This window comes from Tachypleus tridentatus, chromosome 2 (genome assembly GCF_004210375.1).
Source record: "Tachypleus tridentatus isolate NWPU-2018 chromosome 2, ASM421037v1, whole genome shotgun sequence".
In the NCBI taxonomy this organism is placed as follows: Eukaryota; Metazoa; Arthropoda; class Merostomata; order Xiphosura; family Limulidae; genus Tachypleus; species Tachypleus tridentatus.
In genome coordinates, this window is record NC_134826.1 from 23,542,471 (window position 1) to 23,808,791 (window position 266,321).

Here is a 266,321-nt window from a genome sequence, read left to right on the forward strand (position 1 = left end):
TAGCATGAATAGCCAGTTGTGTAGAGTTGTGTTCAGCAAGAAACAAACATGAGATCAATTGTTACTTCTAGCCCACTGTTTTTAATTTTATATGAACTGTTTGGTTTAAATTTCGCGCAAAGCTACACGAGGGCTATCTGCACTAGACGTTCCTAATTTTGCAGTGTAATACTTGAGGAAAAGCAGCTAGTTATCACTACCTACCACCAACTCTTGGGCTACTCTTTTATCAACGAATAGTGGGATTGACCATCACCTATAACGCCCTCATGGCTGAAAGGGCGAGAATGTTTTAGTGTGACGAGGATTCGAATCCGCGACCCTCAGATTACGAGTCGAGTGCCTTAACCACCTGGCCATGCTAGGCTATACGAACTGTACTAAAATATGTAGCATTCAATAAAATTAACAAACACCAAAATAATTTAGAATTTGAACACATGCTCAGAGATACACGTGGTCGGATAACATACTAGTTTTTTCACCATTAATCACTGTTGTTGCTAAGCGCAAAGTTGCACAATGATCTAATTGTGCTCAGCCCACCGCAGGTATCGAAATCCGATTTTCATTGTATGTCTCAAGTGTGTTGTCACTTTAAGGCATATTCCAACCGCATGCATTTCCATAGCATCATAATTATACACTCTCACAGTGGCGTATTTAGGTAGGGGTTAAAGGGTGCTTAGCCCCAGAGCCAATGGTCTTAATGGGAGCCCCATTGATAACTTTATTCTAAGTGAAATTACATGTAATGCAGGGCCCACCCAACCTTAAATCTGCCTCTGCACTCCCACGAAATGACTTCACAAGATATAAAGTTAAGTGACGTCTTTACTTTTGTTTTTAGGCCCAGCATGGCCAGGTGGTTAAGGCACTCGACTCTTCATCTGAGAGTCGCGGGTTCAAATTCCTTTCACACCAAACACGCTCGCCCCTTCAGCCGTGGGGGAGTTATAATATGACGGCCAATCCCCCTATTTGTTGGTAAAAGAGTAGTCAACGAGTTGGTGATGGGTGGTGATGACTAGTTGCCTTCCCTCTAGTCTTACACTGCTAAATTAGGGACGGCTAGCGTAGATAGCCCTCGTGTAGTTTTGCACGAAATTCGCAAACAAACAAATAAAAACTTCTGTTTCAAACATTTATCACCAAGGGAATAAGAATAATTATTCCAGTCTTTAAACCAAAAAAAAAAAACACTTTGATAAAGTGTTGCTAGTGGTGTGAGTCCACAGACATACAGCTGTGTCACTGGGGCACTATTCTAAAGAAGAGAGTAGCAGAAAATAGCCCGTCTTCCCTGAGGAATGGGTGGGCTATAAATTTGCCAATTTTTGTGAACAACTCATGACGTCTTTCTAATTCTTTAAATAAATATTTATGAGAAATTTTTACCTCATAAATTTACGATTTTCAATTAACTTTAATGCCTGCCTGACAATCGTTCACCAGGTTTCTAAAAAAAAACAAAAAAAAACAGCCTAACCCTTGTCCCTAGTTTTAAATGGTTTATACAAATTTGAAATAATTTAAATTTATTTAACTGTTCCATAATATATGCAAATAGGTTAACATTAATATTGTTTAATTTTGTAATAGACACCAAACAAATGAGCAAAAATAATAAAATTATACATCCAAGAAACCTTGAATTATTCACTTTAACCAATACATCTTAAAATAGGCTACTTCATACTTGGATGTACTAAAAAATCCGTAACTTTTCAAAACTCGCTTCATTTAGGTTTTAGCATTACTTTGAGATTCTTTAGATATATTTTGTAAAAAAAATAAATGTAACCTTGAAGTTTTATTTCTATCATTAAATTTTTATAAACTTCGTTACAGTAACGTGTAAAGTGTGTTTTGACGGTGAACATTAGTTGTAACTGTTTTCATATTCAGACCTGGATCTGATCTCACATCACGTGAAGACGGAACTTTCGAAACAGTTTGGCAGTAGGAGAGGATGTTTTACAACAATGGGTAAATCAACTAGGCCTATTACATTCATGATTTAACGTGAATGACAGTTTAATGCCGTTATCATAAAAGTAGGACGTTAAGTGCGTCCAAAGAACTTTTCTCGAGGCACTGGAACAGACTATCAAAAAAAAAGGGGCTTTCCCGGAAAACCGGAACGTCTAGTCACCCTAATGTGATATAACTGGTTAAATGATAATTCAAAACTATGCAATAAATATATATTTTTAGTTTCGACAGTCTTATTCGTCGGGCCCACTGGTATGTCTCTGGACTCACACCCTCAAAAACCAGGTTTCGATACTCGTAGCGAGCAGAGCACAGATAGTCCATTGGGTAGAATTATGATTAACTCCAAACAATTAATCAATCAATCAAATCCATTTGTTGGTTGTTGAAAATTTCACATTCCAGTAAAAAGGAATTTACTAAGTCAATAGGTAAACGAAATAAACACGTATGTAGACCTGTATAAATCCCCCCCCCCCCAGTTACATTTATTTACTCTAATCTGTTTACTTTTGACACAGAATTATTTCAAATCATGCTACAGAAATCAATCCATAGATTTCTTGTATTAATTTAATATTTATTACAACAATTATTCTCGCTCCAGTCGCTATCAAATGGGTTAGGTCTGCCTGAATACGAATAGTCGCACTACTGAGCAAAGGGTGGAGGTCTCTTAACCAACATGTCTGACGACTATTAGTTCGGCGTCTCTAATTAAGCATGAACAGCTCCACCCCACATATAATGAAAACAATACGCATCCCAACCACAGCTACCTTCAAGTGCACCTCCAAAGTGGAACACAAGTAAGTCTCCCACTTGTAAAATGAGAAAATGTTTGTGATGCTTCAGGCTCTGGGTGTGTTTTTCTTTTTTTCGTTTATTCTAGCGTTCTTTTGTTTTGGTGTATTTTCAGTCTGCGGTTTCTTTGTGAAACATCAAAGGTACAATTTGAAATCTGCTAAATTTTCCCCACACCTGGAATTATACATAACATACACCCTTTTAGTGCAATAACACTTAGCCTATCCACAATTACGATCCATAATTTTCTTAAAGGGTATTACCTAAAGACAATTTTTTTTTTTTTTTTTTTTACTAATATACTTTCTCTAGGATTTAGAACTGTCTCAGACTCAGAATGAAAAATGACACAAAACAACTGGAAAAAGAAAATCTATCAAAATTATGATTTTTGTTTGTTTTTTGTTTTAAATTTTCACGTAAAGCTACACGAGGATTATCTGCACTGGGGCTCCCAAATTTAGCAGCGTAAGATTACAGGGAAGGCAGCTAGTCATCACCATCAACTGTCAACTCTTGGGCTACTCTTTTACCAACAAATAGTGCGATTAACTATAACACTGTAACGCCCCCACAGCTGAAGGAGGAAGCATGATTCGAATCCGCAACTCTGGGATTACGATTCGAACGCTCTAACCTTCTGACCATGTCGAGACCCAAAACTGTGGTTTAGAAATAAACAACAATAGAGAAGAAACAGCTAATGCTGCATTTTCAATAAATTTAGCGATAGAAGTTACAAGATACTCACGGAAATCAGTTACAACAAGATTCTGCTTTGTCAACCATAATCAATAGTTAGAACTACTGGTCAATCCTGAAAACACCAACAAAATTTGTTAGTCTTCGAAATATAAGAATACTATTTTTATTTTTCTGAACGTTTAGGAATTATGTAGTTTAAAACTCTTACATCGCTGTCACACGTTCCATAGTTTTTACAGCTAAAAATCCATAAATAAAGGTTAGATTTTTTTTAAATATTTCTTAAGGAAAAAAAAAAACATGTATGGGAATTATCTTTATCGAGTAATTACCTTACGAGAATGTTTAATATTTATCTATATACTTTTTTTTTTTTTTTCAATTAAAGTGGATAAACAACAAGTAGAATTTCCAGAAAATTTAAGTCGAATGAGGTCGTAGCTGAACTATAACGAAACCAGCAACTCGCCCGGCTGAGGCAACTCCTTCATTTGTGCAATCAATTCGAAACGTCTTATCTTCAGGGTGAGGCGATTCCTTCATTTGTGCAATCAATTTGAAACGTCAATCATCTTGTGACAAGGTGGTTCACGCAACCTCAGTTGCCAGCTAGGGGGTGTTCTTTACAAAATCTTCCATGAATATTTCAATTTTTTCTTCTTTAAAATAACCGATTTTAAGTATTACTGAAGTTTTCTCTAATATTTTTCTTTGTTACTACGATTTTTCAAGATAAATGATTTATGTTGTAACAACTTTCTGTATTACCAGCTTTTTTCCTGATCAAAGTTTTTTGTTTCTTTGCTATAAAGTTTTTCTCAGGTTTGTTTTTAAACCAAGGTTTTTGAGTTCATTCGGATTAGATTGCAACTTTCTTTTTTATTTGTTTTTGTTTCTCTCTTCGCTTTAAAACTATGTAAAAAATTTACAGCACATTTTAAAAATTAGTTTCATTTTTTATAGTATTCAGTGTCTACTGAAATATTAGCAACGTAATTCTAAGAAAATAGAACAATTAGAAGCTCCGGGAATTACTGTTTAGGACTGATTTACTTTTGACTAAAATGAAATAGAAACCGTATAACATGAACACTTTCGAAAGGTGGACCTTCCTTCTTCGGGGGGAAACTGGAAGTCTTTTAATTAAAGTTGCATTGACGAAGGCCAAAGCGAAACGACGGAACAGTGATACGAGTTTCGCAAAAGTTTAAATTATCGAAGTGCAATTAACATTCAAATGGTAATGTAAATTTCAACCTTACATATAATTTATTACATATATTGTTTGGGGCAGTATGACATTACGTTAAATTCACATATTTTTCATCAAACTTTCTTCAACTTTTTTTTATTGGTAAAGTTGAACGTAGACATCAATATAAGTGGGAAAAAAAATCGACACACGAGTTCATTTTGGCCTTCTTTAACAAGAGTAAATTAGGTTATAAGAACCATTGAAATCTCTAAGTAAAATATATCCTTCTTCTACATTGTTTTGCAGTTTTGTTTCTCTAAAGTAACCTGTAAATTAGTCAAATAGCTTTGTTATAGAATGTAAAAAAATGGGAAAAAAATTTATATATACCTTCTTACGTAACCGAATACTTGAAATACATGTGTACGTAATATTATGAACTCGTCTGTTGCTGTAACATTTAACATTATTAAGGTTGTAAGCATATTTACTCAATCCTGTTATTGGTTTTTATATAATGAAAGGACCTTACTAACCTAAGGTAAGAATTTCTGAATATGGATAGTTATCATAAACATTTGTCTCTTTGTTTGTTTGTTTTTTTTAATTTCGCGCAAAGCTACAGCTTATTGGTTATGTCAGACGGAACACACAAACACACACACACACTTTGAAATAGATGTTATAAGAAATAGAAACAACTCAAATTTAGTTCTTAAAAAAATTAAGCAGTAAGTTTGTTTTGTTTTCTGAATTTCGCACAAAGCTATTCAAGGGCTATCTGCGTTAGCCGTCCCTGATTTAGCAGTGTAAGACTAAAGGGAAGGCAGCTAGTCATCACCAACCACCGCCAACTCTTGGGCTACTCTTTTACTAACGAATAGTGGGATTGACCGTTACATTATAACACCCCCACGGCTGAAACGGCGAGCATGTTTGATGCGACCAAAATTCGAACCCGCGACCCTCGGGTTACGAGTCGAACGCCTTAACTCACTTGGCCATGCCGGGCCTTTTTGCCTCTAATGTATAAAAACACTGCTAATTATGAATAAATTATGAACAAAAAGTATTGTTTTCTGCTCTCCAGCATTTTACTCGCTGTCGTTGTAGCTCTACATCAGTTGCTGATAATGGATAAAGTTGAAACACATAATTATACTTGCTTCTATAGCACAGGTTGTTTGTAGCCAGCTAACGACCTACGCACAATCACAGGTGAAACCATATAAATAACGTGCAGTTGTGCTGTTTTAATTACTAAAGTTTTTCAAGTAATTACATTTATAACTCAACACAACACAGTATAACGTTCTAGTTTAATTAAACTTTGATATATAATACGCGGATTAATTAAACTTTGATACAAGTTATTGCTCATCCTAACCTTTGAAGCATTTGTTTAAAAACAAAGAAATTACTTGAACTATAAAACAATTTCAGTTCCATAGTATTTCTTTTACTAACAATTAAAAATTGTTTGTTTTAATTTCGTGCAAATCTACACGAAAGCTATCTGCGCTAGCCGACCATAACTTAGCAGTGTGAGACGAGATAGAAAACAGCTAGTCATCACCACCAACCGCTAACTCTTGGGCTACTCTTTTACCAACCGTAACATGATGACGTCCCCACGGCTGAAAAAGCGAGCATATTTGGTGTAACGGGTATTTGAATCAGCGACCGTCGGATTACGAGTCGAGTGCCTCAAACCATCGAGTTATGACGGGCCTCCAAGAATCAACTGTTCCCTCTGGTAAATATAACTGTAATATAGCCCATAAAACTGTTAAAATATCCTATCAACTTTTCCGTAAGATAGTTATAAAAGATTTAGTTTATAGTTTAGGAATACATGTTATTTTTTTTAACCACACGGATAAAAAGCTTAATGTTTTAACATCTTTCTTTTCTGTAAATTGGATAAGTTCATGTTGGCCAGGAAAAAAAAATGACCCATTACGGAAATGTTTTTTTCGGTTATTTTTTTAGCTACATTACCGAGTAAAAAGACGATTTGGGCTGTTTCTAGCCTCATTGAATAAGTAGCTGGTTGAAATTGTTCACGATTGTCGAAACAATCGCTGTTGTATCTCAAAATGAAATCTTTATCTTGCAAATGTCAAAAGCCTAGAACAGTGCTTTTCAAAGTGAGGGTCGCGTCGTGGCTTCTGGGGCGTCGTCACGTTTTCGGAAATGGAAGAAATTCTTTAGTTTTTATTTATGTTATAATTTTTTTTTCAATTTGCCCCCAATGTGTTATGAAAAAAAAAAAGTTTCAATTTGTTTTGGGGCACGTGACACGAGAAAAGGTTCACCAGCACGACCGTGTGTTGTGACAAGTATAGCGTGAGACTTGACGCACCAATTTGTATCTGTTTCCGTTGTGTCGAATCATTTTTGGTTCATGTGTAGTGTGGTGTGTAAGCTATCAAAAACGTTTGGAAAAAACTCTAGCCTAGATATTCAAAATATTTGCTCTCGTCGTGATTGTGGACGTGAGGAATTATCAACTTGGTGGGACAACAGCCAAAAGTGTTTGTTTCTTTTGAATTTCGTGAAAAGCTACATAAGGGCTATCTGTGCTAGCCGTCCCTAATTTAGCAGTGTAAGACTAGAGGAAGTACAGCTGGTTATCACCACCCACCGCCAACTCTTGGGATACTCTTTTACCAATAAATAGTGGGATCGACTACAGTTAAATAACGTCCCTACGGCTGAAAGGACGAGCATGTTTTGTGTGACGGTGATTCGAACCCGGGACCCTCAGACTGCAAGTAAAGCTGGATACACCAAGAAATTAGAATTACATAAACTCCTGTTAGGGTTAACATTTTTTTTTTATTCATGAAGAGTTCACATAGTGTAGTATCTTAATACAGTTCTGATGCTAACTGCTTCAAAGAAATACGTTATCCACAACTTGTTTTCATAATTACGCGATGGTAGAAGATAAAAATGGTGAACAATTTATAACATAGTAACTTAAGTAACTCCTAACCCTGCTGAATAACAAAAATAATGCAATCTTTGAATTAAAAAACACATTTAAAAACAAAGATGAGCGAATCTTCTCAGATTACGTGCCTACTACGTCTTTACGACTAATCTTCTCAGATTACGTGCCTACTACATCTTTACGACTGATTTCTTCAACAGCAGAAACCGGGTCAGCCTGAGATCTCAGACCACGAATGGAAAGGTCATAAATTACCTCCTCAATCTTCTTGAGATTATACTTAAGAGAGTCAAACTTTTTTCGAAGGGAGTCATTCTTCAAATTGAGTAGACGAAATCCCAAGTCCAATTGGGACATGAAGTGCGCTAACCTGGAAGGGCGGTTGTAATCTCCTGCGGTTACACTGTTGACAGCAAATCTGGCCTGTCAATTAAACTGAGACATTATAGTAGACACGTCTACTGTTACAACATAGTGTCGCAAGTAGCGTATACAAACTAAAATTATAAAATTAATTTTAAACATCCTGTGTCTCCAACCAACTAAATACAGAAACAGTTGACTACATTCTAAAATCACATTAAATTTCTCAGTACAAAAACGTTGTATAATTTCAAGAGTTCTAAAAAAAATAAAATAAACCCAGTACAGCTTTATTACTGATAAGAGGGATATCACATTTTCGCACCTATTACTAAAAATAGTAATATTTTTACTATAATTACTATAATTGACTTTTAGGCATCGTAAAAAAATAAAAATATTGTCAAATTATCGCAATATGCGATAGATATTAAATAATTTAATGACTGTTTTTTGTTTTTGAATTTCGCGCAAACCTACACGAGGGCTATTTGCGCTAACCGTTTCTAATTTAGTAGTATAAGACTAGATTGAAGACAGCTAGTCATCACCACCCACCGTCAACTCTTGAGCTAATCTTTTACCAACGAATAGTGTGATTGATCGTAACTATTATAACGCTCACATGGCTGAAAGGCGAGCATGTTTAGTGTGACGGAGATTCAAACCTCACACTCAGACCCTCAGATTACGGGTGGAGCACCTTGTCAGGCCGGGCCAAATAATGTAACGAATTCATTTTGACCTTTGTAAAACCAAGATAACACAAGTTTACAGAACAAAACAATACTTTAATGACTTATTTTTCAAAGATTACTCTTAAGGTGAAAATCGAAGTATTATTAGAAATACTGAAAAATAAATCTAAACTCAGAAAACATCACTAGTATTATCAATGTCAACTGGTTTATGGGATGAAGTTACTGATACCAACGGAAGTTCGTAGCGAACAAATAAGTATTTCTATCTTCATATTTTATGAACTGGTTGGAGGAAACTACAAACACAAGTGTGTGTTGAAACCTCAAATTCAAACAACTTAAACATGTTTATGACAATAGTCACACTTCAATTTTAGTGCTTTCTGTTTTGCTAGAGATTAGTCCTAATTAAACAGAAGCCATTTTCGTGTAAATAAGTTAATGACATAAGGATGTTACGTTTTATTAATTTGTCTGATATTTTCAGAAGAACGTATTCAAATAATATAGTTACTTAGAAATGAAAGTTTTCACACAGTAAAGAATAATTATTATTAACTTGCTCTAACTGTATTATTATTAAAGCAACTTTATCATAAGTAGCACTGGTTACGCTTCTAGCTCATTCTAAGTACAGCCCTAATGAAATTTCATAATTTCGCGAGTTATTGCATTTTCCCGAAATTATGTTTGGCGAGTAGTTCCATTACTGTAGCGCAAGTGTATAATTTCATTTTTCATAATTAATTTATATTAAAAACAAAGAAAAACTTCATCATACACATAGTTCAAAATGTCTATCACATTTATAAATAAAATATTACCTTACATGTATTCACTGTTTTAAAACTAAGCTAAATTTTGGATTTTACGTGTTTTTTTTTAACTGAAGGCAACAGTGTGCCATTTTAACCCAAATCCGTTTTGAACTTTTGTGTTCAGCAAACCCCGTTCGGACTATCTGCTACACCTGGAAGAATCGAACTCCTGATTTTAGCGTTGTAAATCCGTAGACTTACCGCTGTGCCAGCGGGGGACTTTTAAATACTTATTTACTGACGCACGAGTCATCTCTTACAGAGGCTTCTTACGTTTAGAGCAAGTACGAGGGTCGTCCAAAAAGTTCGTGGCCCGACCTAATAAAAGAACAAAAATAACGAAAAAACAGTGGAATGTATAATTTTTCTTCTAATAAATATTAAGTATCAAGCTTCTTATAAGTAAACATCACATACTACATTAATTAACGAGTTTATTTGGGTTGCGTATGTTTGAAGGAAAGAAAAGGGTTGAACACGTGAGGGGGAGATCCAACTTCATAGCTTGATAAAATATTCTGTTAACAAGAAAATGACACCGACACAGACATCCACCAGGACATGAAAACAACATTTGGCAAATTCAGCCATGAAGAAAAAAATGGTATGCTGAATTTAAAAACGTTAGAACATCATGTGAAGATGATCCGAGGTTGAGGGTAGGTGGTCCCTTCACACAGACCACAATATAAATTGTAGGTAAGTTTATGATTTAATTACATAAGATAGAAGAATTGCCATAATAAAGTTAACAGAGGAAGTGGGAATTATTAGAAGTACTGTAGAAAGCATTTTAGTGACAGTTTGTGGATTAAGAACGTTGGTACCACGAGGATTAAAAAATTGTCATCTGAGCAGAAATAGGTTCGAGTTAGTGAAAACCAAGACCTACTCCAAAGGTTTTTAACAAATTCCTACTATGGATAAGACTTGGGGGTTCACCATTGTGACCAAGAGCTGAAATGCAAAGTATGTAATGAAAACAACATCCACGTTCGCCCAAGCCACAACCTTCTACTTGGAAGGTCATAGCATAAATTGTTTTGGATGTCAAGGGCGTTTTACTACTCGATTATTTGGGAAATGGTCAAGTCGTTAGAGAAAATTGTTATACACCTTTTAATAAACAATCTGCATCAAGAAACCAAACAAAAGAAAAGAGGATTGCTCAAAAGTGTTCTCTTCCACCAGGATAATGTTCTTTCCCATATGGAATATAAACTCCTCCATCAGGACAATGTTTTGTTCTATCAAGACAATGTCCAAACTAATAAATCACATATTGCTTTGAATGCTACCCATGATGCTGGCTTTGAATTACTCAACCATCCCTCTTACTCACTGAGTTTAGTTCCAAATTATTTTTTCTTTCCTAATCTTAAAACATTTTAGAAAGGTCAAAAACTTTCACTGTGATGATGACCTTGTACATACCATCCATTCATGGACTGAGGGCCAACAAGAAGAGTTCTTTCAGAAGGGTATAAAAGATTTAGAGCACCACTGGTACAAGACTATAGGTAAAGATTATGTTGCAAAATAAACTGTAGTTGAAGAAATGCCTTTTTTTTTTATAGGTCGGACCACAAACTTTTTTTGTACAATCTTTGTAATTCTATAGCATGAAATCTTACTAGATTAGAAGGAAACTTTATAACCCTGGATATACATGTATTACATAGGTTATGAATCGTTTAGCATTTAAACTCCAACAAGGTACAGAAAATGCAGAAATTATGTCTACCATATTCCACTATGGTATATTCAACTGTGAATTGAGACCATTGAAATATGTTATACACAAAATAAGTTTAAGCATTTAACCACAAAAGTAAAGCAAAACAACAACAAAATCTTGACATATGTAAAGAGCAACTGTTTCTTCCATTAATATCTATTGTATCATTGTTGCTACGAAGCACAGCAGTCTGATGTTTTGTAATAATTTACACAAATAGTGAAAAGCATATATGTACATAATGTATTCTTAAGATGTCTGGTATGGGTATTAAAACCTTAATTAAAATAGAGTAGAAAACATTTCCACCTTCTCAGATCATTTTTTTTGTTAACCTGAAGATGACCTAAGAAGGTCAAAATGTTGTTCTGTACTTTATTTTAATTAAAGTTTTAATACCCATACCAGACATCTTGAGAATGTATTTTTATTTCAAGTGGGTTCCTCGTCATCAAGAATTAGGACACATATAATACTTCCTAAAAGTATTTTTAAATTATGTAGAATTAATTAACATATATAAGTATTACACTATTACTTTAAGTGAAAGGCTGTTAGTTGATTATTTTATTTGAATTTCCAACTAGAAGTTTATTTAATGATTGATATTTGTTATAGTGTATGACATATGGTAAGAGAGGTTGATCTAAGTGTTTTAATTTTGCTTGGTGATCTACTGATTGCTCCTATTAATCCACAACTGAAGATACACATAATTGCACTAAAACCTTTAGACAGTTCTGTGCAAAACGTTTTCATCATCAAAAGTATGTGAACTAAATGAATCACAAAATAAAAAGGCCATTAAATGATAAGGCCAACAGGTCAACAGTTTTTATCATAATCCTAGGGTGTTGGAGGGGGGTTGGATTTGAAACTGAATATAAGGAAACAGTGTAGAGAGATAGAGATTTAAATACCATATTAAATAAAATTTGTATAGCTACACCAGTAGCATAACATATATCACATCACATGGAAAACATTAAGTATAATAATGCATACAAGTAAGTTCTAGAATCAAGGTTGTACTTTACTACACCTGTCATAAATGTATAACATTTTTGATAATACTTGATAATGAGAAACCCACTTGAAGTAAAAATTTATCTCAGAATGGTTGGTATGGGTATTAACACCTTCAACCATGAAGAGAAAACAAAGTTTCAATCGTCCCAGGTCATTTTCAAGTTAAGAGGTTTTCTTTGGAAGGTCAAAACATTGTTCTCTCAATATCAATAAAAGTGTTTAATACCCATACTAACAATAAAACAATAGGAATTTTCTTAGATATTTTACTATTAGAGTAATAATAATAAAGAACACAAATAATTTTCTCACCTGAAACTACACCTAACTGAGCCTTCCATATAATGCAAACAATTATGAAAACCAAAAAGTCATAAAATAAATAAGGAATCCAGCATTTAAAAATGCACAGTAATTTACTATATAAAGTTAAGAGCAAAATATACAATTATGACTTTACACAGTGCCTTGAAGATGGTGGAATTTGTTCCCACTGATATATGTAATTTCAATTGTTTTAGCTGTATAATTTCCTTTCACCTTTAGAGAATAAATTATTATGCATTTTTAAACGTTGGAGTCATTATTTCTTTTTTTGAAAACTATGCACACGAATGGTCACATAATATATGAAAGAAATAGTAATTAATTATACCAAGGTCAAATACGTAGGATAGATTTGTGCTTCAAAGGGAGTATTCACAGTTGATAGATTAAAACAAAGTTATAAGTGTGTATAGTACAATGGTTACTCGGCATATAACCACAACAATGATATAAAGTGTATATTTTATTGTTTTACCATAGTTCAGGTCAAAAATAACATAGCTACCTAAATGACTTTTCCTACTACATATACATATGTATACATTTGGAGTCAAATGTAAGTTTTCCTACAAATTTATACAAACATCAAAGCAATATTAAAACCTGTCTTTAAACAATCATTAAGAGTACATAATACTAAAGAATAGTGAAGGCACTAGGGCTAACTAACAATACCTTACATGTCATTGAGACATGTTTTTAATATAACCTTGTGTCTTCACCATTTCTCAAGTATTGTGCACTTTTTAAATGTTGTTTAAATGAAGTTTTTAATTAATATCTTTTACAAAAGTTACCATGATCCAGTTCTCCTTAATTTGAAATAAAATCCTGTTATACCTATGAAATAAGTACAGAAGAACCATATTGTTATTGCAACATAATGGTTTTTACTGTTACTTCATCACTGCCAGATACCCTACTAGAAATAATGTTACCAATGAATTCTTCAAAATTTTAATAAGACACCTTTGTCAGACTTACTAAATAATTTTGAAAAATAATTTTTTTTAATTTGATAAGCTACCTTCTCTGACTTATAAAATGTCCTTAGCAGAGTTGATTATATTTACTCAAACATCAATGTTTAGGGGTATTTATGGAGTTAAAATACCAATAAAAATGACAGCTAGTTTTAAATTTGTTTCTAAAACATCTTTAAATATATATATACATATAACATTGAACTTATCTAGAATACAAACAAGGTTAAAACATTTTAACTTTAAAATAATCTACACTGTTGTCCTTTTAAAACAATTGTGAGTGAATAATAATGTTAACAAATTGTTATAATGGTTCCAGCAACTTTAATAAGAAACGATTATGTTTTCCTTCAAAATATAACAGGAACATGACTGAAGACACTTTGTACACATTTTACTTTCAATGAGACAGAGGTGGTCTCTTTTGAAAAGAAAACCTCATGTTTGTGATTTCATTAACGTTTTGGTTGATAAGCAATTTATAGATAGCTATATTTCTAACATAACTTACACATATGTGGATAAAAATGTTTATAATTCTACATGGCATATAATTAATAGATTTGTTTGTTTTTAGGTAATTAAAAATGTCTCATTCTTTAAATTAATGGCCAACATCAAAAGTCATATTCTTAACAAAATAAAATTGATACCTCAGGTTTTGGATCTTCTACTGCTAGATGCAGAGATCAAAATATTACATTCCTACTTCCCTGATTGAGAAGGTATAGTCCATCCATATTAGTTTGATTATGACCAATGAAAGTAAACATGGATTAAATAAAAACAATTCCTGAAGAAATGTAACTTTCCAAGAGGGAATGTAATCTTCTCAATAGCTTGAGTGAATGTAATTTCTATTCCTGGTTAGATTGTATGGACCTTGATTAAATAAACTGTAAAGCTTCTACTCAAAGATTTTAATTATCAAAACAAGCCTTAACAATTATAACAATGTTTTTTCATTACAAGTTTGTTCATGTTATTTTTAATCCAGTCATTTATACTGATGTTAATATTTACTTAACTGTTCAATTAAAATTTCTACAAACAAGTATCCTATTCTTAAGTGATACAGACTTTGATAAGATATCTTGTGAAGCACAGCTCCTAGTGTTAGATTATACAGACTACAATAAGGTAAGATGTGAAGCACAGCTCCTAGTGTTAGATTATACAGACTATAATAAGGTAAGATGTGAAGCACAGCTCCTGGTGTTAGATTATACAGACTATAATAAGGTAAGATGTGAAGCACAGCTCCTAGTGTTAGATTATACAGACTATAATGAGGTAAGATGTGAAGCACAGCTCCTAGTGTTAGATTATACAGACTATAATAAGGTAAGATGTGAAGCACAGCTCCTAGTGTTAGATTATACAGACTATAATAAGGTAAGATGTGAAGCACAGCTCCTGGTGTTAGATTATACAGACTATAATAAGATAAGATGTGAAGCACAGCCCTAGTGTTAGATTATACAGACTATAATGAGGTAAGATGTGAAGCACAGCTCCTAGTGTTAGATTATACAGACTATAATAAGGTAAGATGTGAAGCACAGCTCCTAGTGTTAGATTATACAGACTATAATAAGGTAAGATGTGAACCACAGCTCCTGGTGTTAGATTATACAGACTATAATAAGGTAAGATGTGAAGCACAGCTTCTAGTGTTAGATTATACAGACTATAATGAGGTAAGATGTGAAGCACAGCTCCTAGTGTTAGATTATACAGACTATAATAAGGTAAGATGTGAAGCACAGCTCCTAGTGTTAGATTATACAGACTATAATAAGGTAAGATGTGAAGCACAGCTCCTGGTGTTAGATTATACAGACTATAATAAGATAAGATGTGAAGCACAGCTCCTAGTGTTAGATTATACAGACTATAATAAGGTAAGATGTGAAGCACAGCTCCTAGTGTTAGATTATACAGACTATAATAAGGTAAGATGTGAAGCACAGCTCCTGGTGTTAGATTATACAGACTATAATGAGGTAAGATGTGAAGCACAGCTCCTGGTGTTAGATTATACAGACTATAATGAGGTAAGATGTGAAGCACAGCTCCTGGTGTTAGATTATACAGACTATAAGGTAAGATGTGAAGGACAGCTCCTAGTGTTAGATTATACTGACTTTGATAAGGTAAGATGTGAAGCACAGCTCCTAGTGTTATATTATACAAACTACGATAAGGTAAGATGTGAAGCACAGCTCCTAGTGTTAGATTATACAAACTACGATAAGGTAAGATGTGAAGCACAGCTCCCAGTGTTAGATTATACTGACTTTGATAAGGTAAGATGTGAAGCACAGCTCCTAGTGTTATATTATACAAACTACGATAAGGTAAGATGTGAAGCACAGCTCCTAGTGTTAGATTATACAAACTACGATAAGGTAAGATGTGAAGCACAGCTCCTAGTGTTAGATTATACAAACTACGATAAGGTAAGATGTGAAGCACAGCTCCCAGTGTTAGATTATACAGACTATAATAAGGTAAGATGTGAAGCACAGCTCCTGGTGTTAGATTATACAGAGTATAATAAGGTAAGATGTGAAGCACAGCTCCTGGTGTTAGATTATACAGACAATAATAAGGAAAGATGTGAAGCACAGCTCCTAGTGTTAGATTATACAGACTATAATAAGGTAAGATGTGAAGTACAGCTCCTGGTGTTAGATTATACAGACTATAAGGTAAGATGTGAAGGACAGCTCCTAGTGTTAGATTATACTGACTTTGATAAGGTAAGATGTGAAGCACAGCTCCTAGTGTTATATTATACAAACTACGATAAGGTAAGATGTGAAGCACAGCTCCTAGTGTTAGATTATACAAACTACGATAAGGTAAGATGTGAAGCACAGCTCCTAGTGTTAGATTATACAAACTAGGATAAGGTAAGATGTGAAGCACAGCTCCCAGTGTTAGATTATACAGACTATAATAAGGTAAGATGTGAAGCACAGCTCCTGGTGTTAGATTATACAGACTATAAGGTAAGATGTGAAGCACATTTGTTGCATATTGTGCAAAAATGCTCAGGGTCTATCTGTGCAAGCCATTCCTAATTTTAATATGAGAGATTAGAGGGCAGATTAGTCAAAATTACTTACTACCAACTCTTGGTTTATTCTTTATCAATAAATAATGGAACTGACCATTTCATTATAACATCCTCACAGGTGAACCAGTAAGCATGTTTTACAATGGTATGTGGTCCCAAAACTTGGAGGTTGCGAGTTGATTGCTCTTTGCATGCACAGAAAAAGTACTTTGAAGATATTTATAATAACCTTCTGTAAAATACGCAAAATGGGAAAAAACGTCTTGTGTGAATGTATACATGTTGTCATGTACAAACCAACACGTATGAGCTCTGTAAAAAAGTGGAATTTTAAAAAAGAATACAATAAATGTTAGAACTGCTCTAAATTAATGTCGTTATAAAGTAAACATGCAAAAGATTGATTTTGACCTACTTTTGGGATTTCACAGACCATTAAGTCACGTCCTGAGAAATATCCCTGAAGTAAATGGATTTACAGATACACTTATAACTGCACATCTCCATTATTTAAAAATATTCTCAGTTATATACCTGAAACAGTTTATAGATGTATTTATGGTCATAGAGATATGATCTACAGATATATTTACAGCTATATATCTGAAAAGGACTATACATATTTCCATACCAGTTCATCTGCTAGATACAAAAGTCCCATCAAAAAATCTTCCAAATCTAAGTGGAATCCCTGCATTCTATCAACTTCAACTGAAAGTATGTAAAAAACAAACCTTCACTACTTTTTCTCAAAATCTAAGTAAACATTAACATCTTTAGCAATTTAACAGCATAGAAAGCCTGAATAAAACACAATTAACACCTTTGATAAGTAAAATCTATAGAATTTCAAATACTATTATAATAAAGTCTGCATCAGTTGTAACTTAGTGCTCACATATTTCAAATTATTTTTAGATTAAAATATAGCGTGTATTTTGGATTGAACAAATGTTTATGCAGGAGGTAATCAGATGTTACATTAGTTTTAAATATATACTTCCACCAATATAGTGACATCAAATCTACCATCAAAATATGCATCAAATCAGTAAATATTCTAAAACAAACTCCATAGGTTAATTATCCCCAACAGAGATTTCATGGTTTAAGATAGTATGTTTGAAACTCCATATAGTTACTATGATTCAATACCATTCATTCCAACAGATTATAAATTTGTATGCTTTTGAAAGTTAAAGGAAATGGAAAATTTCTTTTATTAGTTATATTTAGAATATTAGTTGTTCAAACATATATTGGTCATTATTTAGTAGCTAGGAATTGATATTATTGTTGTTCAAATAATTTTGAGGAAAACAGTGTTCACATGTTATCAAATAAAACAGGTAATTTTTATCGTCTACTAATTTCATATTATGTCAGTGTTCTTACCAGTTTGTCTGCAAGCTACAGAAGAGGTGTTTTACTTCCTCTGATAGAAACAAAAATAACTTACAATAAACTACTTAATTTATTTACATTATACCAGAAATCACAACTGATTCCTACACAAAGTCTGTTTTTAAAACTTCCATTTAATATGAAGTCAAACCAAACTTACTGCTACCAAAACAGTCTTAACTGAACATGTTAAAAACTCCAAATATTATACTATTCAGTTGAAGACCAGCTACCAGGAAGTATAGTTTGCAACAGGTTTATATATGTTGTGACTTGTTTACATATTGAGTTTCAAAGATTCTGTTAGCTAACAGTTAAGTCACTTACACATTATCAGACACTAAAAAAACAAGGTGGATTGTTGCACTGCCATACTGAAAAAGCTATCAGACATCAAACTGGTTGGTTTGGTTTGTTTAGAATTTCGCACAAAGCTGCTCAAGGGCTATCTGTGCTAGCCATCCATAATTTAGCAGTGTAAGACTAGAGGAAAAGCAACTGGTCATCACCACCCACTGTCAACTCTTGGGCAACTCTTTTACCAACAAATTGTGGGAATGACCATCACATTATAATGCCCCCACAGCTGAAAGGGCAAGCATGTTTGGTGCAATGGGGATTTGAACCTGCAACTCTCAGATTATGAGTGGAGTGCCTGAGCCACCTGGCCATCCCAGACCCATCAAATTGGAAATGTCAAATGGACAAGACTTACAACAATACAAACATTCTCAATATTATTTGCTCTACTAAAGCAAATAAAGAATCAAACTCCAAACAACAGAATGTTTCCAAAACCATTATAACATTTCAAACAGGTTGGAAGAACACAAGAAGGGTAAAGTACCTCACGTGGAGTACTCTATTTTTATAATACAAAAAAGAAAGAATGCAGCCCATTGGCTCCCCTCACAAATTTTCACTCAGTTTCCTCTCTAAACACCAATGAAGCCGTGACTTCTCGTTGACACAAAACAGAAAGGTTTACAAAATGAACTTTAATTCCAATTGCATGGTACAATCAGAAACAGTTCAACCTAAAGAAATCAGTTGATAAGACAAACACTGAAGTTTGTACAGTTGTCTTTTGATTGACTGAACTCAGTCATAGTTTTTCCATGGCATAAGTCATACTTCTTACTGATTTACAATGTTGATAAATACATGTGAAAGATGTACAGCCAAAGAAACAGTCTTTGATAAGGAAGCTACCGATAAAAGATACCAATCAGGTCCATTTGAAAGTTTGTTGAAAGGATCCTTGTTCTCTCTATTATGTTGCAAACTAACCATCTGTATTTACAGCACTAAGCAACCACCCAACATGTTAAATAATCAGTCTGTGAATGAGTGCGTTTTGGGGGAATAACAGTACATTTCATATATACATGTTAATATATGATATCCTATATCAGAATGGTCAGAATTTATAAAATGTTTACATATATCACTCATTCTCTCCTTGCATAACTTTGATTGAATAATGGATGACTGTTCCTCATTATGACCAGAGACATAAAATAAAATGTGTAACAGGAAACTATCCATTTTCTAAAAAGCATTGCACACTGAAGCATAAAAACATAATAGCAGGTGGGATGTTTGGACAAGAACTGTAGCTTTGCACTATACTGCAGAGAATAGTTGTTTATATTGAATATGGAGTGGAGGTTCAACAGACTCAATGTCCAAGCTTTGGAATGCTTGTGTTGAGTTGAATTTTCAGATAGTGCAAAGTATCAAGCATCTTACAATTCAGAATTTTAACTCCACCCAAAGAAAAACAATACATATGTCATGGCTTAACAACAAAAAAACAACACATGTGAGGCAGTAAGGAAATAGCGCAGCATAGCAATAACGAACATTCAGTCTAACAGATGTAGTGCCAAACTGACATAAACCTGAATTAATTCAACATTTTTAAACGTTTTATTATATTCCTCCAAGTCAGTAGACCATATTTTAATAGCCAAAAAATCAGGAAGGCAGTTGTAGAAGCTAGAGTGCTTAGTAAAACTAGTCTCAAAGCCAATCCCCTACACACATTTTGCCCTCTCTTGAAAATAGTTCTGTGACCACCCACATCATAAAAGAGCAGTAGGATTGCCAGTTAGCCCTGTTCAGTTTCAAAGACACCAAAGTTACGTGGTACTAACACAGGAAGTTCTAACTGAAAATAATCACTACCACATGTATTATTCTCTATCATTCAAACACATCAAAGATGAACATATTATAAACAGATGGAAAGACTAAAGGAAGAGGAATTATTTGGTAATAAAAATATACCACAGAAAAATTATGAACAGACATTTTAATGATTACAGCATTTCCAACTGATATGTCCTTCCTCTGATGGTTTTCAACCATTTAAGTTTTTATTTTATTTTGTTTTTGATTTCATCTTTAGCACCAGAATTTAGGAAATAAAAACAAAGAAGGTGTAATTAAAGAGATGTTTTGCAGAACAATACTTACTTCTCATAATAACACATTCCTAGAGACTATTGTACAGAATGAAGCCTATAAGGATAAGATAGCAACCGATCAAGTAGGACAAGAAGATTTACTAATTAATATTTTCTCCAGGTGGCTCATATAAAAAGCAAACTGGGAACATATGATAAATGGATGAATGAACAGAGCCTCTGCATCTATTTAAAGTAGTACAGAAATGGGTGGGGTATGATAGCTGATAAGCATTGCCACAATACACGTACCACAAAATTTGCCCTGCTACACCATTGGAAACTGCCAGTCCAATAATGTATTGACAAGTTTGAGGACAATTTCTTGAATGGAGATATCAGATGGGTGGTAACACCCAATTATGGCTTTATGTTTTTTTCAGTAGAATAAAACCTTTAGTATTTTCATTGAATGAAAATGACTATTTCCACCTGAAAGTTTCAATATGGCCAGGAGGTGAACTGTTTATAAGTTAACCTTTGCATCCAAAGGTTATTTCAGGTTATTAGTTTTGTCCTTAATGATAATACCAACTTTCAAAGGAAGGTTATGGAAGTTGAAGACCAAACAGCTCCTGTGTGAGCTTTATTTTAACCCCCCAGTAGTTCAGCATTAAATATTGTTATCTTGTCCATTATGTCCACAATGGACACACGTGCAAGTTCCACAAAAGGAAATCTTGAAATTTATTAGTAGTTCAAACATATAACAATACTGGATATTTAACCACGTTAAACAATTCATATAAACTGTTTGATGGTGACAAGAGGACAGTTCCAATTTCTTGTTTTCACTGATTGAAATTTGTTTAACAGTTGCAAGATCCTAGTCCTACAGCTTAAAAATAGTTCCCTACTTTAAGCTACTGGAAGCATATCACTGGCAAATACCTCTACTGGACATGTTCCACATGTTATGGAATCTCCCAACAAGCATATCCCCAGTCATTTTTTTTTTCTTAACAGACATAAAGAAACCAGTGATTCCGGTTAAACTTATTTGGATAAAGACATGAAATTTTACCAGAAGTTTGTCCAATAATGAGCAGACAATGTGTAAAAGACACAAAAGAGCTTTTCTACAGTGCAGGAGTAATGGCTTCAATATGAAGCCTTTTGGTAGTCACACTTAAAACCTAGAAGTTGAAGTTGCCCAACAGTAAAATATGCAAGGACTGTCACATTGATACCAACCTCATGCACACTATACCTCACATAGAAGACCAATGAAGGTGCTCAGTTGACCTTGGTCACTAATGCCTAGTAAACTGTCTCAGACAGGAACATCTTTACCACAACAAAGACTGCGAGTCGTATCAACTCAGACATTACACACAACTCAAGATGTACTCAACTGCCAAGGATCCTTTCCTCTCTTTTACAGATCATCAAGCATGACAGTCATATGGGTTGATGTATGAATTGCACAGAAGGTAAATTACATGAGAAGAAATTAAATTGAGGTCACCTCATCATGAATAGGAATCCAATGAGGAAAATAAAAGTAAACAGAATTCCAAATCTAGTGTTTATTCACTTATAACTAGTAAAAGCACCCAGAATCACTTGACTTACAAAGTAATGTTCAAATTGGAAATGTGGACTGTTCCATTTTATATTTTCAACTGTAGAATAAGAACTGTTCCATCAGATGATTCAAAAGTACCGAGATCACACAACATTTAGCACAACTCTTGTTTGCTGCCATCCTCCTCAGTCAAAGGAGTCTTCATGCACGATATTACGGTGGTAAAATTGAAATAGTTATCAAACTCAAACCCATTCATTAAAGGGTACTTAACCATTTAGACTCAATCTCTGGGTTGATACATTTGATTTTCTCTATACAAAATTTCATTAAAACTGGTTTGGCATTTTCCTCACAATTTATGAAACCAGACACAGAGAGAGATAACTGTGCTTTATAGATGATAGAAAGAGAAATAACTGTGCTTTACAGATGATAGACAGAGAGAGAAAGAGATAACTGTGCTTTACAGATGATAGACAGAGAGAGAAAGAGATAACTGTGCTTTACAGATGATAGACAGAGAGATTACTGTGCTTTATAAATGATAGACAGAGAGAGATTACTGTGCTTTATAAACGATAGATAGAGAGATTACTGTGCTTTATAAACGATAGACAGAGAGATAACTGTGCTTTATAAATGATAGACAGAGAGAGAGATAACTGTGCTTTATAGATGATAGACAGAGATAACTGTATTTTATAGATGATAGACAGAGAGATATATAACTGTGCTTTATAGATGATAGACAGAGAGAGATATAACTGTGCTTTATAGATGATAGACAGAGAGAGATATAACTGTGCTTTATAGATGATAGACAGAGAGAGATATAACTGTGCTTTATAGATGATAGACAGAGAGAGATATAACTGTGCTTTATAGATGATAGACAGAGAGGTAGATGAGTATAAAAAGTAAGTTTTAAACTATTAAGCAAGATTACATTATAACATTGTTAACAACTATTTTTCCACAATTTTTGATAGAAATTTGATACCACTAAATATAATAAAATGAGTGTGGTAGACATGCTTATACCAATACGATATATAGCAGCATGTGGAATGATATATTTCTGAAATACTATAAAGCTCAGTATCACATTTCTCTGAAAAGTGGTTATCTAATTTATTGCATTTAAAACAACCATGAGTGACAGTTTTTCACAATAAGATCATATAATTACTGAACACAGTTAAATGACATTAAATTATCATTTACTTAAAGTTTTGTTAGTAAATGCGTCAAAATCAAATGGCAAATTGTGTCCAACGCAAAACGCAAACTAACGTGGCAGGGGTTTAGTTTAGAGAGAGAGAAATCAGAAGAGTTCTCTCTCCAACTGGGGTGTTCAGGAACGTTGTGGTTCCTCTTCGTCCCCTTTCGTGAATTGTTATTAGGTTTAGTTTTATTACTTATTTATTAAATAATTTTTGGCTTTTTTTTTTTTGTGGAGGATGTCACTCTAAATGTTATCTTGGACGAAGGCAAAGGCAGCAACGGAGAGAATGGCCAGGTCCCTTCCCGAAAGGAAGAAGTCAAGCAAATATGAACATGAATTCAATTCAAACGACCCGACTCAGGGTCTGGCAATAAAGTTGCCTGGGCTGGGATCTAAAAATCCAATGCCTAAGTTTTTGCTGTGGGGGGAAACGGGAGTGCCCCGAGAAAACCCACTTTCACAGGACAGGCGCTGAAAGTTTTGCCTATCGTGTGCCTGATATCTGAAAAAAAGGAATACATATTATGGACATGAATTTTTTTCTTTAGATACTTTATTGTGTAATTTGTGATTCTTGAAATATGTTGTAAGGTGAAATGTATTTTGTTGGTGCACTAGTTAATTTGTATAGTGATGCCGTTAGTTTGTTTCTATTTTCTGCTTTTAGATAATATTTGTGTGATATTTCCGTTAGTCTATCTCTTAGTGTTGGTAAATTGCTAATTTGATGTATATAATTTACTGGCGTGAATGACGGTAGACTGAATGCAGATCTTAGTATTCTGTTCTGTTTAACTTGGATTTTCTGGTGTGTTATTTGACATATTGTATGTTACTTGACATCCGTACTCTATTAGTGGACGGATGTAAGCCTTGTATATTTGGATAATGGTGTTTGGTGAACATTTCGATTGTCTACTGGTTAGAGTCATTAGGTGTGAAATCCTTTTTCTAATTGATGAGTGTATATTGTTTACATGTTTTTTCCATGTTAGTTTTGTGTCGAAAGTGATGCCAAGGAATGTAATGTTTTTGCTCATGTTAATGGTTGTATTTCCGAGAGATAATTTTATTTTTTCTAGATTTTTCCTTTGCTTTTTTAATTTCCTGTAAAAGGTAATTGCTTGTGTTTTGGTTGGATTTAATACAACTCTGCACTTGTTGCTCCATGTTGAGATGTGGTTTAGTGATTCTTGTATGCGAGACATGGCCATCACTGGGTTTCTGGAGGTGCTCCAGACAGCGATGTCGTCTGCGGTATTGTGAATTATGCGTGTATGTTAGATTTGGGAAAGGTATGTCACTGACGAAAATTATGTATAGAAGTGGAGAGAGGACTGATCCTTGGGGCACTCCTGCCATTATATTAAATGATTTGGATATAGTTTTATTGACTTTTACTTGTGCTGTTCCATCTGTTAAGAAATTTGAAATCCATTTAACTATCGTGGGATTTATTTGCAGGTGTTCTAGTTTGTATTTGATGGCATTGTGCCATACGCTGTTGAATGCTTTTTTGACATCTAGGAATACCCCGATGGTTACTTGATTGTTGTTGAAAGCTTTATAGATTGATTCGGTGAGTCGTGTGAGGTGATCTGTTGTTTGCCTATTTTTCATGGAGGCATTTTGAGATTCTGGTAGGATGTTATTCGATTCGCAAAAATGGAGGAGACGGTTGGAGATAATTCTCTCCATCAGTTTGCCAAGGCAGCTTAACAGACTGATGGGGTGGAAATTATCTGGATTGGTTCTGTTGGTTTGTTTCTTTGGGATCGTGGTTATGATGGCTTTTTTCCAAGTGTCTGGGTAATATCCAGTCGCTAGTGAAATGTTCATGATGTTTGTGAGGTGTTGTAACAGGAGAGTAGAGCTATTTTTCAGAATAATGTTTGGTATTTGGTCATGTCCGGGGGAAGTATTCTTCAAGTTCTTGATATTAATTTTTAGTTCAGTTATGGTTATTTTTCTATTGATTGAACTTGAGTATGCTTCTAGTGTCTAGCCATGGAATCGTGGTGAGAATGAAGCTTGGTTTGTATTTATGAACTTGTTGACATGATGATGGTGTTGTGTGTCAAAGTCTACTGAGTTTAGGTCGCTAAAGGAGGATTTGTAGTAGTCAGCTAGCAGGTCAGCTTTCTCTACGTCCGTCCTTGCGATTTTATTGTTGTGTGTGATATGTTGTAGCATTTGATTTGTGTTTTTGTCTGAAGCAATACTCTTGCATTTTTTCCAAAATTCTTTTGGATTGTTCTTGGTTTTTTCTAAGTTTTTACAGAAGTTTTGCCAATTAGTTTCTTTTGCTTTTTTAATTTCTTGTTTAATTTTTGTATTTGTTCTATTGATTTCTGTTTTAATGTGTGGATCACGTGTAACATAGTGTGTTCGTCTTAATTGTCTGCGTTTTATTATTAGTGCGTGAGTTTCTGGTGTTAGAGTCCATTGAATAAGTGATTGCTTTCTTCTTGTTTTAGGAATTGTGTTTTTTTATGGCTTTCTTTATGGCTTCTGTAACTTGATTTACATAATTGACTAGTTCTGTTTTGTTGTTAGCATGTTCAATTGGGTGGGGTAGGTATGAGTCCAGTGTAGAATTAAAAGTGAGCCAGTCTGTTTTGGTGTAGGTGTATGCGGATGGAGTCACGTACGCCACGGCAGGGTGGCGCGGGTGAATCATACATGACATGGGGAAGTGATCACTAGTGATTTCATCATGTACTTTAGAGTTAAAGATTCTGTTTATCATGTCCTTGGGTACGATGATGAAATCAAGTACATCGTATGAGCCGTTGGCGGCTGAAAAGTGTGTAGGTGTATGGTCATTAATTAGGTGCATTTTATTACTAAAAAGAAAATTTTTATGCACAATCCTCTGCGTGTGTTTCTGTTTCCCCTTAGTTCTGTATGCGGAGAATTAAAATCCCCAATGATAATTGGTTTGGGTTTGCGATTAACACATTTTTGAAGGAAGTTAATGTCGATATCTTTAGTTGGTGAACAATATATGGCTAGAATCGGAATAGTTAGCCGGTTGTTAAAGTGTATATTACAAAAAATGGTTTCATTTATGTTAGATCTAAAGGAATATTCTATTGAGATTAAATGCGATATTTCTGTACTAAAGTAGGCTATTATACCTCTGTTGTTTTCTGAGTGAGGTATGCTGTGCGTGATGAATCTGGGGATCATGGTGTTTTGTTTCTCTGTGCAAAGTGTTTCTGATACGATGATCATGTTGGCATTTATATGTTTGTTTATGTTGTATATTTCTATCCTTTTGTCTTTGAGATTTCCTTGGCAATTGATGTGTAAAATTTTAATGTGTTGTATCATTGTGTTGTTTTATTTCCCTTGCATGAATTTTGAGTGAAAGATGGTGTGGTTTGAGGTGGGGAAGGTGAAAGTAATAACCTAATTGTGTCAGATGTACTGGGTAGAAACTTATGGCAACTTCATTAATTTAGTACAACAACTGTTCTTGAAAAAAAAAAAAATGTTTCCAGACCAGTTACTAGTTTCATTACTATTAATTTTATTGCTTTATGATGTATGTACGCTAATCTTTTACAGTGCCTTATACTTTATTATTGTTATAACATGTATGTATTTTCATAAATCATAACATTATTATAGAGCTGTTATCTCAAATCAAAATATTAGGCTAAGTGGTGAACTCGGATAATTCAACTTCTTCTGTCAACTCAAACAGAAATGCTTATCCTGCAGCAGTATTATTTGTATTTTGCATCTAATGTAGTGTTCAAACAGGCAAAGTAAAATACATGAATGATTTTATTTAAATCGAATGTGCTCAAATTACTTGAATGTGCAAAATTAGAAACTGATTAATAACAAAATATATTTTGTTCTTGTTAAATTATATCTTAAACCTCAGAAGCCTATACTGCAGTATCTTGGTGTTTTATGTCCAGACACAATATTTATGTATGTTACTACTGATGACCTATTTTTAATAAAAGGAAATAAAAATTTTGTAGTTTCATCACAAGGAAATACGGTTGGACAATATAAACCTAGGTTTTAGAGATACAATAAAAATATTCAATTTAGGATGTGACTTTTTATATAAATAAAAAAGTAATTGTAAACATTATGAAGTATCAGAAAAAAAAAGGTCAAAAGATCTGAATTTTTTTTATTATCACAATAGTATATTTAGAAGATTTATGCCAATAGATGTAGTAATTCTAGAAAAATACACCAAACTGTCTTGATCGCAGCACAAATCAGTATACGAGCTATGAAACACAGAACTTATTACCATAGGTATCAAAACTGACTGTCTCACAGTACGAGTCTGCAAACATACCATTGTAACACTGGGGAGGTGGCTTTAAATTATAAAATTACAAGTTTCAAAAGCATAAATTATTAATTGTCACTATGCAAGATAAAATTATTGATAAAATCTTCCTGAAAAGTTTAGATCAAAAGTTGAGAGTCACTACAAGGCACATAAGTGTTTAAGAAATATTTCTGATTATCAAAAAAACCTATCATCTATATTAGGATATCTTTCAGTTTTCAATGAAACCAACAAGTGAATTTTTCCTCACCCTACAACACGCACTACCTGCACATTATACACTGAAATGTGTAAAATAATTAAAGACAATGTAAAGGGAAAAAAAAAAAGTCAAACACTCTTCAAATAAATTTTTTTTGTGAGACAGTGCATTGAGTCTAAAACAATAATATGGATAATAATAAGAAAAATAATGACCCATTATAAACTTAATGCTTTGAATATAAAAAAAAATAGATAAAAATACCATTTAACAAGCAGGTGGAATCTTTTCATCTACATGTGACAGTAAAACAGACATTAGATCCTTACCTCCTAGCATCTCTGCTGCTTGTTCCCTTTCTACCAAAGATTCTGACTCAAGGTAGACAGTAAAGGCTGCTACAAAAGTCAGCCGTTGACTAACAAATTTCCAATGATCATGAAACCTTAAAATAATAATAAATAGTAAGGTTTCATTGATCTATGTGGAAAACAATATTTAATAAAAGTAACAACCAGCAAAAACATTATGAAGTGTACTTTTAGAATAAATGAATATCTAGCTCCTCAAAACCTGAGATATTCCAGAGCACATTTAAAACTTGAGAACTTAAACAGGTAATGGTAAGGAAGTTAAAATAAGTAAGCTTCAACTGGTACGTATAAATCTACCCAAATAAATTAAATAGAGATGAACAATTAAAAGATTAGAGAAAATAATACAGTAAACTGAAGAAATTATCAAAGACCTGAAATTAAAAAAAACTGGTTTCAGCACATTCATATATCCTCATCTTCACTTTCACTTTATCTTCTGAAACCTAAGAGTATGCCAAAATGTGTTGAAACTAGCTACTCTAATTTCAAGTCTTCTGATAGTTTTTTTCCAGTTACTGTGGGTCTTTTTTTTTTACCTCACATTTTAATTGCTACAACCAATGCTGTGTTATTTTAATATTGTAAATGTGCTTGTTAAATCTCTGGAAAAACATCTAAAGATAAATATATATCGTAACCTCACAGTATGTTACGTTCATAAACCTGTTAAGATTTCCTTTTATGCATTAAATCAAACTTTTATTTAAAAAAGAAACGTAAAACACAAATGGAGAAAACTTCAAACAACTGAATTTCAACTGCACAAGTAATAAAAATCAATAAGCCTTGAATTCTGGTGAGAAAGTTTTAGTTGAAGATGATTGTGACAAACCCAAATGTTAGAAATAAATAAAAAACATGAAGTAATCACTAGATTTTTCATTTATTTCAAACTTTTCTCTTGTAGCTTAAAGTACTTAAAGTATAATTCATGTAAGCAATCATTACACTCTTTAATGATATCTAACTTGTAATAAGTGGATCAGTTGAAACATTCGACAGAATTGTACAAAATTAAAACAATCTGTGTTCTTAATTTCCAAGTTTATATACACAAACATGGTCAAGAAAAAAACATTTCTTCCACCCTCAGCAATGTTAGTTTTTCATAAGCTTGAGCCTATTTCTTGCAAACTAACTTACTCTCTTTCCTTCTTTGTTAGTAAGCCTAATATAACATTCTTATAATTTCTTTTTAACCAAAACTTAACTTTTATGGTAACTGCAACCACACATTATGAAATAATTCTCAATAAAATCACATTTCCTTTCCTTTTTCCTTAAGAATGTAAGTGTCTGCTTCAAGTCTTTCAGTAATCCATAACTCAATCCCACTGGGGTAAAAAAGATTCCTTCATGCTATCTGAATTTAAGAAGACTAACAGACATCTAAAGCAAGGGTTCCCAACTTCCTCAGTAGAAGGAATTCTCCCTCAACATTCTGCATCTTTACTGATGTCTCCATACAAAGCATCTATAGACACCGAGTACCTTAACATTATTGCATATTTTGTGTACTTGTTAAGACCCTAAGTGTGGGAACCTCTGCTCTGGAGCTGTACAAAACATTATTTAAGCTGTTTAAATAAAGCTCATAAGTATGCAATCATCTCTTCTTTAAACATGCCACAGATATAGCCAGTTCACCTGTTGTTCCAAACATATCTCCAATACTCTTTCATTTAACCATTAGATTCTGCTTAATTTATTTTTTGTCTACATGGAAAATCCTCTGAACCTCTAGCATGAGGAGGATAAAAAGGCTTCTATTTATTTTCTATTTTAAAACATTTGTATTTCTCCAGTTATTATTAACTGTAATCTACAGGTCTAATTATCAGTGGCTTTGACATTCAATGTACACGTAATGATACCTACTTGTAGTACTGATCAGAAGGAACCTTGGACTTTAGTTCTTTGAAGTGTTGTCTGACATCTTCAAACAGTGTTCTAGCTTTTTCACATATAGCTGGTACTGAAAATGAGAAAAGCAAAAAAAAAAAAACTTAACAGAAGAAAACACTAGCACTGGACTTCTTGTTGAACAAAGCTAAATAGGAAAAAGTTCAATATATTATTTCTCAAATACAAGTAAACAAAATCCTGTATTTATGGTTTGGAGGTAGCTCGTAACTTTAAAATAAAGAGGACAAGAAATGGGATACAAAATAATTATACAAACAGCAATGATGTTTATGTTTGTTTTTTGGTTTTGAATTTCGTTCAAAGCTACACAAGGGCTACATGCTCGATATCTATGTAATCCTTTTATTTCCAGTTTTTATTTTTTTAAATTTAAATCCTGAATTTCTTTCTTCTTTACTTTAATATCCTAAGTGGAAACTTTATCTCTCCAGAGATCCCTGGCCTATTTTTAAACATTATGGGAAATCCTTAAGATGTCTCATATTAAAAGGAGGTTCCTGAAATGGTGATAACTGTTGAAATGAAAGAGGATCAGTATTAAAATTTCAACTAAGAAATACCAAACTCTTCAGTTAGTATTAAAATAATTTCGAATAATTTTGTATATTCCTAGAGTGATTTAATAAAAGACTTGTTTTCAAATATATGCATGCACATGTGTCTTTCTTTATAATATTCACTTCTGTAACTGATAAAATAAACGGCATTACCACACACACACGCATATGCATTTTCTTAAAGTTAGAATCCATGAAGTACCAGTTAGAATTTTTGTGAAGGACAAGTTAGAAATTCTGCAGATAATTAACCATGGCATAAATATATACAAGTATGTGACAAGCTATCAGAGGTATACAAGTGACAACTTAGGAATTTAAAGTTTTTTTTCAGATGTTATAGATTTTAGCAGCCATGAAATTAAAACACCAACTGAATCACCTGTAACAAGGACACTACAAAAAATAGCATACAGCTTAAAAATCAAAAGTTGTGCAGAGGGAGAAATGGGGAATAACTGATAAGTGTAGTTCTCCATATGTTTCTCTAATGATGGTTGGTCCAAAGAAAGAAGATGGTGTCAGAATAAATGTAGACTTTCATAAGCTTAATGCTACACCAATCTCTGACTAAACCAGTGATAACCACAGAAAATTTATACAAAATCATAAAGTAAAGAATATTTTAGCAAGTTTGATATGTCAATGGGTGATTGACAACTACCTACGTGACAATAATGCAAATGGAAAATGTATATCAGAATGGCTGGTATGGGTATTAACACTTTTATTGATAAGGAGAGAACAATATTTCAACCTTCCTAGGTCATCTTCAGGTTAAGAAATAGGTTTATTTCAAGTTGATTTTTGGTCATTACGCAAATGGAAAATGTTTGCAACTAAGAGTGGAAGCTGCTATTTAAACAAACTGGCTTTTAGGTTACTAAATCTTGCCACATCTATTACATGTGTGATGAGAAATGTGTCAGTCAAAACTATATATAGAGAAATACACCAATGACATTCTTTGTCATTCTAAAATTTGGAATGAACACCTATAGGAGTTAAGAAAGTTAGCTGTTGAGTTAATGAAGAAAAGTTTAATGGTAAAGCCTAGTTAAACATTGCTAGGGTGTGCTTTGTTGTAATATGTTGTACATCAGGTAGATGGTGAGCAGTTGAAAACTGAAAGCATAAATGTGAAACAAGTAATGGTGTTGACACACCTCAAACTAAAAAAGCAGAACTAAGTATTATTTTGGCATGTCTGAATGATGTTGTATATTCATGCCTCATCTTTCCCTCACTGCTGTCCAACTTATTATACTGGCAAAAAATAAGAAGATAAAAAATGTGGCCCAAAAAAAGTAATAAGAGAAGTAGTTAATAAGCATAGGTATACAGAAAGAATATGGAACAATGAAGGCTCAGAGGAGATACTGCCAGAGTCATGGAGTCTAAAAGGGTGACCAAAAATGAGGAAGCTTCAAGTTGACAGTAAAAGTTCTCTAAAATTGGAATAAATCTACAGAAATACTATGAAATGTAAAACCTTACTGTTCATAGGATCTATTACTAAATTTTAAAACCCCAGAACAAAAAAAAAAAAAAAATTGTTTCAAGCACAAAAGTCGGGCTCAATAACAAGAAGCAAATAACCTGAATGGTATCTCCCCCTTTGTTTGACCTAAGAAATGACAGTGGAGTTATTCAAAGATATCAAAAGAGAATAATAATAAGAAATGTGATTAAAGATGGTTGCAGGTCCATTTAATAACTCACTTCTCAAGGACATTAATGTAGAAAGAGCACTTTGCAGGATACCAAACACCTAGAGAGTGAAGTTAACCAGAACTTTACCTAGTTAAAGAGGTAATGTAAATAAATGAAAGTTTCAGTGAGATGGAATAAGACGGATGCTCAGAACCACACAAAATGTATGAGAAACTATAAAAGTGAGAAGGAAAGAGACCATGAATAGAGAAATCAGAGACTGAAACACTAATTTGTTATAATCCACTGTAGGATACATAAAATAAACCAAAAGATAGAGCCCCAAGCATAGAAAGAATATGACACAACAGAGCCTTGGAGATCAAAACTTTCATATCTCATAAATGTAAAAGAGAAAGTTGAAACCACCCAGCAAATGAGGTGATAAAAACTCACAAATAAATCACATACTAATTTATAGAAGAGCCTAACCACACGACCATTCAAGCAGACTCTCAATACAGGACTAGAAGTCACCAAACACCTGTATAGTTGTTTCCAAGTGATTACCCCAGAACATGGTGGAAAATAAAGAAGAGAATGACAAAGAAAAATCCCATGGGATTCAAGATGAGAAAGAGTAGGCTGATATTAAGAAAGAACCAGAGTATAAAACAAGGAAAATTCCCAGGCCAGAGATAAAGAGAATCAAGGAATATAAAACTACAAAAACAGAAAACCAACAATGACCACAGCAAAGGATGCTTGAAAATTTTGATTTTAAACAGGTGTAGTATGTCTATGGTCCTTAAGCCTTGGTAATTTCAAATTGAAAAAACTGATTAAGTATCAGAACTTGAACACTAGGTTAATAACAATGAGGAAAAGTCCTGCTAAATAAAGAAATATCATAATTTAGGATTCTGCAGAATAAAATATTTACTTTGATTAGGAACACAAAGAAATCAAATTAATAAAAGAAAAGATAATAACTTGTATCAGAAACTCTAACTTAAAGTTTATGTATTTGTATTGTTCTTTCTTTAAATAAAAAAATGTGGTTAAAAAAAGGTAACATTGAATATTAACTAAATGTTTAAGATTAGAATGCAAAAATTCTGTAATTTGTAATCTAAAAACAAAAGTAAGAATCACAAGCAGTGCCAATGAAAAAATAAACCTCTGACATACGCAATTTGCTCAAGTGCAATACCGCACGTAACGAGTGAATTGCTTCCTTGTGGTGGAGCACTAAAGTATAATGCTGACTGCATCATAGACAAGCGCATTATACATTATTATATGTAGGGAAGAAAGTCTTAATCAAAGGCTTGACACACACACACAAAACTTTCAGCAGGGGTACAAGATAATACTTCTCCATCATGTGGGAAGGCAAGTAGCATTTCTGAATAACTTTAAGGTACCCTTTGTGTGCTCTGATTGTATGTAACTGGACTGAAAAATCAGCTGTGTAGTTTTTCATTATGCCTATATTTCTATTATTTCACATTATTCATTTAAGCATTAAAAATGATTTTCAGTCAATTTTATCCATAATTATGACATGGACAACTTTATTTACCCCTTTTTTTTTTTCTGTAAACACTAGAACCATATATAACTTTAACTGCTAGAATTTGAACATGACCATTTTTCTAAGTACATTTGAAAAATCATGGTGACAAAAGACCATTCTACCCTTCAATACCACCCTTGATTCATAAAAAGGCAGCCCCATTCCCAAAAGTTAAATATAGGGGGTCATTTATAGATTATATGGAAATTAGCTACTGTTACCCTGCATATTTTGTGATGGTTATGCAATAAACAGACATCTATCTCACTCATAAATTCAAACAATGCTGAACAGGCTTGTAAAATACCTTCAAATTTTATTGATGGTTGAAAAAAAATTTGTTTGATTGAGTGTCATATTTCTCACTCTAAAGAAACTTCATTCTCCTTAATAGAAGTGCAAAAAATTGTAGGGCCAAGCACTTAAAATGTAATGAGCTCCAAACTCACAATCAACACCATTGCCCTCTTTCACAAAAAGAAAATGGCAGTTATAAAAGAAAACAATTGAGCACCAACAATCACTGAGTTAAGCTCAAAACCTTCACTGGTATTCCCATCATGGATTGTTATGCACAGAGTTAATACCTTGAAGACTCAGTGACTGGGATATGAAGATAAGAATCTTGACATCCATAATCCAGGTGAATGGAGCCACTGGAAACCAAGGCTGGAAAAAAAACCATTAACACAGAAAAGGAAAATTATATCTATAACAAGACATGAATTATTTTATTTTCAACTGATGAAACTTTCTTAACAAATATAAATCTATTCCATGTAAGAAGCAAATCATTTATGAAACAAATTAATAGTGCATAGCTTATGGGCGAAATTACTCCGAATATTTTTACCAATTAAACTGAATAAATATTTGATGATGAGAAACCCACTCAAGAGAAATGGTATGGGTATCAAAACTTTTATTAAAATATAATATAACATATACTGCAACACCCTCTATAATCCCATACCCATTTACACTCTTGTCCCTATGACATGCTCTGCAATGGTCAGTTGCAAACTGTCTTTGCTAAACTGAAGATGACCTAAGTCAAAACATTGTTCTCTATTTTAATGACTTTTAATATTCATACCAGTCATCTTGAGATACAGACTGAATAAATATTAAACATCAGTTCTAAAGTATTTGTTTGGCTAAACTTGTTGAGAGAGAATTGAAGTTACTATTTTACTGGAAATCTGATATGATGTTTCTAGTCATGATATGGCTAAGGTTACCCTCTCACAATCTAAAGTAATAAAGATTAGATTTCACAGTGATTTTCATAAATTAATCAGAACAATAAATACCTTCCCATTTTTTTCACTGTTTAGTAACTCTGAGGAATTCATACTCTTGCCAGAGACCATGTGTTTCTGAAGTTAATAATAGTTACTAAACAAATTTATTTAAAATAAATTTACTGCCAACCAACATGTACCTGTCCAAAATTCTCAATAAAACATCAGCTATTCAAGACATCTGAAATAAACTTCAGTAATCCAACACTACTTGGTTATTACAATGTACATACACAATTTGTTATCGCAATACAGTGTCCAAAATACTCTTTTTATTAATACAAACTTACTTTCTCTGAGTCCTTCTGGTTGATGCACCCCTTGTAATACAGTTAGAATTTTTCTAGCAGTCTGTTCTTGGTCACGGACAATTAACCGAATCTCCTAACATTATTTAAAAATATGTCATTAAACAACTTGGAAAAAAAATTCTGTTATTTGAAAATATTTTTATTTATGTAAACAAAAATTGAATTTTGAGTAAATTTTAAGTTTCTTTTTCTAAACTTTTATGAGTCTAAGATATGAAATGCACTTTGGTAATTTAGTGAAATAATGAAATTCTTTACTTGATAAAATCTGTTCCACTCCACATGCAACAGTAAAAATTACAAATTAAATAATAAATTAAACAATGTTTTCAAGAAAAAATAGAAATTGTATACAAAGAGTTAACAATTACTATAAATAAAGCCTTTATAAATTTATTAATGGTTCAGTACTAGTTAAAATGTGTTTGTGAGAAAATTATAAAAGAGGCTAAGTTTATCTCATATTCTAGACATAACTGTTTAATGTTATAAAGAAACAATAAAAATTTTAACCCATCCTTTTCAGGAGTGTGATATCATACTTACACTACTCCATGTTCCTAAACTTTGTCCTAAAAAGCATAAACAAGTGTGTTCCTTTCAAATCCAAGAGTAGATTTTAAAAAATTGAAAATACCGTAATCAGCACGGCACATATGAGGATTTCATTCGCTCGTATCAAGTAGCAAATTTACTTTCAAGCAAACGTGAAAAGACAATGCACATGTGAATCAATGTACTTTAAGACTAATTTACATCAACAGACTGTTCTAATTGGTCAACAGAATGCATTCAAGTAGAATATAGTCAATTAGTATTGACCATGAAAAAACAGTTATACCACGCAACTATGAAACAGATATACAGATGTAAGAAAGAACATCAACATTCAAGCTGTATTAAAGAAAATAGTTTTTAATTTCATCATTATCACTACCATTTTTGATTTAGGGTTGATCTCGAATGGATGAAGGGCCTTTCATCACCCTGCATTTTCTAAAGTTTTAGGTTCATTCATTACTTCCAATCTTATCATTCCACCAATGAAACACACATCCATCAAGTAGTTTATCTTCTTCCTTATTTGACCTTAATCCTACCTAGTTTTCGGTTTGGCTAGGGTAGTTCTTTTCCAGTGACTTCTATCCTCCAGCACTGCACAGTATCTCTTACCTCATGGTTCAATCCAATCTTTTTATCTCAATATCTGATGACCACTACTCCATCTACCTTCAACTGGCATTCCTAATTCACATTTTGTACTTGCCAAATGTTTTTACAACAAAGCAATTAAGTCATTTGCATCATAAAAGCCATCTCCTCACCCACCAAAACAAGCAAATAGAATAACTTCTTAAATCTACCTCTTTGCATCTATACATCTATCCAATAAAATTTTAAAACAATTCAAACTAACTGTACAACAGCATACACACATCACATAATGACAGCACGAGCACTATAGGGGGCAGGACAGGACTGAAACTGTAGAGACCAGTCTTCCTCTAACCATGGTACTAGCCTAACTGTATATCCTTCTGATAAGAAGGGTACAAATTCTGCAAACTATGCCTCAAATAAAGTCTTACAACAGTCTTGTAAGTGACCACAATAAATTACTCATTCTGTGTTTAAAATTACCTCCAGATAAATCAAAATTTGATTCACTCCTTTTATCATAGCTAAACCATTCAACACAGGGCATTAGTTTTATGAACAATCACACACCTGTTGCAACAATCATTTCTTTTCCACCACAATGTCTTAACTAATAACACCTACCAACTATTTTTCTTACAAAATATCTTGTAAACTGAGTTATTTAAAAAGGGGGCCACAATTCATACTGACTCATTATAATTACTGGCAATCAAACACCCTACAACAACAAAACTTTTATGTCTGTCCTCTAAAGTTGAGCTGGGAAACAGCTAAAATTTTCTAATTGATTAATCCTTAATCAATTGTTCTTATGCAAAAACAAAAATAAAAGAATAAAACATGCTCATTATTTATTCTCTAGTAAGATGGATAAAAAATAGCCCATTGTGTATCTTTCTGCTTAACAAGCAGAACATTTTAACTGTTTGGATGGCTGAATTAAATTAAAAATTGTAAAATAATAATTAAAAGTTATATTTTCCAATAAGTACCCACCTCTTCTATCAAAACTAGTTATTTTTCCTTCAGTGCTGCCCTCTACATGCAAACTTTTCTTCATGCATGATACAAGCATTCTGCTTCCCTCCAACTAGAACTGCAAGATTCCAACATGTTTCTCACATAAATTAACATGCGCCACTTAACCAATGGAAGCATCACAAGCTCACATGGTACATGTGGCTCCCTTTACAATCCTCTATCAAACTACAACTTCCAATATGGTATTTGCCTCTACTCACTAGAGTAGTTAGAATCTCACACTGATAACAAGGAGGAACCAGTGTGAGAGAATAACAGAAGTACCACCTGAAAGCATGTGAAGGATAACTCTGTAAATGAAAGATTCATATTTGAAGATAGACAAGGGGAGCTGCTCCACTTCTGAGCCATGTATGCTCTTCACCCAACTGTGTGGTGTATGAGATATAACTGCAAAAAATGAAACACATTCAAGTGAGAGAGAATGTAGCAAGAAAATGATCCAAACCAGATGTTTATACTGTAACTCAATCCCACAATGAGAAAGTCAGGTAAACAAATGTGCACCCCTAAATATAGAGTGGATGAGCAAGGCAGACCTTACTCGGTAAGTTAACTACAATCACTCAGAATCCTGGGTATGACACGAGGATCAGCTTGAAACTACCAATCCAGGTATTTGGCATCTGGTATCAAGATGATGTCTATTGCAGGCAATCAACTCTTCAATTGTGAAACAAGCTATGATAATCCAAATGGCAATAACATCCTTGTAAGCTGAGAGAATGAGCCTCAAACAATGGCTGTAACCCACAACAAAGACAGAAGAAATTGAGGGAGGAAGATAAGATAATCCAAAGCTTATGTGAAGACTTATGATGATTGGTTCCCTCTAAATCCAAAACTTACCCACAGGGAATCAAGACCCACTTGAGAATAGAATGAAAGCTCTCAATTGCAGGGGAACCACATTCTGACATTTCACTATTTCACTCTGTTGTCATTAGTTAACATAAATAGGAGGACATCACACCCTCTAAACCTCAGAATACCACCACCCTATTCTTTAACTGAATGATTATGGTAAAGAACTCATGCAGCATGGTGCGTCCACAGTCAACCACCCCAGCAGCTTGGAAATGGAAAGTGGCAAGGATTCCTACATTCCACTAAAATAAACGAGGATGACAATGCAGTAAAGAGTTAGAGGTACGTCATCACCTTATTTTGTTGAGCAGACCATACCAAGTTATTCACTCCAGACATGGAAGGGATGGACAGCTATCCCCTTCTGCTTTACTGATGCAAACCATGGGTGGTACAATCCAGAATGAGCATGTTTATGAAACAAAATATCACAAGATCACAAACATGCAAGTGATCATGTGGAACACACCACCTCAACTGTGAGCATATAAATCCATGTAAGATAAAGTGTGAGTCAACATGGCTGTGCACATTGCAGATTTCAAGTTAAAGAATATCTAGTAGGGTACTACTTGCCACAAAAAATGGATCCATTGGATAAAGAACTATAGAAAACACCCCTGAAAAGAAAGGTATGAAAAAAACTTACCAGTTTGAGGAGATAAAAGAGAAGATAGGTAGAGTGATAAGGGTTATATGAAACATCAGTAGCAAACAAATCTAACCATTGACATACATAGGCTAAAAGATGAAAGAAATCTGTTTTAAGGGAAAGATGAAATATATGGAAAATGAGGAAAGTGGTTTCAGTAGAAGTAAAGAAATGGAAGACCACATTGACATCCCATCCAGAAGGGTAGGCTGCCTTGGACACTAACATATCCAGAATGAGCATTGTAAGACAGGAAAAATAAAAACTCTCTAATGTAATGGGAAAAATGAAAGGAATGAATGGTGAATGGAGTGGGTAAGAGAAACTCATTGATGAAGTAACTGGATGAGTAGATACTTGTGTGACCAATCCTGGCTGAAGGAACTGATTTCCAGAGCCTGGGGATAAGGTACAGGCAACAAAAAGTGAAGTAATTTGTTGAAGAGGCCAGTTGGAAAGGCAACTACATGGAGAGAGCCCTACCACTGGCAAAGATCTCTGAAAATGAGGGGGTATAATGCTCATGAAGTGGGATATATCTGGTCAGGGTGCAAAAGACAATCCACAATCAAACTAGAAGTACTTGGCACATGACATGCAATAAGATGACTGTGATTTGCATTGGCCGACTAAAAACATCCAATGTCCAAAAACAGAGATCTCTGGACAGAGTGCCTGCTTGATAAATGATATGTGCCACAACTATAGAATTGACAGAATGTGCCATCACCAAACAACGTTGGGCAGGAAGAAAGAAGTATGCAACACTTAACTTATGGCTAGAAATATGAGAATATTGATAAGCAAAGCACTTTTGTCCACTAACCAATGAATCAAAGCCTTCTAGTGACTGACCCCAGTCCCTCATCTCTGAAGGGATGCATTCATAAAAATATGTAAAACCAGACATGGAAGAAGTAAGTAGCATGCTTGGTGCCATACAGGCTTTGTCCAACCACCAAAGTAGATCATCTTGTAGGAAAGGGGAGGAAAGAGGATCACATGCAAGGTTCCATCAATCATGAAGTGTCCACTGAAGAGATTTCTCATGGGCACAACCAGGGAAGACTAGTAATATCATTGATAACAACATTCCCAAAAGATATAGAACCTCGTGAGCAGGAAGTGAATGAGTTAAGAGGGTGTGGTAAACCAACAGTTCCAATAAATAAAGTAGTAAAGGAGAAAGCTGAGCCAAAATGATACTTCAGAGCACAGATATGTCATGTAAAAACTCAGACTACTACTTAGCAAAATACATAAGGTGCTGAGGCAAGTCCAAAGAAGATATCCCAAAATTGATAACTATCCAGAGTTGGAAAAACCAAGGATAAGAATGAGACCAAAGTGATATAAATATATGTAGGTAACCATTAGAGACATCCATTTCCTGCATACACAAAGCTAAAGAAAATTCCCATCTCAGAGTAAGAAAAGATTCCATGGTAAATCCAAAGACCACTCAGTAAGAAGGATCTTATCAGGATAAGATAACTAATGTAGAACCAGATATGAAACACCTAAAATACGACATGCTAACAGTGAGAAGTAATGACAGTGGGCCCAATACAGAAGATCCAATGTTTGAATAACACAGATCTATGTCTGTAGCCAAGTGCCCTTTGCCTAGTGACATACAAGACTACCATAGAATTGTTGGAACACACCATCAACAACTGGCTCCCAAAACCCCCTTAGGTTAAGCTCAAAGAACAGCAAGAAGTCCCAAGAGATAGGCATACTGAGATGACTCAGAAGGAGATCATCACCTCCATAAAAATAGTTCATAACTTTCATCAAGAGAGAGAAATAATGGTAAATAACAATGGAACTAAAGTAGTAAAATAAAGAAAGTAAAAACTTGCAGATAAGTTAATCAAACTGCAAACAAAAACATATCTATTCCTTAAGACTTCCAACCAAGAAGTGAATATCAGCTGCAAGATTACAAAGGACAGTAGTTATGATAGAGGTAGTGTTGTACTTCCATTTGTCGAGGGTTGCTGCATAATCATTTGCATGTTAATAAATGAATATCTCACATTACAATATGTGAAGGTACATTGGAATATCAAGGCTAGTTGTGAGCAAACATTTATGCCAACAGGGGGCAGAACAAGTCACGAAAACTTTTTGTGAAAGATGGTAAGATTTCATTTGGGCACTTTTCATTTCATCTCTGTCAAAATTCTATGACATAACCCCTAAGGTTCAAAAACATCTCTTCATTATTATATGAATTTGAACTATCCCTGACAGTTATTTAGGAATTTCCCAAATACTCTTTTCAAAACTTATTTAAACGAAGCCCAGCATGCTTACACAGTTCGTCTCTCTCCCCCATACTTAACCAAACTCATAAATCTAACCATTTTACCCAATAACCTAAAGGAATTCCCAACAATCTCTCATTTTAAATTTAAACTTTGCACCTAGCATTAAGTTTCTTCCTTAAGCCTAATGGTATATCTGAACCATGAATCATTTAGCCAATTCCCTTTGAATTTGTTTATAATCCTTCTTTTCAAAAGTTCCATGCAAGAACTTTTTCTTTTCACTCCATTATTTTCAACTAAGTGATTCTGCACTGAAACCAATGTTTACCTTTTACAAGTCCTTCCCATGCTGTTCTTAGGCATCCAAGTTGGCACTCTTTACTTGATACAGGTTATAGTTTGTTAAATCATAAATAATAAAATAAAATCCCACACTGGAATTTATTAATAGAATAAAATACAATACAACTAATACTTCACTCTTTTTAAACAACGTCAAAACATAACATCACGTTCTTTTAAAACATCAGAAAAACAGTTTTTTAACTTATTTTCTATGAATAAATAAGGAATTTTTGAAATAATGCAAAAAAAACTTTAAAATAAATTTCTATTGAAATGGCCATCATTCATCCCTCTAGGTAGACATTCAGTCAAATCTTACTATGGCAACATCAAATTTCATTCACAGTACATCTCTCTTTTCACAAAAAAAGATTAAAAGAATGCTGTTCTATGCTTTCGAAAATGTCATTACAATAGAATGTCTACTTTCGACTAGTACTTTTACACCCTTTTATTCAAAATGCCAAAATAATAACTTAAAGCTGATTAATTACAGACCCATCAGCAATTCTAATTTCTTCATGTGCTTAAACTTTCCAGGTTTTTAAATTAAAATCTGTGATTAAGAGATGAAACTGAAGAATTCTGGTCTACATGTTTTAAACCTGCCCAGTTACAACAATCAAAATGAGCAATGTGATCAATCAACTGTAACTATATTACCCAAACTACACAAACTGAAAAGGGGTGGAAGGATTATCTGATATGGATAATTTGATTTGGTTTTGTTTTGAATTTTGCCAAAGCTACCAAGGGCTATCTGTGCTAGCCGTCCATAATTTAGGAGTGTAAAACTAGAGGGAAGGCACCTAGTCATCACCATCCACTGCCAACTCTTGGGCTACTCTTTTACCAACGAATAGTGGGATTGACCATCACATTATATAATCCCCCAAGGCTGAAAGGGCAAGCATGTTTGATGTGACCAGGATTTGAGCTGATGATCCTCGGATTAGTCGAATGTCTTAACCACCTGGCCATGTCGGGCCAAAACAGAGGGATATTGGAGATCTTTCATGATGCATTGAAATTTTTTTTCAGGTGAATGATATAATTCATACTCAGACTTCTTCATGCAGGTAAAGGCAGAGCAGTCATTATGAGCATTAAGGAAAGTGAAACATTTAAGGAGAAAATAATAATTTTCTTTTGCTGAGAACTGTGGGGTAAATATCTAAATCTGAGCAATAATAATGTCAAGCTGGTCAGATGGTTAGGTAAAAGTTCAAATAGTAAAGAAACAAAAATAGAAAACTTCAACAAAGTTCTTAGGATAGTCACAAAAAACAAACATTAGCATGCCCATTATGGGAAACATCAACCTGTCTAGGAGAAAATTGAAAAATGGACACAGACCAACCAGTGTTAAAAAAAACCAACCGAAAACAACTGTCTTGGATGAAGATGGCTCCTACTCAAGTACAATTTAAAAATACTATTAGTACTAACAAGTAAAACCAATATGTTGGGAAATGAAAGTGGAGTTGTCATAGAAGCCCCAATGTTGCTTGCATCTAGAACTACTGTAGTACAGGTAAAACATTTCACACAAGTGACCCTCAATTTGTCTTACAAAATAAGGCCATTTTAACAAAGTACCACTCGGACTACAGCACCACACATATATCACTGTACTAACTGTCGTACTAGTAGACCTATTATATATTTTACAAATGGTAGGTAAGTCACTCAAACCATCAATGTAATACTGGTCTCAAGCAGCATTGTGACATTTGTGAAAGTTGTATTTGACACCCCTGTTCCTGTAAAGCTAACAAGAACTGCAAATTGCAATGTTGATCTTGGTTCCCCTTGTGGCTGGCCCCAAGTGCTTTGTTATTACAAGTCAGTTTCACAAGAAACAACAGTAGCTTGCAATCGAATTTGCTGAAAAGTATCTAAGTATTTGACATATTTAATGATATAAAACTACAGAAAACAAAAATGTCAAGTACAAAGGTGCGAGAGATCCAGCAGGATGACAATAACATAACACTTGAGGGACAACAAAGGATGTATCTGTGTTACTAGCACTGAAGAGTGAATATAATTAATGAACAATTATACTTACTTTCTGTTTGAATCAGAACTACTTGACATGAATAATTGATGTTTAGAATGGGTTGCCTTCAGAGGTAGTGGATACAGTATATTTAGAGGAGTTTATAGAAAGGCTCAATAAATATTTTAATGATAACAGGTGTACGAGTTGTTGTCTTCTAAATGAATGGTACAACCTGATAAGAAAACAGACCCCTTGCTACCCTTTCACTCTTAAATCCTTATTCATCTTACTATTAGAATAGGACAATATACAAATAGAAAGCATTGTCATCTAGCATAATATCATGTTTACACATGTTTGCCATTTTTATTGTACAAGTTTATCTTCCATAATTTTACATATTCCAATTGCTACTGGAGATTATAATTTACCTTGAAATTATGAAAAGATGGTACTGTTATATTAAAACAAAAATCATGAGAAACTATACCCACAGAACAAATTAAGCTTAATTGCACTACACTACAAGAAACTCTACATGTATATATTATTACATCACACATCTAAATACACCATAAGCAACACAGACCAAAGAAATACTGCTTCTAAAAACTAAATTATAACCAATATCAACCTCAAACTTTCACAAGAAAATAACTACACATCCCAAATATACAAGTAATGTAGGTTTTTGTTGTTTTTCATTTATTTGGATTGTTTTATTAATGTAACAGGAATGGCATCCATATACAGCTGTGCTGAAGACCAACATTTCATCTCCATCTGGTTTTTTTTTATCTTTACTATATTAAGGGATGTAATTCTACCAGTACTGACTACAGGAACTTATTTTTTAAGGTGATACTAGTACCAGGGTTGATTTTCACTTTGTCACTTTTCATGTTTTTTTTTCCAAAATGAGTTCACTTCACCCAGCAGGGTGCCTTTACATTTATTTTGAGAATTTTACCCCTGACTGTATTCTAATTGGTCTTGTAGTTTCTCAGCTATTACATTCAAACAAATTCTTCCTTACTAATCTATGTCAATGGAGAAATCTGAGGAGGCTTATACCAGTTTCTTCACGTAATTTATTATTTTGTAACTCATAATGGCTGGTATGGGTATTAACACTTTTACTGATAAGGAGAGAACAATGTTTCAACCTTCCTAGGTCATCAGTAAAAGTGTTAATACCCATACCAGCCATTCTGACATACATTTTTAATTCAAGTGGGTTTCTTGTAATCAAGAATTTATTTTTTTCTTGGAGCGTGTCATTTGTTTTAAATATATTTCAGAAATTATTAGTCTTCATGTAATAAACTATGTTTATTTGTATAGTTAAATGTGTTTTACAGTCTGCATGTGGAATACATTATTAAATGTATGGAACTATAATATAAAAATTACTTAGTCTTGGTTGTGAAAAGAAAAAGCCTGCACTAAACATACATAAAACACAGGTGTCTCATGTTATTTCTATGGACCTCATCATCTCTGTGTAATTAATATTACCATAAAATTAAAGTAGAAATCAGACATTGGCACAGTAACCAGAAGATTATGACAATGAAGGAAGATGTTTTTACGTGTAAGCTTCTATAGATACATCTCGGTATAGCTAAGAATGATATCACATGCACATATATTGCTACTTTTATTGTGACATTAACCATTATAAATATCATGCAACTTCTATTTACAATGCTAGTTCTTTATTAATATTCATATATATCCAGACCTGTTATTGAGCATGAGATGTGGAATATGCCAGTATTAGTGTAATATCCTTTTATGTGCATTATCAGTACTTAATATATTTATACATTTTAATACATGCAATTCAACTTCAAATACCTTATTTTATATTTTAACCTTGTATTTTGCAAATATCATGTTTTCACTTTATCCTAACTTATAAATATACCACATCTCCTATCAAACAAACATAAAAGTGAAAAGATAGTGTCACTGTATCCTACTTTTAACTTCTAGTTCTAGCTGATAATCATACATTTATATAAATATCTTACTGGAACAAGCTACTTCAATGTAAGACCAAACATAAACATACATTAAATATTTAATAGGTAATGATATGTTTGAATGTTTTTTTATTATCACTTTTATTAAATCTTTGATGAATAATTTTGTCCTTTGGATACTATAATAAACTTAATAATATTCATTTAGGTCAGCAATACAAAACACATACAGAAAATTAATTGTGCATTTACATTCTTAGCAGTCTGCAAGCTTATACTTATTTGAATATTTAATATAAAACATATAATCATAATATAAAAATATTGATTGCCAGAATTAATGATAAGACTTAAGTTGTTGTGATAAGTTGCTAAATAATTAAAATATATTGAGTCATAAAGATGTGATGTAAACTGCAATGGTCTTCGAAACCACTGTAAATATTTCCATTATCACAAATTCATTGATACTGTAGTAGTCTTAAAAATACTATTTAAAATTAGAACTCACTATTTCTAGTTTAAAGGTATTCAGCATTTTATAATGTTGATATGATTTCGTGTTTTGGCTGTTATAAGAGTAACAATGTAATAGAACTTATGATTTTGTACCAATAATATAACTACTGCTAGTACAATATACTTAAATAGCAAGTACGACTATACTTATGCACCAGATACAGTGCCACGTACACGTAACTTGAACAACTGATAACTACAATTTTAATACGGAGAAATTATTATTATCAGCGAAATATCACTATCACTGTATTACTTTCTGTATAGCCTATTACTAATACAGTTAAGAGTAACCGAAACAAAATTCACCTCACGAAGATCCTGTTCATTATCTATATGTTTTTGGAATGACTGAAAAATTTCAGCAAAAGATTTAGTCTCCGTCGTCATTTTTTACGCCTTTTACTTAAACGTAAAAAAATTACAATTTTCTTATGTATTTAATACCAAAATGTAATCCGTATCTATTTATAACTGTTAAATGTTACAATACAACGCGAAATGAAGTTTTCATCGAAGGTGGTGACATCTAGAAGAAAAGAATAGTTAATAGGAATGTGAGTTTATAATATTAAAACAAACGCAAACAAATCAACTTAATTTACAAAATGATGAGTTTTGTTAATTTTGTTTGAATTTAAGGACACAAATACACAATGAGTTATCATTCCTCTATCCACCACTGGTATCGAAAGCCGGTTGTTAACGTTGTAGGTTCGAAGATATGTCGCTGTATTGGTAATAAGAGATGGGAAATTCACATTTTAGAATCACGAAGTATACATAAGAAAGGGCCGGCATGACCAGATGGTTAGGACGCTCGATTCACAAGCTGAGAGTCGAGGAATCAATTCCAAATCACATCAAACACGCTCGCCTTTTCAGCCGTGTGGGCGTTATAAAGGAACGATCAAAACAACTATCTGTTGGTAAAAGAGTAGCTCAAGAGATAACGGTTGATGGTGACGACTAGCTGCCTTCCTTCTAGTTTTACACTGCTAAATTATGGACAGCTAGCGCAGATAGCCCTCGTGTAGTTTTGCGCGAAATTCGAAAACAAAATACATAAAAAATGTAATTTCAACCAATATCTATCTTAAGCCGAAACAAAATTTATGAAAAATGCACGGTAATAAACTAATGTTAATTTTTATTATATTTTTAAGCAAATTAACCATCCTCTGTCAGAGATTCTAAAAATCAACATAGTCACTTTTAATTTTGATTCTCCAGCCTATGTCTGTTTTAAATTGTTTTTTTTTTAGATTTTCACCCAAAACTACAAAACAAAAAAACAGACTATCTTTGCATAATCCTAATTTGGAGTTGAGAGACCAGATTTTTTTTTTAGATTTTCACTCAAAACTACAAAACAAAAAACAGACTATCTTTGCTTTGTTTGTTTTTGAATTTCGCACAAAGCTACTCGAGGGCTATCTGTGCTAGCCGTCCCTAATTTAGCAATGTAAGACTAGAGGGAAGGCAGCCAGTCATCACCACCCACCGCCAACTCTTGGGCTACTCTTTTACCAACGAATAGTGGGATTGACCGTTACATTATACGCCCCTACTGCTGGGAGGGCGAACATGTTTAGCGCGACGCGGGCGCGAACCCGCGACCCTCAGATTACGAGTCGCACGCCTTACGCGCTTGGCTATGCCAGGCCGACTATCTTTGCATAATCCTAATTTGGAGTTGAGAGACCAGAAGAAACAGTAGGTAGTTAATAATAGTACTCTTCGTCTATTCTTGGATTATTCATTTCTGGTCTCAGAAAGCACTTGACCGTTACTCTCTTCATGCACTCACAGCCTCAAACTGCAAAATGCATATTTACGACAAAGAGCTGTGAACTCTGCACTCTTGGGTTTACAATCTGAGAACATTAATTACTAGGCAACACCCGGCTTATCTAATAATGATATGTTTTATTTGTTCATTTGCGTTTGTTTATTTTCCTTTGCACTCTTTTGCTTAGTCACTAACAACCAGCAAGAAACTGCTCTATTTAGTAACGTGACAGAATAGGTATTATTGAATAGAACTGAACTTTAAGCTCACTGAATTGAAGATAAGGGATTTAACACAATATGTTAAAAAAACATGTAGGTTCAAGAAGTCTTGATAGAAATGAATAAAAAACTATAAATCAAGCGCTTTCTGAAGAAGAAAGTTCACTCTTTTAAAGCGCTTGGGTTATAAGGTTTTAGTAATTTCTGTTAGCACAATGTATGATATTCTTAAATGAATCTTAACCTTTCCTCAAGATAATATAAGATAGGTCCTCAAAAAATAGAAGATACCATCAAGATATGAACTACGAAATAGTTTTGAATTTCCTGAATCTGACAGAATTCATGGAACAAGGAGAGAAATTGAGCACAAATATAAAATACCCAATGAAAAACGACTTTATTCAATAGTAAAAACTACACATTTTTACTAGCACATTTGATGGTCGTCTTGTTTTGCATATAAGTTGAAAAGTAACTTGAAATGTTTATCTAAGTCGAGTGAAGTTGCTTACTTCACACTGAGAAAACATCACATCTTCCCAAGGCGACTTGTGCTAACTACGTGACTGTTGATTATTCCCTTTAGACTATAAAAGCGGTTTTAGTCTGGTCAGCCAATAGAGTGTGTGTGTTTGTTTGTTTTTTCGTATAGCAAAGCCACATTGAGTTATCTGCTGAGCCTACTGAGGCGAAAAGTCAATAAAATAGGTTAATGTATACTTTTGTGTATAGCATGGTTGATCTCGCTAAAACCTTTCCCATGGGAAGCCAGAAGTAATGTATTAGGTGAATGACAAAGAACAATGGATAACTAGAGCGAAAGGAACTTAAAACTTTCCTGACTAATGTGTTATATAAAAAATTATCTATACATGAATAAATGAAAAGTCTTGAAAACTTCTATATGAAATATAAAAAGGCAGAAAATACATGATATGTTTGCATACCACAAAGATAAAATAATATGCAAACAAATATTTATTTGGAGAACAATACATATCAACAACACTATATAAGCAAAATAAGTGCAAATAATGGAATCACAATACTTGTCTTTGGTGGACGTCAATTTGATGTGAGAGGAATATTTTTAGAACTTTTCGGTAAAAGTGAGAAATATAACCACTATTAATATTTCTTAGAATTTTCATCGTGCCCCTCTCTCCTTCATTTGGTTATTGTATAAATAAAAATAAGAGACAACTTCGAGGTATACCTCTAACCCTCTAACAAAACTAGTGGACCTATATATTGGATGACTCACTCATGATATGTCTTTTGTGGGAGAGTTTAATACAACACCAAAACCAAAATGACTTTCTATAGGCGATATAATTGGCTGACGAATATAATCATGTATCACACACACGTAAATGTGAAAATTACTATAATCCGAGTGGACAAAAAAATGTTCATCTTGTCGATCTAAAAGATAGGGAAATTTGACATTTTCCTTCCACTTACCTTCAAGCTAGCTTTAGCAATCCCGAGCTTTCGTCTTAAATTCAGTAAAATAATTGAAAAAAAAAAAGTTGACTCTCTACATGCGATATTTTATTTTTGCACCAGACAAACACGTTTCAAGCCATGATACGTAACAGTAACAAGAAAAAAATAACCTTTTAAAAATGGCTTCAATGATTAATTACAGTATTGTTTAAAATGATTTCTTAGTATTTTAACTTAGACGTTTTTTATTGTTTGTTGTAGAATATTTTGGCATGATGTGTAATAATGTTTTAAATTTTCTGAGTGTCTAGACCTGATTAATGTCTTGAATTTTCTTATAAACTTGGGGGAAACAGTGTAATAGCATAAAAACAAAAGAGTTGTTCACGATTAACGAGTTAACGTTTCTGTTGGTGTGCCATTTTTTATATTTGTATCATAGGTATGGGAGATATTTAACAAGTAAGTAACTGTTTAATTTTATTTGAGAATTATGTCCATCGCTCGATAAGCTTGTAAATTCTATGGTAGAAGAAAGAAAATGATTTCCCTCTTCAGTGGACTGAACTTTGCATTATTTTTAGTGAACAATTAAAAAAACCTATCCAGTAATAGAAACTGTTACAACAATGATGTAATAAGCGGGATTATTTTGGTAAAAGTAAAATAGAATCAAAGTGAACTTCGAGATGAATAAAGCATGTTCAAAATGAGAATGAAAATCTGGTAGGTGTGATAAAATATTGGAAAGTTGATAGAGAAAAAATATATTTAAAAGAAAACAAATAAGAAAGACATATAAACTTAGAAAAAACAGATAGAAAGTTAAAAGCATACCAAGAAAACCGAGACAGGAATTTGTGTTCTTATATCAAAGCCACATCGGATTAGCTGCCGTGTCCACCGAGAGGAATTGAGCCTCTGATATTGGTGTTGTAAATCTATATATGTGATGCTATACTAGTGGAAGACGACAGGAATTTGATAGAGCAGTCAGAAGGAAGGGACATAGAATTTAAAAGAAGTCAGAAAACAAAAGTGGAAAAAAGACACCAGTGAAGTACTGAAACGTACCTTTGAAGTTCATAAAAGTTATAAACACAAACAATCAACAGAATATAAAAGAAAATCAATAAGAGGTAAAGACATCTGGAAAAGGAACTCGAATATACAAGGATCAAATCAACCACATATTTCTCTCTGAATCCACCGAATAATTCATCTTCAAACAATTGAAACAATGAAATATGGCAGAGGAGAGTTCATTTTGTCTACAGATGTTACTAATAATACTGCACCATATACGATCATAGGAATTTCATGGACTACTCCAGCTATGATATTACCCCACCAATGTGCATAATTAAATCAGACAAACAAGAAACCAACAGATATGATGGAAAGTAACTATGAAAAGCATATTTCATTCCGTTTGAAATAAAAGGTGTCCATCTTATTACACGTTGGAAAAAACACTTTTAAGCAGCAATAAGCAACCTTATAGCTGACAGATATAATAATTATCAATCGTTATCAAACATGTTTGAAATAACAGAATACGTTTATTTGTACAATCTGGTCTTGATTAAGTAAATATTGAGAAGTTACTTATAGTGATCACCAAAAATAACTGCTATGCGAGTACAGATATTGTGTCCGTCTGAATTAATACAAATTGTTAATTTTGTGTATTATTTGTGTCTCGTTTTACTTTTCATTTTACATAAATTCGGTTAGGTAATAGTTTTATTTATTTTTCGTACCTGATATTTTGAACGAATCTCTCGTTATTGAATGTAACAAATCTGATAACTTGCACATACATTCATTTCAATTGATTCTTAAACGCACCACAATTTCATGGCTTACGAGACTGATAAACTAGAACACTGAATCCTTCTCTTCCATGATTCAAGAACATCAAAACACTAAAGTTCGATTCCTGTGATGGTAACTTTGTATTGAACAACCAAACGTTAAGAGTGTTCAAGTAAGTGTAGACAAACAAATGGTAAACGATGCAGTTTATTTTTAAAAATGCTAATACCATATTACACAAATATTTGAGAATTAAATAATTTATGAATTTTAAAATTTTAAATATTTATAAGTTGTTTTTATTTTTCGATAATTAGTGTGAACTGGAGATTAGAAAACATTTTTGAGTTTTAAGAAAAAAATGTTTTATTTCCAACTTTTCAATCTAACAATTTTATTAAGTGATAAATTAGTTACGAAATGTAACTAAAACCCTCACTTAACTGAATTAATGCAAAATCAAAAAGTTGTAATAAAATTTATTACTGCGTTTTAGTTGTGTTAATGAACGATTCGTAATATTTATCAAATTTTTATTTACGAAAGTTTCTAATTTTTTGTTTGTCATAAGTGGATGAGAACTTCAATTGGTAGATGTGAATGACGCGTAAATAGCGGGAAACTTTGTGTTGTGAAGACGCGCGCGTAAGCTACGTGTAATGCTGGATATGTATACACTAATACAATACTAAGTAAATAACTGAAGTTGAGCCTATAAGTGAAGTTATGTATCGAGTTGCAACGATAAGCAAAGGGTAACAATAACGTTACCTTTGTATTAAAAACAAAAACAAAAAACGTTATAGGTCCAAGACTGCTTTCAAATCTCGTAGAATCTCAAGTCCTTGTATTAACTTTTGTACTATAAGTTATAGTAGAGCTTTTAATTTTGTATAAATTATAAAATACTTGTTACAATTATATTTCAGTTATTTGTAACCAAACACCTAAGAACTATTATTATTATTAATGTAGCATAATAACTAAATAGATTTACAACGTTTAGTTTTACCTTTAAGTCATTTAATGCGTATGAAATAATAATGTATAGCCTAAACTAAAGCAGGAACTCAAGGAAACTTGAATTTGTATGAAAGTTAAAACCAGTAATATTGTTATTAATAACTCAAATAATAGTTGATAAAAAAGCAATTTATATTTTATTTGCCTGATATAAAAACGTCGCCACTGATATAGGCAATCATGCTGAACAATTATAATACATTATGAATTAGATGGAAATTATTTTTAAGTAGTTCTAAAAACAACTGCTTGTACTAGGGAAACCCCTGGCTATAATCATTTTTTGTTCTTTTAAGATGTTGCTGTATGGGTGTGGATTTGGTATATCAGAATTTTCAAAAAAACATTTGACAAGATGCCACATGAAAGGATTATTAAAAGTTATTTTTAAAGTAGAGGACAGAAGACTGGCCTTATCAAGGAAAAAGCAGAGGGTTATAATAATGGGTTAAAATGTATTTTCAAGATGGTTCTTATGGGTATCAGCACTTTAATTGAAATACGGAACAATGTTTCAACCTTCATTGGTTGTCTTCAGCCTGACAACCTGAAGGTGACGTGACCTATGAAGGTTGAAACATTCTATACTTTATTTTAATTAAAGTGCTAATGCTCGTACTAACTGTCTTGAGAAAACATTTTACTTTAAGTGGGTTTCTTGTCAACACGAATAATGAGGTTAGTTAAACTGAATTAATGCCATGAATAGGGTACCTCAGTGCTCATTGTTAGTACTTTTGGTCTTTTTTTATTATTATTATTAATGGCAATGAAGTAGATGAAAGAGTGACCTAAAGAATTTCTGATGGTATTAAAGTTTTAGGTATTGGAGAGTAAAAGGATTTGTTTTAATTATAATAAATACAAGATAATGTATGTGGGTTATCTTAATTTGAATTATAAGTATAATTTTGATTGGAATAATTTCAACACTGTTATGTGAATTATCATATGTAAATGTAATTGAAAATTTCTAGTAAGGCACATTTAAGTCAAAAAAGTAAATTTTAGATTAGGTTTATTAATTAATGAAATTTTTCATTACTCATAATACAAGTAGTGCATTCAGTTTTAATATATTTTTTTTACAAGTATAATTTAAAAATTCAAATATCTGTTTAATACCCTGTTATTCATCGTAGGTCTTAATAACAAGTCAATTCATGAACGTATAAAAATGGATAACTTTCAAAAGATAGAAAAAATTGGAGAAGGAACGTACGGTGTAGTGTATAAAGCTAGAGATAAAGAGACAGGAAAGTTAGTGGCCTTAAAGAAGATTCGTTTGGAAACGTAAGTTTGATATCACTTTAAAGGTGTCTTTTAGTTTTGAAATATAATGCATGTTTTCAGAAAAATGCAATTACTACAAAAAAATAAAATTTTCAGAGCCGTAAAGTAATTTTCATTATATTTGAACTTGTATTACTGAGATTTCAATTTTTTGTCATCCATGTTTGTTTTCATTTCCTGAACCAAATACATTCTTAAAATATTTCTGTTGAACTAACCAAGGCAAGAAGAATGATAAAAAAGCTGTTATAGAATAATAAAATGTGTTTCAATCCCCCAGTGATATTGTATAGAATAGTTACCAGATGGTATTAAACGACTTAAAACATTAACAAAATAATATAATAAATATATCTTTTTAATAATTATTTATTATTAAATTACTTAAAATTTGATTTTAAAATTAAACTTATGATTTCTTTCATTTTTCTTTTTTTTGTAATACTCCCTCTTACCTGTTCTTGTTCCTGTGATATATTTACTCTAGGCCCGGCATGGCCAAGCGTGTTAAGGCGTGCAACTCGTAATCTGAGGGTCGCGGGTTCGCATCCCGTTGCGGCAAACATGTTCGCCCTTTCAGCCGTGGGGGCGTTATAATGTGACGGTCAATCCCACTATTCTTTACTAAAAGAGTAGCTCAAAAGTTGGCAGTGGGTGGTGATGACTAGCAGCCTTCCCTCTAGTTTTACACTGCTAAATTAGGGACGGCTAGCACAGATAGCTCTCGAGTAGCTTTGTGCAAAATTCCAAAACAAACACAATATTTACTCTAATATTTCATTCTTTTCTTACCTCAGTCTAGGTATTCTTTTAATTCCTTCTACAATTTTATTCAGCTATCTCTTCTCTTCCATGAGTTATATTCTTTATTCAAACTTCTTTTAATGCATTCTGTGTACACATATTCTATAGTTTCTCTTAATTCGTGTATAATTTGCACTTTTTTTAAATATTTGTTCCTGTTCATATAATTTTCACAACTGTCTCACTGATATTTTCTGTTTGGTTCATATCAATTCATCATTATTTTCTTTAAATACATTACAATTTTCCTTTCTTTATTTACTTCATTGTATAATTTATTATATTTTGACTTTCATAATGATTTTTCTTGTTTAAAGATATGTTCTACCTTTTTTCAATTTTCCTTCATTATTTCTTTATTTCCTTTAAATACATATTTCGTGATGTGAGAGTCTCAATCTTTGTATTACTTTTTTCACTATGATCTTCATCTGGTTTAGTTTCATCATGTTCATGTTGTCTCTTGCTTTTTGTTGTTGTTGATAACTACAAACTAATTTGTATGGAGTTTGAATCTTTCTATTTATGTACAATTTAATATTCTAATGTAACAAGAAAATGATTTTAAACAGTTATATGCCTATAGTTTTACTATGAAATAAATAATAAAACTACATTTATTTATAAATTTATTGTGATAATTCAATTACCCAAATATGAAACAGTTGTTTATAAAGCTCACTGGTAAAGAGATTATATGTATATTAGGTTTTTATTTAAAATATAAAAACTGTATTACTCTTTACAGTTGCAAAAATGTGATATTTATTATAAAACATATCTTGAGAAATTAGAAAATAACAGTTTATGTAATAAGTGTGTAATATAATATAATATTTGTGAAAGATGAGAGTTCTTTATGTGATTGTGATTGATTATGATCTGAACATTTTAAATAATGGAATACTTAGTTATTTAACCATAAAATATATTTACTGTAGAAATTTTAAAAAATTAGCTTTTTGCTTATATTTTCTAATAATTTATTCTTGCAAAAAAATGCAGTATTACTATATGCGACATATTTTGTATTTTAGACTTATTCTGTGCCACTATTCAAAATACTAAACATTTGCCAATATTTTAAAAACTTAAATAATTATAGTGATAATTAAATATTATATGCATAAGCCGAAGTGGGATAAATATAATTCCAAACCATACTTATTATGCACTGATGCTACAGCCATTTCTTGATCTTCAAGGTTTCCACACTTTGTCCATTTAAGCATTGAGAATGCTTGCTCCAGTCTTTTATACCCACCACTCGAATGCTTTAAGCAAAGTCTAATTTGCAAATTTCTTCAACTCTCTCTGTGTAGGTGCTGAATATAAGCACCTCATGTTGATAATATAATCATTTTTTTTAGACAAAGCTTTTAGCATGGGTTTTTATGATTATTTATTGTTTATTATTTAGTGTTGTGATTATTTATTATTTACATTGTGCATTTGAATGAGGTTGGTATTTATACAGTTTGTAGCTCTTTTACCAAAGATCCATGGGTACTCTAGGTTTTGACTTCGGGGTTGATCATTCAATTTGCATCACCTCCACCATCGTCTGTTCAACCTTTTCAACTCTAACAGATCCACAGCAAGTGGAGCTCTGTTTCCAAGACATTAGAGAGTTGTTAGTCAAAAAAAGGCATCAGAGAGGGCAGATTATATTCTTACAGGATTTTATTGATATTTATTTGTGGTACCCAAAATGGAAGATTGGAATCCAATGATGGATCTATCCTGACTCAACAAATTTTTAAATCCTCTTTACTTCACTATGGAATCTTTTATTACCCTATGATGGTACTTTGCATCTGGCCACCTTGATAAAGTTTTTAGTTTTTTAAGTGACTTTTTAATGTTACTTAGTGTTTTAAATTTATACATTAAACCTTTTTTAATGTGGTTCCCTTTTAAGAATCACAATCTCTCTCTAGTTCGATTTGAAAAGCAGAAAATGGCCGTAACCATAAATAACTCAACACCAGGACTGGAAAGGCCAACTTCAGGTGACTAACATTGCTGTTTGAACTACCCTTTAGTCATCCTGGCGAGTTATTATTACAATTTTGCTGCATGTCTTTCAAAACTTTTATTCCTTTACTTTATCAAAATGGCTACAATGACACATAACCCATAACCAGGACTGGAAAGGCCAACTTCAGGTGACTGACGGTGGTTCTTGTACTTGCCTGTTAGTCTTCCTGGTGGGTATGATAATTTCCATTATGCTACAGAAAGTCTTTTACAACTTCTCTTACTGTGATTTCTCTCTTAACATTATAGAATAGATATCAACATTGGTTTTTTGCTATTTATATTTTTAAATGCTGTTTTGTTTTACCTTCATTTCCTTTTATGAATTTTACTACATTTACTTTATTTTTACCTTTTTACTGGATGTTTAACGCAGATAGTCTAGCTGCTTTTTGCCATAAAACACAATTAACCAACCAACTGCTCACAGATGCATGTTTTCAGGGATGGGGAGCTTATGTTGAAGGTCAGTAGTTTTGTGGTACTTGGACAGAAGATGAGTCTACCCTCTATATCAACATTCTTGAACTTCTTGCAGTACATTGAGTAATTGTTCTCTTTTGAAAGGAAAAATTGTCATGGTACATTCTGACAATTCCACAGTTATAACTCAGGTTTTTTCTTCTCAAGGAAGCACACATTCTCAAGACCTCTGTTTTTGTATCTTGGATCTTCTTTGCTGGGTTCATTTCCATTGTATCAGTCTTTTCACATGTCATTTTCCAGGAGTGATGAATTTAATTGCAGATCATTTGTCTCAACCAAACCAAATTTTTCCAACAGAATGGATGCCACATCACAAAGTTTTTCAGTGAATTTGTTTTCAGTTTGATTTTCCAGTGGTCGATGTCTTTGTGACTCATTGGAATTCTCAGTTGCAATTGTTTTGGTCTCCATTACTTCATCTTCAAGTGTTGGCAGTAGATATGTTCAGTCATGTTTCAATAGGTTCACATTTATGTACCTTTCCCTTGATTTAGCTATTGACACAAGTTTTGACTGTGGCTTGTTTTTATTCCTGTTGAGTTATCTTGGTTGCATCTTATTGGTCAGCTCAAGCATGGTTCACACTTTTTCAGTATCTGAAAAAATGTTTACCTCTGATCTAGGTTGTCTCAATAGAGGTAGTCATTCTTTGCCCAGATGTTTGGAAACTCAATCTTCATGCTTGGAAGTAATGTAGTCCTTTAACCAACATAAGGGTTAAACTTCTGATGTTTCTTCTGCACTAAACTAAATCTCTCCATAGGTTAACCATGATAGTTTATCAATGGAAATGGAATATTTATTGTCAGTGGTGTATTCAAAGGGAGTTAAACCCTCTTCATCCAGAAGTATCTATCACATCCCAGTTTCTAACTTGTGTATTTGAGAAGAGGATTACTTTGTACATGGTAGCTTTAAATAAGGCATCCTTATCCACTATTTTTTGGTATTCTAAATGCCAGTGGGTGTGTTTTTTTAATCCCCAGTTCTCAGGTCTACTAAAATCCTTCCATATTTTTCAGCCTAAACAACCATTTAAATTACTGAATTAGCATTTTACAACTGTTACACAATTATTTCTCTGAGAGTTTTCCACTGCCCTATGTAGCTAACTTAACCACATCTGCTGGATTATAAAGAAATATATCTTCATTAGTAATATTGTCTCTTTACTTTCTGGGGTCTCTTTTCTCAGTTTCACAGGATCTTACTCTGTGGTGAGTGTTATCCAGACAGATGTGCTTTTATAAATTCTGCACTAATAACTATTAACATAATATACTTCATCTAAGACCACCTTGACACAGACTGAGTGCTATTACTCTACTACCTTGACTGTCATGAGTGAAGCATAAGGGGATCCTGCTCATCCATACCAATCATAAGGTTGAATAAAGCAGGGTCAGTTTACTTCTAAAAATTTCTGTTTTTCTGATAGAGCACTGTTTTGTTCTGTCTTCCCTATAATTCCAGGGACAAGTTGGATTTACCTTGTCCACATGTTTGGGAAGTGAATATGAGTGTTCATAATTTCAGAGTAGATGAGATCTGTTTCTCTTAGTGGAATATGGTATATAAGATCTTATCATTCTTTGTTTCGAGTTTTACCTTTTGGGCTTCTTCATTTCTCCTCGGTGGACACAGCAGATAGCCTAATGTGGCTCTGCTATAAGAAAACATACACATGGGCTTCTTCAGATTGAGGAGAGTTTTATCCATTTTGGTGTAGCTTACTTTCTCATCAGGGTTAAGGTGGCTTGGAACATATTCAATAGCTACAGGTTAGGAGCCACTGATGTATATATTGCTGTCCATATGCCCTAGCTACCCATGTGGAATTTAGGACTCGATAATCTAACCAGCTGTTTGGTTGGAGCCTATTCATTCTTGTCAAATTCCATCTGCAGTGCATGAATTAGGTTTTGGATGAAGAGCATATCTGTTTTGAGTGTAGTGCAGTTCCCATACTTGGGTGCTAATCTTCTGTTGGGATGCTCTCACCATCCTCTCAGCCTTATCAATGTGGGATGCTAACTGTAGTGTGAGTTGTATGTTTGAAAGTTAACATTGACTTAAATGTGAAATCTATTTCCAGTAATACTTATCTGTTGTCATACCCTCACATTGTTCCTCCCCATTAAGAGCTGGGGTTGAAGAATGAAGTTTGGGTAATTCTTGGAAAAATGATAATATTATCTGAATGAGGTGTTTGTATGCAGTACCAAGAAAGAGGGTGCATTGATCTGGGTAGAGAGTATCATGAGACAGAAATCATCAATGGCTATTATGTGGAAAATAAAAGACTGAAGCTGACAAGAAGAAATCATGCCAGTGTTTAGATGAACAAAGGAAGAAAACCATAGTAGTTGAGTGATAGATGTAAGTGTGAGAGGAGTTCAGTGTTACTGGAAATACATTTTTAATTTAAGAAAATAACTTTTCCAAAATTCTGCTTTTAGCCAGAATAACAGAAATGGATCATACCATCCACTCTTGTTCTATATACATGCCCTCTGTTAATATCAAGTGTTCTGTAAGACCAGTTGAGATGTATTCATAGTGCACTGTTATGTCTGTCTACTCTCTGATCAAGATGTTGTCTATTCCATAGACTATCAAGGAAGAAGCTAGCACCAGGGTGTGCTGTGTCTGCTTCCCTGGTGTGTGTGATACGGCTTTTCAAAATAGGTTAACGAGGTCATCTGCTGCTCTGTCTCCAGAAAAAAGACCTTTCTGGCTAAAACAGGGCTGATGGGAATCCAAGCATTTTCTCTGGGCTTCACCACCACAAATCTTTCAATTTTGTTTCTTTTTCTTTAAGTGGAAAGAAAAGAGACCTTTACTGCTTACCAATTATTAGTTGCTGGGGTAGTGGAGCATGGACAACCCTCACAATTTGGAACCTAACAGCTGTGGGTAAAACAAGGGGTGCCAATCAGTAGGAATTGGGGCAGTGGTGATACAGTCAATGTAGTGCAGGTCACCATTCGTATACTTATATGAACAACATGCCAGAATCACTTCTTACAACAACTTATCTTTTTCCTGTGGTCTGCATTTCTTCAGTAGAGTTTGTATGAGCACATTACAAGACTCTGCTCTCTCCTGCAGATTGCAGCTGGTCAGCATAGTAAAGGAGAGCACACATACTATACCTGCACCCTTTTCCTACAGTCATTCTTCTGTTCAGTTGTTTTTGAATGAGCACTTGCTAAGAAATTGTGCAGTGTACTCTTCTTGTTACATACAGATGTGTTCTGTAACAAAGAATTGAGAACAATTCTAATTTGCTTACTAAAATCATAAAGGAGATAAATGGATTAAATACTATTAGTTTAATAAATTTAAATTGATAGTAAATAAAGTGATTGAAAGGTTAATAACAGATAAACCAGCTAGACCAGACAGTACCTTCACTGGGGTTTTAAAGAAAACCATAGATCAAATAGGAAAGTCTCTTTCTCTTACAATTTGTGGTAGTTAATAGCAAACAAGTAGGTGTGTGAGGACTTAAGTTGCTAACTATGAATATTTTTAAGGGAGAGATAAGCTGTAGGAATTATAGGCCTATAGTAGGAAATGTCTGGACAGTTTTGGACGAATAATTTGCAAAATCATATGGTGAAATATGATATTATAAAAGGAAGCAAACGTGGATTCACAATGAGAAATCTCACATTACTAGTATATTAAATTTTTATGAAGTTGATGAAAAGGGTGTGATATTAGTATAATTAATTATAAAAAATTATTTTGATGTATTGTCTCCCAGAAGAATAATTGAGAAAATTATATTGGTATGGAATTTGGAAAGTATAACACCATGTAACAAAATTTTTACTTTTTCTTGTTCCTGGACAGAAAGTGTTATTTCCTAATTGCTTATGCTTAAAGTAAATGGAAAAGACCTATTTTTCTCTTTAAACTTTACTTTTGTGACCTTGGAACATATAATAAAAACATGATGGGAGACTACACTTGGGGGCTGATACCTTAAAGTGATTTACATTACAGTCTCAAATCTCGAAAAACTACTCACTTCTAAACATATTTGTATAACTTTAGTATAAATACATGTAAATCTTGATTCATATGTTGTTTTATTCAGACTTTATGTAAAAATGAAAATGTGCAAATTTACCCATTTTTACATGTAAAATAATTTCTAAATTTCGTTATCCAGGTCACAAAAGCAAAGTTTGAAGGGAATAATGGCCATTTTCTGTACTTTTACAACATAAGCATTAAAGAAATAACACATACTATCCAGGAACAAAATTTGTTTTTGTGTAATTAATAGGACTGAAGGTTGGCTGAGTGAGAGAATACAAATGGTCATTACTAATGGAGTTCAGTCAAACTAACCTCTTTAGAGATCAGTGCTTAGATTTTTGGTTTTTCTTGTTTATAATAATATTGAAAATGACAATGTTTGCTGGAGGCATTAAAATTCTGGATATTTTTAAGTGTAATAAGGATTTTGAGAGTGTTTAGGATTAAACACTTTAGGATTGTGTGTTAGAAAATAATCAAGATACAATCTGCAATTATAGATATTTAAACATTCATAATGTATTTGGTCATAAATTAAACCATATGTTTAATACAGGTAAATATCCATTCAATAACACAGTTGAAAAATAGGATGTTAGCATAGTGGTACACAATTCATGAAGCTGCCAAAGTAATAACACTGTGTTCTTAATAACAAAGGCAATATAATTTTATGTTATATTAATAAAGATACTGACTACAAATGGAAACATGTTATTATATCTATAAAAATCAGTAGTTGGTCTTTACTTGGAATATTGAGCCCAGTTTTGATCTACATGTATAAGGAAGGATATTGCTTTATCGGAGTCGGCTTAGAGAAGGGTTACTGGGATGGAAGTATCTTATGGTTAAGATTTTGTAACCTACTTGAGAAATGAAAAGAGAGAGAGAGATGATCTTATTAAAGTTTACAGTTCTAGATCAATAGAATAATGGCCTTGGTTTCTATCTACTGGATTCTGAAGACAATATGGATGAGAGGAAATGAACTTAATATTTGAAAAATACAGGCTAAACTCCACTGAAGTTTTATTTTTGCACCATTACGATTAACTTGCAGACTGAATTGCTATCAGCAGTAGTTGAGGCTGAAACCTTAAAAATATTTTAAAAGAGGAATTATAACTTCTTGAAAAATTAAAGATAGATTTAAATGTTTCCTTTTTTTTTTATGGGTGGGTGTGCAGGGTTAGTCTTAGGGTATCATATGGTTCTTGTTCATATGTTATGAAACTATGGCTTCTTTATCACTAACCCTTAGCTTTATTCAGACAATTTTTCATATCTTTTCTACTGATTCCACGTGATTTTTCTGAGATATCAAGTTATAAAATATTACTGCAGTGCTTCTTTTCAAAAGCAGAAACATTAACTACTTGTGAATATTTTTTTGTAAGCTAATAAAATAATAAACATTTTCACCAGATCTTTGTGTTGACAGTTCCTAGAATCATTCATAGAAAGTTTCATCTGTCTGAGATGGAACTTCCTGCTAGGCTTTTAAGTAAATATGGTTTCAAATGTTTGCTAATTGTATTTTTATTATTGTTATAGTCCTCAAAGAGTCTGTTTGTTGGTAGCTTATTTAACCTATAACTAATAAGTTGTGATACTTGTAAATGTTATGGTAAGTTGTTATGCATATGTCAGTTAGTGTTTTAAGATTTTGCCTGGAAATAAAAGCTGAAATGTACATATTTGTGATAGTTTTGAACTAATTATTTGCAAATATGTATTACTCCACTTTGTTTAAATGAGATCTCCAAACAGTTTACTGTTATTTAATTATATTATTTTTGATTGGTTTCAGAGAATCTGAAGGGGTGCCAAGTACAGCCATTAGGGAAATAGCCTTGTTGAAAGAACTTGATCATAATAACGTAGTGAGGTAATTTATATGTTTATGTACAAAGCTAGTAATTAATGTATATATTCTAAACCAATAGAATAATGTTCTTCACCAATGTAAAACCAAAGTAAGCACATAAAACTTTAAAATTACATTTAATAGAAGTTATAGAACTCTACCTTATGGCAAGATATGATAAGTATCGCAATACTTGAGTCTTGATATAATATCAGTTGTTTCCATTGTTTGAAAAATAGGCTTCAAAATAACTGCAGATTTTCTTTAAAGAATTATGCATATTCACTTTTGTGGAGTGAGGGAAACCTTTTTGGCATTAACACTGTTGATTAAGGTTAAGAAAACTTTTAATGGACTAGCATACTTACCAGTTGTGTTAGGTGCTAACAGAAAACTAGAGGAATGAAATATCAATCAGATTTTGGAACTGTTAGTATGTTGACAGGAGATACGTTTCACTGACTTTTGCTTTGATGGGGTGGTTTTATCTGTACATTTGCAGAAAACAGTTGTGGTCAGGGTTCCTCTGCTACTGGGACTTATTTTATCAGGATTCAGTCCTTACTAATGTTTGCCTACCTCCTTCATATCTCCTTCATCTCCATTGGGCTACTTTTCTTTGTCTAGAAGTCATCAGTGATGTTTGTGTTTCAATGAATACTTATGAAATGGCCTGGCATCAGTCCTCATTATTTACTCTGGTTTCTTGTCTTTCTCAACATTGCTTTTTGACTCCTGCTCCTCAGCTGAATCATTACCCCTATCCTTTTTATTCCAGCTTATATATCTTCTTTGTTTTCACATCAGGCCCACTGAATGCAGTCTGTTTCAGTTTTCATCTGACAGATGGGTTTTTCAAATCAAACCTACAATCTAGCCTTCCATTTCTTTTTCCCCTTTTTTCTTCCTGTTTTCTTTCTTCCTCCCTTTGACCCTCTTTATTTTCAATGTCTCAAGGATGTGGTCTTGGAACATTTGGCCAAAAATGCTACCCAGGTTTTTATTCTTACCTCTTTGTGGTCTCCAAGAAGACCAGGAACTGGCACATGGTTATTGACCTGTCATCTTTCAACCAAGTTCTTGTTGTTTGGCAGTTTCACATGAAGAATTTCTTTTTCTCTTTGGTGTCCATTTTTACCTGGACTGCTGATGGCAAAGGTTGACTTTTTTCTTTTACATATTCTGATTGCTCCATCCTCCAAATGTGTTCTTTGTTTTGTCCATCATGTCTCTCCATGCTCTGGCATAGCATTGGTTCCTTTAATCTCATCAAAAGGGCACTTGCTCCCCACTTTTACAGTTTGGAACAGAGATTCCACTTCTACACAGATGACTGTATTTTCCTTTTCTTTTCTGGGGAAGAGCCATTCTCTCTCACTTTTTTCCTTCTGCAGGAAGCTGTGTGGTTAGGATTATTTATCAAGCTTTCCAAGCCCTTTCTCACACCTGTGAAGTTATTAGTATATTTTAATGTGTTATTCAATTTTTATTTCAGTGAGACACCCAGCTTTCACTTCATTACCTGCAAGTTATGGAACTGGTCTCATCAGCAAGGTTTGCACTTCTTATTTACACCCCATGTGAGAGGTTATTTAACTTCTAGTGACTGGATTTCATGTAGTCTCTTACTCCTTTAGATGCACACTTAAGTGCCTCCTCCAGTAGCCTTAGCACAACCAGTAAAATATCTTTCATGATTTACTATCCACAATTGTGAACCTACCTTCTTTTCTTGAGGACTTGTCTTGGTGGCTCAACTGTATCAATATCACAGTTAGTGCCCCCTTGCCACCTCCTGACCATATCTCCATCTCTTTGCAGATGCTTCCCTTCTGGGTTTGGGCAACTATCTGAATGACAGCTTGATTTTAAGATTAATATACTCAAATATCTCACTATTTGTGTGGCATGTTTCAGTTTCCTATTTCTTCTAGTAAATCTATTTGCAATAATTCACACAAATAATTCCAAAGTTACTTCTGTAAATTGAGTATCCTTTCCAGGACTTTTTGATTTCAGGCACTGAACCTTCTCATTAGTGCTTATTTCCAACCAGTTCATCTTATCATTTAACATGTACTGGGGTTTTTGAGCCTGGTAAAGGACCACCCCTCTCAGTTGGACTGTGTTCTGCCTATAGAGTGGTATCTTCATTCCCAGTTTTTTTCATTGGGTTTTTATGTGTGACTATATTCCTCTTTGTCTCCTCCTTCAAGTACTTGCCTTTACACACAATTTTTCCTGTTGGGTTCTGTTAGCAACACATCTGTTGTCCAGCCCTCATTTTTTCCTTTTGTTTAATAAATGCAAAGGCCCCTATTATTCTATCCTTTGTCTTTTCCTTTGCTTCAGTCTTGCACTTCCCTTTTTCATCCAGTGGCATTCTGTCTTCATCTTCATGTGTAGGATTTAACTGGCCCATTGTCTGCAGGTCTAAGCTCTCCAGTCATGTAACCTTTTCTGATCACCATCCTGTTTTCCTTTCACTTTTTTCTACCTATCAACAGAAGTGGAGGGATTTTCATCTTTGGTCTATCTGCAGCTCCCTTCCTACCAACTGTTTTATTGTGGCCCCCTTTTCTGCCTTTTTCATGTTGTTGTTTTACCACAGTTTGTAAGTCTTCACCATTAGTGAAGCATTATCTACTACATTTTGCCTTTCCCATTATCACAATGTGTTTTCTTATATGGTCCTCTCCACTCTGTTCTTATCTGATTCCCATGTTTGGCTGGGATTGTAATGTTGTTTTACATGCTCTTTGCATGACCCATTCTCGTTGTTGGCTTGTGCTTATGAAACCACTTTATTGTTTAGACTTCTTTCCCGTACTTTACCTATAATGGTATTTTCATCCTAAGGCTTCAGCTGCTTGTTCTTTTTCCTCCTATCTTCCTTTTATTTCTCACATCCATGATCATTCAGACCCAGATCAACTGCTGTGTTTGATTCTGATTGTTATATGGTAATTGGCAAACTGTTTCAATTTCATTGCTTCAAGTTTAACTTTCTCACTCTATTGTTTCTCATTTATCTGGTGCTTGGGTGAGATCTCTCAGTCTGAAATGTGGAGAACTCAACTCACATTTGTTGCTCTTTATTTCCAAAATCTGGCTGTTTCATCTCCTCAAGGATTTTGACCCCCCTCTGGCCATCATTTGTCAACGAACACATTATCTTTGAAAAGGGTATGTTTTATTTTTCTCTCCTTTTGTTTAACAGGATCCCACCAGATGGTCAATATTGTTTCCCAGATTATGCATATTTTCCAAAATCTGCATTAATATAGGGGGAAACAGAAATCACTCTGCCTTTTTACCCTGATTCTACCAGTGCCTGTTGTCAAGATTTCTTTGCTTTGCCAGTGTTTAAATATGAGGTTTTATACTGCCTCCAGTAAAAGACCTTTCCAGGCAGACATCCAATAGGGATCCAAGCACTTTTCCAGTTCTCTCCAGTACAAATTCTTCCCCTTCTTCAAATGGATCAGAGGATATCTTTATGAGTTATCAGTTTCTAGCTGCTGGGGTGACGGATCTTGGAGAGTTCCTCACTAATTATGTATCCAATTCCAAAAGAAATTCTAGTCATTCCATGTGAGGAAGTGAGATAGTGTCTTAGAAGTTAACATTTTCCTTCTCTGAAAATACATTTCCAATGGATACCTTCTTATCTGATCTCTTCTTCTGTTACACTTTCATCTTGCCTTATTGAAGAACAAAATTATTTCAAATACGATTGTTTAAGTGGAGTCATTGTTAATGAAGATTGTTTTATCCTATTGTTGGAGGGTTATTATTGCTTTATAATGCCCTCATGCACCAGTGTGTTCATGTTAAACATGTGTGTTACCTCAAGGCTAGTGGTATCCACATGATGGATATAACTATTCAGTGTGAAGAAGTAAGTATCAGAAATAAATTTTCGGATTTAAAAGATGTTAATATTTTATAAAATATTCCTACTAAACATCTGTCTCTAAATTTATTTTAACCATTCTGACTCAAACTCTTTGTAGTCTGAGTCCAAGATGATTTTCATGTTTCTAACAAAACATACTTTTTCATCTTAACAGTTTTCATGTTTAATTTACATCTAGGATTTCCTATATGAATATCAAAACAGTTTGTTCAGAAAATTTTTTTATCTTATATTATTTTTTACCCTACCACAACATAGACTCATTTCATTTGACGAGATCAAAATCATCCTTTTTTCTTTCTAGAATGACTGCAGATTGTAACAGTTTATTACAGTTATTTACCCTAAACATTCTCAGACTTCTAACAGTCTACATCTGTTTTCATTTCGTTTTATTATCTTATAGTTGTTTCAACCATATCTTGACCATGAAAACCAATAACTTATCCAGAAGGAGTGTCGAGTGTTAAAGATGAACCAATTCCTTGTTTTAATTTTTACATTTAGTTTTTTTTTATTTAAGTCCCCCATTTGGAAAATAAAGACTGTGGAAAGTTTTTATTTTAACTACTGGCCTGTTAAAATCTGTAGTTAGTGTATCTAATTGATGGGACATATTGAAGCCCATATAATGGAAAAAGGAAATCTGAGACAGAAATTCAAAGCAGATAGGCATCATATGACATGCACAAGTGAAAATTAAGATTGACAATTTATTTAAATATTACATTTCAAATTAATAAATTGAAACTTGTGTGGTATTCAGATGTGAATTATAAACTTTTATGGCAGTGTTATTGATTTACATTTATGATAAAGTTATCTAGATTTTGAATGCAAGTTTGAAAATTCTGATGTGCACACTTTGACCTGAACCCTTAAACATAAGGTTAAAAGTAACTCTGTAACATGGACTTTTTATAGTAGTTCCAGTCTGCTGATAAAAAAAAAAGAAATATTCTTTACAAATTTAATGTTACAATTTTAATGTGTTAACTTGTTTTTGCTGATATTTTACCACCAATTGACATAATTATCTAAGTTGTCTTTTTATATTCCAGTAAAGTGTTAGACATGAATATGAACCAAGTTATCATCCATTGTTTATATATTTTTTTAATAATAATTCACTCAGTATATCAGCATTTTGAGGTATATTTATGGTGGCAGAATTCCATATTCAGGATGGAAATTTGCAATTGTGACTTTGTCTGGAATGGAAATAATATAGAAAATCCTTGCAAAGAGTAAAACCTAAAAAAGAATGAAAGTTTGGACTCATTTGTTTAATTTCCTACTGAGTCACGCATTTGTAATAATTTATTCCACAAGTTTACAACTGCAAACAAAGTTGAATGTACAGATTTGTTGTGAATGCTTAGAAACATTCAGTTGACAGAATCTTCTGCTCTTACAAATGAAAATGTGCAAAATTACTTTATATGAGTTTAACTTGCATTTTGCAAAAGAAAAGTCATTTATTTCAGTGTACTTTTCCTTGTGAATGAGAATTGTAATTTTTATTAAATAATTAAACATTTTATACAGCCTAACAGTATTAATTTTATCGTCACTATATCAAAAATGGAATGTAATGTATTTCAGATGTAATAATTGAGGTAATCTTTGGTTAGAAAGGAAATAGATTTTGTTATGAACTTGGTTTCTTATAAGCACAGCATGTGAAAAACTATTTTTGCTATTTTAAAAAACATATCGGATATTAACATAATTTTGATGCTTAAATCTGATGAGGAATTTACTGTTTCTTGCACACATATATATAATAATTTTATCCCATTTTTGCATCCCAGAAATGAAGTGAGTATTATATAATATTTCTTTAATCTGCTTGTGGAGGTAGGTAATTCATTTAATATAAATATTGCTAACACTTGATATATTAAACAATTTTATTCATTGCATTGTATTCAATTTGTTTTTTCATCTTGATTATTGCAAAAAATTTAAATTATGAAACTGGTTTTTAGCTTGAATTTTAGTTGTAACAGAAAAGAAAGTGAAAGATATTGTACTAGATATTTAGAAATTAAAATTTTTAATTATTAAAAATTGTGGTAAAAATCAGTTGTGGACATTAAGAGTTTTAGGGGAAACATCAGTATCTCCAAACATTGTGGTGTACCATAAAAAAATTTCAAATAGCTCTAACGTCCACAAATTATATGGGTTATTTGATACAGCTTAATAAACACAAATATTTAAAAATGTTCAGGATGTTAACTTTATAATACATAATATTATATGGATCAAGTAATGTTTACTGTAGTAATGAAGATCAAACATTTTCATTAATTTAAAATAATTATTTTCATCCCTCAATTAGTTGTATGTTAGTTAACAGCATAAGCCTCATTTTACTTGTGAACATGACTGTAACAGGTGAACAAGATATATTATAGCAAGATTTATACAAATATATTTTATATTATTGCTGTGTATGATAAACATCAGAAAATATTTTAGCAGTTGACTATTATCGATGAAAATTGAAATCTACAAAGAACCTGTTAGAAGGTGTTTTATAATAAGGTATCCTGCTATTATAGGATGTTGAAAGTGAGTGTTTTAGGTGAGCAATCTAGTATAAAAGGAAACAAACTTTACATACATCAAAACAGTATTAAACCTAAGAATGAATTTGTAATTGTTTTTCAACATTCAAAGATAGTTTGAAATATTTAAAAATATGTGAAACATACAACTAACATGAAACAGTACGATAGTGAAATTTCTGTAATTTATGTAAACTAAAAAAAGTCACCTCCAAAATTAATTTTTTACTGTCATGACCTCTTTAACTTGGTACCCATATTTGCACCTACAATAATTTCAAATTTGTCCATCACTGGTCAGAAGTGATATAAAATTCTTAATTTCTAACCCAAGAAAGTATGACTATGTTGATAGATTATGTAATATTCCATTAGATCTAGTAAATTTGAATCTTAAGAGTGAATTACATGGCTGTATGAAGTGTAATCCATTTTGACATCCTGTTTTTTTTGTTTGTTTTTTTTAATCAAAATAGTTATTAAGGTGTTTCTATCTTATTGAAGTGGACCACTCACACACCATGGCCAGACTACTATTTATATTTTATATTTGTAATATTTTAGCATTCCACCTAGAAAAAATCTTTATGGTGTCTGTTCCTTATCTGAACTTCAGTTATTCCACCTATGCTCTCTTCTGCATTTGAGGGCATGTCATCACATACATCTGTTAATTTACCACACCTGATTGCAGATGTACATCTCTTTGAACACTTGACAACACTTTCCTGATTGAAACTTCTTTCATTTATCTTACAGTTAACTTTCTTGAGCAATTGGTGCCACAGTTGCATCTACATCTACTAAGCTAGCTTGTGACATTTCAGACATTTTGTTACTTAACATTTACTGGTTAGCTTTGAAACTGACTGCATTTCCATCTTGTGAAGAACAAACTCGCAGATTCTGGCTCACTGTCATAATAATTCCTCACAAGTTTCACAAAAAATCTTGGGAATTCTGAGGGTTCTGTAGACAATGTAATACAAAAGTGCCATAACCATTGTTCTGAATGTGGTAAATAAATCATCAAACTGTATTGACAAAACTTATCAAAACTTCTCTAGATATTATCCAATTATAGTTCAGCATATACACATTGATTTCTCACAAAGTAATGGATATTTCAATACATAAAAAAATATATATAAATGCTGGACACTATTACAAAGTGCCCTACCATTTCTGCTCTGTCAAATCAGAGATTATTTGTTAAAATGTGTAACTTATATGTTTTATTAAATTAAATAATTTGTAGTTAACAGGAACTTGCAATTGTTTTGGTATTTATTATTACTAAAATAATGAAAGTGTTGAAGGATTTGTAGAAGTCTTCTGAAAACTTAAAATGTTTTTCAAATGATAAAATAAATTGGTTATGATAAACATTATGTTCTGAGACTGTTAAGTAAATTGGATTGAATTATGATGTAAAACTCAAAAATTAAATTGGAATGATGGTTGTTGAAATGTGCTGTGATTAGATAAATTAGAATAACAAGTGTTGAAATGTGCTGTGATTAGATAAAGTAGAATAACAAGTGTTGAAATGTGCTGTGATTAGATAAAGTAGGATAACAAGTGTTGAAATGTGCTGTGATTAGATAAAGTAGGATAACAAGTGTTGAAATGTGCTGTGATTAGATAAAATTAGAATAACAAGTGTTGAAATGTGCTGTGATAAAATAAATTACAATAACAAGTGTTGAAATGTGCTGTGATTAGATAAAGTAGAATAACAAGTGTTGAAATGTGCTGTGATTAGATAAAGTAGGATAACAAGTGTTGAAATGTGCTGTGATTAGATAAAGTAGGATAACAAGTGTTGAAATGTGCTGTGATTAGATAAATTAGGATAACAAGTGTTGAAATGTGCTCTTATCTTCATCAAGTATATTGGAATGATGAGGTTGAAGTATATTGTAACCATACAGTATATCTTATAAAACAGACTCAAGTTATTGATTATGGAGTAATGTTGGAACTTACTGATTGAGTTGATGTCAAACAAGTTAATGCAAACACACATTAAACCTTCACTTCTTGGTACTCTCAACTCAAGACCATCTAGTAATCAAACTGACTAATATAAGGTATATTAGCTTCAAAGAAACCTTGCATTTACAATGTGCAAAGTTTGTTACTACATGAGTGGTGATTCCCAGTATGTGTAAGTGGGGCTATCAGCGATAGATATCACTGTCAAACCATTGAAGGATACTGCTTTCAATACTCCTATGCAAGGTTGCTTTATGTAATGTTCCCTGTGAGCAGTAACAGGTATTACAAACTTTGAGAATAACAAAGGACCAAAGGTAAATTTAAAAGAATTAACTTAATAGTTTTCACATAACACATTCAGAGTATGTATTATAGCATTATAAGAATATACAGTACTGTGCAAAAGTGTTGGAACAAAGTCAAAAATTAGATTTCAGAAGAACAGTGGAAGAACATGAAAACATTGTTCATCTTTATATTTAGTACAACAGAAACTTGGTAAAAGTGCTTTAGTTCAGCAAACAGTTAATGTTTCCTTTGTTCCCCTTTTGTTTTAATAACTGCAGACAGTCTTTCAGGCATTGTGGCAACACATTTAATCAAAGTGTCCTTGGGTATTTTTCTCTAGATGAGTCTATTACTCCCATAAATTTTCTTTGGAAGTAACTTTTGATTTGTCAGGTTGTTGGTCTAATATTTGATAAATTGGGTTGAAATCCGAGTCTCTTTGGGGGCAATTGCATCATTTGAATGGCTCCAGTAGTTTTTTTATTAGCTAAGTACTTTAAGCATATACTGAATGAATGTTTAGGGCCATTATCTCTTAGTAGTAGAATTCTTTATCATATTAACCACATGATGGATTAGTATCTGATAGTAGCTGCATTGGTGTGTTATTTCAACTATGTTGCAAATATCTCCTATAGCCTTGGCTAAAAACATCTTCCAATCATCACATTTCCTTTCTTGTGCTTCATGGTAGTATTATGCACTGAGGTAAGTATATTTCACCTCTCTTTTGCCAGACATTCAACCTATGCTTTGAACCAGATTCCAAACTTAGACTCCTCTGTCCAAAACACATCAACAGGTCAGCATTTGTATTTTTTTTTCAGCAAATTTAAGTTTCTGGACAATATTTGGAGATCAAACAGAGAATATTTAACTGCTACACGACCAAATATTCCATTGTCTTATGATCTTCTTGCTACTGTCTTTTGAGAACTGCACTAACCCATTCACTTGCACAGATGTTACAACTCTTGAATAAGGATACAAACAATGCATAGAAATGACTTGCACAATAGAAGAATTGCATGTCCATGAACCATTTAATCAATAAAGAATACAAGATTTGAAACAAAATTTTTTTACCACAGATGCAAGCACACATTGATATAAAAATAGCTCTATGTTATATTCTACACCACAGATGATCAGTAAATTAAAATGTTAATGTTGAAATGTGCTGTGATTATTAAGTGAATTGTAATAATAAGTGTCGAAATGTGCTCTAATTGTTGAGAAGTGCATGCACTTATCAGAAAACTTTCTTGAGATTTTTGTTAAAAAATATCATAGGTTAAGATCAATTTACGAAAAATGTGTAAATGCATAGTGAACTGCTTGCTTGGGCAGTGAAGTTAACAGAGTAATGTTTGACAGTGAGTGTAGTAGGTGTTATTGGTAGTTCTATACATGTGTGTTAAACTAAATTCAGTGACACTGTGTTAACTATATAGTTATTATCTGTAGTCATCATCAAGTGTGTGCTTTATTATCCCTCAGACTTCTGGATGTTATTCATAGTGAAAAAAAACTCTACCTGGTCTTTGAATATTTAAATCAGGACCTCAAAAAGTTAATGGACAGTGCACCAACTTCAGGGTTGCCTCTGCCTTTAGTGAAGGTAATAAAAATTTTTTTGTGCCTGTAATTTTCTTAATTTTTATTATTATTATTCTTAATTGCAAGATGTGTTTACCTGGTTAAAATTTAGTATGTAGTGTACGTTCATTGATTTTTTTTAAATAAGTGAAATGTGTAAATATGTTGAAAAGAAATCAGTCTTAAACTTCTGAAATTATCATGAATTATAAACTTTGACAAAACCTGTAAACTGTACATTTTTTTATAACACAAATTTTCATTTGACATTTTTCAGATATGTCTATTTTAATGTAACTGATATTCTGTACAATCAGCATGTCTGAAGAGGTAATTTAAGTGTTGTTGTTTGTTTCAGACAGACATGTATACTTTGCTGAAACATTCTAAACTCTGCTTTGTATTGAAACATTCTAAATTCTATAATTGCTATACATAATTCAAATGTTATGGCCATTATTAAATTGATGTATCATGCTATTGAGTATTGTTTTCATTAAAATTCACAAATGTTCAAATAACATTTTAAATATAGTCATTTAGTATTGAAATGTCTCGCACAAAACTACTGCAGCCTCTTATGTGGTGTTTATTAACATTTTCTACCAACATGAAGTAGTTTTATTTGGCACTTTTACCTAATGGAAAATATGGTGTTAATGCATACAGTAGAATTTATTCGTATTATTCTTAAAATTATTTTAAAAAATGAAATCTTGCATATTTCTGAAATTGGTCAGTGATTTGCTTGCTTCTGGCCCGACCAGTAGCACAGCAGTATTTCTATAGACTTACAACAGTAGAAACTGGGTTTCAGTACCTGTGGTTGGAAAAGCCCATATAACCCATTTTACAGCTTTCTTCTTAACTACAAGCAAATAAACCTCTTTGCTTTTGACCTTCTCTGAATGAATCTTTTGGTGCCATTCAGTTGTAAATACAGATGTCAATAACAATTATTCTTTCTGAGAGGAGTTAAGTTACAGGTCATTCTGACAACAAATTTCCTACTCCAAGATTATAGAATTTCTCACAATTTTGGACAATTCTCAGACCTTTAGTGTTTTCAAAGAATTAGATATCTGTATTGTCTAATAGCAACACGTTAAAATAAAGCAAGGCATGATTCCAGCTGTTAAAAAACTAACTACTATTTGCACATAGTTCTGCTAGTTGGTATGCCACAGGTTCTGGAGGGCTGCTCTGTTTGCTGACCAGAATGCTTCAGGTTTGTCTTGCCAACCACTGAATCCTTTAGTTTAAAGCTTCCACTGTAACTCTTGTCATTGACCAGCCTGCATTTAGATGGATTTTTACCAGACTGGTTTGCAATAACAAGTTTCATCAACTAGAGAGATGCTGATTGTTATAGTAATAATAGTAGTGTAAGAAAGTTAAATAAATTGTTGCTGGAAGTAACTAAACAACAGTTCAATCCACTACAAATAATGTAGGAACCTTCCTTGGTACTGTAAGCAAGATAGTTCACATAAACCTAGGTCTACAAAGAGTCACCTACACTGGATCTCTTATAGGACTTGTCTGAAAGAGACTATTTTTGAAAGCTGTACAAGCGGTTTCTGGCATGTGACTCAGATTTATACTGAATAAAGCATGTATTTAATTATATTTCTGTAAAAGTCCTGAAATTTATTATCATTTTTTTTGTGATGCAATATTTCAAAATGGTAAATAGTTTGCCACAAAAGATATACTAAGATGCAGATTAAAGCTATAAACTAAGATGCAGATTACAGCTATAAACTAAGATGCAGATTACAGCTATAAAGGTAAGTTAAATATGATAATCAAGGTAAAAGAGTAAACATATTATAAAGTTGATAACACTTTATGGTGAGGAAGTGCCATCTGTGTGAACTGTCAATAAAGTATACATTCAAAACATGGCATTTAGTCACACATCTGTGTCAGTTTTCTTTGCAACACAGTTTCAAATAGGAATTTGTGTTATACATATTGCCCATGTATGTCTGTGTGTTGGATTGCTGAAACAGGCCATTGAGATTGTGTGGTTGCTGGACTTTCAAAAGCATATAATAGAGACAACATTGATCTTTGTAAAATATTCAGCAGTGGAAATCATGCTACATTGCAATAGTCCTTAAGCAGGTCATCACAAAACACATTAATGGTATGAAAAGGCTGTAAGAACTGGACTCTTAACTTTGTATTATAAATAGTTAAACTTCTCTATATAGCATTAAGTATAAAAAATGACTGTTTTTATTCTTTCTTAATGAGTGACTTTTGAATTTTAGGCATTGTGTTTAAAAATATCCTTGTAAAGACACGAGTAATTGGAAATACCAATGAAAATTATGAGAAACGTTATATTAACTTACATGACTGTCAGAATTTGAAATGCTGTATTATTTCCTTACATCTTTGATCTGTCAATTCATACAGTCATCAACTACATTAGTGAATGTGATGTCTGTAAAAATAGCCTTCATTAAAACTAGAGAGCATTAAATAATCCTTTTGTAACTTGAGTTTGTTTGTCCTCTAACTCCTTCTACGCTTTTCCATTATTCGATTAGGAATGATTTGGAATGTGTTAAGAAGTTATTTTTATTTTAAAATGCATAGATTTCATAGCATTATTGCTGGTTAAATATAGATTGGTCAGTGGGGTGGCCACTAGGGGTACTCATGGGATTTCCTAGTTTCCTTTCTTACGTGGGGTTTACAATACGGTCTGTGTGCTTTCAGTAATTACTAGCACGTTCAAGACAAAAACCAGAAACACTATGCATATATTTGTAACTGATATAACACTAATTCTACAACTGAGTTTATTTTAAAATGGCATCAATCATTTGAGGAATTTTTTTTTCACACATTGTTTGTATACACTTTCAAGGTGGACACTTACAACAAACGAGATGTTTCAAAGTCACATGTTACTTATTGCTTTTTGATATAATACTAAAATAGAAAATAAAATTTTATTTGAATTGTCAGTCCCAGTGAACATGAATTATTTTATTTCTATGTATTTTCAGTCTTTATATTGCCACTGGTATTTTTTTTAATGGAGGAGAGACCTTTTGTAAGGGTTTTCTGTACATTACACGTACTAGTCTATTTAATAAATTAATTAATTAATCAGATTTAGATAGTTAATTCAAATAATTGGCCAATTATTAACAAAACAAAACTGAAGAACTTTGGAGATTTCCATATTTCATGTAATTAATTGTTATGTTGAAGCTAGAAAATAGTTATGGAGTAGAATTGTAAGCATGCAAATGGTGAGGAAAAGAAGGGATATTTTGCAAAATACATAACTTCCATTCAAAAGAACTTCTTCCCATTATATTGCTGAACAGGCTAAACATTTTCAGTATTTTTTTTTTAAATTGTTACACTGATATTTCATATCGAATAATCAACCTCTTAGGCCTAGGTCTCAGTGGGGTATGCAAAATGCAATGATGTTATCATGTTTCTGGTTGTATCATGAGCTAACCCTGAGATTGTTAGTAAGGAAATTAAGTGTTCTTATTGTATTCCACCATTGCCAAGAATGAGTATTTGAGACATGGCTAAAAGACAAATTTACATTAAACAATCATATAATAGTGTTTTTCACATTGGTCTTGGATGCTGAATGACTGTGGTAACATTTTTATTAGCCTTTGTGAACAAGTCTCTGTACTTTTCTTTCTCTACTATAAAAAGTAATGTCATTAATAGTATTTTAACAAGTTTTTCCTTGAGTTGTAAGTTAAAGTGAGGTTTTTATTTTTCCTGATTATTCTGTTAGAGCTACCTGTGGCAGCTACTTCAAGGAATTGCCTACTGCCACTCACATAGAGTACTGCACAGAGATTTGAAGCCACAGAATCTTCTGATTGATAAAGAAGGAAATATCAAGCTTGCAGATTTTGGGTTGGCAAGGGCCTTTGGTGTCCCTCTCAGATCATATACTCATGAAGTAAGTTTCACATCTAACCAGTGTATTTCCTTTACTTTGTAATATATAAAGTTTTGAATATGTCATGGTTATTTATTGTAATTAAAAATGTAGTTGTTGTAGTAGGTTTTCCATTGTGTTGAGTAATGGTTTTATGTATTTTTGATCTGATTTCATCTTTGGAGAGCATATGGTTTCAGATCAAAGCTTAATGCATATACTTTTGCATGATAGAATCATGGAAAGTCTGTTGAAATAAGTATAGTTATCTGTAGCAGCTCTCTTGAAGCTTCACACTTTTTTCTATTTATTTTTCAGTTGTTTGTGTTAAATTCTTTGAGAGTTTGCTGTAAAGACCTGTCTATGACAAACCGTTCAAGATATTTTGATTATCAGCTGTAAAGTTGCAGATGTCTTTTCGTACAATCTTTGCAGCATTTGCTTTCATAATTTTTCTCCCTTCTTTCTGTTTTCCATAGAATATGGTTATTTATGTTAATTAAAAATATAGTGTAATATTTGTATTTCATAAATAATGTGGTTATTTTTTAACTTTCTTCCTAAAATTGGAAAAAGCTTATAATTTGTAATTACTATAAATCATAATATGTTGGAAAACACATTTTTCCCATTGAAGATTTTATATAAGGCTAAGAGATCTAAAGATCTGGTATTTGTGTAAAATAAATTATTTTACCTAATTTCTAAACTGATTTAGCTAATTATGTCAAAAAATATTCTAAAGGACAGCCATTTAAGAATATTACAATAATATTGCTCATTAAACCATTTAAGGTTTCTATGTATTTTACTTTTATTTTGTCAGGTTGTTACTTTATGGTATCGTGCCCCAGAGATCCTATTAGGAGCAAAGTTTTATTCTACTCCAGTTGATGTTTGGAGCATGGGCTGCATATTTGCAGAAATGGTTTGCTACATTTGTTGTTTTAGTATTTCTACCAAATAGTTATTCTAGAATATTCATATATTATATTCATAAGCCATTGGATAAAGGTAACATATATGAAATGTATCATAATGTGCTGTAATTGTATGTACCTGGTAAGCTTATGGACTTATAAAACTAAATTTTGGGGACCAGTTTCCCATGATGTATAGAGTACTGCTTTGTGATGAAACCAGAACAGATTTTTTTCCCCTTATTTTCCAGCATGTTTTATGCACATACAACATAAAATGCTTCATAGTTTCTTTTTGTTTAGTTGGAATGTGTGTGTATTAATTGTTGTCACTGTGGGCCACACAAAGATAATTTTAAAATTCTGAATAATGTCCAAAAACTCAGGTGTATTTGAAAAGAAGTGTTTTTTTTTGTATAGAGCAGGTGAATAAGAAGAGATTTTTTGTTTCAAAAATGCTCAGTGATTTGTATAGTTTTTCTAAACCTTTACCTGGAAGTTACCTGCAATAGTGAGTTTTCACTCCCCTTGTTTATGGTGTAGCACTCTCCTCTGGTCCGAATGCTTCTGATTTTCAACAACAATTCCATAACATTTCACTTTAACTCGGACACCAACACAACAAACTACAATGACTTTTTTTTTTGTTAATCAGAAATTTCATATTTCTATGATCAGATCAAATAGAAGATTGGCTCCAACTATTTTATCTTGAAAAGGTCTCTCTGGTCAGTATCTTTTTGTCATTGGGGAGTTTGTTCTTTCAGTTAACCTGGTTTATTTCACTTCTGTTGTATCTTTATGATGCCATTTATGAAACTGATGGTTCTACTCAACCCTGTGATAAGGCATAATCTGAAGTCTTATTAAAACCGTATTCTTGGATGACTTGTTACATTTTAACAAGTAGAATATGGTCGATTAGTGTTTGAATTACTTGCCTTTTTATTTTTAATAAAAACAAACATTTCAAATTTTGTAATTAAAACTAAACAACTATAATTATATTTGAAACATTTCTAAAAATATTGTATTATCTTTATATTTAGTTTTTATAAACAGGATGTCTGTTTTAATTTTTGTTTATAAAGTTATAGTACATGTAATTTCACTTATTTTGGACATTAGCAATACAAAAACATCTGTCATATGGGTATTCTAGCTTTGAAATTATGAATAATTCATGTTGCAACAAGCATGTGCCCTAACTACTGCTAACTTTGATTAAAACAGATTTCTAAAATTTATGGTATGCACACACATTGTTAGAATGTATGGGAAAAGCAAGGATATGAAGCCATCATGACAACTTTATTTGTTGTTCATACTGCTGTATTTATTTGGAAATAATTAGTTACTGGTTGAGACCAAATAGGGTTGCTCTAATCTGCATTGGCTTCAGAAAAACTGAAAAACAGATCTTTTATGGTAATTTATAGACCAATCAAAAACACTGACATCTAATGTTTGTTTTTGATACAATTCTTTTATTCATTTATATAACATTAAATAACACAGTTATTAATGTCTGTAAAAAAATTGGTAGGGTTTTGCCCTCTGAATCCCTCCACTAGCTCTGTGTCTGCTTATAAAACATTAACCAAATACACAATCTGAATTAGAAACTTACCACAGTGGAGAAAATAGTAAATTTATCCTTAGTTAACAATTAACTAGCCAGTCATTGGTGGGTGCTTTGAGCTAGTTACCTTCCCTCTTTTTAACATTTCAAAATTAGCGACTGTGACAGGCAGCCTTAGTAACTGCAGTAACAAAGACAGGATGAACAAACTTATCAAACCCTAAAACCTTAAATAACAAAGCATTCTCCTTACCCACCATCAGTCATGTATATATAGCACTGTGCTTAACAACAAACAAACATCATGACAATATTTCAGTTGAACAGTTTTGTGGCAAAAAGTTCGATTATAATTTCTATTAATGAGATATTGGAATAATTTAAAATGGTAATAACTGAAATACTTTCGTTATCTAATTAATTCTTGTAACAATTGATTTAAGTGCAATTTTAATTAATTGTTTGTTGAAATAATAAAAATGATAATCAGAAACACTAATTTCATTTAATTAATATTTTCATGATACTAATTAATGTAATATTAGCTACAGATAATTGGTTAAATCACACAACTTTTAGTACAAACTATAGCATTTGCAGGAAATCAGTACCCTTAATTCTATAGATGTCTCTTACATTCTAACATATTAAAGATTTTTTAGTGATTGTTCCAGTCTATGAGTCATAACTTTTTGGTAAATTTGATCTCTGACATCTGACCTGGTAGTTCCAATAAAGATTTTCAATTGGATTGTTTTTATCCTGCTGTTAATTTGAATTGATTTTTGGCATGTTTCCCAGGTGATTATATTAGTTAAAGTTTCCCTGGAGATCTTACATGTATTGTACTTTTTTGTATTATTTTTCTCAGTTACTTTGGAAATTAGAAGGTTTTTGGAATGAACTAAAGTAATAAAATTGTGCATTCTTCATATAAGTATGGGCTCACCCTGATGGGTGGAAAAGAACTACAAAGATCATACATACATTTAGTTAAACTATGAATTAGACATTTTGTTATTAAGTTTAGAAATTTATGATGTATATTTTGGTAACATTTACACAATTACTGTGAGATCTTGTTACACTTGATGAAACGGTAACATTCTGTTGCGTGTATTTTACTCTGCCCAGTTTGTTATGGGAATCTTTCACTTGTAGTTGACTCGAAGAGCATTGTTTCCTGGAGACTCTGAAATCGATCAGCTTTTCCGAGTCTTTCGAACACTGGGAACGCCTGATGAAGACACGTGGCCAGGAGTGACTAAACTCCCTGACTATAAGTCATCTTTTCCAAAATGGAAAGCACAGGACATGAACAAACTGGTACCTAACTTGGACTTCGATGGACAGGATCTTCTTCTGGTATGTTAAGTTACTTCAAAATAAGATATCAGGAACTGTAAAAAAAATTACAAGTTTGTCAAAACAGTTATATTTTCAGAGAAGTTAAAACTGAAATTAGGAAGACATTGTAGTGTCAGAATTACTTTTATAGAAGTATGAATGTGTTATCCACCTCATGCAGGTTGGGTGTAAAAGCTAACCCTTTTCTCAGTTTTAATTTCAGTAGCGTAAAGTTTATATAATAAAACTTTGAAAAAAACCTCAATGTCTATTAAAAGGTAAGAATATAAATTGTGTATCAGAATTTTACACTTTTTTAGTGTAATTATGAAACAAAACTGATGCTATTATGGTAACATTTAAGTAAGCAATATAATGCAAGTGTGATGCTAATGGCTCAGTTTTTGTTAACTAGACTTTAAACATTCTATGTAAGAAACAGAATAAGTTGGAAAAAAAATTCAATTGTCAATAAGAATTTAAAAATCTAGTAAATAAAGTCGGTTTAAAAGAAATTTTTGCAACCAGTCAAATGTGTTCGACTTTGAGGAAGATTAAGTATTAGCTTTTGTAAATAAGCTTTCTGAGTATTTACATAATAAACAAGATTAAGTGTAATTTAATTTATTAAAGATTTTTGAAGAGAAGCATTAAGAAACTGTTAATTAGGCTTAATTGTCAAAAGACTTCACTTATATTTAGAGACTCCAGCTTAAAATGAGTGCTCAGTGTTTTCAGAAATTTTGGATAGATCTTGGAATAAACCCCCTCCCCCCCCGATGTGTAATTTCTTCGTACATTCACCACCTAAAATCATTGTACACATTTTATCAGTTTTACGTTAAGTAGCTTTTAAATTACTCATTTGTAATAAGCTAGATTGAATTGGACAATTAAGTGTATTACTCATTTAAAGAGTCTTGATTTTTATCCCTCTGTTAAATCTGTGGTGCATAAACTGTGAGGCATACAACAATGACTGTAGGAATGTATAAATTGTATCTCCAAGTCAAAGTCAGGAATAAAGTAGTTTTGAAACTACCATTCATATTATACAACCATTAAGTAATACTGTTAACATAAGGAAGTGACATGCGTGGTACATGTGGTGTATGGAATGTGACGAGCAACAAAACTCACGTTGGTCAAGTATGATAAAAAAGTATTTCACACCACTGTACTAGAGTAGTTTTGATTTCTAAAGATAATAATAACACAAGAAAACCATAGTAACTTACTGGATTTTGAAGGTCTTCCAGTTGTTTTCAGGTTTTATAATAAAAACTACAAAGATATTGTGTCCTAACAGTTTATGGAATAAAGCTAAATAACATAGAAAAAATATATCTTGTGATTTTCATTTGTTCTTAGTTAAGGAAAATCAGAATTAAAGTATTTGGACAATTAATATAACAATGTTTAGGGACAACAAGGGATTTTTTGATCCATCTCAGCTGTCCCATCCTCTAAACCAAACTAAAACTATTAAATAGATAAATAAATGAACAGAATTAAAGCTAGCCCTTGTCATTCATATACCTATCAAGCCTTCTTTCAAACTTACTCAAATTTACTACCTCCACAACAATTGAAGGCAACACATTCCACAGGCCAACCACCCTGTTAGAAAAATAAATGTATCTTGACTAAAGATGGCTTCTATATAACCTAAATCTACCTTAGTGCCCTCTAGTTCTCACTGTTAAGTATGAAAAATGTTGATGCATCAGTATTTCCAATTTCTATTAAAATCGTAAATCAGTTAATCAGATTTTCTCCAAGTCTTCTTTTAATCTAGATAAAACAATTATAAGTATCTTAATCTCTCCTCATATGACAACCTCTCCATCCCAAATACCATTCTGTTAACCCTTCACTGAATCCTTTCCAACAATTCAGTGTACTTCCTAAGGTAAGGATCCCAAAACTGAAATATTCTAAATGTGACCTAATGAAATTATAACCTCTTTAGACTTGTTTTCAATAGTTCTTTAGATGAAACTTAAAACCCTATTTGCCCTACCACTAGCAACAGCACACTGCTTGGATGGCTGATCAGCTACTACATCAAGGTCCTTTTCTTTCATGACACTGTTAAGGTTATTCCCATTCAAATTATAATTCAAATTATGATGACCCACTTGCAGTCTTTTTCACTTATGGTAATTAAAATCCTTTTGTAACACAGTAGAATTCTCTTCACAGTCATCAAAGGATTTAATATCATCAGTAAACTTTAGTAACTTATTGACCGTTCCATCATCTGTGTCATTAATGTAAATCATAAAGAGCAAAGGTCCTAATACTGTACACTGAGGTACATCACTTGGAACATTAATCCAACTGTACACTGAGGTACACCACTTGGAACATTAATCTAACTGTACACTGAGGTACACCACTTGGAACATTAATCCAACTGTACACTGAGATACACCACTTGGAACATTAATCCAACTACACTGAGGTACACCATTTGGAACATTAATCCAATTGTACACTGAGGTACACCACTTGGAACATTAATTCAACTGTACACTGAGATACACCACTTGGAACATTAATCCAACTGTGCACTGAGGTACACCACTTGGAACATTAATCCAACTGTACACTGAGGTACACCACTTGGAACATTAATTCAACTGTACACTGAGATACACCACTTGGAACATTAATCCAACTGTACACTGAGGTACACCACTTGGAACATTAATTTAACTGTACACTGAGATACACCACTTGGAACATTAATCCAACTGTACACTGAGGTACACCACTTGGAACATTAATTTAACTGTACACTGAGACACACCACTTGGAACATTAATCTAACTACACTGAGGTACACCGCTTGGAACATTAATCCAACTGTACACTGAGATACACCACTTGGAACATTAATCCAACTGTGCACTGAGGTACACCACTTGGAACATTAATCCAACTGTACACTGAGGTACACCACTTGGAACATTAATTTAACTGTACACTGAGACACACCACTTGGAACATTAATCCAACTGTACACTGAGATACACCACTTGGAACATTAATCCAACTACACTGAGGTACACCATTTGGAACATTAATCCAATTGTACACTGAGGTACACCACTTGGAACATTAATCCAACTGTACACTGAGATACACCACTTGGAACATTAATCCAACTGTACACTGAGGTACACCGCTTGAAACATTAATCTAACTACACTGAGGTACACCGCTTGGAACATTAATCCAACTGTACACTGAGGTACACCGCTTGAAACATTAATCTAACTACACTGAGGTACACCGCTTGGAACATTAATCCAACTGTACACTGAGGTACACCGCTTGGAACATTAATCCAACTGTACACTGAGGTACACCACTTGGAACATTAATCCAACTGTACACTGAGGTACACCACTTGGAACATTAATCCAACTGTACACTGAGGTACACCACTTGGAACATTAATCCAACTGTACACTGAGATACACCACTTGGAACATTAATCCAATTGTACAATGAGATATACACCACTTGGAACATTAATCCAATTGTACACTGAGGTACACCACTTGGAACATTAATCCAACTGTACAATGAGATATACACCACTTGGAACATTAATCCAATTGTACACTGAGGTACACCACTTGAAACATTAATCCAGTTTGACTGAATTCCATGTGTAACAGTCTTCTGCTTTCTTCTGTCAAGCCAATTTTCTATCTAATTAGTTAACTTATCTTTCACACTTACAGAGACAAGTTTCTCTATTAGCTTTTTATGTGGCACTTCGTCAAGTGCTTCCTGAAAATCCAGATACACCTAATCTACATATACAGTAACATTTTCAAAGCATGCTAAAAGATTTATAAGGCAGAATTTTCCTTTATTGACACCTTGTTCACCATCTGATAAAATTCTAAACTTTGTTAAATGAATTTGCAAAGTTGTTTTTTTTTCAGACTTTGCAAAACATTTCACGTAACTAATGTAAAACTAATAGTCCTCGAATTACTGGGACAACTTCTGTTACCTTCCTTGAAGATAGAAGTGATATTATTCAATTTCCAATCTGTAAGTACTTGTCCATTATTCTGGACTTACAAAAACTTGTACCAAGAGTCACAAATATCTAATCCTTGATCTCCTTTAGAACCCTCTGGGGGGTATTATCTGGCTCGAGAGCCTCATCGTTCTTTAAATTTTCCAATTTTATTTTAACAAGCTCAGAATTTTATCAGTTGTTTTTTCAATTTTGTTTTCATCTATCAATTCCTCAAGGTGAGGAAAAAGCAGAATTTAATAATCTAGCCATTTTGTAATCATCAGATACAAACCTTCCGTTGTCATTCCTAACACTTTGTTTACCTGTAATGTACTTTTGAAACTCCTTGCTGTTAATTTTTGTTTACAGATAAATTATTTTCATACATCCCTTTGAATGTCTCAATTTTCTGTTTGAGTAACTTTCTACACTTTGCTATAATACCAGTCAGTTTAAGTCTCAAATTTATGATGTTTTTTCTCTCTTATACCCTTTGTGAACCAACCAGGTTTTTTTACTTGCAACTTGTTTGTTTGTTGTTTTGAAGTTCATGTAAAGCCACACAAAGACTAGCTATGCTAACTGTTCCTAATTTAATAATGTAACACTAGAAGAAAAGCAGCTAGTTGTCACCATTAGCAAATAGTGAGGTTGGCCATCACATTATAATGTCCCAATGGCTGAAGAAACGAGCATGTTATAGGATTTGAACCCATGACCCTCAGATTAAGAGTCAAGCTCCATAACCATCTGTCCATAATGGGCCAGCTTACTTGCAGCTACCTCTTTCTTTCTGTGAGGAATATATTTGTTTTGAATATTAAAAAAAACATTTTCCAGCATATTTTGCAGAAAGTTATATTCAGCATGATTTAAACTGTTAAAATTTACCCTTATTTGCATTTGAAAGGCACTAGAAAGAAGTGCATAAAGTTTTAAGTTTTGTTGTTTGATTTAATATCTAAAGAGAGACTACAGAAAGCCAACAAGCTGTGCCAACAATAAAGAACTCCTCTTTAGTTCTAGAAGAGGTATTTTAACATTCATAACATTTTCTGTTTGGTAGTATTCCAACAGATTTATTTGAATGAACTACCAAAACAAATTGAAACCATATATGTATGACAAAAAAATGCATATCTAAGCATAGGCACAGTAATGGCTGTCATGCATTTATTGGTTTGTAAGAGGTGGAAAAATTTATTTCTTTGACAGCTTTGATACTACAATTTACTATTTTAACTGTTCAGTACTGACAAACAAGATTTTCTTTTCACTTAATGAGTCATAAAAAATGTATACAAAGGAGCAATGGGCTTGTGACTCTGCTAAAGAAAAGAAAAAAAAATGTGTTTATGACAGGAATGAAGTTGTGGTCTTAATATATCTCAGGGCAGCTGAAAATAACCTAAGAAGGTCGAAATGTTGTTCTCTGCTTTATTAGTAAAAGTGTTAATACCCAACCAGCAGTCCTGAAATATGTGGGGGTCTTGTCATCGTGAAGTCCTGGCCTTGTTTGGGTTTATGACTATTTGATTTATTGTACCTAAAGTGTTTTGAGCTAGTGTTCAAAAATATGTAATGAGTAAAAATATTTAAGTTGATATCACATGCACTTGAAAAACTTATAATGAGATACTTTAACCTTGTACTTGCATTGTGATGTAGAGTTAAATTTCAAATATTTCCATTCAAGTGAAGTTTTTGAATATTTTTGTAAGTAACTATTCATCATATATTTTATGCTTTGTTGTAATTACTGTTTAGTAACTTTATGTTGTGTAATTAATTTTTTATTGTTTTAAATTTAGTTGTTACGAAGATTAACCACTTGAGCCCTCAATCATCAGCTTGTTTGTTTTTGTTTTTTTATAATGCATTTTATCGTTGTGTGGGTACTTTTGGATTATTTGGTAATAATAATACTAATTGCAATCCATGTAATAGTAACAGATTAATTTATTTCTTGAGTAAACATTTGTTACTGCCATGCTTACTTGTAGGCCTAAATTAATATTTAAAAGAAACCATAAAACTATCTAGGCCTAACTTACTTAGCTTAAATCAATAAACATACCAACATGTAACTTACTGAGTAATTCAATAACATAGTAGACACAATAACTTCTAGTACTAATACTGAATACATTTTCTTTTATTTGATTGACTCACTTATTTTACTAACTTATTAGTGTTTAACTAAGTGAATTATCTTTGATTACTCATTTTTATATCATACCCTAGTTTCTACATACTTCACAGACCTTTTTGACTCTTTAACTTTGTGATCTTTTGAGACTAGCAAATACTTAAACATTTAAAATGTTGTTTACAAAATTGTGTTATTGTTTTTGTACCGGGCTGGAAAGACATTTAATGTAATACAAAATGTACACTCTTAAGAAAATCTGTATGCTATATAAATGGTTGAAAATTATAATTGACAGCTTTATCTGTAATCTTGACATCTCAAGAAAGATCACTGTCATATTACAAGTTAACATCTGTGTTTTGTTCTGTATCAGGTATATACTATAAGCTATGTACTTTTACTATGTAAAATCACAAGGATTTTATCTCATATTTTTTAGATGAATGTAGTAAAACGTATGGGTTAAGAAGTGGCTGTTTTGTGTAACGTGTTCATATGTATCTTTCTAGGACATTATAAGCAGTAATTCCTTTTAGCTGGTCAAAATTATCTTAAGTAAACTTTATAATGGACAATTTTTGTTAATGTACAGACATACCTACATTTGAGAAAACCTCATAACCAGTTTTATGTTACAATAAATTTTTGATATATTTCAGGTGCAATTTAAAGGTAAAAAAGTGGGTAATTACACTGTGTTCTTGTACATGTAAGTAAAATACTGAAAGTTTACTTGTGTTATAGTCAGTAGTGTAATATTTAAAGTCATGAGCAAACAGTGTTATTAACATTAATTGTAGACTTTCTCTTAGCCTTGAAATCAGAGAATCCACATCGTTATAAATGGCATTCGTTAAAGTAATAAGCATAGCATCTGACATATGATGTTCTTCTGCATAATTAGGGTAGCTTAAGCCTAGATGGAAATTTAATGAACAGCAGTAAAACTTATGTATTAATGTGATCAGTAAATTTATGCACATAATAGTATATTTGTCTTTATTCACAGAAAATGTTAAAATATGAACCGAACCTCAGAATATCAGCAAAGAGCGCTCTGAGTCATCGGTATTTTCGTGACGTGACTGTCCAGCCACCACCATTGTAACTGTTGAATCAGTTTATCACAAAACCAGTATCATTATTATATGGGACCAATATTTATAGCTTTGTTATTTTATTTTAATAACTGGGTTATTTTCTGTTTGTTTTTATGAAAAACTATATTTTAAAATAAGATTGTAGTTTTTAATGAATAAATTTCCATTACTTCATATTAAGTTTGTATGTGTTTTGAAAAAAGGTTTAATTTAAAATGGTAATTGTTTTTGTATTCTCACATTTTTTACAATGATTTTACTGTACATAAAATACATTTGTTTTTATCACTGTATTTTTCTACATAACAAAAACACACAATTAAAAACGCTCACTGTATTAACTACAACGAATAGGAATGTCATTCAATTTAATATTTTCAGTTTTCTCATTAGAGACTTAACTGTTAGGAAAACTAGTGGATTTTAAAATATGTATGAATACTATAATGCTTAGACAGGATTAGTATTTTTTATATAATTCATACATTGGTTTATGACTAATTGCTTCACAGTCAATACTTATATACTTTACATGATGTTTATAATTATTGAAAGTAATAATAAGTGAACTTGCTACTTCTGAGCATTATTATGTTATTGAAATGTCTTAATATTTATTGTAGTTGGTTTTTAGTATTCATTGTAAACGTTTGTGAGATCTACAACACTTTATCTTTTATCGTTAAGTGCTCTTATTTTATTACAAATTACAACTTTACAATAAGTAAAATTCAGAGCAAGTTTTGCGATTTGATCACTGGTGAGATCATTCTGAAACACACAAGTTTCTAATGACAAAGAACACAATGGCATTTATCTTAGAAAATTAATAATGTATTTAATTTACATAATGGATAATGGTTACTCATGCATGTATATTTCAATTCACGTGACTTGGCAGACGAGTTATTTATCGCTAGACAAAAGAATAATCAAAAAAGAATTTAAGAAAACAAGGAATATGTTGAGAAAAATATTTACATGAGATTAGGAATGTGTGAAGAAATAAAGATATGCAGAGATGTGTCTGGGTATTTAGTAACTGTAGGATCATTTGATTATATTAATTAAACTTCTCTGATTTTCTTCTGCTAGTGTCAGACTCGTGCTTTCGCACTATGACATTCTATTAAAAAAAACTATTTGTTTTTACTCATATGCTGATGGACTTGAGAAGGATTTTTTTTTAGTGTTCTGTTAACCTAATCTTCAAGTTACATCATGTTTTACTTGTGTAAAAAAATGTACAGGTAATACACTGCATTTTGTAAATGTATTCTAGTGAGGTGTATTTGTTATACAGTTTTCTTAACATCTGTTTAATTTTTATTCCAGGGGTAAAAACATCTAGGTTTTATATTAAGGTTATGTTTATGTGCTAGTCCTTTCGAAATTGCTGATAGAGATACCCTAATATTTCCTATATATAGATGTTGCAGGTAATTAGGTTTTCTTTGTTTTATAGACTGAATTTTTTTTGTTAAATGCTTCTTGTCTGTATTTTTAAATATTTCTGTTAGGAAACTTGTTAACGTTAGTGATGCATTTAATCAAATACACACCTTTATAGGTGTTTTCTGTGGTACATATAGTTTATGGTAAACTAAGGAGGCTTTTTAGAGTGCCTAGTTTCTGGTGGATTACATCATTTGAAAGCCAATGTATGTGATTTCTACTGTGTTTATCTATGAATATTTAATGGTGAAACCTTTGGTGGTTTGTATGGTACTAACATTTAAAGAATATATTGTCATGTAGTTTTTCCTGTTTGTTTTTCATTTGTTGCTATGAATTGTGTGTCTTTATGTAGGTGGTTTATATGTTGGAAAAAAGCTTTTCATCTGGATCTGTAAAATCCCCAAAAAATGTCATTTACATTTTATTTCTTTATTTTTTAAATTTTCGCCAAAGCTACATGAGGGCTATCTGCGCTAGCCGTTCCTAATTTAACAGTGTAAGACTAGAGGACAGGCAATTAGTCATCCTCACCCACTGCCAACTCTTGGGCTACTATTTTATCAATGAATAATGGGATTGACTACACATTACAACACCCCACGGCTGAAAGGGCGAACATGTTTGGTGTGGCAGGTATTCGAACCTGCGACCCTCAGATTACGAGTTGAGCGCCTCAACCACCTGGCCATGTCAGGAATACATTTTTAAAAATACGGAAGTGGCTATGGCCTGCTATTTTATTTGATGTAGGAAAAGTTTGGCCAAAGTGCTTGTTAATAGATTTCCTATGGCAAGTCCGTGTAACAGAAGGAAGGTAAACTTTCTTAGTTGTAACGCTTACATGTTTTTAGTGTTAATTCTCTTTCTAGGTTCTTGTATGTGTCCCCTCTGGGCAAGCTGTAAGTCTTCGACAACACTAAAATCAGGGATTCGATTCCCTTCGGTGGACACAGCAAAGCTGCTATAGTAAAACACACAACCTAATTTCTGTGGTTAGTTGTATTGCTTCACGACAAGGGGTTTGAGGGAATAGGTTTAGGAAATCAAAACTAACCATAATGGCGTTACTGCCTAAACTATATAAATGTTGTAAACGGCGTGTAGCGTTTTTTTAATTTTCGAAACATAAGGTTCTAAAATATAATTAAAGTATTTAACATGGTGTTCTAAGTCGGTACATATGTAAAGAATTATGAGGTTGGATGGTAATAGACTAATAGTTTTTCTATATATAGAACCAACTTCAACGAAACTTTTATGGTGTGATGGTTTGAGACAAAAGACATTAATGGGTGTTAACAACTCTCTCTCTCCATCCCCCCTTATTGCTATTATTGAACATTTGTTATTTTTGATGTGAGTTAACGTCAACAAAATAAATAGATGGCGTCACGTTCTTAAGCAAAAATATTAAATCTATAATAACACACACAAAGTGTGAAGGTAAGGCAAAGAAGCGTCTCAAAGTGCTCGCTAACACTGTCTATGGAGGAATTCAGTAAATAAAACGGCCGACACTATTTCTATAGTGCATAAACTTTGTTGAAGATGTATTACAAAACCCACCATAACGCTGACACAAACAGCAGTTTTGTAAGTTACACCCACTTCCTACGTTGACCTGTGGCGTTTTAACTTCGGCACGTAAGACGCATTCTGCAGCCAATAACCGTCAGTTAATTGATCATGTGAAACTGAAAGGAAATTTAGGATTTGCCTGTTGAAAGGGATAATAGAAAACGCCCCTACGAACACATTTTTTTAGCTACCTCTTCCTACAAAGTCACCCTGACTATTGCACATTGTAATAATGTTATAAATTAGTTGTGTGAAAGTTAAAACTGTGTCGTTAATCATAGTATTTATACCACATGTTATTAAAGTCGTAACCTAAACAAATAACGAGTATGCTAACTTTTTAATAATATTTTTTATAGTTTTCTCAGTTTTTATTGTGTGTTGGGTTAAGACCAATATTTGACTGCATAAACTTAGATATGTCGTTCAATATATTTACCGTTAAGGTTTTGTTTGTTTTGAATTTCGCGCAAAGCTACACGAGGACTATCTGCGCTGAATAATTAGGTTGGCTCATATGGGGTATAAGAGATAAAATTGAAGAAAAGCATCACAAGTTTAAGGCCTGGCATGGCCTAGCGCGTAAGGCGTGCGACTCGTAATCCGAGGGTCGCGGGTTCGCGTCGCGCCAAACATGCTCGCCCTTTCAGTCGTGGGGGCGTTATAATGTGACGGTCAATCCCACTATTTCGTTGGTAAAAGAGTAGCCCAAGAGTTGGCGGTGGGTGGTGATGACTAGCTCCCTTCCCTCTAGTCTTACACTAGAGGTGGGCAGAGCACAGGTAGCCTGTTATGTGTCTTTGTGCTTTATAGTTATCATGCAATTTCGTTGTTAAAAGGCGAATCTAATAATAAGACGATGATATGTTAATATTAACATCCGATTAGAACAAGCTACTTGGAGTAAAGATAAACATGAACCTGGTGATGAGTATAGTTTATCGACTATACTGTTCTTTCTTATTACAATTAGAACGCATTGTTTCATCAGTTGTGCATTCTTGCTGTTAACATTAATTTCGGCCGTAAACCCAATAATACCTCGACAATTTCGGTCACCTTAAGATATTTAGGTTAGTCCCAACTCTGTTTGCTAAGTTATCAATGCAGAATAATGTCTACAGTGAAAAAAACAAAAATATTTATAACGTATCAAGGGGAAGAGTCTAAGTTCCTTACTTATGGAACACACAAATGCTAGGTTTTAGCTTCAGGTGTTGTCGTAGGCTTAATACATGAAAAACTTTATGGAAATCATGATATAGATATTTCTGAGAGACACTTTTTTTTCATTTCTGTTCTCTCACAACGTTGAAATGTGTTTTTTTTATTTTATTTTGATGTCTGATAAGTAAGAAGTTGGTGTTCCACTCCTCTTCAGAGACTGAGTACGGATAGAATGAGTTATAAGAAGTTGTATTTTAAACGTATTTTGGTATCAAATGTATCTGACCAATGAGGAGTTGAAGTGGTTAGGTTTGTTTGTTTTTAATTTCGCGCAAAGCTACACGAAGTCTATCTGCGCTAGCCGTTCCTAATTTAGCAGTATAAAACTAGAGGGAAGGCAATTAATCATCACCATCCACCGCCAACTCTTGGGCTACTCTTTTACCAACGAATAGTGTGATTGACCGTCATATTATAACGCCCCCACGGCTGAAAGGGTAAACATGTTTGGTGCGACGGGGATTCGAACTCGCGATCCTCGGATTACGAGCCGAGTGCCTTAACTACTACGCCATGCCAGGCCAAACTGGTTAGGTTCTGCGTGGTGTGGACATGTGATGCCTTCTTAAAAATACCTAAAAGTGAGAGGCAGAGGCTTTTGGATAAGAAATAGTCAAAATCGTAATTGTGATATATGGTTTGCAGATATGTTTCTTAACTTGGTTCAAACTGCATTGAACAGGGCGTGGCCCACTTATTATGGTACCAGTGGTTGCGAATACAGTGTTTGTATCCCGTTATCGCAAAAATAAGTGCACAGAAATTATAAAGATGATTCTTAAATCTCACTGTTCGATCTGACAAGTGCAACCACACAGTTGGTAATGGGTGGTGTTTACCAGCCACCATTCCTGTAGTCAGTCACTTCTAAATTATGGATAGCTCGTCCAGACAGCCCTCGAATAACTTTACTTGAAATTCAACAAAACAAATAAACAATGAACTATCTACATTGTGCTCACCGAAGGGTTGAACCTCGTATTTGAGCGATACATGCCCTGTAATATATGGCTGAACTACGAAGTTGGTGGGGACATGTGGAAACAGAAGCTCTGTTAGTTTGAAGGTGTGTGTATTATAACAATTATCACATGAAACATCTCTGTTTTATATTGTTATTTTCACAAACATTATTTTAAGAAAGGATGATAAGGTAATATCTTATTTCGAAACTGCATGAAAATGATTTTACGTGTATAAAGGAATAGCTTTTATGACGCAAGAAAAAGTCATATTTCTATGTAAAGAATTACTTATGGCGTATTCGTAAGTCATTTTAAAACTAAATAATTTTAGTACTTATGTTACAATATACTATAATCAGCAATTGTTCTTTTGGGTTATCGGCTGTATATGATTTTCCTTTGAAACGGTCAGGGATTCGAATACCTGTCACACAAATATGTTCTCCCTTTCAGCTGGGAACGTTATAATGTTACGGTCAATCCCATTATTCATTGGTAAAAGAGTAGCTCAAACGTTGGCGGTGGATGGTGATGACAAGCTGCCTTCCCTCTAGTCTCACACTGCTAAATTAGGGACGGCTAACGCAGATAGCCCTTGGTAGCTTTGCGTGAAATTCAAAACAAACAAAATAAATCTTTGGTAAAGTTACAGTAGCGAAGATTGTGAACTGTGTAACAGTAGGAACATATAAATACAGTTTTGCTATGGTTCATGTACTGAAACAACAGTTTTAAGTTTCCAGCTTATAACTGCCCTAAAACAATTTTACTCCCACTATTTGTATGTGACCCTAGAATGAATAACCCTGGACATATATTCGAGTGTTCGGTGCCATACCTTTATCGAAAATCTTGAAAATACGTTACTTCTGTAAGTGTAATTTTGATTTAATTTTTATTGTCTTAATATATTATCTACTCAATTTTAAGTCTGTGAAACACGACTTCCACTTATCATTGAACATCGTTCTTATTAAAAATTTGCTACGCTGCAAACGATAAACCAAAGTTATAATTAAATTAGTTTGTTCTTTTCAGTAAAACAAAACAATGTTACAATAATCACCAACAGAACGTGACTGTTACGGTAAAATAACTATCAGTCTATCATCTTCATTGTAACAATTGTGAACGTCATAAGCACATTAGTTACGTCACTGTCTTCAACCTTTCTAGACTTTTATGAAAAAAAAAAAAAGTTTATACACTTCTACGACGACGTAAATCTCAACCTACACTCAATGGGCTGGATTTGGAACGCAAAGCTTGGACAATTACTTGTGCGTTTCTGAGAATACGGGGGTGGATAGCAAGGGCGTGGAAAATACGTGATTTCTAGCTTTGATTGGAGAAGATGAGTGACGTCATGCATAGTTAACGAATAACGTTCAACTTGTGATAAATCACTATAAGAACTTCTGTATTTGACAGACAGTGGTAAACGTAGTGAAGGGCGTGACAGATTTTGTCTTGCGTAACTCTTAAATAGACGTCGAGCATTTCGGTAGTTGCTGAAAGCACAAACCACGGTTCTTCGATAGTTTCTCGTCGGAAACTGTGTCCAAGTTCCAAAATGAACGCTCAACCTTTCAAACATGCAAAGAAGGAGATGGAAAAATTGCTATATACAGGTAGGTAACTGTTTCCAAGCGTTTGATTTTACATTTTTAATTTATAAAATATAAATAAATCTTGCTTGTTCCACTGATTTATTGAAAAAATTAATATGATATATTTAATTTATTTTTAGAATTTATAGTGTGTGCTGAAGGTATGTTGTCGTTTGGTAATAAAGTTACGAAAAAAACAAACAAAAAACTCCTCTACTTCAAACCATAATAGAAAATACATTTTTCCTAATATGTCACCATTGGGATTTTATCAGGGTTGATACTACAAGAGCCGTTTATCAGGGTTGATACTACAAGAGCCGTTTATCTGGGTTGGTACTACAAGAGCCGTTTATCTGGGTTGGTACTACAAGAGCCGTTTATCACGGTTGGTACTACAAGAGCTGTTTGTTGTGAAAGTACACGTTAGTTTATTAAACTACTATTGTTACACTGTTATTCCAAACGTTTGTAACATGTTTTTAACAATATTGTTGTCTCACAAATGTTCTAATATTGTAATATAATTACAATATTTACTATATTACTACTCTCCCTTTCAGTATGTATTACTTATGTGAAATATAAAAATAAAAACGTGTTTAATATGTTTGGCCACAAAATAAACAATAACTGAAACAGTTGAGAACCGATCTTTTGAGTTGAATTGTTTGTTTGTTTTTGGAATTTCGCACAAAGCTACTCGAGGGCTATCTGTGCTAGCCGTCCCTAATTTAGCAGTGTAAGACTGGAGGGAAGGCAGCTAGTCATCACCACCCACCGCCAACTCTTGGGCTACTCCTTTACCAACGAAAAGTGGGATTGACCGTAACATTATAACGCCCCCACGGTTGGGAGGGCGAGCATGTTTGGCGCGACCCTCAGATTACGATTTGCGCGCCTTACGCGCTTGGCCATGCCGGGCCCTTTTGAGTTGAAAGGATACAAACTTTTCTAACCGTGTAAAAAATAAAAACTCAAGTTATATACTTTATAATTGACGCTACAAATACATAGTCCCGTCTGTAGAATATTAGTAGGGAAAAGTAGTTTTAAGGCTGTGTTATATTCTATTGTACGTAAGTGTTAACCAACAGGTTATAATATTAAGGGTGCTGCTGGATGTGATGTGTTCCAATGGATGTTTAGTTTCATGTACCCTTCGTTGTCTTAGTTCGTTTTCGGATTTTCTTCGTTGGTTAATTTCTCTCTTTAAAATCTTTAGTTTGTTGTTAGCTAGCAACTGTAAATAGGGTTTGGTTATCTACTTTTGAGGTTCTGTGTTTATTTAGAAAGTGTTCTATTAGAATGGTTCTATGTTGTACAGGTTTATAAACCATGTTAATATATTCCGAGATGCATGTGTAAAGGTCTTTCGGTTTCTTCTATACATGTTTCTCCACGTATACTGCACATGATTTGATTAATTACGTTTATTATGTAGCATTACCTTGTTTTGTGTCACATTTTGCTTTCTACTATAAGTGAAATACCTGTTATTTCGGGGCTTTACCTGATTTTTGCGTTATGTTAATTATCAATTGTGATTGTTTTTAAAGGCGTTACGAATTCCTGGTTGTTATTATGCTTATGAAATAAATGTTCGCTGAAGGTTTGTTTTGCAATGAGACGCATTATTTTCAAGTCTATTGTTTTTTGTTGTTAAGAAACATTATTTAATGTAGTATTCAATATTTCTGTTTTGTGTTAAAGTATTTGTGCTCTATTTAAATTACATTAAACAGTTTCTACTTATTCTCATACTTAGTTCTATTACTAAGTATCAACGATTTGGTTGATGTGATATGTAAGGAAGAAGCATCAGCTTATTTCGTATTTGATTAAACATAGAACTACGTCACCGTCCGTCTTGAACGTTTAGGGTTAAGAAGGATGAATTGGGAAATCTATTGGGTAACTGTGGTGTAAACTTGATTGATGGGTAGGAGTTATTTAGGAAGTAGTTAAAGTTCTGTAGTATTTCTTTTTGAAGATTACGCATGTCAAGTATGTCGTCGATGTATCTATGCAACACTTCTGGAGGTAAACCTGCTTTGTTTCCATATGGGTAAAGAACTTTTGCTTCTAGTGTGAGATTGACTATTCATTGACTGTTGACTGTTGTTCTATTGTCACCCATAGATGCTTCTTTCTTTTATTTGTGAAAAGTGTCTCTGAATTTCTGTTAAACAGAAAAACAATTAAGCACTGTCCGGATAATTTGTGAGCTGATGTTCGCTGGAAATGTGAATTACTTAAATGGGAAGATGGTAGCGTTATCTTTTTCTTCTTCTATAGTTATGGATGGATACAAGACGAATACGTTTAAGATAAACAAAATGGAGTCCTTGTATGTGTTAATCGTGTTGGAGAGTTTTGTCTAAGAGGACTTTTGTTTCAGAGCTGTAGGCTTTAAAGGCAAATTTTGTTTATGGTCTATCTGCGCTAGCCGTCCCTAATTTAGCAGTGTAAGACTAGAGGAAATACAGCTAGTCATCACCACCTATCACCAACTCTTGGACTACTCTTTTACCAACGAATAGTGGGATTGACCGTCATATTATAACGGCCCCGCGGCGATAAAGAGGGAACATGTGTGGTTCAATGGGGATTCGAACCCGCAACCCTCAAATTACGAATCGAGTGCCTTAACCACCTAGCTGGGCCTTATGGTCTTTAGGGACTTCATACTGTTCCAGGTATACAGTTCTTTGAGGGTTTCATATTAGTTGTATAACAAGTTGGATTTTGTGAGGGAAAATCTTGTCGTTGTCAGAATAGATCGTTGTGATGTTTTAAAGTTGTGTCAGGACAGATTGTTGCTCCGTGTTAAATTCGAATGTTGTCAGAATAGGTGTTTCGTATGTATTAACTTCGAACATTAAAATAAAAGGTATGTAAAGTCTGATCTTTGAATCACGATTTCGTTTAAAACGGTTTTTTCTCCCATTTTATTGATATATGACGTAACCGTTCTTAGAACATACAGTATATGCACTTTTGTGCAAGAACAGGCATATCGAAATTTTGTTTGTTTTTTTAATTTTGCGCAAAGCTACAGAACGACTATCTGCGCTAGTCGTCCTTAATGTAGCAGTGTAAGACAAGAGGGAAGGCAGCTAGCTCATCATCACCCACCGCCAACTCTTGGGCTATTCTTTTACTAGCTAATAGTAGGATTGACCGACACATCATAGCGCCCCCACAGCTGAAAGGGCGAGCATGTTTGGCGCGACCCTCAGATTACGAGTCGAGTACCTTCACTGCCCGGCAATAACGGGTCTAATTGATAAGAAAGTGTTGAAATGGCGAGCGTGTTTGGTGTGATGGGGATTCAAACACGTGACCCTAGGATTGCGAGTCCAGTGCCTTAACCACCTGACTGTGCCGGGCCATTCGAAATTTTGTATCCAATTTATAAGTCAAACATATAAATCAGCGGTGTTTGATGAGATTAATGGATTTGGTAGATTTTACAAGTATAAGAATTTGTACATTTTTTTCTCATGTTATTAATCATTAAGTAAATCAAGTTTTATGAGAGGTAAGAGTTTAAAACTAACCCTAGAATTTGAGTAAAATAGGTTTACAAAAACAAAATATCTCAACGCGAAAAACTTGTTACAAGAAGTAACTGTCTTATTATGTAACATCAGAAGTTTTCTTTTAAATAAGATATCACAAACTATCTGCACAAAATCCTAAATATCTGACAAATATGGAATCATCAACACAGGGTCAAAACGGTATGTCTGTGGACTCCGCTAGCAACCGGGTTTCGATACCCATGGTGGGCAGAACATACGTAGCTTTTTGTGTATCTTTGTAGTTAATTTTAAACAAACAATCAATCACTCAACTGACCGTATGTAGGTTGTATTCATCATTGGCTGAACTTAGCTAATTTGCTGAATATCTGTTAACTATCCATTATTCGGTCGGTTCTCCAATTTAATATATTAGACCAAATTACTGTACCTGATAATTTATAGAATCAGGTCTGTGGAACTTGTAAAATGATACTATAATTATTGTATATCCAGTAGTAGAACTGTAGATACAATGATCCTGTTATTGTATGTTTTCTTATTATTTTGATTATTGTGGTTTATAAAATGGGTTAGAAATAATCGACTTCACAAAAGAGGTTGAATGTAAATAAATAGGGAAATATTTTAATATGGTATATATACACTGCTGGCCAAAGTCTTAAAGCCAATGAACATAAAGAAAAAACATGCATTTTGCGTTGTTAGACTCAACCACTCATTTGAGTAGAGCTTCAAAAGATGAAAATAAGAAAAGGGGGGAAAAAAAAGCTTTTTTATCATTCAATAGGGAAAATGTGAACACTATGAAATTAGCCCAAATACTAGCTGGTCAAATATTTAAAACAATACCAAAAAGAAGTCCTAAACAGGGTAGGAAATGTTCAACAACAGGTCTCAGAAGTGAGTTGCACGGCAGTCATTGCGAATAACTTCAAACATTCGCTTTGTCATGATCGATATAAGCATTTGCAGAAGGCTGGCTGGAATGTTATTCCTAGTGGTGAAGATGGCTTCACGAAGATCATGCACTGTTTGGAATTGACGTCCATTTCTATAGACTTCCCTTAACATCCACCCCCAAACATTTTCAATGGGGTTCAGTTCGGGTGAACACGCTAGATGGTCCAAAAGAATCACATTATTCGCCATGAAAAATTCCTTTGTCTTGGAGGCATTTTGGATTGTAGGGTTGTCCTGCTGAAAGATCCAGTCATTTCTACAAAAGCGAGGGCCTTCAATCAATAAGGATGCTTTCTCCAACATGCCGATTTAGCTAGCTGCTGTTTGACGCCCCCGTATAAACCCATTGTTTCATGAAGGAGAAAGCACACGATATTATGATTGAACCTCCTGCACTGTGTCGTGTAGAAAATGTCTCCGGTGGGATATCCTTATCACGCCAGTAACGTTGGAAGCCATCTGGACCATCCAGGTTAATTTTTTTTCTCATCAGAGAACAAAACCTTCTTCCACTTTTCTACGTCCTATGTATGGTGCTTCTCAGCAAAGTTTAACCGAGCTGTTTCATCGTGTGGAAGGAGGCGTGGCCTTTGAAGACGTTTACGGTTTTTAAAGCCTTTCTCTCGTAGATGCCGTCTTATTGTTCTTGAGCTGCATTCTGCGTCCGTAGGGTCCTTAAGCTGGTTCGACGATCGGCTGGTGTCTTGTCGGACAACCTGCCGTATTCTCCTGCTTAACGCTGGCGAAATTTTCTTGGGCCGACCACTTGAAATTCTCGTTCCGTATCCCTCAGAGTCTCTTAAGAAATTTGCAACAGTATTTTTACTACGCCCACTCTCGCCAGCGATGGCACGTTGAGAGAGACCTTGCTTTTACAGCTCGACAATTCTGCCACGTTTAAACTTTGTCAACTTTTTAGCCTTTGCCATGTTTTTACCCAATTTAACACAGGAGAGATAAGTGGGAGATGTTGACAACGTTAATGCTTGAACATAAATGACTAAATTTCGTTACGTTTTTAACGATTAACGCTCCGTTTCAATATGGTCTTAAACGTTTGACCAGCTAGTATTTAGGCTAATTTCATAGTGTTCACATTTTCCCTGTTAAATGCTAAATTTTTTTTTTCCCTTTTCTTATTTTCATCTTTCGAAGTTCTACTCAAATAAGTGGTTGAGTTTAACAACGCAAAATGCGTATTTCTTTTTTTATATTCATTGTACTTAAGATTTTGGCCAGCAGTGTATTTTGGCGAAAAACCTTTAGGGCAGAAAACTTTGTTAATGTAGTTTTAGGCCTTGAATTTTTGCTCTGTTTGGTTTCATTTCTTCGATTGCATGCGGCCTGGTGGCTTAGGTCGCTCTACTTGCAATCTGAGGATCGCGGGTTTGAATTCCTGTCACCGAATGTGCTCGCTCTTCCTTCCATCCGTGGGAGCGATACAACGTGACGGTAAAAGTGTTGTCCGTGAGTTGACAGTGGATGATGTTGACCTGTTACCTTATCTCTAGTCTGCCACTGATAAATAAGGCTACCTAAGATAGTCCTCGTGTAGCTTAGCGCAAAATTCAAATTATACCAATTACTTGCACACATTGTGAGTAGTACATAAACTACTTGGATATACACCAGCAGTAGTTTTCAAATAAACATAAAACATACTTCTGAATATTTGTGACTGAGGTTTAGAGACCGTAGAAATGTTAAGTACAACTTTCAGTTGAAGAACACTAAATATTATAGATCATAAGGTTAGAAGTGCATCGCATAAATATTTATATATTTTGCTCAGATTCTACTCCAAATATTTATCAGGCTTAAAATTTGTTGGGCTAAACGCATTAGCTGGAGACAGTCTGTTACAATTATCAGTGGCCTGGCATGGCCAAGCGCGTAAGGTGTGCGACTCGTAATTCGCGGGTTCGCGTCCGCGTCGCGCCAAACATGCTCGCTCTCCCAGCCGTGGGGGCGTTATGAAGTTACGGTCAATCTCACTATTTGTTGGTAAAAGAGTAGCCCAAGAGTTGGCGGTGGGTGGTGATGACTAACTGCCTTTTCTCTAGTCTTACACTGCTAAATTATAGACGGCTATCGCAGATAGCTCTTGAGTAGTTTTGCGCGAAATTGAAAACAAACCAAAACTCGAGAATTTTTATTTATTTTACTCACAATATTGAATTAGGTCTGTAGAAAGGTATAAGTAATTATTTTATTTACGATATCCAAAGGTAAAACAAATTATTTTTTCATTCTTTATGCCTAGACATAATAATGATTTCATTCGCAATCTATAGAGGTAATACGCCTGTGTTTGTCTGTCCGGGTCTTTTCGACCAAATTTCTCGGAAAAACGCTACAAATCTCATATTGTTAGAAAGGCCTCTGTTCAAGAAGTCCGGATTTCAATGTAGAATAACCTTACCTATTTGTTGCTTAATCAAATATTTAAATTCAATGAGTGTAGTATACGATAGTAGAATTTGTTGTTCTTACGTGACGGCTGGTTTCGAGCTTGGCTTTAGTTTTTTCAATTTGCAAAGTATTTCAAACAAACAACACGTAACCACGTGTCATTTTCTTTAAAGTATTTCAAACAAACAACACGTAACCACGTGTCATCTTCTTTAAAGTATTTCAAACAAACAACACTTAACCACGTGTCATTCTCTTTAAAGTATTTCAAACAAACAACACTTAACCACGTGTCATTTTCTTTAAAGTATTTCAAACAAACAACACTTAACCACGTGTCATTTTCTTTAAAGTATTTCAAACAAACAACACGTAACCACGTGTCATCTTCTTTAAAGTATTTCAAACAAACAACACTTAACCACGTGTCATTTTCTTTAAAGTATTTCAAACAAACAACACTTAACCACGTGTCATTCTCTTTAAAGTAGTTCAGACAAACAACGCTTAACCACGTGTCATTTTCTTTAAAGTATTTCAAACAAACAACGCTTAACCACGTGTCATTCTCTTTAAAGTAGTTCAAACAAACAACGCTTAACCACGTGTCATTTTCTTTAAAGTAGTTCAAACAAACAACACTTAACCACGTGTCATTCTCTTTAAAGTAGTTCAGACAAACAACGCTTAACCACGTGTCATTTTCTTTAAAGTATTTCAAACAAACAACACTTAACCACGTGTCATTCTCTTTAAAGTATTTCAAACAAACAACGCTTAACCACGTGTCATTTTCTTTAAAGTATTTCAAACAAACAACACTTAACCACGTGTCATTTTCTTTAAAGTATTTCAAACAAACAACACTTAACCACGTGTCATTTTCTTTAAAGTATTTCAAACAAACAACACTTAACCACGTGTCATTTTCTTTAAAGTATTTCAAACAAACAACACTTAACCACGTGTCATTTTCTTTAAGGTATTTCAAACAAACAACACTTAACCACGTGTCATTTTCTTTAAGGTATTTCAAACAAACAACACTTAACCACGTGTCATTTTCTTTAAAGTATCTCAAACAAACAACACTTAACCACGTGTCATTTTCTTTAAAGAAAGGATGGTTACAATAAATACAATTTCTACGAGCTTTCTCGAATTATTTAGGTCTAAATTATGCACGCGTAGTTCGTTCAAAACCATGGGCTTTTCACTTTGTGAACATGCGTTCAGACGTTTTTCATAATTTGTTTTGCTTGTTTCGAATTGTGCGCTAAGTTAGACGAGGGCAATCTGCGATACGCTAGCCGTCCCTAATTTAGCAGTGTAAGACTAGAGGGAAGGCAGCTAGTCATCACCACCCACCGCCAGATCTTTGGCTGCTCTTTTACCAACCAATAGTGGGATTCACCATTGCATAATACCGCCCCCAAGGCTGAAAGGGCGAGCATGTTTGGTATGACAAAGATTCGAACTTTCGACCCTCAGATTACGAGTCGAGTGTCTTATATAACCAATCGGCCATGTCGGGCCTGTTTCTGCATGATCAGCTAAGTTTGCCTTTAGTACAACTTTACCTCTACTTTATTTTGCAATATTTTAGCTTCGGTTCGTTTCGCAGACTAATATAAACGCCTTTTAACAACGTGTTACTTTAATATGAGTTGTATTTTTCGTTGTTGTGAGTTTCTTTGTTTTAACTCATACACAATGCCATACGCTGCGGGCCCGGCATGGCCAAGCGCGTTAAGGCGTGCGACTCGTAATCTGAGGGTCGCGGATTCGCATCCCGGTCTTGATGACTAGCTGCCTTCCCTCTCGTCTTACACTGCTAAATTAGGGACGGCTAGCACAGATAGCCCTCGAGTAGCTTTGTGCGAAATTCAAAACCAAACAAACAAACAAAGCCATATGCTGCAAATAACCGTTTCATACTTTGTACACTACTTCAAATACTATTACTTTACATTGTTGTTTATTTTAGCTTAGTTTTACTGAGTTATTTGTCAGACTGTTTATTTTTATCCTAAATAGACCAGAATTTAGCAATCTAAGACATAATGTCTGTAAGAAAGTGTAGCTTAAATGGTGTGCGCGAGAATGACAAAATAAGGAAAATTGAAGTGAATGGCATGAAAAGTGCGCCAAATATTTTCCGAGTCGCGCGGCTTACATTTAAATACAATTCTGTTAACGTGAATTATTTAATTTAAGCAGCCTCATTCAAAATATTTAAACATAACTCTATGATCACGAATTAATAACATTTTCACTCACATTAGTTTTCAGGTTTGGCACGGCCTGGTGGGTTAAGGCGATCGACTCGTAATTTGAGGACCGCGGGTTCGAATCTCTATCACACCAAACATGCTCGCCCTTTTAGCTGAGGGGACGTTATAATGTGATGGTCAATTCCACAATTCGTTGGTAAAAGAGTAGCCCAAGAGTTGGTGGTGGGTGGTGATGACTAGCCGCCTTCTCTCTAGTCTTACACTGCTAAATTAGGGACAGCTAGCGCAGATAGCCTTCGAGTAGCTTTGCCCGAAATTAAAAAAAAACAAAAACCACTATTTTAAAATCATTCTGTAAATACGAGCTAATGACGATTTCCCTGACAATATCTTTATGGAATTCTTCGAACGTGAATAAATAATATATTCACTCATAATATCTTAACAAAGAACTTTACTTTCTATTTCAGATGATTAAACTTTAAATCAATGTGGTAAATACATTTTTGCGAAAGTAAATATTTACAAATATATCAAGTGGGGAGATCTTTAGATAGACGATAATTAATAACTCACTATTCTTGATGACGATAAACCCATTTGTAATAAAAATGTATGTACATCAATAACTGTACCCCACTGGTACAGCTGTAAGTCTTCGGATTTACAACGTTAAAATCAAGGGTTCGATTCCTGGCGTTGGACTCAGCAGATAACTCCCTCTGGCTTTGTTATAAGAAAACACACACATTAATAACTTATTAATACATATTGTTAACTGTCATTCATTTCCAGACCATTTCTTTTGTTGTAGTCAACTTAAAATAATGGTCATCCTGTTCTGGCTTACTGAAACTTTCCCTGACCGACAGGATAAGAGTGTTGGCTCTGAATAACTCTTAATGACCTCTTTTAATCTCATTTTGCACTTTTGCCTGGTCTTCTGAGTGGCAAGGTCATCTTGGAGTGCCCAACGGCTTATCACTGCCATTAGTGACGGATTAGGACCTATGTTATGGACGGCTTGAAGAGGATTAGATGACCTCTAGCTGCCACCCGACATTACTAAATCTACTAGTCCTTTCATGGCCGTGAAGTGAAACAGACCCAAAAGATAAGAGAACGTCTTTTTCCCTCAACCTTGAACTCAAACGATGTTGTGTTCTACCTTGTTAACGAAGTTCTCTTTTGATCTACAATATTCAGTGACAGTTTCAGATATGAGACGACCATCCATGGACTTTCGCAGAAAATTTTCCTTGGAGAAAGGGGCAGAGTTTTCCAGCGGAGGAAGCAAAGTAGTGTGAGGTTGTGAATTGAACAAAATATTCATACACATATGCTGAATGAATAAATAACGAATTAAGTTTCTTATTTTCTAGGTTAAGGCAAGCGTCCCCACGTTCCAGAGAATGCCACTATTATAAAGCAGAAAAACATAAGGGTTACTACATAAAACAGTAAAACTGTTTATAAGTAAATTCGTTCAATATAATTATAGATTTACAACTATGACCCTATATGGTCATGTGGTTAGGGCGTTTGACTTATAATTTGAGGGTCGCTAGTTCGAATCTTCACACAATCGAAATGTTTGCCCCATTTTCTTTTAGCCGTGGGGACGTTATAATGTGATAGTCCATCCCACTAGTCGTTGGTAAAAGAATATTCCAAAAATTAGCGGTGGGTGGTGATGAATATCTGCCTTACCTCTAGCTTTTTACTACTAAATTAGGGACGACTAACGCAGATAATCCTCGTGTAGATTTGCGCAAAATTCAAAACAAACAAGCAATACAGCTAACATGTATAAAATTTTGTAATTTATAATTTTCAAAATGATAGTTTTTAAATTAAAAGAAATAATATTATAATTTGTGACTGAATTGATTGCATTATGTAACAAAAGTTTTACCTTTTCTTGTTCCTGGACAGAAAGTGTTATTTCCCAATTACTTATGCCTAAAGTAAATGGAAAATACCTATTTTTCTCTTCAAATTTTGATTTTGTGACCTGGGGGCGTATAACGAAAACATGATAGGAAACTGACTTATATTTGAGTGCTGATACGTGAAAGTGATTTACATTACAGTCGGACATTTCGAAAAATACTTACTTCTAAACATTTTTCTTCATTTTTGTGTAACTTTAGTATAAATACATGCAAATATTGATTCATATGTTGTTTTATTCAGACCTTATGTAAATGAAAATGCGCAAATTTGCCCGTTTTTACATAAAAAAACAGGTTACTTTCTAAATTTCATTATCCAGGTCACAAAAGCAAAGTTTGAAGGGAATAATGGTCATTTTCTGTACTTTTACAACGTAAGCAATTAAGAAATAACACATACTATCCAGGAACCAAATGTGTGTTACACAGTGTTATACTCAGCAGTTGTGTCAGAAATAATTATGAATCTACTATTTTAATTGTGTTGGTTTTAAGAAAATCTGAACACAGGAAAGTTTATTATTTTCGTCTGAGAAAAGTTTTGTTAGAAAAACTCCATCACATTATCTTCCCTCATATGTTTGTAAGTTCACCACATTGTTTTCTCTCATATGTTTGTAAGGCCATTACATTGTTTTCTCTCATATGTTTGTAAGGCCATTACATTGTTTTCTCTCATATGTTTGTAAGGCTATTACATTGTTTTCTCTCATATGTTTGTAAGGCCATTACATTGTTTTCTCTCATATGTTTGTAAGGCCATTACATTGTTTTCTCTCATATGTTTGTAAGGCCATTACATTGTTTACCCCATCTGTTTGTAACACCATCACATTGTTTACCCCATCTGTTTGTTACACCATCACATTGTTTACCCCATCTGTTTGTTACACCATCACATTGTTTAACCCCATCTGTTTGTAACACCATCACATTGTTTACCCCATCTGTTTGTTACACCATCACATTGTTTAACCCCATCTGTTTGTAACACCATCACATTGTTTACCCCATCTGTTTGTAACACCATCACATTGTTTACCCCATCTGTTTGTAACGCCATCACATTATTTTCCCTTGTATTGTTTGATCTCATATGTCTTTAAGGTCATTACATTGTTTTCCTGATACGTTTGTAATAAACTATAGTTTCGTGTTTGCTACTTGTATTGGATACCGTGGAATGCGTAGTTGTTTGAGATAGATATTATAATTAGCTCCAAGACCTGTGTGACAAACAATCTTTAGTAAGAACGTTTCTCTTTCGCAGGCACGTGTGCATGGGCGTGTTATAGGGAAGTAAAAGAACTGTTGGTTTCGGTTTTATTGTTTCTTTTTATCACTGCCCCATCACCCGAGGCAGGTTTGCTTTATCAGCGCAGCCATGAGGTGCTTGCTGCTACCGTAACTCGTGGGCTGTAGTGCGGGCTGGAGATAAGCTACCGTAGTGTCGAAAGATTGCCTTGTGGCCGGAAATGTTGGCTTGCTAGATGACACTCAGTTATCAACAAAGCTTCGCTTACTGGTAGCTCATGGTGAGTTCATTTCCGAAAACTGCCATCTAATGTGGTGAAAGTGTTTCGGTGGCTGGCAAGTAGAGAGAGATTTTTTCTTTGAATGATAAACGACCATAAAAATGTTTTGACGTGTAGCATTAGTCTTCTACCGGCCGCTGTTCGGTTTGACTGGTGTCGTATGACGCGAGTCGAGTTCGGTCGGAGTGTTCGCTCCCTACCTTAGTACCTTTAGAGTGGATGAACTTTTGGAAACAGCCTCGAAGATGTACTGATACAATAGTAAACTTTACTACATTATGACATCGAATTATATCCAACGTGAAATTACTGCAGACAAAAGCCAAAATGTATTTAGTTACCATAATGTTTATGGTGGTTCTTCCTACTTGGATACAGTGTTGGAATAACATGCAACTAAAATGTTCCATTACGGTTTAGCGTAAGTTAACGCATGTTGTTTCTGGATGTAACTTAGCAGCCTTTACGTGTTATTCCCAAATTTTTGGTTAACTGTACTTTTTTTTTCATAAATAATAATCTCAAAGTCTAGAACATTGTAAGGAAATATTTTGTGTGTGTTGTAAATGCATTTCTTTCCTACTATATTTGTTATAAATATTACAATTCATATTCTGTGTATATTAATTCCATGAATTCGTTATTTTCTGGCGTCAAGCCTATAGAACAGCATGAGAAACCTGTAGAACAGCATGAGAAACCTGTAGAACAGCATGAGAAACCTATAGAACAGCATAAGAAGTTTTTAGAGTTGCTAAGAATTTTTTCTAAAATTAGAGCGATAAGGCATTGGTGGGCCCTGGGCGAAGGATGAACTAATGATGCCTACTTACACGTACTAAGTTGTTGGTAATATAAAATTAATAAAAGAAATATATATTTAAAATGGATTTTTATTATAATTTTATGTATTTCCCGTATTTTATTAACTATTATTATTTTCGCAACGCGCGGTGGGTTCCAAGCGATGGTCAGTCACGTACAACCGTTCCTTTCTCCCATTGGATAAAACGACCCTTCTGAGATTCACAATCATTGACGCTTTTACTTATACGTACAAACAATACTATATAGTGTCTATTGTTGTATACCAGTAGTTCTACACGTTTTTGGGTTTTACAAAAGGCAAAAGTAGTTTAGATCAAAAGCCAACATATGATTAACTGGGAAACGTTTTATGAACATTATGGTGTGAAACTGATAAAAATATTTCTTTAAACAACTTTCAGATTAAAATACTGTAGTCTGTGGTTTAACAATTAAATGAAGAAATTTATATGAACAATCTGAATATTATAACACTATAGATCCTGGTTTCAAAATTAAAATAACACATTTTTTAGAAAGGCTCAGAATGTTACAACACTTCATTTCTTGGTTTAAGAAATTTTTGTAAACATTATGAATATTACAACTCTATATTCCCTGGTTTAACAAGTAATATGAAATGTTTTTATAAATAAGAAAAAATCTCAGTCCCTTTAGTATTTATTTTAAAACTATGAAAATAACATTCCTATAAATAATGCGAATATTTCAATGTTGCAAACTGCGGTTAAAAATTAGAATATTTTTATGAACATTCTGGATATGATAACACTATTGTCTCTGGTGTAAAAATTATGCTAATTCTATGAACATTCTGGATATGACACTATAGTTCCTGGTTGAAAATAAAATATACAAAATGTAATCAATACGAAGATAACACTACATTCACTACTTTAAAATTTAGACATTTCTATAACAACGGAAAATCAGAACATTACATTCACTGGTTGAACACTGTAAAACGTTCTGTAAACAATGCGAAGATTAGAACACCACAAAACGTTCTGTAAACAATGTGAAGATTACAACACCACATCCACTGGTTGAACGCTATTAACATTTGTCAGTAAATGATACAAAGAACAACGATAAAACACATTTTACATATTACTATTGTTAATGATCTGAATAGCAATAATAAAACATTTTATACATTACTATTGTTAATAAGTGATGTTAAGAACAACCATAAAATACATTTTGCACATTACTATTGTTAATAAGTGATGTTAAGAACAACCATAAAATACATTTTGCACATTACTATTGTTCATAAATAATGCAAAGGGGAACAACAAAACGCATTTACACATTTCTATTGTTAATAAATGATATAAAAAGCAACAATAAAACACATTTTCCATATTACTATTATTAATCACTGATATGAAGATGTCTTTGCCACGTCTGTTGCAAACGTTATGGCCTTTGGACTACTGTCCTTAAATATATTCTCTTAACATTTCTGTGAATCCAAGAGCTCACGGTGCGCAGCCTGTTGTCGAAAACACATGCTTGGCTTGTAGCTGTGAATGCGTTAGAAGCGTAACTGTCAAATAATATTATTCGATTAGGTAAGAGCAGCTCCACAGTTAGTGGTGGGTGATGTCTAGCTGCCTTCCATCTAGACTATTTATTGAGTATTAATGAAAACTAGGGCAGGTAATCTACGTGTAATTCTGTACTTACTATTAAAGTTATAAAGCACTTCACAGCGTCGTTTCACTTATTTACAACATTAAAATCTCCTATAGCTGCTCGAATTTCCTGGCCACATGATATTTGTCAGTAAATAAATTAGATACCTTACCCTGACTTACTTAATAACTTTTATGTCTGATAGGATATTGCGTTACTTTGGTACGTTTGTTTGTTTTTGAATTTCGCGCAAAGCTGTACAAGGGTTATCTGCGCTAGCCGTCCATAATTTAGCAGAGTAAGACTAGAAAGAAGGCAGAGAGTTATCACCACCCACAACCAACTCTTGGGCTATGTTTTTACCAACGAATAGTGGGATTGACCGTAACATTACAACGCCCCCACTGCTGAAAAGGCGAGCATGTTTGGAGCGACGGGGGTTTTAGTAAGTCTCCAAGTAAGAATCGATGTAAAGTTGTATTATGCAGATTGACTTGATTTTTGTAACCAAACCTCATTCTTTCATTTTACAACTGCGAAAAAAATCGAACGCATTCCCTCTGTTCCCTTTCCCCTCGGTGGACTCAGCAGGTACTGTGATGTGGCTTTGCTATAAATAAACAAATACACATATACCCTCTGTTCAACTTGTAGTAACAAGTTATCCGAGAACAAATAAAGCCAACATATAATTGTTGTTATTTCAGAGAAAACCATCTTGTTACTTGGCTTTAGCTATATCAAATTCAAATGATTTGGATAACCTCAAGATTTTCTAGTTAAACTAAAACAAAAGTTTAAAAAAAATTCAATTTAGTAATTCGATCTTAAATAATATAACTATTATTTGAAGATCTATGTAAGCACGTTGGTAGATATTATAACTAAGTAGCTGGACCTTATACTCAAGTTAGTAGACCTTACACCTAAGTAACTGGATTCTACAATCAAGTTAGTAGACCTTATACCTAAGTTACTAAACTCTATACTAAAGTTAGTAGACCTTATACCTAAGTTACTAAACTCTATACTAAAATTAGTAGACCTTACAACTAAGTTAATGAACTCTATACTCAATTTAGTAGAAATCTTATACCTAAGTTACTAAACTCTACACGAAAAGTAGTAGACCTTACACCTAAGTTACTAGACAAAACTAAAGTTAGTAGACTTTACACCTAAGCTACTTAACTCTATACTGAAGTTAGTAGAACGTATACCTAGGTAACTAAACTCTATATTAAAACTAGTAGATTTTAACCTAAGCTACTAAACTCTACACAAAAGTTAGTAGACCTTTCACCTAAGAAACTAGACTGTACTAAAGTTAGTAGACCTTATACCTAAGTTATTAAACTCTATACTAAAGTTTGTAGACCTTACACCTAAGTTATTAGATTATACAAAAGTTAGTAGACTTTATACCTAAGCTACTAAACTCTATACTAAAGCAAGTAGACCTTATACCTAAGTTACTAAATTCTATACTCAAGTTAGTAGACCTTATACCTAAGTAACGTAACTCTACACGAAAATTAGAAGACCTTAACCTAAGTTACTAGACTCTATACTAAATATAGTAGACCTTACACCTAAATTACTAGACTAAACTAAGTTAGCAGACTTTACACCTAAGCAACTAAACTCTATACTAAAGTTAGTTGACCTTACACCTAAGTTACTAAACTCTATACTAAAGTTAGTAGACATTTCACATAAGTTACTAGACTATACCAAAGATAGTAGACCTTACACCTAAGTTAATAGACTTTATACTAAAGTTAGTAGACCTTATACCTAAGTAACTAAACTCTACATGAAAAATAGTAGACCTTGTACTTAAGTTACTAAACTCCATACTAAAGTTAGTAGACCTTAAAGCTAATTTACTAGACTTTATACTAAAGCTAGTAGACCTTATACCTAAGTTACTAAACTCTACACGAAAATTAGAAGACCTTACACCTAAGTTACTAGACTCTACACGAAAGTAAGAAGACCATATACCTAAGTTACTAGACTCTATACGCAAGCTAGTAGACCTTACACCTCAGTTACTAGACTCTATACTGAAGTTAGTAGACCATTCACCTAAATTACTATACTCTATACTAAAGTTAGTAGATCTTACACCTAAGTTACTAAACTCTATACTAAAGTTAGTAGACCTTACACCTAAGTTGCTGGACTATACTCAAGTTAGTAGACCTTACACCTAAGTTAATGAATTCTATACTCAAGTTAGTAGACCTTATACCTAAGTTACTAAACCCTACATGAAAGTTAGTAGACCTTAAACCTAATTTACTAGACTCTATACTAAAGTTAGTAGACCTCACACCTCAGTTACTAAATTCTATACTCAAGTTAGTAGACCTCACACCTCAGTTACTAGACTCTATACTAAAGTTAGTAGACCTTACACCTAAGCTACTAAACTCTATACTAAAGTTAGTAAATTTTACACCTAAGCTACTAAACCCTATACTAAAGTCAGAAGAATTTACTCCCAAACTACTAAACTCTGTACTAAAGTTAGTTGACCTTATACCTAAGTTACTAAACTCTATACTAAATTTAGCAGACCTTACAACTAAGTTAATGAACTCTATTCTCAATTTAGTAGAAATCTTATACCTAAGTTACTAAACTCTACACGAAAAGTAGTAGACCTTACACCTAAGTTACTAGACAAAACTAAAGTTAGTAGACTTTACACCTAAGCTACTTAACTCTATACTGATGTTAGTAGAACTTATACTTAGGTAACTAAACTTTATATTAAAGCTAGTAGATTTTACACCTAAGCTACTAAACTCTATTCTAAAGTTAGTAGACCTTACACTTAAGTTGCTAGACTATACTAAAGTTAGTAAATCTTATACCTAAGTTGCTAAACTCCATACTAAAACTAGTAGACCTTTCACCTAAGAAACTAGACTGTACTAAAGTTAGTAGACCTTATACCTAAGTTATTAAACTCTATACTAAAGTTTGTAGACCTTACACCTAAGTTATTAGATTATACAAAAGTTAGTAGACTTTATACCTAAGCTACTAAACTCTATACTAAAGTTAGTTGACCTTATACCTAAGCTACTAAACTCTATACAAAAGTTAGTAGACTTTATACCTAAGCTACTAAACTCTATACTAAAGTTAGTTGACCTTATACCTAAGTTATTAAACTCTATACTATAGCTAGTAGACCTTTCACCTAAGTTGCTAAACTCTATACTAAAGCTAGTAGACCTTACACCTAAGTTACTAAACTCTACACGAAAAATAGTAGACCTTATACCTAAGTTACTAAAGTCTATACTAAAGTTAGTAGACCTTACATGTAAGTTACTAGACTCTATACTTAAGATAGTAAATCATACAAGTAAGTTACTAAACTCTATACTATAGCTAGTGGACCTTTCACCTAAGTTAGTAGACTGTACTAAAGTTAGTTGACATTACATGTAAGTTACTAGACTCTATACTAAAGTTAGTAGATTTGACAAGTACGTTACTAAACTATATACTATAGCTAGTAGACCTATCACCTAAGTTTTTAGACTATACTAAAGTTAGTAGACCTTATACCTAAGTTATTAAATTCTATACTAAAATTAGTAGACCTTATACCTAAGTTATTAAATTCTATACTAAAATTAGTAGACCTTACACCTAAGTTACTGGACTTTGCTAAAGTTAGTAGATTTTACACCTAAGTTACTAAACTTTATACTAAAGTTAGTAGACCTTACACCTAAGTTACTAAACTCTATACTAAAGTTAGTAGACCTTACACCTAAGTTACTAAACTCTATACTAAAGTTAGTAGACCTTACACCTAAGTTACTAAACTCAATACTTAAGTTAATTCACCCTTTCTGTGATTAAACGGCTGTAGGAAGTGTTAAAGTCAGCCAGGCTGTGGTCTGACCACGTTTTCACGTTATGAATAGCAACAATTTCTGTCATAATATTTGTTTCTTGTAATTCAATACATTACGTTATATGAATGCAGTTTTTGTAGTTAAAACAGCTCAAACTGTGTCTCCTAGAAACGAATGTGACAATCGCCATGTCGCTCAAATATTGTTTCCTACAACAATGCGATAGTTTTGTGATTGATATTGTTTTTGTATATCCTGCCATATTATGTATGAAGTCTATATTTTAACAGTATGCGAGGCATCTTATTCTGGTAAGATAGATTTAATTAGAGAAACAGTCGTTGTTGAGATAATTGATAAAATGAAGGATACTTTACTGTTTAACTATTTTGAGATTTTATAAGGAACGTTTGTTAAAATTTTCGAATAAGATTATTTATTTAAATCTAGATTATCGAAAAATGTAGCAGTCGTTGTATGATGTAGCTAGCATGCTAAAGAAATATTCAAATCAATGTGAAACTGCAGTCGGTCCGCATATTCTGTTGCATATGAGTTGCGTAATACAACTTAGATTGTAAACTGTTACCTTGTTTTTTTTTGCATTATGTGTTACTGAAACACAAATTATTGCGATTTGTATATGTTTTTATGAGATTCTTTCTGCTAACAACAGTTTATTTTATATACCTTGGCTGTTAGCAAGATCGAAATAGTTAATCTCGTGAAAAATGGCGCTTCTTACGGTTCTCTCGGATTATCTGTGCCTGTTTTAACAGCCAGTATAACGACTTCCCAGGTTTTAACTTCTGCTATCAAGAAGTTTCAAAGCATCGACTGCGATCCGTCCGAATGGATAGTTTAGATAACGAAATAAGACACCTTGTTTAAACCACCTTATTAACTAGCGGGAGAGATCCTAGTTGGTTGCTCACGCTAAGCCGGATTGAAAACGAGGCCTCTGCGGCGATGAAAGCCTCGCCGTCCCGCTCGAGCGATTGTCGAAGTCACGGCGTCAGGTAACGGACATTTAGGCAATTCATCATCAACTTAGTAGCTTGTCCCTCGGGATAGAGTGATAGGTTCTGCCATGTAGAAATAACTAATGAAGCAGAAGAATGAGTGAACTACAGAACATCGGAGAAGGGATACCTGCATTTAGATAAATACTGTCTTTAAATTCCAACACCATGTCCCAACACAATAGATATAAGAAATTGAGAAAACCGAGCTCTACGTAGGTGAATTTCTGCCAGAAAATAACATAACAACAAAAGATTGAGTGACGATTAATCAACGAGTTTTTGAATATACATAGTCTTTCAGCTTTATTTATCTTTAGGATTATCTTCCATTCACACAAAATACATTTTGAGATTTTCCTGAGAATCTCTACCCATGCGCGAAGGATGGGAAACACCCAAGGCCCTAGTTATCGCCCGGCAACAGGCGGCTAACAACGGCCACAAACTTGAAAAGAGAGGGCGTCCTTTATCCGAACAATCACCGAACTTCCTTGAGAGTGTGACGTTCCTTTTGGAAGGTTCCCTAGCGGGAGTTGAGAAAAAAAACAACAATAGAATTAGAATACCCAAAAATAAATATATATACAGGGTGGCCCGTAAGTCCCTACCCATCCATATATCTTATGTATCCAGTGTATCTGTGTGATGTCCCTCATTCTCGCTGCGCTAATGTACTCACGTACTTGTCACAATATGTTCTTCAAGTGTAAATGGGCTTACATCGGTCATATTTTCTGAAAAAAAAGAAACAAATTTATAATACATGCGTAATTGAATATAACATAATAACATATGGATGGGTAGGGACTTAGGGGCCACCCTGTACATGAAGGAAATGAGTCTGTGTGTGAGTGTTTACGTATAAGCAAAGCCTTATTGGGCTATCTGCCGAGTCCACCGAGGGGAATCGAACCCCTGATTTTAGCGTTGTAAACTCGAAGACTTACTATTGTACTAGCGGAGGAAAAGAAAGAAATATTCTTCATGCAGAATAAATATAAAATTTCTTGTTTTCCACAAATTAGTTTTTTTGTTATTATTTTTTCGCTGTACATTCAATGTATATATACACACAGAGAAGCTGATAAGAAAGCTTTTGTTAATTAGCTAATTAGCTCGGAAGTTGAACAATGAAAATTAGGTCTGCAAAATTTCTATAATAAAAGTATGAGGAAAAATCTTATTAACTCCATACTGCTGGGGAATTTACATTCCACATCTTAAGGTAGCGTTATATAGTTTGACAAAACAAAGTGTAAAACTAAACCGTATAAGCAATTAGTTCATCACTTTTTTTCATATTGCGACCGTGAGCAGTTCTACAATACATCTTGCAACAATCAAACGTCTAGATAATTTCTTCTTTGATATTTTTTGTGTTCTCACGATCACCAGTAGTGCTATATTCAATCACAGCGTAAAGTCTGGATAACTAGTTCACAGCGTTTTGTTGCTTTTACAACCATCGGTAGATCTGCAACGTATCGTGTATTGGAGAAACGGTTTAATGTTTAGTTTTATCATTTTTCTGTTATGATCATAGTCAGTTGTGCAGTGTATCGTGTGTTACAGTTAACGGTTTAAATAATTAGTTTTCAGTGTTTCATTATTGTTACACTGTCGTTAAATCTACCAACAGTTACATAATGTATCTTGCAATGTATCTTTGAAACTACAGATCACAGCTCGATTTTTAGCGTATCGTATCAGAATGGATTGTATAACGTGTGATACGTTTAAAACATTCTGATATTGACAAATGAAATACACGACCTGTTACTTTGGATACAAGAACTCGTCCGTACCAATTCATCGGGGTTAAAAGGACTATGTCTGTATACACATATGGACTAAATGATGAAATTGTTGTTATAAAGGCTTCCCTTTGAGACGTCGTTAAGTTCACGGATTTGCAACGCTTAAATTCTGTGTTCGATTACCCGCGATTTACAGAGCGCGGAAAATCCATTGCGTGCTTTTGCTCTTGGCCCGGCATGGTTAGGGCGCTCGACTCGTAATCTGAGGGTTGCGCGTTCGAATCCCCGTCACACCAGACATGCTCGTCCTTTCAGTCGTAGGGACGTTATAAAGTTACGGACAATCTCACTGTTTATTAGTAAAAAAGTAGCCCAAGAGTTGGCGGTGGGTGGCAACTACATATTATGTTCTAATCGTGATACGATGCGTTAATATTGTTGCACGGGTCAGGATTATTTTGGATAACAAATTTCTCTATTTGCTTATTTAATTAGTGGATGTGTGTGTTGAAGGCACATTCACTGATAACTGTGTCTACATTGAAACACTTCAATAAAATTTATTCAGTGATGTAATACTGTAATGATAGCTCATGTTTAAACTAAAATTTCAATAAAATCACTTTTATCATGGACGGTGAACGTTATTGAATGTCCAGTGTGAGGACCCGGCATGGCCAAGTGGTTAAGGCGTTCGACTCGAAATCTGAGGGTCGCGGGGTTCGAATCCCCGCCACAACAAAGATGCTTGCTCTTTCAGCCGTGGGGGCGTTATAATGTTACCGTCAATCCCACTATTCGTTGGTAAAAGAGTAGCCCAAGAGTTGGCGGTGGGTGGTGATGACTAGCTACCTTCTCTCTAGTCTTACACTGCTAAATAAGGGCGGCTAGCTCATATAGACCTCGTGTAGCCTTGCGCGAAATTAAAAAACAAATAAACAAACAATACAGTGTGAGCTTGTTGTTGTATAACTATTAGACAATTCTAGAAAAGACTGTAGGCATAATGGCCTTCCACAAGACCTAGCAGTTATACCAGCCTCCAGGGAGAGTATTTCTGCTAGTTCGAATAAAAACAAAATTGAAATCAACACATATATACAGGCCCGCAGACAAGAATTTAAGATCGGGACGTCGACAGTAATATTAAATTGTTTGAAGGCAGAAAGGTTTTTCCCCTCCTGTAAGTAGTTCAAAAAATATTTCTAAACCTTATGTAAATGAGAGGAATATGTTTTTGTTTTAAATAGAGCAGTTTAACTAAGATGAATATAAGCAGTTGATAACCTCTGTTCTTTACTTGTATTAAATTAATCCAAACATGCTCGCTCTTTAAGCCGTGGGGGCGTTATAATGTTACGGTCAATCCCATTATTCGCTGGTGAAAGAGTAGCCCAAGAGTTGGCGGTGGGTAGTGATGACTAGCTGCATTCCCTCTAGTCTTACACTACTAAATTAGGGACGACTAGCTCAGATAGCCCTCGTGTAGCTTTGCGCGAAATTCAAAAACAAACGAACTAAATTAATCCCAGATATGAGAACTGTAACATGGATAAAAATTATATTTCTATTATTAGAACTAGAGTATGAACTACCACCAGGTGGTGAGCGCGCCAGACTGTAAATCCGAAATTTCGTGTTTGGCGCCCATTTCTCCTCTTCCCTCAAAAATAATGACTGAGCACCGCTCGTTGGAATCTCAGGTGCGTTGTAAAAGTGACAGTCAAATCCCATTATCCTATTACAGTGGATAGTGATGACTAGCAGTTTTTTTTTTTTTTTATTTATCACTTCAAAATTAGGGACGTTAGCGTAGATAGCATTCGTGTAGTCTAGAGTAAAATTCCACAAAAAGTAACTGAATTTATTTATCAATTGTTGGCTGAGCTTACTTCTATGGACTTCAAAGCATCATTTATATGTCAAAACGTCAACAGCATTCTCTTGGAAAGAATAATATCGACATATAAGTCAAGTCTTAGTTTTTGTATAGGCCTATTCTTCAGTATATGACTTGGCCTAACGTTTATGGTTTAATCAGGTCCTTTCTGGAAATGGATACATTGAAAGAGTTATACCAAATAAATTAGATTTGTACCAAGGATTACTGATGTGGCAGACTATAAACTAATAATATTATTTAACCAGGGACATTGTAAGTCACATGCCAAATATAGGATCCCTGGTGAGGAAAAAAAAGTTATTTTTGTGCTTGATTTTTTTTTCAAAAATAATCACATGAATAAGTGATCGAAAATTTTGTAACATTATTATTATATTCGAGCAATAAATTACTTTCGGTTTGAACGCTGCATTTTACTTAGGTTAATAAGCAAATAAAGATATATTTATAATAAAATTCAATTACTTTTCCCAAATATGAACAACCTGTTCACTTTTACGTTATTTCATGGATCTCGCCGTAAGTGTAGAAATACAGGTATACCGAAAGATGTAGCTAATCTACCAATGTATACCCACCAATAACCTTGGACAGAGTGGTCAGTGAAACTTTTTTGGAGTTAGCCAGTTGCTCAAAATTAAGATTATTTGCTATTACTTGTAATTATTGGCAGCTCTTCTGGTATAAATTATTACATAGCCCCATATACAACCTGACGCCTTCAGAAAAATATGCATAATATATATAATATGTATATATTTATGTATATGCATATAAGAGCAGCATTTGCCATCCTTACTATTTGTTTATATCTATTGTATTTTTTCTCTTTACTGTGGCTCTCTGTTTTTATCCACACTGATTGGTGCTTTATTCTGTAACTTATATTCATGATGTCTTGGGCTACATTTTGCCTGAATAACAGCCATGATACGATGTGACATAAAAACCTACACCGTGCTTGAAGCTGTCTGAGTTCAACCCTATGTATTGTACGAAATTCATGAAGCGACTGAAATAGAGGATCGAGATGTCACATATATTTTTCACGTCCATCTCACATACGTTTGATTGGACTGAAATCCACGAATAGTGATGGCGATGTTCCTCATATTGTGTTCACACAATTTGAGCATAGTGGATGAATGAATTGTCTTCTTGAAAGTAGTTGTTTCCAGCAGGGTACACGTGAACCTGAATGTACTTTATTGGAAAGGATGCCTTGGTAATTTGTGCTTTCATTCGTTTTGTCTTCTAACTGGAACAAGGGGTCTGCTCAGGATATTCTAGGAAGCGTGTTTCAAAAACATGGCTTTATCATAATAATCTTGGACAGTCAGGACCACACAACACGAGTCAAACGATTATTGTGGTTTTCTACAAATCTTCTCTCATTGACTTTTCGCCAATGTTCAGTGTTTGCGATCTTTACAACACTCGAGGTATTTTTTCTTAAAGGTTAGTAAGGTCAGTGGTTCACAAAATGACCTCCTTCTGCAATGTTCATTCGTTGTAACGTTCTTTTTTAGAGACTGGTGCAAATTACTCTGCAATGAATACCACTTTCATTTAGTCTGTTGTCTTTGATGGCTGATCGACCTTACGATTCTGTCTAACGGCTAATTTCCTTTTTCTATCACCATAAGTTTGAGTGACCACAACTCACAAACAGCTGCAGACGATGTGTTTTACCATTTTCTCATTGCTGGTAAACTCGAATGACCTAGCTCGGGCTAGGCTAGCCCAAACATAGGTACTGATAAAGTTTACGGTCAGCGTAATTATCGATGTTATTTTGCAAATTACGTGCAACAATAATGACATTTAAAATGGCGAAACTGCAAATGTTAAGTTTTTGAAACAATGTTTTCCATATTGTGACTTTAAATACGTTTCTGATATGAGAACAGATATATGTATAAACGAAGCACATAATTGGTTTGTTTCAGGTTGAACACAAAGATACACAATAGGCTATCTGTGCTCTGCTTACCACTTGGTATCGAAACCTAGTTTTTAGTGTCGTAAGTCCGCAGATATGCCGCTGTGCCATTGTGGGGATAAAGTGTTTTAAGACATTAAATAGTTGTGCGATTATCTTACTTTTTTAAAAATATATTCATGTAAATAAATATTTTAACATGTATATATTATAAACTTAAATGCCCATTGTGACACAAAACTTAAAACAAAACGGTATTTAAGACCAATGTTTCCACTTCATCAAAAGTGAAGCATAACCTAGTGGTGGTCGTACGGTGATGTGGACTGAGGGTCTCAGCTTCATGTCGTAATATTATTAACCAGTCAACAAACGTTCAGTTGTAAATTCGTACAAAGAGTGACAGTGAGTTCCTATCTTATGTTCAGAACCGGATAAAGACTTTATTGTTACAATAAGTGCTAGGTTAATAGTTTAAAATGTCTAAACCCAAGAACGTGTGGTTTATTTTGAATTTCACGCAAAGGTAAACGAGGGCTATCTACGCTAGTCGTCCTTAATTTAGAAGTGCAAGACTAAAAGAAAGGTGTCTATCATCAACACCAACCGCCAACTCTTGGGGATCCTCTTTTACCAACGAATAGTGGAATTTAGCCCAGGGTTGAAAGGAGAAGCATGTTTGATGGGACGGGGATTCGAACCTGAGACCCTCAGTCAAGTGCCTTAATTATATGGCCATGACAGTTCCTCAAAGTTTTTTTGAACTTACTATGTTGTTTATGCAGAAATATTTGTGACTTTATAGGGTGGTGTTCCTCCCTTAATTTTCTGTAGCTGAAACACTTACAACTGCAAATTACGGCCACAAAATGGAAAGTTAGGATCCTAAATTTTCAAGCTAATCGGTGTAAGCAGACAGTGTGACCAAAATGTGCTTCTAATAACGAAGAAGGGAAAAATAAGATTTGATATGGATGCCATTCATCATATGGTTAAAGGAAAAACTTTATAAACTGAGTCGCAAGTTCGATTCTTCAGAAAAACAACAACAACAACAAAGTATCTAAGATTTAGCTATTCACGTCTAAAGTTAAAAAAGATAAAGATTTATTATTCTCGTTGTGAAAATAAACTCTAAACAGTAACAGAATTATATTATATTACGTACTGAAACACTGATATGCCTTTTATCAATCAAGATTTATTTGTCAGAATTATTCTATGAAAAGTACTAGAAATGTGTCATTATTTTAAAGCTGTTTTTACTAATAAATGAACAATAAAGATAGTTACAAATTATTTTTGTTCCAGATCTTCTACCCCTAAACAAAGACGGCTATGACATCACTGAAGATTTTTTGGTACGTGTGGTCGAAAGCCTCATAGACTTCTTGAAAAAATCTAATGACCGCAGTAACAAAGTTCTTGATTTTTACCAACCTAATCAGCTAAGAGAATTTTTGGATCTGGAGATACCAGATGACCCTCAACCACTTGATCAACTATTGGTGGATTGCAGAGAGACCCTTAGGTATCAGGTTAAAACTGGTGAGTTTTTTGTACTTGTTTTTTGTATTACCTTGGGTATAAGGTCTAGTAACTTGGGAATAGGGTATGTTAACTTAGGTATAAGATTTAGTAAGTTGATATATGTTCTAGTAACTTCGATATAGGGGCTAGTATCTTGGATATAAGATCTGGTAACTTGAGTATAAGATATAGTAACTTGAATATCGGTTCTAGCAACTTTGGTATAAGGTCTAGTTCCTTGAATATAGGATATGCAACTTGAGTATGAGTGGATACAAGATCTGGTAACTTGAGTATAAGATATAGTAACTTGAATATCGGTTCTAGCAACTTTGGTATAAGGTCTACTTACTTGAATATAGGATATGCAACTTGAGTATGAGTGGATATATGATCTAGTAAATTGGGTATAAGTCTGTATTGTTAGTTTTAGGTATGTTAGTAAGATATCACAAAATTTATGTTATTAATTTTGTTTGATTGTTGGAAATAACTGGTAAGGTGAAACTATATTTGAGCCAATATTTGTTACCAATTAGTCGTACGGAATCTTTACATGTTGGTATGGATAGGTAAGAAGGTATTGTCAAACAGAAGTCACATGGTGTTTATTAAATCCATGGTCCACAGTTGTGTGTTATGCTGAGATGGCATCATGGCCACACCGTATGGTATACCGAATGGTGTAAAATCCGTTTACAATTGTTTGAGGTCTTAGAATTATTTCATGGTCCCACTACCAGGTGTGTGTTTTATCTTAGTAAAGCCACTTCGAGCTATTTCTTAAATCCATCGAGAGAAGTCGAATACCTGATTTTAGTGTTATAAATCGGGAGGTCCCACTACGTGGTGTCAACAACATCGCTCTAAACCATATTTATGCAGTTTTGAACGAGTAACTACAATATTTAGGTTGTCTTTCACGAGGGCAAATTTCTAATACTGTAATGTTTACGTTGCTTTCACGAGGACAACTTGGTCTATCACTGCAATGTTTACGTTGTTTTCCATAAGAACAGTGTGTTGTGTGTTTTCTTATAGCAAAGCCACATCGGGTTATCTGCTCAGCCCACCGAGGGGAATCGAACCCCTCCACAAGAACATATTAGTGCGTCACTAAAAAGCTTACTTTGTCTTTCACAAAAAAAAAAACCTAATCAGCGTAATACAGTATTCCAGAAGTGTACACTTACTACGCACAGGTACACCTAATACAGTGTTACTGAAACTTTTGTCATCCATGTCCCCTTTAATTAATATAGTTTCTTGCGTGCCCCTGTTTTTAAAATGAGTGAAAGGGTAAAAGGTAACGAACTGAAATACATGGATAAAATGTTCTATGTGTTGTGCTAATTACTTATTATTTTCTTTATTAAAAAATATATTAAAACGCTTAATTTTGCATTATTGCACCATTTCCTTTAACCTAATCGCTCGCGCGCCCACAAAGAAATCATTTCTGTCCCCGTCATCCATTCAGAGAAACGCTGACCTAATCCCTTGTTTTAAGTCACACATGGAGTCGCTGAATATTATATAACAACAGTAAAATAGGCGTTATTTTAAAGTCACTTGTTAATAGAATCAAGACTCTTAACATATTAAAAAGTTTGCTTTGTTTGTAAAATCGATGCGTTCATTTTTTGTTTTCTTTTCTGGAAGAACATGAGGAGACCCCAACTAACAGATAGTTGTGTTTTCTACAAAAGTATGGCAGTGGGAGAGATTTAATAACTACAGGAGAGCAAGAGACACTGGACGCTGTCACTGACATGGGCCACAGACAGAGTTATTTATGAGCCAATTACTTCTCATTCAGCTGCCAGTCAACTTGAGCTGCGTCATTTATCTCTCGGCATCTTCAACTAAGCCTCTCGTTTGTTGCTTCTAATAACAGCACGCTAGCTCAGCGGAGACAAATATGATGTTCTACGTGATTCACATTATACGTGAAACTGTGTGATTAGCCCCATCTTTAACGGTGGAAGGAAGAGAACAGTGAGGAATTAATAAAAGCACTAATATGTTTCTATTACCACTCCAGTGCTTATAAGCTATTGAAGATACACCAAACTTAGGAAGTGTCAATGCAACAGAAACTTATAAAATGCTCATTTAAACATGAGTAGACTTATTAATATATAGAGTAAATCTGTCGGATAGAGCCCTGCATGTTCCTATGGTTTCAGTTCACACGTCCTACTTTTAATAACTTGATTCATTTACCATTTGAAACCAATGGAAGAAAACTGCTTCATTTGGGGATCATATTAATATTAATGCATTGTCTCGTTTGTATTTAAAATTAGAATGTGAAATATAATTTAAAACCGAAGAAGTTATAATACCTTTAAAGATGGTGTTATTAAGTTTAATGTCCTACTGTAATTATAAATTAATCATCATTTAATCGTAAACATCAAATCGAACTAAAAGAAATATTGAACGTTTTAATCGTTATAACTTTATTTAAAACTAACTAATGACAAATGTTTTGTAGTAAATACGTCAACACTTTAGCTTGTGGCGACAAAACCATTTCTATCTTTACAATTAGGCGTTGAGACGTGGCACCCGTGCTGTTTATATTAATAGAAGCTGTGATTAAGACAATTAATTATCTTTTATCTTTAGATTATTTAATAAAAACTTGTTTGGAACAGCAGTTATTATCGCTTGGCTGCAAAGTTAACTTTCCCGTATTATTTAACTGATTGATTTCGCTAACAGAATTCACCAAGCAAGAGAGAGGAGGGCCTGGGATGTCATCATCAGCTGATGACGTCATCTGATCTGACAGTAACAGTCTGAATTGACGTGGAAAACTTAAGGTTATAAATGGCCCGGTTATCGACGGGAAATTCATGCGTAGTTAGTACTGTTAATACCTAATTTTTTAGCTATCCAGAACTATCATATGCATAATATGTTGTAGTTTTAAACTTCTGTGTGCTTCGTAGTTAAATTATATCAACAGCAAGTCATAGTAATTTAATCTTACAGTTAACTGTATACGAACCAAAACCCTCATCTTCAAACTATATTTATTATTACAACTGGCAGCCTTTTATAATACTTAGGTACTATTGTGCAATCAGATTTTTCTTATACCTTTTGTTCTGATTTTTTTTCAGTTCAAATCAATTGAATTGTCATTCCGAAAGTTTCTCGTGTTTTTAAATCGAGTGTGAAACAGAACACAAAGCTGAGTTAAGCTATCCTGCAGTAACATTGTGAAAACAAGTTTGTATTATGCCAATGGTTAGACTAAGGCATAAAGGACTAGGTTTTAGACGAATGCATTTTTCCTTCTTTTCGTTTTTTTTTTAATCCTGTATTTTTTTTTTTTACGTTTTATACTATATGAAACAATTCGTTTAGGCTTATAGACAGTAGATGGTGCGTTAGGATGTTGCGTGGAATATGTGATCACGTGAATAACTCAGTGGTTAATAGTTTAGTCCTCTTATTATAGGCCCAGCATGGCCAGGTGGTTAAGGAATTCGACTCGTAATTTGAGGGTCGCGAGTTCGACGGTCACATCAAACATGCTCGCCCTCTCAACCGTGGGGGCGTTATAGCGTGACACTCAATCCCATTATTCGTTGGTAAAAGAGTAGTTCAAGAGTTGGCGGTAAGTGGTGATTTCTAGGTGCTTTCCCTCTATTCTTACACTGCTAAATTATAGACGGCTAGCGCAGATAGCCCTCGAGTAGCTTTGCGTGAAATTCAAACCAAACCTCTTATTATGGCTAATTTAATATTTAGCTGTGCTTATAATACAGACAGTTCTGTTTGTTACATAGAATTATATACTAGAAATTCCGCTTACTCTAACATGTAGCAAAATTAAGCCTAGAATTTTAGGAATTTCAGGTTATTTTTCATACTTTGTCTCCTCTTTATTGCTATCTAAGAGTTTTTGTATTCACCCGAAAGGTTAAACCTGACTTTATTAACTAATTTGAACCTTGAGGATGACGTAAGTCTTCAGCCCAAATATGACTAAAAATATTCATTACGAAAATAATCTCTAAACTTTTATAAATACCAAAAGGTGAAAACCAGTGGAACTACTTACTAGGAAATATTTGCATTTCTTGACTAAAATGTCTCAAACTTTTTCTGTTCCTTACGTATAAGACACATCTTCCCTCCTCATTGGATCAACGGTAAGTCCTAAGGCTTATAACACTAAAAACTGGGTTTTGATACCCATAGTGGGCACAACACATATTCCGTTGTGTAGCTTTGTGACAAATAATAAGATTGGGATAAGTCGATTTATGATCGATTCACTGACCTCAGAGTGTAAAAGGTCACCGGCCAACATGATATTCTTAGAGTTTTCACTCATTTACAAAATTCATGTTTTGAATAGAAATACGTCTCATAAGTTTTAGTGTTTGGCCGTAAATATTTGTTGGTTTGTTTGTTTTTGGTTACACGAGGGCTATCTGCCTCAAATTTAGTAGTGTAAGACAAGAGGGAAGGCAGCTAGACATCACCACCCACCGCCAACTCTTGTGCTGCTCTCTTACCAACAAATAGTGGGATTGACCGCACGTTATAACGCCCCCACGGCTGAGAGGGTGAACATGTTTGGTGTAACGGGGATTCGAACCCGCGACTCTCAGATTACGAATCGAACGCCTTAACCCACCTGTCCATGTTGGTCCTACCGTAAGTGCCTTCCGTATAAGGTTATAAAAGGTGAAATGTTAAAGTTTTAGCAGCTATAATAGACATTTTATTTTAATTGTTTTGAAAGATTAATGTCCCTCCATCAGAAAGCAATCGCGTCATTAAAGGCTGAATTACAAAAAAAAAGTGTAAGTGAACAATATTAGTTATTTTCACCTAAAATAAACAGAAAGGGAAAACAAACATATTTTTATACTATGCGTGATGAGAAGAAACAATGAAGTTCATTAATATTTTAAACGTATATCAGAAATTTTACATCGGATTTTGTTCAAATTGACCCTAAAGTGTCGATAAACAGTGCTATGAAACTTAATGTTTGAATAAGCAAATTACGTCAATCAACTTACAGTTTAGGATACACTTAAAACTGGTTCATATAGGCTTAACTATATCCTTTAATCAACCAGGCTTATATTTAACGAAATGATATTTCAATGAAAACACGTGTTAACAGTTGGTTGAAACCAGTTACACGAACTTATGGTTTCCGACACTTAAAACTAAGTAATTAGTTGGGTTACCTGTTTCCAACTAAATCCTAAAGGAGTAAAACATTATAATTCTGAAATAAGAAGATACCTATTATGAGTTTGATATTTTTGACGTCTTTCGCTCTCACTTTGTATACAACCGTATCACACATTATTCACTACATTCAGACCTAATTTGAAGCTACTACAGAACTTACAACGCGAGGATATGAAACAAAATATAATTAAAATTAAGGATCTTGGTTTTTGTATAGCGTGAATAAGTACACTTGGGTCTTTGTTACAGTATAGGATAAAACTGGTACAGTTGCACATTACAACGGTTTGGAAGTATAACAATTTCAAGCAAATATTTTATTACGTAAGTATTCTACGCATATAAATGACTTAAATATTAACAATTAAATTTTTATTATTATGGAAGCAGCGGTACTTTGATATCTCGTGACACGTACGCCATTAAAACTTTTATTTGAGCTCTTATGTTCTGAAATGTCGTTTTCCAAGCGCTACAAAAGTTTTACAACAAAATTTACGAAACCATTAACGTTCCAAACTGATCTGTTTTTATATATTTCTGATTGTTGCTAAGCAGAGACTCGCAGACTAATTAAATGTACTGAAATACACACCAGTATAAATTTTTTGCACTTCGGTACTTTCTCTGTCTTCCCAGTGACTCAGCTACGAACACACGTCTCTTATTGTTTATAATCCAACACGTGATATCTTGATCGTTGAGGCGGAATAAGCAGAAAATAATTAGTGCCATAAGCTCGCGGAACTAAACAGTATTTGTGTTTTACTGAGAAGCATTTTTTTTGTCAACAAATATCTAGGTCATTATAAAACAATAGGTGTGAGGTTTGGTTAGTTAAGGGTTAATAATAGCGAAGTTAGGGTATTAAGTATTGTTCTAGAGAATTTCAACAAGTGTCTAAGTCATTATAAAACGATAAGTGCTAGGTTTGGTTGGTTAATAACAGCAAAGTTTTGTTATCAAGCGTTATCCTTGTAAATCTCCCAAAGTACTCATAACACCGATAGGAAACACGTGTAAGATTATAAACGTATTATAATCAGTTGGAGTTATGAAAGAAATAGATATAGGTAGGCACAGGAAATACTGTACAAGTTTAAAATTAAGATATTTCCGTTTGTTACAAAGCTTAAAGTAAAAATTATTGCTTTTTACAAAAATAACGCTTTTTTTGGGATATGCTCTTCCCGTATATTTCAAAGGATATGATGTCATCACGTAATGACACCACTATCAATTGTTTTCAGTTTCTGATTGTCTGTTTTGAATTTCGCGCAAAGCTACACGAGGGCTATCTGCGCTAGCCGTCTCTGATTTAGCAGTGTAACACTAGAGGGAAGTCAGCTGGCCATCACCATCCAACGCCAAATATTGGACTACTTTTTACCAACAAATAATAAGATTGATCGTAACATTATGACACCCCCACGGCTGAAAGAGCAAGTATGTTTGGTGTGACGGAGATTCAAACCCGCGACCCTCGAATTACGAGTCGAGTGTTTTAACCATCTGACCATGCAGGGAATTTCAGTTCTTGAAAGGAATGGCAGTGTCAGAATGTTGTTTTGTTTGTTTGTTTGTTTGTTTTGGAATTTCGCACAAAGCTACTCGAGGGCTATCTGTGCTCGCCGTCCCTAATTTAGCAGTGTAAGACTAGAGTGAAGGCAGCTAGTCATCACCACCCACCGCCAACTCTTGGGCTACTCTTTTACCAACGAATAGTGGGATTGACCGTCACTTTATACACCCCCACGGCTGGGAGGGCGAGCATGTTTAGCACGACGCGGGCGCGAACCCGCGACCCTCGGATTACGAGTCGCACGCCTTACGCGCTTGGCCATGCCAGGCCACAGAATGTTGTCATCATGTTGTACAAATTGAGACTTGTTTAGTTTACTCAACTGGTATTCGATCCAGAATAAATTTGTGCCGTTCTCATACAGGGACCGCAAGTAGGTAACGACCCTATGTGCCTTCCAGGTATGGATGGATAACCTTTTTATAACATCATACAAGAGAAATCTCAAAACATATACTGCTTTAAAGCTAAGATAAAACAACATTAATAACACACGCATGTGAAATTCTTTAAGAGTTATCAAATTATTGTGTTATAAAAAGTTTTAATAGTAAAAATATAAAGTTGAATTTCAACTTTTATCATAGAAATAACAAGAGGGCGCTTCTTCTTAGCGCCCATCTTTCTTTGATCGTTTTATAACTTTCTCTTGTCAAGTGGGAATCGTAACCTCAAAATTAATTTTTTCAGGCTTTTTGTTTCGTGACGTGAATAGTATCTTCTGTCACAGTAATATAATAGTATCCTCATCGCTGTAATAACAGTATCTTCATCTCTGTAATAGTAAAGTGTCAGTGTTCTGTAGCTTGAAGACAAGCAGGCGGCTATCATTTTCCACATCCCTTACGGCTGCTTGCAGGCTAATTGCTAGTACAAGCGGCGCCATCTGTCACTGGCCTGGGAGCATTGATTTCCAAGGATTCAACAGCACAAGTGGGTCGACATAGATAACAGTTAGCAACACTAACTGCTTCAATGCTTCCGAGGTCTAATAGCGTGTCTACAAGAGGCTATCCAGTCCACTGGCTATCCGGATTGGAACTCAAAGCATTTGGCTGCTATCATACGGACGGTTGATTGGTTTAATACCAGACATTCTTTCGTTCCAGGGTCTCTTAGTTTAGATTAACAAACCATTTTTCTGTATACAGTACCAAAAAAAATCTTATTTTAAGTACGTTGTTCTTTTCTTGTCTGTTTCCTACTAGGCATTCGGCTGCGTCATTCACGTATTCTCTGTACCGTACCTAATAACCCCCATTCATCTACCCTTCCATTCTATGTACCGTAGCTAATAACCTCCACCCACCCCACCTTTCCATTTACTAAGGATTTCCTGGAATGAGTTCCTGCCTTAGAGACATTTGCTGTTTTTATTATATGTACATATATATTTTCTGAAGAATTTCTATTTGGTCCAAAATCTAAGGAAATTAAAAACCATGTAACTAGCTAGGAGCATGTTGTATTAACAAAGTGTTAGGCTGAACAGTTGGTGAGTTCACTGTAACGTTATTTCTGTAATTATTTAACTTATTTGTTACTCATGTAAAAAAACATTCGGGTTACTGAGACGTGTCAGAGTGTATTAAATCGTTTTGGGTGTTTTTGTGATTGTGTTATTTACAGCTTTGTTTTACACCAAGAAACACGTAACGTACATTCAATTCTCGGATTGAACTGTACGTTTGACTTTATACATTACAATGAAATATATAGAAATTTAGTCATAAACAGTGAAGACACCAGCGGGCCAAGTCTAAAGCACCACTTTCATCTAGATATATTGCATTTAAGGGATGGTGTATTAATGTGATTATGTTTGCGATACAAAAACGTTTGTTAAGTGTGTGTATTCTTTTGTTATGCGACTCAGTAATTTTAAAGTAATCGTTACAATACTAAAACAAATAGCTTAAATCGCGTGCTGTCTGGTGTGATGCAGTGCAGATCTGATATAACTATTATGATGGTCATTAAACGAATTTCAAAATCACCTTAGTGTCTTATTACCCACAAACCTAAATATAGGGCTTCTCTGTAAGACACAGTTGTCTTACAAAGTAAACATTTATACAGGGGCAGTTTTAACACATGGTGACTTTTTTCATCTCTGTGTCAATATTGACAACTGATACTGTGATTAAGTTTTATAGGAACTACACCACTACTGCTAAACATATAAAACACACTTCAAAGTTATCAATGTTTACAGAAAAACGGAATATAACGCTGCATATGTTGCAGGAAGTAAGCAGAACAACTAAAAATACCGAAAACCTTTACTTTATTTAACTTCAGCAAATACACATAAGATACACCAGAGTTAGTAAATGTTTACTGATTTTTATTAGATCAGATATATTTCTAGTCATTTTTAAACAGGTACAATTAAGGAACCAGGGATACGTAAGAGAAACATTCATCGTACGTCTCATAAGGAACCAGGGATGCGTAAGAGAAACATTCATTGTACGTCTCATAAGCCTTCTTAAGTTAAGTTCATTAATTTCACTCAATATTCGCATTTCAGTGATGTCGAGAAACCCACTTGTTGAGAAATTTATATGCAAAAAACGGCTCGTTTGGGTTGAGAAAATATTTTACATAGAAGAGCGAACAACGTTTCGACCTTCTTCGGTCATCGTCAGGTTCACAAAGAAAGAGGTAACTGACCGGAAGCTGACCACATGTTTGAAAGGGGTTGTGTAACTGAGTGTCGGAATGTAGAGGGCGGTGTTAGATGTTTGAATATATAATTTTATTTATTTTATTATTTTAATACAGGTATAAAGGCGTTCCTTTATATTGGTTTATTTTGGGTTTGAGTTGTTGTATAAGTAAGGCTTCTTTAATTTTGCGTTTGTTTATGTTTGTTTCTTTATTTAGAATTTGAGTGTTTTCTATGGTTATGTTATGTTTATTTGACTTGCAGTGTTCGAAAACGTGTGGTGACTTTTTATGTTCTTTGAATCTGGTTTCCATTTTGCCACTTGTTTCTCCAATATAGAAGTTGTGGCAGTTATCACATTGTATTTTATAAATAATGTTAGTGTGGTGTTTGTCAGTGTAGTTTTTACATAGTATAGACCTCAGTTTTGTGCCTGGTTTTGAATAAATTTGGTATTAACTGGAATGTCATATTTTGTTACTAATTTTTGCCAAATGTTGGTTATTTGTTTCCTGATGTCAGGAATATATGGTATGCAGCAGTATATGGTTTCGTGATTTTTTGATTCGTGAGATATATTTACTTTAGTTGGTTGATTTTGCTTTCTGTCTAGGAGTGTGCGTATAATGTTTTCTACGGTTTGTGAAGGAAACTTATTGATGTTGATGAAGTATTGTTTTATTTTGTCTAATTCATCGTTAATTTTATCTGGTGAGCATAGTTTTATGGCTGTGTTTATTTGGTTTCTTAGTATGTTGAGTTTTTGTTTTGTTTCATGTGCTGAGTCCCAAGGAATGTATAGTCCAGTATGGGTGATTTTTTGGTGAATTTCTGTTTTAAATTGTGTGTTGGTTCTTGTAATTTTGAGGTTCAGAAATGATATTTGATTGCTTTCTTCCTGTTCACATGTGAAGTTAATGTTGGGATGTGTAGAATTAATGCGATTAAAAAAATTAATTATGTGTTCTGTAGATTTGAATCCCGCAACCGTGTCATCTACATATCTGTACCAGTATAGTGGTGGATGTAATGCTGTGTTAATTGCATGTGTTTCAAACAAATGGTCTAAGCATGGGCAACCCAGTATCACCAGTTCCAGCCAATATTTTTATGACACAAGTTGAAATACAAGCAAGTAACACAGCATTACATCCACCACTATACTGGTACAGATATGTAGATGACATATCTACATTTTTAAAATGTAAATTAAAATTTTTAGTATGTTTGAAGAAGCTACATAGATTAGCCACACAAAAACAATGAAGACAATCTACAAGGTTATCGTTATTGCTGTATACAGATCGTCCACACACAAACAACGAAGACAATCTACAAGGTTATCGTTATTGTTGTATACAGATCTTCCACACACAAACAATGAAGACAATCTACAAGGTTATCGTTATTGTTGTATACAGATCGTCCACACACAAACAATTAAGACAATCTACAAGGTTATCGTTATTGCTGTATACAGATCGTCCACACACAAACAACGAAGACAATCTACAAGGTTATCGTTATTGTTGTATAGAGATCATCCACACACAAACAACGAAGACAATCTACATAATGTTCATTCTATATTTTAGTCTGTCTGAAATTTCAAAAGCGATAAAAATACAGATCATAATTTTTTATTTCTACTTAAGCAAATAAAACAATAAAACACACACACTACACAATGGGCTACTTTTACTGTACCAACCACGAGTATCGAAACTAGGTTTTGAGTATTATAAACCTTCAAACTTACTTCTTAGCCACTGGAGAGGATGGCACACACACATATTCTAACAGCTTATTGGTTATGTCAGACGGAACGCATAAACATACACACTTTGAAATAGATGTTATGAGAAATAGAAATAACTCAAATTTAGTTCTTAAAAAAACTAAGCAGTAAGTTCGTTTTGTTTTCTGAATTTCGCGCAAAGCTACTCAAGGGCTATCTGTACTAGCCATTCCTAATTATGCAGTGTAAGACTAGAGGGAAGGCAGCTAGTCATCACCATCCACCGCCAACTCTTGGGCTACTCTTTTACCAACAAATAGCGAGATTGACCGTCACATTATAACGCCCCCACGGCTGAAAGGGCGAGCATGTTTGGTGTGACGGGGATTCGAATCTGTGACCCTCAGATAACGAGTCGAACGCCTTAACCCACCTGGCCATGCCGGGCCTAAGAGCAGTAAGAGAAGTCCAGGTGTAATTTGTACGTTAATACCAAATGTTGCTATGAAAAGTAAGTAAACCTTAGAATTAAAGAGCTTATTTTTGTAGTTGAAGTTTAAACATGAACTTATTAATATGTCCTCGTCACTTCTCTACGTTGAGTGTAATAAGAAATGACTTACAATGAAATAAATCTTTATTTATTCTACATTACTATGAAAGCATAAGTCAACCTCAGCTGAATGCTTAACGTCACGGTAAACTTGTTTCAAGCATGTCTTCTCCGTAGTAAAATTAGTCCATTCAGTCCACTGTGATTAATTTTTGATCCCTCTCTCCCTTATGAAAATCCATCATATTGTAAATGGACTCTTGAGGGTAGAAGTTTAATTTAATTGTAAATCTAGTCCATCCACACCCGTTGTGGGCAATGATTGCTAATTTCTCTGATGTACGGTTAAAAAAACATCTTGTTAAAACATAACTTCGTATGTGTTACAATGATCTCATCTTGGAATGCGATGAGCTTATGAAATATTAGGTTATTTTGTTATTATTTTCTGTTCCTTTTTTTTGCAACTTTGTGTGCTTTCAGGCATGCTTCAAGAAAAAACTATAATAACTCAATGTGAGACTATTGGTCACTAGATAATTATATCTAAGTAACTTGTCGTGTCCCGGTATTTGAAGACTAATAAAATACCATATGTTTGTTATTATAGTTCCACAAAATCTATTTAGAAACGTAAAAAAATCTGGAAATACTTTTGTGTGCGGTTAATTGTGTTACGTATCATTCTGTTTATTAATATAGAAAAACCAAGGTAGAGTCACATCAAATTGCCATATAATAAATACAAGGATTTGAGTACAATGTGTCAAAGCCATCTTAAGCGTGTAAATTAGTTATTAACTGACACAAACAGTAGATATAAAGTTACGATGGAACGACATGTCTTAGAACTACATTTTGGAACTTTGTAAGTAATATGGCACCACCAAAAACAGATCGCTTTTGGGAAGAGTATGTAACATCTCTTTCCGACACCAAACATTCACACACTTAGATCGTATAAATTGTTTATATCGGAATTTTAGGTCTTCCAAGATTGGAATTTCCCTTGTAGTTAATGACATTGGGAAACTAAGGAATATGGATCAACTCGAGGATGCCGGACTGCTCAGAATGAGACCTATAGCAAGCAGTCTCCAAATTATTGTAATCAAGTTATGGTATCTACTAACAAATGAAAAGCGATTCCTTTCATGTGTTGTTACTTCTACGACATATGTGTTCATTTGTGGTATACTTCAAGCAGTTAAAAATCAAAGGGGTAACAAACTTTTCCATACTAAGATACAGTAATCAAGTTGAAGGACTCCTGGATGTCTGTGAGACCGGACTGTTGATACGGGACCCGACGTGGACAGGTGACTAGGATGCTCGACTCGTAATCTGAGGGTTGCGAATTCAAATCCCAGTCACATCAAAGATGCTCGCTCTTTCAGCCGTGGGGTCGTTATATGTGATAGTCAATCCCACTATTCGTTGGTAAAAGAGTAGCCCAAAAGTTGTCGGTGGGTGGTGGTGACTTGCTGCCTCCCTTCTAGTATTACATTGCTAAATTAGAGATGCCTAGTACACATAGCCCTCGTGTAACTTTGCGTGGTCCTCCAGTGGCACAGTGGTATGTCTGCGGACTTACATACTAAAAACTGAGTTTCGATACCCGTGGTGGGCAGAGCACATATAACTCATTGTGTAGCTTTGTGCTTAATTCTTAACAAACAAACGAAAACTTTGGGCGAAATTCAAAAAACAACCAACAAACAAAAACTGTTAAAAAGGAAGCTAGGAAGCCGTCGTTCTCGTACGGTAAATAGAAAGCGCACAGTAAAGGGTGATGCGATTTAAAAATGACCGACTTATATCGTAATCTTTTCCAATAGACTCTACATAGCAATGTAATTGTAAACACTCCCTGTCGTCAGATAGAGCATAACTGAACGTGGCGACATGAATTACAACGACGTTGTGAAGCTCCAAAATGGTATTAATATAACGTAGCCATTCTGTGTATTTTGTTGCATCAGTACATCAATGTTTTCCATACTTGTGACCTTTGCACTCTTTTTGTTGAGAAAAATAACTTCTTCGATAAATCTGAGATAAATATCCCCCGCTAGTACAGCGATAAGTTTACGAATTTACAACGTTATAATCAGGGGTTCGATTCCCCTTGGTGGGCTCAGCAGATAGCCCCATGTAGCTTTGCTATAAGAAAACACACAAACATACAGTAAGATAAATATTAGTTAGTACTCTATTAGAACAAAGTAAAAGAAAACAATTTTGGCACAAAAAGTTAAAAAAAAAACATTTCTCGATGCAGCTGAACTCACACGAGTGAAAATTACAAATCTAACGCTTTATTAATATATTCTGCTATTTTGCCGAAATTGGACCTATAAATATAAACTGATGGCATAATTTATTTATCTTAACGAATCAGCATTTTGTGCCTTCGTGGATTTAAAATATTTCATGGGACGTCATACTCGTGCTTTCACTCTTAACTACTTTTATCATCCACTTTTTTTTTGTTAATGAACGACGACATTTTGTAGATTATCTTCGGAGAATAATCCGAGATTACTTGTACACCTGGTGACAAATGATGTCTTTCTTCTAACTTACAGTGCGTTCGAGTGACTTGAATGGTAAACGCGAGGATACTAAAGACATCTCTAGGGAATTAACCTGATCCCACGAGCAAAATATCGGGGCTAACAGATGTCGCCCGTCTGACTGTTTATTTTCTTTTTTTGGATCGTACAAGTGCATCTCATGATTTACAATTTTTCTGGAACTGACTTTTCGTTTGCCTTTATCTCAAGGGTAAAGCGCCATCCTTGTCAGAAAATAAAACCTAAGTAAATCAGAACAAAATCTGAAATATATTTCGGTTTAAATATAATTATATTTCATGAAACAGGTTAGAGAAAGTTGTAAGAACTTTCCTGGTAAGAGTGGTAAGACCAGTAAAACTAAAGTACATATAAATATATATATAATATAGATTGTTAGATTTTTTAACAAAACGAATTCAATGATTTATGAAACTAAAATGGAATGTTAGAGAAAATTGTTTATATGTTTGAATTTCGCGAGAAGCTACACGAGGCTGTCTGCGCTAGCCGTACCTAATTTAGCAGTGTAAGACTAGAGGGAAAGCAGCTTGTTATCACCACCCACCGCCAACTGTTGGGCTACTCTTTTACCAACGAATAGTGGGATTGACTGTAACATTATAACACCCCCACAGCTGAAATGGCGATCAAGTTTGTAACGACGGGGATTCGAATCTCCGACCTTCGGATTACGAGTCGAGTGCCTTAACCACCTGGCCATGCCGGGCTTTTCAGATAAAATAACCTGAAATAACATTTAGGTTATATTTTCTATTGATAAACTAACTAACATATATTACACCACTATTAACAGTACACGCTTATACGATCATGACCAAGTGTATTAAGGCGTGCGACTACTTATCTGAGGGTCGCGGGTTCGCATCCCCGTCGCGCCAAACATGCTCGCCCTTTCAGCCGTGGGGGCGTTATAATGTGCAATCAATCCCGCTATTCGTTGGTACAAGAGTAGTCCAAGAGTTGGCGGTGGGTGGTGAAGACTAGCTGCCTTCTCTCTAGTTTTACACTACTGAATTAGGGACGGCTAGCACAGATAGCCCTCGAGTAACTTTGTGCGAAATTCAAAAACAAACAAACAATCATACGATCGTAAAGAAATTTAGCTTATATTGTTTCTATGTATTGCTTTATTCTTACTGTCATACACATGTGTACTGTATAAATAGCTATCCTTTGATAAAGTGTCCCTCTGTGGGACAGCGGTAAGTCTACGGATTTACAACGCTAAAATAAGGAGTTCGATTCCCCTCGAAGGACACAGGAGATAGCTCGATGTGGCTTTGCTATAAGAAACACACACACACCTTTGATAAAGTACATCCCTTATAAACTTTGGTATAGGGCTCTGTTTCGAAACCTGTCGACCCCGTGATAAAGCTATGGATTTGGAGCCTGGGCTCGAATCTATACGATAACACACTATATCTTCCTCCCTTCACTTTCAACTGAGGTAGCGTTATAGAAATAACAGTACAGACCCTTAGTAGAAACGATTAGTTGTAGGGAGCTATTGACTGACTATCTTCTCTCTGGTCAGAAGTTCAAAATTAGGGATACGAAAGCAGATATCCTTTGTGCTTCTGTGATAAATACAAATTTAAAACGTGTAATATTCAGGAAGTTTCACGAAACATTAGATAATTTCAAACGCTGAAATAGCCTTTCATCTTTTAGTTGAAGACATTTATCAAAACAGCACTAAATTAGGCAGAGTAACAAACAAACGGAATGAGAGAGTCTGTGTTTCTGTTGGATATAAACGAAAAGTAAAACAAAACAATATACTTATGATTTAGGACTACAGCTGATATTTGTATCACGTTATTCACATTGTATTTATTTAAGTGGGAAGAGTCCCTTTGTTTGTTTTAAATTTCCCGCAAAGCTACACAAGGGCTATCTGCGCTAGCCATCCCTAATTTAGCATCGTAAGACTAGAGGGAAGGCAACTAGTCATCACCACCCACTGTCAATTCTTGGGCTACTCCTTTAACAACGAATAGCAGGATTGGCCGTCACAGTATAACGCCCCCACGGCTGAAAAGGAAAGTATATCTGAGGTGACGGGGATTCAAACCCACGATCCGAATACTACGAGTGAAGTGTTTCTAACCACCTGACCAAAGCGGACCAGAGAATATTAGCTTGTTGCATTATATTTGTAATAAAAAAAATCTAATTAATTATTCTAAGCAAAACGAAGCAACCAATCATAAACGAGGATTCGTCAACAAGGCTTTGGACAAAAATTGAAGAAACTTTGTATTCTAATAGTCCAAGTATATGATCAAAGTGATTGCAGTTGTTGAGAACCATTTTAAATGGTAAGCTACAATGAAAAAATATTAACTTCTTCTGATCATTTTTCAATGCTCCAGGGCGTTCAAACGTGACGCATATATTTGCTGCTTTTATACCGTTTACATGTACTGCGTCGGGTAACTGGGTTAGATAATTTATCATTCAAATTATAACAATCGTATATTAAAAACTAAAATCGTTGAAATGGCTTGATCAACTTGTATCAGAGATTTTTCTTTAAATTCTTGAAAGCCTAACTGACGAGTCATAAAAGAAGGAATGACTTACTACACAGATATTTTTTTTCCTTTATTTACGTTTTAAAAGAGTCAAACATTCCATCTGAGAACAAAATATAATTCTGAAATAAGTTCAGGTTACGCAAAAATTAACCATTATGCAAATCTTCAAAATGTTAGCGCATTAGCTGAACACAATCCACAAAGACTACAAAGTCATAAGGAGCAACTTTGCGACGTGAAAGAACGAAACTTGAAATTCTGAATGCCGTGAATTTACGAAAAACCGATCCATACGCATTGTATTATACACCATGCAAGTGACAAAAAAAATTCGATTGGAATAGGTGGCCGCAAAAATGACAAGAAACGCAACTTTAAAAGCAAGTGTTGTAGAGAGCTAGTTAAACATACGAAGAGAAAGAAAACAGTTTCGTCTAGAAGCAAGATGCACGTAACATTAAACCATTTTGAAGAAAAAATGTTTAGAAACATCGCATTGTTTTTATTATTGTGTTGCATTAGAGAGTCTTCTGATTATATGCAATATGCAAGAGTTTGGACCAAAAATATAGATGTAATTTGTTTACTAGAAATAATGTAAACTGCTCTCACCTATTAAGTTATTACGGAAGTTGAGTACTCTGTTGCTGTTCAAGTCGCCATGTTCGGTCATGTTCTGTCTGACGACCGTGGATCTTGACAATAACCATGCGTAGTAGTCTTCGTTGCAGACGAATATACAACTATCATGTTCAAAATACACCCTTTCATTATAAATGCTTTCCATCTTTTGTCGGGCTTAACTGATGAACATGAAATAATACAAGTTGTTAACAGAGGAATAAAAGTTGCATTACTGTGGGATTAATTCAACATAGATATATATTAACCAAAACATAAACAACCAACTCTAAATAATTTCATAAGGCTTAAAGTAAGTTGAGTTCTCGATATAGAAATAAGCGAATGTGGTAGGAAACTGTTCGGGTTTTGTTTATTAGCATAATATTTTATTTATCAGAGAAATAAAGAATCAATAAGCCATTCTATTAAAGGTTCGTCGGTTCACAGAATGAAAATATTACTAAGTTACCCACTGGTCTTTGAGATCTTCACGTCTATGGAACTTCCACGTTTAATCGAGCTTTGCCAGTTAGTTCAGCCAACGCTTTGTGTGAATTAATATCCATTATAAGTAAGGCCCGGCATGATCAAGCGCGTTAAGGCGTGCGACTCGTAATCCGAGGGTCGCGGGTTCGCATCCTCGTCGCGCCAAACATGCTCGCCCTTTCAGCCGTGGGGGCGTTACAATGTGACGGTCAATCCCACTATTCGGTGGTTAAAGAGTAGCCCAAGAGTTGGCGGTGGGTGGTGATGACTAGCTGCCTTCCCTCTAGTCTAACACTGCTAAATTAGGGACGGCGAGCACAGATAGCCCTCGAGTAGCTTTGTGCGGAATTCATAAACAAACAATAAACAAACAAACCATTATAAGTGCAGTGTTATTACGTCTTTCAGGTGAAAGACATTTTAAATTGTAGATCTTACCATCTTGATGAAAATATACCAATTTATTTTGCAAAACAGGTGAAACTTAAAATAAGTCTTCCTGCTATAAAAGCCACAAATCAGTTTTAAAATATGACATAAACGCTTTTTAAAGTTACTAATATCCAATATTCTTTCAGTTACAGTAATAACATAGTATCATTAAAGTAGGCTACTTTCTGATTATCCATTAACTGAAGACTTATGAAACAAATCAGTGTGATGAGCTAAGTGTTTATTGATTAAACCTAATGAATGTTTATGAAATCGTGAATCTCTGCACTCTTATCTAACTCCATGTTTTATTCATTAAAAATAAGTAGTTGCCCACTTTTTAGGGGTTTCACATGTTGTTTATAGACACGTCTCAGAAGAAAAAATAATTTTTGCCTGAAATTTGTTAACTATATAATCAATACTACGCCCGTTTTACAAAGTATCGTTTTTACATAAATTACCTGAAAACAGCCTAAAGGGGGCCTCTAAAACTCAGGAAGGGTGTGGTATGTTTCTAGATCTCTGAAATCAAACGCTGAACATACATATTTTTTCTTTAAATGACTAATTAGACTAAAGTAGTACTTACTAGGATGTTCCGGAAGGACTTTACTACATAGTTTTAGTATGTTATATCAAATGATTGTGAAGCATCACTATGACGTCACAGTCCATGTCGTCAAGCTGAATCATGCGCTGTCTGACGAACATGCATGTTTAAATTATTTTTGTCAAGTTGTTTTAATTGTAAATGAATTCTTGCTCAGAGCACACCCGTCCTCCCTGAATACTTCATACAGTCCTTTTGAAAACGACAACTTTTAAGTGACTGTTTGAACAGTCACATTACACAAAAATAATAGGGTCTGCACTGTGTCTAGCGACTTGAGTGGTATTTGTTTGTATGGAATATCATCGATACTCGTTTAATTTTCATTCTCCAGCTATTTGAGATATACGACAATTAAAAGGACATGCATTGAAAGCAACTCGTGTGACCTTTCCAGGTGAAATAACATTTTTTCATTATGTTATATATCGTTGCCTGGAAAACATGGATGTGTTTGTCTATCTGAGTTACGTACCCATTTATTCTCGTCTGTTATAGGATGTCATACCTTAACAGACACAGCTAGAGTACGACTTGTTGCAGATCCTTTTCAAGATGGTCCTGATGCCTTATGTTGATCCATATTCTTTTGTTTGTGAGTTCCATTAAGTACAAGGGTTATTTTATATCTGACATATCTTTAAGATCTGAATGTATTAACAAATTTTGTGGGAAAGGGTTGTTACATATCCTTTCTAAAGAACCATAAAGTGTCGATGGTAAACACCAAATAATATCATGATGAAATTGATATGCATGCAGTTAAACACGACTTTATATCTATTGTATTCGTCGCTCGAGTTATTGATTTGCATAGTGAAAAACATTTTAATATAACGTACTCAACCCTGTACGCATATGCAAAAATCAAGCTGATTGGAGTTTTTAATATCCTGCATTACTTGTGATTTAATACATCTCTCTCACAACAATAATTTATGAATCATTACTGGCGTTATTCTTTTCTGTGCCTGAACTTCGACTAGTTGTGTACAATGTAATATCACGTATGATTTCTATAAGCTTAATATGAAACCCGAGAGAGGGATTAGGTTAGTGCTGGATACACCGGTGTTATTTATACGCGGCGAAGCCGAAAGTTTCAGGGCTAAGCCACGCTCCACTTGCCACCACACTGTGTTCACATATCTCTCCAACGTTTCAGTGCTCTATGTGTGAACCAGTCAGCTGCTAGTAAAGAGCATTTTGATGTAGGTCCCGGGATTTCTCTGCCTGTTGCTACTGCTGGCTCGTCATGTAGCGTGACATATTGACTATGCCTAACGGGGAGGAACACAAGATTTTACTGTTTATTGACGAAACCTGAAAGTAATGATACACAGAAAGTGAAAGCGAAGAATTTGATATTGGAAGCAACTATTATAGTGAATACAGAAGTGAAAGAAACCTGTGAAAGTCAGAAGGTATGCATAATTTGTCGGGAAGTTGAACGAAGTTGGAAAGGAAAAAATATACCAGTTTACGAAGCTCGGAAAAAATGCGACAATTAAAGGATGCGTCAATAATACAGAATGTTACTAGAAATTAGAAAATGTAACCTAGAATGACTACACTTCAGCTTGGAGAGCTAAAAGGACGGTAGAAACCAGTCATTAAAGGATGCGTCAATAACACAGAATGTTACTAGAAATTAGAAAATGTAACCTAGAATGACTACACTTCAGCTTGGAGAGCTAAAAGGACGGTAGAAACCACTCAGGGAACTTAACAGTCATTTGAAAAGTGACAAAACGTGTATTAGTTTGAGTTTGGTTACGAGTTGTTTTAATGTGAAAGCAAATAAAAAGTAAAAATTATTTGTTTGACCCGGAGCGTGAGAACGACCTCTCAGAAGATAAAAAAGAACGTGGCGCCACACAAAACGTGAGGGAAGTCATTTAGTGACGACGTCACCAGCTCGAATGAAAGACAGTCGATTCGGAAGTAAGGATTAGCAGGACACCTTTTCATGATGAGTGATTTCTTGAATTACGGAATAAATAATGAATTACTTTGTAGCCAAAACAAGCGGTGAAGACGGCAGTTTGCGTTATAAAAATAATTTAGTTATATACGACAACTTGGGTAGTTTATGGTAAGAAACTTTCAGAACCAGGGAAGATGGAGGACTGGAAACTCTGTAGTACAAGATGATTGATGGATAAAATCGATCGTTCGTTCCCTACTAGAATATTAAAACAACCCGTAAAAACCAATAGCATGCTGCACCGACTTAAAGTGAGCCATACTTCTCTGCACGTCTAAAAGCAAGAAACTGTTATTGATTATTAAATCTATACTTCTAAACATATCACGTGACAGTAAGCTATGACATGAAGTAATAAGTTACGAAAGTAACAAAATAATTGTTAATAATTAGCACGATGTTAATTACTATTTCGTAATTGATTTAAATTTATCTAAAAGTTTGTCGAAATTGTCTGATATATGATAGTTTGTTTTTTTGAATTATAGCGCCCCCCACGGTTGAAAGATGAACATGTTTGGTGTGACGGGAATTTGAACCTGCGCTTCATACATTGCGATTCAAGCGCCCTAACCACGTGGACGTGAAAGTATTTTATTTGACATCACGAAGATATTACTGTTAAAATAAAATAATATTTCATACGGTTAGCGATGTAATTTTGCGGATTTTTCACAAGACTTAGACCTTTCCTTTCAATTAAGAATTCTTACTTTTACGTTTCTCAAATATTCCCGATAGTGTATTCAGTCGGTTAGAGAGGTACCATAAAAATAACTGAATAATATGTTTGTTTCTTCTCCACTCATGTTTTTACCGAAGTGTTCGAATATGATAACACAGCAACAGAAGACAAAGTGCTTTGATAGCCAAACCTTTATCAGTAAGTACGAAATAAAAAGGTACATGATTTCCTTTCGCTTACTGATGCGTGGTAGCATTGGAGCATCTTCACTTCTGTTAGCATGTGATTTTCTTTTCATGCTATTTGTTGAAGAGGGTGTGTGTGCTTTTTTTCTTATAGCAAAGCCACATTAGGCTATCTGCTGAGTTCACCGAGGGGAATCAAACCCCTGATTTTTAGCGTTGTAACTCCGTAGATTTACCGCTTTAACAAGGAGAAACGCGTTGAAGAGTAAGACAGATCAGTTTGATTTATTTGTTTTGAATATCGCGCAAAGCTACATTACGGCTATCTGTGCTAGTCCTCCCTAATTTTGGAGCGTAAGACTAGAGGGAAGGCAGCTAGTCGTCACTACTCTTGGGATACTGTTTTACCAACGAATAGTGGGATTGACCGTCACATTATAACGCCCCCACGGCTGAAAGGGCGAACTTGTTTGGTGTGAAGGCGTTATAATGTGACAGTAAGTCCCACTATTCGTCGGTAAAAGAATAGCCCAAGAGTTGGCGGTGGGTGGTGATTTCCTCTAGTCTCACACTGCAAAATTAGGGACGGCTAGCGCGACATTCAAAAACAAATAGAGAATTAATACTAACAATTTGCGTTTAAACGTGCTTATATTTATTGGACTTTCCACTGCAGTTCTCCCACATAGCATTGAAATATAACAACATTTCACTCTTGACGTTTGGTTACTTCTGTATTCATAAGTATATTAATTTACTTATTTCGGACTTAAAGCTTCTTGTTAAATACTAATTTAGTCCAAACAAAGGAGAGAGATAATGATTTTTAATGTTTGAAATCAGATTGTACTACCTATCTTCCGAATCTAAACACGATCTTTCAACAAACTAGTATTTATACCTCATAAGAGAATGACAAGTTCTGCCTTAGGGTATTTGTCACCGGTAACGTTAAGCCTTTTATCACGTTAAGATATTTCTTGTTGCTCTTACTTAAATGTTACAACCAATACATGACAGGCGAGGCCAGGCCAGTTAAAAAAAAAATTGGATAAGTTGTACAAACATTTTTTAAAAAGATAAAGTTACCTAATAAATATAGTTACAAATCCAAATTACGTTGAAAATCTAAATTTGTTCCAGAAAATAGAAGGGTGTTTCATTTATAGGCAGACATTTTATATAGAGCTCTGAGTGATACAACAATATTAGGTGGCCAGAAGGTTAGGACGCTCGACTCACACTCTTGGGGTCTCGGGTTCGAATCCTGTTCACTGAAAATCCATGTATTTTCAGGCGTGGGGCGTTACAACGTGAAGGTTAATCCTCTTATTTGTTGGTTAAAAACAGCCCAATAATTGGCAGAGGGTGGTATTGATTATCTGTTTTCTATCCAATCTATCACTATTAAATTAGCGACGGCTAGCACAGATAGCTCTCATGTAGCTTTGCTCGAAATTCAAAAACAAACAAACTGAAACTTGTGTCATATAGAAAATGGGTTACCGTTCTCTTCGTCTGAAGTGGATGAAGGATAATTTACATAAAGAAAAACTATCTTTTTTAGGGTTAAGAATCTAAAATGAGTATTCAAGTAATTAGTGAACTAGTCTGAGAGTAAACTGATAATGTAGATTAGTGTTGACGGTTGGAAAACAGTATATTGGAACAAAGGGAAACTCTGTTGACAAAATCAAGGTAGAAAATATTGGTTTTATATTTAAAATATTTTACATAAGTTAGTCGTAATATATCACTCTACTGTAGTTATTATTCTAAACACAACTAAATAAATAACAGTTCTGGACTTCCTGTTTCCATATGTTTAGCTAGTTTCCTGAGTAACGACCTCTGCTGGGTTATATTTGCAACTCCTTCCCTGACGAGCACACCAAAAATTATCTATTAAATATCCTACTAAAGAATGTGTGATTGCCCACATTGTTACTTGGCACGTGAAGACAGAACGCGTACGTTTACCGTATGCTTCCGTGCATGTGCAGCTGTCTGACAGCTGATTGGACGTTGTGTTGCAGAGGGCGATATTTCGTATAACTGGTGTGACGGAAGGAACGGAGCATGAAGAAATATGGTGTTTGGTACAACTTGAAACGTCACATACGAAATAGATTACATATAAAAGACAATAAGGAAATGCACAGCAGTGTAACTACATGCCTTCTTTTATACCACGTGTGGCCGCACAGAACTGGTAGCTCATATGATTTGATTTCGGTTTTAAGAGTTCCTAAAACGTTTGTATAAACTAAATGTTATTTTCTGCAAGATGTTTAAAATAAACCGAGACATAGACTTTTGTAGCTGTGTACATTTAAAAATACCCTAAAGGAAAACAAGACTGCACATGTCGGATGGCTTGTCTTTCTTTGAATTGTATTTTACTAAGCTCTAGTGTATGTACCATTGTGGGCATGAAAATATATTTGTGAGATTCCTGCAATAAGTAGCAAATTAAAACTAAAAATCAGTGTTTTCTCTACTTTATGATATTTTCTCGTATGAATATAAATTTACGTAAATCAATAATAGTGGTCATGGATTTTAAAACAGCACGTTACGATACCATTGTTAATACAGTTAAGTGGGTCAGTTTGTATATTGGTTCTAAAAATAACTATGAGGCTACTATTAACACAATTGAGTGAATCAATATATGTAGTGGCTCTAGTTACAAGCATGAGGCCACTGTTAATACAGCTGAGTGTGTCAATTAGTGCAGTGACTCTAGAAACGATCATGAAACCACTGTTATCATATTCAGTGAACCAGTGTTTACAGTGGTTGTACTAAAAAGCAGGAAATTACCTTCACACAGTGAGATAGTTAGTATAGTGATTTTAGAGACATTCATGAAACTGCTGTTAACACAAGTGACTATTCAGCTTGCATAGGGGTTCTAAAAATAAACAAGGGGCAATTGAATCAGTTAGTATAGTGGCTCTAGTAGCAAGTATGGCACCATTTTTAACACTTTTGAGTGAGTCAGCTAGTATAGTGGCCCTAGTAGCAAGTATGAGACTATTGTTAACACATTTGAATGAGTCAGTTAGTATAGTGGCTCTAGTAGCAAGTATGGCACCATTTTTAACACTTTTGATGAATCAGCTAGTATAGTGGCTCCAGTAGCAAGTATGAGACCATTGTTAACACATTTGAATGAGTCAGCTAGTATAGTGGCTCCAGTAGCAAGTATGAGACCATTGTCAACGCACTTGAGTGAGTCAGCTAGTATAGCGGCTTTAGTAGCAAGTATGAGACCATTGTCAACGCACTTGAGTGAGTCAGCTAGTGTAGTGGCTCTAGTAGCAAGTATGAGACTATTGTTAACACATTTGAATGAGTCAGTTAGTATAGTGGCTCTAGCAGCAAGTATGAGACTATTGTCAACGCACTTGAGTGAGTCAGCTAGTATAGCGGCTCTAGTAGCAAGTATGAGACCATTGTCAACGCACTTGAGTGAGTCAGCTAGTATAGCGGCTCTAGTAGCAAGTATGAGACCATTGTCAACGCACTTGAGTGAGTCAGCTTGTGTAGTGGCTCTAGTAGCAAGTATGAGACTATTGTTAACATAATATAATGAGTCAATACCAGAAACATAAATATTATGACTTTTTTTTTAAGCATTAGTTCCTCGTTAAGTTTCACAAAGTGACTAAAGAAATAAAACATGTTTATACTGTTAGCGAATCTTTATTAACGTAAGGAACCGTTTTAACATTTGTTTATTTCCATGGGTCAACTGAAGCTAGTACCTCTCTCTAAGTTTTCCGTAAATACCTTACCAGCTCAGCTAAAACAAGACAACAGATTTGTTTTTTCAGGAAGGATGTTATAATTTCAAAAGTCAGTTCTCACATCAAAGTTAGTTTTGAAAAAATAGTTTATTAGAAAGAGTTTAAATGCATCCAATCGAATCTTTCGTGGATAATTTGGGTTAGATTGTTTAATCGTATTTTAAAGTTTGTGTTTAAACTGTCATTCGTAAGTATTCACGTGCCTATGGAAATTTGATATTGAACTGTTTAGTATTAAAACTTTCTCGTGAAACTTTGCATCGACTGTTTCACTTATACTAGGATTAACAAATTTTACACATATTGTGAACACAGTTGACACTATATTCACTCGTAAGAGTGATCGATTTTAATGGAAAGAAAAATGAAAATTTATGCAGTTAACGAGAACTGAATATCAGTTCCTTGTAGTGAGCTTGAACAGAAGCATCTGGTTTGGTTTGTTTTGAATTTTGCCCAAAGCTACACGAGAGCTATCTGCGCTATCCATCCCTAATTTAGCAGTGTAAAATTAGAGAGAAGGTAGCTAGCTACTAATCACCACCCACTGCAAACTCTTGAGCTACTCTTTTACCACCGAACAGTGGGATTGACAGTCACATTATAACACCTCCACGCCCGAAAGAGCGAGCATGTTTAGTGCGACGGGAATTCGAACCCGCAACCCTCAGATTACGAGTCGAACATCTTAACCCACCTGGCCATGCTCGGTACTAAAAGTATCTAAATTTTCATGATTAGGGTTAAAAATAGGCTCGATGCAATTATCATAAGGCTACGTTTTTCTGAAAAAGATATATGAACATGTCATTTAGAACGACATATATTTGTGAAAATAATGAGGATTGGTTAATCTCTAAAAGTCCCTCACATAACGAAACATTGTGAAAAACTGTTGCTGTAAGTTATAAAATTCTCACACGACATAACTTGCAGGAAGTTATCTTCAGGTTATATAAGACGGTATCTGAATAAAGCTATTTTCAGGTTGTTATAAGTAATATTGTGAAAATACTCAAATAACGTAATCTGAAGAAGTCTGTCTAGAAGTTGTTATAAGTATCTTGAAAGCTGGTAATGTAGCGTATTTTGAGGTTTTCACAGGTATGTAATATTTAGGAAGCGATAACGTAGTGTAAACTGGATGAAGCTGTCTTAAAGTTGCTATACAAAATATCTAGAGAAAATGTCATCAAATGTACCCGGGAGCCAGTAAAGCTATCTTTAAATTGCTATATTTAAAAGTCACTCGAATTCAGTGTTCACATAAATAAATAAATAAATAATTTCCATTTATATGCAAAAACGGCTCGTTTAGAAGACCTAGCCAGGAGACTTGTGATACTTTCTACAGAGAACAAAAACAAGGAAACAACCAACAGAAAGAAGACAACTTAGATAATTTTATTGACATCCAACAGCCAAACTTCCCAGGTAAAATTACAAATTTATATTTTCCAGAAACACCTAAAAACAACATCTTAAACGATTTTTTCAAAGAATTTTCTCACAAAACCATCAACATAATTTCACAAAACAGAAAACTAAAAAACAACCTCACAAAAAGAGACATTAATTCCATTAAAAACCTAAAACAAGACAAAAACATAAAAATTCTAAAAGTAGATAAAGGTAATGCTATAGTCATAATGAACACGAATGAATACATCCAAAAAATGATTTGTTTGTTTGTTTGGGAATTTCGCACAAAGCTACTCGAGGGCTATCTGTGCTAGCCGTCCCTAATTTAGCAGTGTAAGACTAGAGGGAAGGCAGCTAGTCATCACCACCCACCGCAAACTCTTGGGCTACTCTTTACCAACGAATACTGGGATTGACCGTCACATTATACACCCCCACGGCTGGGAGGGCGAGCATGTTTAGCACGACGCAGGCGCGAACTCGCGACCTTCGGATTACGAGTCGCACGCCTTACGCGCTAGGCCATGCCGGGCCCCCAAAAAATGAATAACATCCTATCAGACACGAACAAATTTAAACCAATACACACAAATCCAACAAAGACACACGAGACGCAACTAAACAAATTACTACTAAAAATGAAAAAAGCCAACACAATTTCACCAACACTTTATTCCTACCTACGTAAAACCACTCACGCACACCGCAAATATACGGCATCCCCAAACCTCATAAACCAGATTGTCCATTACGACCAATAATGTCCACATACGAATCGTTTAATAACAATCTTGGTAAATACATAGCATGGGCATTCTCCAAATATGTAACATCAGCCAGCTCATTCATCAAATACTCTTTTAATTTCAAGTCTAATCTAAATCAACTTAATCATAAAGCCTAAATGGCCAGTTTCGATGTTATATCCCTCTTTACAGAAGTTTCAACCACCGAAACCTGCAAGATAGCCTTAGAACTCTATATCCGAGACCCTAACCCAACTATAGAAATTCCCAGTAACCAGTTAGCAACCCTCATAGAATTCACCACGATAAAGACAAAATTCATGTTCAACAACCAAAACTATATACAAACAAATGGCCTAAGCATGGGCAACCCAGTATCACCAGTTCTAGCCAATATTTTTATGACACAAGTTGAAACACAACCAATTAACACAGCATTACATCCACCACTATACTGGTACAGATATGTAGATGACACGGTTGCGGAATTCAAATCTACAGAACACATACTTAATTTTTCAAATCGCATTAACTCTATACATCCCAACATTAACTTCACATGTGAACAGGAAGAAAACAATCAAATATCATTTCTTAACCTAAAAATTACAAGAACCGACACACAATTCAAAACAGAAATCCACCGAAAAATCACCCACACTGGACTATACATTCCTTGGGACTCAGCATATGAAACAAAACAAAAACTCAACATACTAAGAAACCAAATAAACACTGCCATAAAACTATGCTCATCAGATAAAATTAACGATGAATTAGACAAAATAAAACAATACTTCATCAACATCAATAAGTTTCCTCCACAAACCGTAGAAAACATTATACGCACACACCTAGACAGAAAGCAAAATCAACCAACTAAAGTAAATATATCTCACGAATCAAAAAATCACGAAACCATATACTGCTGTATAGCATATATTCCTGACATCAGCAAACAAATAACCAACATTTGGCAAAAATTAGTTACAAAATATGACATTCCAGTTAATACCAAATTTATTCAAAAACCAGGCACAAAACTGAGGTCTATACTATGTAAAAATTAAACTGACAAACACCACACCAACATTATTTACAAAATACAATGTGATAACTGCCACGACTTCTATATTGGAGAAACAAGTAGAAAAATGGAAACCAGATTCAAAGAACATAAAAATCACCTTCACACGTTTTCAAACACTGCAAGTCAAATAAACACAACATAACCATAGAAAACACTCAAATACTAAATAAAGAAACAAACATAAACAAACGCAAAATTAAAGAAGCCTTACTTATACAACAACTTAAACCCAAAATAAACCAATATAAAGGAACGCCTTTATACCTGTATTAAAATAATAAAATAAATAAAATTATATATTCAAACATCTAACACCGCCCTCTACATTCCGACACTCAGTTACACAACCCCTTTCAAACGTGTGGTCAACTTTCGGTCAGTTACCTCTTTCTTTGTGAACCTGACGATGACGGAAGAAGGTCGAAACGTTGTTCGCTCTTCTATGTAAAATATTTCCTCAACCCAAACGAGCCGTTTTTGCATATAAATTTCTCAACAAGTTGAGTTTCTCGACATCACTGAAATAATTTCCATGATTTTTATTTGCAGCTCACCCGCACTACTTCAACCAACTTTCTTGCGGTCTAGATGTGGTATCTTTAGCTGGAGAATGGTTGACTGCTGCTGCCAATACAAATATGTAAGTGACCAGTGTTTTCTACAATCTCCACTTGGTACTTTCTTGACCAGTGTTTTCTACAATCTCCACTTGGTACTTTCTTGACCAGTGTTTTCTACAATCTCCACTTGGTACTTTCTTCACAACGTTTCTGACAAATGTTAAAATATTTACACTTTCACCGAACATTACGGAACCTTTCTATTGCGTATTCAACAATTAAGTACGAAGTAACAGTTGTGTTTAATTAAACATGCATGTCGTAATATTTTCGCGATTTAATAGGATAATTAAAACACATGTTGATATGTGACCTTCAGTTTCACGTAGCGTATACCATATTGTTAAAAGTTACACGATATTGTTTGTTTATGAATTTCGCGCGTAGCTACATGAGGGCTATTTGCGCTAGCCATCCCTAATTTGACAACGTAGAATGGCTGGAAGGCAGCTAGTCATCACCACCCACCACCACCAACTCTTGGGCTACTCTTTTACCAACGAATAGTGGGATTGACCGTTACATTATAACATACGCACGGTTGAAATGGCGAGTATTTTTCGTGTGACGGGGATTCGAACTCGATTACCTAGGATTACCAGTCGAGCGCCTTAACCACGTGGCCATGCCGGGCCCTATACTATATTCGAGGTAGGGAATATGTTTTGTAAACAATTATGAGGACTAAAAAATAGTTATTTTATAATTTTAAGCCCCTTTCCTACTTTGACCAAGTAGTGGTCAATTATTATATCTTAAATTTTTATCATTTTTCTGAAAAAAAAAAATCCAAATACCTAAACAGTCGACGAGTGCTACTTTCGTTAGTTACTTTTGAAGATAACAAATTAAGTTGGCTTGAGATACATCAGGAAATACGTGCAAATGGTTGAGTTGCGAAGTCGTAGGGTATTTTTGTCTGACCACTTTGAAAGCTTGGAAGTCCTCTTATGTTTGTAAAACGTTTAATAAATTTGAATGTATCCAATTTAAGGAAGTTTTGGAATACTGTTCTATGGAAGAAACAGTAACTTGTTATATAGCAAAATAAAACGGGTATTTAGTAGAATTTCTCAAATATTAATCATGAAACGTAAAAGTTCCAGATGTAAAAAATATTGATGAAACTCTCTGTAAACCAAAACCATTTGCTACTTTTCCCAATTTTTTCTAAACCTTTCGTATCGATAAAAGGATAAATCTTATGTGAATTGCTTTTAACTTAATCTGTTTTGGAATCATTAAGTCCTTTAATAGATCTCAGTAACTGATTATCGGCAAAGTTGGGGATCCACTATTAACAGTATTTTCGGCCGTAATCCCAGTAATATCTCAAGATGTTCGTCCAATTTAGAAATTTGGGTTACTTATAATTTCATATACTAAGTTAAAAATGTAAAACTCAATAAAAATTTGGTAATAATAATACTAATTGTAACAACTGTGTTAAACTTCATGATAAATAATGTTAATAAAACTAGCTCAATGAAAGAAATCTGAATGTTCATTTATTCTACAAAATACATATAACCAATTGTTTGCTCCTATGATATAAACAGTTTACGAATATGGATAATCTTACAAAAAACCTTCATCTATCTCTAGTAATGCAAGACCTGCGTAATGAACGTTTTAACATTACTAACTGCAGGTATGTTTTGTTTTGTACTGAAGTTCAAACCCATTAAAAAGAATCATAACATTGTATTTTCATATTTACAGCAAGTGATAGTAATGTATACTTTATAGGTATAAATTGTAAGTTTCTAAGAGTGTATACATTTTTGTATATCAGTATATGATGGGAAATTAAAATGTAAGAATGGGAATTGGGCCCCATATAAATGATAATGGGAAAGCTGTTCTTCAAAGGTTATGTAAACTTATTAAATTATATGTTCTTTTCAGTTTTTATGAAGAAATATACAAGTATTATGTCTTAGCTAGAGTACTTAACGTAAGGAGAACTCATGTAAAAGATCCGTTTTAAGTTATGAAACTGTAAGAAAAAGTTGACAAACATAAAAACTGATAAATCCCCTGAACCAGAAAACTTTTATCTTAGAATTTTATAGAAACTTAAATACTTTATTTGTGAACCGTGAGGTAATATTGTACTGGGTCGATTTGTGGAAGAGTGTTAGAAAACTGGAAGTTGGTTAATGTTAATCCAATATTTAAAAGAGGTGATAAATATTGTCCAGGAAATTATAGGCTAGTCAGACTTACATTAGTAGATGGAAAGGTTTTGGAGGGTGTGATTAAAGATACTTGATTTGATTGGTTTGAATTTTGCCAAAAGCTACACAAGAGTTATCTGCGCTAGCCGTCCCTAATTTAGCAGTGTAAGACTAGAGAGAGGCAGCTAGTGATCGCCACCCACCGCCAAATGTTGGGCTACTCTTTTACCAAGGAATAGTGGCATTGATCGTAACATTATAACGTCTCCAAAGAGTGAAAGGGCGAGCATGTTTGATGTGAAAGTGTTTGGTAAGGTGTCTCACAAAAAACTTCTTACAAAAAATTAAATCTGTGGGTGTGAGATAAATATTATTAAATTAGATAGAAAACTGTTTGGAGAGAAGAAAGCAGTGAGTAGTAATAAATGGACTGTTATCACAGTTACAAGTGATTTATGTTTGTGATTTATATCAATGATATTGACTCTGGGATGACTAACAAATGTTGACATTTATGGATGGCATTAAGATTTTTGGAGTGGCTAATATTGTTAAGGATGTCGTGATCTTACAGAGAGATTTACATCATGTGATGTACTGGCAGTTGATGTTCAACTATCCAAGATATAAGGTGATGCATATAGGTTTCCACAATTTAAATGGGAAAACATAAAATGTTGTAGTTGAAGGAAGACATCTCGGTATTGTGATTGAAAAATCACTCAAGTCATCTAAACTGTGTAGTTAACAACAGGGCTAATAGGATTTTGAGTAGCATTTATAGAAATATTGAATACAAGAGAAGAAACATTATTGTTTCACTGTGTAGATCACTTGTAAGGCCTCATTTAGAGTACTGTGTACAATGTTGGGCTCCCTCAACAAGGACATTAAACTGAGAAGGTTCAGAGAAGAGCCACAAGAATGATGAGATTGTCCCATGAGAAGAGATTAAAATCTCTAAACTTGTTTGCTCTGGAGAAAATGGGGTCAGAAATTATTTGATTGAAGTGTTTAAGATTATGAAGGATATTGATAATATAGATCCATTAAACTTTTTTTTGTCTTTAGTAGTGAAAACAATAGGACAAGGGGTCATAAATTTAAATTTAGACAGCGTAGATGTTTAGACAGTATTACTTTTCAAACAGGATGGTTAGTTCTTGGAATTAACTTCCTTCAAAGATAGTGGAGGAAGAAAATTTAAATGAGGTCAAGAAAAATTGGATGAACACATGAGTAGTAAGGGATGGTTATGGTTGGAAGCTGGAAGGGACATCCTTGAAGAGCTAATAAGCTACTTTTTGCCCCTTTAGTATTTTATGAATTCATATACACTGTTGGCCAAAATTTTAAGGCCAATGAACATAAAGAAAAATATGCATTTTGCGTTGCTAGACTCAACCACTTATTTGAGTAGAGCTTTGAAAGATGAAAATAAGAAAATGAGGAAAACATTTTAGCATTTAATAGGGAAAATGTGAACATAATGAAATTAGCCTAAATACTAGTTGGTCAAAAGTTTTAGACCATACCAGAAAGTAGTCCTAAACAGGGTAGGAAATGCCCAACAAGAGGTCTCAGTAGTGAGTTGCACGGCCGTCATTGCAAATAACTCCACACATTCGCTTTGGCATGGTCGATATAAGCGTTTGCAGAAGGTGGGCTGGAATGTTATTCCAAGTGGTGAAGATGGCTTCACGAAGATCATGCACTGTTTGAAATTGACGTCCGTTTCTAAAGACTTCCCTTGCCATCCTCCACCAAACATTTTCAATGGGGTTCAGTTCGGGCGAACACGCTGGTTGGTCAAAAAAATCACGTTATTAGTCATGAAAAAGTCCTTTGTCCTGCGGGCATTATGGATTGCAGCGTTGTCCTGCTGAAAGATCCAGTCATTTTCACACAAGCGAGGGCCTTCAGTCAATAAGGATGCTCCCTCCAACTTACCAATGTAGCCAGCTGCTGTTTGACCCTCCCTGCATAACCTGAAGCTCTATTGTTCCATGGAAGGAGAAAGCACCCCAGATCATGATTAAACTCCTCCACTGTGTCTTGTAGAAAATGTCTCCGGTAGGATATCCGTATCGCGCCAGTAACGTTGGAAGCCATCTGGACCATCCAGGTTAAATTTTTTTCTCATCAGAGAACAAAACCTTCGTCCACTTTTCTTTGTTTGTTTGTTTTGGAATTTCGCACAAAGCTACTCGAGGGCTATCTGTGCTAGCCGTCCCTAATTTAGCAGTGTAAGACTAGAGGGAAGGAAGCTAGTCATCACCACCCACCGTCAACTCTTGGGCTACTCTTTTACCAACGAATAGTGGGATTGACCGTCACATTATAAAGCCCCCACGGCTGGGAGGGCGAGCATGTTTGGCGCGACGCGGATGCGAACCCGCGACCCTCAGATTACGAGTCGCACGCCTTAACGCGCTAGACCATGCCGGGCCGTCCACTTTTCTACGTCCCATATTTGGTGCATCTCAGCAAAGTGTAACCGAGCTGCTTCGTGGTGTGAAAGAAGACGTGGCCATTGGAAACGTTTACGGTTTCTAAAGCCTTTCTCTTATATGCCGCCTTGTTGTTTTTGAACTGCATTCTGCGTCCTTAAGGGCCTTAATCTGGTTTGATGATCGGCTGGTGTCTTGCCGGACAACCCGTTGAATTCTCCTGCTCAACGCCGGCAAAAGATTCTTGGGACGACTACTTGAAATTCTCGTTCCGTATCCCTCAGGGTCTTGTAAGAAATTTGCAACAGCAGTTTTACTACGTCCAATCTCACCAGCGATGACACGTTAAGAGAGACCATGCTTTTACAGCTCGACAATTCTGCCACGTTCAAACTTTGTCAACTTGTTAGCCTTTGCCATGTTTTTACCCAAGGTAACACAGAATATATCAGTGGGAGACGTTGACAACGCTAATACTTGAACACAAATGACTAAATTTCGTTACGTGTTTACCGTGATTAACGCTTCGTTTCAGTATGGTCTTAAACTTTTGACCAGTTGCAAGATGCATATTTTCCTTTATGTTCATTGGCCTTAAGATTTTGGTCAGCAGTGTATATATATATATATGTGTGTGTGTGTGTGTGAGTAAATCAAGATAATGTTACGATTACTCGTAATTTTAAAACATGATATCCAGAAATATAGATATTACCTACTGACTCATTTTTGTTGTGGTTATATAGATGCTTGCGAGACTTCTTTTAATTATATAGCGAGTTAAAGTTATTGTAAGATAACGAATAAAAAATTAATATTCATGAGGATGAACATAAACGTTTCGTCTGTTGAAGTATATTGTACGTGTTTGTTTTGATTTGTTTGACTGATAATTTATAGTTTCAATAATTTTCTTAGTCTTCAGCGCTAATCGAGTAAGTACTGATCGAATCTTTAAATGTTAATTTTGTACTTTATTTATTTGACAATCTGATGGTTTTCTTAGGTTCACCTATGAGATTGCTCCTGTTTTCATCCTAATGGAACAAATCACCCTGAAGAAGATGAGAGAAATTATTGGATTTCCTAACGGTGACAGTATTTTGGCACCAGGTAGAGACACTTTACAGGAATTGTTCTCTATTTTATTCAGTAATGGAAGTGTCAATTTTCAGTACAAGAAGATAACAGTTTTCTGAAGTAGTCCAAGTTCCACTCAATGCGCAGATTTTAAAATAAAACATGATTATCCCAAACTTCTGAATGAACTAAAGTATACATAAGCCAAACATTATTGTGGTAATTATTGGTAAAAGAAAAATATTTCATACGTCACTCAGTTTCATATCTTTTTTTTTTCATACTTAATAAATTTAATCACGTGCATCATTTAATAATCTAATGTTTATATCCCAGTGACACAGAGGTATGTCTGTAGACTTGCACTGCTAGAAATCGGGTTTCGATACCCGTGGTGGCCAGAGCCCATATAACCCATTGTGTAGCTTTGTGTTTAATTACAGACATAATTAAAAACCTAGACACATTTAATAACTTTATATCAGGTGCTCAAATAAATAGTTTTTTCATCGTATGATTGAAATTTATAAATATATATATATTTTTAATTTTACATTTGAATCAGGTAGAAAAACTTTGAAGCCGGTTTGTGTGTGCCTTACTGAATTTTGTTTTTATGTTTTCTGGTACGAGTTTTTATTTAATATATTTCTAAAATTCCAGTCCTTATTGACGTGATTGCTAGTGGTACGTAAGATAACATTAGAAGCTTATATTCATTTGTTTAAACAATGATTATCTAACGGTTATTATTTTATGTAGAAATTATGCCTTTTGTTCAGAATTAATGATTTGCTAATTTATGATATAGGTGGCGCTATATCTAACTTGTATGCAATGCTGGTGGCTCGTCACAAGATGTTTCCTAACTACAAGCAACAAGGATTAAAAACTCTACCTCAATTGGTCATGTATACTTCTGAACATGTAAGAAAGCTGCTAATGGTTCTGTGTAACGATATTTACTTCTTAATACAAGTTCCTTTAACCAAACTTAAAAACGCCTGTGTGCATTTTACAACTTGTAATTATTTTTTAATGCAAAGTGCAAAATAATTATACCAGAACATAAAAAATAAAAAAAAAACATAAGTTAAGTCAAGCTGACAATTTCATTTTTATGAACTGCTTCACTGATTCTTCATAACCCATTTGCTCTGAAGCAAATCAAATTCTTCGTCTACCAAGAATGAGATATATAATCATATTTTTAATATCTGTCATATATTTGAACCTTGTTTTTCCCACAAATCTATCCAAAAGTGTACAAGCATACATGTATAAGGTAGTACAACTAAGTAAAAAAAAAAATCGTTTTAAAGAAAATTGAAACTTTTTAACACGGTTAAAATAGAGAAGGATTTTCATAAGTAACGTAGAAAATGTTTATTTATTCTACTCTGGGTTTGTACGTCGAATAGAATGTCAGATGAAAAAAGGGTTAACTTCATTGCACATCATATAAAATCGTCTGCTTTAAATTAAATCTTCAAAGCGACATTTTGTTTTCTTTTCATATTTGAAACAAATTATTAGTAGTTGAAAATAAAAGGGAAAACATTTCACTAAAAGAAACTGTTAAGACGTGAAGCCGTTTCGTATTTATATATTAATGTTGCTATTGTGTGGTTGACATCATAATGACTGTACACGTGACCCTTCACCATACAGACTGTATGCAAAAACAAAAGCGCACTTGACCATATTATGGAATTCTTTACGAACTCGAATGGCCTGATCTTCCTGTATGTTATGGAAGTATGAAGTTAATGCAACTTCAATTATATCCGAATATCAAATATTTCTAAAGTCAATCGGAATATCTTGAGATAAACATAAAAATGCTATTGACAAATACACGTTACTTCTGTTATACAGTAATTCATTGAAGGTTATTTTTTTAAAACAACAGAAAAAGCAGAGATCTCTTCAAAGTTATGTCTCGTACAAATATGGACTGTAGGAAGTTCAGAAATGGCTAGTTATTAATATACCGAAATATATCAGTACAGCGAAGATATATTTAAATATACACATTTAGACTTCAAGTAATATGTTATTTTCTTGCTGAAAATCCAATATATATAAATAAATAAAAATATTTTGATGGTTGCCAGTGACAATACAAGGACAAAGAAAACCTTTTCAGTTGTTAAGATAACTTTTCAGTATAATTTAAACATCGGTGGAAAGTTCTTTACTTTTAATAACTTGTCTTGTTTTAAGATAGTTAAGAAAAACTGTTAGAGCCGGCGAGTTTATATTTTTATAATACTCGCAAAATTACTCATTAAATCTTCAACGCCAAATTACGAAGGTTTTCTAGTGGTCAGACAAACTCTATCAGTTATGTAACAACGTAGAATAGTAGAGAGAACGTAATGATATAGATATATTAATTCGCAGAGATATTCTTCAATCACATTATAATTCGTAAGGCCCGGCATGGCCAGGTTGGTTAAGGCGTTCGATTCCCAGTCGCACCAAACAGGCTCGCCCTTTCAGCCGTGGGGGCATTATAATGTTACGGTCAATCCCACTATTCCTTGGTAAGGGTTGGTGGTGGGTGGTGATAACTAGCTGCCTTCTCTCTAGTCTTACACTGCTAAATTAGGGACGGATAGCGCGGATAGCTCTCGCGTAGCTTTGCGCGAAATTATATTAAAACCAATCAGATCAAGTATCTTTAATCACACCCTCCAAAACCTTTCCAACTACTAATGTAAGTCTGACTAGCCTATAAATTCCTGGACAATATTTATCACTTCTTTTAAATATTGGATTAACATTAACCAACTTCCAGTTTTCTAACACTCTTCCACAAATCGACCTAGAACAATATTACCTCACGGTTCACAATTAAAGTCTTTAAGTTTCTATAAAACTCTAAGATAAAAATTTTCTGGTCCAGGGGATTTATCAGTTTGGCAACTTTTTTCTTGTAATTTCAGAACTTAAAACGAATTTTCTACATGATATCTCTCGTGTACCTTTGCAGGAAATTCAAACCAAACAGACGTTATGTGTATTTTAAGACTAACAAATAATTTAAAATAAAAACAAGAGGAAGTCTTCAATAGCCACGGTTCTTGAAATTATTTTAGGCAGGTTTAGAGTAACTTAATCTATGAGACCTTAACTTTCCTTTTTATTATATATACATGTATTTGTACCAACAATAGCAAGCGTGGGGTGTGCGTATACCTGATTCGATTTTACTACTCATCAGCTTACCCGTAAATTGAAATTCTTTTAGATAGGATTAGAATAAATTAATCCACGAGACCTTTGATGTGGTCAAATCTATCAATCGAAAGGGTTTGAACTCTTGAATCGAAAACTGGAACTAGGCCTAAAATCTGTGAAGAAATGACGGAGCTATGAGCTAAATGTTTATAGTTGAATAAAACGAAACAAAAACCACAGATCCTATCTATGAGCTGTTACGCCGCGGCTAAAAATCAAAATATAAAATTTGAACGCATGCGTATTTAAATTTTTGAAAGTTCAGCTGGTGACCGTTGACAAAAACTGACTACAGGTAAATGGAAGATCAAATTAATACCCACACACAAAATGGACAGTTGGCAACATCAGTAAGTTTACAGATTTATAACCCTAAATATCCGCGATTCGATTTTCCGCAGTTGGCAGAATGCAGTTAGCCTAATGTGTGATTTTGCGCAAAAACAAACAAGCAACTGTAGTTCGTATTAACCTAGCTAGATGTTCAAAAGTAAATTACAGACAGAAGAACACTTAAAATGATATTTTTTCCAGATAACCCTACACATGTTGGTTATAATTCCTAAAATCACTTGAAAAACTGACCCTTATATGAGTGCATAAAGTTGATTATATTTCTAGAAAAGAAAGATTTGTGGAATACAACCAATTATTATATCTTTGATTGATTAGGTTTAATTAAAACCGTTATGGGTCTCAGATATTATTTAAGAACATTTTTGAACCAGTTTCTGTTGACAATCTATAGCTGAAATAATTGTCTCTGTTTACGTCCATGACAGACAACGTACGTGCAGAATTAGCCAAGTTAAAGTGTCTACTTTTTTTTTACAAACGAGCAGGCCTAACGAGGATTGCGATATTCTGTACGCCCCTTATCGGCATTATTCTTTTACGAACTAATGACGAACGACATGTTCTGTTTGTGCGTCTGACATCTTGCAACCTCTCAAGCTGACAACAAAGGGCGGATTGAGTTAACGTTCTTTTAATGAGACTACAACTGGTACAATTTAAAATTATTCTCAATCATTGACATTAACTGTCTGTGTTTGAACGTCTGTTAACGTCACCTCGAGAGAGAGAGAGTTATATAGTTTGTCCACATATAATAAGTTTTTTGTAAACGGATAGATGACTAGGACTGAAGTATTTTTAATACATATCTTAATTGGTGTTTAGGTAGCTGGAGATAGTACATTGTGTGGGTCTCAGATGTTGCGTTCCTTGTGTTTGGTATTGTGTTTAGGCTATTGATATTATTATACAGATACAACTTTTAGAAGACTGGTACGAAAGGTTCTTTCAATAGCACCGCATTGTTTTTTACTCAGTAATGCTAAAATCGAATTACAATTTCTATGGGATCCTTATCTGTCTTTGTTAGTTGCTATTTTCTCTGTGGTCCTTATCTGTCTTTGTTAGTTGCTGTTTTCTCTGTGATCCTTATCTGTCTTTGTTAGTTGCTGTTTTCTCTGTGATCCTTATCTGTCTTTGTTAGTTGCTATTTTCTCTGTGATCCTTATCTGTCTTTGTTAGTTGCTATTTTCTCTGTGGTCCTTATCTGTCTTTGTTAGTTGCTATTTTCTGTGTGATAATTATCTGTCTTTATGAAATGCTATTTTGTAGGTGATCCTTATCTGTCTTTATGAAATGCCATTTTATGGTCTTATGGTTTAAAGGATGCTAATTGAGAGATGTTATAAGTAGTGGTGAAAGACACTAATTACTTTTAGCCGTTTTAAGTGATAAAGACAATTAATAAAGAATTCATTTTGTTATATTAAATAGCCTTTAATTGCAAAGGCTCTTTTAACGGTTTTTTTATAAAGTTGTCTGGCCTTAAAAATAGGCGTGGAGTAGAGGTTTTCGGATTTATCTTCTCAGGAGAAAACAGCCCACAATAAACTTCAAAACGTTACCAGGTGTCGCTTCCATTATAAAGGGCACAACTATATATTTGATAAATAAATAACCAAAGTGAGTTAACAGTCTCCACCAATTGTAGAGGATCATTTTTTTAAACTAACGAATCAGCTATTAGCGATTACATCACCAAAAGAAAACAACTATTTAATCCTTTACCCAAGTATAATCAGGTGACTCTTATGGTTTATGGCCTGGCATGGTCAGGTGGTTAAGGCACTCAACTAGTAATCTGAGGGTCGCGGATTCCCTGTCACACCAAATATACTTTCCCTTTCAGCCGTGGGGGCATTATAAATTTACGATCAATCCCATTATTCGTTGGTAAAAAAGTAGCTCAAGAGTTGGCGGTGGGTGGTGATGACTAGCTGCCTTCCCTCTAGTCTCACACTGCTAAATTAGGGACGGCTGGTGCAAATAGCCCTTGTGTAGTTTTGCGGGAAATTAAACCAAACAAACAAATTATATAAATATAATTTAAATTCTACCTATCGATAACTCGAAATCTAAGTCGTACTCATCACAGTGTTAAAATATTCAAATAAGATTTTATGAAATAATGTGACCTCGTCAGAGATCCTGGAGGAAGTTTTATGTTGATAATTCATTCCTAATATTCTGTAAACTTTGATATAAATAAAAATGATTACCCCAAACGTTACCCGTTGATTTGTTCTGCTACAGTTAGTTACAGTTTTTCTTTAAACGCCATCTCGTGCATATAAAGCAGGGAGTCCATTGAGCATCTTTAGCGAAATTAGAAAATATTTAAACGCCAACGGTTGACATTTCAGTTCAACGACCTCAATTCACGAGTGGGAAAACCAGATTTTTATCTTTTGTTTGTGGGAAAGCACAGAGCTCAATAACAGGAGATCTGTGCTTTGCCTAACAGATGGTTTCGAAACATATTTGATTAACGCTGAGCCACCAGGGGCAGATTTTTGTGAGGAAATTAAATATCCAAAGTCAGTAGAAAAGCATCATGATATTCGTTTGATTTTAAAAGAAGTGAAAAAAAAGTTGGTTTGGGTTTATTTTTCGAAAGTTTAAAAACATCTGTTGAAGGTAGGAAAGCACAGTTACATTAATGCAATTTTCGTATTTTATTGAAATGGATCAATAATAAATATATATGTATGAACAAATCAAAAACTTACTTCTGTTATTCAATAAAATCAAATAATGTTCAAACATGTTATGAAAGTACTTTGGCTTAAAACTTGATTAGTGTTCATTTACCTTCAATGGGAACATGTTATGTTCTGATTTTACATTTTTGTTGTTGTAGAGTCACTACTCTATTAAAGGAGCAGGAATGGTGTCTGGATTAGGAACTGATAATGTAGTCGAGGTTCCATGTGATGACAGGTAAGACTTTATCTGTGGCTGAGGGTAATTCATCCAGTCATAGGTTTCATGTGATGACAGGTAAGACTTTATCTGTGGCTGAGGGTAATTCATCCAGTCATAGGTTTCATGTGATGACAGGTAAGACTTTATATGTGGCTGAGGGTAATCCATCCAGTCATAGGTTCCATGTGATGACAGGTAAGACACTATCTGTGGCTGAGGGTAATCCATCCAGTCACAGGTTCCATGTGATGACAGGTAAGACACTATCTGTGGCTGAGGGTAATCTACCCAGTCATAGGTTCCATGCGATGACAGGTAAGAATTTATCTGTGGCTGAGGGTAATTCATCCAGTCATAGGTTTCATGTGATGACAGGTAAGACTTTATCTGTGGCTGAGGGTAATTCATCCAGTCATAGGTTTCATGTGATGACAGGTAAGACTTTATATGTGGCTGAGGGTAATCCATCCAGTCATAGGTTCCATGTGATGACAGGTAAGACACTATCTGTGGCTGAGGGTAATCCATCCAGTCACAGGTTCCATGTGATGACAGGTAAGACACTATCTGTGGCTGAGGGTAATCCACCCAGTCATAGGTTCCATGCGACGACAGGTAAGACACTATCTGTGACTGGGGGTAATCCACCCAGTTATAGGTTCCATGCGACGACAGGTAAGACACTATCTGTGACTGGGGGTAATCCACCCAGCCACTTTGATATCAAATATTGAAGCATTTTGTACAAACAAAAGTGATAGCAAGTTTTTAAAACTCTCTAACAGTTTGGGTTATTCTATAAAACGAACAATTTGAGTCGTTATATAAGACTAACAGTTGGAGCTGTTTTATAAAACTGTTTAATAAACATTGTTGTTTGTTTGTTTCTTGAATATCACTCAAAGCTACTCATTATCACTGATGTTATAAAGTAAAGTTAATTCAATGTTAAATAATACTAGATAGCCATGTTTCTGTCAATTGTCATTAGTATTAGAATGTTTCGTTTCTGATAATCAACATGAAAAAAACAACCAATAACCCCCGAATTTCTAAGAATATTTAGTCTGTTTTACAGATTTGATTTCTATTGAAACGATATAATGAGGAAATATAAGCTTTGGTAATGTTCTCGTTTTAAAGTATGTCTTCGACGGAAAAAAAAGATTTAGCAGACTGGATCCTATTGTATGTTGTGTTTAGTATCTACAACCATTTAAAGCATCATTTATTTAAAAAGTGTTGTTGTAACATTAACTGAATGCTACTAAGAATAATGTTGAGAAATTGCAGGTAAGAAATTGGTGTTTCGCTATTTTCATGTCAGAACCATTCGTGAATATTAATAGATTGAAACCTTTAGAGTGTGTGTTTTCTTATAGCAAAGCCACATCCGGCTATCTGCCGAGTCTACCGAGGTGAATCGAACCTCTGATTTTAAACTTTAGAGAAGTATTTTTATTTGACATCGCATTCCAATCACGAATCTCCATCGCGTTGGTTACGGTGTATTTTGGGATACGTACCAAAACTGGAATATCGGTTTATTTGATACATCAATAACATAATTTCATATGCTAAGAATTACACTCGTGCAAATGTCACTGCACAGCAACGTTTTTGCTTCTTGAACACTGTTAAGTGTTCCTTATAGATGTTTGGCTGCTGATCACGAAAATGACATCCAAATTTGCCCATCACGTACCGTTTCATCGAAGTCTTCAGTTTCACCAGGACATTGCTACAATGGAAAAACGATATCAGGACAACTGGAATCCGTCAATGCTTGCTGACTACTGTTGGACACTGCAACGTGATGCACCGGACATTGAATACAAACGAAAATCAGAATCAAAACACTTTTAATTATGTTGAACTTAATAGCGTATTAGAAACATAAACGCAATTAAATACGTTATTGCCGGTAAACAGTTAACTGTCTATTTCTCAGAGTTCCTACGTGATGAAGCAAAACCAAAACTATACTTGTACATACCCACCAGGTACCTGTCACAATCAGCTAAAACTTTTCAGGAAGCAAAACTTTTAAAAAAATTGTTATGCAGCGTAGTGAAGCAATTAAAATTAGTGTGTGTTCGTGAGGCACGAACTAGGGTTGCTTTTCTGTGGTAATACATACATACTTCATGTATGGTTTCTGAGAAATGTATGAATAGATAATATGTAAATGTATGCTAGCAACGAAGTTAATTCTTTTTGTTTTAAACCTTTTAAAAACCGTGCTTTTACAAAAGTTACATAAGATACAAATCCTGGTTGCATATTTGTAGTTCCGTGCGTTCATCCATCAAAGGAGGTCCCTCCAAAAAGGAATTATTCAGCTACCTTGATACTAAGTACCTCAAGACATTTCTTTTTGTCGTTCCCAGAGATTATTTGCCCAAGAAGGCACCTCCTAAATGAAAACGATTTAGCTAACTTGATACTAAGTACCTCAAGACATTCCTTTTTGTCGTTCCCAGATATTATTCGCCCAAGAACTACCTTCTAAAGGAAAATGATTCAGCTAAGTTGATACTAAGTACCTCAAGACATTCCTTTTTGTCGCTCCCAGAGATTACTTGCCCAAGAAGGCACCTCCTAAATGAAGATGATTCAGCTAACTTGATACTAAGTACCTCAAAACATTTCTTTTTTGTCGTTCCCAGATATTATTCGCCCAAGAAGTACCTTTTAAAGGAAAACGATTCAGCTAAGTTGATACTAAGTACCTCAATACATTATTTTTATAGTTTCGATGGCTTACTTGTCCAAGGAGGTATCTTCAATGTGAAACTGATTCAGCTAACCTGATGTTAAGTAGTTCACTATCAGCTATACTTTTAATATATCTTATTTTGATTGACATTTGATTTGGGGTCATAATTATAATGCGGTGAGTAATCTATTTATGCACATGACATAAGTTATTTTTGATTCGTTACTAGTATTCGTTACGTGTATTTAACATCAAAATATCATTCTGTTAATCAGCGTGGACAATAAAACGTTTTTACTTTTCAACAGGAGATTGTGATGTAGGGAAAAAAACCCTGCTAAATATGTTTATACTATACAACTTCCTGCATTTCCGATCACTTCTCTTGGTTAAAACATAACATTCCTTGTTTTTTATTAATCAGTTAGATGTTTTTTAGGGGTAAAATGATTCCAGCAGAGTTAGAAAAGAGAGTTCGTGAGGCAAAAGCCAAAGGTCAAAGACCATTTTTTGTCAACTGTACAGCTGGAACCACGGTGCTCGGTGCTTTTGATCCTATCAATCCTCTGGCTGACATCTGTGAAAAATACGACATGTGGCTTCATGTAGATGTAAGCAACGTCTTTATTACACTTATTTTATTCCGTTATTTATAATGTAGAAGATGTTTTACGGTAAATACACTCTCCAAGCAATTAACGGATCTTAGAGTTGAGTTATTGTTTGTGTCAAAGTGAACAGAGTAATTTTAATAATAGTGTAATGTAGAGATTAGTCAAATATTTGCAATAAGTCAAAGTTCAAGATCATATAAATGGTCTATATTTTATGGAAGGAAAAGTAGTAACAAGAAAGAGGGAAAATGTCGCCGGATTTTATGGTCATTGAGGGCTATTGATTGTAGGAAGATTGGTTAGACTCAACAGTAAAGGATTGCCACAATCCTAGAAGAGCTGGTTAGATTTAACATAATCCTATTGATTTCAGGAAGATTGGTTAGACTCAACAGTAAAGGATTGCCATAATCCTAGAAGAGCAGGTTAGATTTAACATAATCCTATTGATTGCAGGAAGATTGGTTAGACTCAGCAGCAAAGGATTGCCATAATCCTAGAAGAGCTGGTTAGATTTGACATCAGAGGCCACTGTGACGGTTGTAGAAAACTGGGTTGGATCAACCCCATTAATTTTACCGTGTCTATAGGAGGGTTAGATAGATCGATAACAAAGGGTTACCATGATTCCAGAAAGGTTTGTTAGTTCTAATATCAGAAGCCGCTGTGACGTCAAAACAGAGAGAGTTAGTTTAAATCAACACTAATTAGTTTCCGTGCATGTAGGAGAAGTGATTAGTTTAGAGAATTGATTGTTTCGAACACACCAAAAATAATAACATTTTATTTTACTAAATGAGACTGGATACCTTGCACAGCTTAGATGTATAAAATAAAACGTAGAGAAAGCTATAATTTAAAACGTTGTTCATTTCATGTGTTACTGATTATCTTAATTCGAAATTATCTTTCAATATAAAAATATTTTCCCTGCGTAAGTTATATAAAATTCCTAGAATGATTTTCATCTTACCACAACGTAAGTTATATAAAATTCCTAGAATGATTTTCATCTTACCACAACGTAAGTTATGTAAAATTCCTGGAATAATTTTCACCTTACTATGACGTAAGTTATATAAAATTCCTGGAATTATTTTCATCTTACCACAACGTAAGTTATATAAAATTCCTAGAATGATTTTCATCTTACCACAACGTAAGTTATGTAAAATTCCTAGAATGATTTTCATCTTACCACAACGTAAGTTATATAAAATTCCTAGAATGATTTTCATCTTACCACAACGTAAGTTATATAAAATTCCTAGAATGATTTTTCATCTTACCACAATTCAAAATGTTCTAATTTATATTTCTTTCTAATTACAATGCTATCCCATTCAGTACTGACACTTGACTTTGTTAATGTATTAACAGACAGAGTATAGTGTGCTTCCGATGAAGAAAGGCACACCTTTCGAAAGTTGTCAAGTTATAGGTTTTCTGTCAAAGCACAATACGTAGTGAAAGACTGGTTATATCTATTTACATTTTGATATCCGACTTGAGCAATATATTTTTCAGTTTTTTAACGAAAGTAAGTAAACAATAACAAGCACATTTATTCAGTACAGAAAAATGCGACATGCTACACCAGTAAACGTTGACACGAGTCCAGGTAATAATTATATTATTCGTGACCAGATAAATAATTTTTATAATGGTTTCATAAGATTATTCTAATTCAATGCCACTGTGTGAGGGTGTGTTTCTCTAATAGTAAACCCACATCGGGTGAGTCCACCGAAGAGAATTGAACCCCCGATTTTAGCGTGGTAAATTCATATATTTACCACTGTACCAGCGGGGAACTCAATGGTATTAAAGTTTCATAAGTAAAATAAAAGCGTCAGCTTTCGATATACTTTATTGTTTGGACACAACTGATCACCCTCTGAATGTGGTGGTTGGAATAAAAACCACTTGGTTGCTTTGATTGCAATTTCATTTTGTATATATTTGTTTTGGATAACTTTAACTAAATGTTTCTATAATGTATGTCTTTTACGCTTTATAAAGTTCTTTATTGTTGTAACTACAGGCTGTTTAATTCAAGCATAAATTGTCTATACTTAATGAGTTAACAGAAAATAAAGCTTCTTATGGAACAAAAGATGTTAAGATCGTGTAAAGTCGAAACATTTCGTAAATGGGTTAAAAGGAAAATCAAATACACCTTATTGAGTTGTCAGAAGTTTTTGTTTTAATTTCGTTATATTGTTGTTGTCTTGAATTAAGCACAAAGCTACACAATAGGCTATCTGTGCTCTGACCAACACGGGTATCGAAACCAGGTTTTTAGAGTTGTAAGTACGCAGACGTACTGCTGAGCTACTGGAGGACGATTTCGTTACAATGATTTTAAATTTACCTTTTATTATACGCTACTTTAAATGTATGGCTTGCAATATAATTTATACTGCCAGTAACTAAGGGAAGTTCACACTTCTGGCATTGGAAATTTCAACTAGTTAGGGTTTAAGCACAATAATGAATTTAATATATTTCTGCAGGCTGCCTGGGGTGGAGGATGTTTACTCTCGCAAAAGTACAAATCTCGTTTGGCAGGCATTGAGAGGTAGGTTGATCATTTAGGTTTCAGTAACAAAAATATAACGGCATAAAAATCTTATATTTATCTGTAACTCAAGCTTTTAAGCAAGATAAATTCAATATTCTATTAATTCGTTGACAATAACCTGCCCAAACATTTGTTACTGTGTTTTAGAAGAATTGTAGAAAGTTAAGTAGATTATAATAAAGTTAATTCAGAGTTAGAAAGAAACACAAAACAGTAACAAAAACAATTAAAAATTGGTAGTAAAAATAAAAGGAATTACGACATAATAATAATTCTTACCGTCTTTCCGATTTCTAAATGGCTTAACTAAAATTGAGAGTAATTACAATTCACTTACTTAATCACAACACGCATTTAACGGTACAAATGGCATCGAGTCCATTATTATGTATGTCGTTCCCAGCTGGCTGGTAGAGCTCTTGTACTTAACGAAACCCCCATCGGCAGTAGATATGTCAGATATATTATGGTTGTCATTTAACTAAACATTCTTTTTTGTATTCATTCATGAATTATTAAGGTTTATAAGAAATACTTGCATACATCTATATAGTGACGTGTCACCACGGAAGAAGTACTTAGTATTTATATACATATATTAGTTTCACAGCAAATATCCGATATTAAACGGTACAAATACTATCACAGAGTATTTAATGGTTCGTTAAAAACGTCAGAGGTTTTTCCTGGGATATCTGGTTAGTGAAATTGTCATGTAATGTAAAAAGCATTACGTTTCTAAAGAAAGAATAGAATATTCTCCATGGAAGAAGAAATACTCAACTAGAAAATTGTTTAGAGAACAACATTCTTTGAGAACACACTCAAAGTTATTTAGTAATAAGACCCATGTTTATGAAGTGAAGGATATGGCTACGAAAGAAAACCCACTGTGATGTTGGGTTAACTACTGTATGCCAATCCTAGAAGTTGTACCGAGAAGCGTTGACTCCTTAATCTATCTCAAATATGGTAGAAAAGTCTCTTTTACTGATGATACTTGTGGCCTTCTGGCTGCATACTGTCCTATTATTGGCATAGCTCTAAGTACCATTAAAAGTGTGAAAAACAAAGAGGTGACAACAACGAAGGATCACAAGTGTTCAGCCAACTTTGAAATCAACAGATGTTTTCACAAAAGTAGCTGGACTCATAGATCAACATGGCAGCAACAGATGTTTTCATGAGAACAATGACAAAACTAACTGGACTCATAGATCAACATGGCAGCAACAGATGTTTTCATGAGAACAATGACAAAACTAACTGGACTCATAGATCAACATGGCAGCAACAGATGTTTTCATGAGAACAATGACAAAACTAACTGGACTCATAGATCAACATGGCAGCAACAGATGTCTTCAGAAGAACAGTGACAAAAGGAACTGGACTCATAGAATGGCAGCAACAGATGTTTACAGAAGAACAATGACAAAAGTAACTGGACTCGTAGATCTCAGTCGATGACAAATCTTAAAAATATCAAATGTAGTACCATTGGACTTTTGTGTCTTTGGTTTCTTAAAAGCAGTCTTAGAACCTGAAATCCGTGTACAATAGCAAGCCTATGAAAAAAATATTTTTTGAAGTGTTGTTAACTTTCAACAGATCAAATGCTTCGATAACTGTCACATGTCATTGTTTTTGACATCATTCATTTCACTAAAGCTTTTGGATATCATGACCATAAAATTAAACACGATTGGTAATGAAAGCCTCACTTCCAACGCACACAATGGACCCGAAACACTATTCTTGTAAAATACGGTCAACTTTCAGTACATCAAATACTTCAATAACCTTGATATTTTATATGTTTTTGACGTCATGCATATCACTCAGACTTTTCAACATCAGACTAAACACGTCTGGTAAGGAAACAATTTGCTCTAAAGGCCAGAATGGACTTGAAACACTATTTTTATAAAGTGCGGATAACTCTCAGTGAATCAAAAATTTCAACAATCGTGACATTTGATGATGTTTGATGCCATTCATTTCGTTCAATTTTACTAACACTGAAAAGAAATTACGTTGTAAGTCAAATTACGTTGAAAGTCAAATTAAGTCAACTACTAAACAAACGTTGGTGGAAATCCCAGTAGCAAAATATTATATTATTTTAGATTGAAAAAAAAAAGATTGTGTAGCTTCATACACTGGCAGACAAGAGGGCTGAATTTGTTATTAATGGGCTCGCAGCCTTCCAATTTCAAAAACTTGCAACTTAACCATTTATACATTGAAAGAATGTTTAAATTCACAGAATGATATACATAACTTACACTTATAAGATTTATATAGATATTTGTAAATACTGAAAACATTCAGATAACTTATCCTGGTTTATATATTTAACTTTTCATGAGAATGCTGAAGGTAATTTACACCTATAAGTTTTGTTTGTTTGTTTTGGAATTGCGCGCAAAGCTACTCGAGGGCTATCTGCGCTAGCTGTCCCTAATTTAGCAGTGTAAGACTAGAGGGAAGGCAGCTAGTCATCACCACCCACAGTTAACTCTTGGGCTACTCTTTTACCAACGAATAGTGGAATTGACCGTCACATTATGACGCCCCCACGGCTGAAAGGGCGAGCATGTTTGGTGCGACTGGGAGTCGAACGATTTAACACACTTGACCATGCCAGGCCCCACCTATAAGACATGTATAGATATTTCTAAATACTGAAAACATTCGGATAACTATGATCACTTATCCTGGTTTGTGTACTAAACTTTCCCTACATATTTAAATAATATTTATAACATTTAAAGTAAATAATTTTATAGACGTGCTTTGAAAATTTGTAAACTGAACCTTCTCAAGGTGATTTATTAGGCTAAAATTACCTTTCTAATAGCAACACTTTTGATTTTTTCCTTAAAAACAAACCAAATTACCTTGTGAGAAAGTATACATTTTGTATAAACTAATATCCCTTGTGTATAATATTTTGTTTTCAGTGTAATATTTTCCCTTTTCTAATAAATTCGTTTTCAGAACGTTTTACCAGTGTTATCCTTTTGTTGCCTCTATTGATGCTTGAGGCTAAAATTGGATATATAAAACAAGAGGTATGTAAGATTTTCCACGTTTCTCTTTCATTCCAGGTCTCAATCTGTGACGTGGAACCCTCATAAACTCATGGGTTCTCTACTGCAGTGTTCAACGGTGCACTTCAAAGAAGACGTAAGAAATAATTAATTATTTGTTCACTTGTAAGGTAATAATGTTAAACGCATTTCGGGAAAACCTTTCACACATATTTTTAATGTTTGTGTGTGTTTTCTTGTAGCAAAGCCACATCAGGCTATCTGCTGAGTCCACCAAGGATATTTTTAACAATGACTCTAAAAGTCCTTTGTGTACAAAGTATTAACTTTTAAAGTACACATATTTCTCCATTGGTAAAAAACATAATTATAAGCATTAAACCTTTGGTACATACACATATTTCTTACTTAGTAACAAAGAACAAATTATTAGTATTAAACCTTTGGTACATACACATATTTCTTACTTAGTAACAAAGTACAAATTATTAGTATTAAACCTTTGGTACATACACATATTTCTTACTTAGTAACAAAGTACAAATTATTAGTATTAAACCTTTGGTACATACACATATTTCTTACTTAGTAACAAAGTACAAATTACGGGTATTAAACTTTTGATACCTACACATATTTCTCGGTAACAAACTATAGAATTATAACTCTATATTCCTTGTAAATACAAATAATATATTGAAAAATTCAGTGAGAAATGACGAATCTTTAAATACCAAGTAAATAACACGACGTAATTGTTATCGGTATTAACAGCAGTAATAAAATAATTCTTTCAAGGCTGACTTCATAATAAAATTAAAACAATTAATTAAACGAACACAACACATCGGTCCTTATGTCAACGTCTCTATAGAATTCACCACTTTTGTTTTCTTAATCAGGGTCTTCTTATCAGCTGTAATATGTTGTGTGCAGACTATTTATTCCAACAAGATAAACATTATGACGTCACCTACGACACCGGCGATAAAGTTATACAATGTGGTCGTCATAACGACATCTTCAAACTCTGGCTGATGTGGCGTTCCAAGGTAACAAAACTTATATTACGTTACAAAAGATAAGCAAGTGTAACAGAAATAAGAAGGCTTAGTTTAATGTTACATACATTTCTGTAGTTTAAATGAACAGACTGAACAAAAACAGTTGAATACTATTTATGGTGACGTGGATATAAATACGTTTGTTTCGCAAGACAATGTTCTCAGGACGGTTGGTATAGATGATAACACTTTTATCAAAATAAAACAGAGGACAACGTTCTCAGGTCACATTCAGGTTAACAAAAATTAATAGGGCATCACGAAAGACAATGTTCTGTTGGACACGTGCAATGATAACTTTACTAATTCAAACATATTTGTAAACCATGTTTGTTTTTTTGCACAGTACTAGCGCCTCCTAGTGTTATTTTCTCTATCTTGTTTAAGAGTGAGAGATTAATCTTATATATTATCATTACATTATCGATCAATGTGTGTTTGTAATTCTTTCTTTCTGAAATAAAACGAGTCCTAATCTTAACTTAAAGGTTAGGTTATTTACTGGGAGTTTGTTACATTGCTTTCTTATGCCACTATTTATACTTTTAATTGCCTTCTTATGTGACTATTTATACTTTTCATTGCCTTCTTATGCGACTATTTATACTTTTCGTTACTGTCTTATGTGACTATTTTTGCTTTTTATGCGAATATTTATATTGCCTTCTGATATGACTGTTTATTTTTCTCATTACTTTATGTTCCCAGTCACGTTCCATATTATCGAAATTATTCTTTCGAGTCAAAATTGTCTAGAAACAAAACAAAGAAACAAGTTTAAATGATTTATATCTTTACAATTTTGCCTTTTCGCAGTCAAAAATGGCGTACAAATCCTCGTCTTTGATGTCACTCGTACGCTGTATAACAGGATAGTAATCTGACAGTTAAAACAAATTAATAAAATCGAAAGAATAAATTACCAGACAGCAACGATATATAGTTCTTTTGTTCGACAGTTTTCGTTTATATGTAAATACATGTTAGTAACTACCAGAATACATTACCTTGTTTGATATAAGGGAATGCACAAAACTACTAGGACTAAATTATGCTGTTTGGAATATAAAATAGGTGAACCATTATCAGTTGTGAAGTTACATGTCTAGTTGGGATTATAGTAAGTATACATAAATTGTACACTACTTTAAACATTTGAAATGTTTAAACTGTTTTCAGTTGATTTATATCTAATCTTGTTCGGAACAAGAGATTGTATAAGTCGTTTGTTTGTTTTTGAATTTCGCGCAAAATTACACGAGGGCTATCTGCGCTAGCCGTCCCTAATTTAGCAGTGTAAGACTAGAGGGAAGGCAGTTAATCATCACCACCCACCGCCAACTCTTGGGCTGCTATTTTACCAACGAATAGTGGAATTGACCGTAACATTATAAGGCTCCACGGCTGAAAAGACGAGCATGTTTGGTGCAACGGGGATTCGAACCGCGACTTTCAGATTACGAGTTGAACGCCTTAATCCACCTGGCCATGCCGGGCCTGTATAAGTTGTTAGACTGCTTGGAAGACAAATGGATATAAACAATCTGTTTTTAGGCTACCTTAACTTGTTTGAGTTGAAGGAATGTGAACCCTACAGAAACTTCTAGATTAATTTATACTACTTAGAAACATGTATAAATCAACCTTTCGAAAGCGCTCGGTTTATAGGCTTTTTATCAGACTTCTTCAACCTACGTGTTTTCATAACATCATGAACATTTATAAACAGTTGCTAGTTCCAGGCTGCCTTACGTATAACGTTCTCTTCCTTTTAGGGCATGAAAGGCTATGAGAAACACATTGACCATTTATTTGACATGGCACAGTAAGTATTTTAATGGAGAAACATTTAATGAAAACTTATTTAATATATGTAATTATTTTGTTTTAGTTTTAACAAGCTTTGTATCCACTGTAATATGACCTTGTATATCGTCGGGTAATTGAAAGGAAGTAAAACTTTTAATCTATGTTATTCTAATTACATACGTACATAATTCTCGTGGTGATAAATTAACACAGAAAAAATGTTCCCTAAACTAATTCCGGTAAACAACCAGCATATTAACGTAATATAAACGTTAAATACAATATAATATATTTACAAAACTGTAAATATTACATTGATGAGATAGAATATTGGTTACTTATTTGTTAATATTCTGTTATTGGCGACCTTCATAAGTACAACGACTGGGTGTTCGTACAGTGTTAACACCATTTCAACAATAGTGTTTTCGTTGCGTTGTCTATTCTGCAAAGCTATCTCTTATGCATAACTCAAGGGTTATAGTTTATATGTAAAATGTATAGAGTGCTAAGGAACTCAATGCACGTTTAAAACTTTGTTTTATAGAACATATCGTGATGAATTCTGATAATTATCAGATAATAGAATGGTTTATTTTAATTATGTTAGATTATTTTGATGTTGTTAAAATGTCTTGTTAACGTTGTTTATATATATATATATATAACTTTACATATGGCAGTAGAATTCATTCATGACTCGTTTCTTTGACAGGGTCAGAATTGCCAATACTTTTGATGTATCATTAGCACAGTGAAAATACTGGGTAGAGATCACATATGTTTTAAGTTATGGGGAAGTTGAATATAAATAAACTGTCTTTGGGATAAAACTCTTTAAGAATTGAAAAAAATGAGACATTTACATTTCAGCCATTTAATTTATCATTATAAACTCCAAAGAAACCTTTTAATATTTACCAAGAAACCTATTAATAATTACAACAAGGAGTCATTGAAACTTCCGGCCAGTCAATTTATCATTATAAACTCCAAAGAAACCTATTAATATTTACCAAGAAATCTATTAATAATTACAACAAGGAGTTATTGAAACTTCAGACCAGTCAGTTTTTCATTATAAACTGAGAGAAACCTATTAATGATTAAAACAAGGAATCATTGAAACTTCTAGCCAGTCAATTTTAATTATGAACTACAAAGGAACCTATTAATAATTACAACAAGGAGTCGTTGAAACTTCCAGCTAGTCAATTTACCATTATAAACTACAAATAAACCGATTTATAATTACAACGAAGAACAACAACTATCAGATATTTTGTACGTTCATATCATAAAAACATGGAAGTCATTTGGTGCAACAGTAATTGACCAAAACATCTGATGTGGAATATAAGAATACGGATTGTATAAGTATTACAAAACGTGTCATAATGGTATTTTGTTTGTATTTTACTCCTATATAATGATCTTGTTACGAGCAAATTAATCCTTAACAATTTGGTACATTAATTGATTAGTAAAATGTATTAAAAAATCAGTGGATTCTCTCCCATTGAAAAACATATAACAAATATACGTTTTTGACCTACTTTAAATTCACTCCCATTAGTAAACATAAAACACATGTACCTTTTTGACCTACTTTAAACACTCTATCATTAGTAAACATAGAACACGTGTATCTTTTTTGCTTACTTTAAATTTTCTCCCATTGGTAAACATAGAACACGTGTACGTTTTTGACCTACTTTAAATACTCTCCCATTAGTAAGCATAGAACACATGTACATTGTTGATCTAACTTAAATTCTCTCCCATTAGTAAGCATAGAACACATGTACGTTTTTGATCAACTTTAAATAGTTAATTGAGGTTATTAATCACTGTATTATTTGGTCCCACTGCAGTATTTACTGTGTATTACACTGTCACAAAATAATAACAGAAAAGTCAAGTTTATTTTTACATTCGTGTAAGGATAGTCATTTTTGGTCAATATCAACCCTAATCTACTCAGATTATAAAAAGTCATTCCATAGTTACTATATGTGGAATTGACGTTAATTGCTTAGAACAAGGTAATATTTTAATGTTTATGGCTGTTTCATTTTTTTCATCCGAAGGAATAATTCCAAATTTTAAAACTGTATCCAAGTCAGCTATGATGTGAGGTGGCCGTAGACAACTGTCGACCTATATAATACTATGTAACACAAATTTTGTTCCTGGATAGTATGTGTTATAACACCATGTAACACAAATTTTGTTCCTGGATAGTATGTGTTATTTTTCAATTGCTTATGCTGTAAAAGTACAGAAAATGGCCATTATTCCCTTCAAACTTTGTTTTTTTGTGACCTGGATAATGAAATTTAGAAATTAACCTGTTTTCTATGTAAAAACGAGCAAATTTGCACATTTTCATTTACATAAAGTCTGAATAGAACAACATATGAATCAAGATTTACATGTATTTATACTAAAGTTATACAAATATGTTTAGAAGTGAATAGTTTTTCGAGATTTGCGACTGTAATGTAAATCACTTTCACGTATCAGTTCCCCAATATAGTCGCCCATCATGTTTTCGTTATACGCTCCCAGGTCACAAAAGCAAAGTTTGAAGAGAAAAATAGGTCTTTTCCATTTATTTTAGGCATAAGTAATTGGGAAATAACACTTTCTGTCCAGGAACAAGAAAAAGTAAAAATTTTGTTACATAGTGTAACATAATACATGAAATATCCACTTTTACTTAGTACGCATTCTGTAAAACTGTGCGTGGAACTATGATTTTTATATAAAGTTGGTATATGTTTTTTCCAGTTATATGGTGCAGAAGATAAATGAGAGGGGAAATAGGTTTTACATGGTGTTGGAAGAGGTGAGTCTTCTTTATTTTTATGTCCTATTTTTTATCATATTAACAACTTTGCAGCTGCTCTTATAAAGAGCTAACAGTTGTGTGACACAAGCGGTTCAAAAGATTGGTTTGGTTTGTTTTGAATTTTGCGCAAAACTACTCGAGGGCTATCTGCGCCAGCCGTCCCCAATTTAGCAGTGTAAAACTAGAGGGAAGACAGCTAGTCACCACCACCTACCGCCAATTCTTGGGCTACTCTTTCACCAACGAATAGTGAGATTGACCTTCTCATTATAACGTTCCAACAGCTAAAAGGAAGAGCATGTTTAGTGTGACAGGGATTCAAAAGGAGAGTGGCTTAACCACCTGCACGATGTTGTTGTTGTTTTGGAATTTTTAGCCGTCCCTAATTTAGTAGTGACAGGGCTACTCTTTTCGAATAATTGACCGTCACATTATACCCCCCCCTCGAATTACGAGTTGAGTGCCTTACGCGCTTGGCCATGCCAGGCATAATAACCTGGTCATGCCCACCGAGGGAATCGAACCCCTGTTAGCGTTGTAAAGAAAAAAAGCGTTTTTCTTTCTATAGAAATGCTTGTTAAAATATATGTCGAAACAGTAAATCAACTATTGTTGTGCAACTGTTTTTATTTTATTTTATAACGAATATTGTAAAGCTATTAATGCATATGAAAAATATAATTTTTTAATTTTAATTTTTCCTTCCTATACAACAACTGACTTTCTTCTTATGTGCTTTGTTAACTGGCCTGTATCATTATAATCCAATATTTATTTGCGACTATTGTTCGTATACTAAATGAATGTGTAACAATTGCAGCCCGAGTGTGTGAACGTTAGTTTCTGGTACGTTCCACCTAGTCTGAGGAAGATGCCTCACAACAGAGAAAGAGAAATTAAACTCGGTCAGGTAAGACATCTTTCACTTTGTAGAACGTGAGTTACCCTACAATATAACCTCTGAGTTAGGTTTGAGTAGTGAACTCAAAATGTCGATATTTACACAATAGCGAAGAAATATAATATCTAATTTCATTTTGAAATATTATCTCGACAACAACATTATCTAGAGAAAAGATATTTACTGAGAGAAGCCTCGCTTTGAAATTGTTGGTATATATTTAACTTAAGCATAATGCATTGTTTTTTACACTTTAATACTTTAATCTTAAGCCTAATGTATATTTAACTCCGAACATAAGATCTTCGCGGTCTTTATTCATCCTGTTTACCTCAGAAACTGTTCATGTAAATCATGATCTGTATTTTTTTTTGCTTTTGACGAACTGGTTTCAACATTATGAGTGCTGTTAACTTTTGAACCCTTTCTGACGTAAAATATTTATACATACAACTCATAAACGTGTGTTCAGGTCGAGAATTTAGAATTTCCAAGAAGGGGTTGTCCGTTATACTTAATGGTGTTAGAAAATAAAATAATATGTATAAACTTGGAGGTCCAAGACCGTCCAGAAAGAGACCTGGAACAAGTCGCATCTCCGCTGTGACAAGCATAGTCTTGTAACAGATGAAAATGACCCAATATAAAGTTCAGTGGCAAAAGCTACTCATATATATTAGGTAGCAGTATGCGACTTAGTCAGGAAAGATCTCGATCTAGAAAAGAAGGCCATCAAGGTATGGGTTTTACTTCTCGTGTAGCTGTCGCATACTTGAAGCAAGTGGGGAACAAAATTAGTATTCATGTATTGTATAGGATACATACTTGTTAAGTCCTCTTACGCAATGCCTTTAGATTTCTAAGTGATCGGACCGTTGAAAGAGGCGCCGGGAAACCGTCACCCTCGTATATAAGATAATTGTGGAAACCATGCATAGGGCACAGGAAATATCTCAACGAGATTCCACAAATAGATGTATATGACCGCCACAACTAGCCTAAAATAATTAACGTAATTCGCTCTTTTATCTTTTACAATAACCATAGTGCATTCTCAGTTCAACGGGTCAGGGTTAGCGCGATGTTGTGTCTTTTAACAATAATATATAAAGCTGTTTTTATATTTACAAGCTACATATATATATATATATCAATATCACACACTTAAGGAAGGAGAAAAAAGCTTCTTATTAGTGCACAGAGCCCACAGATGCTTTAAATCGCAATTTTTATGTAGTAACGTGTAACCTTTAGCTATTCATCTCTACACTGGTAATAAATCACGTATGACCTAACTTCAGTTATCTTTTTATGTTTTTAGATAACTGCCATTTTGAAAGGGAAAATGATGGACAGTGGTTCTTTGATGATTGGTTATCAGCCGCTTGGGAACACGCCCAACTTTTTCCGTGCCATAATCTCTAACCCAGGGGTTACAAAAGAAGACATCGACTTCATGTTGGATGAACTGGAACGTCTTGGACAAAACCTTTAAAATTGTGTTTTGTTTAGCTATGTCTGGTGTTAAATATTCTGAATGAATCAATATTGTATTCGAATAGAGTTATATTGTATTCCATTCGTTTGTGTTACAGAGTTTACACTTTTTTCTGAATGTGACTTCTGGACTAATGTTGTGTGTTTTTGCTGTCAGAGAGCCCCAAACCCGAAACTCCCTAAGTGACTGCCAGAAACTGATTACATTCCACTACTTAATTAGGCCTCGAAAGAAAATCTTAAAAAATTGACTTTGACAGCCAAGTAAATAAAATGTACTGTAGGTATAAATAAGAGACATCATTATTGTGCTTTAGAAATCTAAAATATTTGCATTCACGAAAGTTCGTACTTTCCCAAAACTGTAAAAAAAAAGCATACTTGACCTGAAGAAAAAATATATTTCTCAAAGAATGTTATTAAGATGTAAAAAAATATATATTTATTTTATGCTATTTTTATCATTATATAGAGTGGAAATACAATTTGTTTAAAACGTTAATATTCTAGCTTAATGTTAAATTGGTAACATATTAAAATTATATATAGATAGCGTGTGCTGTAAAAAATGTATATATTTCATTAAATAGTAATAAATGACCCTTTAGTAGACCGATTAAAATGACCTGGTCAACAACTGATCCAAGTCTTCCAATGCTGAACATCAAGAATTACTTTCCTCGTGTTTGATCGACTTCAACGTTGTATGTTGAATAAACGTTTCTGTGTAAAATGTTTATTAACTTTTAGTTAAAGAATAGAATCTACTGAAGTCATTATTAGCTTTTTATCTGTGGGTCCAAGAGCTTCAAGAAAGCTGTGAGGTCAGAAATTACCCAAGTACAAACATCACTGCTTGTTTGTGTCAGATTGTAAACGTTGAAATACGATTTATTTGTGTATAAAATTACTATTACTTTTGCACATTTTTTAGACTTTTCTGACATAGGTGGCTAGTTTCTCTACTGACTGTCGTACTGCATTCGAATGTATTTGTTTTATTCGAGCCATGAAAAAAGTGATATTTGGTTGTCGGTAAACAGAAAATTTGAAATGATTTAAAAATTATATTAGACGTCTTCCTTCAGGCATTCTTTTTGCTTAAAATATGTAAAAGGCATTGTACAATTGTTAAACCCCAAAATAATTATAATAAAGCCACGAATTAAAATCGTGTTGTATACGTGAACAGTTTGTACAAAACTGATGTAATTATTATATATATTACTTATATAATTTTAATATGTTAATTTCTGTAAGTTTTAACAAACAACAGGTGCCAAACTATTTCGCGTTACGTTTCTTACCAAACTAGTTGTGTTATTTTTAAGACAGATTTTATTACTGCATCCATGTGCGAATTTTGTTTTTCATTCATATCTTAATGAAACGGTTTCTAAAAACTCGATAAATCTCGTAAAACAGAATTATACACTGCTGATTAATGTTCTTATAATTATCGTGAAAACGTGGGTTTCATGTGAAGTTACAGTTTCTGAATATATCTGTCGTGTGTACTGCTAAATAATAATAAACGCGTGGGTCAAAATCTAAGTAACGGTTGAAGAAATCACAGTGTTGAAGGATGACGAATCAAAGAAGTAAACAATGAAAGATGAATCTTCAACACAGTAACTTGGATAAAAATACCTAATTACTTAACCAGTTTTGTAAAGGCTCATACATTGTACTTAAGTGTCTGTATGTTGTAATTATTGTCTTGTAAACATTATAGAAAAGTGCCAAAGATTTACTTTTAAGTTATTTATTGGCGTTTAATTTCATATATTTATTTTAATGATGAATAGCTATTTCGTTATCTTGTTGTAAATTATGTAAAGTTTCTTGATGAGATTTTCCTTTGTAGTCTCTTATTGTTCAATGAAGATAGAATTAAATAGTCCTAGTTGCAAAATAAATGCACTCTTACGTGGTAATAGATTACACCAGTAACATGTTGTTATACGTCGTCGCAGTTGAAAATAGGATGTTTTAGAAAAAAAATGTATTTCCACGTGTAATCACTCCTATGAAAGGGTGAGTATGTATGACAAGCAATAAAGATTATTCAAAACTTATATTTATTGGGTTTTAAAATATAATTTTATTTATCGTGTTATATGATCCACGAAAAAAGTCAATAAGTCACAAAAAGCGAAAACTATTACACGTAGAACATTATATTGCGTGTGTGTGTTTTTTCTTATGGCAAAGTCACACTGGGCTATCTGCTGGGTCCATCGAGTGGAATCGAACCCCTGATTTTAGTGTTGTAAATCCATAGACTTACCGCTGTACCACCATATTGTGAGGTTTAGCTAAACGAAACATCTTCATGTTTACTGACTTTTCTCTAACACTACATTAATTTTGTTGTAAATGAGAAATAGAAGTTGATTCTAAAATTCAGTTGTTGTTTTTTAATAAAGAATGTAATCAAGATAATATGATTTGAAATAAGTTTAACTGAAAAAATATCCATTTACCAAGCACTAGAAGTAATATTGTATTAAATTATATGGTCTGGGACTTCTTTACATTAGGGAAGTTAACAAAAAATGTGAACTTCGCAGTGACTCCACAAAGAGTTCCTCATAATTACAAGACAGAAGTTGTGCAACTAAACGATAGTAGGCCAAAAGGCCCGGCATGGCCAGGTGGGTTAAGCCGTTGGTAAAAAGAGTAGCCCAAGAATTGGTGGTGGGTGATGATGACTAGCTGCCTTCCCTCGAGTCTTACACTGCTAAATTATGAATGGCTTTGTGCGAAATTAAGAAAACAACAAAAAACTATCTATCGAATGTACATCACCAATACCCATGTTACATTGGCTTATTCAATAGTCCCACAATATATTTAATGATAAGTAGTACAGCGTGATCAACAAGAGACTTACTTAGAAATGTTTTCACACACAATATCCTTAGATGACATACACAAGAAGCTTAGCTTTGACTGGGCCATTGCCTTTGAACTTTTAAGTTCATAACTATAGCTAACTTGGTTCTTCATATGGTCCAATAAATGGAAAAGATCATTGGCCACTGTATCCCAGTCCTTGAGTTTTTGCTTGTCTAACTGTTCTATGGCATTAACTGCCCAACTGTCTAGACTTAGCATCAGATGTTGCACTACCTGTCTCTGAATCCACCTATTTAAAGCCACAACTTTCTAAAACATTTGATAAAATGACTCAAATCATCTTTCACTGTTCTTTTAAACCCCTTCTGGACCAAGGTGTGGAGGTAGCACTTTCTGGTTGTGTACGTTTTCATCAACTAAACCATATGAACTTTGGAAAAAACATTTTAAATAACACTTAGTTTGTGCAAGAAAAAATTTATAAAATTTGATTTGATATTTGCATACTTTTTCAGGTTTTGAAGTTTCAAACCTTTATTGTCAAAATACCTTTAAAAAAAAATAAATACACACTACCTATCATTGCAGACTTTCAATTTTGTATCGTGCATCCCAAAGTTTTACTTTATATATCAGATGAGTTTTAATTTATTTGCTGTTCTTGATATTTTATATTGCAAATTGAAGCATCCAAATTTCCTTGATAAGTGATTCAAGCATGGCATGACTCTATAATATTTAACAGAGACCAATGTCCTCGTCTCTCAAAATGACATCACAATTACCTTACTTAGGCACCATAGCATATTTTGACCACAATAGTTAAGTTATGATCAACCAACATCTAATAACAGTTATGGTTTATACTCTGTAAATAACTTTCATACTTTTTGCCAATTGAATACAACAAACAACATATTGATTAATAATAATAATAAAAAGAGTTGTATGCCATCAATAGTAGTTTGCTATCACTGGTATAAATTACTGTCCATGCTAAACATAAATATTTTATTTTGAGAGACATCATTATCCCACTAACGTAAACTATTTTGGAGATTGACGTCCACTCAGCAATATTTTATTCTCAACTAGTGAAGAATAATTTTCTCCTGCTAGAAGTTATTTAATTAAGGTTAAAGTTCTTTTCAAAGTTAAAAGCCACTTAAAAGTTCTCAAAAATTCCATAGCTGGTTCAATATATAAACATTAGATATTTACTAAAAAAACACAAAAAATCTATTAATGTGATGTTTACTATTCCAACATCTGTAAACAGGATAAAATAAAAGTTAATATATCAATTAATTGCTGAAATATAATTAAAATTATGCTACAAACTAAATTTTTGATGTTGAGTTCTAAGTGTGCAACTAAAGTAAACTGAGCATCCATCAGTTCGTGCAGAGTTACATATAAACAATTTATTTCACATCATCACTAGGAAATAATTGCACAGACAGTAGCTTTTCCAAAATGGCTACTGCAGTGTGGCTGAGATACCGTAGGTGTTTGTGGAGGTCTTCACACCCAACCTTTAGAGGCATGACTAAGATATGATTAGGTAAAGCCACAAACAGAACTAGTAAAGATGCACTGACCCCAACTACATTACTAATGTGTCATCACAGTGTTCCCTTAGTTGCATGCCAACAGTTTGATCTCATGGACAAATTTAGAACATGGACACATGGAAGCTCTTGGTGCATGAGACTTCTCTTTCCAGTCCTTCCATCACTCGCAGTCTGTGTCATCTTAACAGCAGTTTACTTCTCTCTACCACAAGTCTTATGTGGTACTTTCCTGATCGCAATTACAATAACTAGAAAACCAACTGAAAATAAGCTTCACATTTCAAGGAACTCTATGGTAAGAAATGCCTAGGTACTGCACAAAGTTGTAATTTAATAACTTATTTTGGAGTATTCAGCTGATGTCCACAGTTTTGACTACCTATGGATAAATGGCTTATAAAACAGTTGTTTCTGCTGTTACATTTTTATATCAAAGACTGTAGAATATTTTGTCTAAAAATATTAATTAAATAAAACATTGTCTTCAAACGTTAATAATGTTTTTCTGTGTTGTTTGCGTAGTACACTTATAAATTTTTCTACACTAATTTCTTTTTACAACTACTCTGAAAAACAAATATCTAGAACTAATAACTGTAATATTTTTCTAAAAATACTTAGCTTATGTACGGAGGTATTTGGGATATTCAGTTGAAGCATTTAAAATTATTTTCCTTCTGATTTCTTTTTCTAATGTCAAATACCAATATTTTATCTCAAGAAAAGTACTAGATGTTTCTTCCTATTGACATAAAACATTTTATGGGCTTTTAAATGAAAAATATTATGTCGAGATACAAAATAATCTAATTCAATATTTACATGTACAAATGACATTTACACAGAATATTCAGCTAAATTTTAGATGAAATAAATTACTTAAATAATGCAATGCCAGAACATTATACAGGTAAAAAACTGTAAGCACTAATACGAATATAAAAGTTCAGACCAAAGTAACTAACACAAAAGACAAACCATTTTTTTTCACCTGTGATTTAATGAAGTTAATTGTATGCTGATTAAAGTAACTAATGCAGAAAACAAACCATTTTTTTCACCTGTGATTTAATGAGGTTAATTGTATGCTGATTAAAGTAACTAACACAGAAAACAAACCATTTTTTTTCACCTGTGATTTAATGAGGTTAATTGTATGCTGATTAAAGTAACTAACACAGAAAACAAACCATTTTTTTTCACCTGTGATTTAATGAGGTTAATTGTATGCTGATTAAAGTAACTAACACAGAAAACAAACCATTTTTTTTCACCTGTGATTTAATGAAGTTAATTGTATGCTGATTAAAGTAACTAATGCAGAAAACAAACCATTTTTTTTCACCTGTGATTTAATGAGGTTAATTGTATGCTGATTAAAGTAACTAATGCAGAAAACAAACCATTTTTTTTCACCTGTGATTTAATGAGGTTAATTGTATGCTGATTAAAGTAACTAACACAGAAAACAAACCATTTTTTTTCACCTGTGATTTAATGAGGTTAATTGTATGCTGATTAAAGTAACTAACACAGAAAACAAACCATTTTTTTTTCACCTGTGATTTAATGAGGTTAATTGTATGCATAATTTCTGAGGTTTTGCTGAATAAAAAAAAAAGATCATAATTTTTGTATGGTTTTATTTGGTTGTTGTAACACACAAAGAAACAAAATGAGCTACCAGGGGACTTTTTTTGTTTGATAAGTTAAGGAAATTATTTTCTTGTTTTAAAAGAACTACAATAGATGACAATTGTAAACAGTTCAATAGAACCAAAAAAGAAAACTGGCTAATCTGAACAGGATATTGATTATATCAATAGATCCAGTAACTAAAATTTAATTACTAAATCTAACATTTAAAGATGTAATTGATTTGATTTTACATGAAAAACTGTTAAGTTTAATATGTCAATTAGTTTGTTTGTTTTTCAATTTTGCACAAAGCTACACAAGGGCTATCTGCACTAGCCGTCCCTAATCTAGATGTGTAAGACTAGAGGAAAGGCAGCTAGTCATCACTACCCACTGCCAACTCTTGAGATACTCTTCTACCAAAGAATAGTGGGATTAAGAGTCAAATTATAATGCTCAAATGGCTGAAAGGGTGAGCAAGTTTGGTGTGACAGGGATTTTAACCCACAACACTTGGATTACGAGTAGTGTGTTTTAACCACATGGCCATGCTGGGTGTTGTTTTAGTTAGTAAACTGACCTTTACTTTTGCTACAAAACTTGACAGAATTAAGTGATGGCCTTAAATAAACTTGAAGTTTTTTAAATGTAGTTAATTTGGATGTATGATCAGATACAATGGAAATTCAGAAAGATGATTGGTGTTCAATGCTTCATAAATATTTTAATTCAAGTGAATTCCCAGAACCAGTTACTAATAACAACAAAAGTTATATTAAGTCTTGTTTATTTCAAGAGCAAACAGTTAACACGAATCTGTTAACATACATTACCCTTAAATTATAATACTAGTTTAACATTTTTCAAATTGATACAACCTCTGTGAGAGAAAGATACCCCCAACTTTCACATTGAAAAACTACAAAATAACCTAATGCTACAAAAAAGGAAAACAAAAAATAACTTGCCTGAGAACTTCCAAGTTTTCATATAAAGATTACTTTTCTCTTATTAATTGTTATAATATGTAGCCTGGCACTCATTCACTATCTGTAGATTATTGTAAATCTGAACTTAAGATTCTAGCATCACAGCGCATCACAACTTGATTCTCCGTTGTATATAAACAACTGGTTGCAATTATTTTAAATATTTAAATGTTCTGTCATACAGAAAATTATAAGTTTAACTAAATAAAAAGGATAAATAACAGAGACCTTATTCTAAATCTAAAAAACACTCAACATTAGATGGTTGCATTTTTATTTGTAGATGGGTGGCATAATAAAAAAGAGCTAATTATAAGATAATAGCATGACCAATATTACTTAAACAATAATAATTTCACATATAAATTTCAACATGTTGACTCAAAGATATTTTGCAGTCTCAACATCTAAAATGGCATTTACAGCAATGGCCTCACTATAACCAAAGACAAACACTTTTGTCCCAAACCCCAGTCTTCACTTCAAATGAACATTAAAAAACATGCAAGGCAATAAGCCTTATTTTAGTTTTACAATAACTCAATCAGATATCTTAAAAAGAATTTCAAGATTTGCTAACAGTCTTTTTCTCAGTAAAAAAATTCTTCAAAATGACAATCTGGCCAATGCCTATAACTAGAATGGCCAAGGTTTCCCCTACAGACCAGTACAATACTTTAGAGTTCAGGTCTTCTGCAAACTTCCGACCTTGTGCTTCTCGCAAACGATGATGCGTCTGGTAGTCAATAATCGTGTTTAAATTTTCATGAACTTGTACACTTGAAGATTCCATCTGAAATAGCAAAAACACAACCTTTAAGATGATCCTATAAACCAAAAGCAACTAAAATAAGACCTAGGGTTGATTGGGATCAAACAGTGAGAGAGATGATATTTAAGTTTTACTGTTAACCACTAATGAGGATATGACTGCAAGAATTAAAGTAAGGAAATGTAAGAAAAGAGTGACAATTACATAATTAGGTTCCATGTTCTGCTACATGTTGGGATGAAAGGAAATGATAACTAACTTTATGGAAATTAGAAACTAAAATTTTAAAGGCTGTGGGACAAGATTTATTGTTAGTAAACTGGAACAACGAGGGCAGCTCTGTAATAAGCAATACTGGAAATAGACAAATCCCTGAACAAACAAGCTGACGAATAGCTGGAACATTTGAGAAATAGAAGTATATAATGGACAGGAACCCTAGGAGATAGGACCAGAGACTGAAACAAGACTTGGGTTTCTGATACATAGACAAAGAGGAAGGGTGAAAGACATAGGCAATGAAGGATGAGACACAAGGAATGAGTATCCGAGTTTAGGATTCAGTATGGTTATGTTGGAATGAAAAATAACTGACTGCAGTGGACAGAGGAGGGTACAGGACAGAGAAAGAGGCAGGATCTGCTGCTCCATGAAGGGCTAAGGCAGAGGGAAATATGTCAGAACTGCCCAATGCAGAGCAACCAACAGAACAGAAAACAAAGGGCATATAGGGGCAAGCCCCTGAGCCAAAACATGTGATCAAATAAGTCACTAAGAAAAAAGGAACATGGAGATCCCTGAATGGAAAAATGTCAGATCAGGGATGATTAAAGAGCAGATAGGACAGAGAAAAGAACAAGGTGTGTTGCTCCAGTAAGAATAAGAGCAGAGGGAACCACATCTGGGTGGCTAATACAGAAAAACAAGCAGAACACAACGTTTGGTCTGAATATGGGAAAATACCCAGAAGATGAGTCAAATTGAACAGTAAGCATATAGGTGAAGACTGAAAGGAAGAAACTGTGGCACACCAGTGAAATGGAAATGCACACAAATAAGCAGTTTTCCCTGTAGGGAATACATTCACAGAAAAACATGGATGAAGAGACCACACTACGAAAAACCTGGTGGGGACATGAGAAGAGATCTGCACAAAGAATAAGAACTCAGGGAACCATCATAATAGTCATGCTATGGTCATTGGTCCAATATACAAAATCCAGTCTGATCAGACAGAGATTGGTATGTGGTTCCTTGTTTAAAGGTGATGAAGTTGACAATAGTGGAATTGCAGAAAGAACCCAAACCATTCTCCCCTGCAGAAAAAGGAGGTAAGGATATAGAGACCAATGAAATGCCAAGGTACGAAAATATGGAAATATAGAGTAGCCTTCTTCACTGACCACTGACCCAAAAACAGAAGATTTGAGGAGAATGAGATGATCCAAGGGATTGTGAGGGAAGTTTCAGTGTTTGGAAAGAATCTGAGGAAGGGAATGCAAGAAAAATCACATCCTGAAAAGAGAAGGAACATCATGGATAGAAAGAGAAAAGGATAAGGGATGGCAAACATGACTGTTTGCTCAATATCCTAGATACAAAGTGGAGAAGGCTGGGCTTCACTAAAAAAGGGAATGAAGAGAACCCCCAAATAAATAACATACTGTGAAGGGGTAGTAAAACACTTCTCCAAACCAGAAAAGAAACCCACAAAAGAAGCCTCTTAAAGAAGGAAGTGGGTGTGAATAACTGACCAGGCACAGGAAGAGATGATCAAAAGCCTGTCATCCATGGAATTTCAGTTTGAAGACTCTTTGGGTGAAGATGATGTGCCAAAGCATACCACTCCACATACATAGCTGAAGAAAAGAATGTTGCATTGGGACATAAAAACCCATGAGTGAGATGCAGGATTCCATTGTAAAGTGAGGCAACTGCTGATATGTATACATCATGAAAGATCAAGAAAGGGACATTAAATCCATATATATATAGAGAGAGAGATAAAGGAGGAGGAGAGGAAATTATTTGCTGAATGGGCTCTACACATTAGATAGCTCCATTCTGAAATGAAACATAAACAGATTGGATAAGGTACAAACCCAAAAAGGAGTTAAAGAGATCTGTGTAGACAGGGAGCAATATGAAAGTCAGAAACCCTCACAGAGAATCTAGAAAAAGAACAGAAATGTTATGAAATGTAGCAAAAAAGACATACATCTTAAATAAATTGAAGACAGAAATAATTCACTAATAAATACTTTAAAATGTGTAGCCTACAAAGAGCTTCAAAGAAATACTAAGAAACAATCTGAAACATAAAACAATAAGTAACACCTAAAGTACACAACCACTATAAGGACTGACAAGATAAATGGCTCTCAAACAAAGAACGTAGAAGTCGACTCAAAGAAACTAAGACAGAAGACAAAAAAAAAAACAACTCACCCTAAAAACATGGGAAGAAAAAGGTCCCCAGTTAACATAAACATTCTAAACTTATTCCCAATTAGTTGTGACTAGTAGTAAAAATACAACTTATAATTAAATAACATTTACAGAAAAACCAGAAAATATTAAACCAAACTAATGCAAGAAACAAACTCTAAATGCAAGTTATAGACTAAAGTGTGAAACTGAAGTGACACAGCACTGACCAGAGAAGACATGAATGATAAATAAGCGAATGTGGAAATTAGATCTATACACGAGCTCAAACAACCTCCTTGAACGTGGATATCTCTATGGGGAGTGAGAAATATACAATGAAAAATTTGCCACAGATTTCCTGATTTCCTTGGGCTACTCTTTTACAAACGAATAGTGGAATTGACCATAAGATTATAACAACCCCAAGGCTGAAAGGGCGAGCATATTTGGTGTGATGTGGATTTAAACCCGCTACCTTTGGATTACAAGTCGAGTGCCTTACCCACCAGGCCATGTACTTTTAAACAGTTTAACAGTTCATAGAGGGCAAATGACAGTTTAACAGTGCCTAGAGGTCAAATGAAGGTTAAGATAGCTATTGAGGAGAGGAGGTCAGAGGGCATATTGTTGAGGGAAGAGCAATATAGGTAAGGTAGTACTTAAAACAGGTAATATCTCCATTTTATACAATACTTAAAAAAGAATGTGAGATAAGAGCACATGTTGCATGGTGATATGCATGCTTATCTTAATGTTTATCTAAGTTCAAGGTTTGTGTCATGTGGGAAAATGTTTGCATAGAGAGGGAAGCACTGAACTAGAATAGCTGTTTATGTAAGAAGGGGTAAAATACTGTGTTAGAAGTAGCTTTACAAAAGAAAATTCAAAACTATATTATAAATAAAAGTGTACATGGATTTACCAAAGAGAAATTTTACTTTACTTAAGTGTTATCTCTTTTCAAGAACATTACTTATATGGATGATTTTCAAAAATTTTTGATAATATACCACATGAAACATTAACAAAATACAATTAGTAGGGGTTGGGGAAAAACAAGTTAATTGGATTGTAGAGCAGTATTAATGATATTTTTGTAGCGTAATTAGTAAACTACACTGATGACATGAAATTCTTGAGTATTTCAAGCTGTATGTAGAGATGTTGAGGTATTCCAAAACAAAAAGATTCATATTGCAAGTTTGACAAATATTTAGAAAATACCCTTCAATTATAATAAAAGCAAAGTAATGAGAGGGTATATTGCAAATGAGAACCAACTCAAGAGCATGAGGATCTTGACACAGTGGTGGATAAGTCACTTTAACCACTAAATCAGTGCTCTGTTCCTAGCAGTAAAGCCAATAAAACTTTAAGAGGGTATTTACAGACATACTGATTAAAAGGTTTTTTAAAAAAAGTAGGTTTCTAATGGAATACTAAGTACAGTTTTGGTCTCATTAGTAGAAAACGATTATGAATTACTGGAAAATGTTCAGATGGTAGCTACTCATTATTTTATTTTATGAGAAGAAGAGCATGAGGTGACCTTATTGAGGTTTTCAAGGTTATTATGAATGTGCTGATAGAGTAATTTGTCTGTGCGACATTCTGAAGATAACAAGATGAGATGATACATTTAATGTTGTAAACATAAGCAGCATTTTACAGAAATTTATAGAACGTCTTGAATTTCATTTATAATTATATTTCTCACTATGTAAACACCATACCTTGGTCATAGCTGATAAATGTTCACCTACTCCTGGAAGTGGTTTTTCCTCTCCCACTTGAAAGTCCATGTATACCAGCTTGTGACTGAAGGTAGAAAACTCATTACTGAAGCATACAGTATATGTACCTGACTGAGCAGCTGTCCACGTAAAGCTGTCAAATTGTTTTTTGATTCCCTTGTACAGAATCTGGCGATTTGGAGCTTCTAGGCTCATGTCCACATCATAGTTTCCACCTGTTACAACCTGTTTGAATCAAAATACATACATTCTAATAAATATACATATTCAGGTTTCTTCCAAAATATTGTCAGGCATAACAAATTTATGAATTTGTGATAGAATCCTTTGTTTTCCAACATATTTACACCTGCTGCTCCTAGTTACATAATTTATTCATTCCTCATTACATACAAGCAGTACACACTTTACAGAAATTTATTATTAAAAACCAAAACCACCTGGCCATGCCAGGCCAAGTAGAGATTGAAAATCATTTTAAAATCTACCCAATTAGTATCACTTTACTTGTTTGTGTACTTTTATGGTAACATTTATTTTGAATATTTCTTATTGTAGTTCTATGAGTAGCCAACAAACTCAATTCTATTTTTTGATAAAACTTTCATTTGTTTTTACCTACCTATTTATCACAATAAAAACAAAAAGCCAATATTGTTATCCTGATGATGAAAACAGCGTGGAGTTGGTGTACTTAGATTGTCAAAAGCTTCTGATAATGTGCTATACAAGAAGTAGTTAAGTAAATCATAACATAAAAGGTTGGTGAAAGACTAGTTAATTGAATTTTAGGGTAGTTGGATGAGAGAAAGCAAACAGTTGTTAATAACGAAGACCAATAGATGGACACTCATTACTAGTGGAATACTTTTAATAACGAAGACCAATACATGGACACTCATTACTAGTGGAATACTTTTAATAACGAAGACCAATAGATGGACACTCATTACTAGTGGAATACTTTTAATAACGAAGACCAATAGATGGATACTCATTACTAGTGGAATACTTTTAATAATGAAGACCAATACATGGACACTCATTACTAGTGGAATACTTTTAATAACGAAGACCAATAGATGGATACTCATTACTAGTGGAATACTTTTAATAACGAAGACCAATACATGGACACTCATTACTAGTGGAATACTTTTAATAATGAAGACCAATAGATGGACACTCATTACTAGTGGAATACTTTTAATAATGAAGACCAATACATGGACACTCATTACTAGTGGAATACTTTTAATAACGAAGACCAATACATGGACACTCATTACTAGTGGAATACTTTTAATAACGAAGACCAATAGATGGACACTCATTACTAGTGGAATACTTTTAATAATGAAGACCAATACATGGACACTCATTACTAGTGGAATACTTTTAATAACGAAGACCAATACATGGACACTCATTACTAGTGGAATACTTTTAATAACGAAGACCAATAGATGGACACTCATTACTAGTGGAATACTTTTAATAACGAAGACCAATAGATGGACACTCATTACTAGTGGAATACTTTTAATAACGAAGACCAATACATGGACACTCATTACTAGTGGAATACTTTTAATAACGAAGACCAATAGATGGACACTCATTACTAGTGGAATACTTTAAAAATCTGTGTTAGGTCTTTTTGTTACTTTCGTTAATAATTATAACAGAACTTGTGACGTACACATCCAAACCTCGAATCTCAGAAACTACTACACCAATCACCACCAGTCATAGCTAAGTAATATTTGTATAGCGAGGTAATATTTGTATGGCTGAGCAACAAATAAAAAAATTTGAAATTTCACACAAAAAGACTAACTTCCAGATTTAATAATAAAACTTACGAAAATGAGAAGATCCAGATTTAACCAACAGAAATTACAAACAAGAGGAGCAGGTTTCAGATTTAACCAATAGAAATTACAAACAAGAGGAGCAAGTTTCATCTGAAACCACTAAAAATTACAAGCAAAAGGAGTAAGTTTAAAATATATAAGAATCAAGAACGCACTTAAGAAAACATGAGTGATACAATAGAAAAGTGAAAACTTTCATTGATAAGTGGATCTACAAATAAATACTTCAATAAAATTGGCTTTTTGATGACAGCTGCCATGATAGATCATTTTAAAACTAAAATTTCAATAAAACCCTTTTCCCTCATGGATGGTGAACATTACTGAGTATCAAATGAGTAAATTATTGTAGAACTGTCAGATAATTCCAGAAAAGACAGAAGGACCAGTAGCCTTCTGCAGGAAGTAGAAGTTTTACTTTCCCTCTGGACAGGAATTTCTGCTGGTAATTAACAAATTAGCAAGGGTTTGTGATAACACTAGACTCTTATCTATTTCTAGATATACTGAGGATTTTGAGTACCACAGAATGACTTGGATCAACTGGTAAGCTGGACAAATTTGACAAACTGATCTTTATTGTAAATTCACCAAGTTAATGAACTTGGATTATCCAAATCTGGATGACATGTTATAAAGATGGAAACCAACTCAACGACATGCTGGTTTTTTCACCACTATGTCAAAATACTTCAGCTATGTAGTAAAGCTAAAAGAATTTTAAAATATACTTTCTAACCTTTCTACACATATTATTATTAAGGTTTAACTTGTAATATTGTGCAAAAATTTGGTCTCTCTATTTCAGAAAGGATAATTAATTGGAAAAAGTTCAAAGGAGAGTTAGTAAGAGTAGTAATGAAAGGATTATTTTACAGGGACAGGTTAACATCTTTTAACTTGTATTCCATTGAGAAAAGAGGGGTAAGAGGTGATCTTTTTTTTTTTAATTTTGCACAAAGCTAAACAAGAGCTATCTGTGCTAGTTATCCCTAATTTAGCAGTGTAAGACTAGAGGGGAAGGCAGCCAGTCGCCATTACTCACTGGCAACTCTTGGGCTACTCTTTTACCAATGAATAATGGGATTGACCATAAGATTATAATGTCTCCATGACTGAAAGGGCGAGCATGTTTGGTGTCATGGGGATTCAAACCCATGAACCTCAGATTACAAGTCAAGCACCCTAACCACCTGGCCATGCTGGACCATATCTTATTAAATAAAAACATCCAGAGGATTAAGAAAATGAAAGCCTCAGATTTGTTGCAAACTATTCTGGAAACAACAGGATAAGAGATTTGGAAAGGACAGGTTACACTCTAATTAGATAGTTTTATTATTCTAAGTGTGTGACTGGCTTTTGGAATGCATTGCCACTGGTAGAAGTAGAGGGCAGATATAATGATGAGTTACAGTTGAACAAAGAGGGAGTGCACAAGGAGAGCAACAGAGAATCAAATGATCATTTGTTGTCCACATGCTATATTAATATCCTTTTTCTTGCAGCAGGGTAAGATGAAATAGTATTTCCTACAGATAATTAGGGTTAACTGGATGATTTCAAGGGTTAAAAAGTGATCTTAATGAAGTTTATGAGGTTCTTTAAGAACCAATAGGATAAATATTTATAATTTTGTTGTGCTGAATTTGCATCTTGTGGGTTAATTTTTCACATATGGAAATAAATAATACAGAACAAAATGTACTTTTGTAAGACAATGTACAAAAGTAACTAGTAAATTTATAAACCTATTTTGGACAAAGAATATTCCTACTTTCAAACAGGGAACCTATAATTGAAACACAGTATATAAGTCATTAAAGTACCTTACAGCTTAACATAGCCATTTGCAGAGATATAATATCACAAAAAAACAAGAAACGCATGAATCCAGTAAAAGGAAATTTACCCTTAATAGCCTGTAATGTTTTTGAGGGTTTAACATAATATTTGGATGATGGAAAGGGTGTGAACTTGATATACTTAGTTTTCCAAAAAGCTTTTAAGTAGCTGTGTAACAAATTATTAGTTGAAGAAATTCACATTAGTGGAGGTTGGGAAAAATTAGTAAATCAGACTATATGGAGTCAAATATATTTGAGGAAGCTTAAGGGGAAGGCTTGATAAACACTTAAATATCAGGTCTCAATTTGAATTTTTGTTGTTTTTCTAATCAAATGTACATAATAGATTGAATGGTCCAAGAGACCTCTTGTTGTCTCTTAAATCTTGTGTTAAACTAGGTTTTGTTACTGGTGGATTGTTTTTGTTGTATACATTAATTCTCTTGATAGGGGCATTATCAGCATATTAGTAAAGTATGTAGATGACATTACACTCCAGAGTATTTCTAATAGAGAATTCTGAGTTAGATGGGGGAATATTTGACAAATGACATTCAGTTGTAGTAAGTGCAAGATAAGTTTCTAAACAGTATGAAAAAAGGATCTTGGGACAGATGTTGAAATCACTCATGCTACCAGGTAGTAGTGACCATGTTAGAAGAAATTGAGGCTTTCTGGAATGATGTCAGTTATTCTTTTATTATAAGGGTTTGGATTGATTTTTTTTCACCTTTCTGGGTGTCATGAATGCATTAAGTTTTTTTGTGAGAATTTTGCCGTGATACGAGACTCTTTCCTAAAAAGACCAAAAAACTAAAATTAATACGATCTAACTCCTTTACCTTATATGAATATCAGCTTTCACTTAATTCTTAAAATTTAAATATATAAAGAGCATAGTCACAGTATGTTTATGTAATATTGGGTTTTCAGGTGAATAAGCCAGCATTATGACCTCATCCATTGTGAATTTTACCTCTATAAATGTTTAAATTATACTCATTCTTTTAAATTCATGCACAAGCATAGATTAACTTCTCATTAGCCGAGACTAACTTACCCATTATGTTTCAATCATTTGATTCAGGGGCCAGAATGGAGACTACAAATAAGCTGACCTGATGTAAAAATTCTCCTAAATCTACCATTCTAAGTTTGAATATTTAGACACAGCATTTAAGTATATGCTTTATATAAGTTATTGTTTTAGTAAGATATTAAATGCATATTCAAAGTCACGATTTCAATATTTCGCATAATTAAAAAGTAGAATCCAGTTAACTTAATATGGTTAGCTCAATTTGTGAAAAATTATATTTCGTCTGTACATTTGGGCTAGTTGGCTTTTTCAAAATTTGTTGGCAATCGAGGAAATAAGACCATTTAAAAGGCTAATAACAGTAAAAGCAAAATTTACATATAATGTACCTGAAATTCTACTGTTGATAAAGTTCCTTCAGGTATCTCTTCGTGAAAACACTGCTTGGCATTATCTGGTAGTTCAAAGGTAAGCTCGACTGCACCCACGCTTCCAATTGTTTGACATACTAGTATTATGATAATTAGTAAATAAAACAAAATCAATGGGCTTACACGAGTTAAACTATTTACACGACACATTTTGAAGGTAAAGCATATATTCAACTATGCAGGTTTCTTCTTAATGCCTGTTTAAACTCAAAAGTCTAACCCTAATACGGCAATTAACTTAATCACTTCATAAATGTATATACTTTTTTTTTTCTTTTTCTTTTGAGAAACTGTTTATCTTCCAACGTGTAATACACACATAAAACCAACGTGGCGATCGGCCGAACCCCTACTTCTGGAGCGCCGTTTACACAATTTAGATATTCGATTTAAAAATATTGGTATTGAAGCTAGATTTTGATATATCACGCTCTTGTCCGATTCTTGAATATTTGACAGACAAATAATACCAGATTATTGACATATATTATTCAAAGTTGAAAAATATCTAAATGTTAAACTGATTTTCATCTTTCATAAATTTCAAACTCTCTGTTCAAATTATTGTTATAATGAAACCCTTTCATTTTCCAAAGTGTGGGTGGAGTTTCAATTCGCAAAGTATTTTGTTGTCTTTTTTGCTAAAGGTGACTTTAAACAACATAAAAGATGAATCATTCTTAAAAAGTTCTATTACATATCCGAATAGAAAGTAAATTCGTCATGATGAGAAACCCATTTGAAGTAAAAATGTATCTCAATATGGCTGGTATGGGTATTAAAACTTTTATTAAAATAGAGCAGAGAACAACGTTTATACCTTCTGAGATCATTTTCAGGTCTCTACTTTATATATTGATAAAAGTTTTGATACCCATATGGGCTGTCTTGAGAAAGTAAATTACATCATCCGTTCTAACCAGAGAGTTCAAGTCATTTCAAATATTCTTTAAGAAAAGACATCGAATTGTTAAAATTGTTTTTGTTTGTTTTGGAATTTCGCACAAAGCTACTCGAGGGCTATCTGTGCTAGCCGTCACTAATTTAGCAGTGTAAGACTAGAGGGAAGGCAGCTAGTCATCACCACCCACCGCCAACTCTTGGGCTACTCTTTTACCAACGAATAGTGGGATTGATCGTACATTATAACGCCCCCACGGCTGGGGGGGGGGAGGGCGAGCATGTTTGGCGCGACTCGGGCGCGAACCCGCGACCCTCAGATTACGAAGTGCACGCCTTAACGCGCTAGGCCATAACGGGCCCTGAATTGTTAAAAAGGTTCAAAGAAGGGCTACTAGAATGATATCTTGGATGAAAAGTTGTTATATGAAGATAGGTTAAGATCTTTGAATCTATTTTTTATTGGAAAAAGAAACATAGAAAGGATCTGGTTGAGATATTAAGATTGTTTTTTTTTTATTTTAGCAAAGTTACATGAGAGCTCCCTGCGCTAGCCGTTCCTAATTTAGCAATGAAAGATAAGAGAGAAAGCAGCTAGTCATCACCACCCACCGCCGGCTCTTAGCTACTCTTTTCCCGATAAATAATGGAATTAATTGTCACTTTTAAACGCCCCCACAGCTGAAGAACGAGCCTGTTTGGTGCGACAGGGATTCGAACCCGCAACTCTCAACATATGAGTCAAGCACCTTAACCACCTGGCCATGCCCTTAGTATTATTAACGGATTAATAGTATTGATGCGTCATTTTTTTCATATCTAATGGCAAAAATATTTGGACTAGGAGACATAAGTATAAATTTTAGTAGGGAAGAAGTAATCTTAATCTAAAATAAATTTACTTTTCTAATAGAGTGATTGTTTGGTCCTTGGAACTGGTTGCTTTTGGATATGGGGGAAGGCAACTAATGGGAGTTTAAAGGAATGTTTGATAAATATTTAAATGCAAACTGCTCGCTTTGAGTTTCCTTTTTTAAGGATTTAATTAATTTAATAGATAGAACAGACTAATGGGACAAAAAATATCTTTATGCCATTTAATGTTATGTCATTTTCTAATATATATGCTCTAAATATACGACTAAAATTTAAATTAGTAATTTGCACAGAACCTCAATTCATATTTATTACTTAAATGTTTTAGCACGTTTGTATAGGATGTAATTTTTGTCTCCTTTTAAAATATTTAATAACAAGTTTTGCAATAAACTACTGATTTATGACGCCATTTTCACACTAAATTTGTCTTCCGTACAAAATAGTACAGATATATAATGAACAAAACCCTTGCAAAACTAATGAGGATAGATCTGAAGAAGAAAGTCAAACGTTTTTCGAAACGTCCCTCTTTTTTTCATCTTTGCTATTTTTATTTGTTAGTCTTTCGAGGTTTTCTCCACAAGCGTCATGTCGTACTGGGCAATTGCTATCCACTTCACCTTTATTTTGTTCTTCACGAAAACTTTGTTTAAATCATCAAGAAAAGAATATATTTTATTTAATGGGACTATGTGTTAATTAATAAGTAAATTCTCTTGAAACCATGTACGAAAATAAGATATTTTTGATAAAACTATTTTAATGTTTTATATGATATTTATCATTTATAATAATTTGTAAAAGCCCCAATAGATGTCGCTTCTAACACTTCAAACGCACAGATAACTGATTTCTTTGGTTAATGCAATTCTATAAAAATATACATGTAAAAACGGCTGGAATGGATTGAGAAAGTTTTTTAGGTAGAGGAGCGAACAACGTTTCGACCGAAGAAGGTAGAGCCGTCTGTGTTAGCCGTCCCTAATTTAGCAGTGTAAGACTAGAGGGAAGGCAGCTAGTTATCACCACCCACCACCAACTCTTGGGCTACTCTTTTACCAACGAATAGTGGGATTGACCGTAACATTATACACCGCCACGGCTGGGAGGGCGAACCCGCGACCCTCGGATTACGAGTCGCACGCCTTACGCGCTTGGCCGTAATGTAAGGTCGAAACATTGTTCTCTCCACTACATAGAATTTTCTCAACCATACCAGCCATTTTTACATATATATTGTTCACATGCATATTGTGTTTATTATTTTATTTACTTTGTCCATTGTATTTTATTAACAACGAGGCTTTATTTTGAAGCCGCGTAATATTATTATTTTCTATAGACATGAACTTTGTTACTTTTAAGAATACGTAGTTAAAGTAAATTCGACTGATTTGTTTTAACTAAATAATGAAGAGAAGAAAACTAATTGTGATGTTTAGGTGGTAATTTTGAACGAGAGAAAAATTTGATAGACTAATTATTCATGTAAATCTTTGCACAAGAGTCCGATATCTTGCTTCAAAGGACGCAATTAAACTCCAAAATTTTATTCCAATATTGAAGAAATGTATTTCCAAAGCAAGGCTACTTTTGTCAGAGTTTGACCAAGATTTGCAACTTAAAAATGGTTTTCAACATGTTCGTGTCATCTAGAACACTAGTTGAACTTACTAGAAAGAACAATAAATGTTCATCAATTATTTTTGCACTAAACACTCTCATACAATGAGAGTGGATAAATAGGAGTACCAAAGTATCCTGTTACTACTATTATTTATGCTTTGCAGTTCTGTTTGACTAGAATTTAACGTCTTTGAAATCGCACGTTTCATTCTAATCACTTTAAAATTCAAAAGGAGACAAACCGTGATTACAGGCACGACGTTTGCTTCCATTAAAACACCACATTTTCTAAATTTCCACTTCCAAGTAAAACTAGGGTAAACATGACTTTAGGACTAGTTTGGTATTGAAAACGGGTATTTATTTGTTTGTTTTTTTAATTTTGCACAAAGTTGCAAAAAAGCTATCTGCGCAAACTATTCCTAAATTTGCTGTATGAGACAAGAGGAAAGGCAGCTAGTCATTATCACCCACTGTCAACTTTTGGGCTACTCTTTTACCAATGAATAGTGGGATTGATCGTCACATTATAACGCTACATGGCTGAAAGAGCGAGTATGTTTGTTGCAACGGGGATTTGAACCGGCAATTAGGAGTCGAACGCCTTAATCCACCTGGCCATTCCAGGCCAAACAGGTATTTACACGTAAACCATTTCCCAAAGGTAATGGTTTTTCGTCAATATATCAACATAAAGGGGAACACTCGTTTTCAAATGAAAATTTTTCTGCACGATATGGACCGGTAATTCAAAAATTATATTACCTGAAAGTTCTGTATTGAACTAACGTTGAAAAACAGTTTTGGTGCTTTTTATCCTTAACTGGTTATTATGAATATCAAATGAACAATTAGTTTCTGAAAGAATGGCTCTTGATCTAGGACTTAAACAGAAACCACTTTATAAATATACACTTACTTATGACTTAAGAAGAAAATTCTTAATACGATATTTAAACATTTCTGGATGGCATTGCAAGATATGTTTTATTAAATAGATTTAACGCTCCTAGTGGTTTATCGGCAAGTCTGATGGCTTATAACGCTAAAAATCTGGTTTTGATACCCGCAGCGGCCAGAGCACAACAAGGCTATTGTGTAGATTTGTGTTTAAAAAACAAAACAAAGAAATGATGTCACGTAATATTAGGGGTTAAAGCATTTTACCAAATGGTCATATGAGACTTTTATTTATTTTACTTGTATGTTGGAGCGAGGTGCATTAACTTTCTTTGGCGTAATTGGATCAGATCCATAGACAATTAGAGAATTCAACACTAAATGTTATGCAGAATTAAACAGTATTATTTAACCTCAATTAACACAGATAAAACATTCTTTATTACACAAAACACAATTAAAGTAACCTTTGCTGAAGACTGAGGATTCTGAAATATTGGTGTTAAGCCGGTAAAAATTCCGGTCCTAGACTTAGAAACGATATATATATATATATTTATATAGACATAATGTGTTACAAACAAAAATAAGTCCAAATCATCTATCTATAAGCAGTCAAAATTGTATTGTTAACATGGTGTATTAATATAATATTGTTACTAATAGACAGTGTATCCCTACCGCATTATGAGTCCTATTTTATCAGTCACCTCCAAAGCATAGGATACATTTTATATCCCACATTATAACTTCTATTCTGGGAATCTTTTCGTTTCGTGCAGCGTTTTCAATTTTTTGTTTGAATTTGTTTTTGTCTATAACAAATTATTATTAGTCAAAGATTTGGATTTGCTGTTTTTAACGCAGTCCTTTTTTTTGATTTTGTGTTATTTTATTTGACTATCAATATTGTATATATTATTTTCACTATTCACTATTTGTATTCCCATTATAAAATAAGAAACGTTGTAAACATGAGGTATAATTATTATTGTTTATAGGAACTATTCGTTGGTTTGTTTTCTTGACTATATGATTATATATTTATTTGGTCATAAACGTTTTGAGATGAGCTTCCAGGTCTTTCTGTCCGTATTACCTGTCTACAGTGATATCGTATATAAATTACGTAAATCCAATAAGTTATTAAATTCTGAGCAATATATACATTTGACTTCATTGAATAGAAAATATCATGTCTTTGACCGTGTTATCATTGCATTTACTTCCTTCTATAGAGTATAGACATCGGTTTGAATCCTGATTTATAGCTAGAGTTTAGTATTATCAGAAGACTTTTATTTTTCCTTTATGGAGCATAGCCTGGGTTGTCACTTACATTCTTCAATAACTATATCAGTCCTGTATTGATAACATTAAGACTCATTTTTTGGTAGACTTATCTCAATAGAGAAAACTTTCCTACGTCTTACGTTGGTAAGATATTCGATCAAACGAAGAACGTTGACTCGAGTACTAGTTTTTTGTAGTTTCAATATAAAACGTTAATTAGGAACCGTATTGAAAGCCTTAGAGAAATCTAGACAAATATCAACGGTTGATCGTCTGTCCTCATATGATTCAATCGAGTATATTAAGTATTCAACAAGCTGAGTACAAGATCTGTTCTGTTGAAATCCATCTTAGTGACAACACATTAGGCTGTTTGTTTTCACATGTTTTATTCCTGGTTCTTCCTTTCCTTTATTAGTGTTAGGGAAACGGTCTAATGTTTAAAACACTGGTTATAACTTATTTCTAAATAACCATCTGATCAGAACCTAAGAAAGTGGTTTGCCAAGCTTCAGAAATTTTCTGTCTGACGTTTAACTGAATATTATCAGACAGTGTATTTCGTACTGAGACTGGAGATGTCTTTGTGTCACATAACACGTATTTCGTACTGAGACTGGAGATGTCTGTGTGTCACATAACACGTATTTCGTACTGAGACTGGAGATGTCTGTGTGTCACATAACACGTAACTGATCGTTATTTTAACTACGTGTTCTATTACACTTTACCAGTTAACACATATTTTAACTACGTGTTCTATTACACTTTACCAGTTAACACATATTTTAACTGCGTGTTCTATTACACTTTACCAGTTAACACATATTTTAACTGCGTGTTCTATTACACTTTACCAGTTAACACATATTTTAACTGCGTGTTCTATTACACTTTACCAGTTAACACATATTTTAACTACGTGTTCTATTACACTTTACCAGTTAACACATATTTTAACTGCGTGTTCTATTACACTTTACCAGTTAACACATATTTTAACTACGTGTTCTATTACACTTTACCAGTTAACACATATTTTAACTACGTGTTCTATTACACTTTACCAGTTAACACATATTTTAACTACGTGTTCTATTACACTTTACCAGTTAACACATATTTTAACTACGTGTTCTATTACACTTTACCAGTTAACACATATTTTAACTACGTGTTCTATTACACTTTACCAGTTAACACATATTTTAACTACGTGTTCTATTACACTTTACCAGTTAACACATATTTTAACTGCGTGTTCTATTACACTTTACCAGTTAACACATATTTTAACTACGTGTTCTATTACACTTTACCAGTTAACACATATTTTAACTGCGTGTTCTATTACACTTTACCAGTTAACACATATTTTAACTGCGTGTTCTATTACACTTTACCAGTTAACACAGATGTCTTTATTTTATTGTTCTATCGTTGTGTAATTCAGCTCTACGTTTCTCCCTGAAATACCTACCAATGAATACACCTCATAAAGAAACGTCGCATAAATTAATTTATACTCAAAAAGGCAGTTTCCACAAGGGAACTTATGCAACTGAGGGACATATTCCACATAACTTTCGCTGAAGTTGTTTCCAAGTATACCCGTTTTGATGAAACTTTGTATAATGGACGGCAACTGCCTGTTGTGGAGACACAACTGTAGAGGACGACGTTTCGAACGTTTTCCGCTTTTCGTCTTCAGGGCAGTGTGTGTGAACTAAACCAAACTAAACTAACGTGGCAGGGGTTCAGTTTAGAGAGAGAGAATTCAGAAGAGTTCTCTCTCCAACTGGGGTGTTCAGGAACTTTGTAGTTCCTCTTCGTCCCCTTACGTGAGAAATGTTTTAAAATATCCATGGAATTTTTACTTTATTTTTAACATTTCAAAAATATTTGTGAGTGAGAGGAAGGACGGGAGAACTGGACGAAATCAGCGAAAGTGAAGTGTGCCAGACTTTGGCTCGAGGATGGAGAACCCTGGCGGCTGGCGAATTGGCTTTTAAAATTTACTGTAATTGATTAGATACCCTTGACTGGGTAAACGGCCCTTTTCAGAATGAGGCTGGGACTTACAGGTCCGATGCCAGAGATTTTGCTGTGGGGGGAAACGGGAGTACCCCGAGAAAACCCACTTTCACGGCCTTTCAGTGTGTGTGTAGGTGTTGTAGGTCTTTTATAGTGTTCTGATGGATTGTGAGAGCGTGTTATGATTGGTTGGATTATCACTGTTTCTGATTGGAGTAGAGATTTCCTGTAGATTCGACCAATGGCAGCCACAGGCTACTCACCTCTAATCCAGTTGATGAAGGAGGAGGTGTAACCATTCTGTTTAAAACTTTCTGTTTTGATGGATGTTTTATCGTAAATGTTTTCTGCTCTCTTGTTTAGGCATTGGATTATACCACGTTTTATCGAGGTTGGATGATAGGACTGGAAGTGTAGGTATCTGTCCGTGTGGGTGGGTTTTCTGTACACAGTTGTGGTTATTTGTCTTGTTTGTTTGCTGATGAGTATGTCAAGAAACGATAGACTGTTTTGTTCCTCTATTTCAACAGTGATTCTTTTGTCTATGGAATGGAGATGTTCTAAGAAGGCTGGTAAGTTTTCATGACCATGGAGTTAAATAACGAAGGTGACGTTATGTGGAATGCGTGTTATGGTTGGATTGTGAAGAGTGTATTATGATTGGTTGAATCATCGCTGTTTCTGACTGGAGATAAAATTTCCTGTAGATTCAACCAATAACAGCCACAGTAGGATCACAACGACACTATAAAAGACCGACAACACCTACACACACACACTGTCCTGAAGATAAAAGGCAGAAGACTTTCGAAACGTCGTCCTCTGCACTTGTATCTCCACAACATGCAGTTGTCGTCCATTCTACAAAGTTTTATCATGAATACCTAAACAACCTATCAAAGTATACACGTTTTAAACGAGATTTTGTGGATTTCTTACCACTAGCATGAAAACCAAATGCTACCTCGTAAAACACTAGCCTAAATATCTTCTATAACAGCTTTAGTATTCAAAATAACTAAAATATTTTAAATCTCGTCGTATCATTTTCTAATAAAAATAATTCACATGTATTATCAGATTAAAATTCTTTCAACAAAATAATCCACATGTATTATTAGATTAATATTCTTCCAAAAATTCTTTCAACAAAATAATTCACATGAATTGCAAAAAAAGATTTATAATTTCTAACTCATTCTCTAATAAAGATAACTTGTTTAAATTGCTAAAGCAAATAGAATGTTTTGTACCACCTTCGAAAAACTACATTTTTAGTTGCAGATCCAAGATTTTCCCGCAAGATGGGTTTTTACATATATTATGAAGAAGAGCTCCACTTAGGGTGCTCGACTCGTAATCTAAGGATAGTGGGTTCCAATCCCCGTTACATCATACATGCTCGCCCTTTCAGTCAAAGGAGAATTATATAGTGACCGTGATTCTCATTATTCGTTGGTAAAAGAGTAGCCCAAGAGTTGGCGGTGGGTGATGATGACTAGCTGCCTTCCCTCTAGTCTTGCACTGCTAAATTAAGGATATCTAGCGCAGATAACTTTCATGTAGCTATGCGCAAAATTCAAAAGTTCAACTGCAAATAGATTTCATGCATTTTGAATGAGAGAATGTTCTAGATATGTTCTTTATTAAGCACAGAGCTACACAAAAGGCTATCTGTGCTCTGCTTACCACGGGTATCGGAACCCGGTGTTTAGCGTTGTAAGTCCGCAGACATACCGCTGAGCCATTGGGGGGCCCGCGCAAAGCGACTCAAGTGCTATCTGCTCTAGTCGTCCCTAATTTGGCAGTGTAAGATTAGAGGGAAAGCGGCTAGTCATCACCACCCACCACCAACTCTTGGGCTAATCTTTTACCAAAGAATAGTGGGATTGATTGTCACATTATAACACCCCCACGGCTGAAAGGGCGAGCATGTTTGGTGCGATGGAGATTCGAACCCGCGACGCTCAGATTACGAGACGAACGCCTTAACCCACCTGGCCATACCAGACCAACTGTTGAGGATTATCATTTGTCCAGGATTTGAAGTTTGTGAGAAGGACAAATTATCAAATTACTCCTTAACGTTTGATAAAGAACATTCCAATTGCAAAAATCGTTATATTGGGGGATCATTAGAAAGAAATGTTTGCAATTTCAATAAGAGATCCTGACCGTTATACAGAGCACAGGAACTATATTTCAGAAGTTTGGTATTCACAATGAAAATTTCACTAACGGTGAAGTGTAAAATCTGTTATTTGGTAAGTTTGAAAGAAAATATTTTTTGATTATTCATTTGTATTGCACTGTAGGGATTACTATCGATATATACTTACCTCTGCATCACCGCTTCACTTGGATATAATCCACTTCTTTAAGAACAATTTCCAGGCGAGTACAAACAAACCTTTGAATGACCACTAACTGCTGTATGCAACTTTAGTTTCATCCAATGATTCGTTAGTTTTCTTAACTCCAAAGTCTTTATCCAAATGCATTAGGTTAATCCACTTCTACAACATACTATAATGAAACTCTTGCTTATATGATACTGGAAATTTTTTTTTATTATGCGATATGCAACCTCCAACTTGGCGAAATTTTTATCATATGTGCATGTATATTTGTAATGGGTATCACAATTTTTTCGTTTCGCCTTTGTTCCCTATAATGGATAACTTTTCTTCCATTCTCAGGATGTAGATATGACGTCATGAATACGTCACACGCGGATCTAATTCACTTGTGCCTCGAGTAAGTAAAAATATTATTTTTCTGGTTTTCCAAAAAATAACTTTTAGATTAAATGAGTGAATCCAGAAACATCATTACGATTGCTTGAAACTCACCGTGACAAATAATGTGGTTTTGAACAAAAAAAACAAACAAATGTTATTTACTTTTATAACGTAAGTAGAAACACGAAAACATTCTTGTATTAGTACTAAAACATCACACTTTGTGATAGTACCTCCTTGCATTATGCAAAGTTTAACATGTTCACTGTCTTAAATCTTTGACGGCCACATGTGACATCAGAGATTGCATATCATTTTTCATTGGTTCATAAAATTTGTCCTATCTGCATTCACACGCGCCAGACATTGCATACACCAATACTACACAGATTAGCTCGTGATGGCTACAATTATCAGTTATTGAATGACAAGTAGAAGCCATGTTTTCATCATTCGGTTGGTCTTCACAGAGCTACTGATTAGTTATTTGTTGTATCTAATTTTAAGTACAGTTTTTACTGCTTGTACTCTTTGCCATCTGCGTACATTTTCAAGAATCTGCGTGTTCAATGCCTCAATTAAAGAACATTTTACAGACTGGAATGTGTGTTCAAATTTGTTTTTCATTCAAAGTACGTTTCAGCTTTAACTCATGCAGAAACAAATGTGACTATCTCGCACCGAATATTCTTAATACATTTTGTATGACATAAGACTGAAAACCGTAAACCATTATTTTGTTCTGAGGTTGGCGTCAGTTCTTAACCTTCAAAATTTATACAGGGTTAATGAATACGCTTTCCTTGCTTATAATGCGACTGGGAAACTCCTCTATTTTGCATCTGATTTTATTATTAAGTCAGCACTTTTTATACTCTAAAATACTGTTCTTGGCTACTTAAAACAGCATCTTTGAAACATGTGAATCAATTTAACTATTATCTATGTTTCCAATGCGGCCTGGTACAAGTTTCACGAGACTTGTTAAAATAGCAGATGTATTGCACGTGCAAGATGGAATATGGCTGATTTCTTGAAGTTGTTTATGAGAGCTGAAAGTATTCTTAGGTTTACATTTATTTCATTAACAAGTCAAACTTGACAGTGGTTGTAGACTAGTGAAGCGTAATGACCAATTTGTACAGTTTTGGCCAAAATGTTTGCATATCGTGTAATAAATAAGATCATTATTATTAAGATGAGATACAAATAGACTTCTATATTGCATTAAACATCGACCTATGTAATTTATATAATGAGATAGATTCTATTGACATCATGAACTATTTATTAATTAAAACAGAAACAGCTTTATTAGACACCTGTAGAAAGATGTGTAATTCGGCATTGCACCTATCACAAGATATCCTTAGTAAAACATATTAAATGACAAAATATAACATCAAAGTATTGTACATGGCATCTGCATTGGTTTGGTTTGTTTTGAGTTTCGCGCAAAGCTACAGGAGGGCTATATGCACTAGCCGCCCCTAATTTAGCAGTGTAAGATTAGCAAGAAGGCAGCTAGTCCTCACCACCCACCACCAACTCTTGGCTACTCTTTCACCAACGAATGGTGGGATTGATCGTGACATTATAACGCCCCCACGGCTGAAAGGGCGAGTATGTTTGGTGTGAAACGGATTCGAACCCACGAACTTCGGATTACGAGTCGAGTGCCTTAACCACCTGGCCATGCTAGGCCTAGTATCTGTAATCTTATATCAGTTCATCTTAAACATTTGTTATCTGGTCGGTGTTCTTTGTATTCTATTAACCTCTGCAAGATGACATGGCATGCTCTCAGTAAGTTTATTGATGTAATACTCTGTTACTATAAAACGTTGCAACTCAGATACAGTAGCTGGTTTAGAGTCGTAGTTACCAATTTTTAGGCTAGTTCAGCCCACCAGTTCTCAGTGGAATTATAATCTGAAACGTTTGCTGAAAATGGCAATTTTCTAAAGTCCTTGTGGTGCAGATAATCCTGTATGGTACATGTACTGTGGGCTCTGGTATTGTCAACGTACAACACAAAGTTGTTGCAAAACCTTGTTCTAGTATCATCTTCATGTGATGTCTGAAGGAGGTGCCATTGACGTTTTCCTCGGGATATGAAGATCCGTATTTTCACCATTATGAATAGCTGTCCATATATGTACTGCACCACCTTCTGTGTGATCCCTGTGGGAAAGACAGTTTCCCTCATCTCTTTTCCAGGTAAACGACGAATTTCTCCAAATCCTAACAACCTGCTTTAATGAGCCGGAAACAGAATTAATCTGAATCAGATCATGACATGTTGCCACAGTGGCAAATGTAAGTTTGCATGCAGTTGAGCCCAAGTAAAACAGTGATTTCTGGTTAATATCGGTTCGCCAATAGCCTTCCTTGCAAAATAACCTTGTATTGTCAGTCTCCTACTCACTGTTCTTCTGGCTAACCTTGATATGAGTGGGTTCATGCAATTCCTGACGTAAGGCGTTACAAGACGTCTTTCAAAATTGATGTGTTAACCTGGTCAACACGCTCATATTGGACAGTAGATTTACGGCATCTACCAGTAGACTTTCCTGGAACAACGTTTTCTGTAATTCGATGACGTTTCACGATTCTGGGTACAGTACACTGGGGATATCCTACTGTTCAGAAAATGTTTCTCTGTTTCTTATCGTTTCTGGACAGTCAAAGAATTTGACGCTCTATGACTGCTGACACGTGACGAGACACGACTTTTGCACCAAGTAAAGAGAAACTGTTTGAACAAAGCTTTGATCTGTGTGTCAGTTTTGAACGAATAAATGCTCAAAACAACTTATACAGACTAGAAAACAAGTCGCACACGAGTGTTCTATCATACGCCACCTTTTAATACTTGTGCATTCACTAAATAACTACTCTATGCACATGGACAAAAGTGTCAGTAGAAATCAGTATGCAAACATTTTGGCCAAGACTGTAACTTGTATTTCTCCCAGACTATCCAGTCTGTTCATGGTAAAGGAAATGTATCAATACCACAATATGCAACTTTGTTGTCTCTACTTCTTCTTACCATGGGTTCTAGGGATGAATATAAAGGTTTATGCTACCCATCATTCAACATTCAATCAAATCCACCATTAGCTGATTATATAATACTCTAAGTATACTCAATATCTATTTTAATGCATGTGGATCAGTTTTGTGCTTGATGTATTATTGTTATTCTCGCATGATGTCCATTTTATTTAAAAAAAAACAAAAAAAAAACGTTATAAGTAATCCGTTGACTTCCCATCTGTGTGTTGACCTTAGGAACCAAATGTGTATATTACTAAGAATATAGAGGGTACTAAGTATATAATAGTTGCTGCCTGATGCAGTTTTATCCAGTCATTCATTGAAGTTGATTATAACACTAAAACCTGGCGTCGTTACCCATGATGGGTAGAGAACAGACAGCTTACTGTATAATTTTATGCTTTAATATAAACAAATCTTTATATATATATATATATATTTTTTTACTTTTTATAATTTAACACCCTAGTTGTATTTGTGTTATATATGGTGCTTTAATACCTAAATTTAAAATGCAAACATATATATCAATCATACTGTCTTTGATTCTAACATTTTGGTAATTTAGAATGTGTTCCCTGACGTCTCACAATTCAAGGTTAAGGTCGTCTGTACTTTAAATTCTTAATCGCTTTAGTGTTGACCTACCGAAGGTAAGCAAAATGGCTGTGTAGCTTAGCGTTTCCTGGTGGATAGAGCATTCAAAATTTTTCGCTGTGCATATTTGTCCTTTAAACTGTTAGGGCGTTATCAAGTGTCAATCATTCCAATTATTCATTGGTAAAGAACAGACGAAAACTTGGCGATGGGTGGTGTTGACTAATTATCTTCCTTCTAGTCAATCATTCCAAAATATGGACAGCTTGCACAGACAACTCTTGAGCAGCTCTGTGTGAAATTCATTAAATAAAATATAACTCATTACGATCAAGTTATTTTTAATTATTCCACCAATCGTTGGTTTGATGTTGGACATATTTTCCTCCGCTCTTAACTGGTAAACGACATGCTCTATCAAAAAGTTTAAAAGGAATCCAGTTTGTTTTTTCTCTCTCTTTTTTTTGTTTTGGGACATATAATTATCACGAACCACGAAAAGTTGCAATTACCCGAAGTATAATCTATAAATAACATCTTAATGCAACAACGGTACCCATTACAGTTAGTTACATAGTTTTATAGCCCCCTCTCGGGAAGTACTTTTCTACAATTCGAAGTAGAAACCTCCCCGACAGTTTGAGCCACTTCAGACTTGCAAACAAACTGCGAAGCGATCGTAACGCCCTCATATTCGCCGGATATTAAGCACTAGCGTTATCCAATCGATTTAAATGTTTCATTTCCTTCGGAACCAGTCCGTGATTTAAATAAAACACAAAGCACGCAGTATTGATCATTCTGTATCTTACGCCTTCGTTGAGTTATTTTTATAATAATACTTTATTAAAGCGTCACCTTGTGTTCAACTTGACACAAATACTTCATATGTTGGTTTTCCTTTTTTTTTCTTTTTTTCTTTTACAAATTTTAGCACGTGGAAGATCCTAATGTGTTTAAGTTAAACTGTTTATAGTGAAATTTATTAGAGATTGGAAACCAAAATGGTACTGCCACAAAATAACCGAATTTAGTAATGCATTAATTTATTTCAACCGAAACACCATACTGACGGGAAATAAAAACAATCCCAGTTTATACCTTTCTAAAGTAGTATTTAAAATGCTTGAATAATATTTTAAGAAAAAAAAACGGAAGGGGGAGCTCCATATTTTAACTTATGGAATTCATTAATCTGGTTCTACGAAAAACTGAAATATATTTTGTGCTGTCTGTTTCTTTTTTCTTGAATTTCGGCCAAAGCTACACGAGAGCTATCTGCGCTAGCCGTCCCTAGTTTAGCAGTGTAAGACTAAAGGGAAGGCACCTAGTCATCACTTCCCACCGCCAAATCTTGGGCGACTCTTTTACCAACGAATAGTGGGGCTGAACGTCAAATTATAACGCCCCAATGGCTGAAAGGGCGAGCATATTTGGTGTGACGAGGAATCGAACCCGCGACCCTCGGATTGCGAGTCGAGTATCTCAACCTGGCCATCCCGGACCTAATTTTGTGCTGTAAAAACCCCGAAACCGAAATATCAAATAACATTTTGTACCATCTGTGTAAACATTTGCCAAAACGGTTCACACTAACGTATGTATTATTTTTTATCTTAACACTAGTTTAAAGACAGAATATGTTTGTTATATTTCTACGTTGTTTGTACCTAACAGACCCAAATATCCAGTAGACACATTTTTGTAGATGGTTTAAGATATTTTACAGCGTCAAGATGATGTACTTTATTCAAAATATTTCATTGTGTTTAACGAACTACAGAACATTTGTGTTGTATTTTACAGCATATGTGTTGTTAAGGCCATGTTTTGTATCCACAATATTTCAACGTGTTTAAAGAGCTAAAAAAGATTTATAGTGCCTTTGTGTTATATTTTAGTTATAGTGCCTTTGTGTTATATTTTATTTATAGTGCCTTTGTGTTATATTTTATTTATAGTGCCTTTGTGTTATATTTTATTTATAGTGCCTTTGTGTTATATTTTATTTATAGTGTCTTTGTGTTATATTTTATTTATAGTGTCTTTGTGTTATATTTTATTTATAGTGCCTTTGTGTTATATTTTATTTATAGTGTCTTTGTGTTATATTTTATTTATATGCCTTTGTGTTATATTTTATTTATAGTGCCTTTGTGTTATATTTTATTTATAGTGCCTTTGTGTTATATTTTATTTATAGTGTCTTTGTGTTATATTTTATTTATAGTACCTTTGTGTTATATTTTATTTATAGTGCCTTTGTGTTATATTTTCACATCATTTGTAAAGTCGCGCGTTTTGTCCAAAATATTTAAAGAACTAGTAAAGAACTATAGATTACTTTTCATTTGAACATTTGGTGGTATTCCCCCTAGTACAACTTAAGTTATACATCATAACGAAGAAGAAATTCCAGGAGGCACGTAAAATGGTTCTCTCATAATAAACAGATAACAAATTTTTTCCTGTGACTTTTATTAACATTTCGAAATCTTTCATATATAAGAAATCAAACTACTTTGGATGGTGCCATTTTATAACTCAAAATACGTCACCCACAAGAGTTAAGAATAATCGGTTTTTCTGCTATTAGACCCCACAATTTTGTAAATGCAAAGTGCTCGTGGAGTGTTTAGATTTATAAGGTGGTCAGGCAGAGATTTAAGTGAATTATGTGAAGTATATACACGTGGTATGCATTAATTAACTTAGTAAATGAACACGATTCTGAATTCGTGCGTAATATGCATCTACTGAATTTTTGTAATAGTGAAGAAGTGAGAACGTGTAGACTTAAACTCTACTAATAGTGAAGTAAAGGGCTTCAAAGTTTGACCCATATTCCTGTTCACAAAAAATGTCTAGGTTAAGGCATTCAATATCAAGCATGTAGTCACATTCATAAGAACTTATGGATTATGTAATTCAATGTGAAGCATGTAATCACATTCATAAGAACTTATAGATTATGTAATTCAATGTCAAGCATGTAATGTTATTCACAAGAATGTATGGGTTATGGAAGCCAAGGCCTGTTAAACTTGTTTGTTTGTTTTTTTAATTTCGCGCAAAGCTACTCGAGAGCTATCTGTGCTACCCGTCCCTAATTTAGCAGTGTAAGACAAGAGGGAAGGCAACTAGTCATCACCACCCACCGCCAACTCTTGGGCTACTCTTTTACCAACGAATAGTGGAATTGACCGTAACATTAAAACGCTCCCACGGCTGAAAGGGCAAGCATGTTTGGCGCGACGGGGATGCGAACCCGCGACTCTCAGATTACAAATCGCACGCCTTAACACGCTTGGCCATGCTGGGCCAAGCCTGTTAAGCATGTAATCTTATAAATAAGAACTTGTAGGTAACTCGAAGGTGGACACATGAAAATTATAAAGTAAAAACACTTGTACTGTACATTTCAAATACCTGATTATATCTGAATAAAGAAGTATTCATTTACTAAGTCATGAAGGAGTTATACCTCCTATAATTGTTCATTACGACATCCACATCAGTGCAGATTTCTGAGAATCGTAACAGGCTGGTTAGAAGTTTGAGAATATCTTTATCCATTGATTTATGTAGTACAAAAACAAATAACTGAATTAAAAGCCATAACTGTTAACTTGATATTTTTAAAAATAGATTTGCAAACGATACGTAACTATTAAAATAGTGATATAGCAAATCGTATACGAAACTGATGTTGTTAATGTTGTCTGTTCAAGCAGGTTCCATCACTGATGATGATTCTGAAGTTTTCTGATGCTTCATTTTTCACTCTGATTAAATAACAACTCTCTGTTGGTGGAAAAGGTTTAAGGATATTATTGATCGATCAGTTGTGTCGCTGGTGACATAGAAATACTAATAATTAGTGAAGTCGCATAATAAAATAAGATATATATTATTAAATAATTTACAATAAGATAATTATAACCACTTCAAAGTAAGTTTTGAGAAAGGAGTTTCTGTACTTTATAACCTGGTTACATCAGAGCCTCATAGTGGTAGGAATTGTGAACAAGCAACTTAATGTGTCGTACAGTTTTGCTGTGTTTTAGATAAATAGTACAGGTATAATTGTTCGTCAACCTTTAGGGTCCTCAATGATCTTGTGATGAGCTAACGGTATTGAATACAAATTAATTTTCAAATGTGTATTGTGAATTAGTGCAAAATATTTGTTTTTTTACGATTACTTGCGCAATGTTAAGGGAATGTTATTATTACTTCTTAACTTAGTTTCGTATGGATGTGTTATATCTGTATAAATAATTCTTGTTTTTACTTTAGTGACATATTTAACAGACCAGGTTATATCTTACTTTGTAGTTATTGTTTACGCCATTGTTCTAAAACAAAAGTAAACGTTTCGTGCACCAAGTATACAGAATATTTTAAGTTTCTGCAGGTAGATTGAACGGAAGCAGGATAGGTTATACCACAACTATACGGCACCCTAAACCTCACAAACCCGATTGTCCAATACGACCTGTAATGCCGACCTATGAATCGTTCAACTACAACTTTGGTAAATACATAGCGTTGGCATTCTCCAAATACATAACATCAGCCAGTTCCTTTTTCAAAGATTCTTTTGACTTTAAATATATTCTTAATCAACTAAATCATGAAACCTTAATGACCAGTTTTGATGTAATCTCCCTTTTCACAGAAGTCCCAACAACTGAAGTCTGCAAGATAGCTTTAGAACTTTATATCCAAGATCCCAACCCATTGATACACATTCCCAGCAAACAGTTAGCAACCCTTATAGAATTCATTACCACCAAAACTAACTTTATGTTCAATAACCAAAACTACCTATAAATAAATGGCCTAAGTATGAAGAATCCCGTGTCACCAGTTCTAGCCAACATTTTTATGATACAGACTGAATCTCAAGCGATCAATTCAACCTTACACCCACCTTTATACTGGTACAGGTATGTTGACGATACAATTGCTGGATTCATATCTACAGAACAAACACTTAGTTTTATAACCATGTTGACTCCATACATCCCAATATTGTGAACACGAATAAACTAACCAAATAGCATTTCTTAACCTCAAGATCACTAGAAATGATACACAATTCAAAACAGAAATATACAGAAAAATCACCCATACTGGACTATACGTTCCCTGGGACTCAGCACATGAAACAAAACAAAATCTCAACACATTAAGACACCAAATAAACACAAACACAAAACTATGTTTACCCGATAAAACTAATAATGAAATCAACAAAATAAAACCACACTTCATCAACATCAACAAATTTTCTTCAAATCGCCGTGGAAAAAATTATACGCACACACCTAGACAAACAAGAAACAAACAACAACAAACAAACAATGATAAATTCAATGAAACAACAAACAACAAAACCTTACAGCATATGTCACCAATAAAATAACCAATGTTTGGAGAAACACAACATTCCAGTAAACACTAAGTTTATTCAAAAACTAGATACAAAACTAAAGTTCATGCTACAGCTGTATGTAAAAACTACACTGACAAACACAACACCAACATAATTTATAAAATACAATATAACAACCGCCAAGACTTTTATATTAGAGAAACGAGTAAAAAAATGGAAATCAGATTAAAAAAACACACACACAAAACACTTTTCCACATTTTTGAACACTGCAAATCAAATAAACACAACATAACCATGGAAGACACCAACATACTAACTAGGGAAACAAATATAAACGAACATAAAACCAGAGAAGCCCTACTTATACAAGAAATAAAATTCGAATTAAAGCAATATAAGTTTGTTTGTTTTTCGTGCAAAGCTACACGAGGGCTATCTCTGCTAGCCGTCCCTAATTTAGCAGTGTAAGGCAAATAGGAAGGCAGCTAGTCATCACCATCTATCGCCAACTCTTGGGCTACTCTTTTACCAACGAATAGTAGGATTGATAGCGATGTTATAACGCCCTCATGGCTGAAAGGGCGAGCATGTTTGGTGCGACCGGGATTCGAACCCGCGACCCTCGGATTACGAGTCGAACTCCTTAACCCATCTGGTCATGCCGGGCTTTAAAGGTACATAAAGAAATACCTTTATACCGATATTAATTAATAATAATATTTAATTGCAACGCCCCCTACAATTTCGTACCCGTTTACACTCTCGTCCACAAGACATCTGCTTAGCAACGGTCAGTTGCAAATCGCTCTTTGACCTAAGAAGGTCAAAACGTTGTTCTGTACTTTATTGTAATGAAAGTTTTAATGCCCATACCAGCATTCTTTAGAATACAGAATAAATTATAAAGTTCTGAGCTTCAACACTAAAATAAGAGATTCTGTTTTCTGAGGTTGACGTATTCATCGAATTACAAAGATAATATTTTTTTCAGCAGGTGTGGATTTATTTTAGGAGAAAGTTGCGTTTTTTATGGTGAGAAGAATATTTCACCATAAAAAACTAAATATTTCATTACCAAAACACAAAGGAATATAGGATTTATTTGTTTGTAGCCAAGTACAAAGATACACAAGGGGCTACCTGTGTTTTGCCCACAGCTAGCATCGAAACGAAGTTTTCTAGCGTCGTAAATCTGCAGACATATCCACGAGCCACTGGGGAGCGAAAGATGTGTGTGTTTTTCTTATAGAAAAGCCACATTGGGCTATCTGCTGAGTTCACCGAAAGGAACCAAACCTTTGGTTTTAGCGTTGTAAATTCGTAGACTTATCGCTGTACTAGCGGGGGACAGGCAAAAAATAACAGTAAGTGATTGTAGGTTTTAAACCTACACGAGGTTTATTTGTATAAAGTGTCATCTTTTCTCTAATCTAACTTTCGGAAAAATGAAAACAAACACTTTTAAAATAATATTATCATCTCTAATTTGAAATACTTCTGTTGCGGAGAATTACGTAGTAAAGAACATTTCTGTTTGGAAACTAAAACCAACCATTAATGAATATTTCTGAAACTGGGCGTGAAGTCAGTTTAAAAGTTGTCCTATATTATAAAAAAAATTACTTGGTTAAAAATATGTGGTTTAATAATCTTTCTTTAGTAGAAACTGATAAATTCAATTACTAAATAATTGTTATAAGCTGTTTTTAATGTTTATTTAGATGTTTGTTCGAGAGTGTTGGAGGTCGTTATGATAGGCCTAATAAAACCTGAAATTAAAAACGAATTGACTTCAGAGTTTTGTAAGTTCAATGATTCAGTGACGAACAAAAAGCTAGTTAAGGAGAGAGTTAAAAAGATAGTGGAGAAAATAGACAGTTGTTTCTATTAGAGTGAATCAGTCACACTGTGTTTTATTTTCAGACATAGTGTGTTTCAGCTGTGAAACACAACCAAGTTTATTTTCACATTAGTATGGAGCAGTTAGCTTCGTTTGTAAATGCTTACAAGTACTACAATGTTTAAGTTTTCAGAAACGTTAAAAAAGAAAAGAAACTAAAATAATATTGATACGCGTGATTCACGTTGAATTATTTTCACCATTTAATTTGAAATAGTCCTCAAATGAGATGAATAAATTACAACAATGATGTCAGAAGTGGGATTATTTTAGTGAAAATAAAATAAAATTTTAATCGAACATTAGCTGTGGATATGGCGACCACGAGGTCAATTTGTCAGAAGTGGTATTATCTTAGTAAAAATAAAACAAAACTTTGACTGGACATAAGGAAGCAGAATATTTCCATTCATAATAAAGTAGTAGAAAAGTTTTATTTATAATAAGGTAGTAAAAGAGCTATATTTATAATAAGGTGACAGAACATTTCTATTAGAGTAGAAGAGTAAACAGGTAAAATAAACCAAATATTAAGAAGCCACATATAGTAAAGCCTTAACAACAATAACTGAATTTACGATATACATTATCAAAACTTGAATGATAGGAGTCACTGTTCACTACCATCATGTGAAGCCCAAAAGATGTCGCCACCAACTATAATCCTTTAAAAATATAAAATAAAGAATTGGCTGAATATAATATTACATGTAAGGGAAAATGTTAAAAAATAGACGTATTTTCCTCAGACATATCGATTCTTTATTGGTATTCATTTACTGCAAGGTGTGTTTGTTTGTGTTTCTTTATAGCAATGACCAGGCATGGCCAGGTGGTTAAAGCGCTCGACTTGTAAAGGGTCGCCCTTTCAGCTGTGGGGGTGTTATAATATTACAGTCAATTCCACTATTCATTGGTTAAAGAGTAGCCCAAGAATTGGCTGTGGGTGGTGATGACTAGCTGCCTTTCCTCTAGGACAATGAGTGTATTTTTCTGTGGAATATTGTATTTAGCCCATATTGATCAGAACATCTATACGTGAACTAATATGTAACGTATTGACAGAACCAAATTTAAACTTCAGCTTAAAACAGCGTTACTCAAACTTTTGTCATCCAAAGCCCATCCACTTTTTATTAAAAATGAGTTTGTCTGTTTGTTTTGAATTTCGCACAAAGCTACTCGAGGGCTATCTGTGCTAGCCGTTCCTAATTTAGCAGTGTAAGGGAAGGCAGCTAGTCATCACCACCCACCGCCAACTCTTGGGCTACTCTTTTACCAACGAATAGTGGGATTGACCGTCACACTATAACGCCCCCACGGCTGGATGAGCGAGCATGTTTGGCGCGACGGGGATGCGAACCCACGACCCTCAGATTACGAGTCGCACGCCTTAACACGCTTGGCCGTGATGGACCTCAAAGCTATACAATGGGCTATCTGTGCCGTGCCTATCATGGGTATTGGAACTTGTTATAAGCCTTCAGGCTTACTGCTGTACCACTGTGGTTCTAATAGTAGTAAAAATATCTTTGATTGGCCCAAATTAATATATTTTCGAGCAGGTGATCTTATGCGTGGGATGGAAAAATCTACAAACACTAGCTTAAATGTTATACTAAATGTGGTTCCGGTGTGACCAATATTGGTCATGAGTTATTCAGGGAGATTGAAGTATTTCTATAGCACAAGATTTCATGAACATTTCCTTAACGTGATTTCAGCACAAAGGACAGTTGATGTACTTGAGAATGAAGACTGTTAGGCAACAATTATCATTCAGCATGATGGTGCCTTGATGCCATTTACGTAATGCATTAATCTTGTATCTAAAAGTGGTATAATGTAAGAGAGATGTCCGTGCTATCAGATGTCTGTGGCTAGATAGAAGATAAAGGCTGTGTGTCTGTTTCAGTATCTAAGGTAATAGCCAGCAGTTACATTTTTTTTTACCAGTTTTCTACTTAATTGGACCAAACACTAACGGGCAGAATGTTGAAAGTTTACATAGCAACAATACCAATGGTTAGCACATCTGAGAACTTATGAGGTACTAGTTCCAATGAATCCTGGAAGCATGGTACGTTCACAAGTGCAAGGGAGGCATAATCCACATTTGATAAACTGATCAGTACACTTAAGCCTATTAGAATTTCACCTAACAGGGATAAGAAGTACTAGTTGTGGATAACCTACAAACCTACGTGTCCAGCTGAGCTTTAAAGCATTCAGACACCATGAAATTACACTTCTTTCTGTCCTGAATCTTCATTACCTATGATGGAATCACTGATCCTTTTTCGATTATCTTGTCTGTAACTGGATTTACAAAAAAAGCTTCATATACGTTCACCTTTGCTTGTTTGACTATCCATATTCTGTATTCTCGCACAGAAAGTGGCATGGCATTATATGAAATTAGGAATACCCTGATAAACCAAACATTTTGGGAATCTTATGGCCTGACTTTAATTAATGTTAAATCTGACGAGGAAAACCTTTTGCTGCTAACATTTTTGAAATGTAGGCTCTACTTCTATGTAATGGAATGACTTCTATGGAATGACTTTTTCCACAATCATGACCATGCTATGTGAGCTTTGTGTCTCAGGACATGCCAACATCACTAGCCGTGGCACCTGTAGATCCAACCTGAGAGAAATGATACAATAAATTCTAAATAAGAACGTTTTTCGTAACAAGACACATACGTTTAACATATTTCAGAGAAGGTTTACCTTTGAGAATATAGATAATACAGAACCATATGATATTTTACAGTCCTTGAGTGTGCTACATGAAAGAGATTTTGGGGTCTCAGCATGTATTTAATATCAATATTTTTACATCTAGTCAGGCTTTATCTAACATAATCACATCTTGGCATTAGTCCTACAGCATTATTTGAACGGCAAAAGGCTCTGTCATAAGTCTATAATGTTGAAACACACAACTACTACTTCCTGTGTGCTTTCCATAAACCATATAGCGTACAGAACAAGTTTTACAACATTCAATTTAATAATCCAGTAGTACATAAGTTTATAAGCCCGAGTCTTGCATCTTGACTCCTATATAATTGTATAAATAATAATTTCACACTCCATCTGTTTGACACGTGCGAGTTGAATGAAAGAGGCGACTGGAAGCATCATATTGGCGAACTCATGTTACATAGTATTGTCTGTCACAGGTAGATCATGTCTGTCACTGGCTTTTTAGTTTCTGCATTCTCATCTGTTCAAAGAGCCGCAATTGTGTCCGGCATAGTTCTGGTGCCCATAGCAGATTCGTATCCCTTTATTTTTTTAAATGTCATTAATTACAAAAGATATCGTGTTTTAGAGATTCAAATCCATGGTCAGAACATTTTATTTTATTTTATAATCTCAATGTAGTACAGTTTGTGTTGGAAAGAGTAGCTACATTGGTTCTATTGTAAAATAGCAAATCTCTTCTCTACAATGGAATTTTTTATGCGACCTTTCAACTAGTTGTTAAATCTTTAGTTTATGCTAAGAGGTATTCATTCAATAATGAAACGGCTAAATAACTGAACTTTTACTCAAGGCCAATAAGTTAAAAAGAAAGTGATGACCTAAGTCATTTGACCTCTGGAGAGAAAAAATAGCGTGTGGACAACGAAACGATACCAAAAAACGTCAATTTTAACTAATATTATTTAGAATAACAGTTTAGTTTTAAATAGATAGGAAACATCATTAGAAGAACAGGGAAGCTCACATTTCATGAGGATTTTGGAAATGTTTTATTCTAACATTTTTAACATTCATTTCATTAAATAGTTAAAGACCTGGAGTGTTTATTATAACATTTTAACATTCACTTCATTAAATAGTTAAAGACCTGGAGTGTTTATTCTAACATTTTAACATTCATTTCATTAAATAGTTAAAGACGTGGAGTGTTTTGAGTTTTTATACGTAGTGTCAGTAAGGGATATCCGTGTATTTAATATATGTATATTTATATGAAGTTACCTGTTTTAATTGACAAATTACACAAACATGTATTTCAAATGTATGTACTTTGGTTAATTTCATAGAAGTCTTATATGGCAACAGGTTTACCACCCACTGTAAAATGCAGCGGCTTCTTTCGGACGAAACTGTCTTTTACCAAAGTCTACTGACTGTTTCATAATTGTTGGATTTTCTTCTTGGAGTTGACTGAAAAGAGAAACATTGAACATTAAGGGTACATTTATGACATTCACATCTGAAACCACGTTGCTAACCTTATTCAACATTTATAAACAAGAAAACTAGACCCTGAACGAACGCTTGCGGAATTGGAAAAAAAAAATGTAAAAATAGCATTTTTACGACAACGTTACTACAATTTGTAAATAACGAAGTATCTCTCTAGCCTTGTCTTAATGTATACGTAACTACATCATAAGTGTGATTATTTAATTGTTAAATAATTAGTGTTACTTAACAGGATTGTCATGATACACTTCATTTTGATCTTGTTTGATATTGGCCCTAAGTGTGGCCTTTTGGTGTATTGGAATTAGAATCTAAGAGTCTTGGGTTCGAGATATGTTATCAATTACGCTTCTGTGAGTATGTTTGTTTGTTTATTTTTTAGAATTTAGCACAAAGCTACTCGAGGGCTATACGTGCTAGCCGTTCCTAATTTAGCAGTGTAAGACTAGAGGGAAGGCAGCTAGTCATCACCACCCACCGCCAACTCTTGGGCTACTCCTTTGCCAACGAATAGTGGGATTGACCGTCACATTATAACGCCCCCACGGCTGAAAGAGCGAGCATGTTTGGCGCGACGGGGATGCGAACCCGCGACCCTCAAGTTACGAGCCGCACGCCTTAACCACCTGGCACTGCCGGGCTGCCGTCTGTGGGTAACATGCAATGAAACTTAATTATATGGATATGCAGATGGTGGGTACTATCAATTAATTGTCTTCCTTCTGCTACATTTAATTCAAATTTAGGAACAAATATGCCCGAACTATATATGTGTCTCTGGCTTAGGCGTTTAACCTAATGTGTGTATAAATGTCATTCAAGTCAATAAGCAAAGAAAATAACTTGATGTTGTTTTTTTTTAAACCACAAATGACTCTCAATAAAATAAGGTACAGTCTACGTTAGCAACTAAAATAAATTAGGCTTCAAAACAGTTTTTATTAATAATTAGATAATATGTTTCGAGTAGAAGTCCAGAAAATGAGTGCAAGAAAAAGAAGTCCCGATTATAACACAACACTGCATGACCTGAACTTTGACATAGCTGACCCACTATGCGAAATTACTTCCAGTCTCTTATCAGGTAGACAACTTCTGATTGACTCAGCGAGGATGTGAAAATATTGGGATACGTGCTAAGTAAGTATGGATGGTTTTAAAGTAATAAGTAAGTATGGATGGTTTTAAAGTAATAAGTAAGTATGGATGGTTTTAAAGTAATAAGTAAGTATGGATGGTTTTAAAGTAATACGTAAGTATGGATGGTTTTAAAGTAATAAGTAAGTATGGATGGTTTTAAAGTAATAAGTAAGTATGGATGGTTTTAAAGTAATAAGTAAGTATGGATGGTTTTAAAGTAATAAAGTATGGATGGTTTTTAATAAGTAAGTATGGATGGTTTTAAAGTAATAAGTAAGTATGGATGGTTTTAAAGTAATACGTAAGTATGGATTTTTAAGTAATAAGTAAGTATGGATGGTTTTAAAGTAATAAGTAAGTATGGATGGTTTTAAAGTAATAAGTAAGTATGGATGGTTTTAAAGTAATAAGTAAGTATGGATGGTTTTAAAGTAATACGTAAGTATGGATGGTTTTAAAGTAATAAGTAAGTATGGATGGTTTTAAAGTAATAAGTAAGTATGGATGGTTTTAAAGTAATAAGAAAGTATGGATGGTTTAAAGTAATAAGAAAGTATGGATATTCCAAGTCCCGTGCTGCCCTTGGAACTACGTAAGGCGTCATCAGTGGTACGAAATCTGATGGTCATATTTACGCATTATTGCCTAAAACTGCAAATTTTATTGTGACGAACTGTTTTGGTTTTCGGCAAAGGTCAGCGAGGTTATCGTTGAACTAAACATCTTTACAAATTTTCCACGTGCTTTCTATTGTATGCTAGGCATCTAAGACCACCTTTAAAGTAGAAAAAAAGGTGCAAAATCACATCAGAGGACATACTGAGAATGTCATCAAATGGAATTTTGTGATTTCTTTGGTCATCTTTCTCGAACAGTTACTGACTTGAAAGCTTTTGATTTGTTTGCTTTGCTAGCTTTCATCAACTTCAAACTTTTGTTTATTATTTAATTAATGGTAATGGTAAATATGCTTAGGTCCACCACCTATTGCTATCTTCTGTAGTTACAGTTTTAAATTCGCCAAAAACATATTGGTTCTGATCAGCTTGGTGTGTAGTTAAAGACCTATTGTCGTTCTTAAAGCTTTTAAAGGTTCCATTGTCCAATATGGCTAAAGACTGTTAAATTATCCTGATGTATGAATGTTTCTCTTTGGAAATATTTTAATAGAAACTGAGATACCCGCCGTTTCTTTAGGATATGTGAGTGCTACGATAAATAACACAAAAGTCCTAACTTTCACACATTTATTTAAAACATAACATATTATTACAGTTTTCATTATTACCGCATCTAAGGTTTTGTAAAAGTTTTAAACACTCACTGTGTATATATTCAAAACATGAATACACTATGCGATGGTCAGGATGACTTTGTAGGAAGAGGTAGTGACAAAAGTGGTGGCGTAGGGGTGCTTTAAGTTACCCGCTTTCAACACGTACCTCTTAATGTCCTTCCATAGTGTTTTACGTGATTAATTAATTGATGGTCATAAGTCACATAAGTGACTGAAGTTTAATCTTCACAGGTCAAACTATAAAGTGGGTATAACTCAAGAAACGACTCTTCATATTAGCTAAATTTATAAACTATTGTAATAGTGGTGGCCAGTTGTTCTCTTATATTCCTCTAGAAAGAGTGCTAGCACACTCTTTGAGATATACATAAGATGTTTGTGTACCCTTTCCCGACACTTTGTGTATGTTGTGTTAGTGAAAATTTAATATTTTTTGTGTAAGGACGTGGCGCCGTCTATGAATGTAGTTTTGTTAGTTTTTGTGTAATTAAGCATAAGGCTACATACTGGAATATACGTACTTAGCCCAATACAGGTATCGAAACCCGGTTTATGGCGTTGTAAGTCCACATACTGCTAACCCACTATGGGCTATGAAAGTAGTTAGCACTAACTTAAGTCAAATATAATAAATATTCAATAACAGCAATCATGGTGGTTTAAGAGGATATGAGCTGCCATTAAAATGCCCTTTATTTCAAAATATCATCCCATAAAGTTTGGTTAAGGTTGGCCCAGCAACGTAGAAGTAGTTGGATAACGGACAAACAGACAGGCAAACAGATTTTTGTGTCTCGTACATATATATAGGTACTGATTAATATTTCTATGTAGGTCAGATAAATAGATGTTAAATATTTCGCTTGTGGCGCAGAAGGCTCGCATCATAACGACGTGCTACTGTATTACTATATATAAATCGTTCAATGAAAGTACAATGAATCACTTGAGTAATCGTGTGTGTGTGTATATATAGTGGTGAGTAAACTTCACGAGGTTGTCTTTGGTTGTAGATATTTGAAATACATAACATTATCTAGATTGTACATGTTGGTTTGCTGTCATTGAGAGCTAACATTGAGTAGACAGTATATGGCAAGTGGTGTGGAATATACTGTGCTTGTGTTAAAACAATATGTAGATGTTTGTCAAAATCCAGTTGTTTATTTTTTCGGATTGTGCAGATAAACTGGGTTTGTCAAGGGATTTGTTAAATCACTTGTTGTTGAATAAATTATTCTTTTTTTATTTAACTAGTTTGTTCATTGTGTTTCAACACTAATTTGACCTCTGTAAAAGTGATTAGTGTATTTAAACAATAAAGGTTGTCTGAGTTAAGTGACCAAAGACAAGGTATTTTATTCTGTAGGGGTAAGTATGATTACGTCTATCGGTGGCCCCGGCATGGCCAGGTGGTTAAGACACTCGACTGGTAATCCGAGGGTCGCAGGTTCGAATCCCCGTGACAAAAACATATTCGTCCTTTTAGCCGTGGGGGCGTTATAATGTGACTGTCAATCCCACTATTCGTTCATAAAAGAGTAGCCCAACGTTTTACCGTGAGTGGTGATGACTATCTGCCTTCCATTTGGTCTTACCCTACTAAATTAGGGACAGCTAGCGCAGATAGTCCTCGTGTAGTTTTGTGCAAAATTCAAAATAAACCAAACGTCTATCGCGAAACATTTACTTGTACAAACCACAGAAACAGTAACATGAAATATAGCTACGGAAAGTATATAATATATTCTTCACAAGCAAGCGACTAATCTGGTTATTTGAAAAATAATTAAATAATGAATTAACATATAGTAAACATTTAAATACCAAGTTAAATTTTCGTTTATTTTTACACGTAACAGGAGTGTTAAAGTAACCTAATAGTTTACTCTACACTGAGAGGGTTAATGTTTGTGTATGACAAACAAAAATCGACCATCACACCTCATTACGAAGACGACTATAGCCTTACACTTAAATCAAGAACGGCTTTTATACAATAAGCTTTCAATGTTTCCTTATTTCGTAAATTAGTGTGAATCCAGCGATTACTATATAGTCATCAGTTTTTTTTATTCCCATACTCTTGTACTGCACCTAGGTGTCTTTTATGAACATTTTGTGATATATAATTTGGGCATTGATTAAAGTATTGTGGATATACTTGAGTTTTATAGATTTAATTTAATAATTTTCAGCTTTGAGTGGGTTATCGAACTTTATTGAAGATGTCGTTAAGTTATAAACCTAAATCTTCAAACTGAAAAACTAGGTTACGCTAGTGACTTATCTTTACATTAACCCTACAACAGATTTATGTCAGTGACTTCCTTTTACATTGACCCTACAACAGAATTATGTTAGTGACTTCCTTTTACATTAACCCTACAACAGAATTATGTTAGTGACGTCCTTTTACACTAACTTTGCAACAGAATTATGTCAGTGACTTCCTTTTACATTAACCCTTCAACAGAATAATGTTAGTGACTTCCTTTTACATTAACCCTACAACAGAATTATGTTAGTGGCTTCCTTTTACATTAACCCTACAACAGAATTATGTTAGTGGCTTCCTTTTACACTAACCCTACAACAGAATTATGTTAGTGACTTCCTTTTACACTAACTCTACGACAGAATAATGTTAGTGACTTCCTTTTACACTAACCCTACAACAGAATTATGTTAGTGGCTTCCTTTTACACTAACCCTACAACAGAATAATGTTAGTGACTTCCTTTTACATTAAATCTACAACAGAATTATGTTAGTGACTTCCTTTTACACTAACCCTACAACAGAATTATGTTAGTGACTTCCTTTTACACTAACTCTACAACAGAATTATGTTAGTGACTTCCTTTTACACTAACCCTACAACAGAATTATGTTAGTGACTTCCTTTTACATTAACCCTACAACAGAATTATGTTAGTGATTTCCTTTTATACTAATCTTACAACAGAATTATGTTAGTGATTTCCTTTTATACTAATCTTACAACAGATCCCTCAAAAATCCTTAATCAAACTCGTGTTTTTTTCTCTTGCATCGACCAAAACTGTAATTGTTGTTGCTTTTCTGGTGAAACATATTAATCCAATTTGTTTTCTTTTACTGCCATTTAAAAAGCCTCATGCTTCCAGTTTTCGTAACAGTTGGACAGTAAAAAATTCAGGCATGAGTTTCGTGGCTCTAATGGCATACGATTTGCATTAAGGTTGTACTAGATCACCGCAGTGCCTTGCTATCCAAGTTACTGTAATAAGCACTGTAAGTTATGGGTGTTGTGTGACTACACCCTTTCCTTTTACCTATGTCATTCGCAGGAGAAACATTCATTACTTATATGACATCCGTGTTCACTTCTACTAAACCTCGAAACACCTTAAGACTTTATTAAGATATAAAATGATTCGATATTAATAAACACAAATTCGAAAAAAGTAAAAGTGAAGGATCATGTGAATATAATTTTTCGTAGTAGAGGCTTGAGTTTAACTTATAATTTAGTGATCAATAAGTGCTTAATAGTTTAACCTTAAACATTAACATTGGACGACCAATAATGAAAACTAACGCCATCACAGGCTTGGAAAAGCATTTAAATGGACTTAATATTCATTGGAAATAATGGAAAGCTACTTATGTTTACACTACGTAAGTAAAACTGCATGAAAATGATTAATTGGTTCGATATCAGAGCATCACGTACTGTAATCTATCATGAGAGTTAGAGTTAATCCAAAGATCACTGGTCAGTTTTTCTGTAGTGTTATTACTTGAAAACGAGTCAAGTATTTCCTGGAGGATTTGTTTGTTTGTACTTTGAATTTCGCACAAAGATACACGAGAGCTGTTTGCGCTAGCCGTTCCTAATTTAGCAGCGTAAGACTAGAGGGAAGGCAGCTAGTCATCACCACCCACCGCCAACTTTTGAGCTATTGCTTTACCAAAGAATAGTGGGATTGAACGTCACATTATAATGTCCCCACGGCTGAAAGGGCGAGCATGTTTTGTGTGATGGGGATTTGAACCTACAGCCATCAGATTACGACTCGAGCGCTCTTATCATCTGACTATGCTGGGACATTTCCTAGAGGCAGGTTTCGAACTTCAAACATACAGTTGCTGTGAACATTGTATTCACCATGAGGAAAACCTACATCCTAGATAGGTAAAGTAAAGAAAGAAAGAAAAGAGTCGTTTTGGAATACTGAGTTTGTTTGTTAGATTTCGAACTTGTTTTTGAGAGTTTTCTTTTTAAACTCTAAATTATCTTTCAAACAAGGTAAATCTATTGAAATAACGAAGAAAAACAACAGTTCAGTTCTTACAGCTTGCAAGCGAGCCCTCGACAAGAAGTAAAAGTTTTCCTGCCCATGGATTCTTCCACGATGTTCTGTAGTCCGCCAGTTCTGTACACATCTTTTGCAAATTCTTCGTTAAAGGTTTCCTCTAGAAGAATAAACAGTCTCTCTTTCCATAACTTATAAACCTTACAAAATATTGAACACATGAGTTCTGAGTATGGATTTAGTATGTTTGAACATTAAAATAGTTTTAACTCTTTATGTTAACAAGGATAATAGTTGAAATACATTAAATAAGTCGCACAGGAAATCAACTATCCTATCTCTTATAATTACACAAAAAGTGAATAAGTTAGTTGTTGAAAAAAAATTAAACTAATCTTATAAACTAACGATCTGTTTTTATTTTTTGAATTTCGCGCAAAGCTTCACGAGAGCTATTTGCGCTAACCATCGTTCTTGATTTAGCGATGTAAGACTAGAGGAACGGCAGCTCGCTAATCATCACCACTCACCGCCAACTCTTGAGCTACTCTTTTACCAACGAATAGTAGGATTGACCGTAACGTTATAACGCCCCCACGGCTGAAAGGGCGCGCATGTTTGGTGTGATGGGGATTCGAACCCGCAACCCTCAGATTACGAGTCCAATGTCTTAATCACTTGGCTATGCCGGGCCGTGTAAAATAACGACTATTTTACAAGTGCTGCAATACCAGTGGCTGATATATAAAGAGGCCGAGAGTGACCAATGATTAGTGTCTAATACCATAATATTCAGGGACAGCTGAGGACCTCTCTGCCCATCTAGACTGTCCCATCCTCTAAACTAAATTAAAAATTTTAAAACAAAACTCGAAGCCATTCCATATTCATATAATTATGAAGGTTTACTTAAACTCACTTAAATTTACATCCTCAACAGCATCCAACGGCATCCCGTTCCAAAGACCAACCATCCCGTTGGAAATATAAAAGTGTATTACAAAACAAAGAGAACTTTTCATTCCACAAAAATTTAATTTGGTAATGAGAATAGTTTCTCCACAAAGGCGAGATCAGGAAGAGACTGAGCTGGGTTGTAAACAGGTTTGTGTATAGTTTAACCAAAGAACAGGAACTAAACTTGACATTCACCTTGAGACAGCTGGGGAGGCGCCTAAATTGGTTCTGTGAATCAAAACCTTCCGGTTTTGTTTCTAGGCCTATTCACTTTCAAAATTTTCACCCAACCAGTTCAGCACCGCTATTTACATACACGCAACATTTCTCAGTTCGTCTCTGGGTCAAACCGGCGTTCAGTTTCGTCAAAGTGGATGCAATGGTTGAATCCACAATTTCCAGCTTCCAGAACTCCCCCTAATTTTCGCGCAAAGCTACTCGAGGACTATCTGCACTAGCCGTCCCTAATTTAGCAGTGTAAGACTAGAGGGAAGGGAACTAGTCATCACCACCCACCGCCAACTCTTGGGCAACTCTTTTACCAACGAATAGTAGGATTGACCGTCACATTATATTGACCGCTCACACGGTTGAAAGAGCGAGCATGTTTGGTGCGACAGGGATTCGAACCTGCGACCCTCAGATTACGAGTCACACACCTTAACACGCTTGGCCGTGCCGGGCCGGTAGATGATGCAGTGGACAACATTGGAAATAAAGATGTTCACATCGTTTGTGGATTTTGTTTTAATAATGACGAAGCTGTTCAGGTTTTGTCACAAAGATTGATTGTTTGAATTTCGCGCAAAGTTATTCGAGGGCTGCGCTAGCCGTACCTCATTTAGCAACACTTTTGTCAACGAATAGTGAGATTGCTCGTACCATTATAACGCCCCCACGGCTGAAAGGGCTAGAATGTTCCCGCAACGATGGAATTACGAGGCGACTGCCTTAACCAACTGGCCATACCAGGCCGCGTAAAGATAGAAAGAAGAAACATCTTTTTATTACAACCACACCTTTCACCATTGAGACTTTATCTGGATTGGTACTACAAGAGCTGTTTATCTGGGTTGGTACTACAAGAGCTGTTTATCACGATTGGTACTACAAGAGCCGTTTGTTGTGAAAGTACACGTTAGTTTATCAAACTACCATTGGTGCACTGCGATTCGAAACTTTTGTGACATGTTTTTAACAATATTGTTGTCACACAAATGTTCTAATATTGTAATATAATTACAATATTTACTATATTACTACTCTACCTTTCAGTATGTATTACTTATGTGAAATATAAAAATAAAAACGTGATTAATATGTTTGGCCACAAAATAAGCAATAACTGAAACGGTTGAGAACCGATCTTTTGAGTTGAAAGGATACAAACTTTTCTAACCGTGTTAAAAATAAAAACTCAAGTTATATACTTTGTTATTGACGCTACAAATACATAGTCCAGTCTGTAGAATACTTGACGCTACAAATACATAGTCCAGTCTGTAGAATACTAGTAGGGAAAAGTAGTTTTAAGGCTGTGTTATATTCTATTGTACGTAAGTGTTAACCAACAGGTTATACTATTAAGGGTGCTGCTGGATGTGATGTGTTCCAATGGATGTTTAGTTTCATGTACCCTTCGTTGTCTTAGTTCGTTTTCGGATTTTCTTCGTTGGTTAATTTCTCTCTTTAAAATCTTTAGTTTGTTGTTAGCTAGCAACTGTAAATAGGTTTTGGTTACCTATTTTTGAGATTCTATGTTTATGTAGGAAATGTTCTACAGGAATGATTCTGTGTTGTTCATGTTTATATAACATATTAATAAATTCTGAAATGCATGTGTAAAATCTTTCGGTTTCTCCTGTGTATATGTACGTATACTTCAAGTGATTTGATTGACTACATTTCTGATTTGGCATGTTTGTACTGCTCCGTGTTCTCGGACACAACATTGTTTTCTGTGACATTTTTGTTTTGCGCGTGAGTAGTATGGACGTTCACAGGAATTTCTTTGTGGGGGGGGAATTCTAAATCAACATTATGTATATACTTAATGAATAACAAAAAAAATATGTTTTTCATTTTACAGAGGGACAAGTTCCTCTTGCACCCTCTTCGGACGCCCTTGATGGGGAGTGAATTAGTTTTCAGTGTTTTTCTTTCGTTGGCTTTATAAATTTATTCTTTTGTGTGTTTTTCTTTATTTTTTTTCTACCGATACGTAAATGGCTCTGTTGTAAAAGAATGAAACGCCAGAGAATCACGATCACAAACAACAGTTATTTTACATTGTTAACCGATCCGAGTTAAAAGGTAATACAAAACTGATCATGAATCAGTAGGTAGGTAGATATTAAAAACATACCTTCTTTTTGACAGATGTACGGGATGGCGCTCATGATTAAACACAACAGTTTGTTTTCAACAGGGGACACTCTATTCGCTATGTCACCAGATAGGAACGCTGGGTAAGATTCTGAAACGAAAAGTATACTCTTAAAATCTTACCGCTTCACTGTCAATAAAAACGTTCTTCGTTTAACGTGTTTGAAAAGAAAACGCAAGAAATATAAAGAATAACAACCAAGAATCAATAACTCAAAAATGATCCATATAATAAGTGTTCAATGTTGATTGGATGAAAACCTGATTCCAAATAAGAGGAAAAAACAATATCAGATAATTATAATATATATTTTTCAGTAAACGTTTCAGTTTACGCCTTTTGGAAAGTCTTTCAGCTTCACGGGTTATAAATGTCAAATTACAGTAATCGAAAATAATTTAAGGCTACAAAAATATCAGGTCATCCCATAAGTAATGTCCGAAAATTTAACATAGAAAGTGCATAATCATTTCTGTCTTTGTAGGACGTGTATAAAAATGTTCAGACAAATAAAATAAACTAACCCAACTCCACTTCTTTAGATACACCCTTATGAAGATGGATGTGTCTGAGGAGCACATTAGACATATAATGATTTATGAGTAAAAACGGCAATAGTGCAGCAGAAACTACACGAAACATTCAAGGTGTTTAGAGTGTGGAGTGTATTAATGAAAGAAAATGTCCAAAGTAGTTTCAGAAGTCCAGATCAGGTGACTACAGTTTAAGTGATGTGCCACGTTCAGGTTGTCCTGTTGTGTTTAATGATGACTTGTTGCTGGCTGCACTTCATGAAGATTGTGCTGTAACAGTTGAAGAACTAGCACATGGGCTTATTTCAACCCATTCAACAGTTCACCATCATCTGCAACAGCTTCGAAAGGTGTCAAAACTCGAAAAATAGGTCCTCTATGATTTGACAGAAGCCAATCTTAGAGCAAGAGTAGACATTTGCACTTCTCTGCACTCTCGTGAAGGTACCCCACCAGTTTTGGACAGGTTAGTGATTGGAGATAAAAACTAGATATGTTATAACAATATTAAGCGCCGCAGACAATGCACGCAAACAGGATAAAGCACAGCCCAAAATGGATCTCCATCCTAGGAAAGTCTTATTAAGCGTTTGGTGGGATATTGTTAGTTGGACCCATTTTTAGTTGCTGTCACTCAATGTAACGATTACATCAGACTTATATTGTCAGCAGTTAAAATTCTTGAATGTTGCACTGAAAGAAAAGAGGCCTGCTTTGATCAATCGTAAAGGTGTTGTGTTACACCAGGATAATGCATAGCACCATACAGCAAGGATCACATCTGTAAAGATTGAGAGCTAGACTGGGAAAACTTCCACGTCCTCCTTATTCTCCAGACTTTGTTCCATCTGATTATGATCTATTGTGAAGTTTACAGAACTATCTTGATGGAAAAGAACCTGGAACACATGAAGATGTCAAAACTACCCTCTCTACATTCTTTTACTCAAAACTCCAATAATTTTATAGAAGTGCCATTCAGAAAGTTGTGAATCATTGACAGGAAGTAATTAATACTAATGAAACATACAATATTGATTAAATAACATTAAAAGCGTTTAAAATCATTTCTATTTTGATGAACCTAAAATCGGACATTACTTAAGGAATGACCTGATACAATATGACTGTGCTACAACAGTCAATGTTTATAAGTAAATAATGTAATAGCTCGAGGTAGACATTCTCGGAGATTCGTTCCTATATTTAATAATTTATAACATTTTTACCTCCGTAACTTACCATTTCGTGGTATAAGCACTTCATAAGTTACCCTTCATATTATAAACAAAGACAGTTTATTTGAAAATGTTATTATACATTATTATATACTGATTGATGACAAAATTAAAGACTGGTGTAAGTAAAAGACACACAGTGTACTGTCACCACAGACACGTTCATGGCTTTAAGGAGGAGAAGTGATTTGGAGTTATTCATAATAACAAAAAACGGTTTCTTTGTTTGTTTTATGAATTTCGCACAAAGCTACTCAAGAGCTATCTGTGCTAGCCGTTCCTAATTTAGTAGTGTAAGACTAGAGGGAAGGCAGCTAGTCATCACCACTCACCGTCAACTCTTGGGCTACTCTTTGACCAACGAATAGTGTGATTGACTGTCACTTTATAACACCCCTACGGCTGAAAGGGCGAACATATTTGGCACGACGGGGATGCGAACCCTCAGATAACGAGTCGCACTCCTTAATACGCTTGGCCATGCCGGGCCTAACGAGAAACGGAAACCCATTTACAGTTAAAATGTATCTCAAGATAGCTGGTATGGGTATTAAAACTTTTAATAAAATGATTTAGAATTACTTATGGGAAGGGGTAACAAGATCCATGGAACGGGGGGACATGATCCATCGATGACGTCGTCCAGGTTGAGGCCCTCCTACGTCCACTGATGAAAATATACATTATTTATGGAAGAAGTGTGAACTGTTTTGCCTTCTTCCACTTCACAGACACCTATTTGAAGAATTCTGTCCACCACCTAAAACTTGAAAGCCGAGACGAGTACCAATATACATTATACGACTATCACAATGGGCAACGCTCATGAATTCATACCTTATTATAATGTTTTCTTAATTATATTTTATTATAGATCAATAGATGTATTATTGAATATTCATTTTAGTGAACAACCTTATTATTCTATTTCAGTTTTAGGTTTCCATGTAAAACATCCAAGGTACAATTGTATACCGAAACTTCGTTTGCCGAATACACGCATATCAAGGTGTTACTGTACAAATGAAATAAAACATCGGGGGAAAGTAAGATTATTTATTTTTCTGTTTATTATCTTTCCTGAATATTTTATCCAGATAACTTATTTATTAAATTCAATCAAGTTATGAGTATCAATAATCGATAACGGAATAATGTGTCTTGTTTCCTGGCTGTGATGACATTTGTCCTTACAATAAACTTTCGCAGAAAACCTGCTGGTGGCGTCATTGAGGCTACATGGGTGCTGCAAGTTTAATGAACGACAGGACACAATATCAGAAACATTGTGCATTGCAGTGTGAGATCGAATTCAACTAATTTAGATATATGTTAATGAATTATTGAACAGTGACGCATTATATTTGTCAGTTTTGTCTGCTTTGTTCTGAATTTTGCTCAAAGCTACACAAGAAACATCTATCCCTAATTTTAGCAGTGTAAGACTATAGAGAAGGCAGCTAGTCATCATCACCCACCGCCAAACGCTTGGGCTACTATTTTTACCAACGAATAGTGGGATTGATCGTAACATTATAACGCCCTCACGGCTGTAATGAAGAGCATGTTTGGTGGGACGGGGATTCGAAGCCGCAACTCTCAGATTGCGAGTCGGGCGCCCTAGCCACCTGGCTATGTCAAGGCTATAATCGTTGACCTAATAACTAACACAGAGGCTAAATTATGGCTCCCAAATCCGTAATTAATATGACAAGTAGAACTAACTAATGTAATGATAAAATATTGAATTATTATGCACTTAACTTGGAGTTGAAGGAAAGACTAGTCAGGCTGAAATACTTAACTTCTATGCTCATAAAAAGGCTAATTAAACAATTATGTTATTAATATATATATATGTGTGTGTGTTACACATTCCTTTTTCAACAAAGGAAGAACTTGCAAAGAGAATAGCTGACGTAGAGACCTTATGCATTCCTTGACTGACACACTCAAATATTATAAAAGAAATTTGTTAGTTAAATGAAAATGAATAAAAACAATTAAATATATCTAACGAAAGTTCGTTTCATTACAAATGTTACTTGCGTTATACTTGAAAGAAGACAACGAGAAGATAGTTTCAACAAAGTAACAAACTACACTGTATAAACATTATAACCTGGTTGGTTAAGGCTTAATAACCCGTAACACTAAGGTGCTTGTTTAACATCCTATCACATGTTCACTTGTGAACTTGGTGTATGGTATATGACATGCATTTCAAAACAATTAATGATGCTATATTTTATAGTAAAATTGCTTTTAAGCTACATGAATAACCATAAGATGAGATAACCGTTAGAAGTAACGTCCAGTCACACTATACAGTTAGTAGAAAATATTCATTCAAGATGTGTCACTCGTCTCAAGAGTATCCTCCAATTTAAAGTAGTGAGATTTAAATTTAGAAAAAGATTACATAGTAACGAGAATAGCCTAAGCATTGATACCTTCTGTTAACCTGAGAGATTATTTCTGATCGGTTGACGAACGACATTATAAGAAATCTTCCACTTCAAGCTCTCTGATGTCAGATAGTTGGCGAGGGTGTTCAAGAGAATTTGATCAGGACTTCGTTAGGCCAATCTATGATCCCTGTATGTTGCTAAAAGTTACTAAAAGGTACAAAAACTGGACTGTTTCAGATTGGAGAAGGGTGTTTTGGACGGATGACTCAAAGTTTGAAATATATGGTTCAAAGCTTGGGTTGTACATTCGGTGGAAGAAAGGTGAGAGATACTTACCTAAATGCATAGCACCTACCTTGAAGGATGGGGGAGGCAGTTTGATGGTTGGGTGGTGTGTTTCTGCAAAGGTGACAGGAGAAATTTGCAAAATAGATGAAATAATGGACCAGCGCAAGTACCATCAGGTACTTAACCTTCATGGTAGACCCAGTGATTTGCGTATTATTAGTAAAGGATTTCTACTACTAAAACGATAATGACTCCAAACATTCATCCAACCTATGCAGAAATTACGTAACTAAGAAAGAAGCCACTGGAGTCATTCAAACGATGCAATAGTTTTAAAGAGTCTCAATCCCAGCCCAATTAAGCAGATCTCGGATTTGATAGATCAAAAACTTGACAAATCAATGTTAGAGACATCTAGAGAAAAATACCCAAGAATACTTTGATTAGATATGTTGCCACAATGCCTAAAAGACTGTCTGTAGTTATTAAAGCAAAATGGGGACACAAAAAACATTAACTGTTTGCTGAACTGAAATACTTCTACCGAGTTTCTGTCGTACTAAATATGAAGATGTACAAAATTCTGATGTATTACCTGTGATTTACCTTCCATTGTTTCACCTGTGATTTACCTTCCATTGTTTCACCTGTTGTTTACCTTCCATTGTTTCACCCGTGATTTGCCTTCTATTGTTTCACCTGAAGTTTACCTTCCATTGTTTCACTCGTGATTTACCTTCCATTGTTTCATCTGTTGTTTACCTTCCATTGTTTCACCTGTGGTTTACCTTCCATTGTTTCACCCGTGATTTACCTTCCATTGTTTCACCCGTGATTTACCTTCCATTGTTTCACCTGTAGTTTACCTTCCATTGTTTCACCCGTGATTTACCTTCCAATGTTTCACCTGTAGTTTACCTTCCATTGTTTCACCTGTGGTTTACCTTCCATTGTTTCACCTGTAGTTTACCTTCCATTGTTTCACCTGTAGTTTACCTTCCATTGTTTCACCCTTGATTTACCTTCCAATGTTTCACCTGTAGTTTACCTTCCATTGTTTCACCTGTGGTTTACCTTCCATTGTTTCACCCGTGATTTACCTTCCATTGTTTCACCTGTAGTTTACCTTCCATTGTTTCACCTGTAGTTTACCTTCCATTGTTTCACTCGTGATTTACCTTCCATTGTTTCATCTGTTGTTTACCTTCCATTGTTTCACCTGTGGTTTACCTTCCATTGTTTCACCCGTGATTTACCTTCCATTGTTTCACCCGTGATTTACCTTCCATTGTTTCACCCGTGATTTACCTTCCAATGTTTCACCTGTAGTTTACCTTCCATTGTTTCACCTGTGGTTTACCTTCCATTGTTTCACCCGTGATTTACCTTCCATTGTTTCACCTGTAGTTTACCTTCCATTGTTTCAACTGTAGTTTACCTTCCATTGTTTCACCCGTGATTTACCTTCCAATGTTTCACCTGTAGTTTACCTTCCATTGTTTCACCTGTGGTTTACCTTCCATTGTTTCACCCGTGATTTACCTTCCAATGTTTCACCTGTAGTTTACCTTCCATTGTTTCACCTGTAGTTTACTTTCCATTGTTTCACCCGTGATTTATCTTCCAATGTTTCACCTGTAGTTTACCTTCCATTGTTTCACCTGTGGTTTACCTTCCATTGTTTCACCCGTGATTTACCTTCCAATGTTTCACCTGTAGTTTACCTTCCATTGTTTCATCTGTTGTTTATCTTCCATTGTTTCACCCGTGATTTACCTTCCATTGTTTCACCTGTAGTTTACCTTCCATTGTTTCAACTGTAGTTTACCTTCCATTGTTTCACCCGTGATTTACCTTCCAATGTTTCACCTGTAGTTTACCTTCCATTGTTTCACCTGTAGTTTACCTTCCATTGTTTCACCCGTGATTTACCTTCCAATGTTTCACCTGTAGTTTACCTTCCATTGTTTCACCTGTAGTTTATCTTCCATTGTTTCACTCGTGATTTACCTTCCAATGTTTCACCTGTAGTTTACCTTCCATTGTTTCACCTGTGGTTTACCTTCCATTGTTTCACCCGTGATTTACCTTCCAATGTTTCACCTGTAGTTTACCTTCCATTGTTTCACCTGTGGTTTACCTTCCATTGTTTCACCCGTGATTTACCTTCCAATGTTTCACTTGTAGTTTACCTTCCATTGTTTCACCTGTAGTTTACCTTCCATTGTTTCACCCGTGATTTACCTTCCAATGTTCTTTTAAAGTAACTTGAAATATAATGTTTGACTTTGTTCTAATACTTTTGCACAGTATATGAGAAATGGTAGCAACAGTTCTAGATAATTATTTATTTCTAAAAGGCAAAGTTAGGCTTAACGTAAATAATAAAATACTACTCTCTAACTTTAAATGCTATAAGAAATATGGTTAAATAGCTAATATTGTATCATCATACGCACGTGATGGAAGTTTATAATAACGTTCACTGGAAAATAAAAAATCACTTCGAAGCCGTTTTATTATTTTCCTTTCATTTCCTTCCTAAAACCAAATAAAGTGAGGTTTATAGACCTGTTCAACACATACCATAATATACCCCATTTTTTCTTTCTAGCCAATCTAAAATAAGATGATATGCTAATCACATATTTCAGTTGTTCAACATCCTAACATTTTACGTTCTTTCCAATATATTTCCAAGTTCGTGACTTGTTTTTTTGGTTTTTTTTTGGAATTTCGCACAAAGCAACTCGAGGGCTATCTGTGCTAGCCGTCCCTAATTTAGCAGTGTAAGACTAGAGGGAAGGCAGCTAGTCATCACCACCCACCGCCAACTCTTGGGCAACTCTTTTACCAACGAATAGTGGGATTGATCGTTACATTATACACCCCCACGGCTGGGAGGGCGAGCATGTTTAGCGCGTTTGCTTTCGTTTTCTGTACATAAACTTCAGATTAACATATACTTTATCATGATTTACTAAGTACAACTAATATTAAATACAACCCTTTATCGTTTGAAGATATCCTAATATGTTTACATCACTGATTAGTTCAATATTAAATTATTTTCTCAAGACGCTAATATCCTACAGTCTTCTCTTACTTAATTATTTGCCATTATATATATTTTTTAAATGCATGACCATAGCCCAGCTTGGCTTTCCAGTCTCTGCCAGTCATTGTTTTAATAGATTAGAAATACACATTCCATAAGCAAGTATATTTGTAATATTTGTATGCCAGCTTGTAAAGAGTATACACACTATAATAACTGTACAATAAATCTTGTATAGACGCTAATGTCGCTGATATGTTAAGGTTATTTACAGCTGTCTGCGTTGTGGCCTTTAGATTTGTGAAAGTTAGGTTGAATAGGAACAAATATATCAATGATATTCTTGGCTAAACTTTTCTTGTTCCTCTTGTTATTTACCAGAGTTACCAGCTACTCTTATCTTTTATATCACAAATCTAACCTTAGTTTTTGTTTACTATGATTTCACTTCATAAAGTCGCGGAAGTTGAATAACATGAGAATCCATGTTATTTGGCAACCTTGTGTTACAACAGCAACAGTGCTTTAAATAAATAACACCATCCCTTCAGTGAGGAATATTGTTACTTTGTCCACAATATTGCTGGAAAGTGATTACTTCAAGAACTAGAGGTTCTTAAAAAATATGTAAATGTGTCCGTGTGTCCGTCATTCTCAACGGACACGATAGCTTTTGGTAGGACAATGAGGAGTAATATTCTACATGGTTCCATCAAGTTTCAAGAAAATCCAATAATGTTTTACTGAGTTATAAAGTAAAAATAGTGTGAAAAATCGGTCCACGTGTTAACAGGTAGAGATTTTTTTTTTCGTTAACTTCACCGTTTACCACTTCGAAGCTGGGTCATATTCCAAATGTTTACCAATTTTCGTCACAATAAGTTCAACCATTTTCGAGAAACCTTGCTGACAAACACAATTTTCGTCAAAATAAGTTCAACCATTTTCGAGAAACCTTGCTGACAAACACACACCCACACAGGGTGAAAATATAACCTCTGTCCAGAGGTAACAGGTGAATTGCTTAGTCGAAACATAGTTGTTTGATAAGCTAATGATGTGCCATTTACACCAACATAAAGTCATGGTGAAACGTAATGTATCATAACTATATTTTAACATAATTTTGAGTTTCATACGTATGTGATGCCAACGAAAATTGGCCGCTTTTGGGGAGATCATTCACTCATATTACAAAGATGTGTTCAGCTTGGGAATGCCCCTTGCATTTAATTCCATTAGAAACCAAAGGAACATAGCTTAACTTATTATAACAGAACCTTGAAGATAGCTGCAACAGATCATATTTTAAATGTCGTAAGCAAAATGCGACATCTGTAACAGATTAGAATCCGAAAACACAAAAGGTAGATACAGAAGTTGTTTTAGTGCGAAAGGCAAAGTACACGACCTTTTTTCACTTGTTAGGATGCTAACAAGGCATGAGTTGACCAAAATAAAGTCTTTAGCCACACCTTCTGTTTCACTTTCACATACCTCAAGCAGCTGAAGGTTAAATGGTTATTCACGCTATTTCAAATGAAGACATACTGGCCAGTTGCCCATGAATTTTTGTACAATCTGACTGTTGAAACAGGCAGAGTTCCTTTGCTCTTGTATAGACACTAGATGGATTATGGAGAGCTACAGGAAGAAGGCGTAACTTTGGACATGAAAGCCTTATCACGGATCACTTTTTAATAGAAACTACGTTGTAGAAGTACCTTAAATATTTAGCTTCGTCAAAATGTGTGAGAATGGATGTGATGACATGGTGAAGCTTCAAAAACGCTTTATCAGAACGTATTAAGCTATTTATATAGTTAAGCTACGTCTGTAGATGGATTGGACGTCCAGAAATATAACGCTTGTAAAGAAACTAGATGTGATAACAGACTACTTATTGACGAACTAGATCTTTAAATAACCTATCTGCGGACAAGCCAGATATGAAGATAACCTGTCTGTGGATGAGCAAGATATGAAGATAACCTGTCTGTGGATGAGCTAGTATGAAGATAACCTGTCTGTGGATGAGCTAGACCTGAAGATAGGCTGCTTATTGACGAGCTAGATCTAAAGATAACCTGTCTGTGGATGAGCTGGACCTGAAGTTTGACTGATTATTGATGAGCGAGATATAAAGATAACCTGTCTGTGGATTAGCTAGATCTGAAGATAACCTGTCTGTGGATGAACTAGACTTGAAGTTTTACTGATTATTGATGAGCAAGATCTAAAGATAACCTGTCTGTGGATGAGCTGGACCTGAAGTTTGACTGATTATTGATGAGCAAGATATAAAGATAACCTGTCTGTGGATTAGCTAGATCTGAAGATAACCTGTCTGTGGATGAGCTAGACCTGAAGTTTGACTGATTATTGACGAGCTAGATCTAAAGATAACCTGTCTGTGGATGAGCTAGTTATGAATGAAAAATAACTCAAAATAGAATAAGTGCTTATAGGCTAGATATGAAGATGGCCTACCTGTGGTGGAGTTAGATTCCATACGATACCTATGGAAATATGTTGATTTGAGTGATGACAAGAGAAATTCATTATGTATGCTTTTCAAGGCTTCACTCTCGCATTTTGATGAAACAGCTAATCTAGATACAAGTGGGTCAAATGAACATCAGAAATCACTGCTAGAATACAGAACATCTGTACTGGAATTGGGGCACGGGAAATACGAGGTCATCACAATATCAATAATACGTGGGACTTGATTATGACAAAATGAAAGTGATGTTGATCGCTGATTTTGATGTTCAACTTATCACTGTGGTCAATGTAGCAACTGAAAACTACGTAATCATCACGTGTCATAATGTGACCAGTGACTAGACATTGAAGAACATAGTTCTTGCTGCAACTGAAATCAATGAGCAGCACATTAAAAACATTGTAAACATAATTTAAGTGGCTAACCGCTTTGTAGTCAATTTTAACTATTCTACACTTGTTACCAAGATTTTCAAAGACCATTAAAAGGAGATGGATAGAAAAAAACTCCCAATTTTATTCAAAATATCATAACAGGGCTGCATAAATTGAGGGCGTCATTGTATACTGTAATTCATGACGACTCTATAACAAAGTCCTCAAGGAAGGGCAATACTAAAATTTATGGCAAATAACGGGAGAAACTGTGCCAGAGCTGGAATCATTTACCGAAGCCACTTTACGTTTGACACAGTATGGCGAGCTTACACCTGGGACAGTTTATTCAGTTCTGGGATTACACCTGGGACAGTTTACTCAGTTCTGGGACTACATCTGGGACAGTTTACTCAGTTCTGGGGTACATTATATCTGACTTATGTTCTAATGAAACTGAGTCTGCAATTATTGCAGAGAAGAGAGTTGGGAGTTAAGACCTCAACAAGCCACAGTTCAAGGTTGATGCCACGAGATAACCTGACCATTTGTGTGCTCCAAAACATCCTCGTCCTTGCTCCAAGCTTACGATTCGTGCCAACAGATAAAAGTGGAATATCGTGCCTGTGATTTGAGTCTCGCATGGCCAGGTGAGTGTCTCGGGTTTGAATCCCCGTCGCACCAAACATGCTCGCCTTTTCAGCCGTGGGGGCGTTATAATGCGACAGTTAATCCCACTATTCGTTGGTAAAAGAGTAGCCCAAGAGTTGGTGGTAGTTGGTAATGACTAGTTACCTTCCCTCTAGTCTTACACTGCTAAATTACGGACGGCTAGCGCAGATATCCCTCGAGTAGCTTTGCGTGAAATTCAAAACAAACCAAACCAAATCTGTAATGTAACGTAAGTTATTAGACCTTGATGTTTGTAATACACATGAGTAGTTAGCTTACAATGCCATGTTCATCATACACACATGCACAAATACTTATAACTAGTAGTACTTTGCAGTAGCCTGAAGACTTTCGATAATTATGTGAATATTGTAACAGAAAAGAATGCTATACTTGTATATATTAGAACTGATTGATTTTTCGTGCATTGCAGGCTACAGGATTATGTAAACATCAGTATCGTATCAAATGATATTGAAAATATAAGCAACAAAACCGACAACATAACTGTCTCTTAACAGATATTGTTCCTACTGTAAGCCATTTTGAAAAAGGAGTGGAAATGGAATTTGACAAAATAATAAGTGAATATTCTGACAGTCACTTTGGTTGTGAAGTATTATTAATTATTAAATATTATAAAAAGAGAATATTCTAACAATCACTGTTTGTGAAGTATTATTAATTATTAAATATCATAATAAGAGAATATTCTCACAATCACTTTGGTTGTGAAGTATTATTAATTATTAAATAATATAATAAGTGAATATTCTCACAGTCACTTTGGTTGTGAATTATTATTAATTATTAAATATTATAAAAATAGAATATTCTGACAGTCACTTTGTTTGTGAAGTATTATTAATTATTAAATATTATAAAAAGAGAATATTCTCACAGTCACTTTGGTTGTGAAGTATTATTAATTATTAAATATTATAATAAGTGAATATTCTCACAGTCACTTTGGTTGTGAAGTATTATTAATTATTAAATATTATAATAAGAGAATATTCTGACAGTCACTTTGATTGTGAAGTATTATTAATTATTAAATATTATAATAAGAGAATATTCTCACAGTCACTTTGGTTGTGAAATATTATTAATTATTAAATATTATAATAAGTGAATATTCTAACAATCACTTTGGTTGTGAAGTATTATTTTTGCATTTCAGCATCTGGGTTCATTATCTTGAAGTTGCAGTCACGCTCGTTATCAGAAATTGTGGACAAACCGACATCTTTGCATCACAATTACCCATTAACAGGGTCAAGGATGGCTATTCTGACCAAAAGAGAAAGAAATCAGAATGTGCAAACTGTTCTGCCTGTTTTATGTAATTACATGTTATATGTTACAAATTATTTTATGTAATTTTAGGTAATTTTGTGTTATATGTTACAAATTGTTTTGTTTTATGTAATTTTAGATAATTACATGTCATATGTTATAAATTGTTTTGTTTTATGTAATTTTAGATAATTTCATGTCATATGTTATAAATTGTTTTGTTTCATGTAATTTTCGCGAGCTTTAAGTGCAATAATTCTATTAAAATCATTTTATAAAGTCACATTCTTTGATGTTTTACAGCTAAACTAAATCCTCTTTATATTGGAATATGTTTATACAAAATCTTCTGTAATGCAGTAAGCAGCAAATATTCGCAAAGATCAAACTATACCTACAACCAGGATACGTCCTTCTGCAATGCGATTAAAGTATGTACATTATACATTAACCATAAGTCTTGAAAGTCTACATATTATAAATCTAACTTACCTGCATCACGGAAAATTACGTTAGCTGTCACGGTACCGTTGAGAACGAAGAAAAGTAACACACTGGTTACGAGAAGGGTCATCGTTATAAATTACAGCCCCACTTTAAACACTACTTTGCTCCCGATAGAGTACAAGACAACGTTTTCTTTAAGGATTTTCAAGTCTTCGCTGACAAATAAGAAATTAAACTTCTTGAAATATACGCGTAGTAAAGACACGAGACACAGGTCCTATTTTATCGCGCGTAAGGCGGTGCTTTGGGTTTTTGCGTGGATCGCGAGATTTGTCGTCAAATTAGCTCTAAAGTTTCATCGCAACTGGCTCCTCCTCTTACACCTCTGGTACTGTAGATCAGAAAAAAATTCCGTGATACCATGACAACGTCCTATAGGTGAAATCAATTTCTATATCCAACTTCTAGTCGCTGTTAGAACCAATTATAAATATTATTACATATTAAAGCTCTATTACGATTCGACGTACTCTACTTTTGAACGATATAAGACAGATAGGAAAATTACTTGTCCTTTATTCTATATGTATATCCTTTCATTTCAATTAGACATCTGTGTAAGTGAGTCACTCTTTAGTACCTTCTTATTCCATATTAATGATCTGCTAGAAATCAGAAAAAAAGAGAAAGCAAACCCTCCAAAAACAACACAACAACAAATAAACAAGCGACACTATAACAGGTTAATAGTAACCAGTAGGAAAACAACTTCGTAAGTTATAAATTTTGACTCTTAGAATATGGCCAACCACTATCCTCAGAGATAGCATGCATATCATGAAATATAATAAATTACTACCCTCAAATATAATATACATATCATTGCCTGTGTCCAATCACTTAAAATGACTGTTTATATGTTTGTCTGTTTATTTTATGAATTTTGCGCATAGTTACACGAAGGCTGTCTGTGGTGGCCGTCCCTAAGTTAACAGTGTAAGACTAGAAAGAAGGCAGTTAGTCATCACGACCCACCGCTAACTCTTGGATTACTCTTTTATTAAGGAGTAGTGGGATAGACCGTCAACATATAACACCCCCACGGCTAAACGGCATGTATGTTTGGTGTGACGGGGATTCGAACCCGAACTCTCAGATTACGAGTTGAGCGTCCTACCGCCTGGCCATACCCGGTCCTAAAGTATGGCAAAAGTTTCATCAAACATAACCTACGTACATGTCATGGAATATTGCCTAACTATTATCTTGAAAAATGACATAGCCGTTACTCTTATAACACACTCATGGCACAAAATTCAAACTTCGATTTTTGTTTATGCCGAAATAATTTTGGGAAAAGCTGCTTTGATGTCTTCCGTAACTATTTTTTTTACAGTGTTAAAATCTTTAGATTTCTGGTGGTGATCGATAAGAAATCGCAAATCACAGAACCTCAAATCTACAATACACCACTTTAACTTTAACATTTTTACAATATATGTTAGCCAGTTTCTGTCAGGGAAGTCGATGTCACTATGTCCATGATCATTAGAAATGCATGCAACAAATCTAGCATCTGTTTTTACGTGATCAAATTCTAGAGCTAACACACCTTCTGACAAGCAACTTTGATTAATCATGTCACGGGTTCTGTTTTTCAAGCCAAAACCCAATAGAAGTTTCTTGGCCGCTAAAAGACCTACTGACCTTGTTCTTCTAGGAACGATGGTTCTATACTGGACGAAGAAGAAAAGGACAAATGTTGTTTTATTGTGTTCACAATTGTACACAGAAAGTTGGCATTGATGTATACCATGTACCATCAGGGTTTCATTGATGTATACCATGTACCATCAGGGTTTCATTGATGTATGTCATGTACCATCAGGGTTTCTCGCTCTAAAAAGAATGCGGCTTTTCAATCAGTCTGAGTGCCGTCGGGAAAAGAAGAATTCTCCCGCTGTGCAGAAAGATAATCAAAGAAACTGTTAAAGCTTTGATGTCAAGGTTCATCCATCAGAAAACACAGTGAAAGATTGTGAAGTGTTCTTATACTCTTGTTATCTAATTGTGGAGGTGTTTAAAAAACGGTAACAGTAGACACAGTTAGATACTGATAGCATGTAGCAACATATATCAATTATCAGCTTCTTGTCTGTTATAATTTACTTAATACCCTTCAAAATATAACATCTCATATTGCTAATGGTTACAAGTAGCAAGGATAAAAAATTATATATCAGAACAGCTGGTATGGGTATTAACACTTTTATTGATAAGGAGAGAACAACGGTTCTACCTTCCTAGGTCATCTTCAGGTTAAGAAAGAGAGAGTTTGAATGTGTCCGTTGACGGAAACATGACTTAGGGACGAGAGTATAAACGGGTACCGGATTTTAGGGGGCGTTACAGGTGGATGTTAGGTTATTAATTAGTATAGGTATGAAGGTGTTCCTTTATATTGGTTTAATTTTGGTTTTAGTTGCTGTATAAGTAGGGCTTCTTTGATTTTGCGTTTGTTTATATTTGTTTCCCTACTTAATATCTGGGTGTTTTCTTCGGTTATGTTGTGTTTATTTGATTTGCAGTGTTCAAAAACGTGTGAAGGTGTTTTTTGTTTTTTTTTGTTCTTTGAATCTGGTTTCCATTTTTCTACTTGTTTCTCCAATATAGAAGTTGTGGCAGTTATCACATTATATTTTATAAATAATGTTGGTGTTGTGTTTGTCAGTGTAGTTTTTACATAGTATAATAGACCTTGGTTTTTTGCCTGGTTTTTGAATAAATTTGGTATTATTGGGAATGTCATATTTTGTTACTAAGTTTTGCCAAATGTTGGTTATTTTTCTCCTGATGTCGGGAATATATGGTATGCAGCAGTATATGGTTTCGTGATTTTTTGATTCGTGAGATATATTTACTTTTGTTGGTTCATTTTGCTTTCTGTCTAGGTGTTTACGTATAATGTTTTCTACGGTTTGTGGAGGAAACTTATTGATGTTGATGAAGTATTGTTTTATTTTGTCTAATTCGTCATTAATTTTATCTGGTGAGTTTTATGGCTGTGTTTATTTGGTTTCTTAGTATGTTGAGTTTTTGTTTCGTTTTATATGCTGAGTCCTAAGGAATGTATCATCCAATATGGGTGATTTTTTGTGAATTTTGGTTTTGAACTGTCTATCAGTTCTAGTGATTTTTGAGGTAAAGAAATGGTTAGGCTCTTTCCTGTTCACAGGTGAACTTAATCTTGGGGTGTATCGAGTTAACGTGATTGAAAAAATTAAGTGTGTGTTATGTAAATGTGAATCCAGCAATTGTATCATCAACATACCTGTACCAGTATAGTGGTGGGTGTAAGGCGATTTAGTCTGTGTCATAAAAATGTTGGCTAAAACTGATGACACGGAATTCCCCATGCTTAGGCTATTTATTATTTATTTGTAGGTAGCTTTGGTTATTGAACATAAAGTTAGTTTTGTTGGTAATGAATCCTATAAGGGTTGCTAACTGGTTGCTGGAGATGTGTATCAATGGGTTGGGGTCTTGGATATAAGGTTCTAAAGCTATCTTACAGACTTCTGTTGTTGGGACTTCTCTGAAGAGGGAGAATACATAAAAATTGTCCATTAAGGTTTTATGATTTAGTTGATTAAGGATATATTTAAAGTTAAAAGAGTCTTTGAAAATGGAGTCGGCTGATGTTACATATTTAGAAAATGCCAACGCTATATATTTACCGAGGTTGTAGTTAAATGATTCGTATGTCGACATTATGGGTCATAGTGGACAATCAGGTTTGTGAGGTTTGGGGATGCCACATAGTTGTGGTGGGCGTGAGTCTATCTTTTGTAGGTAAGAATAAATGTTTTCTGAGATTGTGTTGGTTTTTCTCATTTGTAGTAGTATTTTGTTTAACTGGTATTAATGTGTTTTTATTGAATCTGTGTTTAGTAGTTTAAATATCTGACAAGATGTCGTTCATTTTTTGAATGTATTCATTTGTGTTCGTTATAACTATAGCATTGCCTTTATCTGCTTTTAGAATGTTGATGTTGTTGTCTTGTTTTAAGTTGTTTATAGAATTAATATCTTTTTGTGTGAGGTTGGTTTTTGGATTTCTTTTTTGTGAAATTATGTTGATAGTTTTGTGTGAAACTTTATTGAAAAAGTTGTTTAAGATATTGTTTTGAGGTGTTTCAGGGAAACAGATGTTTTCAGTTCTACCTGGAAAGATAGGTCGTTGGTTGTCGGTGGAATTGTTGTCAAAGTTGTCTTCTTCCAGATTGTTGTTTTTCGTTGTTTTGTTGGTGTTTTTAGTTTCTCTAGAGTGGATCACCAGTCTTCTAGTTAGGTCTTCCAGGCAGGCTTTCATTTCTATTAGATATATTTTTATTTAAAGTAGGTTTCTCTTAACATCTCATAGTGGTAATGGTTACAAGTAATAAGGATAGCCTGCACCACAAGATCTACCATTTAACATCTCCCAGTGGTAATGGTTACAAGTAGCAAGGATAGTCTGCATAACAAAATCTATTGAAACTCATCAGTTTTAGGTGAAAGAAGTCAACATGTCCTTGGCTTCAATGGACTCTGTGCCCAGGTGTATACCTATGGACGGGAGAGGTCATTGTGACACTTGAACTTGTTGTGGGCATTGATAACGAAGATGCCTGAATTTTGTACCTTCTTCTGTGTTTGTTTCACTTGTTAACAGTCCTTTAGTACCAGTTTATAAAAACCAACCTTTAGTTTTATAAAGTTTTCTACAAGTTCCTCTTTAGGCGTGTTAACAGTATGGACAAACTAATAACTGACATGGCGAAACTATCATTATTAAGATAAGATTATGACATATCTCGCTGAAATATTTGCGTTTTCTTTTTGAATTTCGGACAAAGCTATAGGACCAACCAGTCATATTCTTTCAAATCATATACTTTTAATTAAATAAAACATATTACCTAAAGAGTACATATGAAAGTCCAGTTATTATTATCAAATTCTGATGCTGAAAAGTTTATCAACAACATATTATCTAAAACATAGTGCCTAAAAATGACCCAGAGACGTGAGTGAAGACCATCCATTACTAACTCTAAAACTGAAATCTGACTCTAACTCTTATGACGAACCTACGATCCACAAATTATATGTGCATTTTTCTTGTGCACAATTTGACACGCTAGGCCCGGTATGGCCAGGTGGTTAAGACACTCGACTCGCAATCCGAGGGTCACGGGTTCGAATCCCCATCATACCAAACATGCTCGTCCTTTCAGCCGTTTTTTGACGCTCAATTTCACTATTCATTGGTAAAAGAGTGACCCAAGAGTTGGCGGTGGGTGGTGATGACTAGCTGCTTTCCCACTGCTTAATTAGAGACGGATAGCGTAGATAGCCCTCGTGTAGTTTTGGGCAAAATTTAAAAAACCAAAACAAAACTTGACACGCTAACCACTGGGTCATGTTCGGCTCGATTAAGACACATATTTATATAACTGTATTCGGTTTATTGACGACAAGTGGTGTTCAAATAAAACTACATTGTAATAGTAGAAGACAAACAGTGTTTAGGAAAATCGTTTTTTTAAAGTGTGACACCTACAGGCAAGTACTATAGCAAAAGTACATAAGTGCAATTTAAATGCAAATTATCTTTGCAAATGAGGCTAAGTACGAAATTAATGACAATATAAGTTTGTGGCAATGGAAAACAATGAAAACATAAGTAAAATAACGTGACATTTATTGTCAACTGAAAACATAGATAAATTAAACCTGTGATTAGCGTGCAAGGCTCCTGAACGGGGAGTACAAAGTTAAGGGTCGTAATACTTCCTATTAAAGAACCCGACGAAGCTCTTGGACGACGGGTACTGATGACTTGGCTTCCTCTCCTTTGGAGTGGGTATATCCAAGCCTTAGGGGATTGTGACATAAATAATGTTAGTTTAAATGAGGTTTATGTCAGAATGTTCGAGTTCAAACAGACATTTTATGGTAAATGAGGGACTGTATTACGACTTGGATCCCATGACAGATGGGCTCGGCATGGCCAAGCGTGTTAAGGCGTGCGACTTGTAATCTGAGGGTCGCAGGTTCGCATCCCCGTCGCGCCAAACATGCTCGCTCTTTCAGCCGTGGGGGCGTTATAATGTGACAGTCAATCCCACTATTCGTTGGTAAAAGAGTAGCCCAAGAGTTGGCGGTGGATGGTGATGACTAGCTGCCTTCCCTTTAGTCCTACACTACTAAATTAGGGACGGCTAGCGCAGATAGTCCTCGAGTTGCTTTGTGCGAAATTCAAAACAAACAAACCCATGACAGACCATCTATATAATACAAAATTTCCAAACATCTTTATCAAAGTTCCCAAATAAAGAATCCTGCAATAACTTGGCCATGTCTGATGGCTTGATCTTGGTGTTAACAAATTGGCACTTTAATACGCAAGATTCAACTATTGGTGTTACCCAATTTGTATTGTAATGTATAGCATGTTGATAAATAGGCAGTCTGGTACCAGTTCAAGATTCACGTGTTGGTGTTAACAAGTATACAATGTTGTTGCCAGTTCAAGTTTGGTTTGATTTGTTTGAGTTTCGCGCAAAGCTACACGAGGGCTATCTTCGTTAGCAGTCCCTAATTTAGCAGTGTAAGACAAGAGGAAAAGCAACTAGTCATCACCACCCATCGCCAACTGTTGGGCTTTCACCAAGAAATAGTGAGATTGGTCATAACATTATAATGGCCCCATGGCTGAAAGGGCGAGCATGTTTGGTGTGACGGGGATTCGAACCTTCGACCCTCAAATTACGAGCCGGGTGCCCCTACCACGTGGCCATGCCGGGCCGAAACTTTGGTGAAATTGATTCATACGTAATAAAGCTCGTGAGTTTAATGTTGACTTTAACATAAAAGCAGCATTATTAGCCTGTCTTTTATTACTCAAAATTTAAACGTTTTCAAGTTTGCCATAAAAATAAGTCAAATAAATGCGAAAAAATATACTTCTAAACATCAAGTAAGGAGCTTAAGACAGCTACTTATCTCGTCAGCATAAAGATAAATATTATAAGCTAGAGCCTTGGTTCGAACCAAATTGTTTTTTTAGTAAACGAATCGAAATATTCTAGCCATTATATTAATTTCTCATGGGAATATTTCTTCACTATAAATAGAAAAAATGTTTAGAAGCTATATAATATCGGTAAAGAGAAACTAGATTCCAATGAATAATTTTCTAACCGTAGATGTATGTTATTCTTTCATAATGAATTTTAAAAGTTTTAAAAAGTGTACTCATTTTTTTAAACAAAGTGTTGTCCTCTAGAAATGCTTCCAGCAGTTTAAACTGAGACTACATAAAGGGTAATAATAGACCTTGAATTTCGAAGAATATTCTTGTTAGAAGTTGTTTCAACATGATTAGTTTCAAATCATGTTACATACTCTATATAAAACGCATGATTCGATTTAGGCATCGTATGAGGAGTGCATTGCCACATAACACAACGATATGCCTTTTCTGATTACTTTGTGACTGTGCTTGTACGTGCTGCCTCTAAAGTAAAAATTGTTACGCTGTCTTTATAAAGAAAAGGTAAAACATGATCACCCAGAATGGAGAGCACGGTACGTGTTATTTTGCGAGCAAAGGTTATTTTGAAAGAAAAAAAAAACGTTTTGAAATAGTCTCTAAGCAACTTATTTTTCAGTTTTGTTGTTAAATAAGAGGTCGTAGGATTTTAATATTTATTCAAAATTTTCATTATTTTATTTCTTGTTGGTTTTTCAGATTCAAAAAGAAACCTTCCAACAGACAGTTATAAACATTATAGCCTTGCTGAATGTTTATCTCAATGTAAGCGGAACGTGACTAGCTGGCTTTAAAAACATATATTCAAACTATTTTAGTTCAAATGGAATTATATTAACGAAATGCGAACAATGTATTTATTACATAATGAGAATAAAAACATTCCAAGAGGCACGCTCAGTGGGCAAGACGTAATTATCTGTGAGGCTTCGGGTTTCGAAGAATATTTTAAGAAAAAGCTCCTACAAATGTGTGTCAGTGTATAAACCAAATCATCTTTTTATAATGTATAACAACAGACTTAATGCATTTAGTTGTTAGAGTCTGACAGTATGAACAACGGTCTACAAATCTGAAACGACATTTAAGGAAAGCTAATATACACAAATGAACGACATTAAATATTAATGTCAAAATACAACCCCCTTGTTTTCAAGTTGAAATAAATAAAAACACACAGTGGGGAATAAGAAATGTCTGTCATACTTCCCTCTAGCTGCACGGTGTTAATATACAATAAAGCACTTGGTGGACGTGTGTAGGGAATACGAAGTGTCTGCCAGACTTACCTCTGACTATACGGTGTAAACATTTGTGAAAACACTACGTGGACGTGTGTAGAAAATAAGAAGTGTTTGCCATACTCACCCCTATCTATACGGTGTAAGTATGTGTGAAAACATTACGTGGGTATGTGTAGAAAATAAGAAATGTTAGCCATACTCACCTCTATCTATACGGTGTAAGTATGTGTGAAAACATTACGTGGGTATGTGTAGAAAATAAGAAATGTTAGCTATACTCACCTCTATCTATACGGTGTAAGTATGTGTGAAAACAGTACGTGGGGATGTGTAGAAAATAAGAAATGTTAGCCATACTCACCTCAATCTATACGGTGTAAGTATGTGTGAAAACATTACGTGGGGATGTGTAGAAAATAAGAAATGTTAGCTATACTCACCTCTATCTATACGGTGTAAGTATGTGTGAAAACATTACGTGGGGATGTGTAGAAAATAAGAAGTGTTTGCTATACTCACCTCTATCTATACGGTGTAAGTATGTGTGAAAACATTACGTGGGGATGTGTAGAAAATAAGAAGTGTTTGCTATACTCACCTCTATCTATACGGTGTAAGTATGTGTGAAAACATTACGTGGGGATGTGTAGAAAATAAGAAGTGTTTGCTATACTCACCTCTATTACGGTGTAAGTATGTGTGAAAACATTACGTGGGGATGTGTAGAAAATAAGAAGTGTTTGCTATACTCACCCTATTATAGGTGTAAGTATGTGTGAAAACATTACGTGGGGATGTGTAGAAAATAAGAAGTGTTTGCTATACTCACCTTTAGCTATAAGATGTAAACATACGATAAAGCATTACGCAGACACGTGCGTGGGATACCGAGTGCTGTTGTCACGCAAGTCTTAAACTACGTGGTTGGAACCGTTAAACGATCCTCTGTTGTTAGTTTTTTTCTGGCTCACTAAAGTGTTGTATAAGCTTAGAATTATCACTTCCTGTAGCGATAAATTGGTTTGATAATAAAAGAGTTGGTGGTTGACGTTAATGAGACTGCGCGTAAAGGCAGGAAGAAGAAAAAGGACGGGTTTTTAAAAACAGAGCTGCGTGTTGTAGTTTATAATAACAACGTCTCTGTAATTTTTCATACAAAGGCCCTTTTACATAACCATGGGCTTAACAGACACAAAAGTACATAAGTAGAATCTATTATAGTACAGTAGTAATATCCACGTTTTTTTCATTAGATACACTTTAATAACGTAGAAAACAACTCGCAATGAATATTCACATATATGTTGTTTGCGCATACCGTTCCAGATTAGGCCTGTCGATTCGTTTGTTACGACGAGCATCGAAACATCCTTAGGGTACAGCAAGTCAGAACGACGTTTTGTTTATTGTGTTAAACAACACTGCAACATTAGGTCGTCGTCACCTTTGGTATCCTGAGCATTGTATTTGAGACGAATAACAAAATATTAGAAATAACATAATAATTGATAGATCTCTCACAGTAGCAAGTTTTCAAGTACTTCGGATTTGTTTCACTTAGTAAAGTTTAAGGTAACCATTATAATCTCAAACTGTGACCTTTCGGAATATGCCTAACTGTTCACATATATCGAACTGCACGGGGTTAAGTATCATACTTGTTTAAGCATTATGATGCAAAATGTCGTACAAAAGGCTTGCATCTAACTGTGGCTTCATGCGAACAACATAAAGGATCTATCTTCATAATTTTAAAACTTTGACCTGACCTCAACTCATCTACCTTGATTGCTTAAAACCCCGATCTGAGTTCATCTCATCATACTTGATCATTTTAAAACCTCATTCGGAGCTTAGATCAATGGTTTAAGTCAATCAAAGTATCTTGGTCATTTTAACATCTGTATCTGAGCTCAGGTTAAATACCTTGATTGGCTTAAAACTCGATCTGAGCACAACTAATCTATCTTGATCGTTTTAAAGCCTCAATTTCAGCTCGGTTCATATACTCTGATTATTTTAAAACCTCAATCTGAGCTCGATTCATTTAACTGAGTTAACCCCTTAGCCCAGTTGAACTAATTGTTTGGAACGCTGTCCACCATGTACATATTTCAACGTTTGCTAACAAGCATGAGTAATACCTGCCAAGTAGTAATGTAACCTCTCTTTTAGAAACATTCTCCAGATATAAGATTCTATCACCACATGCACTGTTCAACATTTTTTATGATAAATACGATGTGCGCCATTCACGTAAGTAAAGATATGTTAAATGATTGTAACCAAGAAAACTACGTTACGGTAATAGCTTCTACCCGATCTCCATCCAGAGTTTAAGTTATACTACAAACCCTGTTGTACTAATTCACATAGATTAAACAAAACATGACAGCAATTCTATTCCTACATGATGTAATATAAAAAAAATATTTAACAGTTTTTAAAGCCAGGTTTGAAAGTCGCCTTATTATCAGAGGCACTGCTATGTTCCCAATTTCTTTAGGTCAGAGCACACTACCTAGTTAGATATCCTGTTATTACGTTTTTATTTATAGTGATTATAATACATTGTTTAACCAGTTGGATGCCCTCACTTTTAACAATGCTTTCGGCTGTAAACCAATCCTAAAGATGAATGATCATTTATTTGTTGAATTGTTTGTGCAAATATAGAAAGAGATTATCTACGCTATTCGTTCTTAGTTTAGTAGTGATACACTAGAAGGGAGGTAACTAGTTAACATCACTCACCTCCTACCGTTGAGCTACGTTTTACCAGAGTATAGCAGGATCACAACATGTTAGAGTGTCCCTATGGTTGCAAATGCGAATGTCTCCAGTGACGGGTTTCGATCCCGCGTGTCGCGATTCCTAACCAATAGGCTAAAGTAAATGAGAATGCTTAGAGCGCCTCAATCATAAATTGATTCTGATTTGGTTTACCATAATAAAGTTATGCAATATTTGTAAGGGAAGAAAAACAGGTTGTCATTGGTGTCTATTACTTGTAATAAGTAGACTTTAGCTCGTCTGAATAACTCTTGTATTTACTTAATTCTCGTTAACGTTTATATTACCAAAGCTGTTTATCCGATCAGTTCGTGAATTATGTTTACGAAGCGACCACTAGCCTTTTTCTGTGTATAAATCTACAAAAAGGTCGAGATATTTCTTTTTAATGGACTTTTTGAGCAAAAAAAAAGTAGTTCTATCATACATCCACGTGCAACTCCCAAACTCACCTTTGAACAAATATTAAGCAGCACTTCTAACATCTGTTCATTAAGAGTTTTATTCCCACCAAAAATTCTGAATGACCTGTAAATAACCATCTGTCGTTTCCTTTGTGGCTTCTTTATAGGTTCACACACGAGTTGCTTATAAACAAGGCCAGCTTTGCTGCAGCTTCAAATACGGTTAATTAGTGTAATAGTATAGACTCAGCAGCGTTGTTCCAGATATTGGAAGTTAAGGCAATTAATTATATTCTTCGTTATTTTAGACAGGTCCCGCTATTGTTATGTTTATGAAACTTTGGTGTAACCGTAAATTATATAAATTCATGAATGCGTTTAAGCAATATAGATTTCGAAACGCCATTTTTAAAACCAGAGAATATTTCTAACTAGAAAACACTATGTCCGACGTTTCCTAATGCAATGATCGATATACAACCTTCAAATTAATTCGCCAGGTGTCTTTCTAATGGTTTATTCTGACATATATTTTTTGTTTGGCATTTCGCTGCATACAGACTTATTGTGTACTTCGAATGCACTCGATTTATTCAAGTAAACTTATACAGATATCATAAGTTAAAACCTTACACCTCTTCAGAGTTTTTTTAGGATTTTCAAGCGACATTCTGTTGTAAGATAGCTGGTAACACTCAACCTAAAGTTGAGTTATTTAACAACTAGAAAACTGTGCGGCACATTTTGTTTAGAACTTCTGCTACTAATATACGATATCCAAACAAATCATACCTGTGGAGTAATGGCACGGACTGCAGATACAGGAACCTAAAGTACACGACGTGATTTCGCTGAATAGTTGTTATACTCTTAGCTACTGGTACGTTATAAAAGCGGCAGTCAGTCTCACTATTCCACTCAAAGATCCGGTCAAAACTCTGCTAGAAGCTGGTAGTGCCCTCACTCTTTTTGGTCAGTTGTTTAAAATTAGTTACAACTGTGCTTAAGTCTTACGGGTTTTTCATTTGCAGCTCACCTACACGTAAGGTTGAGAATTTCTAACCCTGTTTTTGATAGTTACACACATTATTTTTGACAACTAGTAACTAAAACAAAATATTTTTACCTTCAAAATCCAAAATAAAATTTCTCATCACATAATAACTTTCCTTTAAAATAGATTGTTAATTAATTATCCCTTTCCATACAAATCACCGAGCTAAATGTCATGTTCTCACGTTTGTTGACTCGCATTCAAAATTTCTTTCAACAATTCTTTTATAAATTTATGTCATTATGTTTGGTATCAAATTGCAGGCTATAATTCAAGTTTTTGTATTATGTGTTATTTATTTTTAATTCAAAATTTGATATCAGAAAAAAGACACCTAAAGATCAAGTTTTTGTGTGTTTCGTGACATGTTGAATACAGCATTGACTCAAATTAGATATTTGAGATGTAACAATACAAAGCCTATAGTTTCGTATGAATAGGAACTCAAATTATCGTTATTGGAGAGCGAGAATATAAAATAATAATTTCCTATCTTTTCTATTTGCTGGTCCTGCTCACTTCTTTTCATTTCTAGAAAGGGTCCCTTACATGAACTTACTTCTATGTATGACATGTGAATAGCCAGTTTTCGCAGCCATTTTAAAATACAACAACGACATCTCTTTCTTTCGAGACAAACTTTGGTAAGTTGTGTTTTTGGACTGTTTGAAATGTCATATATTTTTACAACACCCAAATACAGCTTAGCTAATAGACATGATAAATTATGTTGGAATTTTATAGCATCGATATATTAATGTACGATTTTTTGGGTTATCAAACTTATGTATATATAAATTCATTTCACATATTCGATGTGCGATATTTCTTAAGACAAAGCAATATATGACAAGCAGTAACCGAGTACATGGGTCATAAACAGAATAGTTTGGTTTGTGCAAAGCTACACGAGGGCTATTTGTGTTAACCGTCCCTAATTTTGCAGCTAGTCATCACCACCCACCGCAAACTCTTGGGCTACTCTTTTACCAACGAAGAGTGGGATTGACCGTTTCATTATAATGCCCCAACGGTTGAAAAAGCGAACATGTTTGGTGTGATGGGGGTTCGAACCCGCGACCCTCAGATTATGAGTCGAGTGCCTTAATCCACCTGGCCATGCCATAAGGTCCATAAGTAGAATAAATAATTGTTTGCTTTACTTTTTTATTTACTGTTCTATACTTTAAGTAAAATAAACTTAAAATTATTTATAAATAATAATAATATATGTACATGTATAATGTATTATGATTGAAATGTGATTGTATTTTACAAAATTCGAATTCACTGAAACACATTCAAGACAAGTCACATTGTAAATGTCAGTTTTATATTCTTGGATAAATTTATATTCTTTAATATATTCTAAACACGGCTGATATGGGTATTAAAACTTTAATTAAAATAAAGTATAGAACAACGTTTCGACCTTATTAGGTTAACAAAGAGAGGAACTATAATATACAACGTCACTGAAACACATTCAAGACAAGTCACATTGTAAATGTCAGTTTTATATTCTTGGATAAATTTATATTCTTTAATATATTCTAAACACGGCTGATATGGGTATTAAAACTTTAATTAAAATAAAGTATAGAACAACGTTTCGACCTTATTAGGTTAACAAAGAGAGGAACTATAATATACAACGTCACTGAAACACATTCAAGACAAGTCACATTGTAAATGTCAGTTTTATATTCTTGGATATGGTAACCTGTGTGTTTGTGTGTGTGCTGTGTTATACAACTTCTGTAATATGAGACTATTTAAAGGCCAATAAAATAAAAATCAAATATATATAATATCAAGAGTTGGATGGATTACATAATACACAGACCAGGCATGTTCAGGTGGTTAAGACACTCGACTCGTAATCCGAGGGTCGCAGGTTCAAATTCTCGTCCACACCAAACATGCTGGCCCTTTCAGTCGTGTGGGCGTTATAATGTGATGGTCAATCCCATTATTCGTTGGTAAAAGAGTAGCCCAAGAGTTGGCGGTGGATGGTAATGACTAACTGTCTTCCCTCTACTCTCACATTGCTAAATTAGGAACGGCTAGCGCAGATATCTCTCGTGTAGCTTTGCGCGAAATTCAAAAACAAACAAGACACATAACACGGATCCTGACATTATGGTTAAAAATTTGAAAAAAACATATGAGGAAGAACTTTAAAATATCTAACATACAGTAAACACATTAGAAAAGTACGTTACGACGGTTTATCTGCAGAAACTTTGGCAAGTAACTTGTTTTCAGTGAAATAAACATCAACTCGCATGCAATAATATTTGTTCAATACATGGTGACAAGGTATAATATTGTTCAGCCATTGATGTTATATTTCCTTTGCTATACTGTTTAGTGTTAGCCATTTTGCATCAAATAACTTCAGTTTTTGACTGTTTTCTTTAACGCGGGTTAACATTTGTAATTCGACATTTTTTTAAATATATAAAAGCCATTTATTTTAAGTTTTGCCTGTTGCATGTTGTTGTTTTTGGTACACGGTAAGCTTCTGATGAATTTTACCATACAATAAGCTTACACGTTCACTTGACAAGTGGATTCTCCGTGGGGAAACTTAGGCTTCAGTTGTTTCTTTTACAACAAAAATGTGGGTTTTGTTTGCTGGCCCTCAATCAGTTTTGTTGAAATAACGATTGTCCCCAGTAGAAAAAGGAATTAAATTATTGGATGGCCCTCAGAAAGGTGGTTTTGGCCCTATCTTCCAGTAAGCATTAGTATTGAGAAAGAAACCAATAAATGATCATTTCGACAGCCACAGTACCGCCCAGGAAGTCAATATAAAGGTTTGTGCAATTTGTTTTTCGATATGAAATGCGTATTAGAGTATTGTTTAGAAATCCGTCGACAATTAATCACAAACGTACAAACAGAAATGACTTTAATATATTCTAAACACGGCTGGTATGGGTATTAAAACTTTAATTAAAATAAAGTATAAAACAACGTTTCGACCTTATTAGGTTAACAAAGAGAGGAACTGCAATATACAACGCCACTGACATATTATAAAGATTATCCACTTTGCCTCTGAATTGGGCTTATTGGAAGTATGACGTACAACGCCACTAATATGTTGTATAGATTATCCATGTTGCTTCTGAATTGGGCGTTTATGGATTATAACATTACACGCTGTTTCTCACCTACGTTATATAAGGCCCTCTACTTTCCAGTTACCTTCTGATTTGGGTTATCTATGAATATCCACTTTCAACACAGATGCTGATTTGGATTATACTTGTTTTATCCATTTTTCATATCGTTACTAATTTGGATAATACTGGTTTTATCCATTTTTCACATCGTTGCTGATTTGGATTATACTGGTTTTATCCATTTTTCATATCGTTGCTGATTTGGATTATACTTGTTTTATCCATTTTTCACATCGTTACTGATTTGGATTATACTTGTTTTATCCATTTTTCATATCGTTGCTGATTTGGATTATACTTGTTTTATCCATTTTTCACATCGTTGCTGATTTGGATTATACTTGTTTTATCCATTTTTCACATCGTTGCTGATTTGGATTATACTGGTTTTATCCATTTTTCATATCGTTGCTGATTTGGATTATACTTGCTTTATCCATTTTTCACATCGTCGCTGATTTGGATTATACTGGTTTTATCCATTTTTCACACCGTTGCTGATTTCAGTATTATATTGTAGCTACAACATTCCAAATTACTATAAAATTACAAAACTTGGTTATATAGAAGCATAGGAGTTCCCTCTTTTCACGCCACTATTAAACTGGATTACACTGGACGTCGCATTTTGCAAACAACGTTGTCTTAGGCTATATGGGAGTTTACACTGACCACCACCACTACTGAAGTGTATTACAATTTGCTTCCACTTTTCATGTCGCTTGTGACGAATGTTATATCGTGCATGTTTCTCTACGTCACACGAAGTAGCTGGTCTGCATTCTTCTAGACCGTTGCTGAATTGCATTAGAACAATTGTATTGTACAACTAAACTAGTTTATATTGAACCTCAAACTTTCCACACAGTTTCTGATTTTTATAATGCAGGATCTTCCATTTTACCACTACAATGGATCGTATAGGAGTTCCTCTTGCACTCCCATTCTAATAGGAATTATATGTCAGCTTCTATTGTCAATGTAGATGCTCGTTTTGATTATATAAAGGCACATCGTTATCCATGTCTCCACTAACATGAATAAATAAAAGTTCCACTTTTCATGTTGGCTATAAACTGGGTTACATTAAAGCTACTTTATTCTGTAACACCAGGGGGAATGCAGATAATCGTCGCCACCCACTGTTAACCCTTTCGATATTTCTTTACCAACGAATAGTTGGATTAACCCTAACATTATAACGCCTTTACAACTGAAAGGGCGAGCACGTTTGGTATGACCTGTATTTGAACCCGCAAACCTCATATTATGAGTCGAGCGTCCTAACCATCTGGCCATGCCGGGTTCTTGAATTAGAGCGACCCAACTCACGAACGAAAATGAATTTATATTTATTTAAAGATACACTCAGGGTAAGGTAATTATAAGAAAGATTTTATGTAGAAAAAACTTCAAGTTAATAAAACTGTACATCAATAAAACGGTTTTCGAACTCTGATCAATATTCATCTCTAATTTGAGTTCCATTTTTCTGATACAATTGTGTTTGTTTGTTTTTGAATTTCGCGCAATGCTACACGAGGGCTATCTAAGCTAGCCGTCCCTAATTTAACAGTGTAAGATTAGAAGGATGGTAGCTAGTCATCACCATCCATCGCCAACTCTTGGGCTACTCTTTTACCAACGAACAGTGGGATCGACCGTCACTTTATAACGCCCCCACGGCTGAAAGAGCGAGCACGTTTGGTGTGAAGGGATTCAAACCTATGAACCTCGGATTACGAGTCGAGTGCCTTAACCATTTGGCCATGTTGGGCCAGCACAATAGTGAATAATATTTAAAAAAAATTCGTTAACAACAGAATCGTTTCTTGGTGCGTGTTTTGAATTAAAATTATTTACTTTATTCAGTTACATTCAGGTAGTATCAGGTAAATTGTATGTCTTCTTACATTAATAAAAGTCTAGCAAAACGCACGAAAGGCATTCATGTCCTTTGCAAATTTTTGTAGCGTAGGAATAATTTGATATCTAAAATAATCATTAAATTAGGAAGTTTCAAGTCTACAAAAACTATCTCTCATTACTAGGTATTAACTTTCCAATAAAACGACCAAATCAGTTTAAAAGTTGTTCCAATATTAGAATATTGCGTGTATTGGAACACTTAAGACTCCGGATGCGCATACTGTTTTCACCGTTACCACATGACTTTCCGTGGACAAAGGATACACTAACACTCGGAAAATACTAAGTACAGTCTGACATGTGCACAATATTAAACACTCTATGGATTCTGTTTTCACATTTACTTAAAAACCTCTTTTTTATTTTTTTTGTGGCCAAGTTTTTAATAAATCTATCTAGACTTGTTTAAATATTCACCTACACCAGATACCTCTGGATCAAAATTATTACCAAAAACCACTTTATAAGAACAAATACTTGAAGCGCTTACCGAAAAAAAAAAGTAAAATAATCTATTATATTTATGTAATTGATTGGGGATTTCTAATTGTTCTAGCATTACGTTATAGCTAAATAAGTTATTTTGACTTTGAATTTCGCGTAAAGATACTTGAGCTAGTCATCACCACCCACCGCCAACTCTTGGGCTACTCTTTTAACAACGAATAGTGAGATTGACCGTCACATTATAACGCTCCACGGCTGAAAGGGCGAGCATGTTTGGTGCGACGGGGATGCGAACCCGCGACCCTCGAATTAGGAGTCGCACGCCTTAACACGCTTGGCCATGCCGGGCCGTAAATTATTTCAAGAGATAAAAAAGATTCTTAAGCCTGATTTATAAAACTCGGTATTCGTTTGTTGACATTTTAAAATGGGATGTAAGCCATTCTTAGCAAGAACTTCCTAAGACCTTGTATTTCGTCTTTACACAGTGAAGTGAAAACCTCAGAACGTAACAGGATCAATAAGGAATCATCCATAATTTATTTTGACCAGTTCAAACTAAGGTGATTCACATCAAAGAAAGAGTTTTTTTTTAAAGGAACATTTGTGTTGAGTTTTTTTAACTCGTTTAATCTAGTAGTGCACCTGTTACAAAATGAAGACCATGCATGGCCAGGTGGATAGGGGCGCTCGACTCGCAACGTGAGGGTCGTGAGTTCGAATCCCCGTCACACCAAACATGCTCGAC

At 34.2% G+C, this 266,321-nt stretch overlaps 5 protein-coding genes across 9 annotated transcripts; 2 read left to right on the forward strand and 3 right to left on the reverse strand.

Annotated features, from left to right (window-relative positions):
* Positions 1–7,523: 7,523 nt before the first annotated feature.
* On the reverse strand, positions 7,524–46,956 carry trsn (translin). Of its 2 annotated transcripts, none has more exons than XM_076480670.1 (6): positions 46,742–46,956; positions 35,558–35,651; positions 30,127–30,223; positions 28,201–28,316; positions 17,340–17,419; positions 7,524–8,084 (listed from the first exon to the last, which is right to left on the reverse strand). In XM_076480670.1, exons 1-6 carry the CDS (start codon positions 46,820–46,822, stop codon positions 7,821–7,823), a joined length of 732 nt encoding a protein of 243 aa, XP_076336785.1. In that variant the 5' UTR covers positions 46,823–46,956; the 3' UTR covers positions 7,524–7,820. The 2 variants fall into 2 exon arrangements, with proteins under 2 accessions (XP_076336785.1, XP_076336792.1); XM_076480677.1 differs by lacking the exon at positions 7,524–8,084 and adding an exon at positions 9,703–9,861.
* A 5,340-nt stretch (positions 46,957–52,296) lies between these two features.
* Positions 52,297–88,936, forward strand: LOC143239529 (cyclin-dependent kinase 2-like). 4 transcript variants are annotated; one of them, XM_076480714.1, is made up of 8 exons: positions 52,297–52,407; positions 53,881–54,031; positions 63,228–63,305; positions 73,569–73,689; positions 77,458–77,628; positions 78,434–78,535; positions 81,271–81,474; positions 88,666–88,936. In XM_076480714.1, exons 2-8 carry the CDS (start codon positions 53,916–53,918, stop codon positions 88,762–88,764), a joined length of 891 nt encoding a protein of 296 aa, XP_076336829.1. In that variant the 5' UTR covers positions 52,297–52,407; positions 53,881–53,915; the 3' UTR covers positions 88,765–88,936. The 4 variants fall into 4 exon arrangements, with proteins under 4 accessions (XP_076336829.1, XP_076336803.1, XP_076336812.1 ...); XM_076480688.1 differs by having other exon boundaries at positions 52,315–52,470; XM_076480697.1 differs by having other exon boundaries at positions 52,324–52,562.
* Positions 88,937–95,419: 6,483 nt separating this feature from the next.
* Positions 95,420–183,785, forward strand: LOC143239548 (glutamate decarboxylase-like). The gene is made up of 14 exons (XM_076480725.1): positions 95,420–95,615; positions 122,536–122,772; positions 152,311–152,401; positions 158,018–158,124; positions 158,903–159,018; positions 164,555–164,634; positions 167,778–167,949; positions 170,469–170,533; positions 173,650–173,728; positions 174,495–174,644; positions 176,432–176,481; positions 179,259–179,316; positions 180,140–180,229; positions 181,542–183,785. The coding sequence occupies exons 1-14, from the start codon at positions 95,558–95,560 to the stop codon at positions 181,713–181,715; spliced, it is 1,527 nt and encodes a 508-aa protein (XP_076336840.1). The 5' UTR covers positions 95,420–95,557; the 3' UTR covers positions 181,716–183,785.
* Positions 183,786–188,561: 4,776 nt separating this feature from the next.
* On the reverse strand, positions 188,562–199,280 carry LOC143239555 (transmembrane emp24 domain-containing protein 7-like). The gene is made up of 3 exons (XM_076480739.1): positions 198,889–199,280; positions 193,716–193,961; positions 188,562–189,573 (listed from the first exon to the last, which is right to left on the reverse strand). Exons 1-3 carry the CDS (start codon positions 199,078–199,080, stop codon positions 189,346–189,348), a joined length of 666 nt encoding a protein of 221 aa, XP_076336854.1. The 5' UTR covers positions 199,081–199,280; the 3' UTR covers positions 188,562–189,345.
* Positions 199,281–223,669: 24,389 nt separating this feature from the next.
* Positions 223,670–247,773, reverse strand: LOC143235325 (uncharacterized). Its single transcript, XM_076473365.1, has 4 exons — positions 247,455–247,773; positions 234,560–234,670; positions 231,277–231,397; positions 223,670–224,457 (listed from the first exon to the last, which is right to left on the reverse strand). The coding sequence occupies exons 1-4, from the start codon at positions 247,534–247,536 to the stop codon at positions 224,355–224,357; spliced, it is 417 nt and encodes a 138-aa protein (XP_076329480.1). The 5' UTR covers positions 247,537–247,773; the 3' UTR covers positions 223,670–224,354.
* Between the last annotated feature and the right edge of the window lie 18,548 nt (positions 247,774–266,321).

Bases quoted from the DNA above. Each gene is read 5' to 3' on its own strand.
- trsn (XM_076480670.1), bottom strand. From the start codon at position 46,822: ATGACGACGGAGACTAAATCTTTTGCTGAAATTTTTCAGTCATTCCAA. The intron at 35,652-46,741 runs GTGAATTTTGTT...AAATAATGTTAG, and splicing joins ATGAACAGGATCTTCGTGAG to GAGATTCGGTTAATTGTCCG. The intron at 17,420-28,200 runs GTAAGGATCTAA...ACATACTTTCAG, and splicing joins AGCAGCAGAGATGCTAGGAG to TTGAAGTTGATAGAATGCAG.
- LOC143239529 (XM_076480714.1), top strand. From the start codon at position 53,916: ATGGATAACTTTCAAAAGATAGAAAAAATTGGAGAAGGAACGTACGGT. The intron at 77,629-78,433 runs GTAAGTTTCACA...TTATTTTGTCAG, and splicing joins TCAGATCATATACTCATGAA to GTTGTTACTTTATGGTATCG. The intron at 81,475-88,665 runs GTATGTTAAGTT...CTTTATTCACAG, and splicing joins ATGGACAGGATCTTCTTCTG to AAAATGTTAAAATATGAACC.
- LOC143239548 (XM_076480725.1), top strand. From the start codon at position 95,558: ATGAACGCTCAACCTTTCAAACATGCAAAGAAGGAGATGGAAAAATTG. The intron at 95,616-122,535 runs GTAGGTAACTGT...TTTTTGTTCCAG, and splicing joins GGAAAAATTGCTATATACAG to ATCTTCTACCCCTAAACAAA. The intron at 176,482-179,258 runs GTAAGTATTTTA...TGTTTTTTCCAG, and splicing joins CATTTATTTGACATGGCACA to TTATATGGTGCAGAAGATAA.
- LOC143239555 (XM_076480739.1), bottom strand. From the start codon at position 199,080: ATGTGTCGTGTAAATAGTTTAACTCGTGTAAGCCCATTGATTTTGTTT. The intron at 193,962-198,888 runs GTACATTATATG...TGATTCAAACAG, and splicing joins TATCAACAGTAGAATTTCAG to GTTGTAACAGGTGGAAACTA. The intron at 189,574-193,715 runs GTATGGTGTTTA...TTGCTATTTCAG, and splicing joins ATTTATCAGCTATGACCAAG to ATGGAATCTTCAAGTGTACA.
- LOC143235325 (XM_076473365.1), bottom strand. From the start codon at position 247,536: ATGACCCTTCTCGTAACCAGTGTGTTACTTTTCTTCGTTCTCAACGGT. The intron at 234,671-247,454 runs GTAAGTTAGATT...TTTTCGTTTCAG, and splicing joins CGTAATTTTCCGTGATGCAG to AATCTTACCCAGCGTTCCTA. The intron at 231,398-234,559 runs GTATGTTTTTAA...TTATTCTTCTAG, and splicing joins GTACATCTGTCAAAAAGAAG to AGGAAACCTTTAACGAAGAA.